At 39.6% G+C, this 265,400-nt stretch overlaps 3 protein-coding genes across 3 annotated transcripts; 1 reads left to right on the top strand and 2 right to left on the bottom strand.

Annotated features, from left to right (window-relative positions):
- Positions 1 to 52,014: 52,014 nt before the first annotated feature.
- Positions 52,015 to 64,265, bottom strand: LOC121295218 (protein canopy homolog 3-like). Its single transcript, XM_041219643.1, has 6 exons — positions 64,067 to 64,265; positions 62,771 to 62,897; positions 60,891 to 60,987; positions 56,513 to 56,635; positions 55,017 to 55,134; positions 52,015 to 54,438 (listed from the first exon to the last, which is right to left on the bottom strand). Exons 1-6 carry the CDS (start codon positions 64,170 to 64,172, stop codon positions 54,203 to 54,205), a joined length of 807 nt encoding a protein of 268 aa, XP_041075577.1. The 5' UTR covers positions 64,173 to 64,265; the 3' UTR covers positions 52,015 to 54,202.
- Positions 64,266 to 78,436: 14,171 nt separating this feature from the next.
- Positions 78,437 to 110,652, top strand: LOC121295776 (putative bifunctional UDP-N-acetylglucosamine transferase and deubiquitinase ALG13). Its single transcript, XM_041220806.1, has 24 exons — positions 78,437 to 78,577; positions 79,004 to 79,087; positions 79,670 to 79,720; positions 79,804 to 79,850; positions 80,706 to 80,778; positions 81,791 to 81,872; positions 82,968 to 83,166; positions 83,471 to 83,550; positions 85,840 to 85,941; positions 86,217 to 86,281; positions 86,588 to 86,688; positions 87,603 to 87,730; positions 89,525 to 89,762; positions 90,357 to 90,470; positions 92,237 to 92,384; positions 93,167 to 93,293; positions 93,726 to 93,761; positions 99,009 to 99,064; positions 99,296 to 99,367; positions 104,334 to 104,481; positions 107,092 to 107,226; positions 107,675 to 107,715; positions 108,609 to 108,792; positions 109,127 to 110,652. Exons 1-24 carry the CDS (start codon positions 78,437 to 78,439, stop codon positions 109,384 to 109,386), a joined length of 2,712 nt encoding a protein of 903 aa, XP_041076740.1. The 3' UTR covers positions 109,387 to 110,652.
- Positions 110,653 to 113,402: 2,750 nt separating this feature from the next.
- On the bottom strand, positions 113,403 to 201,428 carry LOC121295295 (short transient receptor potential channel 5-like). Its single transcript, XM_041219763.1, has 11 exons — positions 200,934 to 201,428; positions 156,999 to 157,398; positions 151,399 to 151,920; positions 139,726 to 140,062; positions 132,933 to 133,072; positions 129,636 to 129,958; positions 127,761 to 127,956; positions 124,213 to 124,419; positions 119,416 to 119,457; positions 116,921 to 117,010; positions 113,403 to 115,715 (listed from the first exon to the last, which is right to left on the bottom strand). The coding sequence occupies exons 2-11, from the start codon at positions 157,374 to 157,376 to the stop codon at positions 115,017 to 115,019; spliced, it is 2,934 nt and encodes a 977-aa protein (XP_041075697.1). The 5' UTR covers positions 157,377 to 157,398; positions 200,934 to 201,428; the 3' UTR covers positions 113,403 to 115,016.
- Between the last annotated feature and the right edge of the window lie 63,972 nt (positions 201,429 to 265,400).

Genomic DNA, 265,400 nt, shown 5'->3' with positions numbered 1-265,400 from the left:
CATTCGGAATGCTTTAAACCCACACCAACTACTGAGTGACAGCACATTCCTACATTTCTATTGGAGACTCTGCTTGTGAGATTTAAAATTAGATTACAATCAGGAATGGAGGCTTGCTAGCGAGATTTAAAGCTATATTACAGTTAAGATACAGAGGATTTAAAACAAAATTGTTGTGAAATGTAAAAAAATTGCCTACACACAAAAACCCCAGAAGAATGTGCCCGTGACCATAGGGATTTCGTTGTGGAAGACAAAGGAAAGTAGGTATAACTTAAGTGTGCAAGTACTGTCGAGTTACTACTATACATATTTTGACCGAGAAAAAAATTCTCAAGCATTTTGGAAAGTAACCGAAAACATTAATTTCATACAGTATATCAAAAACAAAAGCCACGAAAAAAAACTATTTACATAAAACCTGAAAATAGCTAAAATAAGCACCGAAAAATACAATTAATAAAAACCGAAAAACAGAAGCCCTATCTATAATATATAAAAGCTGTAAATAATGTGCAAGACAGACAGCAGTTCTGACAGTGCATGTAGTGGGCTGCGATTAGGAGCTCTGTTGGCAGATGAATCGCTGGTGTATCCCGAGGGACAGTCTTAAGGATGATGACTCTGTACAACAGATTTTGTCGCAGATCTCCACATCCCCCAAAAAATATGGTGGATGCACATTTTTTCAGATTTCTGAAGAAGCACTTCACATCAGATTCTAGGCCAGAAACCCAATGGAGAACAATCTACACCACCATCCAGAAACCCCAATGTAGATCAATCTACACTACCGTCCAGAAACCCAGTGGCGATAAATATACACTGCCATCCAGAAACCCAGTGGCGATAAATATACACTGCCGTCCAGAAACCCAGTGGAGATAAATATACACTGTCGTCCAGAAACCCAGTGGAGATCAATCTACACCACCATCCAGAAATCCAATAGAGATCAGTCTACACCACCATCCAGAAACCCCAATAGAGATCAATCTACACCACTGTCCAGAAACCCCAATAGAGCGCAATCTACACACTGTCCAGAAACCCCAACAGAGATCAATCTGCACCACTGTCCAGAAACCCAATGGAGATCAATCTACACCACCATCCAGAAACCCCAATAGAGATCAATCTACACCACCATCCAGAAACCCCAACAGAGATCAATCTACACCACCGTCCAGAAACCCAATGGAGATCAGTCTACACACTGTCCAGAAACCCCACTAGAGATCAATCTACACCACTGTCCAGAAACCCAATGGAGATCAATCTACACCATAGTCCAGAAACCAAATGGAGATCAATTTACATGCTTTCCAGAAACCCAATGGAAATAAATCTACACCACAGTCCAGAAACCAAATTGAGATTGATCTGTCTCCAAGGTTTTATAAAACATATATGGATTGGATATTTTGGGTTTGTAGAAAACTATTGTCCCCTTGTGTTAATATAATGTTCTCCACGAATCGGGCGACATAATCCCCTGGAAGATATTATTTCCCCCTTGGAGATAACAGCATCCCACATTACATTTTGGATAATAGTTATATATTAGACCACTTTTTTATATATTTCATGTTTAAAGAATACTGGTGGATTACAGAAATGTAGTCTCAATACGAGCCTTATACACCAAACCTTTGATTTCTGTTTTGTTACATTAAAGGGTACCTGTGCTCGTTATGTGCTCCACATATCCAGTAAATGGTTTTTGCGGCACCAATTTGGTCGGGTAAGTTGTGCGTTTAGCAATGTTTTCAATTTTTTGGTCAACTTTTCTGGGTCAAGTAACCCTTGAGGAGCTGACCTATTGGAGCCTTTCAGGAAGGTTTGAAATTCACAAAAACTGGTATCATTGTTTCTACCATAGTTTATTCCGCAGTTCCACAATATATCTAACCTCCAACAGTGTCTACAAACATTGTAAAGAAATAATAAAAGAAAGCAAGGCCAAAAATATGGCCAGACTAAAAACTGATTAAATGAAATGTTCAACTGAATAGAATTAAGCTTCACTCCTTTATAGAGTTGTATCGTTACATCGGTAAAAGTTTTCTGATTTTACTGATTTGATACATTGACATATTTTTTGCAGTGCAGGATTGAATTCCAATGGAAAATTGATGTGATTTGATGTGAGACTTTTGTGAACTGATATAGACATTATCTCTGTTTGCAATGCTTGTTAAAGTAAACATATGTAACAAAAGAGAATTCAAAAGTTACCCAGGATTTTTACAGAAGTAGATGCAGAATTTAACAACAATTAAAACATGTATGTATAGGTAAATCATTCTAAAAACAATCCCAGAGCCTTGCACTATGCGTAGTGATAGTTTCTAGCATAGGGTTCAAAGCATACATCTGCCAGTACTGAGTGCCTAAACAGATATTTCCATTGCCTGGAAGCTGTTTGGATTAACTGTAAACAGTTGAAACATACCAGTTCTTACTTCAGAATAAATCAGCAGCCTGCTACTTAAAATAACAAATAAGGACTGAGTTAAGGCAAAATTGAATTGGGTTTAACAGACTGCAGCCATTGTAAGTTGCATGCTAAATGAGTTTATTGTTCTCTGGTTAGTTTTCAAATCACAAAACCATCACAAAAGAGCCACACAGCAGATGTGAAAGGTCAATAGAATAACAAAAGAATGGAGTAAGCTACTGTTTCCCTGCTGTGTCTAATAGGTCAAGCCATTACGCATTTGTTGTACACTAATATGCTCCTCACTTGCTCTCATGCAAAAGTGGTCTATTTTTAATGGATACCTGCCTGGTCTTGCTCTGGAGCACAAAGTGCTGGTATGAAAGACATGCCCTTTTACAGTTTTTCTCAATGCCTAAGCAAATTTCCAGAAGCTATTAGCACAATTCTCAAAACAGTTAACATAAACATCAAAACTTAATTCTAATTTGCTAATCTATTCACACATTTCATGGGTTTGCATTCACAATGCACAATTCTAAACCACATATTCAATTGCCTAAATGCAACTGTTATACTTTAATACATGTTTCACATGTGAATGTCTTTTTGCAAATTACATCAATCTCATTGCTGTTGCTAGCAATCAATGCTTGTTAATTTAATCAAATGGTAACGCTGTGCATAAAAGGCTGTGATTTCTACACACACAGTGTGTGAAAGCATAGAACAAGCAGAGGATGTGGACATGGTATTGTGGGCAGACAGCCTGAACAAGTGAGACAAAGGATATGCTGCTGTCTCAAATGAAATACAAGCAAGTGTCATTGATCATGTCATAAACAGAGGCTTGACAATGAAAGCAGCTGGGTTGTTAGTTCAACCAAACCTGGGATGCTCTACGGTTGCATCTATCATCCCTACATTTCGTGCTGAGAATTGGTAAGTTAAGTGCAGTATGTGTATATATATATATATATATACTGTAATTACTGTATGAGCATGTTTTGTGTCACATTAGCATTGCCAGAGTTTCATTACTCTGCTTTTAGAGGTCTGGTCGTCTCCTCACAGAACTGCAAGAGTTGACAATAGTTGAGATGGTCTGTGCAAGTAAAACCTAAGGATGACACCATGGAGCCCTAAAAGGAAGTGGTGTCCATATGTGTGGTGCTAGGATTAGACACCAAAGGGGAAGGTGAACTTGGAATCTCTCAAATGAGATACGGGCAACAATAGTTGTCCATGTGATAAATCATAAACTTACGAATTACAATGAGAGAAGCTGGGCAGAGGGCACAGCCGGACTTTAGCAGATCCACAGTGGCATCAATCATTCGAATCTTCAGGAATAAGAATAGGTAAGTGACCATACATCTAATTTCTGTATTCTAGTCCAGTAAATTTGTAAGTGTAGTTTTGCTGTCATTCAATCCCTGCATTAGTATATGTCAACATTCAGTTAATGTATTGATTTGATAGAAAACCTCCTTCAGGTGGCTGAGGACGAATCTTTAGAGCTCAACAGGAGGCTGCTATAGTGGATATCGGGGGCTGCCAACAGTACCATCCTTTTGAGATGTATATGTACTGTTGACATTCCATTCAATTCCTCACACAAGCAATACAGATTATGGCTTGTACTGTGTTTTTTATTAGTGTCAGTTTCTCCTCAAGACAAGCAGATCTTTTCATGTCAGAAGTAATTCCACCATAACTTCAAGAACACTCAGGTACAACTTTCACAGTATATAGGCACAATTTTAACAGTCAGCATTCTTCTTCTTCTTCTTCTTCTTCTTCTTCTTCTTCTTCTTCTTCTTTTTCTTCTTCTTCTTCTTCTTCTTCTTCTTCTTCTTCTTCTTCTTATTATTATTATTATTATTATTATCAAAGGAATACAAAAACATCATGCAGTGTCCATACTGATTTACATTGGCTATGTTTACAACATAGAGGTAGCATGCTATGATAGTAATGTTATTACTCCTGAAAAAATAATAATAATTAAAAAAAAAATAAATAAAAATAAAAAAAAAAAAACAGGTTTCAGATGCTATGAACTCAAGGCCTGCAAGCTAAGGTTTATGTTGATTGAGCTGCACAGAGAATTGCATTTCTCTCTCATTAAGAGGGTGATTCTTCTGTTTTCCCCTTGAATTTGACACCTTTTGACCCATAGAACAATGTTAATAATATCAAAGTGGCACTGACCTACCCACTCCGCTTGAAAAATGCATTTCCAAAATCTAGAAAAGTACAATATAATAAAGGTATGATGACAAAGAAAGTCTTCCAAAAGCTGCCAAAAGGTAAACCTAGCCATTGGTAATATTGCATTTTAAAGCTTGTTCCTCATTTTACACCACCCTGAACTAGGTGTTAAATAATTGAGCTCAATGAACTCTGCAATGAGATGCACAGGAGCAACAGGGCGAGTAGAGCAAGGGATTGCTCTGAGTTAAAATAAAAAAAAGGCTTTTAAAATATATTTCGAGCAAAAGGTTGAAAAGTGCAGCAGTGCAAAATTAGCTTGAGGAAGGGTGGTGGGTAATTCACTGACACAAGAGACAGAACAGTTGTACTTGGAACACCGTACCAAGTTTTATTTTCAGCAATTTTACTGTTTTACCCGCAGAAGGCACTGTTGTCCGTGGGCTGCCTATCAACAGTGATAAACAGCACCACGGAAATACCAAAGCTGGTAAGTTGAATGAACTGCGGGCACACTCGCAGGTGCTCAAAATATAGAGAACAGAAGGCAAAAAGAACAAGGGAAAATAAAACAGTAATAAAACTACAAATAAAAGGTGCTGCACTCGGCAGCGTTATCCCGGTCGCCGCTACCCGCACGACCCGGATCACCGTCCTACTCTGGCAGCTCCCTGCCTACTCTAAACAATAGTTCGGGGTCTGCCCAAGGGTTCCCCGCTGTCACTCTCTGGCTTGTTCGTTTTTCCCAGCTAGTCTCTCCGTCCTTGACCAGCGCTTCCGCACACACAGCGCGTCTACAAAGGCAGACCTGAGGAAACAGCAGAGCGTTATTTTATAGGACAAACAATCTCCCAAGACGCGCCTCTCAGCCATTCAGAGAAGGGGAAAGTCCACACACCCACTTTCCAACCTCCCCGTGTCACTGCCATGACTCACAGGCGGTTGTTGGACGACTGACGCCCTCTTCCTGCAGCCCGTGAACACGCCAGCAGAGTCAACACAGATCTCTCCCTGTTACATAGCTCATGAGCAAAGCAAATGAAAACTGTCCTGTTAGTTAGTTTGTTTGCTGATGTAACTCAGCACGCAACATAGACTCATTGTTTGGAGTTTGGCAGATGCAGTTGCATTATTTCGGGATGCGTCAGGGGCTTCTTGAGATTAGTCACAAGAATGCCGAGTTCCTCTTATAAGCAGTAGTGACATCATCATTGCCCGATTAGCATTAAGAGTTACTGATAATTTGTCCCTGTGACAGGGAGCGTGAGGATCTGAGCTGCAAATCTCCCTCCCGACCCAAGAGGGCACTAAGCAGAGGTACTTGCATGCCTGTTCAGAGATGGGCCGGCTTGGAGAGAGGGGCGGAAAAGGAAGTCGTCCATCTTGGTGCAGGGCGGAATGACCATATTAGGGGACAAAATCACTGTGATCAGCTGTGTTGCATTAGACAACTGGCAGGTGTGCCGAGTCACGCTGATCATGGGGTGGAGTCCCCTGGTATATAAGGGCTGTCATTTTGTAAGTGCAAGGTTTTGTTGAGGTAATACTGGAGCTAGGTTCCTGATCTGTGTGTTTGTTTATGTGGTTATTTTTGTGCTACATGTTTGTGTTTATTGTCAGAGTGATCCCTGATGCCAAGGAGCTGCCGCACCACTGCCAGCATTTTTCACCTTGGTCACCACACATCCCGGACAACAGAACTGGACACTTAAGTACCTGAGCACCTGCACTTTTCACCACCCCAGGAGTGCACCCAAGGAGCTGAGAGGGACTCCTCTGTTGGGACTTATGATTTATATTTTTGTTGCTTTGAACTGTGTTTTTTTTGTTAATAAGGTTCACACTACCATTGTGGTAGGGTATTTGCAAATTTAAAAGTGACTCTGTGATGTCTGCTCCACACCCACACCCACTGCACCGTCACATTTGGTGGCAGTGATGGGATCACTAGAGATGGATCCGACTACATTGGCGACGTTATTGACAACGCTGGACCAACAGAGGGAGGATGCTGAGCGGAGGAGGGAAGCCTGGGAGGTGAAGAGACAGGAGGAGCTCGCTGCCCACTACACTTCACTCACCCAGACAGTGGCCCAGCTGCACCAACCTGGCGCGGGGCCAGCAGCGGTAGGGGAAGATGGACTCCCCATAGGTTCGGTCCCCAAGCCAAAGCTGCAGAGGATGCTACCGGAGGAGGACCCGGAGTCTTACCTGGTCATGTTTGAGCGCATGGCACTAATGGCTAGGTGGCCCCAGGAGTGGTGGGCCCTGCAACTGGCCGGGTGCTTAACAGGCGAAGCCCAGGCAGCCTACCGGGCTCTGGACAACACCGCCGCTCAGGATTACAAACTGATTAAGCAGGCCATCCTCCGGCGGTACAACATCACTGGGGAGACCTACCGCCACCGGTTTCGTGAGTACCGAAGGCCTCCGGCTACCCGCCCCCGCGTGGTAGCTCAACAGCTGAAAGATCAATCTGACCGGTGGCTCTGCCCCACCGAAAAATCGGCCGAGCTGATTAACATCGAACAGTTCACAAGCGTGATGGAGGCAGAGACACAGAATTGGATTGTACAGCACCGGCCCACCACGCTGGAGGCGGCCATCGATCTGGCTGAGGCCTTTGAAGACGCGTTGTCGCCCTCCTCAGCATCAACCCCTCCCCCTCCCAAGAGTCTGATCCAGCTCCCCAGCCCACCTCCACCTTCACCGAGACCATCCTTAACACTCGTTCCAGCACGTGCCCCGATGGGCCACCTCCCTCCCAAACAGTGGAGGCCGAGGAAGGCCCCTAGCTGGGGTATAATAGGGGGTTCATCCCCCCTGCTTGCTCAAGGGCAGTGGGACAGGTCGGCTTCCTTGGTGTCCTCGGCCCCGGTCTGCTGGAGATGCCACGAGCCAGGTCACATTCAACGATTCTGCCCTGCGGCGATGGAGTGTGATGTGGCTTCCCACTACCCGGCTCTCAAAGCAGGTAAGTCCTGGGGAAAGGGTCGGGAGAGGCCTTGTGTCATTGCTGTGAAGATTGGTAATAAGAGTACCCACGTCTTAGTGGACTCAGGATGTGGGCAAACTATGACTCGGTCTGCTCTCGTGGAAGGTACATCTTGGCAGCCACATGCCCAGGTGGCTATTTCCTGTGTTCATGGAAAAACCAAGGTATATCCGACCACAAAATTATATGTGACTGTGGGAAGTCGGACAGACCGCGTAGTCGTGGCTGTCTCGGATAGTCTACCCTATCCTGTCATTTTGGGGAGGGACTGGCCATGTTTCAAACAGCTGTTTTGGGGTGAAACACGGCCAAGCCCCAAGTAAGGTAGTAGTTGTAAAGGAGGATCGTATTGGCCAGATTTTTCCGATGCAAGCTGAAGTATTCTCGTCTCGCTTCCGGCCCCGAAAAACAAAACAAGAGCGATGGGCTGAGAAGTGGGAGGGGATAGCAATGAGACAAGGGTGGGGCTTGATTGGAGAAACTTCTGTGTCTGTTAAAAGCCGAGGAAAGGGTATAGGGGTGAAGTGTGACCTGCGGGGCAGAGTTACTGAGAACCCCAGTTAACGGGCTACCATAACCCCTCTCAACATACCGAAGTTCTGGGACCGGGATGTTGACCTGGCGTGGGAACAAAGTAATGATCCCATCTTAGTTAACATCCGGGCGCAGGTTTGGTCTGTCGAGGGGAAGGCTATTGATGATACACATCCTCTCACAGTTCCTCACTATGTCATATCCGGGCAGTTACTGTATAGGGTAACCCAAGCCCTGGGCACAGGTTCTCCTGTAAAACAATTATTGGTTCCGGGGCCTTTTCGAGCTGAGGTGATGCGGTTGGCACACGATATACCTTTTTCGAGGCACCTCGGTTTTGAAAAGACGCTGGATCGAATATTGGCTCGGTTTTATTGGCTTGGAGTATGTGGCGAAGTGAGGAAATATGTAGCGGAATGCCTCAAGTGTCAAAAGGTGGCGCCGGGTTGAGTTCGCCCTGCCCCGCTGGTCCCACTGCCCTTGGTGGGGGTTCCCTTTGAACGTATCGCAATGGACATAGTGGGCCCATTGATTCCCTCTGACTCAGGATATACGCATATTTTAGTAGTGGTGGACTATGCAACACGACATCCTGAGGCAGTGCCTTTGAGGTCCACTAGTGCAGCTGCGGTTGCAACTGAATTAGTAAAGATTATGTCTAGAGTAGGGATCCCCAAAGAGATTTTGACTGACCATGGGACTAATTTCATGTCTAAATATCTTGTTGAAGTTTATAAATTATTGCAAATCCACTCTATCCGCACATCAGTTTACCATCCGCAGACTGACGGCTTGGTGGAGCGGTTTAATCAGACCTTAAAACAGATGCTGAGGCAGTTTGTAAACCAAGAACAGAAAAATTGGGCAAGGCTTCTCCCATACTTTCTGTTTGCAGTGAGAGAGGTGCCACAGAGCTCAACTGGGTTCTCCCTGTTTGAGCTGCTGTACGGAAGACAACCCCGAGGCATTCTTGACTTAATAAAAGAAGGGTGGGAGGAGCCTCAAAATGAAACCAAAAATGTAGTCCGGCACGTAATGCTGTTGAGAGAGCGGCTAGAAATAATTGGCAAACTGGCGCATGATAACTTAAAACAGGCTCAGCATCGCCAGGAGCGACATTATAACAAAAATGCACAGATTCGGACCTTTCGACCTGGGGATAAGGTGATGTTGCTCCTACCCTCAAGTGAATCAAAGCTGATTGCTAAATGGTAGGGCCCATATGAGGTGGTGCGGGCAATGGGACAGGTCAATTATGAGATTCGGCAGCTTGACCACCGGAATAAAACTGAAATTTACCACATTAATTTGTTGAAACCCTGGAGGGAAAGGGAGGCCCTGTTCATTGCGAGAGATAGTGTCGAGGATGATTTTGGTCCTGACATTTGGGTTATATTATGGATAATGGTCAGGTGAAGCCGATACCCTCTAAAGTCCAGGCTTTGGTGGACCAAAACCCAGGTGAGATCCCTCCTTGGGTTAGTGGGTTATTACCGTAGGTTCCTCCCCGAGTTCTCCACTATTGCTACCCCGTTAATGGATCTCACTAAGAAGCAGGCTCCAAAATTTGGTAAAGTGGTCAGATGAGTGTCAGGTGGCTTTTGATGTGATAAAGAGGTGACTGTGTCAAGCTCCTGCACTAATATCTCCTGATTTCAGCAAAGAATTCATCCTCCAGACTGATGCGTCTGATGTAGGTCTGAGACAGTCTTGTCCCAGGAGATTGACGGAGTAGAACACCCCATGTTATACATCAGTAAGAAGAAGCTCCCTCGGAAGTGTAACTATTCCGTTATTGAGAAGGAGTGCTTGGCTATTAAATGGGCTGTGCACTCTTTCCGGTATTATCTCCTGGGGCATCGTTTCCTCCTTGTCACAGATCACGCTCCGTTGAAGTGGTTAGACATGTTGAAGGATAACAATGCTCGAATAACTCGGTGGTATCTGGTGTTGCAACCCTTCAACTTTCGGGTGAAACATTGTGCGGGTAAGGAGCACTCAAATGCAGACTTTTTCTCTAGGGAGGGGGGCCAATTGGGGAAGGTAGTATTGGCCGAGTGTGCCTTCGGCTGCACTCTGAGGAAAGGGATATGTGACAGGGAGCGTGAGGATCTGAGCTGCAAATCTCCCTCCCGACCCAAGAGGGCACTAAGCAGAGGTACTTGCATGCCTGTTCAGAGATGGGCCGGCTTGGAGAGAGGGGCGGAAAAGGAAGTCGTCCATCTTGGTGCAGGGCGGAATGACCATATTAGGGGACAAAATCACTGTGATCAGCTGTGTTGCATTAGACAACTGGCAGGTGTGCCGAGTCATGCTGATCATGGGGTGGAGTCCCCTGGTATATAAGGGCTGTCATTTTGTAAGTGCAAGGTTTTGTTGAGGTAATACTGGAGCTAGGTTCCTGATCTGTGTGTTTGTTTATGTGGTTATTTTTGTGCTACATGTTTGTGTTTATTGTCAGAGTGATCCCTGATGCCAAGGAGCTGCCGCACCACTGCCAGCACTTTTCACCTTGGTCACCACACATCCCGGACAACAGAACTGGACACTTAAGCACCTGAGCACCTGCACTTTTCACCACCCCAGGAGTGCACCCAAGGAGCTGAGAGGGACTCCTCTGTTGGGACTTATGATTTATATTTTTGTTGCTCTGAACTGTGTTTTTTTTTTGTTAATAAAGTTCACCCTACCATTGTGGTAGGGTATTTGCAAATTTAAAAGTGACTCTGTGACGTCTGCTCCACACCCACACCCACTGCACCGTCACAGTCCCATATCTAGAAGCTGAATAAATAACATATTACAGAGTCATTCCTCACCTGTTTGACTGTATGTCCACTTACAATTATTACTATTGCCCAGTTATTTTACCCCTGTTTACTCCCCAATTTAGAATCTTCAATTATGTTCCCTCACCACAGCAATTCCCAACAACGTCTCAGGAGACCTGAAGGATAGTGAGTATCCTGTGATATGACAGTGGATGTCATCGATCCAGCAACTTGGCACAGACAGGAACCTTCTTTCCCCAGACTCCATGACTTACCCTGCACACTACACAGCCATGCCTTTACCAGGTAGGGGGATCCCATGGTTGAATGCTGATCTACAGTAATTTATCAGACTCTGTGGGTATATACTGTAAAGGGATCTCTGTCCATAGCTCACACTTACATTGTTATTTGCACATGTACTGCATTGTGGATGTTGGTCATGTAGATCTACTTTTTCAATATACTGACTGATATCTATCATTCTGTGAGGGTGCATGTTACTGTTGGGCAAGGTTTTACTGACCAGGAAAAGCCTTTCAAGACTCCAATAATTCCTGCAAGTTAACATTGACCCTGCAGTTGATTACAGTAGCAGGCACGTTATGAGTGTGGCACACTCACACCAGTGGCTGGCAATCAGAGCACCTCCTTGCCCGGGCTGCTCCCTTCACACAACACACAGTCCCTCCCAAGCTTCATTTGCTGTAATCAAAGTCAACTGCAGGCCTTCAGAGACTAATCATTTCCAATTAGGATGTGATCCCCCCTCCTCTGGAGGTGAGATGAAAGAGCTTACAGTGCAGCTCTACTACTCTATCACAGGGCTCCTTTTAAACACGTTTAGTTTCTTAAGCAAGCTGGTTTATACATATTTATAATATTACTACCATGTTACAGTGGGCTTACAAAGTGGGAATGCTGGTTTGACATTGATAACCAAGGCTTTGCATTTATAACATTTTACAAGTAGCACCATACTGAGCCGATATTTTGTACGACATCTTTCTTATTACTGTGTTTTTTATTTTTATTTAGTGTGCCCAATTATTTTATCTCTGTTTTTCTCCCCAGTTTGGAATGTCTAATAATTATTTCCCCTAAGCAATTCCCCACACAGTCCAGGAGAACTGAAGCTTCAGTTGGCATCCTCTGATCCCACGACCAAGCCAGCTTCCACTTCTACACCCAGGAACTCAAGAGCGTATGTCAGCGAGCTACCGGCTTCTGGTGGACAGAGCTCTTCAGGTTTTTACGTGAGCTCTTTGGGTGCCTGGCCAGTAGGGGCAGCTGTAGCGCCGTAAGGAGAAACAGTCCCTCCTGGTTTTGCTTCCCTAATCTGTGGGAGTACCAAAGCTAATGCGACACTACCTACAGAATTGGCAACAAAGACCGTTGACTTCACATAGCCAGGACCTGCACTCCACTGGCTGTGTGACTCACCCTGAACACAATGCAACTGTGCTTTTACCAGGTGAGCCAGTCGGGGACTCCTTTATTATTGTTTTGATTCAGCTCTGACCATGTTGTGTAAAACAGCCCCTCAGAATGGGCTTTCAAGCTGCTCTGAAACAATACAAGTATCCCCTCAGAATGGGCTTCCAGACTGCTCTGAAACACTGCAAATATCCCCTCAGAATGGGCTTCCAGACAGCTCTAAAACACTGCAAATATCCCATCAGAATGGGCTTCCAGACTGCTCTGAAACACTGAAAATATATCCTCAGAATGGGCTTCCAGGCTGCTCTGAAACACTGCACCTCCTTCTCAGTATGTGCTACTGTACCTCAATGAATCAATTAACACAACAGAGCTTCAACATCTGCTAAAAAATAAAATCAATACCTTTGGGGAGTACATGATCACATTTCCATTAACGAGGGCAGTCCCTGAGGGAGACACATTGAAACAGCAGTGCTGTGGTAAAAGATGGATTTAGGTTTTTGTTAGTACCACTATCAAACCCTTATCATGAGCTGATTCTTTAAAAAGAATGAAGCTTGCAGTAACAGTATTTATGTCACTGTGACTGAAGAGGAGAATTTGTACTGTATAGGGAGTGAGTTTCCTCTAGGACCCAGCAGAAATCATGATACTGGTCGGGTGTTAAGCTCTGTACTCACAGTGTCGTGTGTTGGTTGGATTTTGCCTGAGTTCAGCTGCTGTGGCGACTCTGGTCTCTGCAGCACATATTACACATAATTGTAATTCACTCTGACCACTATCTCCAGGCCAGCCCCTCAGCTGTCAGCCCCAGAAGCTTCAGAGGCCTGAAACCCGAAGCAAGACTACAACCTGGGGGAGGCTGGTGCATACAGTAGAACTGAGAGAGAGGCTGCTTCCTTCTCTATCTGCGTGTCTGTGAACAAACTTGTGTATGAGTGTTGTATTTATTGAATGACGTATGAATGTGATTTCTTGTTGGAATGAATACACAACCCTTCTTTCTCACTGAAGTTTTTCCTTTTAACAAAACAGTCCATCATTAACAGTCATTTGATCTCATTACACGTCATGCAATGTAGACCATCACAAGCCATACCATATGCACCATCATAAAAACACAGATTGAGCTCTGTATTTCTAATGAAATGTGATATGCTTGCCTTCATCTAAGCTTCATGAGGGGATTTTGTGCCTAGGAATGGAAGGCGTGACTCAATTACCAGGGAACTCTTTTCAGGGAAGTATAATCCTCTTAATATTTCACTGGCTGAGAGAGACAGGTCTTAATTATCACCCAAGTAAACCGGTCAGGAAGGGTCTTTCCACTGGCAACTGTCTTTCGACTCTTACACACACACACGTCACTGTTCCTCTCTAAGGAGTGCAGCCAATGTGTCTGTATCCATTTTCTTAATTAGCATTAGAAACATCATTCATATGAAATGTGCCATCTTGGTTCTGTGCTTGTGTTTTTGAGACTATGTAGATTTTTTTTAACTGTATTTACAATTCTATTGAGGCTTAACACACACACACACACACACATACACACAGACACACACACACACACACACATATATATATATATATATACACACACTGTATATGTGTAAGAATGTAAGAATGTATCAGTGCCACCAAAATCAGAGACGGCAGTATGTTCAGTAAGGTGGAGATCATGTGTTATAATTAGTTGTAAACGATTTGATGAATTTCTCTACTTTCTCCGGTTTCTCACATTCATATTAATTTGGTATATCGCTCAAAGTTTTGTAATTGTTGCAACATTTTCCTGAATTTGCAGTTTTTCTTCCTCCTCAGAAATGTAAATAATGTGAAATCTGCCCATCATTTTTCTCTTCCGATTTTGCTGGTCGGTTTGTGCAGCTCCTCTCAGACAAAGTCGGTGAAGACATTTGTTTAAATTAACCACAGGCGGTATGTGGAGTCTTATTATCACACAGGGGTCGCAATACAACTGTAAATACAAAGGCTGTCCTGTAGTTCATACCAAAGTAAATGTTAATTAATACTACTACTAATGATGCAATACATTATGTTTTCTTGTTAAAACTTTCTAATGAATCCTATCTTTTGTATTATTGAATCAGTAGTGAGTGAGTGTTTAAAGTTCTGGTGGAACATAGAAGGACTGTAAAGGTCAAGGGCTGATAAGGGTTGGTTTCATTTGTTTCTTTATTTTTTACAATTGGCCTAAAATTGGGTCTGCTTACCACAAAATGATTCCTTCTAAATGTATTCTCAATCTATTTTTTTCTTCACTTAACACATTTCAACAAAATCTGTGTACAGACGTGTTTAATATGCTGCAAGTCACCAGCTTGTAAAGAGAATGCAGACTTCACTGTCCCGGTGATGACAGGCTTTTGGCTTCCCTCACTTCGTCTCTCATTGACAGTTCATGACAGATTACAAACCTGCCCCTGCAGGAGACTTCAGATGGTTTTTATTTGTTGAACGGTAAACAGCTGTTGTCTCTAATGTGGAGGAGGGGCTCTTATTGATGTTGCAGTTGCTACGGGAAACAAGGCGGGTATTCTTATAAACTGCACAGTTTGCAAATCTTGGCCTAGGTCTCAGGGCAGCATGTAGTCACCTGTAGGCCTCCTTTAACTCTTTAGCTTCTAAATCTCAAGATAGAGATTTGTCTTTGTTAAAATTGACCACCAACATTACCTAATACGATATACTATATCAGTAGGCTGCCTCCTCCATCACAGCTGTAATTAAACATCCTATGAGTCTACAAGAGTCTATGAGAGCCTACTTACAGATTGTGACAGTGCACCTATAAACAGGAGCCTTCCTATATCCTGAGATCATGATACTCTCAATAATTTTTGCTGAACAATGATGTCACCAAGCTTTAGCACAATTGGATGAGCAGTTCTCTGCTTGTGCAGCATGTCACCATGTAATAATGTGTATCCCTGGCATATATCAGTAACATATAAAAAAAAACACATTTATGCAGGTACGTCCATAATTACATATTCATCTAAGGCTGAACCGTAAAGAAAAATAGCAGCTGCAAAGCACTCTAAAAAATCGCTAACAGCATTGTGCGTGTTCAATACATTTCACTCTAGACGTTCGCAGCTGGTTTGCGACAGCCGCAACACTTTAGTACATCTAGCCCTTAGTATTTAAATATCTAAGACTGTTTAAATGTATTAATGTTTCACAAGGGTCTTTACTATGGGATGGATGTTCTGGACAGCAGACCTCTCCTGGAGGTATTAAAGGCAGTCTCACTGTGGAATGATTTACTTTACCATGGTTAACTATAGTTACATGCTTTCAGAGTGATTCATCGTGCCTTCATGGGGCTTTTTAATGCTTTCTGCACTATTGTGTACAGTGGTTAATAGAGTAAATGTTGAAATACATTATTTCAGGTTTCATTTGTATAAAGAACTCCCACTACTTTCAGGTCTCTAGGACAGGGTCCCTTTAAAAGCTGCCCTGAGCCCCCACACACATCGCTATGGTTACTGCAGCCAGTTAGCTTTTGTGTATAAGTAGTCAGCAGCAGACATTTCTAATGAAGATGGTCTAGCTGGAGAACAGCACACACAAAGGTATTAAACAGACTACCAAAGAGAATGAATTAGGGAAGCGTTGATTGGAGCAAGCAGCATGTTTTCAACGGATTTGTTTTATGTCTATTATTAATTTATTGCTGAAACAAACAGGAAGGCCTTCATTTACTGAGCGCTGATTTCAGATTTAAAGCAGAAACATTAGCATTAGGTATTAACCCTAACCCTAACACACAGTTTTAAAAAAAGGTTTAAATAATTGAAATGAGAACCACACAGAACGAGATCATGCATCATAAAGAGAAAAATGGGCAGTAAAAAGTTCCAGTTTTATCTGCCTTATGAGAGAAGGTGTACATCATACTCTTATTCACCTTATTCCTGGATGTGTAGTAAGAAATCATTTGTTTTGGGGATTTTTTTTGGTTGTAAACTGGCATTCATTAACAAGGGGTTTTGGGTGATGCCAGAAGTTCATTGTGCACAAAGTAAATAACATGCATCAGGTTAACACTACAATTCATGTTGTTCAGAAAACTTTCTTCGAAGGTTTGCATAATTGAAACCATATGCAAATAAAAATGTTTTCTTGCTTTGATTCCTTGTACGGGGGTGGATACAGTAGCTGTGAGCTCCATTGTTTAGTGTTTAAATAAGGTATTGGTGTCAGACTAGATAGGAAAAGATATACATTGATCAGCAGCTGTACAGTAACAGGCAGCAGCCTGTTTCCTGGTAGCACCTATTCTGCTTGCAGAACTTAACATTAGAGTGATTTGTCCAGTAATAAAACCTTCAAAGCATAACTCTATAAACAGGAATGCAAAACACCTGCCATAACACTATCAGAAGAGTCTGTAGCTCCAGTATGTAGCGTTCTATGATTCTTTTAGAGGCAGGCAATGGCAATTAACACTGCTGTTCTTACCATTTACAGGTGCCAGCATGTGTTTAACCAGGATTCTCTGTGGGCATCAACTGCAGCACCAAATGTGAAACCATGGCTTGTCAGCTTCAATTGACATTTCTCCAGTATTTTATTACTTGTCCTTACTTTTTGTGATATTTGCAATCATACGAGAAGTTATGAGATTATTAATTTTATTTTGTATGGTCCTGGGGCCTTTGAACTGTTTGGAAATCACCTGATCTTTAACATTACCTGAAGCAATTTCTCTTGCATTTCATTTGGGTTAGTGAGTTTCCATGGCTACTAGTTGCATCCCCTCTGGAGAACAAAGGCCAGCCCTGGAGTTGCCCGCTTGAGCTTACTAAGCGCCTAGCCAACAGGGTCTGCTGTAGCGCCATGGGAATAAAAAATGCATGCAGGTTTTGGCTCACTAACTCACGGGGATGTCAGAGCCAATGCAATATATCCCACCAAGTTAATCTAGCTTTTATAGTTTAGTTCAGGACAAACACCCATGAAACAGAATACTTATTTGACGATTAGGGAGCATGGGTAAAGATGAGACACTTGCTCTCAAAGCCATTTGGCTTGAGGGCACATAGCCTGGCCATTTGCACGAGCCAATAGCCCCGTGATGGACCATGGGGTAATTGAAAAAAGATGCCGACTGGGGGAGGTGGAGGGATGTGAATCGACTGAACAAAAGAGGGGTGAGTGACAGGTCAATTTTTATTTTTTCAGACTGACTTGGTTATGTAATGTGTGCGAAACTGGTTATCTATTGGAATATTGAACAGGCAATAATTATTGGACAGGTAATAATTATTATTATTTATTTCTTAGCAGATGCCCTTAACAGGGTGACTTATAGTTGTATACAAAAAAATACATAGCAAGAATTACAGTACAATTAAGAGCAAGATACAAAATACAATGACTTCAATCCTAATAAGAGCAAATACAAAACACAGTACGATTTGATATCAGGGCAGTTCAAGAGCAGATAACAATGTAGATAGTTACATCAGGGTTAGATATGAGTGCAAGTGAAATACAAAATACTACAGATTGGATTAACTGCAGGATTAAATAAGTGCAAGTTAAAATAAAAGTGCTATATTGTCCAGAAGGGAAGAGTCGAGTTTTACAAGTTTTGTCTGAAGAGGTGTGTCTTGAGGAGGAGCAGGAAGGTGATCAGGGACTGGGAAGTCCTGACATCCGTAGGAAGATTGTTCCATCACTGCGGGGCGAGGGTGGAGAAGGTGCGGGCTCTGGAGGCAGGGGAGCGTAGAGGAGGTACAGCCAGTCTTTTAGTGCAGGCAGAGTTGAGAGGTTGGGTGGGGGTATAGGGAGAGATGAGGGTCTGGAGGTAGCTAGGTGCAGTCTGGTCAAGGCATCGGTTGGCAAGTACAAGAGTCTTAAGCTGGATACGAGCAGTGATCGGGAGCCAGTGGAGTAACCAGAGCAGTGGAGTAGTGTGGGAGAAATGAGACAGAGAGAACACCAGGTGAGCAGCAGAGTTCTAGATGAACTGGAGTGGACTGGTGGCAAACACAGGGCGGCTGGCCAGGAGGGAATTGCAGTTGTCTAGGCGAGAGAGTACCACGGCCTGGACGAGGAGTTGCGTGGAGAAGTTGATGAGGAAGGGTCATATTCTTTGTATGTTGCTTAGGAAGAAACAACAGGTGCGTGCTAGAGTGGAGATGTGCTGGGAGTAGGAGAGGCAGGGGTCCAGGGTTACTCCGAGGTTCTTGGCTGAGGAGGAGGGAAAGAGCATACTAGATTCCAGAGCAATGGAGATAGAGAGATCAGAGGAAGGGGAAGATTGGGAGGGAAAGAATAGAAGGTTATGGTTAGAGAGGTTTAGTTTGAGGTGATATGAGTGCATCCAGGAGGGGATAGCAGAAAGACAGGTAGAAATACAGGAGGTGATGGTGGGATCAGGGGGGGGGGGGGTTTGGAGGGTTGAGAGGAAGGTCTGAGCATCAGCATAGAAATGGTATGATAAACCATCGGATGCGATGAGAGGGCCCAGTGAACGAGGGGGGCCCAATAAACTTTTAAAATTTTGATTCTTTAGAATGACCTCATTAACAAAGTACACAGCATCCCTATTTCTGCAGTAACGGTGCAAGGTGCATCTCCTCTGTGACTAGATAAGTCATGACACATGGAAGGGTCTTCTGTCATCAGGAGTGAATGCTAGAACTGATGTCAGCTGGGACACAGATTGCGATACTGTGGTGATTTCCTGAAACGTCCTTGGCTAGCTATAGGAAACCTCACCACAACTTGCATACGGTGTAGAGGGTTTGGTTATGTGTGAGCTTATACCCAGCTCAGGTACAAACAAGCTCATACTTCTTACACCTAGTGTCAAATGTCAGCATCTGGCATTCTGGGTAAGAGACCAACCATTATAACCAGAGCTGCAGGGCACCGCTTCTTATCAATAAACTCTTAAAGCAACAGAGTCCTGTCTACAGGATATTTACAATATATATGCAACATTATGCTTTTGGGTTGGACCTGCCAGATTTAGCACTCTGCTTTGTCTCAAAAATGCCCTCCCTCTCTGATAGAGGCTGATAGAAGGTCCTCGGTTTCCAGGTGTTTTCACACCCAAGACAGAATCTTAATGTTTGTGGAGAACAGGATTGGAGACGGAGGGAATAATAATAAGCCCTATATAGTTACTCGTTTAACAGCTCACAGTGTTTGTCGGGAGGAGGGACAGCGCTACTGTTTAAAGCCACTGTTTTACAGTCAGCTTATTGTGTAAATACTAGAATCAACCTCCCTCCACCTCCTTCTACACCTTTACAGCTAAACTTATGGGGGAGTCTCTGATCACTATAAAAATATCTAGCGGCAATCATCTCACTAATATTGTACATCCTCATAAGCTCATTCTATTGACTGTCTGTATCACATGAATTCAGTGCCTATTGCCTTTGCATTCTGTTCAATATCATTCTATTTCTATATATTTGTGGTTTATGAATTGATCTCCTTAACCTGTTACTGTGTTTGGACAAGATTCTCAAAGCCATTTACTACAAATCGTCTTTTTGACGAGTTTAAATAACCTTTTCACCCTGTACAGCCATAAATGGTGAGTAAAATGTATATTTGTATTTGGGCACAAGGATTGCACAGTAGTTCACGTGCAGGTAAAATGCTCAGCTTCACCAATTAATTCACGTACAGTTGCTACCGAGACTCAAGTGAACTGACTGATTTGAGTCTCTGTCTGTTTCACTCACTCGGGTTTGTGTGGAGAACAGGATTGGAGACGGAGGGAATAATAATAGTTATAGTAATAACAGCTCACCGTGTTTGTCTGTGTAGTCCATTTTTGTTTGTCTCTTTTTTTTGGCTGCCACTGCCGTGTTCTATGTTTTGTTTGTCTTTCAACCTTTTAAAAAAAAAAAAATGCTGATCACAAGCAATAGCTCAGCTTCACCAAGTGTCACTGGGTGTTTGTCCTGTTTCTGGTCCTCTAACTACAGCCACTGCACTGTGTTACAAAGATCTTTTCAAAATGGCTGCTCTAGTGCACTGGGGTTTGAAATCTGTCCTCTAAAATCACTGCAGAAAGAGCAATTAAAAAAAAACACACACACACAGCATCATGCTCTGGCTTTTCTGTTCCGTACGATATCATGGATCATAATTGCTGTGCTACCTGTTTGACAATGTGGGCAATAATCGTTACACTATCAGTGCACTAGAGCGGACATTTTGAAAAGAGCTTTGAAAGACTTTATGTGTAAAAAGTTGTCAGGAAAATAACAATTACAGGTACATTATTTTAAAAGTTGTAGCAACACAAGGGGACGTATAACGGTATATTTTTCATTAAACGTTTCAGGGTAGCTGTACTAAGATGGGCCAGTCGCAACGCAAACATACTGAACAATTTGCAAAGTATACATTTTGTCATATGTACTAAGAGGAAATATGTTAATGAAAAGAGCCGCAATATACTCATTTAAATATTTGTTCTTCTTAGCAAGATCTCTACCATTGCGAGGGTCGTGCGACATTATGCATCTAAATAGCAGGAGTTGTGTTGTGGTTTGCTGCAGCAGAGGGTGCCCGAAGGATAACATCTATACATGCAAGGGTGCAAGAATCAAAATAGCATTGTTTTTGTTAGCCCTTCGCTAAACCGAACATATTTATCTGACATAAGGAGCTGTCGAGTTTAAAAACAATAAAATTGTACGCACATACATTTATAGTGCTAAATTGTTGTAAATCGTGTCCTCAGATAACACTAATGTGTTTTGGGTAGGCTACACATTACATTATGTGAAAATATTAATCTGTAAATTAGGTACTTGGGTGTTCGCCTAAAAAATGCATGCGCACAACCGGCAACGCACGAGAAAATGCTGACTAGGAAATGCCAACAACAATTGCAACTGTTTAAAACATGCTTTCACAAATTGATGCAGTTGTAAGCGACGCAATTGGCGGAAGCTTTAGTACATCTCATTGCAATATTTGAGAATTTGAGAACCCTCATTTGCACGACCTCCACCCCCTTTTTGCGAATTTATGCAGGAACACACACAATTACATATTACTCTAAGGCTGAACAAAGAAAATCTGCAGCTAAAAGCTGGCTAAGAGTATTGTACATGTTTCGTACATTTCAAGATTTCCGACTCGTTTGCAACTGGTTTGCGAATATTGAGACTATTATGGAGATAAAAAAACACAAGCAAGTTACAGAACTGGAAATAATAATGTAAGAATAATTCAGTATTTAGCAATTACATTCCAGAGTTATTTATTTTGAATTGTGCATCTTTACAGGTGTTTTTCTCCTTTAAGAAAGAAGTGATACTCCTGACACACTGGAGTAAATGGCTTTGTTAAAGGCACCTCTGCAGAACAGGCTTTGCTACACATTCCCTCTCTTAATACTTCTTGGACCACAGAGGTGGCGCATTTATCCTTTTATCCTTTCTGGAAGAAAGTGTTCTAATGACAATTTGAAGTAAATAGCTTTGCGAATTTAGCCCCAGTATTATCTTTATTCCCAGAGGCTAATCTTAGAAAAAAATATATTTAAAAATAATTGTATGAATGTTAAAATACTATAATTAATGCTTGTAGAGGCACCTTTTTAATTTCTTCATCCGCCAGAGAATGCTGAGTCAACACTCAGCGAGTATACCTGCATGCACGATGGCACAAATACAGAACAGACACTGTGCATTAAACACACAAACTATCCCAAATACAATGCAGACACTGTGCAATAAATACACAAACCATCCCAAATACAATGTAGACACTGCATTAAGCACACAAACCATCTCAAATACAATGCAGACACTGTGCATTAAACACACAAACCATCTCAAATCCAATGCAGACACTGCATTAAACACACAAACCATCTCAAATACAATGTAGACACTGCATTAAACATACAAACCATCTCAAATACAATGCAGACCCTGTGCAATAAATACACAAAGCATCTCAAAAACAATGCAGACCCTGTGCAATAAATACACAAACCATCTCAAAAACAATGCAGACACTGCATTAAACACACAAAGCATCTCAAATACAATGCAGACACTGCATTAAACACACAAACCATCCCAAATACAATGCAGACAGTAATCATTAAACACACAAACCATCTCAAATACAGTGCAGACAGTAATCATTAAACACACAATAAAAGGTGCGGGGCCCAGAATACAATAGCTTTTCCCCTTGCATGATGTTTTTAAAGATACCACATGTTTATTTTGCTCTTTCCTTCTTTCAGTGTTTGTACATTAAATGTTTTGACTCAGTGTCCTGGGATTAGAAGCCATGCTTCCAGTAATGACTCAGGTGCTTTTAACCCCTAATCTTCTTCCTAGCTTTCTGCTTTATTTTATCCAGACTTTGCTTGAGTGACTCATTTGGATATTGCCACTGCATAATGTTCTAGTGGTCATGATACCAACTAAACATTCAAATGCAAACCAGGAGAAAACATTCAAATAATATGTTCAGATTACATTCCCTAGTGCATCTCAATCTTTACAAGCATGCCAAGGTTCAGGAAATCCAAACTTGTTTACTGATGTGTTTGTTATTTCGTCCCCAAGTCACTTCATAAGAAGCCTGTATTTTGCAGAGATCTACTGTGCTACTGTATGCTGCCTTAGGTAATAGATCTTCATAGACGGACACTACCTTGAACAACAGTACATCATGCACTGCTTTAATGCCAAAGCGGTTGAAACAGAGATTTAAAAAAAGACACAAACCCCTTTAAACTGAACTCCAGTTGTGACCTGTCCCTCCTCATCCAGTATTAATGATACATTCCTCTGGATTGTATGCATGGTAAGACCCTGTTCACTAGAATTAGTGGTCTTGTGGTGGTAACTTTGTGATGACATTATACATTCTTTAACTAAAATTTGAGTATATTGAAGGAATCTTGTCTTTTTTTACCACACTGTAATGGATTGGAAACTCTGATGTGCATTTTAAAACCATACTCACTGACTGGTCTTGCTGGTTAGGTCCTGTTGAATTTCTTAGTGCAGTACTATATCTGATCCCCAGGAGGAGATTAAATGTATCTGTATAGATCAAGACATTCTTACAGCACATGCATTGATAAATTTAACATACCTGTTGGTAGATTAGAAGAAATTGTGGTAAAAAGAAGCAAATCATATTGTAAACGAGCTTGGACTTCCTGAACCTTGGCATGCTTGTAAAGATTGAGATGCACTAGGGAATGCAATCTGAACATATTATTTGAATGTTTTCTCCTGCTTTTCATTTGAATGTTTAGTTGGTATCATGACCACTAGAGCATTATGCAGTGGCGATATCCAAAGGAGTCACTCAAGCCAAGTCTGGATAAAATAAAACTGGGAAGAAGATTAGAGGTCGAAAGCACCTGAGTCACTACTGGAGGATATCTGACCCAAAACATGTAATCTACAAACTTTAAAAGAAGGGAACAGCTGGAGCTCTCCTGGTATCTTTAAATGGGGGGTTGAATAACATAAATGTGTGTGTGTGTCTGTGTGTGTGTGTTAAATTAACACTTTCATTTTTTATTTTGCAAATTTTACAGTTCTCTGAGGTAAAAAAAAAAAAAAAAAAAAAAAAAAACCTTGATGAATGTGACCCAAAGGGGAATAACAAAACACAGACAACGAAAGAGTTTGTTAGATTATAGGAAAATGGTGCCATCTTATGGTCATCTTGTGTGAGGTATTCCATTCTGCATGAACTCAAAGAACCCAATAACCCACTTGGCTCTAAGTTGTCCACTATGACAGACTGATTTATCAGGGGCAGTGAAGTGAACACACCATTGTGACGATGGCTGGAAGTCACTATGACAGACTGACTTCAGGTTTATCAGGGGCAGTGAAGTGAACACACCATTATGACGATGGCTGGAAGTCACTATGACAGACTGATTTCAGGCTTATCATTGTGACGATGGCTGGAAGTCACTATGACAGACTGACTTCAGGTTGACTGCAGCTAAAGCTTTAGGTAATGTACACAAACTGGTAAGCCAACTTTCCGATGAGACAGAATCATATTTTGAGGTACAGTTGAATATAATTGTGTTAATAATGTAAACCAGTAAAAACAAAACAAGCAAAAAAAAACAAAAAAACATAAACAATAAAAATAATAAACAAAAGGCCAGAAGAAACATGGTTGTGAGGCTGTTTTAAATAAAGGACAGTCTATGACAGCATGCTTCTATATACTGATCCCTGTGGTCAACAGTGGACCTATCTTCTTTACACCAGTGAGGTTTCATGAAAACCAAAGCTTATATTTACTATAAACATGCTTTCAATAAAATGAACCCATTGTTATAAACACAGTCCCTATTTTATATAAAATGGAGTTGACACTGTATTTTTCTGCAGTTTTGCCATTTCATTTTACGAATTGTGGTCTATTTCATGAATTGTGGTCTGCTGTCAGGACCAAATGACTGGTGTCAATAATGTACGCTGACTTCAACCCACAGGCACGCTTGTGGCCACAAATGGAAAAGCAAATCTAAAAAAAAAACAAAGCCTTCTGCTGTGTGTGCACTTTTGCATTCTTGACATCCTGATATCCAAATGCTGCTGTTAAAAGACTTTTAAAAAGCCACACTCTGCCTGTCATACACTGTACTGGGTGTAAAGACGTGAGCTTATTAAAGATTCCTGAGTGACAGCTGACTATATCCTTCCAGAGTTTACCCCACTGTACGTGCACTGGACATCATTTTAAGGCAGACCTTGTTGGCTTTCCAGTTTATATTACCTAGGGTAGTTGTAGCTGCAGGGGCACAAGCTTCCTCCCTCCATGAAGCTTTTATCAGTCAGTCTGTGAAACCAGTCAGTCCAATAAAAAAACTGGCCTGCTCTTACCCGTTCTATCTGCAGCAGTGGGTGGTTATAACTGTGACCTGCAAGCTCTGCTGTAGCTCAAGGAAACAAAACAAAGGAAATGTGATTATTGTGTGGGGGACGGGGGGGGACGGGGTTTAATACTGTCTAAAAAGTCAGTTGACCAGGTTCTTTCTGTTATAGCCCAAAAGTACTGTCCAGGAGATTTTATGAGGAGGCATTCTGAAAACTGTTGAAATTAGATACAAGTCCAGATGGGAATCCGACTGAGAGCTGTACCCTGTACAATCACAATATGATACAGTGCTATATACTGATAACAGTGTACACGTATTTACGTATTCAAATACAATTTAGGGGGTTCTAGCTTCTGAATTGATTAAAAAACATATCAATATTATAATCATAATAATTATAGTTTTTACCAAATAATATATATTTCTGTGATTTTCAATTAATTACAGATGAAAACAAGTTGCTTGTAAGAAACATTAAACTCAGATGGCTTGTGCACAGGCATCACTTCAGTCATCCTGCTCCGATCTTAGTATTTCTATTAACTTTTATCTAATTAACTGCACAGTGGTTTATTTAAACCCAAGTGAGGTTTAGCAAACATTTAAAGCAGACACTGCTCTGCAGAGCACAATCTAACCACTAGAAGGCGAGCTACACCACTGTCTTTAAACCTAGTCCACAGTACGTACATCGCAGGGCTTAGAAAAAAAACAAAAAACAAAAAAAACATTAAACAATAAACATTTTTACAGTATAATTACAAGCACACTAGTAGCATACATCCATATTCCATCTGCAAATCAAATAAAAAAAATAATGTGTACATGTAAAAATGTAAGTGTGATGTCCAAATGGCCAGGCTACTTCACATTTCCCTGATTATGACCCTCTCAGTAATGTGTGGTAAAGAAAGTAACCCAGTTTTATTGGGTAAGTGGATCTCTAGATATATGTTAACATGTATGTGTGACAAGGTCAGACAGCCAGCCTCCATACACCCCAACATTATGATACACTCAATAATAAAAGAAGGTCCTTAGGAAGTGTCATCACAATTGGGCCAGTGTTAACTGAATATATGTAAACTCTGGAGTGGTAGAAGGACCGACACCTCCACTATATACACTATGATATAATCGGGATAATAACAATACAAATCGTGAGACTCATTCTTGACATTATGAACCCTTTATTAATATAAATTCATGAACAAAATCCATATTTTTGGGGAGTATACAATAGGTTGACCAAATCAACCCCTGACTCAAGGTAAGGTACATGGCTTAGTTTCATAGATGTTTTTCCTTATATGTCCGATTGAATGTTATGGATGGACCACTTTGATGTAGAATGCAGGTCCCAAGTTGCTACTATATAAACCATGCTTGGACTTTCCTGTTTACTTCAGTTAGAGCTGCCTTATATACAGTGCTGATGCAACTTAATGCATCTTTATACATGGAAATTAGGGAGGCGCAGTGGGAGCTGTTACAATGAGGAGCCCATCATCTGGCAACATTACCTCCAAATGCATTTCTTGTGATTAATACCTGTTCTACACCATTGCTGTTTAGTCCCCCAAGTCACTTTACAAGCACCCTGTATTTTGCAGCGATCTTTTAATGGTGCTATTGTACAATTGTTTCATTAGTGTAACAAAGTAACATGCAAATGCAACAAAACTTATTTACTTTGGGCTCTGAAAGATTCAACAGACTGTAGTACATTACGTTCTTTGTTGATTATAATAATTTCTCATGCCCCGCTGCAAACGACATATTGCACAATGTCATGGGCAGGTTCATTTTCTCTGTGAATCAGTAACCCACCATTTGGTCTATGTAGGAGTCTTTCTTGGCTTTGTGAGGCACACAGAAGGATGGTAAATGACTGCACTAATTGTTTTTGGCAGACCGTGTTGTCTGTAAAAGTGATGAAATATTACCCTGAAATATCCTGTTTAGAATGTCATCCTCTCAGGATTGGTTCCGCACTTTAACAGAATATGTGATCTGTAACCTCCCTCTGCTGCAAGTATAGCAGGCTCTTATTTGACTCTGGAGTAAAATATTGTTTCTGTCTGAGCACTGTTGCTCTAATGTTGAGTTACATTCTTTTATAGACGCATGTGCAAGAATCCTTAGTGAATTCACAGATTTTCCCTTCCCACCACCAAGTCAATTACTGTACCTTTTTACTCCAAGAGCTCAACAGCAGATGTCAGAGAGCCACTGGACCCTGAAGATCAAAGGCCAGCCCTGCAGGTGTCTGCTTGAGCTTTCTTGGCCAGTAAGGGTCGCTGCAGCTCAGTGAGGCGAAACAGTCCGTGATATTTTGCCCCCACTCACAAAGATTTTCCATTCTAACTTCCTCGCTTTTGGACTTCCTTCTTCCAAATAGAGCTGCTGTTCCTCAAACCATCCTATGACATAGAGGCGCTAATAGGAAGCCTGTTTCTCTATATATTAAACAGTGGCTTTGTTTGGAAGTGATTTATTTAATCATTATCGTAACTATGTTTTGACACTATACATTAAACTCACCTTTCCCAAGAACAATATTCAAAGGGGCAGAGTGTAGCTTGGTGAGCTCTCATACAATATACATGCTCTGGCTTAGAGATTAGGAGAGCCTCAGGAAGAATTCATGACAGCAAGTACAAAATGAATGTATTAAACACATTTTAGAAAGCAGCTTTGGGATTTGTACATGTATAGAATTGGACAGCACTTTTTCTGATATCCTGTCCAAAACTTCTGTCTATTCACTGAGAAATCATTTAAAGTGAAAAAGAATTCTATACATTTTTTCTGTAGTGCATTTCCATTTAGTACATAGGGTTCAAATTTGAACAGAACAAAGACACAGGGCAGTGAAAATATACAATGACTCATCATGTATTAAAACAAGTCAGCTTTAATTAAGTGGGGTTGACACCTGTTGCTTTGAGATCAATAAAGCAGACCCCAGTGTTGGCTGAGTGGATCTCTGCGCTTGGTGTGCATTGCTTCATTTCCAATGGGAGCTGTATTGAATTGTGTCTGACAGGTACCTGCCCAAGGTATTGATTTTCATTGCGTTTATTTCCTATTTGATCTGCTCTCTATCTGTTGGTTTGCTTCACAGCTTTATAAAATATGCATTGGCTATGTATACAGAAGCAATATAGCATTGATGTCATATTTGGATCTGGATGTGTCTAATGAGACAGACCAAAAGAGAGAGAATGATTTGGAAACCAGGGGAGAGAAGAGAGCTCGAGTTACAGTTAGGACTTTTTTTTTTCTCTTATCACATGATTGCACCGATTTTACCTCTCTAACCTGCTGGTGTCCCTGAGCAACCACAACGCTCCTTCTGGAATTGCTGTTCCATTCCTAAAGAAACAAAAATGGCCGAGTGAACAAACACAGATGGGATTTGGGCATTGGATAAAGAAGCACCTGACAACCATGTGCCCACTATCATACCTTAATCAAATCCTGCTGCCCTGCCCATTGTACCTGGAAATGCAAGATACAATCGTCCCACAAAAGTGTGTACTATATATGGCTGGTGTAATCACTCTGGGAACAGAAGAACTCTCCTTTATTAAATTAGCTTTCATCTGCACACAGCACTGAGACAGAGTCCATTAGAGACCACGTGTTCTGAATCAGAAGTGGCACAAACCTCTTTTTATTATCAAAACAAGTACCCTGCTAGTTAATTACACATTTAATTATAATACAAGGCCCTCATACTTTGTGAGTGGGAACACAGAGCTAGAGCAGTTGTACATCTTCAGACAGGATGTATGTTTGCATTTTCAAGAGCTGTGCCACAATGTGCAGAATTATTTCAGGCCCCCTTAGAAGAAAGAACACTGATTAAAGAATGCCTCATATTGTTGGCTATATGAATAAGGTGACCATATGGCTCCAATGTTTGCTGAGTTTATATATAAAGCCACCTTTATTATAAAGTCCACCATCTATTCAGTAGTAGGACCACCACAGCTGTCCGGAATATATAAAAACCCTACAAAGTGACCTTTCTAATAAAACCACAGTACAGTAAACACATGTGATGCTAAGACAATCAAAATATGAGTAGAGAAACAACCTTTATTCACAGCAGACCTCACGGAAGAGCATTTAAAAGGCACCCGCTGGACTGTATTCCTTACACATTTTAAAAAAAAAGCTTCAAGAAGCAACAATAACAAATGTCATTTTTATTTGAAAAGGTAGATCATCCATTAAAAATTTCACCCCGGATGTTCACATACGTGTTTGAGAAGACAATGTTTTTTTTTTTCAAAGCATTGATTTCTAAATATTTCTCACACTGTTACTGCTCAGGGTAATACATTTAATAAAGCAGTGTATTGACTTGGGCAGCAGGCACAACCCATTTAGTGAAGTGATGTATTTAACACTGCACTGGGATTTAGTTTGAATTTCCCTTGGAATAAGTCCAGGCACAGATATAATCCAATTTAAATGACAGGCAGAGTGATTTATATGGTCATAAATTCACAAGGTCAGGTCATGAGGAGGCGAAATACATCAAAAAGTCCAAGCAATTGTCCTTCCTGTTTGCGGAGCAGCTGAAAGCAATATGCATGAAACAAGAGGGTTTAGAGTCCCGGCCAACCGCACCCCTACGACTCTCAGGGATTCAATATGGTTTCTCTCGGACCGTGACACCTGCTGGAGTAATAATACATGTTAAATCACATTAGTTCTGTCAGGCAAGTCAGAAAAACATCACCAAATTGTTTCACTAACCCGCGGAGCTCACACCTCTGATCATCAGGAAGTAGTTGTTCCCCCATCGGAATGTTAACTGTATCTGGTGCATTGACAGCGGGACCAAAATCCTCTTCTATACTGTCATTGGCTATAAACAGGGCCTCCCTTTCTTTGTAGGGTTTTAATAAATATGATAAATTTCTGTTTTGTTGTGGCAATCGGGTTGTCTAATTTCGTAGTTTACATCACCAATTGCCCGTACCACTTCACATGGTCCCTGCCACTTAGCATGCAGTTTAGACTCCGAAGTGAGACGCAGCAACAGTACTTTATCTCCTGGCTGAAAAATCAGAATCTGTGCTTGTTTTTTGCACTGCTGCTCCTGCCGATGCTGTTCTCATGTGCCAAATGACCAACCAATCGCAGTCGGGCTCTCAGCATAATTACATATTTCATTATGTTTTTAGAATCTTTATTTTGCTCTTCTCATCCTTCTTTAACAAGATTGAGGACACCCCGTAGTTGTCTCCCATATAGCAGCTCAAAGGGAGAAAACCTGGTCGAGCTCTGAGGAACCTCTCTCACTGCAAACATCAGGTAGGGGAGGAGTTTAGCCCAATGTCTCTGCTCTTGGTTGACAAACCGCATCAGCATCTGCTTTAATGTCTGATTAAAACGTTCCACCAGACCATCCGATTGCGGGTGATAAATGGAAGTCCGAATGGATCGAGTTTGTAACAATTTATACAGTTCCCTTGAACAATGTGACATAAAATTAGTTTTGTGAGCAGTCAGAATTTTTCGTGATCAGTCAGACTCTATACAGCAAATGCTCGAGTACAATGTGATGGGGGTATGTGAACGACCGATTGCCATCTACTTCCATCACCTCGATAGACCGAACCTGCTCCCAGATGTTAGCCAGCTTAGGCTAATTTTTTTTATTTGTATGCTAGATCAGCATCTTGTTCCCAGACTTTCAATATATCAAGGGGGGATATTGTAGCCTCAGCACTAGGAGTCTCAGTAACTAAAACCGGTCACACTGGATCCCATTCCCCTTTCCCTGGCATTTATTAGATATGGAGGAGTCTCCCACCAAACCCCAATCTCGTTTCATTGATGTGCCATCCCATTTTTCCACCCCTCTCTCTTGTTTAGTTTTTCTATGGGCGGAATTGGGAGGGGAACAGATCAGCATGCAGGAGAAAAATGTTCCCAATAGTTTCCCCTGCTGCTCCTATGGTCATACCGGAGACTGGCTCTACCTTTTGTTTTATAACTATAATTATTTTTCAGTCCTTGTCTTGACGTAAAATAACTGGGTATGGCAACCTTTTTGCCACTGCTACGATTACACGGTGGGTATGACTACCAATTGTCATATCTAATTTAGTGAGTGGGTAGTCCTTGTTATCTCCATGGATACATGAGATGACCACTAACCCACGTGCAATTGTACAAACTGTTCAATGGTGACAATCTTGGTCACTTCTTCAGCTGTATGTTCGCCAGGGCAGAGCCACCGGGTCACCTAGTCAACCAACTGCTGGGCCTGGACTCCTTTGGAGCATTGGTACTCCCGCAGCCGGTGGCATTGCATCTCCTCTGTGATGTCCAGTCGCTGTAGTATGGCTTTTTTTTTTTACCAGATCCAATTCCTTGGCTTGTTCATGGGTTAAAGCGTGGTAGGCTGCCCGGGCTTCCCCGATCAAATTGGGTCCCAGGTGGGTAGCCAACCACTCCTGAGGCCATAGGGCTGCTGTCGCCTGTCTTTCCAAAGATGTCAAATAGGCCTTGGGATCATCCTCCACCAACAGTTTTACCACTCTTGGTTTTGGAGGTGTCACTACTGGTGCGGCCACCAGTTCCCTCCTCTGGTTGACTCCGAGAAACATGGCATTCATCCTCTCATTCACCGCTGCCGAGGTCTGTTCACACCTCTGTGCCTGAGCCTCCATCACAGTGTTTAGTGCTACTGGGTCCATCGTGGAATCCCATTTCTGACATCAAGTGTGAACAGGATGGTCAGTGGTGCAATAAATAAGGGAAGGTCCAGACAAAAGTTATCTCCCAAAAATGTCTGTGCTTTATTTTACAAAAACAAAATAATAAACCACCCATCTACCAGCAATAGGGGGACCACGGCAGGTTTTACAGTCTTGAAAATGGTGCTCCTTTCTTCAGCATAGTGGCGAGTGCTGGTGCTGTGCTGTGAGGGACGTGATCTAGGTGTAGTGCTGGCTCTGTGGCTGCAGCTCCTGACTCTATAATATATACTCTATATATAGCTCCTCCTCTATAAAACACAAACAATAACAGAACACACGCTCGGCTGAATTTTGTCATTAGCTTAAGGGGCCTTACTGACGTAGTTGCTTCCCCTTGGTACCTAAAAACTGCTCCCTGCAACCAACCCGTCGCCATGGTTTCTCCACTAGAGGGCCACCCCACAGCTGATTGCAATAGAGTCTTTCCGGGTACGTGTATCAACGCACTCCCACTAATATGGTCACCTTCTGGTTTCCACCTACCATCAAGGCAGTCCATCTAGGTGGAAGCATACCACCAACCTTACACAGCGCCCTGTCTGGTTGAGATTTACAGTTCAAATTCTTCCTCTCTCTGTCACAGTCATATTCATACAACCTGTTTAAAGGTGTTTAAGGTGTTTCTGTACTGTATATCATCACATGTACTACCTGTCCATGTACCCTCACATACCCCTCCATATTCCTAGTATAAGGGTTTTCTTGGACAATGATTCTGTAGATATGCGTAATAATGTGTGACAGTCAGACAGACAATCAGACAGACAGACAGCCTCTATGTATCCTCACATTCTGATACTATCAATATCCAGGAATGTCCTTCGCAGGTTTCATCACAGTTCGTAAACGGTTCTCTAGTTATATCACCCTGTAAAAGTCATTGCAGATGAGGGAAGGACAGGCACATGGGTTTAAGAACATCAGGGGCTGCATGTTTTGTTTTATTTCAATAGCTTTTAAGCAGCAGCAAATGATCACCATGGAAAATGTTGTGAAGGCCTGAGACTCACTGAGGTGAAACATCTCCTTCACATCAGTCTCCAGGGGGCGAGCAGTCTTTGTTATCTGTTTAGTTCTGCTTGACTTAAAAGGTGAAGTCCTGAAGGTTTTAAAATCAATTTCCTTGCCCGTAATGTGCTTTCCCTGTCCCTCTTATAATGGCTTAGAATGTGTATTAAACAAGTGCAAACCAAGCTTTTTAAATCTATTTTCTTACCACAGTGGAAAAGTTACCACCTTCCTTTTCAGCTGAAGACCATCAAGCAAAGTGGTGGTTCTGGCAGGGAACTCGCTCTAACCATAGATTAAACCATAAGTCCAATGATCGGCAAGGATTTATATCTTACTGCCATCCATTACTCCCTGCTGTGCTCCAGTGTTCACCTCCTCTTCCCCAACCTGCTTTTTGGCTTCATCTAACAGGAGAGGACATGGCCCATGGCTTCACTATGGCCAGCCTCTCCATTTATCTGCAAGCTAATTTATGGACAGGGTAGCTGTCTGTGACAGAATGAAAGCTGAGCAGTGACATCAGGCCGGAATGCAGGAAGAACAACAGAAAGGCAAGTACTGCAGTTCAAAGGTGCAGCGCACGCCGTTTAGTTAACAACAAAAAATTTAAATATTTAAACAAACAGAAAACACTGCTCACAGACCAAAATAAAATAGTTAAACAAAAATAAATCACAAACACAAATAGGTCAGGCTGGGCAATCGCCTTCACTGTTCCTATATGTTTTTAAATTAATCTCTCCTCTCTCGCTCTCATTCCACCTCTCGAACACCCCACCCCGAGTGCAGAGCTGTGGGTTTATATACAGATGACCATCTCCTGATTAGCAACAATTACACAATTAATTAATTCAAGAGATGGCCACCTTCTGCACAAGGTTTTTAATCACTCCTGGCAGAGGACGAGTTTACTAACCGTGTCTCAGCCAGAACACGTTTCAAAATAAAAACAAAACAAACCAAACGCACAGCTACACCGTCATAAACACAATAACAAAACATGCTGCATCTTTCGACATTTACATATAAACAATAAACACAAAAACATAAATCATAATACATACACAAAATAAACTAAACAGCGGAGGAGGGGGAGACCCTGTTCTGAAAATAAATAAACACATTTAAATAGCAGGGCTTTCCTACCTCCCTGCTACACTGCCCTTTTGGTTATGTGCTTGTATTTTATACTTCAATTGTGGCAGCTACTTCAAAGATGGTACTATGGATGAAAATGTTGCTGCTGCCTTTTTTTTTTTTACCTGTGTTCAAAGTAACTCCAATGGTCCAGCTGCAATCAGGCAAAGTAACCTACAGCAAAGGCGCCAGTATGCAGTGTGCAGCATCTAGAGCGTTGTATTTGAAATATGTACTTATTATATGCTGAACTCATTGTAAAAAAGTGAAGAACATTACAAGTGGGATCAGTAGTAACATTAAAGCATATGTCAGCAACTAATAAATATGTTTAATGCCAGAAGAAACAAGTCCTTGCCTTTCCCTGCAGTTACTCTCTACCTAAATTACCTCCCATGATATCATTGTGCAGCATAAGTATGGAGGGTACCAGCGGCCTGGGGAGAACCACCTGTACACCTGAGGTCGCATTTGGGTGGGGGGCGAGGTACCCTTACCAGCAACCACTTCCAGCTAGACAACAGGGTCCACACCCTGGCGCTCCCCTCCTTCACCTACAGTAGGGTTCTTCGAAAGAGCATTTGCGTTTTGGTGAAGTTTTCTTGGTCTGTGTATAATGCGATACTGGAAAAAGGCTAGACGTTCCATCCATCGTGCAAGTTTTCCTTCAAGTTGTTGAAAGTTGTGTAGCCATCTCAATGAGTTTTGATCTGTTTGTATAACAAACTCTTTACCTAAAAGGTAATGCCGGAAGTACCGTACAAATGTTACCATTGCTAATAGTTCCTTTTTAGTTGTAGTATTTCGTCGCAGTTGCTTAGTAAGGGCAAGGCTTGCATAGGCAGCAACTCGTTCACACCCCACTCCTTCTTGTGATAGGGCAGCTCCTATTCCAGTATCACTAGCGTCAGTATCTAAAATGAAGACCTTTTTAGGGTCTGGGTATGCTAAAACCGGGGAAGTAATCAGACTGGTTTTTAACAGATCAAAAGCTTCCTGGCAGCCATTGCCCCACTTAAATGACATATTTTTTTCTGTCAAATGGTGTAGAGGGCGGGCGATCACAGCAAAGTCCATGATAAACCTCCTATAATAGGAAGCCAACCCCACAAAACTCCTCGCCTCAGTTTGATTCTTGGGTACAGACCACGCTCTTACTGCGTCCACTTTCTTAGGATCTGCTGCAATCCCTTCAGCTGAGATTATATGGCCCAGGTAGTTCACTTGCGTAGCAAGCAAATGACACTTAGAAGGTTTCATCTTTAAGTTCGCCTCCTTCAGCTTATTCAGGACTTCACCCAGTCTGCCCAAGTGTTCTCCAACAGTTTTGCCAAACACAATGATTTCATCGAGATAGACCAAGTAGACCATTACAGATCAATCTCTGAAAAGTCCATCAATCTCTGAAATGCACTCGTGCATTTGTAACAGGTCTACTTTGTTCACCCTGTTGACTATTGTACTCTGCGTTGTGTTTTTTTTTACGGTGAAGACACAAAGACATGCACTTTCAGTATCACCTTTGTTTTTATTCTGCATTGAAAATGAAAAGAAAAGAAAATTGCATTTCAGTCTGGTTACTGCATCTGCATCCACCTTCCTCTGAGACTTTAAAGACAGGAAAGTAAAGACGATTGCGCATCAGTACTGTTCCTTACATTTGGACTATACCAAAATAACTCAGTCATTGTTCCGTTGTTTGTTTATTTATTTATTTATTTCCAAACAGACTGTTCATACAGCTCTAATAATTAAAAATTCAAGTTAGAAAATGTTTATTTCCTTAGAAAATTACTACACTGTATATTATACTTGTATAATGATACTGTCCATTACGCTGAAGCCTTGAATTGCCTGACTTTTAAAGTGGCAGCAACAGCCTAATGAAAATCTAGTGAAACCACTATACTACTGTTACACATTACACAAGTCGAACGGAAGTAGGTTAAACTCATACAGTCCATAGCGGTCATAAAAGCTGTCTTGCATTTGTCCTTTGGATCAACCACTTGGCAGAAACTAAAGCGTCCAATGTGTCATCCACTCTTAGTAGAGGATATGCAAACTTAATGGTTACCTCGCTCAGTTTTCTATAGTCCACGCAAAAGCACAGCCCTCCGTCCTTTTTTCGAACCAGCACAACTGGAGCAGAGCAGGGACTGGTAGAATGTTGTATTTCTCCACTCTCCTGCATTTGTTTCAAATTCTCAAATTCTGAAATTTTCAAATTCAACATCCTCTTCCTGAAAATGTAAGGGTGCTTTCCGAAATCCAGTTTTTATTGGTCTGGACTGGCCAGTATCAATTTGGTGGTATGTCAGGTGTGTTCTCCCCAAGTCGCTGTCACTGCAACTAAAGACAGAGATGTTATTTTGGAGAAGTTCCCTGACAGAGTTAATTTCAAAATGAGACAGTCCCCTTTCATCTAATCACAGCTCCCCCATTAGTTCAGAAACAGTCCACGAGCTTCGGTTTACATCAGCAACCTCTTCACTCACATACTCATTAGATAACTCTTTCCCAATAGTAATATTAGAGACAAAATTCCCAATAGTAGTTCATAGGCTATTCAGGGCTTTCAGCAGTACTTGTAAGCCTGGTTAATTTGTTTGAGAACAACAATAAATACACTATTGAGGTAGGTAACAGATTCAAATGTCCACAATTATCAGTATGCTATTGCACGTAACCCAGCAAAAAGATAAACACAAGTAAATACAATAAAATAGTAAATAAAAATACGGAAAGTAAACTTCCCTTTAATGACAAGTCCCCAAGAGTCTCACACAGCGCACAGTTCGATTCAGTTAGTTTAGTTATTTTTCAGTTCAGTTCCACAGGCAGCCCTGAACCCCATCAGTGACCCCTCAGCAGCAACAAAACCCCAAAACTCAGCCCCCAGTCCATCCTGTACATTGCTTTTATCCAGTTTGTTTCTAATTATTCAATAACAACAAGTATGTTGTCATTGGTTGCACATCTCAATCCAATTAAGGTTGCGAATGTTTCAGTCAGTGCGTGACTGAGCCAGCCGGGTCGTCACAATATTTACATGTGAAAAACAGTAAGTTATTTAGCAGCTCATGCAGCTGGTTTTACCCTCAACTCTATTTATAATACTAATTACAGGTTAAAGTACAACAGACTGGTAGCTACTCCCGTGCAACTCAGCAGTTCATATGCACTTCTCAGTTTGTTTTCTACAGTGTCACAGACATGCCAGAGTTCAAAACCCTAATTCTTACTTGACTTTTTCAGTGATTCGTCCCTCTTTGTAAGGGCTTGTATCAGATACCAAACACATTGGAAACAAACCAACACGACACAAAATGTCCTCCAATGCACATTTACATTTAAGTATTGAAAATGATATTCTTAACAAAGCAAATAAAAATGTAAAACACAGAAAAAAAAAGCAATTAATTTAACAGTAATAACTGACAATTGTGTATAAATATGGAGGTAACATAATGTTTTAAGGTCTATTGTGATTGTACAGCATGGCCTGCCGAAAAATGAGATCTTATGATTGATATACCTTTAAATGTCGGCAGGGTCACAAGTACAGCATACAGCTCTGGCCAGAAGTTTAGGATCATCCTATAGAATTAACTCATTGTGCTTCATAAAGTCAAATGAATGATGTTACTATCATATTAAATTACATACCGCTTTGTAGTTTTCCATATACTTAATGAAAAACCGACAAAATTGAAAAATGTGACATTTCAAAATATACTGTATTATGAAATACTGTACTACTATGATGGCTACCGGTAGACATTTGCAATATAATTTTGTAGTTTCTTTGATTACATGATGTTAAATAAAATATCTAAATATATATATATATATATATATATATATATATATATATATATATATATATATATATATATATATGTATGGCTTGCGAAAGTATTGACCCCCCCCTTGGCATTTTTCCTATTTTGTTGCCTTACAACCTGGAATTAAAATTGATTTTTATTTGGATTTCATGTAATGAACATACACAAAATAGTCCAAATTGGTGAAGTGAAATGAAAAAAATAACTTGTTTAAAAAAATTCTAAAAAATAAATAACGGAAAAGTGGTGCGTGCATATGTATTCACCCCCTTTGCTATTAAGCCTCTAAATAAGATCTGGTGCAACCAATTACCTTCAGAAGTCACATAATTAGTTAAATAAAGTCCACCTGTGTGCAATCTAAGTGTCACATGATCTCAGTATATATACACCTGTTCTGAAAGGCCCCAGAGTCTGCAACACCACTAAGCAAGCGGCACCACCAAGCAAGCGGCACCAAGAAGACCAAGGAGCTCTCCAAACAGGTCAGGGACAAAGTTGTGGAGAAGTACAGATCAGGGTTGGGTTATAAAAAAATATCTGAAACTTTGAACATCCCACGGAGCACCATTAAAGCCATTATTAAAAAATGGAAAGAATATGGCACCACAACAAACCTGGCAAGAGAGGGCCGCCCACCAAAACTCATGGACCAGGCAAGGAGGGCATTAATCAGAGAGGCAACAAAGAGACCAAAGATAACCCTGAAGGAGCTGCAAAGCTCCATAACGGAGATTGGAGTATCTGTCCATAGGACCACTTTAAGCCGTACACTCCACAGAGCTGGGCTTTACGGAAGAGTGGCCAGAAAAAAGCCATTGCTTAAAGAAAAAAATAAGCAAACACGTTTGGTGTTTGCCAAAAGGCATGTGGGAGACTCCCCAAACATATGGAAGAAGGTACTCTGGTCAGATGAGACTAAAATTGAGCTTTTTGGCCATCAAGGAAAACGTTATGTCTGGCACAAACCCAACACCTCTCATCACCCCGAGAACACCATCCCCACAGTGAAGCATGGTGGTGGCAGCATCATGCTGTGGGGATGTTTTTCATCGGCAGGGACTGGGAAACTGGTCAGAATTGAAGGAATGATGGATGGCGCTAAATACAGGGAAATTCTTGAGGGAAACCTGTTTCAGTCTTCCAGAGATTTGAGACTGGGACGGAGGTTCACCTTCCAGCAGGACAATGACCCTAAGCATACTGCTAAAGCAACACTTGAGTGGTTTAAGGGGAAACATTTAAATGTCTTGGAATGGCCTAGTCAAAGCCCAGACCTCAATCCAATTGAGAATCTGTGGTATGACTTAAAGATTGCTGTACACCAGCGGAACCCATCCAACTTGAAGGAGCTGGAGCAGTTTTGCCTTGAAGAATGGGCAAAAATCCCAGTGGCTAGATGTGCCAAGCTTATAGATACATACCTCAAGAGACTTGCAGCTGTAATTGCTGCAAAAGGTGGCTCTACAAAGTATTGACTTTGGGGGGGTGAATACTTATGCATGCTCAAGTTTTCTGTTTTTTTGTCTTATTTCTTGTTTGTTTCACAATAAAAAATATTTTGCATCTTCAAAGTGGTAGGCATGTTATGTAAATCAAATGATACAAACCCCCAAAAAATCAATTTTAATTCCAGGTTGTAAGGCAACAAAATAGGAAAAATGCCAAGGGGGGGTCAATACTTTCGCAAGCCACTGTATATATATATACACACACACACATACATACATATACATATATGTGTGTGTTTGTACTTTCTTTGCTTAAATGATGTTATGTTATATATATATATATATATAACATAACATCATTTAAGCAAAGAAAGTACAAAATTATATTGCAAACGTCTACATATATTTAGTATGTCTCAATCCTAAACTTTTGGTCATTATTTTATAGTTTTTCAGTAAATATAGAAATGAATAATGTAAACACAATAAATGCATATTCATAAATGAAAAGGGGAAAGTGAAAATAAAATAAATTTTAAAAGTGTGTTTCAGCACAATTTACACATCAGAGGATATGCAGTACTCCATATAGAAACCCTATAGAAGCAGTCCATTCAACGGTCAGTTAATGTATGATATACCAACTTGAAATCCCTTCTGATGTATAAGAGGCTACCAGTTCCACTGGTGTATAATAAATATGCAGCACATTCCCTCCAGCAAGTATCGGGACACCCTACCCTTTTTTGTATGCATCATGAACAGTTCCACACTGGGTTTTTTCCTTTCTTTCTGAGTAATCCAAAGGCTAATTAGCAGCTGCTGTTCTACTGACTCTTAAAACCAGTGCAGTGTAACTTCATGCTGGCTCATTCCTGTCATTGTGCTGCTAGAATGGAAACCATGCAGCCTGTCCATGGAGCTGGCAATGACTGTGAAGCACAGAAATAGAATTCTCTGAATTCATCAAAGAAAAAACTACATTAAGTGGCTCTTGTTCAGTGGTGTTTTTAAATATATATGATTTTTTTTGATGTACACGATTTCAGACAAAAGTCCGTAACCTCTTGAAATAAATTATGTTTTAATCATTTAAATCTTTTGTGTACATCCAAAACATTTTTTTTCATTTGTTTCATTTTTGTACACTGCAGTTATACCTCTTTGCAAACCTAGATAGATAGATAGATAGATAGATAGATAGATAGATAGATAGATAGATAGATAGATAGATAGATAGATAGATATGACCTTTTTTGACTGGCTGCCGTCACCCTTGCAGGTTTTCCTATTGCAATCATAATGAGTAATTCATGCAATTGTCAATAAGTGTCTTTAAATTAGTGAGAACCAGCACCATCTTGTGCACAGCTGTGTATCGCAAGCAATGCAAAAAGAAACTTGATCCACAATAGCTGCTCACTGGTTCACATTCCTGTAATGCAGCTTGGCTGATCTCGTTTATGCTACACATGTCTGTGCAAGGCAAAGAGAACTAAAAATGTGCAATATTGTAGTGTTGGAACCACTCAGACTGATTACAAACATCATAGAAAAGTAAAGAGAGAAGAAACTGTCATTAGAAGCTACTTCTTCACAAGGTGGAGAAAATTAAACAGGATTGGTCATCCTGTGTACCAGTGAAGCTGAGACAGTAGCTCTGTAAAACCAGTCCTGCTAATTAGTTTAGGCCCAGGGAATAATCTGCTCACTATGAGCCACATTTGCAAGCAGTAGTTTCTTTGTACGAATATACAGGTGGTTGATTTTGGATCACAGACAGCCAATTACACCCACACACACATATAGTCAGCCCTTAGACCTAACCCAAGCACTGCACTAGTATAAAACAGTACTGTCAAATGATGATATAGTACTTAAATGTGTGTACTATCAAAAAAATCTAGTGACATGAAAAAATGAAAATAATAGAAATAAATAATGCATGAATAACTAAATAAATAAATGATCATAAAATTAATATTTTAATTGATAAATAAATAAATAAACGATAATGCAGTTATAACCAAGCCATGTAATAAAGTTTAAAATCTGGTCGTGGAAAACCAATGATGAATACAGAAATATTAACAAGCTGCAGTTGATAGTAATTGAAGAATTGATGGCTGTGAAACAGACAGTTCGCTAAATTATCTTAGAAAATCATCCAGAAGAAGAGTAAGAGGGGCTCTTGTTAGATTTGTTTCCAAAGCAACGGGTAAATGGGGGGATGCAGTGTTCTCCTTTTAAGGCTTTTTAGACACAACTCCTCCATTCAATGCTTGCTTCAAAAGCACTCCACTGACCGAGGTTCACTCGCTGTCTAATTGCTGTTAATTGTCAGAATAAAAGCCTTCAAGTCTGCGCTCAGACTGTCCTGGTTACCTGGTTAAGCTCCTGGTTACTGCAGGTATTGTATTGGTTTCCCAGTCTAGTGTCCCCCACTCAATAGCTTGCAGGCTGCTCTTGATGGATGACAAGTCTGGCTTCAGTATGAGCCTGAGACTACATTAGACTATAATAACCTGATTTTACTCAAGCAGTAAACCTGTATTTAATCTACATTGAAAACGCTGTTGCAAATGGTTTGCTTTGAACTACAGTAAAACCTTGATTATTCAAACCCCGATTATCCGAACACCACTGTTATCCGAACTGCACCCCTGGTAACCTATCTTGTTGTGTGTAGAGCTCTTGAGCTCTGTCATCATAGAAATGCACAAACCAGCCCTTCATCTGGTATTTTCATAACAGAGCACTGTTACGTTATATATTTAAATGAGGGCTTGAATGTCTTTTTAGGTTGTTTCTTCTCATTGGGGACATATAAACAATTTCACAGCTGTAATTTAATTATCTGAGCAATTCAATTATCTAAACATCTATTTGTCTTGATTAGTTCAGACAATAGAGGTTTTACTGCATAATGAACATTTCCAAAGTACACTGCTGAATTAGTAGTACCATATTTATATTTATTGCTGTATTTCAAAAAACATGAAAGTACAGTGGCATACAATGTACGAAAATACTATATATTTAATGATAACATACATTTTACATGTATACAACGAAAACACAAAATAACACAAATATTAAGGGACTCTATTTTGATGCCAAATTTTGAAAAGTGAAGCTGACAAAAACTGAAAGTATCCTGTCACCACTCACATGATCCCACAAGGACTGTGAGGCTGTGGTGGGGTCCTAATATTTGCTGCACAGAAATAGTGTGGTGCCAGGGTATAACACAGGGAATCAGATTAATTTATAAGTCAATATGTCCTGTATATGTCATCTTGTGCAGTTCTGGTCATTGAAACTGTGATTTATAATAACAGACGCCCTCATTTACAAAGGGATAATATGTTTGTGACTGCTAACGATGTCGTTAATATTGAATGCAGAGGTGATATTGAAGATGCCTTTATATTACCATCAATAGGAAAAAAACTGGACTGTAAAAAAGTCCTTGTAATACATGCTGCAAGTCAATTACAATTATCAAGAGATCCCTGCTTTAAAATGGGATGATAGTAAGTGCTCGGTTGGCAGGGGCTTCCTATCCATTATTACTGAAATTACTCTGAAGTGTTGGCTCGGGGAGCTATTCCCTCAGTTATTTTTATTCTGAGTGGGGATGCTGAACAATCATTATGCATAATAGATACACTAGCAGCAGGGTTAAGTAAACATCTCATTTTAATAATGCAGTAATTGAGATGAGGCACAGGCTGAATTTTTATCTGCATGTTAAGCACCTGAGAGACCAATGCTACCCTGAGGTCCCATTATGCTAATGTCAGCAAGAGACAGAGATACTGTACAGCCAAATACAGCGTGTATCCTGAAGACATTATTTCCAATAGGGATTCATTCTCAATGCACACTTTGGAATAAGAAACCACATGGCTTTCAAATGGGGAAAAGTACCAATATGTGTTTTTTTAAAACGTCATCTAGACCACTGGCAGCCTGCTTTTTCGAAGAAGCTCACTAAAATGCTGTTGGACCCCTTTGAAAATACACATAGTGACCACTTTTCAATTTGGGATGACTATGAAAACAAAACTTCTGTGAGCAAAACAGAATATTGAAAGTATTTAAAGACAAAGAAAGCAGGTTTACACTTTAGGAATAAGTGAGTGCATCTACTCAAAACAGCATTCAAAGTGATTCAATTAATAATACCAGCTTTTAAAGCCTTGCTGCCTAGTTAATGCTAACGTTTTAGCTGCTGTTAGTTGAGAACATAACCTGTTCTAAACTGTCCTGACTTCTAACGGTTCAGGTATACCCATCTAGAACTGTTCAGAATACTTCAACCATTCTAGAAGACTCGTTTATGAATGTTCATGTAGGTATGGGATAACTGGTTAATAACTACAGCATGCATGTCATCACCCAATTTATCATCTATCTTGGGGGGAGCTGTAAAGGCCACACACAAATAAATGCTCAAAGTTAATAATTAAATATGTCATTGACAAATAACGGTATATTTTCTTTTGTTTAGCTGTAGTTAAGCGCTGCACAATTGAAGAATCGCGTGTGCGTTATTGAACTCTTTCCAGCTGAAAATGGCTCGGTTCAAAGTCTGTGAATTCCTCCACTGGAGAAGCGCTTTCCACATTTGTTGGCAGTGGGGCAATAGTATGTTTCAGTCTGTAGAGCATCACAACTATTAAAACTAACAGAAACAGTAGCAGACAGACAAAGAGACCGATGTATGTGGAGAAATTGGGCATTTTACTGCTCGAGTTATAAACTTGCGTCACCATGGTAGGTGCCAGCGTGTTAAGTTCGGCAGTGGTGAGATTTTCCGGGAACATGGAATAGTTCGGTTTGGTCGTAGCTTTAAACAAGTCCATCCAAATGGTATTCATTTTAAACAATATATTTTAAAAGTACTGAAAATGAGAAACCAATACTACACACAAGGTGCAGCACTAACTGTTTATAAAAACAAGTGCATTATTAATAATAATAATAATAATAAATAAATAATAATAATAATAATAATAATAATATGTGTCTATCATAAAGAAAAAAATTAAATGCTACTTTTTTACAGTATATAAAGTTATTTATAAATTAAACACAAATGTAATTTATTTGTAGCATAGATGCTTTTCCGTTTTCTGCATCAGTTTCTTGTGACGACAGTTGCCTTCATCTTGAATCCAGCATCAATCAATCCAACAACTTTCTGACAGGTTGCGAAGATCAGTTAATATCCAACAATGTGGTCTGCAGGTCGGATATCTTTTCTGGGGTCGAATCTATACGATTATCTTTTCATTGTAACGATTAATGACCGTATCCCAATAGGAAAAGTAGAGAAATCTGGATTAATTTATTTCCAGGGTCTTCATGTAATGTTACATCCAGACTTTTAAGAGTTTAAAAGTATTATAGCTTTTAAAAAAAAAAAAACTGTTATTAAAAATATATATATATACAAGTTCACATGAATCGTCTTGATAACCGATAGCACTGTTATTTAATAAACAGTCGTTTTCTTTTTTGTTCAGAGAAAAAGCAAACGAGACGTCACGTCTTCATATTCCAACAAGAAGAATTCCATCAAATATTGGCCTCGTACATCTCGTTTGTGAAGATCACTGGCAAACAAGCGAACCTCCAGCCAAACACTAACTAAACCTTAGCTTACTCACCATTCACCACAACACAAAAATAGCTCCCGTAGGACAGCTACAACTACGCACGCAGCAGCGCCAACCGACTGGATTCCTGATTCGCTGGGCGAGCGGAAAAGGGTTTTAACACACTATTCTACAGTACAAGTATTTCCAATCTTTCTTGCAAATTAAATAAATATATCTATTTCGACATACATCGCTGTTGTTACAGAAGAAATGTAGGTCAAAATATGCATTTTGACTTTTAAATTAGTCTTTTAATCGTGTCTTTCTTTCCCAGTATGATGTTTTTGTATTATATATATTTAAGGATCACGCTAGCATGTCATCAGAGTTAGCAGGCTATACTACTCCCTTGCTCCTACAGTCGTCGCCGCTTATACTGGAAGTGAAAAACAGAATCAGCTCTCTGGGAAGCTACGGAAAAACAGAACAATTGATTTAGAGGAGGGTTTAGAAGAACTGCACTTTATTCATTCGTTCCCCTAACGTTCTTGGTCTTTTGTCAATGTTTATCTAACAATTAATCTTTGAACATTCACATATAACCATGCACATATATGTAGTGATAGATTACACCCAATTATTGGATTATGGATTTATGCTTTTTTCATTTTGCTCTCTTTTACAGTCAGTTGGATGTACACCGCCTATGAAGTTTATTTCTTTAAAAAAAAAAAAAAAAAAAAAAAAAAAAAACTCCAAAATGCTGTGCTTTAAAACAGTTCAGAGGGTTGTCTACTGACTTGCCCCTCAGCCCTGTCTGGTGAGAAGGTAGGTAGAAAAAAGGAAGACACGTTGTTAACAGTGATTGATTAAAAGAAAGCAAGCAGTGGACAGTACAGCTACATTAAAAGAGTCAAACAAATTACTTAAAGGAACCCTGCTCGTGTCTCGACACAGATTGGTGCCACTAATATAGTACATTATAGTACATTACTGTGCCATTCATCTTAGCTAGTTGTGCTACATTCAGGTCACAGCTACCTTAAAAGATTTTGTATGCCATCTACATTGTTACACTATTTCATTTCTTACCTGTTTAATAATAGGCTATATCATTATGTGTGTTATCTATTGATCTCTGTTGCTGTTTCTGTTTAGGTCATTATTTTCCAGGTTAATTAATTAATAGTATTTATTTTCTTCAGTCATGGGATTCTGAAAAGAGCCTGTGAATTTCTAGGTGATGTTTTATAACTAACAGCTAGGGGGAGTGTAACTTGAAACAGATTCTGCCCTCTCTGCAGCTGTGTGTTATTAAATTGAATATCTCAGTGACAGGGGACACAAATTATAGCTGCGCACTGCAAGTAATCATTTACAAAAAGCTCCTGGGTGTAAAGTAGTTGCGCTGCTGTGGGGAACTGTGGGGTAAAATAACTGGACACTAAGGAGCTGATGTAAGGATTGGCTCAGTGCAAACAACTGCAGCTGCAAAATCCAAATTGCCTAGCAGCCAGGCAATTATCGTACACTGCGGCCTATGAAAGCTTCAGAGCAATGCAAATGACTCAACACGCGTAAGTAATGAACAAGCTTCAGTCATGTGAATCGGGATATTTAGCAGCCACACTTACAGGTCAGCGGTGAGGGGAGTTAGGAGTACAGAGAGCAGTAGGTGGTGTATGAGATTTGTGGCGCATGAAAATCAAAGCAAATAAAAAAATATATCAGCGGAAGGGCAGCAAAGTCCTCTTGACGCGGAGCTGAGAGTCCTTACGGCTGAGGACATTCATCATGAAATCGGAAAAGCCTCAGCCAACATCAGTCATGCTACCAAAGAGGCCATATGGTCCTCTATAGTGGAGAAAGTCAATGCTGTTGGTGTTAACAGGAGTACAGTCAACCAGATGATGAAAAGGTGAAATTCAGTTATTGGGTCTAGAATGACGTGGAGTGAGATGACCCTGGGTTTGAATATGCAAGGTCTTCTCCGTTTTGCCCTTCTCCTCTGAAGGTTTTGCTGCCTGTCCTCAACAAAAGCCTAGCGTCGCTGCATCAGGAAGTGTACCACAGCAGCTACCCTGAGGACAATGACAGGTCTCTGTGGGTGTGTGCTTTTATACAGCTCTTAATTACTCACTTCTACAATGGTTTGCACTTTGTAAGAGGAGGTGCAAAGTTTTTGGAGGGTCAGCAATTGCACGTGCAAGGCAAAATCCTTACGACGCATTAGAATGTTTGCGTACGCTTAGTATTCCAGATCCCCACCCAATTCCATGCTCTTTTTTAATTTGAATACATTTCAATATCATTTAAATGGATTAATGGTGGCGAAGTGCTAGTTTGATAGCAGGTGCAGATTGGCAGATGAAAACCATGCTTTACATACACTACATTTTTAGTGAATGCTAAAGTCCTACTTTACGGACACTAAAAACATAGTTTGCAAGTGCAAAACACAGTTTTTGGCCGCAGTATGAGTGTTTTGCAGCGGCAAATCACTTTGCACATATCTTTACATCGACCCCTAAATGTATTAAAGAAAAATATTGTTTGCTGATATAAAGGGGTCATTTCAGAACAGAAAAAAACATACAACTGAAATCATCAATGTTTACAGTAGAAGATTCAGTCCAGTTAACTGTGCAGTGTCTTTTACAAGAGGTATTGTCATTGTATTGTCCTAATGTGTCTGACATTTATAAATGTATGACATCAGGTCTTATGGGGTCCTGTTTTGATGTTATTGATAGATGTTGCAGAAAATGGCAGAAGAGGGGTTGCAATCTTCAGTGATATGCGTCAGAGAACAAATAGGACCCTTATAAAGGTATAAAACACTTTAGAAGTGGCCTTTCTTACAGTAGGACTTGTCATATAGCCGCAGCATGTACCTAAGCCAAGTAGCTTCATGTATGTAAAACTAGTGTGGCGTATGCCTCCACTCAGCCATTGGGGATAACACTGGAAATATGACAGATGGCTGAACTTCAGAAAAGGCTGAACCAATCTTAATCCTGCATGGTGCTGTTCTAACATTGAATCAGTCCCATTATTTCAGGAGCTTTTCACAAAGCAATCAGATGCCTCCCTGTGTTCTCTCTATACCGAATCTATTGCTGTATCTATTTACTTCCCTTCCCTAAAATGGAAAATACATTGTACTTTGAGGAGAAAAAAATCAATCCCCCCAGTTTTTATGGGAAATGAGCACCAGCTCTCTCTAGTGTTGAAAGAGGGGTATAGATGACGCAGGATGTGTAAACTTCTCATGTACAGTAATCAGTTAAACATTTTTATAAAACTATAAAAACAACATCTCCTGGTTAAAAAAATAAATAAAGTAAGACATTCACTTCTCATTTCTACAAGGACACTTTGACTGAGCTAGCCTTTAATTTTATGTTAAAATAAAATTTATTTATTTTAATATTTTGCCACTGATCAACACAAAAAAGTCCATAATGTCAAAGTGAAAAATAAAATCTACAAATTGTTCTAAATTAATTACAAATACAAAACAGAAAATCTGTCATCCTCTCCCATAAAGGTCAGTTTTGTGAGGCATCCAGGCTATTGTTGCCGTCTCCCAGCTCAGCCATGCAAGACTGTAACTCCTTTAGAGTTGTCATAGCCCATTTGGTGGCTTCCCTGACTAGTGCCCTTCTCGACCGGACAGTTTGAGGACGGACAGTTCTAGACAGATTCACAGTTGTGCCATATTCTCTCCCTTTCTTAATAATGGACTTTACTGTGCTCTGGGGGATATTCAATGCCTTGGAAATGTTCTTATATCCTAACCCTGATTGGTGCTTTTGAAGAACCTTATTTCAGATTTGCTTTCCATGATCCTTCTGCTTCATGATGTAGCTTTTGTTAGGAAATATACTAACCAACTGTGGGACCTCCCAAAGACAGGTGTATTTAACCTGAAATCATGTGAAACACCTTAATTGCACACAGGTGGACTCCATTCAACTAATTATGTGACTTCTAAAGACAATTGGTTGCACCAGAGCTTATTTAGTTGTGTCATAACAAAGGGGCTGAATACTTATGCAATTAATTATTTTCTGTTTTATATTTGTAATTAACTTAAAACAATTTGTAGATTTTTCACTTTGACACTATGGACTTTGTGTTGACTGGTGGCAAAAACTCCTAATTAAATCCATTTTGATTCCATGTTGCAACACAATAAAATTTGGAAAAGTCAAAGGCGGGTGAATACTTTTGAGAGCCACTGTAATCAGTTAAACATTTTTATAAAACTATAAAAACAACATCTCCTGGTTAAAAAAAAAAAAAAAAAAAAAAAAAAACAAAGGTCTACTGAGCAAGTTTTAATATCATAATAATAAAGTCAGATATTCACTTCTCATTTCTACAAGGACACTTTGAGCTGGCATACAGCACATGACAGAACTGCCTCTGCACGGAGTCCTGTTCATGCATCTAGCGGAGTGTAGAATCAGAACTGCCTCTGCACGGAGTCCTGTTCATGCATCTAGCGGAGTGTAGAATCAGAACTGCCTCTGCACTGAGTCCTGTTCATGCATCTAGCGGAGTGTAGAATCAGAACTGCCTCTGCACAGAGTCCTGTTCATGCATCTAGCTGAGTGTAGAATCAGAACTGCCTCTGCACGGAGTCCTGTTCATGCATCTAGCGGAGTGTAGAATCAGAACTGCCTGTGCACGGAGTCCTGTTCATGCATCCAGCTGAGTGTAGAATCAGAACTGCTTCTGCACGGAGTCCTGTTCATGAATCCAGCTGAGTGTAGAATCAGAACTGCCTCTGCACAGAGTCCTGTTCATGCATCTAGCTGAGTGTAGAATCATAACTGCCTCTGCACAGAGTCCTGTTCATGCATCTAGCTGAGTGTAGAATCATAACTGCCTCTGCACGGAGTCCTGTTCATGCATCTAGCGGAGTGTAGAATCAGAACTGCCTCTGCACGGAGTCCTGTTCATGCATCTAGATGCATGTTGGGTTTTACCTGCTTAATTCAGGTACATTGTGTGAAAAATAAAACAACACAAATGACCCATTCTTTACAAAGTGTACTTTAATTGATGAACCTGTTTCTTGAAGGCATCATTGTACCGTCATGGGTTCAAAACGAAAGAAACTAGAACATTTGCAATTATTGCATTACAAGTATACTTAAAACCCTGTGTGTAGCAGTATAAGATGGGAAAGGCATCACAAAATGTAGTAAAGGGCAATGTCAAGACTAAGGTACTGTAGGGCAATGCTGAGACTAAGGTTAACCACGGAAAGAAGCAGCAAATATTTAGTATATGCAAGGAAAACACTTAGGAAACTGAAATATATAGTAAAAAAAAAACTTCTACAATAAAAAAATAAACAAAAAACTGCTTCATTAAACCAAAAAAGGGCAAATTATTTTAACGTAAGTAAAAAATCTTAACTAACTTTAAGAAATTAGCAAATATTACAAAGAATCACTTAAAATCATCATCAGCTTCAATCTCATTTTACTAAAACTACTGTACTTCTGTTTAAAATAACTTAATTACATTACTGCAAATGCATGAATTCTGCAAATTATTATTTTACCATTTAAGTACAGTAGACTGGATAATTTGAACCAGTTTAATAAAAAAAAACACGTAAATGATTGACAATTAACATAGAACTCTGATACTGAAATATATTTCTGCTATCAGTATGCATTCATTTATAATAGCATGGTACAGTATGGACTATGGAACAGTTATGACTAGCAGCATTTTGATTAGCAAGAGTCTACTGTACTACTAATGAAAGGAAACAGATTTAAGTCATTATTTTGCATGTAGACAGTACTGCTTACACATGCATTACCACTAAAGTATCCCATCTTAAAGCAATATGTTACATTTTAAAGTAATGTATGTTACGTTTCAAAGGGTGTGATGTGAATATTTGTCACTGCTTTATAAATAAAATGTATTTGTAAAAATACTGCTTCAAAAAGGCATATACGACCAGTGCAATGCCGATACATTTGTACCACTGCAATCAAAGCTGACAATCGTCAAGACAAGTTTCATGAATATTCAACTTCAATTAATGAAATAAAACAAACTTTAAATACAGGCACTAGTAATATTATATTTGAAGATTTGACACTGTTTAATAGATTATGATAGAAAGCGAGCATTTATGTAATGGGCGTGGCCACAACAAAAACCATCAAGCGAGTTTGTTAACAAAAATACTGTAAGTCATGATTGTTCATGATATACCTTGTTTATGCCACAAATGCTTACAGCACAGAATACGAATCTATTTGCGTATAACAATATATAATGTTTGTTTGAAATCATATGCACTAGCAATTGAATGTATTTGTGGTGCAGGATGTCATAATGCCAAAAAGAAAAATATCCTGTTACTAACTTTTCATGACATAACACAAAAATAATTGATGGTAACTCAGCCACATGAGTGGTATGAACATTTATATCATAGTTTATCTAACAAAAAGGATCAAATCTTCAATACAGTAACACAACTGGGTACAGGCCTGAAATACACTTATCTAAACTAGTATATTCATTTTGCTGTTTAGAATCACACCAGTGCTGGGTGGAATTCCTTAATGATTGCCGATTAATGATTTATCCACTGGGGGCAGTGTTGCAGAGGTTCCAGGTTACTGGTTATGCTCTACTTGACTAGCAGTAATAATAATAATCTTTATTTTTATATAGTGCCTTTCGTGGTGGACCACCATCACAAAGCGCTTTACAAGATACGAGACTAAGATGTGTGAACTATGCATCAACTGCAGAGTCACTTACAAGAACGTCTCACCCGAAAGAAGGAGCACAAGATTAAGCGACTTGCTCGGGGTCACACAATGATTCAATGGCTCAGCTGGGATTTGAACTGGGGACCTCCTGGTTACAAGCCCGTTTCTTTAAACGCTGGACCACACGGCCTCCTATATAGTACTTACACATACACAGGATTTTAAAAAGCATTGGGATGTGATGACTGAAACACTATAATATAAATTAATTTATACAAGAAGGATGTACTCAGATGACTGTGGTGTTTCATGCCTATACCCAGCTGCTATATTTTAACAAACCCAAAATCACACGTAAACACAGAATTAAGTAAAAATCTATCTGTCAAAACCAAATTCACACAGAAGCAAAAAAGCCTAATAAACGATTCCTACAACAGACAATTAAAAAAATAAATAAATAAATACTGAATTTGCAGACAGTAGCACTTTGTCTATTACCAGTCTGATAAAATGGAATATGTAAATGCATTATGTTACAGTACAAAATCTATAATATAAAGTCATTTTAGAATCCTGAAATCGCACAATACTTGCACACAGATTTCAGTAATGGGTAGCAGATCACATATTTTAGTTAACTGGGGAATCAAACCTGCCATACATCAGCTGTTTTTAGAATTCTCATTACACTGAATCCTACTATCCACAAACCCCCATACTAGACAGATGAGACATTCTTAACCTTCATTTGTCAGAAGGAATACAATACTACTCCTTGCCCTGGCCATATACTCAAACCAGCCTGCTTCACTTCTTACCTGAAGAGTACACTTTGTGGTCTCAAGGGCTAACAGTTTTATGTCCAGATTCAACTGATTCTATTTAAAGGTATCACCTAAAAACTGTTGTTGTCAGCCCATTTACATTCATTTTAGAGTTCCTTAAAAATGTGTCAAACTGCATCAAGCTTATTCTAGATATACTGACACCCTAAGCCCACTTTCACTCAAACATGACCTGAACATCTGTGCGCCACATTGTGTGGTAGCTCTGTGAGTCAGACTATCTTAAACCCATCAACCAGATTCGATTTGTGAGTCAAGCTGGATTCGAACCTTCGAGTATCCAGAGGTGAAAGGCTACTGCATTAACCCACAGCACCCCCTAGTGGTAGTGGTCATGCCTATGCAGTTTGACACACACATTACTGGTCGATATCAATTTTCATGCCTTTTATAAAAATATCAATATAATGACTAGTTCCAATTTATTTCTGGACAGGTTCTTTGCATATGCAGATTTGTCAAAGATAACAATAAAGTAAAAGTTGCTGCTTTTTCCTGGTGCACAACAACTTCCTGTGTTGTAGTTCAGTTTCACTCCAATGGCTGAGTTGCAATCAGGTCATGTGATGTACTGCACAGGAAACAATCAGACAGCAAGAAGAAACAGTACAAAAAAAAAATAAAATAAAAAAAAGGGTGGATCTACAGCTTGTACTTGTAAAACCAGTATATTGAAGTACAGGGACACAAAAACAAACTATCCCACAGGCTAACAATTAGAAAAGTGAAACAGGCTAAAGATGAATAAACAACCTTCTTTTGGTTACCTCGGAAAATCGTGGCTCCGTAAACTCAAACACTGAATCATAAACCCAGGGAGAACTCCAAGGAAGTAGACGTTAACGAATGTCTTCTTACACTTCACTCAACTGAGAAGACCATTTTAATTTATAGGATAGGGGCACCGTCATTTAAATATAACCAGAGGGTTAGTTTGACTTAAGAAGTTTTATTATCCAATGCTAAATTTACCCAAAATATATATTAAGAAAAAAAAGATTAAAGAAAGACACTTACGAGTTGTTAATGTCTAGTTTTGATACCTGAACAGCGGTTTATGCCAAAACGTTGTGGGATCAATTAGATATACAGCTTTACATCTGAAATGCACACAGACTGCTCGACAGATAAAAGACTGAATTCCCTCCAATTGCATTGAGTGGTATTCAGACTTGTCTATGGAAATTGATAAAAAAAAAAAAAAAACTGAGAATTTCAACAACTTCAATCCTTCCACTTACTTGGACACAGGAATCTCTAAGTCAGCCAGATTCATTTTTAAAGTATTTTCCTACAGTAAAAATGTGCATTACATTTCCTGAAAGCAATGCCAAACTTTTTGGAACCTGAATCACAGATTAACTGATCTTCATTCCATTGTGAAAAGTGGTGCACATTTTGCCTGGTACTATATGAGGAAGCCAGTCCATAGCAGATCCTTGTGTCTCTCATAGATCACTTTTTTCATGGGTGAGGGGGACCTTTTTCTGGATTTCTTCATCAGATGTAAAATCCTCTGCTCTGTCCCTTTTCTCAGTCTCCAGTTTACTCATCTTCTTTTTCCTTCCCTTGCTTTTCTTGTGGTCCTCCTTGCCATTATTTGTTCCTTCCTTCTTTTTCTTCTTCTTTTCATCAATAGCTGCTGTTTCCCCCTTTTTTGCAGTCCAAACTTCTTTCAAGCACTCTGAAATGTGAAAATAAGTTAATTATCTGAACACAGTTCACCATACATTAAATAATAGCTATTTCAGACTTGTCCAAAGAGTGACTTGTACAATTTTTGGAATCGAAACTTGTCTCAGAGGAACGTATTCAAAAAAGTTGGTGGGCATTTCAAACAATAAAAAAAATGATAGCAAGTTTCTTAAATCTTTAATAATAATTAAATAGTAGAGGTAAAAAGGTGGTTCTTATTAATTTAGTATTCAACAGGTGCAGGACAAAAGGCACTGGATACAGTGTTACGCTTGAAAAATTGTGCATGTGTTCCATAACTGAGAAGCTTAAAACAGGTGGACCCATTTGTTTTTACTATCTTCAGAAAAATCTTAAATAAGGTATCTGTAAGCGAGAGAGCACACTTGAATCCTGACCTGAACCCCACCTGCCTGCTATTCAGTCCTGGGCCTCTCTACACACTGCATGCCAGTTTATTTTAGAAATGACCACCTGAGGTGTGCAACGAATTCCTGTCTCTTCACAAAGTGACCAAATATTGCACAATCCCACTGTTAAGCCAAACTGTGTTTTCAGCCCCCTTACCTTGGTTTTCCCCCTTCAGTACATGCTTTTCACACAGGTAAGTGGTGAGATCTTCATCCTGATACTTCCTATACCAGTCTTCAATGACATCTTCATACTTCTCCACCATCACATCACACTGCAGCAAAATTTAGGCAAACAGTTATTGAAAAAATCCAGCTCATGGTGCAAGCAGGCGGGCAGGCTCTACGAGAGCTTCCCCTCACAGCTCTGCGAGCGAAACAGAGACCACCTTAATCCTGCCATTGTAAAAAAAAATGTTTTTGGATATACACAGGATGTCTAACTACACAATAAACACCTGGCAAATTTTTCCTCCCCCGTTAATATCACAAGCACATTGCTTACTAGAGGAACAGAGAAGTGAAAGAAGTGGTGCATAGGAAGGCCTGCGTCTTAGCAAATCTTATTAGAGACACGACTGCAGTTCTTTTTAAAAGTGAAGGTCTGGAGCTCAAAGAGGAAGTGAAACCGGCTATCATATTGTAACTACATATTATAAATATCATGGCTCATATCAGCCAGACAGGTTCCACTTCCAACTACAGCATTCAGATAGCTACTTCCGCATCCAGCGCTCAAAGAATATCACAGACATTTGCAGAGTTTTTTGTGATGTTATAGTAATAAAATAATGGCTTGGATTGCATTCTTGAGGAGTTGGGTGATAAAACAAGTGATCAGGAGGGGATTTGTCAGTATGCACGTCTATAAAGAGGCATGTGAAAAATACAGCGAACAAGGGGTGGGGCTTGACTGGAGATGCAGTACTGATGTTGTTTTGCCATTCAGTGCCTTTTAAACCTATTTTACTCATATATATATATATATATATATATATATATATATATATATATATATATATATATATATATATATATATATATATTAAACAGCGCGTGTGAAAATAAATTGGACCTGACGCGCCTGACAAGCACTGAATAAATGGACTGCAAAGGGTTAAAAAATAGCAGAGGTATGGTAAAGCATAGGCGAACATTGTAAACCATAGAGAGGTATGGTAAAAAATATTTTAGTTTATAGTAGCATTAAAATTAAATAATTTCAAACACTTATAGCAAAAATTATTATTATTATTTTAGGATACAAATATGATAGACAGAATAGACAGATACAGTGTGTATATATATATATGTTCAGTGTTCATGCCTTACTTTCAGGCAGTCAGTCATACTTCCACTTCCCAGGTCACTGGAGCGTGAAATTCTCTCCACCCCTTCTACATCCAAGTTACAGAATTGTGGTGTCAGCAGAGAAGCATTCAGTTTACAAGGAAGACAGCCTGAGAGCTGCAGTTCAGTGTAGTCGCTGAATCTCAAAAGGGTCATGTAACTAGCATGAGCAGGCAAAATCCCATAGCTCACAGAGAGCCGCATATCAACTCTAAAATGTTTATCTAGAACTCACTAAGGGAAAGAGAGACATGCTTCTTCCTCGCTAGTATAAACACCTGGCCCTAAAGGAATTGCACTCACCTGCTTCTTCAGGTCTGCTACCTCTGCAGACGTCTCATTCCACAGTTCATACGGGATGTCCATCACCACCTTCACTCCCTTGTGCACTAAATTGTGTAACGTCTGGAAGGTCTCCGCCATTCCCTTCAAACAAATGACAGAATCTGGCAGTTAAGCACTATGTATTAAGAACATAAGAACACAAGAAAGTTTACAAACGAGAGGAGGCCATTCGGCCCATCTTGCTCGTTTGGTTGTTAGTAGCTTATTGATCCCAGAATCTCATCAAGCAGCTTATTGAAGGATCCCAGGGTGTCAGCTTCAACAACATTACTGGGGAGTTGATTCCAGACCCTCACAATTCTCTGTGTAAAAAAGTACCTCCTATTTTCTGTTCTGAATGCCCCTTTGTCTAACCTCCATTTGTGACCCCTGGTCCTTGTTTCTTTTTTCAGGCTGAAAAAGTCCCTTGGGTCGACACTGTCAATACCTTTTAGAACTTTGAATGCTTGAATTAGGTCGCCACGTAGTCTTCTTTGTTCAAGACTGAACAGATTCAATTATTTTAGCCTGTCTGCATATGACATGCCTTTTAAGCCCGGAATAATTCTGGTCGCTCTTCTTTGCACTCTTTCTAGAGCAGCAATATCTTTTTTATAGCAAGGTGACCAGAACTGCACACAATATTCAAGATGAGGTCTTACTAGTGCATTGTACAGTTTTAACATTACTTCCCTTCATTTAAATTCAACACTTTTCACAATGTATCCGAGCATCTTGTTAGCCTTTTTTATAGCTTCCCCACATTGTCTAGATGAAGACATTTCTGAGTCAACAAAAACTCCTAGGTCTTTTTCATAGATTCCTTCTCCAATTTCAGTATCTCCCATATGATATTTATAATGTACATTTTTATTTCCTGCGTGCAGTACCTTACACTTTTCTCTATTAAATGTCATTTGCCATGTGTCTGCCCAGTTCTGAATCTTGTCTAGATCATTTTGAATGACCTTTGCTGCTGTAACAGTGTTTGCCACTCCTCCTATTTTTGTGTCGTCTGCAAATTTAACAAGTTTGCTTACTATACCAGAATCTAAATCATCAATGTAGATTAGGAATAGCAGAGGACCTAATACTGATCCCTGTGGTACACCACTGGTTACCACACTCCATTCTGAGGTTTTTCCTCTAATCAGTACTTTCTGTTTTCTACATGTTAACCACTCCCTAATCCATGTACATGTGTTTCCTTGAATCCCAACTGCGTTCAGTTTGAGAATTAATCTTTTGTGCGGGACTTTGTCAAAAGCTTTCTGGAAATCTAAATAAACCATGTCATATGCTTTGCAATTATCCATTATCGATGTTGCATCCTCAAAAAAATCAAGCAAGTTAGTTAGACACGATCTCCCTTTCCTAAAACCATGTTGACTGTCTCCCAGGACCCTGTTACCATATAGGTAATTTTCCATTTTGGATCTTATTATAGTTTCCATAAGTTTGCATATAATAGAAGTCAGGCTTACTGGTCTGTAGTTACCTGGTTCAGTTTTGTTTCCCTTTTTGTGGATCGGTATTACGTTTGCAATTTTCCAGTCTGTCGGTACCACCCCTGTGTCAAGAGACTGCTGCATGATCTTGGTTAGCGGTTTGTAAATTACTTCTTTCATTTCTTTGAGTACTACTGGGAGGATCTCATCCGGCCCAGGGGATTTGTTTATTTTAAGAGCTCCTAGTCACTTTAACACTTCTGCCTCAGTTATGCTAAAGTTATTTAAAACTGGACAGGAACTGAATGACATGTGGGGCATGTTGTCAGTATCTTCCTTTGTAAAAACTTGTGAAAAGTAATCATTTAATATATTTGCTATTTTTTTTCTTCATCTACGATTTTGCCATTTGTATCTCTTAAATATTTAATCTCCTCTTTAAATGTTCGCTTGCTGTTGTAATATTGGAAAAACATTTTAGAATTGGTTTTAGCTCCCTTAGCAATGTTCATTTCAATTTCTCTCTTCGCCTTTCTAACTTCCTTTTTGACTTGCGTTTGCAGTTCTGTGTACTCTTTCTGCGTACTTTCTTTTTGGTCCTTTTTTGATGCTCTGTAAAGTGCCTTTTTTCGCTGAATATTTTTTTTAATTGATCTATTAAACCATTTTGGCAATTTAGTTTTACATTTAGATTTGTCTACTTTAGGGATATAATTGTTTTGCGCCTCTAGTACTACATTTTTGAAGAACAACCATCCTTCTTCTGTGGGTGTTTTCTCTATTTTACTCCAATCTACTTCTGTAAGTCTATTAAACCTGAGCACTTTGACAATACGTCCCAGGTGTCGCTTGAGCTGGATCCCAATGACTGCTGGAGATCCCCAAACTACTTCAAGCACAACTATGAAATCTAAGACCGGTTTCAGAAGCATGCACAGTAATTACCACATATATTCAGCGCGCCAGATAAGTAATGAGATGTACTAAACCTGCGGGCAATTGCATCAATTTAAGAACTTTTGAAAGCATGTTTTAAAACAGTCACAATTGTTGCTGGAATTTCCCCGTCTGTTTTTTCTCGTGTGTTGCCAGTTGTGCACAATGTATTTTTGCGACAAACACCCAAGTATCTAATTTTCACTGAAGTCAGGGTGTACTTACAAGCCTTGAAAACAAAAAAACTGCACACTAACCCCTCCAGCTCATTCTGACCATGACCTACTGTGTATTACTTGTCTAGGCTACTAAGTAAACCAAGTTAAAAATAACAGTAATTAAAATAAAATAAAAAACCTTAAAATCATTTAGTTTCAATTTTAAATAATGTTTTATTAGCTGAAGTACAAAAAAAGTGTACTAGGTATTCATTTGATTTTACTACTGTACTATATACTGTATTGGCCTACTGTACAGATTTATATTTTTATGCAACGTAATGTGTAGCGTACCCAAAACACATTAGTGTTATTTCAGCGCAATAATTTATATTTAAAATACATCGAGAACTGTAAATGTATGCAAGTGCAATTTTATTGTATTGTTTTTAAACCCGACACCTCCTTATGTCGGACAGACATGTCCAGTTTAGCGAGGGACTACTGTATTGTTATAAAATGCTTTGGGGGGTGAAGGCTGGGACCCCACTATAGAATTTGATTAGATTAAATGGTCTTTCATTTCTTGTTTATATATGTGTGTGTGTGTGTGTGTGTGTGTGTGTGTGTGTGTGTGCGTCTCTCTTAACATATTTTTCTTAGTACATACGACAAAATGTGCACTTTGCAAATTGTCGTAATGAAAACGCTAATTGCATGTTTGTGCTGCGACTGGCCAGTTTTCATACATCTACCCCTATATGAGTAAAATGCAACATTAACTTGAAGTCATGAGCGCGTTCAATAAATACTGTAAATAATGCTAAATTATGGGGTATGCATTAACACAGCATTAGATTTGAACTGTAATGTTATTTTTAACTACTGTACAAAAACGTGATCTTACAATAAAAACAAAAACAAAAATTATTCTTATTTGCTTTATTAGCGCCAAACAATATGTCTGTGAACCAAAGAAAGTACAAGAAACTTGATATCATGCGACCTCAAGCTGTGCAGTAGAATTGCTATTCTTATTCATTCTGCACACGTGTTCAAAGTGTAAAACACCCAGAACACAGCTTATGAGGAGCAAGGCAGACATTCCTCACCTTACAAGGGTTGTTTGTTTCTTTTATACTCGTTTAGACTGTGACAATTCTTACTTGCTAAGAATCATTTAAAAGATAAAACACTCCCAGGTTTAGTTTTTCAGCTGATATTTGAAGGTGAGTTCACTGTTTTGACCCAAAGAGTGTTCTATTACAATTGTACATGTTTTACAGTGGTTCATGCTAACCCGGTTGCTAGGCAGCCAAGCCAGGCAAGATCTTAGCAATGGACACAGACAGAAGAAAACACTGCATCTTATTGTGATCACTTGTTTTGTGATTCACGTGTATCATGCTTTTTGTCCTAGCACTCAACTGGTGTCATTAAGAGTGCCTGTTGTCCGATGATGGCATTGCTATTTACAAGCTGACTGACTGATGAAATTGGCAAGGTGTAGAATGGAAAACAACAGGGATGGAAAACAGACTCCCATTGCAGAGTAGTTTGACACCATCCATGTGCTTAACTTCTGCTTGTTACCTACACAGGCCACATGCGCCCCAAGTAAAATCGGTGCCATGCAATGGGAGTCTTCATTTCCATCTCTGAAAAACAATGAAAGAAGTAACCATTTATTTCAAACTGATATTGATTATGCACTACCTAGATTTCAATAGACAACAGAAGTGTTTATAATATGCTGTGGTTGTTTCAGTGATTCCACCAAGGTGTTATAAAATGGGAACATGATCTCATACATACCTTTGCAAATCGGTTGCTTCCTGTTCTTTCTTTGTGTAAATTATATTGCATGAGCCTCTGACAAATTGTCTCCATTACTTCTATGAATCTGATATCACTGAGGAAAAAAATAATTAACAATCAACTTATATAAAGGAGATCCTAATATCTGTTACCTTTCCTAATATGTATTTTATTCCCAGTGTAAAACCCTGTGTGCGTTTTTGCTTACATCATTATTTGCCATAATTACTAACATATTTGTGCTACACTGTCCTCTGAAGCATTGTGCAGTAGGGATGAAATGATAGTATATTTCCACTATACAAATAGTTGCGAGCCCACTCTTTCACCATGCACCGATTATCACGATAGTAGCAGTTATTTTTCAATTACTTTTTTAAAACTGAATAAAAAGAAAAAAATAACAAGTTATTTCTTTTTCTCTGTGGAATATGGTCTGCAACACAAGGAAGCTAGACTTTAAAAAGAGCAAGATTCTAGCAAGAATGAAAAAACTTACAAGTACACAGGTGTTAGAAAAATAATCTTAATGAAATTGTCCTTGTATTACCATCATTAATAGTTTCAAAAAAATGATACCTTTAAGTCTGTCAACATGGGACTGCAAACTTTTTTCCTCCCCCTGCTTTATTTACACATTTTATTTATTTAAATGTACTTAGAAACAGTACATAATTACAAAATATGAAGCATCTGTATTTCTTTCAATACATTTAAAGTACTTGCTTTACACACATACTGCTAAATATTCTCAACTTTTTTTCAAATAGTCTGAAAATAAATACATTATTTTGTACTACACAAACTGTAAGTATGGAATAATCATTTTTTAATTCCTTTTTTTTGTCATTTATAATTTAAGAAAACACATTTCAATACCATGATCAAATTCACCCGAGGTGGCGTGTTTTTCTGGTGGCATAATAGCCTATAACGTGTACATTTTAATGGAAGTACTGAAATTACATACTGACGATTGAGGGTGGAACACAGGACAGAATAGGGAGGACCTCGAACTGGAAAAAAAAAAAAGTATGTTATTAAACTGACCTCGGGTGCTAAGTACGGAAGAGCATGTTCTTGCTTTCGTCGTTGTAGTTTTGCCACATTCTGCAGATTGGATGTACATCCTATGGTACTGTATTTCCCCGCTATATATCTTTTGTAGTGATTCATGTGACTGACCGTCAGTCAATTCGAAATTTTAGGCCGAGACGTATGTTGCAACGGCGGTTTTTTTTTTTTGTTTTTTTTGTTTTTTTTTTTGTTTGTTTTTTGCACAGTGAATACACAGGGGGCGTATTAAAAGAATTTTCAAAACAGACTGGCTGGTAGGATGGGACCAGTAAATTAGATGCTAGTTAACACGAGCAGGAAAAGAAGAGCATACCCACTGCTGTCTGTGGCAGAAACGCTGTAAATAGCAAGGCCAGCGCAGTTTCGCCGACAAACTTAAATAATGAACTATGCGCGTTACAAAAATGTAATTATTGAACCGATTATGCAGTATTTATATCCATGTATATAATGAGGAATGAAATCGATCGGAAAATAGATGTTTTATTTAATCATAGCAGCAGTAGTACACACCGATGATTGTACCCATATTTGGAGAGAAAGGCGTCTGTTCTGCTTCAAGCCACGTTTAATGAGTATGTGACTATCGTTTTCTACGATTATAGAATAATTAAAAAATGTTAACGATATGATTATCACGAATATTCGTAATCACGATATATCGTACTATCGAAAAATCGTTTCATCCCTATGGTGCAGTCAAGCCTGTGCAACACTGATATGATTCCCCATCTCACCTTCTCTGAATCTAACACCCCTAATGTAAAATGTGCTAGATTAACAGGATTTAAAAGACTTACGATTTTACATATTTTATCGGAATCCCTTTTTTTTCCTCCATGTAGTCATACTTTGTGTCAATCACTTCTTTGGTTTTTCCTGTTTCTTCAAATGCAGATTTCATTTCTACCGTGACGTACTTGCACACTGAAAAAGAAACGATGTACATTTTGAATTTGCTGAAACTATTTACTAACCAAGCACTAAACAACTGAATTCCTCAAGTGATGAAAAACAGTGCCATGGCTACGACTATCGTTTAACAAATATTTTATTAATTTAAAATACTGAAGAAATTGTCTCTTACTGTAAAACCAAACACATTTTAGTGATTCGGTGTTTTAGATTATACTTTAAATACAACAAGTTTTACAAAAGCAAACACTACAGTGTAAATTTCACAGGCATACAGTTGGTCACGTTACCATAAAGGAGGCAGCTCTAGGTATGTTTATTGCAGTAGGAACTAGTAGATACTGTGACTTTCAATAAAAACTAAAATATTAATGTTTTATTCTTAAACACTGTTCTAAAACGCATTACAGTTTGTACAAATTAGAAACTAGACTGTCTGCCTGGCATCTTCTGATGACAAGACAATTTGTTTTAATTTATTTATCGGGAAAACAGAAAACTCCGAAGAATACTTTTCATCACTTTATATATGTTTTATTTCCTGGTTCAGTCACAACGGTTCCCCAGTTTCACTTCACCTTCTGTTGAAAGAGGAAACGTTTGAACATCCCAGGTATTGCCGAGTTATGTGACTTCTCAAAATGAACAATCAAGTAAATGTAAATATATTTGTTTCACTTTAACTTAATAACTGAGCATTTTAAATTCAAAGCGGTTACTACCAGTACAAATTCTACTGCTAATACGAAGACCCAAGAGACTGCTGCCTGTAGGTTAACATCAAGGCTGAAGAAAGATAAATACTTCTATTTTATTGACTTTAAACTGTCTTAGTGCCATCCGTCCGGTTTGTAATTATTTAAATTGGTTAAATAATTTATAGATATTCAGCGAAAAAACATACATTCGCAACTATTGGAACATTACCTTTGCCCGGTTATGTTTCTGTCATGGTATAAGACCCCATGAAACTTACATACAGTGCATACAAAGTGTGTTGTACGCTGAATCTACACATCACATAGCGACACAGTACAATAGATGCGTGCTGCAATATTCATATGCGTCTCAGATCTTTCAATACATCTCTATACAAAACCAATCAGACGTGTAAAACAGCCCGTATCATTTCATGATTGCATCAATGAATACTGCTGATCCAATGTGTATGTTTAATGTACCTTCACATTTATTGGGTAGTTTAACCCAATCCTCGTCATCGTCTCTCAATGCTGGTGCTGAAGCAGGTATCAGAAGAAATACAAACATAAAAAGTAGCGTCCGCATAGTGCAGAATAAAACGGAAAATTAGCACCTTCCTCTCGGCTTCTTGGACTACAAAATAAGATCACTAGTGTTTCCTGAAATTTACTCTAGCCAAACAACACAAAACACATTCCACCCTGCCAGCCAACCGGGAGACACGCAGTGTAGGCTCAGACCAATCGCGACGCTCATAGCCAGGGAGCACGCGCAGTTTCCCGTTCAATATTTCCTGAGAGGAAGTTGCTGGAGTATGGGTCGGTCCGCGTCTGGGTGGGGGGTTTCAAAACGCCTTGCGAAACGCTGGGCTAACTAAGGAATGTATAACACCGTGTAACATTTGCTTTTTTGCTTTTTTAACAATGATTACATTATGTAACACAATTTTTGGTTCCTGGGTAGTAAGTGTTATTTCGTAATTGCTTATGCCTCAAAAGTATAGAACATGGCTATTATTCCCCACAAACTTTGCTTTTGTGACCAGGGCAGTGATATTTAGAAGTTTTCCTATTTTCCAGAACATTCCAGATAGATTCAGTGCTGAGTAAACTTGGAGTAACTTCTAGAACTTTCTAGAACTTTCCAGTAATATAACTAGTAGTATAAATACAGGGGCCTTAAGCCCACCAGTTCAGTTTAGTTCCAGCTGCCTAAGTGGATACATGTCTGCATTTTTCTGAGATGGCATCAAGAGGCTGCAATGGTGGCATTCCTGATGGGTCTCCAAGGCGGTTTTACCAAGTTTCCCTGCTATCTTTGCCTTTGGGACAGCAGGGACACCAAGGTGCACTACCACAGGCGGGACTGGCCACAGTGGACCGAGTTCTCTGTGGGGAGGAACAATGTCAAGTGGGAGCCACTGGTGGACCCCCGGAAGGTGCTGATGCCACCACTGCACATCAAATTGGGCCTTATGAAACAATTTGTCAGAGCTCTAGATAAGGAGTTGGCAGCCTTCAAGTACCTTCAAGACTTCTTCCCTAAGCTGTCTGAGGCAAAGGTCAAAGCCGGTGTCTTTGTCGGACCACAGATAAAGAAAATCCTGGAGTGCAATGAATTCACCAAGAAGCTCACTAGTAAGGAGAACGCGGCTTGGAACGGCTTTGTCGCAGTGGTTCGGGGCTTCCTGGGCAATCACAAGGCCGAAAGCTATGTGGAGCTGGTTGAGACTGTGGTGAAGAATTACGGCACAATGGGCTGTAGGATGTCCCTCAAAGTCCATATCCTTGATGCTCATCTTGATAAATTCAAGGAGAACATGGGAGCGTACTCGGAGGAGCAAGGTGAGTGCTTCCACCAGGATATACTGGACTTTGAACGCCGCTACCAAGGACAGTATAACGAGAACATGATGGGAGACTACATTTGGGGGCCGATTCGTGAAAGTGATTTACAGTATAATCGTAAATCTCAAAAAACTGCTCACTTCTAAATCTTTTGTAGTCATTTTTGTATTACTTTAGTATAAATACATGTTAATTTGGATTCATATGTTGTTTTTTTCTGACTTTATGTGAACGAAAAGACACAAATTCGCCCGTTTTCTCATTGGAAATAGGTAAATTTCAAAACATCATTGTCCTGGTCACAAAAGCAAAGTTTGTGGGGAATAATAGCCATTTTCTTTACTTTTGAGGCATAAGCAATATGGAAATAACACATACTACCGAGGAACAAAAATTGTGTTACATAGTGTAATCATTGTTTAAAAAAAAAAAAAAAAAAAGCAAATAAACAAACATTGTTTGCACAAGTATAAATGTACCATAGGCGCCTAAACCACGGGGAAGAAGGGGCACGTGACCCTCAACCCACACACTTTTTGAGTATTGGAGGGTCAAACAATATATTTTGCCCCTTCACTTTTTTTTTCCTTTTCAAGTTCAATTCCCACCAAAATCTTGAATTTTTTTTTTCTTATATTAAGCAGCAGTATATATATATATATATATATATATATATATATATATATATATATATATATATATATAGAGAGAGAGAGAGAGAGAGAGAGAGAGAGAGAGAGAAGAGAGAGAGCTGGCACTTCCAAATCACACAAGCCTGATTTTACTTTTGTGAAAACATTGGGTACAATTTTGTTTTCCATAAAAAAACACATAGTTGTTCTTTGCTGATATGTTCGGCTTTCATATCGAAACGTGTTTACTTACTAATAATTTAAGCTAATATTTGTTTAATAATAACTGTTTAGGTATGATGTGTCCCTGAATAACTAAAACATTTATAAATAAATGGTAATTGATAAAAAGGTAGACTCAATATTTACAAATGTAGCTCATGATTCATGATATACTGAAATCTCTTAGGTTTCAGTATATCATCGACTCCATTGGTCTGGGGCTGGTAAATTTCGCATACTTGGCACAGCCATTTTATTTATTTATTTATTTATTTATTTATTTTTTGGTGCCTAAGGATGCGGGAAGTGCTGTCTCAACTGTACTCTTGTTAATGTATGAGCAGTGTATCGTTGATCTGCACTGCCTGTATTATTGTCATGAATCGGCTGTGTGAGGGCAGGTGTTTAGTGTTTCAACCAATTAGCACTAAGCATTGCATTGTTAGGGCCGGTGCTTATTGTTTCAAACTGTCAGCACCAAACATTGCCCTGCTATAGGGAGCCTTTACTTTCCAAAAGTCTCGTAGCAGCTGGTTTTGCTGTGACAACTGAGCACAGCAATGTCTGATGACAAAACGTGAAAAAACATCCAGCACTACATTTAAAACAAAGCCGAGCAAGGAATTTTTTTTTTTAACTGTTAACATACATACGTCTATCAATAAAAAAAGCCCTATTATACCATTTTGTACATGTTATTGTTTGTGTTTGTTAACACGTCCCTTTAATAAGCTGCATGTTGGAATTATAGGTACTCTACAGCATTGTGCAGATCTGCCACTGGAACTGGTTCTGCCATTTGGTGGTACTTGTGTTTGTGCTTAATAAATGCTCAGTTAGTAAATATTCTTTATTTTATGCTGAAACACCTGTCCAGTATTTTTTGTGGGTTAACTATTTAAAAAACAGTAACTTGAAAAAAATTGAACAGTAAAAATTAAGTTTACCGGAGCTTCTTAGCAAAAAAAAAAATATAAAAAAAAATAGCTTGGCAGTTCTTATTTAACTTTGACCACCCCACTATTAAACAAAGTTAGGTGCCTCTGTGTCAGGCCAATTACTTGACGGTGGATTTTACACTACTCGCTACACCTATTGTATTTGATTTTTGCTGTAAACTGGTGACCCCACGCACCACAAACGAGCGTCTAACCTATGCAAAATAGCCGGGCTCGTCCATGCTGGTTATAGAGATTTTTATGATCTCATCGCCAGGCAGACTTGTAGTCGAGTTCTCAAACCTGGAGTCCGAGTCCAAGTCTGAGTCACTAGCATTTGAGTCTGTCGGAGTCACTATCATTTGAGCCCGAGTTCGAATCACTATCATTTGAGTCCGAGTCTGAGTCACTATCGTCTGAGTCATGAATATTTGACTTCGAGTCTCGAGTCCTTGAAACGATCTCAAATCAATTTTCATTCAACTAGTGGTAGTACTGGGGGAAAAGTTTACCTAATGGACGTTGTCTGATCTCCCTGAGGAAAAATGCACAAGTAATAAAAAATTTAAATACAAAAAAATATTTACCGATTTATTTTTTCCAGCTAGATTATTCTATTAGCATGCCTTTTTCAACTTGTCTGTCACTATCGTCTTTACCTGAAGTTTATAGATAGGCTTCAAGTTCAAATTTGTGGATGTTGTTTTTCACTTTGATATAAGCTGTAATCTGGACTATAGAGTCAATGTAGTGGTGCGCTGTCAGATTTTGGTACATATGCAATCAATTGCGATCTGATGGATGTTTTTTCTGTTGTCTAAAGAGGTACATTTACCATTACATTATTTTTATTCAAACTTAAAACTGGAAACCGACAGTCAATTTCTCTAAAAAAGAAAAAAAGCAATTCATGAGAAGTGCACCGCAAAGTTGCACAAGGAAAAAAAATGTACAAGACCCAATGTATTGCATACGATAAATGTTGGAAAAATGACAAATTACATTAAAAGCAATGTAAAAGACTTAAATATTGTAAAGTCAATTAAAAAAGATGTAAAAGACCGAAAATAGCATAACATACCAGCTTTCTTATTGGAAGTTGTTTAGTAATGCGGGAGTAAGCGTAGTGCGCTGAGTACCAATTTTTAACACATATCTGAAAATAACACTGTACCGGTAATAAGAAATTAAAGTTACTTTCACCTCTGACTATAGCATCTACTTTGACTTCAATTCAGGTCAAATCTGCCAATCTGATTTAGACATTGCCAGAATTGTATGTATAATGTGTTCGTAAATAGTACATTTAGTATTATTTTTATTATTTGTTTTGAAAATAGAAACGTTATATTTCACTTTCATTGCATTTGCACTCGTATTAAGTCTGTAATACAATGGTGCATTTACAAGATTGTGTTTCAGTTCATTTGATTTCAGATCATGTATTTTTAAAAATCTTTTCTTCTTTACACAAAAAACATTATATTTCTGTATTTCCCCTTTATGTAGGATCACAATGGAATAAAAACAAGTTCACAAAGACAAACTTCTAGGTTGACGCTGCACAGCATGTTCTTAATGGGTTTTCCCTGCATCCATAATACATTATTTTAATTTTGGTTAATGAAGTGGTCTTAAGTTATTCTCTCATTCTTGTTTGCTATCAATCAGTCCTTCTGTCATCAGTCTGATATGCCTGTTTGAAGGTAGGCAGTTTTCAATTTGAGACTTAGTGGCTAGTTTTACACTGAATTTGACAGCTGAATTAACTGACGTTGCTTGCTAACAGTGATTGTGTGTGCTGGGAATGAGTGGAGATTAGAAGCAAAGCACAGAATATTGGAATATTTAATCACACAGCGACTTTCTGATATGAATTAAGAAGCTCTAAAAGTATACTATAACTTATGTGATTTTTTTTCATTCATTTTTGTTTTCAGTAAACTGAAAATTATTAAGGTGACCGATGTTCTAGTTTAAGAATGCAGTTTTAGAAGTGTATTCCCACAGTGCTTAAAAAACATGTCCATCAGGAAAGAAAATATATTTTTAATATTTTTTTTTATGAATGGGAAACATGTTAAATATATGAATAATATATTTATAACCTTGCCATATATTTTCAACATATAAAATAAATATATGGCTCTGCAGGGGTGATGTCAGACCAGAAATAGACTCCAAACACTGATGAATGGTGGTGAGTTTTACTGCAAATAATAAAGAAATAAAAAATTTAAACAAAATAGGACAAGGCACTTGAGGCCAAAATAAAAAGGTAAACAAAATGGACAACACTAAACAAGACACTGGACGAACAGACAAACAGGTACCGTGCTGGCACTTCCAGCACGCTGTAGCAATTGTTATTTCAAAACCCCAAAAACTCCTCCCTCTCCCCCGTTCTCCACTCACAAACACACAACCCCGCGTGAGTGAAAACATGCAGCTTTTATGCAGCTGTACCGAGACTCGAATGCTAATCAATCATTCAATTGGAGTCTCAGTACAACTGCACATGAATTAATAAAGGTGCAATTCCCCGTGCCCACATATTATTTTACTTGCACGTGAAGTGCTGTGCAATCCTCGTGCCTAAAATCAAATATACATTTTAAAACATGTGCTCGTAACCCATATTTATATCCCGTGTATTTTATACAGAAACACCAACATTAAACACACTACATACAACATAAAACACATAATCATAAAGGGGTGAGACACTCCGCCAAATATGCCCCCCCTTGTGCGCAGCACACCTGGCCTCAATGGCCACCTCCCCCCTCAGTCCCAAAGTCCTGGTTTATAGTCCCGGCCCAGGAACACGGGCACCAACGGTCCAAAGGTGGCGGCCAACAGCTGTAGTGGCCAGGCTGTCTGTACCCAGGCCAGCTCCTCCAGCCAAGGCAATCCTGTCCATGTGGGGGTGGACTCCTGACCTTCCCCTCCTTCTTTGTAGCTGGCAGCTCCCCCTTGTGGGGCTCCGGGCCCCAAATTCCCTGCAGCGAAAGTGCTGCGGGGGGATGTGGTCTCCTGACCCATTCCCTCTTCTTCATAGCCGGCAGCTCCCCCTTGTTGGGCTCCAGCCACAATATTTCTTGCGGAAATGCAGGGCTGACACTCACCCCCAGGAAAGCAGTTCCGCTTGACGGAAGCAGCAGCGGAGGGGAGCCCATGGCCATAGAGATGGCAGCAGGAGCTCCACTTCTCCCTCGTAGCTTGTAACCGGTAGTTCCCCAGGTGACGCGGAGCAGCGGGCAACCCCAGGCGATGCGGAGCAGCAGGCAGCCCCAGGCAATGCGGAGCAGCGGGCAGCCCCAGGCAATGCCAACGTGGCATCGTTGGGCGGTGTGAGGCAGGCATCCTTGGATGGTGGAAGCAGAACCAGCAGGAATTCACCCTCTGCTGGTGGAGGTGGGAGCTGCAAGCAGTCCTACCACGGTGGTAGATGCGGAACCAGCAGGAATTCATCCTCTGCTGGTGGAGGTGGGAGCTGCAAGCAGTCCTCCCAAGGTGGTGACGGCAGTGGAGCAGGCAGAGGCAGCTCTTGCTGCTCTGCTCCTGGTGGTGGAGGAGGCAGAGGCAGCTCCTGCTGCTCTGCTCCTGGCGGTGGAGGAGGCAGAGGCAGCTCCTGCTGCTCTGCACTGGTGGTGGAGGAGGCAGAGGCAGAGGCAGAGACAGCTCCTGCTGCTTTGATCCTGCTGGTGGAGGTGGGATCGGCATGTAGTCTACTGGTGACAGAGGTGGGAGTGACGTGTAATCTACACTTGTTACAGGGGAATGGTGCGGCTCTCCCTCATATGCTGGAGAGGGCAGTGATGGCTCCTCTGCCTCTGATACTGGAAACAGCAGCGATGGCTCCTGTCCCTCTGGCGCTGGAGACGGCAGCGGCAGGGCTTTTCCCAATAAAGTGGGAGATAGTGGGAGCCCTGCCATATCTGCAGCCAGGTAGCGGATTACCATGTCCACAATGTTTGGGAGGGACACTGAGCGGTATTGCTTTTCCCAGGCTTCCCACAGGCTTGTGGAGGTTGCCCACAGGAGGTTGATCAGGGAGGTCCTCTTCAGCATTCCTCCCAGGCTCCACCAGCCATCCCAAGATTCCCTCAGAAGAGAGGAAATTCGTCAGCCTCTGAGCCAGTGAGACCTCTCCCCCCGATGCTGGATGCTCAGGCTCCTCCATCTTCTGCCATGCGTGGCTCTGGGTGAGTGGGCGGTACCTGACCTCACCACACAGGAAGCACCACCCTTCCTCATCCAGACAGGCAAGGCAAACATCCGGCGTGGTAAAGATGCGACGGGACCTGCGCCCGGCCCCGCGCTGCTGTTGCTGCTTTCTCCTGCCGCTGCTTCCCATTTATTTTTTTTCTCAAACAAAACAAAAACACTCCTGGTCTGACGCTAGGAGGTGCCGTCATCCCGTTTCTAACACCAACTGTGACCAGGATGGCTCTGCAGGGGTGATGTCAGACCAGAAATAGACTCCAAACACTAATGAATGGCGGTGAGTTTTATTGCAAATAATAAAGAAACAAAAGATATAAACAAAGCTCACAAAACAGGACACGGCAGTTGAGGCCAAAATAAAAAGGTAAACAAAACGGACAACACTAAACAAGACAGTGGACGAACAGACAAACAAGTACCGGGCTGGCACTTCCAGCACGCTATAGCAATTGTTATTTCAAAACCCCAAAAACTTCTCTCTCTCACCCGTTCTCCACTCACAAACACACAACCCCGAGTGAGTGAAAACATGCAGCTTTTATGCAGCTATACCAAAACTCGGTTGCTAATCAATCATTCAATTGGAGTCTCGGTACAACGGCACGTGAATTAATAAAGGTGCAATTCCCCATGCTCACATATTAGTTTACTTGCATGTGAAGTGCTGTGCAATCCTCGTGCCTAAATACAAACATACATTTTAAACACTTGTGCTCGTAACCCATATTTATATCCCGTGTATTTTATACAGAAACACCAAAATTAACACACTACATACAACATAAAACACTTATAAACATAAAGGGGCAGGACACTCTACCACAATGGCTCACAGATTAAATTATATTTAAAATATCCTATATTCCAAATGCACCAGATATTTTTAATGTATTTTTTATACAATACTAATTCCTTTTATTTAACTGACTAAAAATTGTACTTTACAATCTATTGTTATCAATATATATTTGCAACAAACTTACCATACATTTAAAATATATTGTTTTTGCCTTACATTTGTCATACATTTTAAAAACATTATTTAAGGATGCTGTTTAAATAATTCAAAATATATATTTAGCAACAAATTGGTGTAAATATTTTGGAACTGAGTAAAAATACATTAAGAATGTATTCATTAGTTTCCCTGATGCTAATGATGCTAATATATGATTGTAACAGAGATTGAATGACGCTTGGTGTTAGATCTCCCTCCCGACCTGTGAGGGCACTAGGTAAAGGGAACAGAGTATCCTGGACTAAAAGGCAGACACTTTATTCCCATGGGTAGGTGGACGTTGGGTGGCTAGAAAAGGGACTGAGCTACAGTACCTGAGCTCAATGACCCAAACGGGAAACAGCGTGGCATCAGAGGATTGGAGACGCGGATGCGCTTGTTAACCAAGGGGTCATGAGGGAGGGTATAAAATAGGGGTGTAGCAAAGTAATCTGTTCCTTTGTAAATGGTTGGATTTAACCTTGAAGGAGTAAAACATATGGCTGAAAACCATGTTTGTGTTGTGTTTGTTAGTGTTGGCTGTAACTGTTAATTGTGTCTATAGACTACCATTAACATGAGCCGGAGCTGTAGCTAAAGCCAGCATCAACCCAGACATCACTTTCACTCCAGCATTTCATGGAGAACTGTAATTACACCACTAGCACCTAATTTCACTCACTGTCTTGTGTTTGAGTTTTGTCTTTAGTGTGGATGTGTATAAAACCTGGATTTTTGGTTGCGGGTCAAACCCAGGGATTACAAATTACAAGTGATACACGCCGCTGTATCACTACAGCATTTATTATTTACAGGTGTTTGCCTTAAGGCTCTGGACATTGTAATTATTTCAATAAACACCCTTGCACCTGAAAGCAATTGTCTGCGTGATTAATCTGCTCTGCACTGCACTCACCTGTATTCACTCACCACTTTGCTACAGTGATATTGGCCAATGACATTAATTAAACATTAACTAATATACTAAAATATACCACAGAGAATATAAAAGCATTAATGATATCTTTAACATATATACATATTTATATATTTTAAATACATAAAACATATATGTACCATATATCACATATTTTTCATATCTAGAAAAGAGGCCAATTTTGGTGTATTAAAAATGTATAAAACATCTTGATAATATATTTTATTATATTCCATTTCATTTAATGATGTTGGAGAAATAGAAGTATAATACATTTCTTATTATATATAAAATAAATATTTTTTCCTGTATGGGCAGTTGAAAGTATTAAAGAGAAAGGCTTGTTAAAAGCCAAATAATTACTTGCTTGTTTACCATGCTATCATTATTTATTCCTTATAAAACTTAATGCAAAAGAGGGGAAAAAAACTTACGATGGTTGCTGTTGGACTTATGGGCAGGGGGGAGGGTTTATGCTACAACCTAACTCTTTTCCAATTTCTTATTTTTACTGTGATTGTAACAGGGCTAACTAGTGATTGGATAATGTTTTGTTGGGTGTGTTTTTATTGTGCAATTTCCCAGTAACAGTAACAGTAACAGTAACAGTAATGGTGTTGTTCAGCTCATTCCTATTTTGCACTGCTTTTTGAACATTTCAATAACATTTAAATAATTCATGTATGTTATGACGCCATGTCAATTCAACACACTTTACACAGCCGGTTCAGATTTTGCTACAAGCTGTAGAAAAATCATAGTACAAAACCGTTATTATTTATTTTATAGAGTATGCAAAATCAAAATCTCCTGTCTAGAGCTGCATACCCCCCTCCCCCATTTTCAGAACCATGGCTAGTGCCTCTAGCAGTATAATTGACAGAATTCATTATTAAATATAGTACAATATGTACTAAGATTAAATAATATGCCCCAGCGTCACAACCATTCTTGTGAAAAGACCATCAAAATGTTGCCGATTTAATGTCCACCTTCAACATGTTTTGATTATTTTATAAACTTTATCCTGATAATTTTAGAGATCCCATGAACAGCCGGTCTTATCAACACTGTTTTATTTGTTCAGCCTGTAAAATGATCTGAAATGACAATGCTTTGAGTGCTGACCTGTACTCAACAAGGGCTTCCTGCTAGGATCGAGTCCATGAAACTCCTGCTGTAGGGAGCTGAATTCCTTGGATTATCCAAAGATCCGGATGTGTATAGATGGATCTTTAAATGAGCTACAGATATTACTGAAGTCTCTAACTGATGGCCCATGTTATTGTACCTTTCTTTTCTTTTTTGGAGCTGCAACATTTGTAGCTACCATACAGTTTAAAGCAGTCTGTTTTGTGTGTTTTTGTTTTTGTATTTCACTATTTCTATCTGTGCAACTAATAATCGTCAATCAGTTGTCCAAATCACAAACAAGCAGGCACAGTGGAGCGAGGGGCTGTGTTTGGGAGTGCAAGAGTTCAACTGAGCAATGTGAATAATGTGCAATTAAAGCAAAGAGATAGGTGTATTATTAAACTGTTGTCTTTATATTTCACTAAAATGGTAGGTATAGTTAAAGGTTCAAAAAAGTGAAAAGAGGCACTTTAATTAGGTACAAGGTTAAGTCAAAGTAAATCGAAGATCAGCTGGACGCCCAGTAAATCCCTAAAATGACCATGCACCATACAGGTGTATCTTGACTAAGGTCAGTGCTAAGAGTGTGGTATGTTGCATGGCTCTGCATTGCACCAGTATACATCTCGGTTACATGTTACATTAACATAGCAGGAGGTTGTCTCTTTTTTGTGATGCATTGTAGTGCTTATAAAATGCCACTGATTACTGGCACCAGAGATTAAAGTCCTCTCCTACTGTAAATTCTGCCACAATGCCCCTTGGACAATCATCTTAGTTCCATAGAGCTGTTCAGTCTCCTTGTCCTCCAATCAATGGCTTCTCTTGTAGAGACTGCTACAATTGTTGGCTAATGACTTTGGGATGTGGGCTCAGCTTGCCACAAAGGTACACATTGTATAAATGTTTCTACCCAGCTTTATTATTCTCAATTAATGTGTACTATAAAGCCTTTATTACAATTATAGTAAATGTAAGTGCACAGCCGGTATTTATAGAATAATCTGGTTCGCTACAACTGCATGAAGGTTTTCGTGCTTATAAAACAGACTGGGCCATTGTGACGGAAAGATGAGTTCTGATGATGAATCTTCCTCCCGATCTATGAGGGCGCTAAACAACGGGAGGAGAAGTATCTGGAAGGGCTGGCCTGACAGTTCGTTTCCGGGTCAGGGAAGTGGGTCAGCCTGGAGGGAAGCGCGACTCTGTTTTAAGACCGTATTGATTTGAGAGGTAAACGAGAGGCAGCTGCAAGTATTAAGGCAGCTGCAACCGTTTATCTCGATATCATGCGGGATTACATATAGGGGCCAGGGTAACGCTGATCTTTTCCTTCGTTTGGGTTAACGTTAGGAGAGAAGGACTGAGAGAGGAGCTCTCAGAGTATTTGTGAAGAGTGTTGTACGTGCTGTGTGTTATTTTCTGTCTGTCTGTAATTGTCTGTCTTTGTCGCACTAATAGACAGTGCGGTGACCGTTTTCGATCACCCAGGACTGGTGACCGTACCGTTGTTTTTGTTCGGGACTGTGCCCTTGTTTTCATTATCCCCGTGCTTTACACATTGTTGTGTATTGCCGGGGATTTATTATTTTTGACGGTCGCCAGACCTGGAAAAGAGCAATAAAGCACTTATTCACTGAATCACTGTTGTCTGTTCATCACTCCTGCACCGCATCACCGCGACATCTGTTCCCCTTACCAACCACTTTGCCACAGCCATGTTTTCAAAGTTCACTCCAATCTTATTAACTTATTACTCCAGTCTTATTTTTTAAAGAAGAAAAACACCTTATTGACTTTACAAAACTAGTGTCAAACATCTAAGCCATCTAATTGGAGGTACTGTATCTCAAACACCACAAGTTGTTTGTTTCTCTTTTGTACATTACTACTGAATTTTCTTCTTTCAAAAAGAGCTTATTGAAGACTTGAGTAAATGCTGTGAAAATGTGGTCCATTTATGCTAGTGTATTAACACACTGTGCCATTGAGCCAATACTGTTGACCGTCTTATTGAACTGTAATGTGTTGTTTACCATGTCCAAATCTTTTCCCCTCGTAATGTAAACACTGAGTTAGGCAGGTGAGCTTTAAAAACATTCAACATATTCAGTAACCTAATCACTGATCTCGCTGGTAGATGCAGCTTTCTTTTAAATATTGCAGAATATTTAATTGGTAGGACACCCAACTTTACACAGAAAAACGTGTGCTTCATATTATTGGTGTTTTCTGTCCAACTCTTGTGATTGTATTGAGATAAATCTATGGAACATATATACACAATAAACTAATTAGAATACACATATTTTATTTACTAGTGTATTTTTTTAGTGTGGGCATGCATGCATCAATTTATCATTTATTTATGTTTTGTAACATGTCATTATCCATTTGCTCAAATGACATATATTTTTTACAGATTTGTGATGACCCAAAATGTACTACATTATTACATGAGTCAACAGCTACAAGATTAATTTGCAGTGCCAATCAAACTACCAACTCTGGAGGCTGCTAGATTAGCAATTTATTTGAATGTATTGTAGTTACTGGAAATGCGGGTCAGTTAAAACATACTGTAACCTTAGATCAAGGCTGTCCAAGATTGGGGCCGATCAGGATCTGAGAGTTTAGTGTACATAAAAACTAGGTTTCATTAAAAAAAAAAAAAAAAAAAAAATGCAGGTAGCAGATTTTTATATTTTAACATGCCCCTGCTAATTTAATCATATAGTGAAGTACCTAGAAAAGAGGAGCCCTAGTACCAATTACTTTGAATTTCTGCTAGCAGCATCATAGCTATGTTGTATTACACACACACTATATAGATTAGACGAAAAACACCCTTATGCTTTTTATAATTGATCAACTAACGTGAAAATGTAGATTTTTTTTTTGTTTGTTTGTCTGATTGAAAAACAAAACATAAATAAATAAACACATAACCACGTGAGGTAATGCCGACTTGTGGTATAACTGTATCACATGGGGATGGGCAAATCAATCAATTAGCGCTACTTAAAGATGTTCTTACGGCATCAGGACGAAACATCATAAGTATTTTCTGTCCAAAAGCACGAAAGAGACTGACCATTAAATAAGTGTTAACGTTTCTCAAACACCCAACAAGACAAAAAAAGCAGTTATCATGGGTAGCAGCACGAGGAAGCGTATTTTAAAAAAAGAAAGAAAAAAAAAAAACACATCATTAGAGTGGACTCCCTGTCTGGGCACAGACACTGACCGCCAAAAAATGGCGGTTTTTTGTCTTCGGCTTTTATAACATCCACGAAAATATTGTAGTATAAGATATATATATATATATATATATATATATATATATATATATATATATATATATATATAGCCACTATATTGTGATTCGGAAATTCGCATTTCTCTTTTATCTGGAATTAAACAGGTAATTCATTCAATCTAAGACAAATTTGAGCAGTTGGTAGTAGCCTAATAATAATACTTAAGACTTGACAGGTCAGATTTAACTGTTGCGTTGTGTGCATTTGAAAGGGCCACAAACAGTTTACTTTGTATTAATGTATCAGCTCCTGAAAGATAAATTCGATGTAGCCAAAAAATTAAAACTTCAAATTAACAGCCCATCGACTGTTCATTTGTCACCTGAAGTCTGTTTTACAATTACACGCTAGTATTACTTTGGCAGATTTGTACCAGCTGTGTGACGCTTTTTCTTCTTCGAAAGGAAACAAAAATAAAACAAAAAAAAAAAAAAACACAAAACAAACAAACAAACAAACAAAAACAAAAAAACAAACAAACAAACACCGATGGGAAATTTGGTTTTCTTCGGTTTCTGTTCATGCACTCGACAACATTGAGATGCGAAGTCTTGATTTGTTACTTGTTTATTTGTAGTATATTTTCTTTAAAATGCAGAAAGGTTGGAAGAAGTATTTTGGACAGAAGCCGTTGAGCGAGGTCAACATGGATGACTACCTGGCCAGTTTGGGTTTATATAGAAAAATTACAGCAAGAGATGCCTCATGTCTATTTAGAGCTGTTTCTGAACAGGTAAGATACAAAAATGTCTATTGAGTTCTGAGAGAAAATGAAAATAAATAAGTGTCAAACTGAAGAAGTTGCTGCTTGTACATTAGCATTCGTAATTGAATGTACTTTTACTGCGCTGTAATGAGGTTTGTTTACATTTTTCTGAGAGAAAATATTTGCTTTATATTATCATCAAAACTGTCTAGTGTACAGTGACGTTTAGTGTAATTGCGTGAGGTGAAATATACAACTGTACCCCGCAAGTAGTCGTTAAATGTGGGTTGGTAGCTATATACCTTATTTTGACATTTACATTGCTTGATTTGACATTGGTTTGTTCAAATGGAAAGTGTAATCTATTTATCTCTCTCTCCTCTCTTCCCCTTCTTTTTTTCAATTTGACCTGTATTTCCTTGGTGATTTCATTGTATAAATGTTTCTACCCAGCTTTATTATTCTCAGAATTACCACCAGCACATCAGGAAGGCATGCGTTTCCTTTATGAGGGCCAACCGATGCAACTTTGAGCCTGTAAGTATTTATTTATTCAGTATTAAACAAAAAAAAAAAAAAAAAAAAATTAAGAATTTAGCAAACATACAGATGTTTTTTTTTTTTTTTTTTTTATGTCATTTTTGTCGTGATTTTTAAATGTGTGTTTTTTTTTTTGTTTGTGTTTTTTGTTTTTGTATTTTTTAAATGTTTTTCATTGTTAACTCATAAAACACATGTGCACTGGTTGATTTTCAATACATAGAATACAACACAGGACATAGAGTACAACACAGGACATGTGTCCAGAGTAGCTCTTGCACCAGTATAAAACGAAATGTTAATTACTGTTGGAAATCACTCTTATTGCATAGCAGTTTCACCCATTCCGGGTTTTGGTAAGCTTACTAAGCTTAATTAGTGTGTATGTAACAAGCTTGGGTGTGTCTTATTAAACTCCTAGGAAACCAGGAATAGATCAAAGTGCCTTGTAATAGGAGTCTTATGTCCATCCCTGTAATTGTACAAATAGGGTCATATTGTTGTGTTGCAGACTTTACTTCTGTATAACGTAACTGAATTTTAACATATTGCCTTGCATTTTAACATATCGTATTCTAGTTTGTTGAAGGGTCCTTTGAAAAGTATTTGGAGCGGTTGGAAGACCCAAAGGTATGACCCCTCTGTTAAATCCTTGTGTTGGTTCAGGGGTTTTTGCTGAAGCTAATAATTTTTTGTTTTTGTTGATTTTGTAGGAAACCGCTGGCCAGGTGGAGATTAAAGCTCTTTCCTTAATGTATAAGTAAGTGAAGTTTGAGGTGCTTTTCTTAAGTGTGATAAATTACACTGGTCTATGTTTTGATAGCTGCTGCTTCGGTGCTTGTGAACAATTAGGGACTTTGGGTAGTCAGGCACCATGAGAGCTTCCCCTCACAGCTCTGCATGGAGTGACACTGTGCACCGCAGCCCTGACCTGAAACTGATTGCAACTGTACACGATTGACATGAATCCACGGAGATATTGTACATTAATTATTGTTACTGTGATTTACTGAAAGGTTTCTGCTGTTTAATAAGCAATTGTAATTCTATTAAGTTACATTATAATTCTGTTAAGTTATATGTTAACATTTGTACCAAGTAATTTCGAGAGAGAGATTGCGTCTGTTGTAGTGTATTGATAAGGGTCTGATATTACACATAGAAAAAAAGTGTACCCAAGTCCTCAAACATCGCAGATATTTTGATACCATCCCAACATGGATAAGCCAGTTTGTCCGAGTATGTCCGACACCATGGTATTTTATGAGCACTTCTCCCTTGTCAAGAAAGATGGACAAATTATTTCAATCTTAATTAGTCCTAATTGGTTGATGTACTATGATCAAGTAAATTGTAGAACTGACCTAATCTGACCCATAATCCAAACCAGGCAATAATAATTAAATGCGTGCGAATAGCTGCTGTATAGACCAGACTAAAATATCAGATGCAAAAAGGGTGTAAAGCATTTACAGTAGCATCAATAGTTTTTTTTTTGTTTAATCCCTAATCTGAGCAGGCTCTGGGCAGAACAGTTTCTTATTAGCAAGACTCTGCTGTCATTTGTTGTACCGGGGGAGTAATTGTATAATCTGGGTTTCTTTGTCTCCTGTAGACGTCGCTTCCTTATATATCGTCATCCAGGAAAACCACCTACTGAAGTTGCTGATGATGATTACACAGAAAAGGTAGTGAAAGCAAATGCTGTTTTCTCAGTTCTAGTAGGATTGTCTTTTTACAAGTGTGTCTCTTGTATTTCTGCTTTTTTTTTTTTTTTTTTTTTTTTTTTTTTTTTTTAACTCTCCTTAACCCCAAATAATTTGTAGGAAAATCAAGCCTAATAAAGATGTTCTTTAGTTTAGAACCAAAATATGTGCACTCTATGCACCTTAGTGTCTCACGCTTTCTCACGCCAGTGTGACCAAGGAACCAACAGCCTCTATTTACCTCCATGTTCTGTGTTGCTGAATATAATTGGCAAATCATAAGAGCTCAGCCGAGCTTTTTAGATTACTGTATAAACAGTTAAGTCATAGATTAGGTCAGTTTAAAATGTTGCATTCTCCACACATTGCTCCCTTCTATTCACAATTGGTTGATTTATGCTTTTTATTTTTAATGTCGCTTTGTGCTTCTTTCTACCTAATCCATCCAGCTGTCTCCTTCATAGATCATTTTCAGCTTATCTGTGTCATTGCTGATAGGCTTTTTGACAAGCCCAGCTGGTGCAGGATACACACTGTATAAAATAACAGTTCAGCAGGGGGAGCCACCTCTCTAGGAAAAAACTCAATGAAGAGGTCATGCAGCAGCTAAGTCACATCTTCCAGTAGAGAGATCCTAACAAAGAGAACACAGTACAAGACTGGGTTAATTTACTCTCCAGCAAAACATCCATATTTGGTATGTCTTTGTAATGTAATATGCAGTCGGTATATTGTCACTAAAATGTAGTTAAGTATAAGCACGTTTGATTGCAATCTAATAAGACACCAGTCCTATGAAGTCCTTTTCCTCATGACTTTTAACAAAGCCTTTAAAAATGCGCCCCGTTAGTAAATTAGATATGGGTAAATTACAATGTGAATGAACACAAGACTACATCCAAAGTATTGGTCATTTTACAGGCAAGATGACATGTGTTTTAATGAGCAAGATCTCCAGTCAGACCTGTAATGGGTTGTTATTTGTGTATTTCAGGTTGTGCTCTGTTGTTCTAACAATGGCCACTATGATAATGTGTATCCAAAACACTACCCTGCTGATGCAGCAGTGTGCCAAGGTTAGTACTTGTTACACCAAATATGCTAGGTTTATTTTTCTCTATTTTGTCCTTATTCTGTTGTTAATGAGTGTGTCCCTAAAATGTTTAGATCTGGGACAGAAGAACCCTGAAATGCTACTTGTCTTTTGTCCGGATTAACGATGGATTAGCTATAGCTTCAGAAAATGAGTCCAGCAGTTGTACAAATATTAAAGTCTTTTCCCAAGACTGTTCTATTCCAGAATTCAGGCTGTGACTTTGAAATCTGTGATGCGTTAGTCAGGGACAGAACAGGGAGTTGGTATACAGGGTTAGAAAGTCTGCGCATGCTTAGTATTCCGTCCTTTAAAAAAATTCGGCCATCAGTAACAGCATTTCCTGAAGCGAATTACATGTTTGGAGGGAGCCAGAAACCAGTCTACAGATACCAATTCAATCTGTAGCCTTGGGGAGCTTTTCGTCCTGCAAGTCATCTACTATGCATATCTTTTGTAACAGCTTCCCTTTAAAACAAATGCTTATCTCCTTATCTGGCCAATTTGCTTAAGGACAATTTTAACAAGGAATGAATTACTGATGGACCCTCAGATTAAGTATAAGCACAAGGCTATCCACACAAGGTTTAACTTTAATCTGGTAAGTATAAGTCGTCCCTTGTAACAGTTTAAAATAAATGTTCTTTTTAATAAAGGGCAGTTTGGAACATGAATTCAATTTTGATAATGTTTAAAAGTTTGACACAGGAAAAAGGAAGTTACTTCCTTAAACATTAGAGCTTTTAATTCCCTTCAGAAAATTGTATTAAACATTACTCCTGATGCATACAGTAAGCTTTGCAAATCTGCCACTTAAATCATCTAGTCTTTGTTTGTTTGTTTATTTATTTATTATCTTTGGACCATCTGTAAACTTTGGGGTAAACAGGAGTTTATAGCACTACTTTCAGTGTTATTGCTGTATTTTTCAATATATAGGCAATTTGTGAAAGGATAATTGAACAATTCAAATATTAGCATTATATTCAGTTTAAAAATAAATGATGAAGATTGAATAAATTGGCCTGTCTGTGACCAGAATAGAGAGACGCCAGTGTGTGTTTGCTTTCCTCTCCAGCTGTGCTGTACGAGGTCCTGTATAAGGATGTGTTTGGGATCAAGGAGGAGGAGATTCGCTGTGCCCTGGATGTGTTCCACGGCAGTGGGGGGCGGCGGTACCGCAACAGCTCCTCAATGTGTAGCGAGGACACCAACTTTGAAACCAGCGACGAGAAGACCCACAAAAGCTCTGCAGAAAACAAGAAGTCAGCCTTTGAGTTAATAGCTAACATTTTAATGTCAAATTAGAATTTAGGTAATTTCATGGTATTGGCTGAGTCTCAGCATTTGTCTACGACTGTGTATGTGGTACCATTTAATGTAACATTGAGCGTCTAAACTTCACCATGAAACTGGTGGAAGAGTTGACAGAGGGGAATGTATATATATAATCTATCAAGATTTGAGTAAACAAATGTCTGAACCAATCAAAGATTTCAATGGCATTTGTATTGTAAGTGTTTTGAGTTTGTGTTGCATGTTTTCTGGTAATTGGTATTCTTCCTTTTGTTAAATGTGCAGTAAGGAGGATTGGGAGGTGACTGAGGGTGGCAATCCTGAAGAGAAATCCAAAGCCGGCCCAGAAGAGCAGAAGGTAAGAGGTGATCCCAGAGCACACTGATATTGGGGTGCATGGTTTGCAGTTTTAATATGAGCTTTAGTGCAGTTTGTGTGTTTTTTGTTTTTTGTTACACATTTCAGAAGAATAAATATGTTTTTAAAAAAAAAAATAATATATATATATAATATATATATATATATATATATATATATATATATATATCTCTCTCTCTCTCTCTCTGGAAAAAATTGAGACCACTGCAAAATTATCAGTTTCTCTGGTTTTACTATTTATAGGTATGTGTTTGGGTAAAATGAACATTTTTGTTTTATTCTATAAACTACTGACAACATTTCTCCCAAATTCCAAATAAAAATATTGTCATTTAGAGCATTTATTTGCAGAAAATGACAACTGGTCAAAATAACAAAAAAAAGATGCAGTGTTGTCAGACCTCGAATAATGCAAAGAAAATAAGTTCAGATTCATTTTTAAACACAACACTAATGTTTTAACTTAGGAAGAGTTCAGAAATCAATATTTGGTGGAATAACCCTGATTTTCAAGCACAACTTTCATGCGTCTTGGCATGCTCTCCACCAGTCTTTCACATTGATGTTGGGTGACTTTATGCCACTCCTGGCGCAAAAATTCAAGCAGCTCGGCATTGTTTGATGTTTTGTGACCATCCATCTTCCTCTTGGTCACGTTCCAGAGGTATTCAATGGGGTTCAGGTCTGGAGATTGGGCTGGCCATGACAGGGTCTTGATCTGGTGGTCCTCCATCCACACCTTGATTGACCTGGCTGTGTGGCATGGAGCATTGTCCTGCTGGAAAAAACAGTCCTCAGAGTTGGGGAACATTGTCAGAGCAGAAGGAAACAAGTTTTCTACCAGGACAACCTTGTACTTGGCTTGATTTTCATGCGTCCTTCACAAAGACAAATCTGCCCGATTCCAGCCTTGCTGAAGCACCCCCAGATCATCACTGATCCTCCACCACATTTCACAGTGGGTGCGAGACACTGTGGCTTGTAGGCCTCTCCAGGTCTCCGTCTAACCATTAGACAACCAGGTGTTGGGCAAAGCTGAAAATTGGACTCATCAGAGAAGATGACCTTACTCCAGTCCTCTACGGTCCAATCCTTATGGTCTTTTGTAAACCTCAGCATGGCTCTTCTTTGCTTCTCATTGATGAAGGGCTTTTTTTTATAGCTTTGCACGACTTCAGCCCTGCCTGTTTCGAACCGTCCTCGCCGTGCACTTCACTCCAGCTGCTGTTTGCCATTCTTTTTGTAGGTCACTTGATGTCATCCTACGGTTGCTGAGTGACATTCGAATGAGTTGGCGGTCATCCCGGCCAGTGGAGAGTCGTTTTCACCCTGTGCCGGTCTGTAGCTTTGTTGTCCCCAATGTGTGCTGCTTGACCTTGTTCTTAGGAACCGCCGTCTTTGAAATTTTAAGGATGGAAGCAACCCGACGCTCACTGTATCCCTCTGCCAGTAAAGCCAGAATTGAACCCTTCTTTTCCTCACTCAAAACTTTCCTTTTCAACTCTTTGGGCATGGCCAATAGTTATTTTTTGATTCCAGTTACTTTTGAGGTACTGCTAGCACTGTTTTGCCATCCAGCTGGTCCTATTGCAAGAGGATAGTGATGACCACAGGAGTGGTTTTTATACTTTTCCTCGTTAAATAAGATTTGTTTCAGGTGATCCCCTAATCAGTACCTCATTCAGTAGAATGAGGTGTGCCTGTGTTGGAATTCAACAGACACTGGAATGGAATGGCTGCCATACATGTAGAGATGCTGATTTAAGAAAAATTTGCAGTGGTCTCTTAATTTTTTCCAGAGGCCACACTTAGATATATATAGGTGTATATATAATATATATATATATATATATATATATATATATATATTATATAATATATATAGTATATTATATATATATATATATAAATATATATATAGAGGAATCTGTTTCCTGAAACATCAACAAACAAATAGTCGGTGGAAAATTTAGAATTCCCATGCATTGAATTCTATTCCTGTGGTGGTCCACCTGAATTTATTATCCTGGCAAAGTAACAAACATTTTTTATTCAGGTGTTACTCCTGCAATCCTATGAAACTGGATTTAAATCCATATGAATTTTATACTACCAAACATCCAAATGCTGCAAGTAGTCCCCGCGGGATATAAACAAACTAGACAATGCCTTTTTTCTTTAGTTTTTTCATAGTTGAGTGTGCGCAGAAACCTTAATGCTTACAAGGGAATTTTTTAAGCAACCCTAATGTGATCCTTTTGAACTTCAGTCTGCAGACGGCTCAGCGAAGACATCTTTTCCTTACAAGGTGCTGAAAGCTTTGGACCCGGATATCTACCGCAATGTTGAGTTTGACGTCTGGCACGACAGCAGGAAAGGTAAAAGCTTTGCACAGAAGGTTGTCTTGAGTTCACCCAACATGTTCTTTTCAGTACACATTATAAGCCTGTGATTTGGTTTAGTTTTGAGTTATTGAACATATGTGCCAATCAGATGTTATTTGGTTTTATCTATTGTTGCGACACTTATACCAATTATGCAAATCAAAAAAATAACATATGTAATATATGCTTTTTTGCAATTTGGGGGATACAATATTTGTATGTTTGGGAGGGTTATTTATACCAATGAAAATGGTGATTTTTATTTACAGAGCTTCAGAAAACCGACTACATGGTGTTTGCTGGGAGGCAGTACTGTTTGGGAGACAAATGTCAGGTAATAGTGTTCGTTTTTTTTTTTGCACATGAGAATACGTAAACCATACATATGTTGAGTTATTGATCATTGATAAATACAATGTTATTTCCTGACAATATTGCTGTTGCTCCTGGATAGGTGACTTTGTTTGTTTGTTGAGACAATCCTGTAAAAGACCCCCCTGTTTCACCACAGTATGCAGAACCACCCCCCTCCTCCTTTCTTCGGAAGACCACTTATTGAATTTGGCCTGTTGTGTTGAGCACAGCAGTGTTTGAATAGCTGGTGTCTCCCTGTCTAACTTGTAAACTGACTGTGTTCCAGGTTCGCTTGGAGCCTGTCGGGAAGTACTACAATGCTTTTATCCAAGAGGTTGGGCATCACAGCAGTGCAGTCACGGTTTTTATAGAGGAGCTGGGTGAAAAGTGAGATGAGAAACTATAATACTTAAAAGCAGTATGTAAAGTGAATTGCTGCATATGGTTTTACCATTCTGTTCATGTCTCAAAACAACAAAAAACAATGGGTCCATCTTCATTGGTTCTTAACAGTTAGTAACAATTAATAGTGTGTGTTAATTTCAGTTATAGTGTAAACTGTGCTGTAGTGGGATTTGAATCAGTTCAAATACTTAGTACAGATCTGGATGAGTTTTTGCTCCTGTATGTGCTTCATTCTTCCTTCCCCCTGCTGGCTGGGGCTCTCCACTGGCAGTTGTTGGAGATTCAGGGCAGCCTGTGTGCAGAGAGGTGTACCTCACCCTGTGGATGACATGCCTGCATACTCAAAGTAAAATTATCAACTACTGAATAAACAGCCATAATGTGTACACACAATTTAAAGAAATGTTATACAGTAGTACTAAAAGTAACTGTCTGCATCTTTTCCGTCTACTTTTATATGTGTATAATTACAAAAAATATAAACAGCCTGGGTTTATTGAACACCCAAATAAATAGTCAAAAGAGATTTGCAGTCGAGCAGGGTTACAAGTTTTAAATCGCCCTCTGAGATGAAATTAAAAAAACATGATTTCAAATGTGTTGGTGTGTGCATATAGATAGAAGTGGTTTGATACACACTGTCTCAATTAAACTTTGCAATGCATCAACAGACAAAAGACTAGATATCAGCATGCAGCTAGAATTTTAACTGTGCACCTGTTCTTGCATTTTCAAAGACACTGGCAAAAACAAATGGATAGTTTCGTTGGCCTGATTAGCATTAGTTTTGAATTACCTTTTCTAGGTAACCTGAAGTAATCCAAGGTTAATGTTCTTCTGGGACTGTGAAACCAGCTGTATAAACCCTCCCTCATTCCTTTGCTGTGTCTTTCCAGGCACCTTGTCCCTTTGACGAACCTGAAACCAGTCACCCAGGTTAACCCAGTGCCTGCCTGGAGCAGTGCCCCAAACCGGAAAGGGGGGAACTACAACAGGATGTCTGATGGATATGCAGCGGAACTCGGTCTGTACCTTCAGATTTTATGTTGGGCTGCATGCTTTCGAAATGCATTCTTTTCATAGAATATTTTTTTCATAGCCTGCATGCTTGCTGTTTTCTGATTTAACTTTTTCAACATTAGTTACTTGTACAGAAGAAGTCTAGGAAAGTTTAGATCCTGTTAATCAGAACTTTAAAAATACTCCATTGTGTATTATAAATTAACTTTTAAGAAACTTGGTATGTAATTTTTAAGGCTAGTACCTTCAAGAAGACATTAGCTGAAATATTAGTTTACGTAGTTTAGGGATTGTGATTGATTAACTTCTATCCCGCTGGAATAAGCCACAGCTTGGGGCTTAGAGCATTTTGCAGCACTGGGGAAATCTTCCTGGTTTGAATCAGCCATGTATCTGTGGTTATCTGTGGTTATTCATGCTATCCAGGGAGATTCCCTGCTGTTGTAAATGCTCTGAAATCCAGATGCTGCCACCACCATGCTTCACAGTAGGGATGGTGTGCTTTGGGTAATGTGCTGTGTTGGGTTTGCGCCAAACATAACGCTTTGCATTCAGGCCAAAAAGTTCCATTTTAGTTTTGACAAACCACAAAACTTTTTTGCGACATGTGAGGTAGATAAATGAAAATGAAAAAAAAAAAAAAAAAAAACTATTTTAATGCTAACTATTTTAATTACGAGACAGAAGGTTTATAAACTGTCATAGTACCCGAGATGAAGTTGTTTTCCTGTAACTCGCAGAGGCCCATCTAGTATATATTTTTTTATTATAATACAGGATACCCTTGTGACGCTAATAATAAAGAACCTTTTACCTTGAATTTCCCGTTCCCCTCCTGTTTCTCTGAGATACGAATGTTCCAGCTTTTACATCATTTTTATTTTTAACGTATTCATTTTGTTAATCATTTAATGAACATTTGTGTGTGGGTGTTGTCGAGTGATTGAAAACGAGACATTTTGTGTGTTGAATTGAAAGTGATGGTCTCAGGAATCGAATGGGTAAAAAGTTCAAGTACATTTTCCTCTAGAGGAATTATCACTTGTTATTTTTTTTTTTTTTTTTTTTTTTTATAAATGGCTCAGGATGAAAATATAGCCTTCATCCATGTGTTTTATTTATATAATGTTTGTGTATATATAATATAAAATATATAATGCGCTAAATATCGCTTCAAAAGGGACTGCGCATACATTGGGAGTTGACATTATCAGGAGTTCATTTAAGTTCTTTTAGTAGTAGAGTTGTGATTGGCACTCAATTGTTTTCCTGTGGTTTTTGTTTTGTTTTCCTGACATTTTCTCGGATGGAGCAGTTATTTCAGCCTTCGTGGCTATGCTTTAAATCTTTTTGTTTCCGAGACTTTATCCTTTTTAATATGCAATGGTCAAAGTAACACTGAACTCGCACTTCTAATCTCCACGAGTCAAGCTATGTCCCAAGGCTGTCGAGCACAGTGTATACAGAATGTGCTGATAATACAGGACAACTGATGCAGCCTTTTGAAGTGATATTAAGTGCGGTGGAAATCAATAGTATGACATTAACCAAACTTATCAGGAGCTTGTTTCCGTTGACTCCTGTTATATACTCTTAACCAGGGTGATGTTAAGCAGCTTGACTATCCTTTTTTCCTGTTATTTTCCATTCAAAGACACTGACAACTGAACTACGTAACCTAGGGTTAAATAGTTGTATAAACTTGCTTTAGTATTTTTTTATTTTTTTTATTTTTTTACTGCAATATTCTTTAATAGTAGTTTTGCCTGACACTTTAAATGACTTTGTATAAACACAGACCACAACGTAAGGGGTCGCAGGCGTTTCTACAAGAAGGCCCGTGGGAAGGAGATGTTCATGGCCATGGCGTACACTAGGGGGCAGTCTGGACTCCCCCCGAGACTGCAGCACAACATCCCTTCTGGCAGGTCCTCCCCCATCCACAACCCCCCGGGCAGCACCAGCATGGCCCCCTGCGAGCAGTACCGGCCACACCCCTCCAGCCAGCGGGCAGGCCGAAGCTACGGACCTCCCAGGTGAGGGACGATCACCTTCAGGCACTTCTGGGATAGATTTGAACGTGTGGACACTCTCTGTAATGTGTTTATTAGTACAGATTTCCATTTCTATTGGTTTGTATAACATAATTTAGAAAATGACTATCAATAAGATAACATGCAAAGGAAAGCCAATGCACAAATTGCTTCTGATATAGATAACGCACTTTATACAGGAGTGTTTCTGTCCTTTCTTTTAATAGGTCATTTCTCCAGAGATTTTTTTTACCATAGTGTGGTTTTTGTTTAATTTAACTTTTTTAAAGAGTTTTTTTATATTTTAAGTTTTGAAAGAATATTAGAATGTGAAAAACCCAGCACTGCATTGAGAGACCGATTGCCCTCTGCTAGGGAAAGTCCAGTGGTAACGAGCCCATTAACTGCATGCAACAATTAAATACATTCACTGGAAATCACATCCAGTCCTTACAATCTCTAAAGTGTCAACGTAATAAAAGTCTGTCTGAAGGTTGGCTATTCAATGTTTCCTAACATAGTAGAACTCTGTTTTGAAGATTGTATGTGTGTTTTGGTATTGCGTTTCCTATGGTTTTTTTTTCCCTTTTTCTATAGAAGTTCAGCACGCTTCGTTAATAGACACCATTTGGTTGGACCTGAGGTAGCATACTACTCTAGCCCAGGAAGGCGGTATTACCAGAGCTCTGATAACTACTCCTACAGGTCACGGTAAGGGAAAGGCTGCTGTCCAGTGTGCCGCAGAATCACATTTGTATGCATTTAGCTGATTTAGCCCTTATTTTAGCCCCTTTTCTGCTCGCTCTGAACATAGCTTTTCACGGCTCTTTTAATATTTAATAAACACGGCTCACAACACAATATATCTTGTTTGGAATCAGTGCAACTAAACATCTCAAGCACTGTTTGCATGTCATTAAAAAGTGCAATGCCCCCTAATTTGAATTGCTGCGTAACAAAATGAAGGGCTGTGCATTGGTGAAGGGAGCTTGTACTATAAAGCACAATGTCCCTTCAAATACTGGTGTTTTTGAATTAAATAATGAGGGAACACTCTGTACTGCAAAATATATTGTTAAGAGATACTTAAGCATGTTGACAGTTTTAATAAAATTAAACTTCTACAGTGAACACACACCAACACAGGGGAAACAACTGAGAAATTGGTGACTGAATAACTGATATTTAAGTCTGTTACCTGGAACTCTGTGCAAATGTTTTGCAGTGTGTCACGAGGGGTACTATGTTGTACAATTGTTTAATAGTACAGCTAAGTTTAGTATCACCTATAATTTTAGGATTGAGACATAATTTAAGATCTTTTTAATTTAACATCATGTAATCAAAGAAACTATAAAATAATATTGCAAAGGTCTACTGGAAGCCAGAAAGGTAGTACAATATTTCATGTTACATTTTTTAAATGCCACATTTTTCAATGTATTACTATTTCGTTAAGTATATAGAAATACCACTTTGTAGTTGTAATTCATATTTTAACATAACATGTATTCATCTGGTTTTATTGGCTTCATGAAGCAAAATTAGTTAATTCTATAGAGTGATGCAAAACTTTTGTCCAAAGCTGTACAGTCAACATGCATTAATGTGAATTAAATGGGGCTGGCAAAAAATGTTGTTTTTCTCAGTAATTCTTATTAGAGTCCAAGACAAATGCATACTGTCAGTTTTTATTGAAGTTAGTTACACTTAAATTTCAATTACAGAACAATGGGAAGTATTTTAAATGTATAAGTATAAATCTGCATGTCTCATCCTGATCAGACATTTTTAGACCACAAAAGCAAGGCGTCCTCAACATCAGGGTAAAGGCAAATGGGAAATGCTGATGGCATCCACAGTTTTGCTGTTCATTGGCCTGGATTGTACCCCGGTTTATCATAGTGGTTGAGACAGTGTACATGGGAATATTGAAATTTGCAGCAGCATCTTCTTGTATGGGGGTGATTTATCCACACCTTCTCTTTTGACTGCAAGGATAATGCACAAAAATACAGTACAGAGGCACTGATCTGGATACATGTCAATATATTTCCCAATGTTATTTACGCTGTTTGAACTGGAGCAATTTGCTTTATTCAAATTTCTTCTCTGGGGAGGGGGCTTCGAAATAATTTGCAGAAACAGGAAATTAGTGTTAAGTGGATGCTTAATTTGGCTGGTTCAAGAAATTGTCTAAATCCGAGTTTGTCTTGATGAGAATTGACTATTTTGTGTTTGTTTTGGCTTTATTTTTGGTTTTAAGAGCACACCGTTTTATATTTTTAGCTTTTGTTTTATTTAACATTGTAAGCTGGACATTTTTACTGAATTTGATTTGAGCAGTTCTAGATGTGAAAGATGAGCTTGAATTTAGTCTTTTGACCATTCATGCTGCACTGGCTACACAGCATTGGGTTGAAAGGTGTGCCTGAGCCACTTCATGTTAAGGGTCCGTATTCCTGGAGTTCCCATAGTCGGAGTCGCCAGCAGATGCCCTGCGTGAATAAAGAGTGCCAATTGACCTTTGTACCCGACAATGGGGAGGAGCCACAGGGCATGGATGGGACCGTCGCCTTCTATGAGCTAGAGGAGGGGGACGAGACTGCCTTCCCACCCCTGCCAGTAAGTTCCCCTGCATGCTTTTAGTTTGAAGTATTGCAAGGAAACTGTATTCTATATATTTTTCTCTGTGGAGGAGCACACACAGCAAGAATAGAACAGGTTTTCTTTATTGAGCCCAATAATATTAGACACAGAAATAAAACATTTGGACCAGATAACTCCTGCTTGCACCAAGTCAAATGAGGTCAGTTTTATTGACACTTTCTCAGGCAATAAAACATTATATCCCTGAAAGTAGCCAGATAACACCATGCTTTGCACAACTATACTGGAATAATGAGTTTGTCCTTGTAATCTTTTCCTGAATTCTTTGCAGTATATAGAGCATCATATAGGATGCTGAACGATACAAGCCAATACCTATTCTTCAGAGGTCAGGGGAAGGCTTCCCCACAAGCAGGCTTACTGTCCGCTTTGATCTTGAGCGGGTGAAAATCAGCTTGCATCACATAGCACCCCATGCTATATTGTTGCATACTGTAAATAATTTAACAGCATGGCTCATTTTAACGTGGCGTCCCTGCCATCCAATGCAAGCCATCCGACTCAAATAAATTGTAGATAGCAGTATTGCATCAGTACAGGGTCTGTTATATGTTATTTTAATAGGTCAACCAAGTGAGTGTGGCCCACCAAAACAAACCTGTGCACTATTAGGTTGTCTTCACTGGGATAGGATTTGAGCTTTGCTCCAACAATGTATTCAAAAGAGCACATACTGCATGTGTGCTGTCTGTTTTTAAAAACGTGTTCATGAGATGGCTATATTTGTAATTTCTCAGGGACAAGGAGTTTCAACTCCACTTGTCCCCCCTCCTGCCACCTTCTGGTTGAGAAGGGAACCAAGCTCCTCTGGAAAACAGGCCATGGCTTCATCCGAGGAGGATGTGGATGAACTGAGCAACAACGGTGAGCAGGATACCTTTTACCGAGTTATTCTGTTAACATTCTGTATAGTCCAGCAAAAAGATGCCTGGGCTTTTACTTGGGGATTAAATGTTTTGTGTGAAAGATGCAGTTCATTTGGTTTCATATTTAAGCCTGTGTCAGAGTCTAAGATGTTTAAGTTTGCATTGCTTTACAACAGCATGGTAAGTTGTAGAAGTCAAATTGTTAAAATACCATATAAACACCTTGTATGGTAGGTGGATTTCTAATAGATTCATCTTTTGATAGTCCTCGATACAGGCCCATTCGCTTATCTTGTTTGGAACAGTACACCCATACAATAGTGCTTTCACCTGTGTTCCACATCCTGAGTGATTTCTGACAACAAATATCAAACCAAAAATGGTGATGGCTTGAGCTGTTGATTTTATTTATTTATTTCTGTCCTTTTAGGGGAATATCCTGAGGATTATATTTACCCTGATCCAGGTCAGTACACAGTGTCTTGTTTGAACAAGGTGGTAGGACGACAGCAATGTTGAAATTGCTCAACAGCTATAGAGAACTGATCGAATGGCAGTTTTCCAGTGTTGCCAGATCACTTATTTTAAATAGGGGGACATAAGCGGTTTTCTTGGATTTTGTTTAAATCAGTGTGTAGAATTTATTTGCCCTGGTTTAAAACATGCTGTCCTTTCTCCCACCATTGATTCTTACTACAACCTGTGTGGTGGTGATGTTTTACTTCGCTTTTCCTTGGATATTAATATATCTTTAGAAACTCCTATCTCCTGAATACACTATGTAACACAGTGTTTGTTCCTGGGTAGTAAGTGTTATTTCCTAATTGCTTATGCCTCAAAAGTAAAGAAAATGGCTATTATTCCCCACAAACTTTGCTTTTGTGACCAAGACAGTGATATTTTGAAATTTACCTATTTCCAGTGAGAAAACGGGCGAATTGTCAGAAAATAGTCAGAAAAAAACAACATATGAATCCAAATTAACATGTATTTATACTAAAGTAATACAAAAATGACTACAAAAGATTTAGAAGTGAGTAGTTTTTCGAGATTTACGATTATACTGTAAATCACTTTCACGAATCAGCCCCCAAATTTAGTCTCCCATCATGTTCTCGTTATACTGTCCTTGGTAGCGGCGTTCAAAGTCCAGTATATCCTGGTGGAAGCACTCGCCTTGCTCCTCAGAGCACGCTCCCATGTTGTTCTTGAATTTATCAAGATGAGCATCAAGGATATGGACTTTGAGGGACATCCTACAGCCCATTGTGCCGTAGTTCTTCACCAGAGTCTCAACCAGCTCCACATAGTTTTTGGCCTTGTGATTGCCCAGGAAGCCCCGAACCACTGCAACAAAGCTGTTCCAAGCCGCTTTCTCCTTAGTAGTTAGCTTCTTGGGGAATTCATTGCACTCCAGGATCTTCTTTATCTGTGGTCCGATGAAGACACCGGCTTTGACCTTTGCCTCAGACAGCTTAGGGAAGAAGTCTTGAAGGTACTTGAAGGCTGTCGACTCCTTATCTAGAGCTCTGACAAATTGTTCATAAGGCCCAATTTGATGTGCAGTGGTGGCATCAGCACCTTCTGGGGGTCCACCAGTGGCTCCCACTTGACGTTGTTCCTCCCCACAGAGAACTCGGTCTGCTGTGGCCAGTCCTGCCTGTGGTAGTGCGCCTTGGTGTCCCTGCTGTCCCAAAGGCAAAGATAGCAGGGAAACTTGGTAAAACCGCCTTGGAGACCCATCAGGAATGCCACCATTTTGAAGTCTCCTATGACCTCCCAGCCGTACTCATCATACTTCAAGGCGTCCAGCAAGGTCTTGATGCTGTTGTAATCCTCTTTGAGGTGCACCGAGTGAGCCAGGGGAAGAGATGGGTACTTGTTACCATTATGGAGCAGCACGGCTTTAAGGCTCCTGGATGAGCTGTCAACGAAGAGGCGCCACTCATTCTGGTTACAGGCGATTCTGATTGCCTCGAACAGACTGGTCACATTGTGGCAGGAGCAGAGCCCATCTTGATGGGTGAAGAAGCTGGAAAAAGGTTGGTGACGCTTCCTCTGATCTGCGACTTGCACACTTTCATCCAACAAGTTCCACTGCTTGAGCCTAGACGTCAAAAGCTCGGCATTGGACTTGGTGAGACCAAGATCTCTAATCAAGTCGTTGAGGTCCTTTTGGTTGGGGTAGTATGGGTTTCTCTCCTCAGCTCCACCTCTGAAATTGTCATCTGGATCTACAACGTCTTCCTCGCTCTCTGACTTGCTGCTCTCGCAGGTGCATTCTTGCCAGTCTGACGTTTCCACCGTGCAGAAGTAGCAGTTGCTTGAGTGGTCAGTGGGTTCCTGCCAAATTCTTGGGATCGCAAACTTCATGGCTCGCTTTTCCCCTCTGTACCATCCTACAAAAATACATTTATTTCACCCATGACTAATGTGTAAGATTCTTGCAACATTTTTCATATATATGATATATTTTTTCAATAACATTGAAAATTGTAAAACATTTTAATTAAAAACTTTTACAATTTAAAAAATTAACAAATTTTATAACATAAAATTCCGAGCAATAATTGTCCATCTTACCTTCCAGAGTTTTTCTGCAGTGCTCGCAGGTGAAATGAGGTGCCCAGGGTTTGTCTTGATCCCCGACAGGCATGCCGAAATATGCCTTGTAGGCCTCGCACATCTTAGCGGATGCTTCCACGGAGTACTTTTTCACTCTTGTCTTGATAAATTGGCCGCAGACATAGCAAAATGCGCCTGCCGGATGCTTGCAGCCTCTTGATGCCATCTCAGAAAAATGCAGATATGTATCCACTTAGGCAGCTGGAACTAAACTGAACTGGTGGGCTTAAGGCCCCTGTATTTATACTACTATTTATATTACTGGAAAGTTCTAGAAGTTACTCCAAGTTTACTCGGCACTGAATCTATCTAGAATGTTCTGGAAAATAGGTACATTTCAAAATGTCACTGTCCTGGTCACAAAAGCAAAGTTTGTGGGGAATAGCCATTTTCTATACTTTTGAGGCATAAGCAATTAGGAAATAACACTTACTGCCCAGTAACCAAAAAAAAAAAAAAAAAAAAATTGTTACATGGTGATATCACAGCTTACTTGAATAATAACATAATATATGCATTCCTGTGCGTGATTCTGGATCAGCAAGTGTGTCATCGACATAGATTAGTGCCAAATGTAACATTTTCCATTCAAGTTGAAATAAACAGCCACCACAAAATTATAGATGGAGAAGGCTTGTTTCATACCTGAGGCAGCAGCAAGGATATACTTCATAAAAACAGACTTTAAATGGGGAAATTCTATGCAGACTTGTTGAACTGCATTTGAAACCTGCATGTCCTATTCTGAACACAGACATTTTTAAACCACAAAAGCAAAGTGTCCTCGACATCATAGTATTGAGCAAATCAGAAAACCTGACGACTTGCATCCACATAATCCTGCATTATTGTATCCTGTTTTTTTAGATGATGGTGTTCATAGGAATATTGAAATCTGCAGCATTCTTTCTTTATGTTGTACCATTTTCTTGTCCCTAAACAACATTAAAATATAGTACAGAGATGCTAATGTGGATTCAAGTTAATGCATTTCCCACTATCCTTTACACTCAGGCGATCAAACTGGGTCGTGTGATTTCATTCACATTTCTTCCCTGGGAGGGCTCCAAAATAATTTGTACTAACAGGAAATTTGTGCTAAGTGAATTTGTACAAGAAGTAATTTACAATAAACCACTGCTAAATTGCCAGGACCTTGTAGAAAAAGGAAATTTGTCTAATCAGAGTTCATATTAACAAGAATTCACTGTGTGTAGCTGGCCTTGATGGGGATCTTGTGACGGATCTTTTTGTCTTCCATATTTTTGCTGCTGTTTATTTAATATGCTCAGAGGTAATGTGGTGTGAAGAATAAATTGGCATCTGCCATTAATCCTGGCAGTTTGTATATTTCAGTGTAATCCTTCAGAATATTAAGATGATGTTGTTATTGCTTTTTTTTTTCAACTTGGTTTTATTTATTTTTCCACCCTTGCACTTTGGTCATGTTTGTTATGCATGCTGTGTTGGTCCCCTTAATCCTGTCCAGTTGTCATACTGTAGCTGTTTGCGATTACAAATCACACCAGAGTATGCTGCCTGCCCCCCTCATTGTCTATCCACTTTAACATCTTCAACCCTGCATCTTTGCTACTTTCTCTCACTGGCAATCTCTTTTCGTCATTCTTTCACCAAACTCTGTACCCACAGTCTAACACCCTCCACGGTCTAACATGAGGAGGCGGCAAGGTGCAGGTCATGGTGCGGGCTGCAGTTTTATGAACACTGCTCTGCAGGATTTTGTTAACCCACATCCTTAAATATAGATCAGCTAAATGTGTTTAAAATACAGATGCCAGAATGTTAAAGGGGACATTGAGAAAAGCATATTGTACAGGTTCATGACACTAGTACTGTGGCTGTGCACGATCTAAACTAGAAATGCTGTCATGAAATAAAAAATAAAAAAAACACTTAACCTAGAAACTCTGTGTCTTAATTAGGAGTTCATGTGGCAACAGATAGCTATTTCTGCGCTTTTCATTTTCATTGCAGTTAAACAGCGATGTTTTAATTTCACTTGATTTCCTGTGAAACTTCATTCGGCCTCGGATTCAGCATTTGATTAAAAAGCAATGCTGTCTTGTTCCATTTCAAATGAATTTGTCAGCGGATAGATTACCACATCCTGCACTGTTTAATGTTGTCGGTACAATTATTTAACAGCAGATTTGTGGATTAGGCCTGAAAATGTTTAGAACGAGCTGCAGTGTGAGGCAGCCACACCCCCCACAGCACGCATGGAGGCATCATTACTCATGCGGTTTTGTAACGATTGTTCCTATATATCAGATTATCTGCCTGATCTTCACTGTGTTTGCAGCACAGGCATGTTATCGTGTTTAAATAGATGAAAGTTGCTGCTGCCACCTCCCAGCTGTTCTGTTAGCTGTCAATTACCCTGCAGATTTGATGTTGGAGCACAAATATCTTTGTGCTGCATGGTGAACAGGCAAGATCTGGCACAGCAATGGGTTTCCACCACACTAACTGGAATCTAATGAGCTAGATTGTAGTTTTCCTAAGTGCTTTCAGCTGCTAAATCGTGCAGGGTCTGCTGTTCACCTGTATGTTAAAACTCCTGTCAGGTGTGCATCTTCTTTTCAAATACAAATGTTGAAGTCATTTTCTGATTTGAGCTTTGTCTATTTAGCTCAAATTGAAATGTCTCGTTCAGAATATCAGTGGACTGTCAATGGGAACAGTATTTCCACCCTGTTTTAGTAGAAGTTCAGTCTGCCTGCACCTCTGTTGACACATGGCTATACAGTGTGCAATATTGCTAACAAAACCATTCTGAGTGAAGTTCTCATTATTTGAGGGAGTCCCACCACAGCAATGTCATTATCACCATTATACTAGAACTGTTAGTTTATTTATCTTTTTCTGAAATCCATTGAAGTCAACTGAAACTTGGTTTTTGTAGAGACGGTCTTGAGCATTCATGAGAGATGGGTGGGCAGTAGAGGACAATCCAGCACCTTACACAAGCGTAAACATGAAATAAATGCCACAAACACATAATCCAAGGAGAAGTGAGGGAACCTGGATCCATGGTTATTAAGGAGAGCATTGTGCTTTATTGCAGAGGCTGGATTCCGGAGTCCGTGTGTGTATGCTGCTGCGGAGTCCACCACTGATCTGGTAAGACTGGTATCGCAGGCTGGCATTTGGCACTTCCCCTTTAAATGGTGTTGAAAATATCCCTTTTATTTTGTTATATATCCCTGTTTTAAAATGAAAATGTAAGAGTGAAAATTAAAACATGAAACTGGTGTAATTACAGAAATTGTGTTTTTTATAGCCTCCCATAGTCCCTGCATTGATGTAGTTTTTCTTGTGTTTGATGTAAATGTTGGACCTGGAATCTTGTAGTCCATTCAGGAAGGGGGGACTCGTGCTGGATCACCGCAAGATGGCATTGCCACTTACAGTTACTCCCAGCAGGTAACGCTCCAATTATTTGAGGTTTGACATAACTGTCTAGCGTTTTGTCCCTTGGACAAGAGATTTCTTTTTATATATAAAAATCTTGTCCAAGGGACAAAATGCTAGAAAAATTATATACAGTGCCTTGCAAAAGTATTCAGACCCCTGACCAATTCTCTCATATTACTGAATTACAAGTGGTACATTGAAATTTCATTCGGTTTGATATTTTATTTTAAAATACTGAAACTCAAAATCAATTATTGTAAGGTGACATTGGTTTTATGTTGGGAAATAATTTAAGAAAAATAAAAAACTGAAATATCTTGCTTGCATAAGTATTCAACCCCCACACATTAATATTTGGTAGAGCCACCTTTCCCTGCAATAATAGCTTTAAGTCTTTTGGGGTAAGTATGTACCAGCTTTGCATACAGTGTAGGAGTGATTTTGGCCCATTCTTCTTGGCAGATTTGCTCCAGGTTGTTCAGGTTGGTTGGACGACGCTTGTGGACTGCAATTTTCAAATAGTGCCACAGATTCTCAATTGGATTGAGATCAGGACTTTGGCTGGGCCACTGTAGGACATTCACCTTTTTGTTCTTGAGCCACTCCAATGTTGCTTTGGCCTTGTGCTTGGGATCATTGTCCTGCTGAAAGGTGAATTTCCTCCCAAGCTTCAGTTTTTTAGCAGACTGAAGCAGATTCTCTTGCAGTATTTTCCTGTATTTTGCTCCATCCATTATTCCTTCAGTTGTAACAAGATGCCCAGTCCCTGCTGATGAGAAGCATTCCCACAGCATGATGCTGCCACCACCATACTTCACTGTAGGGATGGTGTGTCTTGAGGCATGGGCAGTGTTAGGTTTACGCCACACACAGCACTTTGAGTTTTGGCCAAAAAGCTCTATCTTGGTCTCATCTGACCACAAAACCTTTTTCCACATTGCAGCTGGGTCACTCTCATGCTTTCTGGCAAACTCCAGATGTGCTTTCAGATGGTACTTTTTGAGTAACGGCTTCTTTCTTGCCACCCTCCCATACAGTCCAGTGTTATGCAGAGCTCTTGATATGGTTGACTGGTGCACCATTACTCCACTCCCAGCCATTGAACTCTGTAGCTCCTTCAAAGTGATTGTTGGCCTCTATGTGGCTTCTCTCAAGTCTCCTTCTAGTTTGAGTGCTGAGTTTTGAGGGATGGTCTTTTCTTGGCAGTGCCTGGGTGGTGTGATGCAGCTTCCACTTCCTGATTATTGATCCAGCTGTGCTCACTGGGCTATCCAAACACTTGGATATTATTTTGTACCCTTTCCCTAATCTATGCATTTGTATTACTGTATCTCTAACTTCTGTAGAATGCTCTTTGGTCTTCATTTTCCTTCAGATTTACAGCCTTACCAGTGATCCTTCAACAGTGGGGTTTTTATCTAGAAAACGTGATAGTAACTTTAATGGTTCACAGGTGGAGGCCAATGGTAAGGTAATTGTGTCCTCATTAGGGCAATTTCTTTCGTCGATGCAAACTGGGAGCTTCCACAGCACAGGGGTTGAATACTTATGCAAGCAAGATAGTTCAGTTTTTTATTTTTCTTAAATATTTCCCAACATAAAACCAATGTCACCTTACAATAATTGATTCTGAGTTTCAGTGTTTTAAAATAAAATATCAAACAGAACGGTAATATGAGAGAATTGGTCAGGGGTCTGAATACTTTTGCAAGGCACTGTATATCAGTACCAGTCAAAAGTTTAAGTACACTTGCTGGAAACTAGGTTTTTTTCATAATTGACAATGTTTTACGTTGTATACGTTTCGGTAAATACTTGAAAATGAAAACTCATGTCACAATATACAAAACATAAGGAGTATCAAAGAAATGTTGAAGAAAATTTTAAAATTGTCTCCAAATCGGATTCCTTAAAATAGTCACCCTTTGCCTTAATAACAGCCTTACAAACACGAGACATTCTGTTAACAAGTTTCAGCAGGAAATCACCCGACATGTCTTCCCAGCTCTTCTGCACCAATTCCCAGAGATATAGGGCACTTGTGGGTAGCTTTGCTTTGACTCTTCTGTCCAGTTCATCCCATACAAGTTATATGGGATTGAGATATGGATACTGGGCAGGCCAGGTCAGTAGATTGAGTTGTCCTTCACTTTCCTTCTTCACCAGAGAGTTCTTGCACAACTCTGAGGTGTGTTATCTTGCTGAAGAATGAAGGAGTGCCCAACTGGCCATAATCCTGATGGAATGGCATGCCTATGAAGTATGCTATGATAGCCATGCTGGTTGAGCTTGCCATGGACTTGGTAAAGATCACCAGCAAAGCAACACCAGACCATGACACTGCCTCCTCCATGCTTGACAGTGGGAACCACACATGCAGAACTCATGTGCTCACCCTCACTTCATCTTACAAATACTCGGCGGTTGGACCCAAATATTTGAAATTGACTCATCGATCCATAAGACCGACTTCCATTCCTCAAACATCAATTTTCTGGGTTTTTTGACCCAGGCAAGTCTCTTCCTCTTATTCTGCACTCTTAACAATGGTTTCTTTGCAGCAATTCTTCCAGTTAGGCCAGCTACACGCAATCTCTGAACAGTTGATGTTCAAACACCTGTACTAGTAGCATTTAGCTAAGCTTGTATTTCAGGGGGAGTTAATCGCCAGTTTCGCAGACTTGTGAATCGAATGAACTTGTTCTCTGATTCTGAGGTCACCCTTGGCCTGCCTGACCTTGTTCAGTCCTCATGACTGCCAGTTTCTTCAAATCGTTTAGTCTTGGCCACAGCAGTTACAGACACTTGCAAAGTTCTTGTGATTTGGCTTAAACCTTCATTTCTAAAGTAATTACATAAAGTAATTTTTTCTTTGCTCAACTGGGTGTATTTTGTCATTTTCTGCTCCCTTGCATTCAGGAATGACAAACTTGTGCCTATGCTACCTATATTTTATAGTAATCATGGACCCTCACCTGTTAACAATAATTGGTGACAAAAGGTTAATTAGGTAACATTCTAGTTAACTCGGAGAACATCTAACAAAGATGCTTTTATACTTTGGCCAGTGTTCTAACACCGTGTTATACACATTTCAGACTTTTAACTGACTTGGGCTTCAGACTGGAATCCCCTTGCTTTGGGTGACCATTTCATTGAAATTGACAAGATTTACATTGTTTATAGACAAGTTTATACAGTTAAAATTATAGATAATCATGAAAAATCTGGTTTCAAGCAGAAGTACTCAAACTTTTGACTGGTACTGTGTGTGTAATATATTTTCCCCTCCTTCTTGCACATAACATAGTATATAACTTGTATGATTTTGGTTTTGTTTAACAGTGAACACCATCAATCAATTAGTGATTAACAGGGGTGGATCTAGCCTTGTAGCTAAACGGGTTCATTAAATTCTTAAACAAAAATTTTGTGACCACACCAACAAATATATACCCTACTTTAAAGAAATGTTCCTTTCACTGCAGTTTGGAACACGTGTGCTAGTACATTTAAGTAACACAAAGAGTACAACTGTAATGCTGTAAGCAATTCTTTGAGTTATTCAAATATATAAGTAGCTTGTGCCTGTTTTTTTTCCACTCTTTCTCTATAAGCTGAATCCAACTCATGATTTACAGGTGTTTTGTCGCATCACAGATATGAAATCGTTGCCGACTATTCCTGCTGCTTTGGAATTCTGGCTTGATCTTTCAATTTTGTAACTGCTGGAGCCCAGATTTTTAAAGGACAATCCGTCTGTCAAATCTCTCTGCATTTTTTTTTTACAGTTTTTCTACCAAAATGCATGCAATATTTACAGTAAGATTAATCAAATTCTGCAAAGACAATGTTTAAGCTAACTGTAAAACTGGCAGCAGGGCGATCCTGGTTTCATACCCTGGTGGCTTATATGTGTATCTGTGTGTGTGCGCAACATTCTTTCCCTACTGCTCTCACTGACAATAAATACATATATGATTTAATATATAAAACATATTGCCATGAGATGTACATATATATATATATATATATATATATATATATATATATATATATATATATATATATATATATATATATATATATTACTATATATCTTTTAATTTCTATCATTATAAACATATTTGTCAATCTTCATGTTTTAAGTTTCACAAATCAATGGATTGTGCATGTCCAATAAGTAACTAATATTGCAAATGTTCAAATCCTAAAAAAAAAAAAAAAAAAAAAAAAAAATTATATATATATATATATAATCGTTTTAAAAATTGTGAATATGTAAATGGCAAACTGATAATCATACCGCGAACAACAGGCAAACTAGATTTTTAAATATCCCAACAACACACTTGATCAAAGACTCAGAAATAATTTTAATGATAAAGTAGTATATTTTTTCTAATCCACCAGTACCTTGGTAAAAGTGAGGTGTGTTTTTTTATTTTTACTTTGTTACATTTACATGCCAGGTTTATGTATTAAGAAAGCAGTGTAATTACCAAAAACACAAGTAATGCCTTAAGTTTAAAAGATTAGTCTGTGCCTTGCCAGGGATGCTCTTGGCAGCCATTTCTGGGTTTCTTTGAAACTAATAGGTGGTCAGGTGGTTGTTTTTTTTTTTTTTTTTTTTTCCCCTCAGCTGGCCAATCCAGAAGCGATAGGTGTGTGATGTAAACACTTTTAAAAATGTTTGTGTGTAGGTGCTAGACTTCTGCAATTTTAAGTTTTCAGAAACTTGCATGGCTCTAGAAATGTACCAGGTTTGTTTTTCTAGCAACAGAATGAACATAGGAAAAATAAATATATAAAACAAATTTGTCCAGGGGGCAAAGTATAACTGCAAAACTTGTTGCCCCTCACACACCTCTGATATATAAAATAAATATCTTGTGCCATTGCACTCATGTTTTAAAGGCAAATTACTTTTTTCCTTTTGCATGTTGTGTGCAAACCAGATTCCCTTTTTCTTCAGGTTCTGGTGAACTCTTTGTCCTGTGTCAACACTGCTTCGGCCACCGTGTTCACCTCCGACTCCACAGCCAGCTCCCAGTCCCCTGCAGCCCCTCCCCAGTCCGCCGTGCAGCCAGTCATTGTGTCCCCCCACCCCGTCACGCGACCAGGTAATGCCGAGTGTGTTAACCACAGTCTGACCACTCGGAATATCCAGAGCTGTGCATTTCCAGGGTTTAGCCACCTGTTGGAGGTCTGACTACTTTGATTGCCTGAAGCAAATCTTGCAGAAGATATCTGGGTGGGGGCAGCCTTCTGTACCAGATACTGCAAGTTACTGTTAGCATTACTGTGAGTGGTGGTTTGATAGGGTTTGGTGTGCAATATCAAACACCGGAGGAGATGTATACTGCTGTAGGCAATTTAAACAAGTTTAACCATTGTTCATTAATGTAGAAACAGCTTTACCAATGATTAACTTAATCAGTCACAATTACAACTTGGGCATTTTGCTTTAGATTGTCTATCTGAAGTAAATTAAATTACTTGGCACCCAGCACAACTTCAGTAACACCAGTTATTGTCCTCTAGTGAAGCACTCTTTTAAAGGCGGCAGTGCCTCAGGAAATTAAAGCGAATATACTGAGCATTACCACACATCAAAATTGGAGGCAGGGCAGTTCTGCCTTGATCCATGCCATTAAATACACTACTGGGCAGCAGTATATGGCAGTTTCTTCTACTGTATTTTGTCTGAAATTAAGTTTATTCTCTCAAGTGTCTCGGTTGGTGTTGCATCTTTTTTTTTTTAGTAATATGGTTTTTATTCTTCCACTAACCTTACTGTTTTGTATAATGATTTTATATATATATAACTTTTTTTTTTTTTTTTTTTTTTTTTTTTTTTTGAGATGTAGGGGTCTTTTCAGTTGATTTGAGCAGCAGATCTAAATATCACATTCAGATTGTTAAATAAATGAAACAGGGCTTTCAAGGTTCTCTTTAATCCAAAATTAGTTCTGCTGCAGGTTTTATAGATTAGTTAAATACACTCCACAGTCAGAACTACACATTGAGTCCTATTCTAAGTACATTGCCTGCTACAAACACAGGGAGTTCTGGATGGAAGAGGAGGGGGTGATATAATTAAGGGTTTAATTGCATTGTCGTGGCGTGTTGAAGGTAATAATGAGTGTCCCAGACTGGACAGAGCAAGAAGCATATTCTTCAAGATGAGGTCAGTGTTGAAACTGAGGAAAATTCAGCAAAAAGTCCAAGCTCGGGATCTACCAGAACTGCTGTGTGGATCACGCTAATAAATGACAGATTACAACATGAATAAACCTGCCAGCTTCCACACCGACCATCTGAGGAACATCATGTGCATCTTCTGGCCACAGACAGGTTCCGACCACAACTTTCTCAAGGATTTCACATCAGAGCAGGGTTTGAATGTCTAACGTTTCATCGCTAAGCAGCAGTTTTAGAACAATTGTCATCAATTGGTGTCATCTTTTTCATTTAAGGGAACTGCTAGGAATGGGAGAGCAGTGCCCAGTTGTTGTATAATTTGTATTTAAGTGCTCAGTCAGATCCATTTGGTTTTGTGAGGACTATGTACTAGTATATTCCACAATTAAACTACAGATCTGTTTAGTTTGGCGTCCTGACAAATATCATTGTGTAGGTGTCAGTTTGCCATCTGGTTTTATGACTTAATGTAATTTTACCCAGTTTTATATGCAGTTGCACGCTACAATGACACACTTGATTTATACAATGTGTTTTCTGATTTTGATGTGCTCATTAATAAGTATTTATTTGGTAAATGCACAGCAGAATTCTGCTTGGCATATCAAAAAATTAGTGTGGAAAAATAAATCTCTAGACCTGCACAGATAATACATTTTAATGGCGATTTCATCGCTAACTGTAGCTTCATCTGGAATACTGGGCCAATGCATGTTTCTCTGCTGATTTGTATTGAATATGTATGCACATTCACGCTGCTAATTGTATGTTTCTCAGTGTTTACCTCCAGAATGCCTTTAGATACTAGCACATGAGAGCAGTTTGCACAAGTACAAAATTACATGTAAGTTGCAGTGTAGGCTGGGTGTTGTGCAACATGCCAAAATAATGCTTTTATTACTCAAGAAATATAATTCCTATAACACTGTGGTCTGTTGAATTGATGTAAATAGTGTTGGATCTCCAGTAAATATCACTGTTTGAATCTTTATAGTGGGCTTTTCTTGGTCTTCTACAGCACAGTCCAAAACACACTAAAAAGTTGCCTCCGCTGTCTAGATGTTTGATTTTTCATAACTTCTGTACTTAATGTTCCCTACTGGGACAAAGGGTAGGAAATGTCTTGTTCACACAAGCGTGATGAGGGCATGAAGTGGGTTACCCAGCCATGTTGTTGACAAGCTCTTGAGATCAATCATCAGCTGGGAACTAGGCTAGCACAGGTTATTTTTATTCTCAAATGTGGTAGTATTTCAATAGTTTGCTCTTTAGAGCTGCTGAATACATCCCAATATGTCATAGCTTTTTGCAGTTTTTTTTGTGTTTTAACATGCCAAATAACAAAAGATCTTCCACACAATCATACAGACACTAGTGGTAATATTAAGAGGCTAGAAAATGGATATTCTTAGATATTAGTGTATAGTAAGCAATGTCTGCTGTGCCAGGAACTATTTAACAATACAAAATAAACTACTGAATGACTTGTAGACATTTGCTTGTCCTGAGTGTCTCCTGCTTCCCTGCAGTTGTGCTGACCCCCCTGTCCATGTCGTACCCCCCGGGAGCCCCACTGTTTGTGAATGAGTTGGGGGAGCCTGTGAACGCCCCCCCTCCTCCACCTCCCTACTCCTGTGATCCAAATGGGAACGACCTCCCGAAAGGTAAGCACACCGCACACATTACTGTGTGACTGTAGCAAGGCTTTACTAATTCATACTGCGATCGCACTTTCTATAAAGCCTGATCTTTTATTTCATTTTTTTACCATTTACTCTTAAGTGACGTTTACGTTCAGATTATATGGGCTGGGATATTGACTGCTTAAATACGTTTTCAACTTAAGGGAAAGTTTAAAAAAAAAAAAAAAAAGTTTGGTTATGAACTTTTAGAATTTTAAAATGGCGGTTGTGCAGCAGTTCTAGGGCACCATCACAAAACTTTAGGACTGTTTTTTAAGGACAGGTTTATTTTGCCCATTTTGATTTATTAATTTATTTGGTTTGGTGCTCATAAAAGCAACCCCAACTGTACTGTTAAGCAGATAAGTGTTGAGCTTGCTATATGCTTTTGAAGTGTCTCTAAATAGTACATGTCCGGTTCCCTTGGTAGATTACAAGGTTGTCCAGTATTACTTCAACATGGGTGTTCAGGTATGTATTACCTTGTTTGTTCTGCTTTCAGCAAATAGTATGGTGTTATTGATTGTCTTGACTAATGTATCTCTCTCTGCCGTTTTAAGTGGTGAAAAGTTTTCAGTGTTTATGGAAATGGAAATCACCTTTTTGATGTTGACGTGCATTATGCTCTTCAGTGAACGAGTCTGAGTGTTCGCTTTGCATGGTTCTCCAGAGAATGTCACTTGCATCGATCAACAGCAAAGTTAGTTAAGCTCTTGACATGTGACAATGGGTTCCACTGAGCGCCTGTAGGTATGACGTGTGGTAATGGGTTCCACTGAGCGCCTGTAGGTATGACGTGTGGTAATGGGTTCCACTGAGCGCCTGTAGGTATGACGTGTGGTAATGGGTTCCACTGAGCGCCTGTAGGTATGCTGCTGTGTAAACTCTTCAGTTTTGTGAGCATGCACATTGGTTAGAACTAGTCTTTGAAGAGTAACCTTGGATGGACTCCAGACCTGTCATTTCTCACCTGATTAAAATCTAGGTGTGTGTTCAACAGTAAAGTATCGGACTTGCCTTTTGCCTATTCCATCTAGAAGATCTTTTCCATTTTGTACAGTTGTTTCTGTTCATCTTTTTGAATGGGATAATGGAGATGGAAATAAGACTCCCGTTGTATAGCGGTTTCACCCATTCCAGGTTTTTATGAGTTTGATAACAAGCTTGGATGTGTCTTATTAAACACATAGTAAAACTCGGAATAGATCAAACTACTGGCAATGGGAGTCTTGTTTCCATCCCTGAATAATGTTGTTTAATACAGAATGCACTCAGTTATGGGCTATTACTTGTCAATGTTTAATTTACAGTCGGCAGCATGTTTCAGCCATTCTTTTGGTGGTGTTTGTTTGCTTGCCTCTCAGTGGTATCATCAGAGCTACTGGAACCCTATGGTGCAGATGCAGCAGATGTACCAGCAGTCTCCCACAGAGCAGTACCAGGGCTTCAGCACAGCCCAGCCTATGACAGAGCAGTCTCTCCAGCAGCAATACACAGATGCTGGGAGATCCAATGACAATAGGGGCCCTCCAGAGTCCCCTCCTAATGGTAGGTGGGATGTTTCGGAACCTGTCTAGCAGAATCCATAATGTGTCCGTGCACAGTTATGCAGTGTTGATTTGTAATACATGAGGCTATTTGTACTGCTACTACAGAGAAAATAAATCGGAAATTATTTTTCCTAGTCATCCCAGTCCTCCCCCACATGAAGAACAATGAGGTGATCAATGTTTTTTTTTTACTCATTCTTGTGAAGTTACAACTCTATTGTATATTCTACTGTATCCTACTATATAGGGATTCTAGTGTGTGAACTGTCTTCTCCTTTAACATAAAGGAGACTGTAACTCTCTCTGCTATTTTCTCTTCCTCTGTGCTGTAGGTTCTGCCACAAATTTGGAGGCTGCTCCAGTGTCTCGGGGGGCAGTCTACTACCCAGTCATGACTGAGCAGTTCAACCAGCAACCTCTTCCCACCTATGAGCCCTGCATCCCAATGTTGCCTGCATATCACTATGTAACACCCTGGCCACCGGTGAACCAGCCACGCATCCACGGCACGTTGTGTCCTACCATGGTTCGCCAGGTCAACTACGTCAGCTCTCCAACTCCTCCTGCATACTACATCCCCCAGAACGTGTAAATGGCACCACCCTCACTCTCCGGGGCCCCAGGCAGTTACTCCCGGGTTTCATTCACTGGGGGAAAAACCTCAGGTCCCAGAGTGTTTGAGGGCCCAGGGACATCTCCTGGTTTGGAACAGACCAGAGAGACAGCTTCCTATGTCAGTCCTGTATATATGTAAGATTTGTTTATTCTTAGTGTTTAATGTTCTAAATGGTATGTAATTATCACTGGGAGATCATACATATAAAAGTATATTAAAATGTTTTTGGAGTTTTGTGCATTTGACCATTTGCACGGAATTGCTGGCCATTAGACACCATTAAGAGTCTCTTGTCCTGGTGTTTTAAATAGATCTAACAAAAGCACCTTGAGTAGCATTGCACTGGGCATGATTTTTTTTGGTTCTTCCAAACTTGCCTGAAGCAAACCTCAGTGCTATAATTTAAGTGTTAACCAAAGCTTTGAACCCCATTCTCTTACTGCACTAGCAACATTGTCACTGCTCCCTTTCTCTTGTGTCAATCTCTCTGTTCTTTGCTTGTGTAATAACTGTTAGCAGGTTTTTCTTAAATACAATACGATTTGTTGGAGATGCCTTTGCTTCCCGTTGCCTAAGCACCTATTGTAGTGTTAACTTTATGATTCAACTGCCGTCAAACCATGTGAATTGTAAGTCTCTGGAAATACATAGTGCTGTACAATATTGGGAGGAGGCAGGAGCAAAGCTAAAAATCCTAAGTCTTCCATACAACAGAGAGGGCAGTTCTAATGTTGCTAATACTGGTAGGAAATAGATTGCAAAGCCTTGGTTTACACCTGTAATGGTCAAGTGCACAGCTGGTTTCACTATGTTTGTCTGACTGGTTGAGCAGCTCTAAAGCATCCTGTTTGTGTGAGTAGGGAATAAATGTACCAAACTAAATTCAACAAGTGCTCGACTACTAGAAATCTCATTCTTGGCATTCTCTTGTTCATAAAGAATTGTCTAGGGGGCTGACTACTTTCCAAAACTCATCTGGCATGAAGCCATTTTTTAGTGCCGTGACTCTAATCATTCACATCCTGTGCAGCAGGTATTAGAACCCCAGCATGCGGGGGGTGCCAGGTGGGAACCTAATACCTGCTGAACAGCCAGTTAACAAGGATGTGTTGAGAATAATGAGCTTCAGTCAAAGTGAATAAGTCTGGAATTTCCACCCACAGGTTCTCTGCAATTTCTGAGCCAATGGGAAGTTCCTTACTGTTCATGTGTTTTGACTAGTCTGTTTAGGAAGTTTGCTTTCAAAGTTTCACTGTTTTGTCACTGTTCAATTGGTTGGAAAGTTGGTGTTTTAAAACAACCAGTTTAAATATTCAATTAAAACACAAGCATTAACACTAAGCTTTGGCTGATTTTTCATTTGTTTGTTCTTTAATGTATACAGTAGTTACACAGTTCTTAGTTAACTCTGCATTCTAATTGAGCAAACAATTAGGTTGTTGTAGCTGAGTAAAAGGTCTGTTTTGTATTCCTTGTTAAATGTACATGTAGCTTCCTTGGCATTTCAACTACAAGATGTCAAGATTGAGTGTTTGTTTTGTGGCACAGCCAAGTCTTCTCACAGAAAGGCATATGTAAATTTTATATTCCATTATGATTCCCCACTATTTAAAAAGTGTTGCTACTTGGAGTATGATTGGGATTACCACACTGGTTATCACTTAATTATATCTGAGGTACGACAGTTTTGTGTTGGACACAAAACCAACTAGAACTGTGTGGTGTCTAGGATAATAATGGATTATGAATGGTGCTGGCAGAGGATCATACTGCATCCCAGGTTAGTGCAGAGCAATATGAATCCCGCTAGATGCACAGTTAATATTGTACACAAGGACAGGACAGACCCGGTGCAAGCTCTTAATAAACAAGAAATGCAGCTTTTTCACGACACCAAACATGGGAAGCCTGGTTAGTTTCTAGTATGTTCTCATACTTTTTGTATAACAATCCTTGAGCGCACCCTTTTTGTAGATGGTGCATCTTTTTATATCGCTGGCTTTTATTCTTACTTGGCTTTTTCTGTACATGTGTCTGGTATTACTTTCGTGAAGTGCGGTTCTGAAACCATATGATCCAAGCATGGCGAGTAGGACTACAGTGAATGTATGTGTCTTGGAGCTCTGTCCTTGATGAAGGTAGTCTGGTTCTGATGTGACCTTTTTAGTCTGTTTTAATAACCACAATAGATGTGACTTTCTGAATATCGCTTCTTTGTGTTTTAAAGGAATATTTAGAATTCTTGTTTCAGCATAATAAATTAAGTCGATGGGTTAAAATGTGTTAAATGACAATAATGTTTGCATGTTGGCAGATGTTAGCATATTAGTGGTGTTTCAAAGTGCTGTATCTTAACTAGAGGCTTTGCTACTGTTTTGTAGTTTGTGTGTATTGCACCCCCCTGGAATTGTGTACAGATCCTTGCGACATGGGGCCGTGCATTATCATGCTGAAACATGAGGTGATAGCGGCGGATGAATGGCACGACAATGGGCCTCAGGATCTCGTCACAGTATCTCTGTGCATTCAAATTGCCCTAGATTTAAAATGCAATTGTGTTTGTTGTCCGTAGGCTATGCCTGCCCATGCCACAACCCCACCGCACTCTGTTCGCAACGTTGACATCAGTAAACCGCTCACCCACACGACGCCATACACGCTGTCTGCCACCTGCCCGGTACAGTTGAAACCGGGATTCATCCGTAAAGAGCACACTTCTCCAGCATGCCAGTGGCCATCGAATGTGAGCATTTTCCCACTGAAGTCGGTTACAACGCCGTACTGCAGTCAGGTCAAGACCCTGGTGAGGACAACGAGCACGCAGATGAGCTTCCCTTAGACGGTTTCTGACAGTTTGTGCAGAAGTTCTTCAGTTGTGCAAACCCACAATTTCATCAGCTGTCAGAGGGACTGGTCTCGGACGATCCCTCAGGTGAAGAAGCCGGATGTGGAGGTCCTGGGCTGGCGTGGTTACACGTGGTCTGTGGTTGTGAGGCTGGTTGGACGTACTGAAAAATTCTCAAACGACGTTGGAGGCGGCTTATGGTAGAGAAATGAACATTCAATTTTCTGGCAACGGCTCTGGTGGACATTCCTGCAGTCAACATGCCAATCCAATTGCATGCTCCCTCAAAACTTGTGACATCTGTGGCACTGTGTTGTGTGACAAAACTGCACATTTTAGAGTGGCCTTTTATTGTACAAGGTGCACCTGTGTAGTGATCATGCTATTTTTTTAATCTGCTTCTTGATATGCCACACCTGTCAGGTGGATGGATTATCTTGGCAAAGGAGAAATGCTCACTAACAGGGATGTAAACAAATTTGTGCACAACATTTGAGAGAAATGAGCTTTTTGTGCGTATGGAAAATTTCTAGGATCTTTTATTTCATCTCATGAAACATGGGACCAACACTTTACATGTTGTGCTTATGTTTTTGTTCAGTGTACATTGGGGTAAAATGTTAAAATATGAAGTGTTGTCAGTAAGAATACAATAAGATTCTACTGCTGCAGCCCCCTGCCTTTTTTTTCTGCCTCCCAATTTTTTTGGGCCACCACTGCAGTTTGCAGGATTTCAAGTCTATGCTTCTCTGTGTACTGTTGTAATTGGTACAACATTCCTATTAGCTTCAGGTCACCAACGCTTTGTTTCACTACTCCAAGTTTCTCCATAGCAGCAGCACCCCAGAGTCCAAGCCACTTCATAGTCATTCTCTATTTAGAATTATAAACAATAAATGGCACATAGTAATACATTCTCTTTATGGCGAACAAAGCTTATTCTCTTTTAATCCATCCATAGCATTCAGTTAAATCTAATATTTTCATTAAGAAAAAAAATTAGATCTAGACATACCGTCCTAAAAATATAAAAATAACTTCCATTGAACGAAAACCTTTAAATATTTTCAACTGGGCACATTTACAGAACCTTATCAATATTATTAGTATAATTAATTTTATTATTGAAACAAAAGTGACAGTGATTTTTAGTTTAGACTTTTTTTGGTAAACATTTTGTCTGTCAAACATATGAATACATAATAAACCAAAATGTAACATTGTTTTGCTTTTAGTGAGAGATGTTCATTCACTGCTGAGGAAGATTGTAGTTCTGTACATTGGCTGTAGGTATGGCTATAGGTTTTACGTGGAATCAGTAAATTTATTTTACCACCTTTTTATATACTAACACTAATCCATTGCTATGGGTTAACCGTGTACATAACATATTTGAATCTGAATATACTCCAATCTCTGTTAGTGGTAATTAAACTCTTTATCTCAATAAAATCTTCCTCATGTATCAGCGGTGTTGGGGAAGTGACTTTTAAAAAGTAATGTGTTACAGGTATGAGTTACTTGAACAAAATTGTAACTAGTTAAAGTTCCAAATAGTAACTCCTCCGCCACAGTTTACATCTTACTGAGAATCCATTTTTTTGTTTGGTCAGGCTGGATCTGGAAATATTCTTTGAAGATCCAGGTATCGAACCCACTCGTTCCCTCCTGACACCATATTCTTGCAAGAGGATGTGAACAGCGTTTGTGAAATGTAAGGTTTGCCTGTTTTTGAAGTAACCTTCTGATTTTTGTGTTATGCATTAGTCATGGTTCTTCTTTAACTAAAAGTAACTTCTTTCTTCACCTAAAACATACTCCGTTACCATTTTGTTACCTGTTTTGAAAAAGGAACCATTACAGTTAAGTTACTGAAAAAAGTAATGCTCTACACCACAACACTGCTCCTCAGAAATCCAGTACCTCACTGAAAGACATCAGCACAGATTCAGATGAGCCCTTAACAACTGAACTAGCCAAATATGTACTGGACTGTTACCAAATTAATTATGCTGAAGATTGCTTGCTTTTTGTCTTGTTTATTCAGTTCTATTGCAGATTTTCATTATTAAAACCAAATCGGTCAATTCATTGTTTCTTGATCCATATTAACTTCCTGTGTCTGGTAGCTAGCTGCAATACTTTAAATTTGTATCAAGAACAAAAAGCCATGCCATTTTAAATATTGTTTTTACCTCTACCTGATTTATGGTGAAGTATAGAAGAGTTGAAAGGTCAGGAAGCAAAAACAAATTATCTGAACATGGTAAGCAACAAGGCAACCAGTTAGAGAAACATTCTACAAATCTTAATATTGAAACAAACCCTTCAGAGTGATTGCAAACGTAATGGAAAAACAAAAAACACTTGAGTGGCATTTTTGTAATCCATTGATCATTTTGAAATGGAATGGTCCACAAGAAGAGTGCTTGGCAAGTTCATATCAATTCCATTTTGAAACATTTTGCCAGTAATAAAACATGTAATTGGTTTTAAAAAACAAAACACAACCCTAAAAGTAATTGGAACTGCCCTTCCAAGACTTGGAAGGAAGGTCCTGTGTAGATCCAACCCTATAACTACCATACCCACTCCCACCCCCCTGAGCTCAGTTTAAAAAGTTAGTAGCCGGCAAGAGATTAAAGGTTTTACAGGCTAGGTAAAGCTACATCAAGTCTCAAGTCTGTTCCAGTCCGGCTGTATCCAGCTATGAGAAAAGTGGAGGCACTGCCCTGTGTTAAACAAGCTCGCCATCCCCTTTTCATAACTGTGTGGTAATGTTGTCCTCTTGTCCTGCTTTCCAATTGTTAATGAGCACACTGCAACCACCCTCCCAGCCATGAAACACATCCTCCGTGGAGTTGATGAGCTTGGAGCTGGAAGCGGTGATGCTGGAAGCACATTGAAGGGAGTTGCTGCAGATGGGAGGCAGGAGACGGTCCGTGCCGTTGACCTTGGCCGGCTCATCCTTGCCAACCTCATTGAGGTGAACCTCACTCTGAGAGTACTTGAAGTCCTGCCACATGTGCTTGGGCTGAATAAGTCCGTCCGAGATAGTGTACATGGGTTCTGAGGAGCTGGGCTCTGAAACATGCCCGTTCATTTTGGAGAACAGCAGGCCCAGTCTCTTGAAAGAGTCCTTTTTGGAGGTGGAGATTCTCTGCAGCCTGTTGCCGTTCTTGACAAAGGACTTCTTGAAGCCATTGCTCTTTGGTTTCTCCTCAGCAATGTTGATTCCCGACATGGAGCGGAACAGAGCCGACACGCTGACGGCATCTTTCTTTTTGTCGGCCTGGTTGAAGGAGACGTTCTTGGATTTGCTCTTGCTCCCACCATTGTCATTAATCTCGTCCTTCAGGGTGGCATCGCTGCTGGAGGAGTAGGTCCGCCGCGGGGGCTTCCTGTTGCCCAGCAGGTCGAGAACTTCATAGCGGAAACTGGAAATGTCCTGCTTCAGCTCCTGCAGGAAACAAAGAAAGCTGTAAGCATTGCAGAAAGAGCACCAGCATGGTGGTGGAATGCAGAGCTCCCTCATGATTCTTTTGGTAAAGAATGGAAAGAGTAGAGTTTATTTTTTTATAGTATATATATTTCATAAGGGGTTTACTTTGTAGCTCCTGGTTTATAAAGAATCATGGGGAAAGTCCTGTAATCATTTTGTTCACAGAAGACAGCTAGTAAGTTTTAAAAGGCTGCTGCTATGTTTTTACTACATTCACTTTGCAAGAAACAGGTATACTGACTGTTTAGTTCTTGCCAGGTCATGGTGCATTCCCTTGTGAAGAACTGCAACATGATCACTGTGAGGCACACATATGGCTCTAGTGTCATTTCATTACTGTTCTAGAACACTAATAATTACTAACAGGTAACTTATAATAGTACTTGAATGCAATTAGTGAGAAAGCAGTATCTGTGAAGCCTGATTATGGGGGTAGTGTTGAAAGTGACTTGGAAATGGTATTATTTGAGAGAAGCAACACTGAAATATGGCAGAGAAGGGCATTAACTAGCACCTTACAAAGGGCAGCTTTTGGAGCAGTATCGGTTTACTTGTGTAACAGAGGTTAAGCTTTAAGAGCATGTATGGAAACCTCTGAATGATGGTAAACACCTCCTGTTCTCTACAATCAATCTTCATTTTATATAGCGCCTTTCATAGTGGACCACCATCACAAAGCGCTTTACAAGACGCAGTAACAAGAAAATCCATAATTTAAACACAGAGAAATACATGATATACAGTAAAAATAATAATGAATACGTTAAATACAGTGGAAAGTGTGTAATCCATGAAAACAGCATAATACATGAAACAGTAGATTGAATACAGTGGAAAGTGATTAATACTTGATAGTAACATAATATGTGAAAAGTAGCAGCAACACAGCAGCTGTCTGGTATCAGGCTTAAAGAGCATGGAAAGCAAAAGAGAACAGGTGGGTCTTGAGAGTTGATTTAAAGCGAGCGACGGTGGGCGCATCACACACCAAAACTGGGAAAGAGTTCCAAAGAGTCAGAGCCATGAAGCTAAACAATGGCGGTTGTAACACTATGGAGCACATTATGTGACAATTGCACCAACCCCATTCCAGTGTCCCTCACTGTGACTAATACCTTCCCCACCAGTACCACCCTATATAACTGCAAGGAAGGTGAGCTCACCTTGAAATTCTCCTCCGTTAGACCCTCGTCTGTCTTGGCACTCCTTATCATGGAGGCTACATATCTTTTCACTAAATTTCGTATGACTTCCTGAAATGGAGCACAATTTTAATGTAGCACATGGTCAAGAAACAGTTGTGAAAAAAAAAAAACTGATTATTTCTTTCAATTCAATTTCAATATTTTAATTTTCCCATCGCAATGAAAATAATAATCATACTACATGTGTGTGTTTATTAAAGATTAATATCAATTTAAATCAATTTTATACTGATTTGACAATACTATATTAGTCTTCTGAGAAGCAGCTGTCATCTATAGCATACAATGCTGTTGAAATATCTCTCTGTTCTGTCAGTTTTACTTTTGCAACATTTAACTTGTATGATTATACACTGGTAAAGAAATAATACTGACAGAACTGATGTCTGTTATCCGTTTGTATCACATGGAAATCATGTTCAATGATCATCAGTTTATTGATTCTTTATTCTTATTGATTCTTATATATATATATATATATATATATATATCATTTTAAAAAACTTCTATGCTGGTAAACAACACATCCCGTTTTCTACAATCAATCTTCATTTTATATAGTGCCTTTCATAGTGGACCACCATCACAAAGGGCTTTACAAGATGCAGTAACAAGAAAATTCATAATACTTTAAATACAGAGAAATACATAATACATGATATACAGTAAAAAATAAATAAATAATACATTAAATGCAGTGGCTCTCAAAAGTAATCACCCCCTTGGACTTTTCCACATTTTATTGTGTTATAACATGGAATCAAAATTGATTTAATTAGAAGTTTTTGCTACTGATCGACACAAAAAAGTTCATAATATCAAAATGAAAAATAAAATCTACAAATTGTTCTAAATTAATTATAAATACAAAACTGAAAATAATTGATTGCATAAGTGTTCACTCCCTTGAGTGAATATTTGGTAGAGGCACCTTTGGCAGCAATTACAGCCGTGAGTCTGTTTGGATAAGTCTCTACCAGCTTTGCACATCTGGACACTGCAATTTATTCCCATTCTTCTTTGCAAAATTGCTCAAGCTCCGTCAAGTTGGATGGGGACCTTTGGTGAACAGCAATTTTCAACTCTTTCCACATATTCTCAATTGGATTGAGGTCCGGGCTTTGAGTGGGCCACTCCAGGACATTGACCTTTTTTTTTTTTTTTTTTTTAAGCCACTCCAGTGTAGCTTTGGCTGATGTTTGGGGTCATTATCCTGCTGGAAGATGAATCTTCTCCCAAGTCCCAGGTCTCTTGCAGACTTCAGCAGGTTTTTTCTCCAGGATTTCTCTGTACTTTGCTGCATCCATTTTGCCCTCAATCTTCACGAGCTTTCCAGGCCCTGACGCAGAGAAGCATCACCATAGCATGATGCTGTCATCACCATGCTTCACGGTAGGGATGGTGTTCTCAGGATGATGTGTGGTGTTAGGCTTGCGCCTAACATAGTTACCATAGGCCTCTTGGTGGCCTCCCTGACTAGTGCCCTTCTCGCCCGGATACTGAGGACGACCTGTTCTAGACAGATTCACAGTTGTGCCATATCATCTCCATTTCTTAATAATGGACTTTACTGTGCTCCAGGGGATATTCAGTGCCTTGGAAATGTTCTTATATCCTACCCTCGATTGGTGCTTTTGAAGAACCTTATTCCGGATTTGCTTTGAATGTTCCTTTGTCTTCATGATGTAGTTTTTGTTAGGAAATGTAATAACCAACTGTGGGACCTCCCAAAGACAGGTATATTTAACCTGAAATCATGTGAAATACCGTAATTGCACACAGGTGGACTCCATTCAACTAATTATGTGACTTATTTAGGTGTGTCATAGCAAAGGGAGTGAATACTTATGCAATTAATTATTTTCTGTTTTATATTTGTAATTAACTTAGAACAATTTGTAGATTTTATTTTTCACTTTGACATTATGGACTTTTTTTGTGTTGATCAGTGGCAAAAACTCCTAATTAAATCCATTTTGATTCTATGTTGTAACACAATAAAATGTGGAAAAGTCCAAGGGGGGGTGAATACTTTTGTAAGCCACTCTGTATGTGTGTGTGTGTATATATATCTATCTATATCTATATCTATATCTATAGATATATATATATATATATATATATATATATATATATATATATATATAATATATATATATATATATTAATATTCGGTGCTGTGTAAGATAGATGCCGCTTGAGGGTGCATTAGCTTGTACTGTGAACTACTGTACTGCAGACTTGACAATATTTTCTATATAAAAGCAAATGAACTAGAAATAATTTCATTAAATTGAAATCCCAATTGACTAATGCAGGGTCACTTGACCAAAACTAAATTATCTGTCACATTTTTACCCCTGGGCAACAGATTTATATTATAATTCCCAACTTACGTGAATATGAGTGTTGTGTAGGAGTGTTCAGGATATAGAAACAGAGAGCATTCCTACCTGGTAATGTTGGTTCTGGATGAGGATGTCAGCATGGCGTTCCTGAAATGATAGATACAATTAATAAGCACTATCACAGAGGTCCAAAAATTTAAAACTACTGCCATAACACTGTCAATATAGTGCAGGACCATCACCGACTGGCAGGACAAGTCTACAAGGTGTTTAAACTGTTCCAAAGGAATACACAACCATTCTGCAATAATTACTGCTGATTATTCCCTTCAGGGAAGTTGCATTTGAGGAGAAAGCACCTGCCAACCAAGAGCCATGGGCATGGGAATTACTTTAAAGTTAAGAGAAGTGAGATCAATTGCAAACAAAATGCATCAGGCAGCATCTAAAATCAAGTCTGTGTTTTATTTTGGAAAACGACCATAAACTAGAAGGGATGTTAAAAGCAAAATAATAATAAACGTGTATTTGCTCTGCAATGTATGTATTTGTTTTTTTACTGTCCATGGTACATTGTTATTTTAAAGTTGTATTTTAGACTGGGTTTAAATTCACAGGAGAATTGTCCCTGCCACTGTAAATGTATTACATCTGCAATTTCCCCAAAGTAAAGAATCGGCCCTTGGTCACTCTTTTGGTGCTCCTAGATCAGAGAATGACCCATATCCCATTTCCTCATCTCACCCACAGGGGCAGTAGGATCTGTAACAGAAATGAGTATTGATTATATTTCTTCTTGTTATTTGTCCTGTTTCTTTTGACATCAAGAAATCAATCTCTCTTCCCAGTGCCTTCCTCAGCAGATCCCTGTCTGTGGTGTTGGTGTTTAATCTGACCCTAATCAAACCTTTTAAAAACTGATCAGGGTGTAACTACTCAGAGAGCTTTGGGCTCTGCAAGCTAACTCGCAAACATTACTATTGAATTTAAAATGAAGCACACAGCACATTATTATTTCCTGGTCATTTTTGACCGCTTTCTTTTTTGTGGGATTTAATCTGCTGTCGTACTATATTACACACCTGAGAAGGTGCACAGTCTTCCTTGCAAGTATAAAAGGTTTTTTTCTGCATTAAAATGTATGACATTCTAAAAACTCATAGAACACAAAATAGTCTTAGTTTTAAATAGAATGTGTTTTAATGTTTCAAAGACAAAGACTGCATTGAAACACCTGTCTAGTTATTTTAGTACCACTTTATGTTATTATTCAGTGTTTTTAAGTTCTATCTTCACCAAAAATAAGAGACAAGACTGGTGAACGTCACTGCATTTTAAGGTAAGATTACATTAATTCCAATACTATTTTTAATGATGGAAGATAGCAAGGCAGACAAGATCGAAAGAAAGAAAGAAAGAAACCAATTGTGGAAGACACTTTAATCGCACACACACACACACACACACACACACATATACATATATATATATATATATATATATATATATATATATATATATATATATATATATATATATATATGTGTGTGATTGCTATATGAGATACAGTATCACAGTGTTAAAAACACCTGTCCTGTGACTCATTACAATGGCTCAGCATTAAAAAGAGTTATACGTGCTGCTCAGGGCGGGTCACTGGCAAGTCTGTTATACTCTTGTCAACCAGCAGGACAATATCACATACCCGTTTTCCACTTTGGCCAATTTGCCCATGTGACACATTTACTATGGAGGGGCATTTGACTGTGTTTTGCACTCAGGAAAATATAGAGCAAACGTGATGTTCTAAAATTTGTAATTTTAAAGACTGTATTTAAAGTTTGTCTAAAGAAGTCAACAACACTGGAGAAAGGTTTAATAAATATCAAACTTTGTTTAAATAAATAATCCAAACTTTAAAAAACTGACAAAGCTACAGTGTAGGAACACAAATAATGTAGGTTTAATTGAGCAACAATAACAACTCCTCTAGTGAGAGACCAGTCTACTCTTCATCAAATCAACCTGCAGTTTACCCTCTTTAGAGAAACACACTTCAAATAGAAGCTTTCCATTTTATTACAAATGCTATTCCTGTAGTTTTAATCTGATTCAGAAACCCACAATGCATCACTTTGTTTTTTTTTTAGCATCTCCTTTCAATTAAAGTAATGTGCCATGTAACAATATACTAATCCAATATTTTGACCCATGGTATTTGAGATGTTTTTAGAAGCAGAATTCTTACACTGTCAGCTGATACAGCTCCCCTATCTGGGTTACAAGTTTGCAGTCCTGTGCTGGTTCCAGGAATGTTTTGTATGAAAGCTTGTTTTGCAGCTATTAACATGCTTTTCGATCTCCGAACTGCCAGGGAATGAGCATTACAAAGAGGAGAGCTGACTGGGGAGTGACAGATTCTGGTTTTCTCTCTGCGACAGGCAGACCCTGTGTAATCCCAATGCAGATTTAATTAATAACAGCAGCCTCACTCTGTATCCTGTCACACACAGCAGTGGAGATGGAACACAATCGTCTCATCAGAAAAACACTGCAACACATCCGAGAGGACTGCACTGTTACATCTGACAAAGTTGTTTTGTACCAAACTTGTATCATATACTCCTATAGATGTTCAGATCGCCTTTGGGTATAATCCGATAAACTCTTGAATTTGTAGTATTTTTACGCACTGTGTGATTTATTACAGGGCTACGAGGACACTCTGGTAATAAAATGATCATGCAGATAACCTTATGGCAGCTTTTTCAGTGCCTTTGACTGGAGGTCTCATCATTGTACTCGCTCTTAATTTGTGAGGTCATGCATATCTTGTTATCTAAAGCTGATAAAAGAGTACAAGCTACAAGAATAAAAACTGAACACACGGCCTCTGTCTGGCCTGGTGATCTCTCCCTTCCACTTCTTTAGGGAGTTCATCTCAGGAGAGGGAGTAGCCAACTGGGTTTCATGTAGGTGTTAATAGGTTGATGTAAACATGCCCTTTTACAGTGGCACAGCAGGGTCATACACATTCTTTTTATGGATGTTGATACTTTTACTGGGAACTTTGTTGTTTTGTTTTTACACAAATGAATATTGAAACCTTTAGAACGAGTAACCCCAAACTAAAAATGCCACTTCAGTCAGGTAGGATTTTGGTTTACAAATAACATTTCTGAAATCTAGTATAACATTATTTTTATCTTATTACATTCGGTTCCCCTGACTGTTCAACTGTGAAAAACCAAGCTCGACACAATTTGACCTCAGCTCACTTTAACCCCCATGACACTGAACAATTCCCTCAGACTACTGCAATAAAACATCAACAATGAGGGATCACAAAGCCAGTGGCTTGAAACCTGGTTCCCTGGTCTGCAGTGCTCTCTCAGCTTTACAGTACCTACTTTATATATTCTATTTATAGACAAATTTATATATTTGTAATTTAACATTATATATTTGGAACATAAGAAAAAAATACACAGCTGTTAACAGTTAACGGTGTTGGTACAGGAGATGTAGCAAGGCACCATATTATAAACCAAATACGTATTGAACATGATTGAATTTAGTGCCTCCATTCAACTGTTCAATTTCTCAAAATATAATATAAATTTCACAAAATATCATTCTTTTAATCATACTGTTCGCTTAGTTTACATTCGGCACCCAAAAAAATTCGGCATTTGGCACCCAAATTGTTCAATGTTTTTTTTTTTTTATTTATTTTTGTATATACTGTATACAGTTTAAGATGGGCGTTACAGCCAATTTTGTGACTTAGCAGCTGTGCCATGTTTGTGGCGCCTCCATTCTGGGTTGCAGTCTCCCTATTTCAACCGGGTCTCACGGTCCAGATCATATTACACATACAAAACGCATTGCAGACCCGACTGACAGGAATTCTGCCAATCAGAACATTAATAAAAAAATGTAAGCAGTATTTCGACATCATAACCACCTGCCCATCGTGAAAACTGTTCATGATTGGTTAATGCTATGTGTTAGGAAGACATACCACTTTGAATTACTAACATATCGGGAGTGGTTTCAAAGTTATATAGGGGTGGCAATAAATGATGCGCTTGCTGATCTGCAACTCATTTATGCTACTGTGCCTTTGTGACCCCCAAATAATTGTTAGTGAAAATGAAATATAATTTATATTACTGCACCTATATAGAGACACATTAATTTACTTTCACATAAGCATATCATTATCACATTTTGGTATGTTGTAAAAAATATATATTATCCTTTTAAAATGACTCCTACGCATTTTACAGCAGTATGGACTGCAGCTGCTCAGTGGGTGCCTCCCACTTCTGACAGGTGGTTTACAGTGAGAGATGATGTTTTTAGAGGCACTTATTGTCCAACCAAGTTAGCAATTTGACATTTCAACACAAAAATGCAGCACACGTAAAACATTTGAATTGTAATGTTATTTTAATATAATCCTTTTTATTTGTTTAACTATTGAAGTTAGTTCATGCACAGTAAATCCAAGATGGACTTCCAGTTAAATAATGAGCACATTGTTGTCCATTTAAAAGGCTATATATATATAGCTTCAGGTATCTTTTAAGTTAGGCAGAGCATTTCATAATTTAAGAACTTGTGTGTGACTTTTTTTTTGCCTGTCTGTATACTTTTCATAGAAAGCCGATGCTGCACTATGAACTCTTGCACACATGAGCACCAAGCCCCTTCATTCAACAACACTGTCTGCCGTGACTACATACTTAAACACCGGGAAACCAAATGTGTTGTGTAATCTTTTTCCTGTGGTGCGTACTTCATGAATCACCTTGTACATTGTACATGAACTATGCATATGAAAACTCCTCTATATGTTTGATAATGGGAATATCTATGACGACGATGTCTGCTCACAGTGAATGTCTTGAAGTTTTCGCGTTTCTTGTGCTCCTCGTCACGGCTCTTCCCTGGGCAGAGCTGCCGGTGAAGCCACACGCACAGGTACCAGATGGACTTGGGGCTCACAATGATGTTGAAGGGGGGCGGCAGGGTGCCCCCCTCATCAAAATAGCTCATCCACAGCTTCGTCCGGGCAAACTTCCACTCAATATCGGCATGGTCCTGCAAACATTCACCAAAACTGTTAGAGCTGGCAAGAGCTGTTTGAGCTGTCCAGCCCCATGTGTTATCTAACAGGCTAACCTGGTGCAGTGCTGTAAGGGACAGCGGCACAGAATGGAGTCTGCGTACATTACAGCTTCCACACACAGCGAGAGAGGGACAGCATTTCAATCCTGACCTGAACACTCCCTGCGTGCCATACAGTGACAACTGTACTGCATTGTTTTGGTGTTTGTTTTATGATTTGGATGGCACCAATGTCCACTGGGATCTGAGCAGATGAATTCAAACCCAGGTCTCACCTATTGCAGCACCAGCTACCATTTAAAAAACAGTTAAAAAAATGTTTAACATACTTCAGAAAGCTGTGACCTCACAAGACCATGTTGACAATAGCAGCTTTATAGGGGTTTATTGTACAATGGGGTAAAATGTATAAGAAACGAAGTCAAACAGATAAACATTTCAGCTAGTGTCTTTATCATATGCCATTATAAATTTGAGGGGCTAATTATCAAGCCTCTCATTTCCTTCACCTCTAGAGGGCTGGGTTTGACTGACACTACTGAAATCCTCATCCCAAAATTAACACTATTTAGCACAGACTGACTGACAAAGGCCCAGGACTGAATGGCGTCTCCTCCTCTTTTAGAGAAGAATGAAAATGACCATAATGGAAGGACACTGCCACTCTAACTGTACTGTCACTAATAATTAGATGAGCTATTTATCACAACTTAAAGGAATTAAACCACTATATTACACAATTTGATTAGACTTCACAGAAAGAGTGACAATAAAAACCAAAACCGCAAACTAGCTAGTGTGTTACTCAGCCTGTGTGTAGGCGAGTGCCGAGTGTCTCTGTGATCTGAGCAGCAATGATTGAATTACAGCCACAGCTGCTCTTATTACACAACAGATTGCACATTTAATGGGGTCATGGCACCAGGAATGATTCGTACGGTTATTTGAATTTTAAATAAAACAAAAAAAAAGTAAGGAAACCTATTAAAACTGAATTCTAGAACATAAAAGCCCCTCCAAGACACTACAATGAAATGTTACTGAGGAAAACCTGACTGGTGGTTGTACTGTGGGGGCCATTTCAGTTTCATTCCCCTGAGTGGAATGGAACACATTTAGAGAGGTGTATCAGGTCTGAAGGCTCTACCACTATGCAAGCCAGCCAGGCTGCTGTTATAACTTTAAACCTGTTGAGATATTGGATATGGCATCAATTTATTAGGGTTTAATCAATAGAATATTTTGTTTTTCATGTCCACCTTTATAAATACATTATTTTTTCACCAACAGTGCACTATGTAACACAATTTTTGTTCCTGGGTAGCAAGTGTTATTTGACTACAAAAGATTTAGAAGTGAGTAGTTTTTTGAGATTTACGATTATACTGTATTTACAGTATAATCGTAAATCTCGAAAAACTACTCACTTCTAAATCTTTTGTAGTCAGCTGTGTATTACTTTAGTATAAATACATGTTAATTTGGATGGTTAATTTGTTTTTTTCTGACTTTATGTGAACGAAAAGACACACATTTGCCCGTTTTCCCATTGGAAATAGTGATATTTTGAAATATCACTGTCCTGGTCACAAAAGCAAAGTTTGTGGGGAATAATAGCCATTTTCTATACTTTTGAGGCATAAGCAATTAGGAAATAACACTTACTACCCAGGAACACAAAAAATAAATAAATTTGTTACACAGTGTTATCAAACTAAATAAAAACATAAAAACATACAGTACAGTATGTAAAAACAACAACAGACACGTGAAATGTCCTCTTTTTGTACTGAACAGAGCAAGCTTTAGCAGAGATATTTCCGATTTGCTGCAGCTGGTGTCTTTTTTTCATTGAAGACATTTTTTAAAAATTGTGCAGCTCTATCCAGTGTGCTTAATCATTTACCGAAAGCAAACTAACCACCTGCCAGGTTCCTAAATGCAGTGTAACAGGTAGTGTGTCGGTAATGCAAATGTTTGCTGTATGTATTTTTAGGTGATACAGATGTGTACATTTACGTTATTCTTTCAGAAGTGGGAATTTTCACATGGAACTACATATTACATAACAATGGGTACATTTCACAGAAATCGTGAAATCCATAACTGTTAAAAAAATAAATAAATAAATCAGCCTTAATCGTGGTTTATCTGAATAGTCAGACAGCTGGGAGCTTGCAGCATGCTGCTCTTATTAGAGAGGTCTAAATACTGACGCTGATGTCCTAATGCATTTTTAATGAGGCCTTAAAGCTTGGTTTTACTGTATACCATTTTAAAATGTAAAGAAAATATTTTAAAAAGAAAGTTAATTTATTCTTGCTATGTATATTATATAGCAGACTTCTGTGTGAATTTAAAGGGTCTTAATACATTTATTTGATAGCTTTGTGTTTCATAGAGAAGCCCCATCTCTCACTGGCATGGTACGGGAGAGAGCATGCAATGACTTGGGAGGGCAACAGTTTAAACTAATGTAATTAATAGATGTGTATGAGGAGCCTGCTTCGTTTAGTTAAGTGGTTCCTCTCCCCCTCCTCTGCAGCTGATAAAAAGCCTACTGCTGGTGACTCAAGCTCTGTGTGATTGATAGGAAGCTATCTATTTTCACACATGATGACTGATGAGTTGGTGATGAAGGGCATGGGAACTAGAAGAACACACAGCGTTTACACTCCCAGCTCTCTTGTCTCTCTGTCATAACAAATCAGCTTGTCTTTGACACATCCTGTGTCTCTGGATGTCACACACTATCTGTTTCTTTGTCTGTCTGTCCTTCTGTCCATCCGTCACTCACAACCCCTCCTGTCTGTCTCAATCTCTCCCGCTGACTCATGCAATCTGTCTACTGTAAAAAAAAATACAAAAACAGTGACCAAATGCAGGAGATCACTGGTCCAAATCAAAGTGAAAGTGTAGCTTCTATCACTTACAAGGTGTAAACACAATGGGCTACATACTCACAGCTATTTACTCGTCATGAGCATGCTTTGTTTTTCAGATTTTAAAAACATGCGCAGTCATTTTAATGTAGGTGCTTGTGGGTAGTATAAAGTTGTTTCTTATTAATTTTAGATTTGTATTTTGTGTTTTTTCCTTTCAGACAGAAAATTTAGGTTTTTAGTATTTTTAAGCATTTAGCACAATGCTGTACTCACTGCAGTGAGCTGGGAGTGTGAATGCAATGCTGTACTCACTGCAGTGAGCTGGAAGTGTGAATGCAATGCTGTACTCACTGCAGTGAGCTGAGAGTGTAAACGCAATGCTGTACTCACTGCAGTGAGCTGGGAGTGTAAACGCAATGCTGTACTCACTGCAATGAGCTGGTAGGAGTTGTTCATCATGGCTATCAGCATGTTCAGCAGCACCACGAGAGAGATTACGTTGTACGTGCCAAACATGGTGGCACCAACAAATTCCGTGAACTTGTGTCGGGCTTTCACATTGGTGACGTAGAGATTCAGCAAACCAAACACAGACCAGAACAGGGACTGCAGGGTCTCAAATAGCCTGAAAGACAAACAGCCCTCATGAGAAACCTCATATTCATTTTTATTTATTTATTTATTTGCTTTTGAATTTTAGTGCTAATGAAAAGATAAAGTTTACTGGCTACAGTCAGACTCAGTTCATTTTACTGTGGGATTGCAAAGGTTAATACATATTTTTAACTGAACTCCACCTCCAGGGCTGTACAAGATTAAAGCTGTTAGGATCACCATCATACACCAGGTACTGTACAGTCTGACATACAGTACGGAAGGTTTTTTCACATAAACCCACATTGATACCCTCAATAGATAGAAAATGCTAACAAATGTTATCACAAATGAAAAAGCGGATGTATGATATATGCATCCCCAGCACTCAATTAATGGATTTATGGTAAGAGACATTCTCTGAATCATATTTTATATAACTGATGTCAGACATGTTCCACAGGACAGGTACTTGCAGCAGTACAATAAAACATTAGGACAAATTGTTGAGTTTCTTCAGGGGGCATTTTTTAAGCTGTTTTTAAATATTTATAAAGCCAAACCTGAGGGAAAATATGTATATTGAAATGTCACAGACAAATGGCACTAAAAAGAGAAGACATGCTTTTGACTTTTCATTATGATACAGCCTCTGATAGGCGCTGCATGGTTTATATACAGACGGGACAGGACAGGATTTATTGAAGTGCCTCGAGCAATCCGTCAAACCGTGACTGGATCACAAAATTGACTAAATAACTCCAGGATATCGGCATTAGCACATAATCAAAAGCGGCATTGTTCACTTGTGCTGTAAGATATAACCTATACTGCTGTAATGTTTCATGGGCAAATGATTAGATTATGATTGTATCTATACTGTACAAAGTCATAACTCACTGTACCTACATGACAAAATCCTAATCCTAATTATGATGTCAGAGTAGAAGTTATGACTTTCCCTGTCAATCACCTGCTGTAAACAGTGTGAGCTTCTTATGAGATGTGTACAGGGTCACCAGTTTCATAAGTTACTTTTACTGAGTGGAAGTACTTTGATACAAAACCAAGGATATTACACTGTTGAAGGAGGCTGTTTTCACCACAGTATGAACCCTGAAGTTACAGTTATTATATGACAAGAGTTTGGGTATTTATTTCTTGCATTAAGGAATATTTAGAATTTGATATTAAAAGTGTTACAAACAGTATACAGTATAACATGTTGTGTGTAGAGTGTATAATTGTTATATGTGATTTAATCATGTGTAGTTTGGGAAATTCTGCTCAAACTGGGACAAATGATGTCTCTTTTAATAAGAGGCACGCTACACAAGACAGTCACAAAACTGAAGCTTTTACTTGGGAACAACAGTAATATCAAATATAAAGAACATGTTTTTTTTTTACTTTAGTATTGCATCATATGCTATTGTTTGTTTATATATTTTATTGCTTGGTTCTGAATACAAACGAGAGAAGGCCATTCGGCTCATCTAAGCTCGGCCGGTACATAGAATCTGATTGACCTCAACACTTTGTCAAGTTGGATCCCAGTGATTGTGCATCAAGCACATGAGCAGGTAAAAAAGGTCATTATGTGTGCTATTGGTTTCCCACAGTACCTACGTTGAGAAGGCATTGTTCTGTTTCTCACAGTGGATATTACAGTGGATATTATGTGTGTTATTGGTTTCCCGCAGTACCTACGTTGAGAAGGCGTTGTTCTGTTTCTCACAGCGGATGCCCTTGCAGTTATGGGGCTCCTCTGCAGCGCTGGTCTCATAGTAGAAGTACAGCTGGTTGAGGCCGTTGGCGAAGGCAAGCAGCACCAGGCAGTAGATGAAGAGGAACTTGAGGATGTCCAGCAGCATGCGGCCCAGTGAGATCTGCAGGGGCCCCAGGTGTGAGTTGGCAGTGAACAGGGAGATGAGCCGCAGAGAACTGAAGATGTTGGCAATGGCAAACAGGGCCTCTGCAATCAGGGTGGGATGCCACATCTCCCACTCTTCCCGTGGTCGAGAGCCGTTGTACTGGGGGAAGAAGCAGCGAGATGAATTTATAATGGACGTTTAAGAAATCTGAAACAAAAAACCACAACAGCAACAATTCTATAGCGCCTTTCATCTCAAGGAACCCAAAGCGCTTCACGCACACACACACAAAAAGAACAATTAACCATTAAATTAAAAATAGTCTGATATAGAATTTGATAAAAAAAAGATATAAAAGGTGGTTTTAATTGGAAAAAAGCTAGTTTGTAGAAATTGAACAAATATGAGTGTCATGAAATTGAAATTTTAAAAAAGGACAAAAGATAATGAAGTTTTCATTGTAAAATAGGAAGATAGAAAAGATAGAAAAGCAATTTTGTCAAAATAAGTTTTCAATCTTGCTTAAAAACAGTAAGAGTCCCAGCTTCCCTTACAGAAGACGGCAGACCATTCCATTATTTAAGAGTTTTACAAGAATAGCTTTTATGAATGCTATAAATGTGTAAATACAGACACATACAGAGGCTTAAAAGGCATGTCATATTCAGACAGGCTAAAAGAATTGAATCTGTTCAGTCTTGAACAAAGAAGACTACGTGGCGACCTAATTCAAGCATTCAGAATTCTAAAAGGTATTGACAGTGTCGACCCAAGGGACTTTTTCGGCCTGCAAAAAGAAACAAGGACCAGGGGTCACAAATGGAGGTTAGACAAAGGGGCATTCAGAACAGAAAATAGGAGGCACTTTTTTACACAGAGAATTGTGAGGGTCTGGAATCAACTCCCCAGTAATGTTGTTGAAGCTGACACCCTGGGATCCTTCAAGAAGCTGCTTGATGAGATTTTGGGATCAATAAGCTACTAACAACCAAACGAGCAAGATGGGCCGAATGGCCTCCTCTCGTTTGCAAATTTTCTTATGTTCTTATGTTCTTAACCACAGATGTACAGCCTTGAAAGCCCTTCTAGTTTTTCACTGATCAGTTCACATGTATATACAGTATGTGGGGGTAAAACATGCTCAATGCTCTTTTCATTTCTACATGGTGAACAAAAATTGTATTGCTCTGTATATTGTGATTTAGATTTCATATAAACAGAATTGCACTGATGATCATATGGTCTGATTGCAGTTAGAAAGACCATTGAGCAACAGCACAGGATGTGTTTAGGCACCACAAAGCAGTAACTGTAAATCTATTCTGTTGTATTAAATAAACAAAATTGTACTGTAAAACAAAAAAAAAACAAAACAAAAAAACAGCAAGGAACAAGAGATCATCAGCCATGATTATTTCTTCTTTAATTTCCTACTCTTATTAGGATTTCCAATTTTGAACACACAGGAGGTGCCCATCAGGCGGGCTGCCTGCAGGGCTGGGCATAACAATATCCACTTTGATTTATTTCCTAAAGTACCAGTAAACAGAAGCATGAGAAGCAGCTTTGTGTTTACACTCTCAGCTCATTGCAGTGAGACAATTGATTTTTCAGGAATGCATGGCTGCCTTTATCCGTCGCCCTCCTTATTTGATTCAGTGGCTCTCATTGCGCGGATCTGTGGGAGGTCATGTCAAACCAACGGCTCAAACACACTGCAGGGCTCAGCTGACAAACACGGTGAGCAGTGTCTCTCTTTGAGCCAGAGCTCTTGGAGCAGCTCGCAGTATATCTGTGCTTCTGAGCTTTGCTTGAAGTGACACAGAAATGGACATGCATATATACCGATTGAGAGACAAACACGTTTTGGGACAGATGAATTTGCAGCAGATTCCAAAACCATTTGAAATGAATCAGTGTAGTTGTTACGACTGTAAATGGATTAATTTCCGATGTTTTGCTACTGACTGATACTAGTAATAGTTAAATACAGGTGATTGATCAATTGAATAAATATTCATCTGTTGATAAAAATCCCATGAAACGTTCGTGACTGTGAGGTGTGTACAAATAATCTTGACTTCACACAATGTGAAAGCAGCAACTGGTGTGTGCTTAACATCCTGCTCAAGTCGGGTTTTCAGCCAGGGATATGTAGGATGACTCAGAAATGCAAAAATAAAAATGAAAGTTAAAGATAATAATGATCTTGAATTGCTATTAGGGTGGGTGAAGCAGTGCCTGGTGAATCTGCCTATGGAGAGCTGTGCACTGCGTATGAACTTTGCAGTTTTCAAATCATTGTATAATTAAATACAGTAAGAATCAGTGAAGCACAATGTTTCTGCTTTTTTTGCTCTGGTAAACATAAATGATAATCACAATACTCATACTTTGATGGTTTTGGTTTTATTTATAAGGCACGCCAGCATTGCAATAACAGGAATAACGGCTGGTTGAATTTGTTTTTGGCGTTTGGCAGAGTACTGTCTGTACACTCAGATTATCCTGTGAATCGTTTCTCCAGTCAAAAATTGATACATTTCTTACTTGCAAAACAAAAACGAAGGAAGAAAACACAAAAGAGTTTACAGAAAGTACAAAGCCACGGAAAGTTATACCGAGTCCCTTTTGGATCATTTTTATGTTGGCTTTAATAAGAACCTTATTAATGTTAGTTATTGTAGCTTTTCTTGAGATTAATGGTTTTGATGCTGTGCATGCATAATTAAGGTGAGATGGGAAGTAAACAGTAACTTGATAAGCACTCCCAAATTCTTGTGACATAAATTATATATTAAATAAACAGGGAAACATTCATTTGTTTATCAAATTGTTCTGCCTTGTTTTGCAACAATGGCTTCTCCCTGGGAAGACCTTCGGGGACCCCTGCGCTCCCGTGACTGTACAACTCATCCTGCACATCCCACCGTGGCCATGCTTTTCCCAGGGGAGCCACTTGGGTACCCCATGATTTATCTTTTCTGCTACAAAATGTATTATGCACTTCTTAGTATTAAATGTGAAGTACTATATAATACCTGATTAATTTTCCACAAAAGCTGAAGGATTTAATCTGACTTAGATTCATCTTTATTCAGCTGAAACCATTACCATTAATAGCATTTTTTACCTTGACATATGCAACAATCTTTAATGAGATGGTGGCGAGATACAGGGAGTTCATTGCGAAATCCATCAGGTTCCACCAGTCATGGACATACTCGGTGAACCCCCCATCCCACATTTCTTTAATTTCAGCCCAAATGAATCCTGAAACCAGAAAAAGAAAGCTGTGTTATTGAAAGAAGAAGGGGAATCAGCATACTTTTCATATACTTCATACCACCATGTATGCAATATTTCACTTGATGTCACTGTGTACTCAATAGCGTACAGTGCATATAGCAATTTTCTCAGAAGAACTCATTGAGTTACATTATCCAGTCTGCTGCTGCAGCATCTGTGATTTACTTTGTCTCATAGTTTAACTAACTTGTACCAGTGGTATTACAAGTCTAATATGAAAACCAGCTTATTCTAAGAAGCAGTGCTGTATAAACCAATACATGTATTGCAAATAGCAGCTTTCTTAAACAAAATTTAAAGTACCAACAGACAGTCTGCAAAGTGTGAATCATCTTGGTCTGTAAATAAATTTTAAGGTGGCATAAATAAACTGACTCATCAGCTGAAAAAATAAATGCATTAACAAAATGTAATGAATTCCACTTTTCCATTAGCACTGTTTAAAGCTACAGTGCCCTGCAGTCATAGTCAGTGTAATTCCTTGGCTTCTGTTTGCTGCATTCTTCCTTACTACATCCTGATGCGCTCTTGCCACTGTGTCATAAGATTTAAATATTAGCTCAGTCCTTCTAAGTTATTTAAGTTTATTTTCTTTTTGAAAAGCTAGTTTAAGATGTGGTTATACTGGATTCCATTCACAAAACTTGAATTTGGTAGTTATAGTATGTCTGTTTTAAGGCAATAACTAGCTTAATACAGTATTTACAAACTGCAAGATTCTAGAGTATCCCCACACAGCTCTGAGAGAGGAAGAGAGATCTTAAATAGGTCTAGACAGAGATCTTAGATAGGTCTAGACAGAGATGCACTTCCTGTTACACTGCCCCCAGTGCAAACAAACCAGAGACATGTTTTTTCCCCAAACTGGCCAATCAAGCCACAGAATTCCGTTTACTCTCTGACATGGAGAAAATTTCAGTCCTGTCAGGATAAGAGCAGCAGCCGGCAGAGCTTTCTACCTAGTATGTAGCCACCTGCCACAGACAAAAGCCTAGACAAAAAGCCTTTTTGAGAGAGAAAGAGAGAGAACAATCTTTATTCAATAAATTAAATTTGCATTACATTTTTAATGTATATTCCTGTATATAGATATACAGATACCTGTAAAAAAAAATATATATATATATATATATATATATATATATATATATATATATATATAATATTTAATCACAAAAACAACTGCAACTCCCCTTCTTCCCCTAAAGCAAACAGTCCCTCACACACACCAGCGTTGTTCAAACAACAAAAGATCATGAACGAAAGAACAGTATGTAAAATCAATCTTAATCCTGGCCTTTAACAGTAGCCTAAGCATCATATTAGCATCAGTTGAACCACAGTTATGTAATTTATTTTTTTTTGTCTTCCAAATTGCTAGCTTACTTTGTCCAGATATAAAATTAATTAAACTGCATTTAAATCTTTCATTCCTACTGTAAGGGTAATTAAAAATAAACAGTTTCTTTGTAAAAGTCACATTAAAAGAGTCCAGTAATTGTGCACTAAAAGCAAACAAAAAATGCCAGCTACTGTCGGCAAATAAGTTGAATACAGTCTCCTCCATTGCACAGGCTGTGTTAGCTGTGGGGTCGACGTGATGAACATAACGCGCTGTGGGTGCAGGAGGTGCCACTGCAGATCCCCTGAATGCTTGGACAGGGACAGTTTGTACAAAGTCCTCCATATCGAAACAGTATCATTAGCACACAGGGTAGCCACATGGCACACCTTCACACAAAGCTGGTACAGTTGTTTTTTTTTTTTTCTCAATTCTGCAGTGTGTCAGTCCTGCCCCATCTCCCCTCCAACTCCTCAAGTACAGCAGGAGATATCACAAAACCAGACCAGGCTGGCTCCTCTTCAACAGCACCACCATCAGTTAAAGCCTAACCCTAGGAGAGAAAGATTCTCTGAGTTAATTTAAAACTCTCTCCAGTACTCGGAGGGAATGGACCCCCAGCTGCCTGGCCAGGCTCTCCACTTCACTCCACTGCCCGGCAGTCAGCAGCAGAAGGTGTTTTAGTTTGGTGACTCCTCCAGCTATGAATACACAACACAGCGCCCCAGAGTGGAGACTTTCCACAGGGAACAAAGGATTGAAGAGTAGCGGCTTTTCCAGCAGTGAGCTTGTGGTTAAAAATTTCTCTTGTCTCTTCACTTTAACCGCTTGCCATAAAACTCCAGAAGCAAAGAGATGTCTATCCTGGACACATTCACCAGGAACAGATGCCAGTCCCATCCCAGCCCCCTCACACTACGAAGGAAAGAGAAAAGAAACAACCGCTGAGCAAACAGCAGCCATTGAGCCACTTGCAGCCGGAAAGCAGCTACGCGACATCAATTAGTCAATCCCTGGCCCCCCTCTTCTGGGGTTAGGTATAAAACAGCAGGCTGGATACAGTGATGTCCATTCCAGAAGAAGTGTATGAGGTCTCTTGAATCTCAGAATCTCATAGCTCTGGGAGAGGGTCTAGGCACATCAGTCTATGCCATAACATGGAAGCCACCAAATTACTTATTACCAGGACCCTCCCTCTATAGGAAAGCTGAGGAAGCATCCATCTCCAGCGCTGCCGCTTAGCCTTCACATTATTCAACAAGCCATCCCAGTTATGCCTTCTGTACCATTGTCCCACCAGATATACCCCCAGCACTTTAATTCTTGAACCTCTCCCATCTCAATGGCTGCGGGAGCAAAGGGGGACTTGTTCCATTCCAGTCTCCATCTCTGGAAGATGTTCAAGCTGTTTTCCACTGCCGGCACATCAGACTGGGAAGTGATAAAAACATTTATATTGTCCGCATAAGCAGACAGCCGGACTGGAAGGTCACTCGACACCAAGGGGATTTTCAGACCAGCCAGCTTGCTCCAGAGCCTACAAAGCAGGGGTTCTATAGACAGGGCATACAGCATCCCGGACAGTGAACAGCCCTGCCTAATCCCCCTCTGTACAGGGAAGGGATGGCTTAGACTGTTATTAATCTTTAATACACTATGAACATTGTATACAGTAAATTAATAAAAGGGATGACCTTTGGCCCAAAACCAAAAGATTCCAATGTTCTAAAAAGATACATGTGTTCCACTCGAAAGCTTTTTTCTTGATCTAGAGAAAAAAAATCCAGATCAAGATTTAAAAAGTCTGTTGATAAAATGTCTCAGATTAAAAAAATATTGTCAAAAATCATCCTCCCTTGGATACAATGACTGATCTCTATGTATTACAGTTCCAATGCATTCCCTTATTCTGTTAGATAATACAAATTATTCTGTTAGAGAAGTCTCCTTTTTTTGGTAACCACAGCTCTGCGGCAACTCCTCCCCTCTTAAACTTTTATTAAAAACCTGGAACAGATCCCTCCCAATCACTAGCAACATTTTTTTTTATAAAATCTCTCCTTGCAGACCATCAATCCCAGGATCCTTCCCTGTTGACAGCTGGCTCACAGCATCTGTCAGCTCTTGTAGTGTCAGAGGAGCCTCCAAGGGACATCTTTCTCTTGGGGACAGTTTTGGCAGATCTTCGAGTAGGAGGGCAGTCTGCTATTCATCACAAGGCTCTGCCATAAACAATTGACTATATAAAGATACAGCTTCTTTATTGATTCCCTCTTCTTCCCCATTAGGCAGACGTGCACAGTACAGCTGTTTACTGGTGACTGATCTGTGCTCCAAGTTAAAAACAGCTGTTTAATCAGGCCCCAGTGATCTAAAATAGCCACCGCCCTGAAAAACAAATACCTGTACAATGGGAGAGCCAAGTCAAATCACAGCAGAAATTAGACAGAGTGCTCCCAGAGCTTAAACAGGCCATACATCAGGCAGAATATTTGGTCAGCATTAAAGATCGAAAACAAAAACAACTACTGACCAAATACTGATTGAGCGACCACCTTTTCAGCGATTGAAAAGGGTCGACACAGAGCCACCTGGAGACCCAGAGGGAGGAGACTGTGTGAGCACTGTGACTTAGACCACATAGAGACAGAGATCCACTTCATACTGCACTGCCCCAAATACAAGCTGCTCAGGGACACATTCATACCCAAATTCATGAGCCACAGAAGTGACTTCATCCACCTCACACAAACTGAAAAGGAGAGGTGAGGACAACATGTGGACTAGCTGAAGAATATGTGACTGCCACAGTCTAAGAAACAAAATATCTGCACTGAAAATATATCTTTTCATTGTGATTGTCTGTTTGTATGTTTGTTTTTCTTTCTTGTACATTGTAATTGCTTCGGCAAAACGTGTTTATTCCTGTCATGCCAACAGAGCTTATTGAATTGAATTGAGAGAGAGAGAGAGAGAGAGAGAGAGAGAGAGAGAGAGAGAGAGAGAGAGAGAGAGAGAGAGAGAGAGAGAGAGACCTGGACTACAAGCTAATCTAATAAACACAGACATACTGCTTTCTGTAAGTCAGATCAGAAATCAATTATTCAAAATGCAAAATTTATATTTTGTTATACAGTTAATTTTAAGCACTGTATTAATAAAATGACAACTGGATCCCCACATGTTTGAATAGATTAAAAAAATGAACAAGTACTTGTCATCTGTTTCTAGAAATATTTACAAAGACCACACGGTTTCCTTTTATCTCACCAGAATTTAATTTTGTACTTGCCTCACTGGTTTTACATTAGTAGGTATGTTATTGCGCTCCGTGTCGTCAACAGAATCCTTTGCAGGGAGGGTGACCCGTTCATTTCTAGTCGTTCATTGATGGCCATACTAGTTGTTTTGCATGTGGATGTGCTGAAAGGACTGACCTAATGTTATGTACTGCATGTTTGCACAAATCAGTTTAGTAGTGGTAGCATTTTACAATCTAGAAGCAAGCATTTCAAGCTTTAGTCACTGATAGTTTCAATCAATTTCATAATCATCTCAATCCAGATAGAGGTTAAAACAAACAAATACCTTTCACCCATCCTTTCAACTCCAATCTATTCTGTGGTAATAAAGAATACTTCCATAATGAATCTTCTATACCCTCCATCACCCTTTCAGTCCATTCCACTTGAATACTTGCTTCTCCTCAGCAATTACATCATCGTTCATTAAATAGAGTTTCAGCTAATGTAATTACATAACATGCTCATTGTAAACAACCAGTTCAAATTCACTAAGACCTGCTTTATTTACCCTAGATTCCACTTCCTTGCTATACAAACTGAGACCAAGCTGAACAGGTTTTGAAATCTGTCCTGCTCATTTCTATTGGCAGAACATTGAGATACAATTGATCTGGATGATCTCTCTCTCTCTCTCATACTGATAGAGGAAGCTACCTGATGAGCATCCAATGAGAAGGTAGCTGGAGGACGATGTCACAATCTTGACCTGCAGAAACAGTTATGTGTAGGGCTGTCAATCGTTTTTTTTGCAAAGAAAGGTTGGTGAAGGGATTGATAACCAAGATTGTTATAATGTGTGGCTGCAGGTTGGATTTTAGACTTTTTTTGCTGAAACTGGAGCCCCATTGTTATTGGAATGAGGGGAGTTAACATTTTAAAGATTGATTTATTGGTGCTGCTGGAAACATTGCATAATATCCTTCCTTCTGCTCCTTTTCAAACTTGATACCCAGCAAGAGCTTGAACATAAGACTTGAACCTCACAGATTGGGACTGCACTCAATATCTGAATAGTTATATATTAGTGCAGAATCCCTGTTAATCTGTCATACATATCACAGAAACAATATCCCGTCTAAGGCTGAGCCTGAGCCTGACTGCATTGGGATTATATAATATATTATATATATATATATATATATATATATATATATATATATATATATATATATATATATATAGCTATGCCCCTCTCCCCCTGATATAAATGAGTGCCTTTTATCTGTTTCCAGCTAAGTTGTTGTTATAACAGTTTCAATATTCTTAAGAGGAGAGGGTAATGAATTCTATATTTCTGATTGGCTGAGACCTTCAGAAAGGTTTAAAACTGCAGTAGTTCTTAGGTAAAAATACAGGTAAAAAATACAGGCAGAGCAGTCAAGTAGAAAAAACATTGTTGTTCATTCCTTAATAAGCTTATCGATGCTGACAGGCAAGGAGATTCAATAAAAAACAAAAAATAAACCTATTTCACTTTTAATTTAATTACATTTTGCACATAAATGTATTTTGTTATATGTATGCTAAGGACAGAACAGTTCTTTTCAGGCAGTTAATTGAATAGCGCCTATAACAAGGAAATAACTTTGGGTTAGTGTCAAGTGCCTGTGAAATGACCTCTTATAATTATATAATGTATGGCTGGTTCAAGATTAGTGCTAATCAGGGTCTGTAAAACCAGCCACAACCCTTTTAAAAGATTACAAAAGTAAAAGCATAGCAAAGACTAATAAAGCATGGGGAGAGCATGGTAAAGCACAGAGGTATGGTAAAGCATACCCCATGGCAAACCATGGTAAACTATGGTAAATGCCTAGAATAACCATTATACAATTAAACTGGAAAAGCATGGGACAACTGCAACTTTACCATGCAAATGTACCATTGTAAACTTTTATACGTTTTTGAAGTTGTGGATAAACCTTGTTAATCCCTCTAAGTGCCATGCTCAGATCTCAATCCAGGCTTACCCAGCACCCAGGGCAGTATCATCCACTCGACAATGGTGGGTGGAGGGCCCTGCATGTGCAGGTCTGTGCGGACAATGTGTTGGGAGGCGAGGAGCAGCAGGAACAGGAATGTCAGGTAAGAGGCGGTGTGGCAGATGAACTTGATGAACGGCTTCTTGATGAACAGGCCCAGGCTGCTCTTGGGAGCTAGCAGGTAAACCACTGAGAAGACCGGGAAGAGCAGTCCGATGGTGAAGCAGGTCAGCAGCTTGACAGCCCAGTGCCGCCGGCGCCAACCAGGGAATCCGTCGTACCACAGAGTCGCCAGGAGCTGCTGGCAGTTCGGCTGTGCCACAAACTGGAAAGGAAAGCATAGAACACTCATATACTCATTGCTTCAGTATGCCGTACCTCAATTGATCTAACACTCCAGCAGATTCAATATTCTGCATGTAAAACCCTGACAACACATTTCACCCACCTCTGTTCTAATTAGAATCATTATTAGCAGCAATCATCTGCCCACTGCTGGATGAAAGCCAGTCCTTCTATAAACTGGGTGGTGTGCCCATTGTATTCTTACAAATTTCTTAAAAACTTCGGAGGACCATAAGTATTACCAGGTGTGGCATTAATGGATTTGGAAGAAATACTGCATGATGGTCCTAATGCAATGGAATATTGCCTGTTTGGTTCTGATTTGGGTCATCATTGATGTGTTGGCTGTTTATACCATTTGGATACTATTGGTATGTCCCACTATGGACCCATTCCACCAATCACAGCCTTTATAGTTACCCATTTCTAACTACCATTGCCAATTGGCTCAGTACCATTACATGGCCATTGTTGTGTAACTGCACCATATTTAAAATCATTTGGGAAGGAAAAGAACACATCACACTGCCTGCCATTCAGTCTTGGGGCCTCTCTCAAGCAGAGACTGGCAGGTGTGTCAAATTGTGACACCTTCTGTGGTAACACTGTAATGCCCACACGTGCAGACTCTAACCCAGAGGTGAAAGATATGAAGGGCTAGGGGTTTTCTACACCATGTATTCCAACTCTAATGCATCTATGACAGGCATCCATGGAAATAGTATCCTGATCTTCATCCACAGTTAACATTCAAGACTGTTTCGAGTCATTGACATTCAGCCAAAGATCAAATGTTTAACAGCTAATTAATTATTCTGTACCTTGGCTAAGCATATTTGATGGGTTGGATTTTAAAAAAGGTCGCAGGGATGTAAATGTCAAAAAGTAAAAAAGCCAGATTAGTCTTCTGCAAAGTCATTAATAAGGGGAGAGGGAGCAGAAAGTTCTAACCCAGAGGGTGACAAGAGTTCTTTCTGGAGTGAGCACTCCTTCAATTACTTCGTACAGCCACACCTGGTACTCCTTGTGGGACAACCATGCTGATAAAGAGTATTATGGTAAGGCAATGGCAGCCTGATAATTGGGCAGGTGAGTTCTGCTTAGTTATATATCAAAACAGAACATTTAGAGACCTAATCCCTCGAATTGCCATGCTCAGATGCTCTCAATCCAGGCTTACTGAGAACCCAGGGCAGTATGATGGGGTTTTCGTGCATAAATCTAAAGATCCTCTACAGGATATGGGGAGTATGCTGCCACTAGTTATAATTCCACTGTGAGCCAGCCTGATGAATCATGTAGAACCTGGTTGCTATGTTACAGCATGGTAATGAACAAGAGTCCTTCTCTGATACTCCACATCTGACTGACATCTTTCAAAACATGGGAGAGAGGAGAATGAAACGTTGTGCTTTCTGATTTTAGGAGAATCCTGCATGTTGTGTATGTTATATACAATGTTCCCAGTATACTCCGGTTTTAGTATTCTATACAGTGTACTGTGGTATTGTATTGTATACAAGAGGTGCGCATTATACAGGAAATCTAACACAAGGCTGCTCAATACAAAGGTCATTATATTCTAATTATAAGAAAAGTAATTAAAGTTTGTAATAAAATTAAAACATCAGTCTCATTAAAAATGTATATAAAAGTGATCTAAAAAGCTACTAGGCAAATATCCTATTTTAGTACCAGTGAATCAATGAATACAATTAAATAAATCAATGCCCGTCAAATACAAAATTCACTTCTGATGATTTCCCAAAGAAACAGTCTTATTTATCTCCCATATAAATCTATCCTCATCATATTATGAGTCCCCTTTTCCCTCAAATTAAAAAGGACTGAGCTCTTTCAAAGCTATGTGCTCAGACTAATAAAATGTGTCTATTAAGCATATCGTCATCATGCTTATATATTGTACCCCCTTCACTGCACTCGTTTTGAATGCAGAGAGCAAATTGTAAAACAAAAAAGTCTAGTAGAAAAGGAGAGGAGATGCTGTTGGAAAATATACATATGTTCTTTACCTGAACTGCCACAATCTTCTCTATTCCCAAGTAACTCCTGACATGCTCACTGCTAACTAGCCTTGTACACACACTGTACATTTATGCCTGTTTGGGGTGGCTTGAAAGCAGTTTGAAATTAGACTCATCTTATTTCCATCTGCAGCAGATTGAATTGATTTCAACTGAGACTGAAGAGCCCTATATAATGGAAGAGTAAATGAAATCTCCAATGTGAAGCACACAGAGACAGGTGGAAGTGCAGGACAAGAGCAGTTTATGGAATTATTCTGTTAGCATCGGCCAGGTTAAGCACTCCTACGTGTGAATTAAGTTGTGTCTCGTTGCTTCACTATCTGGCCTGCTGTTTGTTTGATTTATTTTTTCAATACTGTACATTTGCTAATAATTAACTTTTTGAAAATGCACCCCTACTGCAGTCTACCAGCTTGTAAAAAGTCATTTCTGGCTTTGCGTCACTGAACAAAATGCCCCTTCAACTGTGCATTATGGTTATTTTCAAAATTCCCCAAGTTGCTTTCATCTCCTATTCTTTAAGAACAATCCATCTTCTCCCATCAATGGCCTCCACTTGCTATCTTGGTTACTGTAGTCCTACTATAATACAGATCGACTCAGAACCCGCATCTCCTTTTCAACTAAATCAATACCAATATTGTTTTAAAAGTCGGTGCGTTTATTATCTGCTCTACCCCTGGTCCATCCTATTTAACTTGAAAAACATCTTTTTTTTTACACTGAAGAATAATCAGGTTTTTTTCGTGGCTGCAAGGTTAACCTTTTCATTGCCTATCACGACAGCTCTATTCCACATAATATTGTCACTTAGGAAATGTGGGAGTGTAGTACTATATCAAAATGTATAAACTTGTACTTTTATGTAAAATCGTACTTAAAATAAATACAATGAAACTGCAAACAAAATAGAATCGGTAATTTTTTTCACATTTATAATTCACTTGATAATTGTTACACAATCTGTCTCTTCTAAATTCCGCTGTTTAATTTAAATTTAAACATGCTTTCTTTTCCATACATCGTACTTGTTATATAAAACGAATCCTGCATGAATGTTTATAGAGCTCTGTTGTAATGAATGCCCATCGTCTACAGTATAATTGCATTTCCTAAGTGCAATATCAGCATGGATCGGAGCCTTCTGCATTGAGGTGTTAATACTCACAGGCACTGTTGCATTGCACTCCTCACCTCCATTCCTGAGTCCCACAGTTTACTCTTGTTTATCTCTGTACACATTTGCTGTGGATCCTTTCTCTGCCAGTCTACACCGTGGAAAATAGGAACACTTGCATAATGAACCCTTTCCACGCTTTCCACTTCTTCAGCATGTACCACAGTTTGCTATTGGAAACCATGTGCATTTCACTTCATGTCATGACAGAACAGCCTTGGGTAAGCATGCGGTTCTCAGTTATTATTCATAAAGGAATTCTGACCAAAGTTCTAAAATCAATTTTCTTATTGCTTAATTAGCAAAGTCATTGCTGATTCGACCCCCACCCCACCCCCCACCATTTCTTGTGTTGAAGATTGTTCTTATTTTCTATCCCCTAATTATAATAACTCTTTTTAAAAAAATGCTTTGAATGCTGCAGGTCAATATCACTCCAATCATGTGCATTGTGATTAGGTACTATATTGTTATAGTATTGTCCTTGAAAAATCTATATATCCAAAACAAGTGAGAAAATAAGCAAGTAAACAGCCATAATATGAAATAGCTCTTGCTAATAAGAAGTAAGAAACAAACAATGTCAGTGGCTTACTTACTGGAATCATCCCCCATGGGGTGGCACCTTTATATGTTCTTTTGGGTTTAATCAGGTAGAACTTGGGGTCTGCTTGATCATACAGCATGTTAGTGATGCTGCTAAGGATGTACACTGAACAATGTTACTTCACTCACAATTCCAGTTAAAAAAAACAACACTTTACTTGAAAGCTGTTTGTGTTGTGATGAGAGTTTAATGCATAAATAATAGCAAAGACAATTCTTTATATCAGCAGTCTAATATTATCAACAGTGACAATAATATAATGCTGTACAGACCCCTGATTTCTGGTATTCCCATTAACTCCTTCAAACAACCTACAGCTATGGCCACAATCAACCAATAGAATTAACAAAACGTTTTCCATATACAATACATTAATATTTAGAGTTTAGTTTCTTTCTCCCTCACATGACATAGTTCAGAATCGGGAAGGCCAGCAAACTAAGCTGGCATGGACTCTCCTCACAGCTTCACAAAGAAGACAGTTGAGATGACAGTTGCGTGGTGGTTTCCTTTGTTGGTAAGAGCATTGAACTATATTGTACTGAAGCCAGATTTGTTGCCTGATTTTCAGAGGTAAAAGCTCTACCTTTTACCTTTAATTTCTAGTAAGTTTTCTTAACACTGAAAGAAAGTATTTCTGCGCTGTATAAATCTTCTGCAATTTTGCAGAACTGAGAATGAGCTGCAAGGAAATTTTAATTCAATACACTGTTTTTTTTTGGGTTTTTTTTGTTAATGTTCTTCCTTTTGTTGATTTTTATTTCATAAATGAAGCCCAGAGAAATGATACAGTTCCCTTTCTGAAGCAAGTTCAAAGTAAAGTGAATATATTTAAAAGATCAATGCTTTCAAATCTTCCCTCTCATTTCATATTACCACTAGCCACATTATCACTGCCCTCCTATTAAAACATTGGGAAACAAGGCTTTAAAATCTATTTAAACAACATTGGCTTGGTTTACATGCATTAGAAAATCTACTCTACAGTCATGCTGTGTGACAATGTCATGCAAATACATCTGAAACTGAAAAAGGGCATCCTTTTGGCAGTGCGACTACGGGCAAGGTCAAGCGCTTTCTCACAATAAAAATAGCTGTAAAAACCCATGTAAACCTGAACAGGAATCATGTTTGTGGCTCACGAGGTTTCAGCAGACAAGATCCTGTTTTTCTGACTTAATATCAAGTAATCTCCAGCAGAAAGGCTGTACAAACAGAGCCCCCCCCAACACACACATACACACGCTGTACATTTATGGACTACTTCAACACAAGAACCGCCGCAGTTATACTCACACCTACAATCACCGGTACATTTTAAACACCATCAATATTAAAATGAAAGCCAAACTATCGGATACAACTCAAGTTTTATTCAAGCACATCATATCAAACATCTGCACAGCCGAAACGTCATATTTAAATGAACAATTAAACATAAAAGGGTTTATTTTCTAACTTACCACATATAAAGCACTACTTAAAATGAAAGTAGTTTTTAATCTAAAATGAAAGTAGCATATGATTTATCTTTCTTCAAAATGTTTCTGCAGAAACGCTGTGGCTAGCTTCAACATGGAATCTCTCCTACCTTTTACGAAACTAAGGAAAATGTTTTTGATGCCAGATACAGTATGATTAATATGTCATCTCGATGCTTATATATATATATATATATATATATATATATATATATATATATATATATATATATATATATAGTAACATGGCAGGGAGGGGGTTAAAGGCAGGGAGGGGGTTCCTCCCTGCCAAAAACATGTGCGAATGCATGTTTTGTTTAATTAATTCATTGCTTAATTATCAATCGCACCTGGGAGTCATTGCAAGTTAGTAACGGCTGCAGGGTATTTAAGGTGAGCAGTCAGTCTGCTCGAGGCTGCTGAGTAGAAGGTAGCAGAAGGTGCGCTCTGTTCCAAAGCAGTCGTATAAATTGTAAGTTTTGTGTTTAACCTGTGTGGTTATTTGTTTATATTGCAGGTAGTGATCTAGTCAGGAACCTGCAACGAATGTTTAGTTAGTGCTCCAAAGAAGCTAGGCGTTTGTTTTGTTTTTTTGTTTATTTTTGTAATTAAAAGTGCACGTCAACGCTATTTCTTCCAAATCCAGTGTGTGGGTCGTGATTAAAGAAGGGAAAAGAACCCGAGCGAGCCGGTGTGGCAAATATAAATTGAATATTGTAGGTTATATTCAAAATAAAAACATGTTTTGTAAAAGGTGGTTCCAGAAGCACACACACACATACAAATATAAATTCTAAGTAGTAAAACTTGTAGAAATTATATTTTGTGTGTGTGTGTGTGTGTGTGTGTGTGTGTGTGTGTGTGTGTGTGTGTGTGTGTGTGTGTGTGTGTGTGTGTTGGAAAGGTAACCTGACAACAGCTAAAGTGTGGCGTAATTCGAAATGTTTTTGTTCTTCATTGCAACGCATGAAGCTTTCCTCACGATATTCAGAGCCATTCTTTTCCTATTCAGTAAGTAGACAGGGACATTTAAATATCCACTCCCCTAAATGACTATGAATTGAGTCATCTGCATTGGTACAACCCATTTTTTTTTCCTAAATCAGAACTGCATAGCACCACATTTCCTGAAAAGTAAGGCAAAAAGGTCATGAGGAAAACTGTCATGGCTTGAGCATGTAAACGCCGCCGTTGTCATTACTGCTTCTTCATGGTAGCTATTGCTTCCTGCACACTACAGTAGAGCACTATTCCCAGACACCCCTGAAACATTCCAAATTCTAGCTGCATGTGACCTACAGCACAGGAAATGGGTCGGTATGAAGATGTATCAGTTAATCTGTAGTTGTACAGTTGTACAGTTTTTGACCAAAATGCATAACTGAATTCAAAAAAGAAAAACAAGCAAAGAATCAAAGTAGCTTTAGCACAATCAATGGGGGGCAGTGCTATTGCTAATATTAATAATCTTCATATTAGAATACATCGCTAACACACATTCCATTGCTGAGTGTATAACACAACCTTTTAAATATTTCAGATAAGCAAGAACATCATTATACCTCATCTCACGGGATATATTTGGATTGGCATAACACTCAAAACCTCTGAAACATAAAATTAATTTTGTTCCTTTGAAATGAAATAGTTTATGCAGAAATGCTGGTTCTGAGCCACCAATATAATTAAAGAGGCAGTTTTAAACAAATTCCCAGTGCACCACAGCAACAGTAAAACAGAAGAAACACGCCTGCCGAGTACTTCACTTGGACAGAACTCAGTTTAGTGATTATAAGAAGTGGCGTCCTTGATAAACACAAATAGTAAAACAAGATTCATGTATGTGTCATTAGCATAGACATGCACCACCCTTGCAAACCACTTACTCAACCAGGAATATTGAAGTATTTCTTATTTATAAGTCAGAGATATTGATTCATATATTTTTCTAGTTTACTCATCAAAATGCTTGATTTATAAGTGCGAGGGAATTTAGCATTTATTTGTAAACCTGACAAAATGTACTCCTGATCTGTAAATCTAAACTTTGTGATCTGTAAATCGTGCCACAGTCAACCTATATCAGGAACAGGTTGTGCTGCTTTACAAATGAGAGAAATGTTGCCTCTGACTTTTAAGCAAGTGAGGAGCAAACCCAACCCTGTCCCGAGCCCTTGTGAAGATTAATATCACAACAACTCCCATTGCAATGTAGTTATTTTACTTTCTGTGGCATTATTGAGCCACTGTATCTAACAGAAGCAGCACTGAAAAGAAAGTTGCACAGATCAATATTTTGTTATCACTAGACAGCTAATCACGAATCCGGAGATGTCGCCTTAGGCCAGCACAAAAACCTGGATCAACACTGAAAATAACCTGTTATCACCCATCACAAGCACTACAGTACTCACCCGGGACTGGTGACTGTGTTTAGTATTACTGTGGGATGGATAAAGTGTTTATTGTTTGTGGGCTGCTACCCGTTGTTATTTTTAGCTTGTGTATTACACATCGGTGTGTACTGCCGGTTCTATTCTTTGGTCACCAGACCCGGATTAAAAAATAAACGTCCTCGTCCTTTCCTAAACTGGATTATAATTGTCTGCCTGTGATTATTCCTGCACTGCATCACCTCTGCACCTGTTTACTACCAGTAGCCACTTAATCACAGGCTTCCATACTGTTAACCATATATCTGTGATTGAATATAAAAGACACAGAAAAGGTTTGAAAGGCTAAAGGAAAGGGGCACACTGTTAAATGACAAGGAAAACGTCACTACTATGAACTATAGTCTGTCTATAACTCATTTATTATTAAAGAAATCAGCACTATCACCCACTATTCATGCGGACTAGGATAAATGTTTATTTTATCTCAATCTTAGTCGATGTTTTCACATAGCATTTTGTAAGGAAAGTAATTGGACCAATGAGAAACCCTGAGTTTTCCAGTGCATTTGATGAGAGGTCTTGTCATTTTACTGCTCCCCAAATGTACCAATGAAAAGAGGTCATATTATAAATATATTGTTAATTCTAATACAAAGCTTGCAAGGTTTTCAGGCAGGAAATCTACAGTATCTATAGTAGTGCCTAGCACATTTAATTGGCTAACCTACAAGCCAATTACTGGTAAGTTCCCATCAACCTATTAGGACTATAAACCTACTTCACAAACTAAGTCCTGCTGTGCTTTCGAATTACCACCTCCTCCCCAACCACCACCACCTCACACCCCAACCACCACCACTTCACCCCCAGTCTTATTTTTTGTTCACCAGGTTGAACACGTCACATAGATTTATTATTTTATTGTTTCATTTTTTAGCAGACGGGATGCTCCAAGGGACGAGGCTGTGCTCCAACTATTTTTACTCTACTTATTTTTCTTCAACCATTATTTGGGTTCAAATCTCTAAGATTTTATACTATAATAAAGGTGGTTATTTAACGTTAGATTGTCCTGACTGAAACTGCTGAAGCTCTTTTAGCCACCCAGAGCACATGTTTAGCATCATAAAAAACCACACTTCATGACATCTGCTGTATCATATCTAGATTTTACTACGCTTTCTTCTCACCATTGGTGCAGCTGACGTCACCAGCTTCAAAAAAGCAAAATTGAGGCAACTCTTGGAATTCCTTTAAACTTCCATTAAAAGCCAATTCAAAACGGTGACATCACAATCGGCCACGTACCGCAGCCACTTAATGGTGTTCTCTTCAGCAACTGTTCCCTTCTTTTCAATGGAAATTGCAATAAAAAAAATGTTTACTGCTATATTAAAAATAAAGCAGTATTTAACAGAGCTACAGGACTGCAAGCATCTATGTGCAAGTCATTTGATATGTGTTATAACCCATACACGATTTTCAGCCTCTGTCTGTTCACTTCTACTCATACCACTGTTCCATCATTCACAGATAACTCAATTCTTAAAACAAAAACGTATTGCCCTATAACTCTATAACATAAAAGGCTGTAACAGTGTGGCCAGTTTCAGTAACACAGCTTATAGTTTAATAACTTTTTAGAAAGCAAAAGCAATCTCTTGTTGTAGGAGTTCAGCCTCTTTATATAACAAATACCCTCCCAGGCTTAAAAAGAACAGTGGAGCAAGTCTGAAGGGGCACCTGCTAGTTCAAAAGAACTCCTTTATTTCCTGAGTAGCTGTTATGTAAATGTGCTATTGATTTTAACAAATGTCTGCAGAAAAGCTTAGGGGAATACAACATCGTGTTTAGCTTTGATTATGTTTATTTGTATTACTTTTTCGCATTTAAATAAACATATTATATAACTACAATTTTAAGATGATAAGGAGATATTTTCCTCACATGCAAATTCTCATCTCGCATATCATGTAAAGAGGAGTGTGAACAGTGTTTTGCAAAACCAATCAACCAATCATAATGTTTTTCTCATGCTGACACTCAAAGCCTTAAGAGTCAAAGTTTCCACCGAGTACTCGCAAGCAATGGAATGAGAGTAAGTGCAGTGCCCATCTGTGTCTCACACTTCTCTGACAGATGCCTGAGTGCCCCAACCCACTATTGGAGAAACAAGCAAAACCAATGAGACACCTTTCAAACCGGACAAGTTGTGTCTCGTAGGTTTCGTACGTGTAGATCAGATCTGTTTCTCTTTTACTGCTCATGCTTCTGAAATATGTCTTGCTTGGAATTCTTCTGTTGTTCCTTCAATAGCGAAACCTTTCAGACATGTATCAGATTTAAATGAGACGAAAACAAGATTATCAAACCTTTCCAAGATAAGAGAAAGAGACAAGCAGTACGTTTACATGAGATCAAATTTTCAGCATAAATCCTTTACGTGACTTGCAATAGATAATCCAAAACCGAATCTGATAAATGCACCAGCATCCTACACACGAACTTCACTTTTCAGAAACCGTAAAGTAATGGAGATGCAGGGGAGCGCTAGGATGATTTGTCTGCAATAAAAATGAGGCCTGACCTGCATATTTTAAAGCTGAAAATTCTCATGTTCAACAAATTGACATCCTTTCGATCTCTCTTGTTCTACTGTAGTTCTCCTGTGTGTTCAAGCAGTCATTTTCTTCTAACAGCACATCATTATCTTCATATGAGATATGCTTCTCTCTGCATTTTGCCTAACTGGAATGTATTTACTGTTCCAAAGGTACAGGCTACTTCTGTGCTTCTAAGTTGTTTGAATAACGGAGGGTTTTTTTTTTTTTTTTTTATCAAACACTATTACCTGCAAAAACAGCTGCAAAAACAATAATATCAAAATCCATGTAATCTGAGACCTGTAAATAACCAGGACTAAACAGAGTTAGTGGTCAACAATTTGGTATGGTTACTTATTCTACAGATTGCAGCAACCCATTTTCTTGCTTTGAAATGAATGTATTCATCTATAAAAGTCAGTAACAGTTTACACTAAGCCTCTCTAATTACTGTGTATGTACATAGCATAGTAAATATATGTGTACTTACAGACTATTACAGTGTTATTATGCATAGTTATGTACTTAACATGTACATGTTTTTGCTTGATATATATAAGTACACAACTGTATCAAAAAAAGGGTTATAGTTAGGCTTAGAGGGGTTAAGTTTAGGGTTATATCATGCAAAAAAATGTACATATTAAGTACATTGTAATTGTGTGTAAGTACACGTGTTTACTAAGCAACTACTATATAAATACACAGTAATTAGAGACACTTGATGTAAAATGTTACCAAGAAGTCTACCAAGAGCTTGTCAATTTTAGGATGGGTGACAACAGAAAGTGGCATTCAACCCAAAAATAATGCTATGCCTATGAGATCTGTGTTATTTCCCATTTTTACAGCTCTGTTCAATCAAACCTCCAGGCCTAAAACTACATCCCAGAACACAGCACTGTATTTCAATCAATTTTAAACTGTTTACCACACCATGCATGTCGCAATAGAACAAGGAACCCCCCCCCCTCCCCTCAGTCCACAGGTGGAACCCATCTCACCTCTTTCTGGTGGTATTTGATGGCCAGTTTGAGCTTGGCCAGGTCGTGGCACTCGCTCGGGTCCAGCTCCTCGCTCTGGTCATCCCGATGGTTCAGGATGATCTCCAGCTCCCGGGAGCTGCGGGCCTGGTCCAGGAGATCCTTGGCAAAGCGCTTGCACTGCTGGGAAAGCTCCTCGTACTCCGCCTTGAACTCGTTCTCCACCTTGCTCAGCTCCTTGAGCTCCCAGCCCAGCCGGAAGCAGGTGAGGATGGGGTCCTCGCTGGACAGGGCGATGAGGGAGGGGCTGGCCAGAGCCTTGTATATGTTGAGGCGGGAGCGGGAGTGACGGAGGCTGTCCACCTCGGAGCTCGACACGCACTCCACGCAGTTGCAGCGGATCTGATGCGGCCGTGGGATGGTGACCTTGCGTTGGACCAAGAGCTTGATGATCTCATAGTTGTTGGTGTGGGCTGCCAACATGATAGGGGTGATGTCGGGAGTGAACTCTGAAAACTGGTTATCCATCATTAAGGAAGAGACCTGGTGGTGGAAAGAGAATTGTATTATTAATTTCAATGCCCAGACTTTGAGGCGCAGCACACACAAGGCATAGGTGTTGTATTTTTTATTGAATCTATATCTACCCCTAGAATTCCATTTTAATACAGACACGGCTATCTTTAGAGCTGGCTTCAAGTAGTAAATAAAACAAAATCCAATTACTAAATAACTGAATGCTTTTTTTGGCAAAACCAATCAGTTATCTTTACCACAGTAGTTGTTTTTATTTGTGTAAGCTGTTTTAAGTGCCTAGACAAATGAAGACAAATGGTGATATCCCAAACATTTGCATGAAAATACTTTCTAATATACACCTTTGCTTTAAACTTTAGTGTATTTCTGTCTGTAGTAAAAAGCCATTTTATCAAAAGTTTAAATTTAAACTTAAACTTAAATTTAAATGCACCACTGTTTAGATCAATTGAACAGACCCCAGTCATGTTTTAATACTGTATAATTGAACAGACCCCAGTTATGTATTAATACAGTACAAATGAATAGACCCCAGTCATGTTTTAATACAGTATAATTGAACAGACCCCAGTTATGTTTTAATACAGTACAATTGAATAGACCCCAGTCATGTTTTAATACAGTATAATTGAATAGGCCCTTGTCATGTTTTAATACAGTATAATCACAGTCTGTGTATTTTGCTGTACTACTGCAAAGTTACAGCCTAGCAAATGCTGCAGTATCTATTTTTGTAAGGAGTCATACAACATTATTTTGTCAGGAACCAATTTTAACTGATATTCTTAGAAATAAACACTTTAAATTTACAGACTGATTAAGAGCAAGGCCTTACAGAGGAAAATAACACTTCAATTATTCCAGGACTGAGAATATAGCAATATTCCAATTCAAGTAGGGAGCTGTAAACATCTTATCTCTAACAAGTCCATGAGCACCTGCTTCAGGAGCGAGTTCAGAGCCTCTCAGCAAAGTCTTGCAGCAGAGAGATAACACTGTGTTCTGCTACTGCAGTAATGTAGAGCAGTGTATTCTCCCCGAGAGTCATATGGATCCCTTTCAAGGACCTATCTGTCCTCACAAATATCTTTTGCCATTGTAAAAGTTCAAGGCCAAGTTCAATTTCAAGTGTTGCAATAAACTTGACTCAATGGTTCTGAAATGCGCTTACAGTAGCAGATGCGCAGGTAATGTGTTCTTAAAGAGTGAGTAGCGGTATACCGAAAAATATAGTGATACACGTCCCCATGTGTTGCTACAATTGTTTAAATAAAATACCTGTCATTTTTCTTTTCATTGTTAACATCCTGACAACTTTGTACCCTTAAAAATAAGCATTTAAGCATTTTCTAATTGCTACATCAGTTAATGGAGTATGAAATATACTCCACCCTGAGGGCAGCTCCTGCCACTCCAAGCAGGCTATGGACTCTGCAAATCATAGACTTAGTTCTCAATTGTATTATAACTAGAGGAGCCTATCCAAGTTTTTGGCGCTATGTTGTGCAAATGGTAACACTCCTCACGCTGTCCCTGTGTTACCAGACAAAGAAGACTGCTGATTAGGCAGCCTGTAAAGCTAGTGTCACATCAAGTCAAGCCTCAGTCTTTGCTATTCAAAGCTCCTTTCAAGCAGAGTGCGCATGGATTCTGGCAGGGCTGCCGAGACACTTCATGAGCCCTGGGAAAGGATTGTTTTTTGACGTGCGTATATTGAAATCAGTTGATGACCAAACGAAATGGCAGCTTCAGTGATAGATAATAGATGGAATCATACAATTAAATCACGCTGTGACCTGATTCAAGCATTCAAAATTCTAAAAGGTATTGACAATGTCAACCCAAGGGACTTTTTCAACCTGAAAAAACAAACAAGGACAAGGGGTCACAAATGGAGATTAGACAAAGGGGCTTTCAGACCAAAAAATAGGAGTCACTTTTTTAAACAGAGAAGTGTGAGGGTCTGGAATCAACTCCCCAGTAATGTTGTTGAAGCTGACACCCTGGGATCCTTCAAGAAGCTGCTTGGTGAGATTCTGGGATCTGTAAGCTACTAACAACCAAACGAGCAAGATGGGCCAAATGACCTCCTCTTGTTTGTAAATTACAACTGGATTACACATATTTTAAGGTTCTGTAGCAGTCATCAGTCGACATTAGTTTTGTTGGTAGTTTGTTTGCTGATTTCTCTTACATTATTATTATATTTTATATACCTTAACATTTTTAAAAGCAAAGAAGACACAATGGTGAAAGACCTATAAGCATTAGATGCATTTAATCTATTCATGAATGTTTTAATAATGCACAAACACATATCCCTTGCCAAGGCTCAATTGAACCCAAATAATGTGCAAATAATATACACCGTTCACCCTGCTTCTTAGGGTCCAAGCTTCGCTAGAGTACAGAACAGAGAAATAACATTTAAACTGACAAAGCAAGTTAGTCAAAATAAAAACTACTGTAAAATGTATTGATAGGGCAAGAGCTGAAGACACACACCTGACAATTCTCCCTATATTTTTCAGATATTGAATTTAAAATAAAAGAATAGTATTTTGACAGTGCTCAATTGCTTTTACTATACAGGGTACAAACGGCCCCAGAGCGCTCAAACACATTGTGTCGGTGTACAGTAGCTACATGCAGTGTAGCGTAATGTTACATTATTTTTTTTAACCTTTTGGTAGGCATGAATGCAATCGGTCCTGTGCAGGACAGGGCTGGGACTGTTACTTGTTTGTTTTTTTTTTATAATTTTGTTTTGCCTTTTCCAGGGTCCCCTTAAGGGGCAGTGGGCCCTGGGAAATATCCCAGCCCCCTCTCAGTGGGGCTGGTCTAAAAGGAAAGCATGACGTGGAGCTCTTCGTAGCATAGAGGTCTCAACAGCTACCAATTACAATGGCTTTTAGCATCCAGAATTGAACATTCTTTTTCTAGTTTCATGATGTCATCATACTGCTATCGTACTATAGTTTTCTAGATTTTGTAAAATGCATGTTCCAAGTGTGGAATGCCTGGAGGGGGTAAGCCAGTGCCAGTTTGGTATTTTTAAATTATTCCATGAGTCACAAATCGTCAAATTTAAGGGACAAATTGAAGAATCATCATTTTTGAAGTAGACTATATTCTTGCTGAGTAACCAAAAAACAAAGCTCATATTATTAACTTAATTTAATTACATGTCATCACAACTTCAGTACAACATGACATGCTGTGAGGGAATCTTTATAGACACATTTAACAAATAATTACATTTAACCATCCTTGCAGATATACAAAAACAGAACTGAGTAGAACGTTCCAGTTACATTTGCAGTAAACCCAGATGGTCATGAATAGGAAAGTAAAATTTGAATATTTCTGTAACATCATTCTAAAATCTTACAAATTGTTGTAAACATCATTTGTAATGAAATGTGCATTTAATTTCTGAAATATTAACATAACCCCTCCTTTATTAATAAAAAATTACAGCCACTGGCACGGCACGTAGAAGTTTGTTGTAAACAGGAAATTTCTTTCAGGAATAACAGTGTGACAATCATTTTCATTGTAAATACAGACAATATTTACTTATTTTAAGGACAGGATGTGTCATCATAAATACATCGTTAAAAATAACAGTGGTAGCAGTGGCTAACTTACAAAAATATATGTTCTCTTTAAAAACCATATACAGCTTTCTTTCTGTTCACCTGGGATCACAGATTGAGCTTACTGGGAAGCAAACCGGATTCAGATATTTTTCCAGCACTCTGTTTCAATATATATATATAAAGCACATGTTTTCTTCAATTTGATTTCATCTCTAATTATTTGTAAATGCCTGGTATTTGACAGCGCTGTTTCTGAAACTGCAGATACAATGAAATCAAAAACCTCTCCAGCTGCTGCAGGTTTCTAATATTCTGTCATAAATCTATATTTTATTGCTGCACTAAAGTATTCTCTCAGAGTGTACCGATGATTTAATGTTATGTGGTGGTGAAATGTGTAAGCTTTCAGTGCCTTTGATGAGAGGTCTCGTCATTTTTCTTTACACTGTCATTTTTGATATATAGTTCATACGACTAGGTTATCAGGATTTGACAGCTCTGACACAATCATTAATGCTCCAGATTTTGTAACCCTCCCCCCATCCAGATGTGTAAAATGTTTGTGTTTTTTTTAATAAAATGGGGCAAAACTGCCATTTCTATTGTGGTAGAGTAGAGGAGATAGCAAAAGCTAATGATAACACTCAAAATAAGTACCATATACAAAGCAAACTATAGAATACAATACAAAACAAGAAGCCACAAATTACAGTAACAGAATATATTTACAATCAAATAAAACCTAGAGAAATATCCAGATTATTTTACACCCTGCTGCCTACTAGCTTCTCTCTGCTGGGTTTGCAGTGTAAAACCATACCCACCCTGCTGCCTACCTGCTTCTCCCCGCTGGGTTTGCAGTGTAAAACCATACCCACCCTGCTGCTACCTGCTTCTCCCTGCTGGGTTTGCAGTGTAAAACCATACCCACCCTGCTGCCTACCTGCTTCTCCCTGCTGGGTTTGCAGTGTAAAACCATACCCACCCTGCTGCCTACTAGCTTCTCCCGTCTGGGTTTGCAGTGTAAAACCATACCCACCCTGTTGCCTACCTGCTTCTCCCCGCTGGGTTTGCAGTGTAAAACCATACCCACCCTGCTGCTACCTGCTTCTCCCCGCTGGGTTTGCAGTGTAAAACCATACCCACCCTGCTGCCTACTAGCTTCTCCCCACTGGGTTTGCAGTGTAAAACCATACCCACCCTGCTGCACACCTGCTTCTCCCCACTGGGTTTGCAGTGTAAAATCATACCCACCCTGCTGCCTACTAGCTTCTCCCCACTGGGTTTGCAGTGTAAAACCATACCCACCCTGCTGCACACCTGCTTCTCCCCGCTGGGTTTGCAGTGTAAAACCATACCCACCCTGCTGCCTACCAGCTCCTCCCCGCTGGGTTTGCAGTGTAAAACCATACCCACCCTGCTGCCTACTAGCTTCTCCCCACTGGGTTTGCAGTGTAAAACCATACCCACCCTGCTGCCTACCTGCTTCTCCCCGCTGGGTTTGCGGTGGCTCAGCAGCAGTTCCACAGCCCCCACCACCTCTTTGCGGATGGCGTAGAGCAGCGCGTCCCCCACGTAGATGTTGTGGCTCAGCTGCAGCTCCATGATCTCCAGGTTCTCGTTCTCAATGGCGATGAGCAGGGCGCTGCGCCCCAGGGGGTCCATGCAGTTGATGTTGATGTTGTAGTAGATCTCTGCCTCCTCCAGGGCCTGCTTCACGCTGGCGTAATCCCCCTTCTCCACCGCGATCAAGTAGGCTTTCTCCTGGGGAGAGAGCTCAGCCTCTGCGCGGACGATCTGCAGGGGGATGCGGTCCCGGTAAGGAGAGTAGTTCACCTTCTTGTAGTAGAGCTGCGCCATGGTTCAGGCCACCTGCAAATGGCTGAGGAGAAGCAGGAATACAATCAACTTCACACACACACCAAGCAAGCACACGTTTCAGCTACTGCATTCATTGCATTGATGAAACATGTGTCTGCTGTCTTAGATGCTTGTATTAATAATTTATGTTATGAATCATAGTTAAGGATTTGTCAAAGGCACAGTCTAATAATAGATATTTCAAGACATTTCAAAATTAAACATTTATGAAAGCAGAAAAAATGGCATTGTCAAAATGTATCATACTCTCTGGAGTTATTATACATGTTCCTAAATATCTAAATGCTCACCTGAAATACAGTAATTGCTAAATTGTATAATTTAGTGTATATTTTGTTCAAGATTTTTAAAGAAATTGGGCAGCTCTATGCAGTGTGTTCAATCATCTAACGGAAGTAAACTAAACTGGCTGCCAGGTTCCTAAATGCAGTGTAACAGGTAGTGCGTCAATAAGGCAAATGTTTGCTGTATTTATTTTTATACAAATATGTATATTTACAACTCTTTCAGAAAAGGGAATTTTCACAGGGAACTACATATTACACAGCAATGGGTATAGTTCATGAAAACCATGAAATCTGTGACAACAGTGTAAAAAAAAAGCCCTACTTATATCTTATCTTGTGTATAGATGTCATACTGTGTTTCGAACTATGACAGTTCTCAAGTTAAAAAAAAAACAACAATTTGAATGTTTATTTGCAGTTCCTGAGTAGTCTTCATTTGTGTGATTTATAATAAGCTAGTGTAAGGTGCCTCTTATGTAATAAGATGGCATCTCTTAACCTTGAGAGACTCCCCACACACAATGTATTTACTTATATATCTAATAATGATCCATAACTGGAATCAGTGAATCAGAAGATATTCAGTAATAATCACATCGTTGTTTCTTCTTGTATTGAGTGAATCTTGTTGCACAATAATTCCAGTACATCTTAGCTAACATGTATTGCGCTCATATTTTCCTTTATAAAAGATGCATACATTATGTAATATGTATTTGCCTTTTTAATGGTCTTATTTTTTAAGCTATTACTAGTGAAGAAAATGTTTTTGGGATATATATCCCTGTGGTCTCCTTCATGACTGCAGTAACAGTAACGTATTACTTTGAAAAAAGTGTAACTAGTTATAGTTACAAGTAGTTACTTCCCCAGCACAGTTTATATTTCACAGAGATATGTTTTCGGTTTCGTCAAACTATTTTTTTAAAGATCCAGCTATTGAACCCACTCATCCTCTCCACTGATGCCAGTTTCTAGAAAGAGGACATGAAAGGTGTTTTCATGTAACATGTAAGGTTTGCCCTGTTGAAGTGTCTTCTGGTTTCCATGTTATGTATTAACCGTAGTCCATTTTTTAAATGTACCTAAAAGTAAGTACGTTATTTTTTCATTATCACATTTTGTTACTTGTCTGAAAAAGGAACCATTACAGTTACAAGTTACTGAAAAAATGTAATCAGATTACAATAATGCGTCGCATGTAACGCATACCATGAAATGTGTTAGTCTCCAACAGTATGTACTTTAAACACCCAATCACAGATACAAGTTCTGATTTTGTGAGGTGTTAGTATCATGGTAAAGTATAATACAATGACTGATTTACAGTATGTGGAATTGCTTTTTGTACTTGCAAGATACATGTAAAAATGTTGGCATACAGACGGATGGATGTACAGACAGACAGATACCCCCAATATATATCCCACAATCTAAAACTCTTGATAATATATGCTAAATAATATTAATACAAATGTCTTGCTAATTTTATATTACTGAAGGTATAGTAAGTTCCAAGCCAACCATTAAAGTACAAACACAAACCCCTGACATTTCTCTGCTGCTGTATGTCAGGAGAGGGGGAAGAGAGGCCTATTATGAAACAATTTGTAAATGGTCTTTTTTTTTCTTTTTTTTCTATAAAGAGAAATTTAAAATAGCAATGTGCATTACCACTGAACATTCAGTAAATTAAAAATAAGCTGATAAATGAGATCATTTGTAGCCAAAGCATTTCTCATTGTTAGTACTGCATACACAAAGGTTGGAGCTCTTTTTAGTTTGTAATGTTTCCAAAGCATCCTGGGATGCTTGTACATGAAGGACACTATTTAAATAAATAAAAAATTCTCCCTGAAGTTGTAAGTGTTGTTTCTGAAATAAATATACTGAAGACAATCCCTTGCACTGTGAGAAGAGTCCTTTTTTAATCATTTCTATGAGGACACTGTTCAGATCAATACACCCAGCTGTCCATTGTAGTAAAAGAGTGGATCGTTTTGAATATTAAATAATTATTCTTGTCCTGATCCAGTACATTGCACAGAATATGTTCTTTGATCATTCCCACTTCCCTGCATTGAAGCTTGAGTGTTACTTCACACAAACACAAAGACTACTTACAGTAACAGCAGATGAAGAGGTTTGCATGCAATAAGAGTGCCATTGTGAGTGATCCACTGATACGACATCAGAGCAAACAAGGGTTCTTTAAATGAGCAACACTATCACTTGTCCCATTTTATTGTGAAAATCGTATTCTTTATTTTACTTTGCTAGTGCTATTAAGAATTAAGAAATGGATTATAAAGCCTTGGTAGACATTGAGTTTGTGGGAACACTAAAGCAAACATATTATAGGTTATTCCTTGGAAGTTATACCGTGGATTCAAATGTGTTACAGTATACTTGGCCTTTGGGTCCTGTTTAATAAAGCTGACCACACATAAATATTCTCTCTGTAAACTGGTTGCTGTAGTTTATTATTCCATATATCCCTGAATTATTCTGGAGAACAGCACATATTTTTATACAGGTTGGGGTATGATTGAAAGGGAAGCTGGGCAGCTCCTGAAGTTTCCTGTTTCCCAAGCATACCTCCTCTCACTAAGTGTTTACTGCTTGTTTGACTTGCGGTCCCTCAGGTTAATTCCCCTGATCAGCATGTTCCAGGTCAAATCAAGATATGGGCAAAGACTGGGGAAGAGCTTTTGTCCAGGCATGTAATTACATCGATAGATACGGCTGGAACCATTAAACTATTGACTACATAAATAAGAATCTATAATTATAAATGTTTTTCTGCATCAATATTAACCATTGGAGTCTGTATGACAAAAAGCCATGAAGGGAGGCATGCAGGCAGTAAGAAAACCAGCTCAGCCAACTCTTGAACACATTTTAATGTCTTTACAAATTGAGATCAGCTCGCGACAGACCCTCGCCAGTGTGTGTAATTATCAGTCAACATGCATGCGTCTTGCATACAAGGTTGCTGAGTAAGACTGGTTTATTCTTCTCTGGGTTTTATTTACAGAAATAAGTGACACTGAGTATAGAGAATGGGATTCATCACAGTGTAGTGATTTGGTTTTGCTAACATTGATAATAAACTGTCTTTGTAATGCTGTATTTGTAGCAGTGATTGGACATTGTGTGCAGCCCTGCTTTAGAAGTATACAATAGTGTCCTGTATATTTATTGAAACTGAAGGTAAAGTCATAACTTTCAGTTCAATTCACAGTCATTGACTACTTAAATGTATTTCATTTCTAAATGTAGTCCGCCACTGTTAGCCAATATTTTTGCCACTTGTTCAAGCGAGGAAATTGATAAACTTAAGTGTTTACTGGAACATGAAAATAATTTAAGACTGCAAGATTCTCGAGCTAATCAATCTGAAAAATAATGAATCCAAAACTTAACGTGCATCTTAATAAATACTGTAAAAATAAAAATGTCAACACAAATTCATGGTTGAAACACGATACCAAGGATCTTTCGATAAAAGTTAGGGGTGTTTCTTTTTACTCCTTCTGATTCAATAAATGAATCTTGTGGTTCTCAAACTGGCATTAGGGGCATGGGGAACTTCTTTTGTAAAAACAACCATAATGTAGGTAATATACTAAAAGCAGTCTATCACTGTTGTGATGGTCTTGTGATACTTGTAGGTATTATACAATAAACTTGTACTTTCACTCAGTACATGGTTTATTTATTGCTTATTGTTTGCTAGATGGAGGTCCCTACTCAAAATCGCTTTTAAAAAGGGAACTCCAAAAAATACATTTACCAATCAGCCCAGTAATCATTTCAATATAGAAGGATCTCAACATGCTGTACCATGTTTTTCCCATGATTAAACCATTAACTGCATACTCTGTCTCATTTTTACGAGTCTGCCTTCTTTACTGGATTGTTACTGCATGAGTTCTATCCCTGCCATAACCATAGAATTGCATAACTATTGCATTTGTATGTGTCTGTGTTAGCAAAGCCAAGCATTGTGTAATACCATTGCAAAAACAAAGCAAATTGTTGCAAACAAAACTGAAGCACAAGAAAAAAAAATGAACTGTAAAATCAAAATAAAAACACCTTACAAATAATAACAAATTCAGTCATTTTACATTCAGTACATTTATAATTGGCTAATACTCACAGTAAGTGGGAGAAATGGCAGGTCTTCAAGGCGTTGAGTTACAGGTGAGCTCAGCAAGAGCACAGAGACGCAAAGATTTGCATCAGTCAGAACAGAACACTGATATTAATATTAATAATGTTCATCTTGGAGAATGAATATCTGCACACACAATGTACTCTGCAGATACTGGAGCAGCATTTCGTGGAAAACCCATTTATTCAAGATCCCTAATTGAGTGTGGCTTTGTTACTGGATGAGCTAGTGCATTGTGTTGTGTTTTGTTACTGAAGAAGCTTCCTTGAGTCAGCATGCTGTTTTGTACCACTGAATGGAGCTTTTCTGGCCCTTCTTTTCAAAAGAGCTCACAGACATTGCAACCATCAGCAACAAATTCAAGCAGACAATTGTGTCAGCCTTCAATGAGCGGCAGCTTCCAATAGTATTCAAGCCAGGTACATTTAACCCTACCTCTCTATTAGCAATCAGTGCTGTGCTTTAGAATTTACAGCCCACATTTTCAGTCTCACCAGAGGGGTTGGCAGTCTAGCAATGACAATCAGGGAAGGCTGAGTGACACAACCAAGCAATTCAAAATGCTGTGACTCTATATTATGGTTCACCTCTGTTTTTAGGTAACCTTTATAAGTGTTCATTGTATGTAATAGTTTCGTAAAGTGTCTGATGTATAGTTAGCATCCTCTCAGGTAAAACAGTAAGGACATCTTAAGGCAGCTACACTGGGTTCCTTCAAGGAGCAATTTGCAGGACAGAATCGATTTTTGAAGACACATTTTAGTGGCTAAAGTTTTCGTTTTTATGTGCTTTGGAACAGAGGAGGCAAGAGGAAGTTTTTGATTTGCTAGTTCATGTCAGAGATGACATTTTCTAGACCAAAGGTGTGAGCACTCTTTTGTGTCTGTATGAATTTCAGAATCTATGATATATATATAGATATATTATATATATATATTATTATATATATATATATATATTATATATATATATATGTATATTATATGCTTATATAATAAAAAAAAATTGTAAAATTTCAAGAGTGATCTCTAACAAGCTGTTTGATACCCATATTTTATTTAGAGCCCAGAAATCAACAATCGGAGGACCCTTGTTGATTTATTCAGTACAGTATCAATGGCATCGGAACACAGGAGTCCTTCTGCGTGTGAAATACATTGCTCTGATTGGCTAATGATGAGTGGGAACATTTTCAAATTTTGACATTTTAATGGAATCACAATGTTATGAACCAATGCACACTGTCTAGCAATCCATTCAGAACCATGGCACCATCACAATGCTATGAACCAATCCACATTGTCTAGAAATCCATTCAGAACCATGGCACTATCACAATGTTATGAACCAATCCACATTGTCTAGCAATCCATTCAGAACCATGGCACCATCATAATGGTATGACCCAATGCACACTGTCTAGTAATCCATTCACATGGAAACATACTACAGTGAAAAGAAGTCCATGCTTGAACACAAGTATTAGGGCAAAAGCATTCAGATCCCCTGCTGTTAATATCATTACAATACCTTGGACCCTCGTGTTACTGTATCAGGACCACAGCGTAGTATCTGTTCCCAGGCCATTGTGTTACTGCTGCTGGTGGCACTGTGGTCTGCTGGTGTTTCTTCAGGCTAGTACAACAGGGTCAGAATACGTTGGCTTGGTTTGTAAGGGCAGCTTGGCAGGTAGTGCAGGTGGCTGCTAATAATGATTATAATGAGAGCAGAAGCGTATAAAATGAGCTGGTAGTGCTTTATATGCAGACTATGTAATCTACTGGAGCCTTCCATCAGATCAATTAAACTAACAAACTAGGAACAAGGCACACAAGCACATCAAGTCACCCTGCGCATTTAACAGTGTATATGCAAAATAAATGCAGCGAGCAGTTAAATCAGAAAAATCTGCATAATGTATACCCTTTTAACTGCTATGGAATCCGAAGTGCGAGCACTGCTTTGTCATTCATGTGAAAGGTATACAGTAGTTCATATTTCTCAATTTAAGGAATACTTTAATTGCCAGAAATGTTCTTTTTGACAGATCTTATTATAAAAGATTGTTGAACTAGAAAAACAATTAGAAATAGTAAGTAAATAAAAACGAGCAGTTTATTGGCAACAGTTTTAACCAAATTAATAACACTTGGTTAGTTCTGGACTCTGTAGAAGAGACTGCACAGGATTCAGATTTTAACTTTCTGAATGTGCCTGCTCCAAGCACCATTTTGGATTTGCTACAAGACTATGATGAATATGTATGTGCTGAGGAACCTGAAAAGGTGAAAGTTGAAAGTCAGAAAGAGAGCGGAAACTGGATGACTGTTAGAAAAGTAGAAAAGCGGAGGCCGAAGCTCAGCGGACAAGATACAGTTGAAATAAATCTATCAAATAAATTCCAAGTATTAACTACAGACAACTGCAAGGTAGACGAAATTAAAGGTGAGATGCTGCTTGTGGGAGACTCAGTATTATATCGGGCTGATAGTAACTTTTGTCATAAAGACCCTTTACATAGGACTGTTACATTCCTCCCCGGAACCAAAGTTATGGACATTGTGTCACAAGTGCCTAATTTATTAAATGGGGGCTTCTCAATCGCAGTCCTGGGTGCCCCTGTGTCTGCTGGTTTTTATTCCAACTGAGCTCTCAATTATTTAACTAGATCCTTAATTGAACTGATCATTTGCTTAATTAGACCTTTTTTTTACTTAACGTTAGAATATCTTACCACTCACAGTATTTATTGCCTTTAACAGACCCTGTGGTGTTTTAGTAATCAAATCCCTATTACCTCTGCCCAACTGCACGCTTCTGATCATACAACTTTACGCCTGGCTTTATTTAATGTTACATCTCTCTAATAAAACGCCTTTAACGCTAGAACCGCCATGTGGGTCAGTTTGACCCCTTTTTGCATTTAAAATGTTAATTACTCTCCTGTTGTAAATAGTATGTGTATGTCCATTTTTGACTTTTCCTAAATATATGACTTAAATATCCTGACAGCGTTTGATAGCCAGAATCGCAAAAACAATAAAGTTATAAACAGTTCTACCTGGAACCGCCACGTGGGTCAATGTGATCCATGCATTACAATACATGTCTTTTTTTAAATATAATGTCATTTTTTTTTTTTTTGTAAATGCAGCAAATAAGACACGCCTCCTCCTCCTAGCACACGTTTATTTTTAATTCAAGCCTTTTTTTGTTTGTAGACTGACTGCGAGACAGAGATTGCTATGATTGTGGTGTCAAGATGCAAACTTGCTTATTTTTCAATGCACCTGGGAGACCAAAATCTTTTGTTTGGTTCCAGAAATCAACTGGAAACTATGAGAAGGAAATATTTAATCTTGAAAGTAATCATTTTCAGTCAATATCCCTAGGTTTCTTTTAGTTCCATTGATACATTAGTAAATCCTTCTAATGCTTCTACCATCACAGTTGGCTCATTTTAGCTACAAAGACTTCTTACAGTTTTTCCCCAAAAAATTACTTGACATTAGAGATCAGACTTTACAGACTCCTTCTATTGTAAACCATTCCTTCTTACCTGAACCTATTAGACCCGACAGAGCGAAGCTGGAGGGTTTTTCTCTCTTACAAGACCTGAAAGCATTAGTTCTGCCTATGAGACCTACTACTTGTGCCCTTGATACAATCCCAATCAAATTATTAAAAGATGTTTTCTGTGTTATTAATACACGCATTTTAACAATTATGAACAAATCACTATCCTCTCGTATAGCTGCATTTAAGGTTCCAGTGGTAAAACCCTCGCTCAAAAAGAAAAAAAACAAAAAAACCTTGACCTAAAGTAGAGGTCTTCACAGGTCTGCCCGGACCCGAGGACCCGAGACCCAGGTTTGCGGGTGCAAAATTGTCGCGCAGCACTCGGGTCGGGTCGGTCCGATTTTGTTTACTCAGTTGTACACAAACTGCGGATTACTATTAAAGAGTCTCTTTTTGGTAGTAAAAATCATTGTTTATACAGTGTCTATAGAAAGTCTACACCCTCTTGAACTGTTTTCACATTTTGTTGTGTCAGTGACTCAGTGTTTCATGCATTTAAATAAGGATTTTTTTTTTCCACTTATCTACACACCATACTCCACATTGTTAATTTTTATTGAGAAAAAAAAAAATTTAATACAAAACTGAAAGATCATAACTGGATAAGTCTCCACCCCCCTGAGTTAATATTTGGTGAAAGCACCTTTGGCAGCAGCTACAGCTGTGAGTCTGTTGGGATAGGTCTTTATCAACTTTGCACTGTGCCTTTCAACAACTTTGTCCTGGAGTTCTTTTAAAAGCTTTGAAATGCACTACCCAGCAGAGGGCACCTACAGGAACTGCTGAATTTATCCTGAAATCATGTGAATCATCATGTGAGGCCACTTAACTTGGTGTGTGATTTTTAGAATATTTTTTTCACCTAGAAGTTGTGGGGTAGGATGTGTAGATAAATGAAAAAAAAAATATTTTAATGGATTTTAATTAGGCTATAAGGCAACAAAAGGTGAAAAATTTGAAAGGGGGTGTAAACTTTCTATAGGCACTGTAATTCCTGTTGCGTGGATTGGCTTCCCCCAGTAGCACATGACATGGCTTGCAGACATGTGACCCATATCAAAGGGGTTTCTTTAGATCATTCTTAAAAGTCAGAGTAATGGATTTGTTTATGAAGGACGTGAAAGAAAAACTTAAGAAAAAACAAATTCCATGAACAGAAGATTACAGATAAATGCCAGTCTGAGGTGTGGGCATCATTTGTTATTATTGTGGACAAAGAAGGAAAACAATTTTAGTTCATTTGATTTTCAGATAATGTTGGATCTTTTACACAAACATATATTCATTTTACAGAACTCTGTGTATGTTCATGATAGAATAAACACTGTCTGTAGTTCAGCCAGATTTCCAGGTTGACTGGCTAAAAACCTTGCTTTAATCCTGTATCTAGTCACTGCATATACTAAGCTGGGGGAAAGGAAAAGCGCTCCACTGTTTTTTAGGGCCGGGTCAGAAATTTTACATCAGGTCAGTTCATGGTCAGGTCAGGTTGATTAATTTGGACCCGTGAAGACTTCTACCCTAAAGCCCTCAGCAACTATAGGCCAATATCCAATCTGCCATTTTTATCAAAGTTTGTAGAGAGAGTTGTTGCTAATCAAGTGCACACGTTTCTAACTTGTAATACTGTATTTGAGAAACTCCAGTCTGGATTTCATGCTGCACATAGCATCGAGACCACCCTTGTCAAGGTAGAAAATGATCTTTAGGATAAGCTCTGACTCTGGCTTTCCTTCAATTTTAATTCTCCTAGATCAGTGGTGCACAACTCAGGTCATGGAGGGCCGGTGTCCATCCTGGTTTTTGGTTCCTAACCATACCCTAAATTAGTTAATTGGACCAATTAAGCTTCTAATAAGGTCCAATAAAAGTACTTTAGGGTGCAGTTGGAATAAAAACTTGCAGGGACACCGGCCCTCCAGGATCGAGTTGTGCACCACTGTCCTAAATCTTAGTGCTGCTTTTGAAACCATGGACCATTCCATTCTATTGAATCATCTTGAAGGTTTAGTGGGTTTTTCAGGAGGTGTTCTATCTTGGTTCAGTCTTGTCTTTCCGATAGGTTCCAGTTTGTCTCTATCAGGGAGATGAAGTCTGATTTGTCAGAAGTTGCCTGTGGTGTTCTGTAGGGCTCTATCTTAGGTCCTTTGTTGTTTTCACTGTATATGCTGCCATTAGGTGATATTTTCTGCAGGCATAGAATTAATTTCCATTGTTACGCAGATAACACTCAGCTATTCTTGTCTTTGGATCCAGGCAATCCTTCTACTGGGTGCTATTAGCTGCTTGCCTTGCTGACATCAAGTGTTGGATCTCACAGAGCTTCTTAATGTTGAATTCTGACAAAACACAGGTTATGCTTGTAAGCCCACAGCATCAACTAAAGAATATCAATTTACACAAGCTAGACCTTAGCAGTCTCTCATTGGAACGAAAACTAGAAATGAGAAATTTTGGGGTCATCTTTGAGTCTGATCTATCATTTGAGAATCACATTAGGAAAATTACTGAAGTATAATTTTATCATCTCAGAAATATAACTAAGCTTAGACCCATTATTGCCGTACCTGATGCTGAGAGGCTAATGCACGCCTTTGTTTAATCAAGGACTATTGTAATGTACTTTTTCTGGTGTCCCAAAACAGGTGGTTTCTCGCTTATAGCTTGTTCAGAATAATGCCACTAGAATTCTGACTAAAACCAGGAAAAGTGAACACAGTACCCCATTTTGGCCTCTTTTCACTAGTTTCCTGTGGATTATATAATTTACACTCTAAAATCACAGGATGCGGGGCTACTTGTTATTCCTAGGGTCAATGGGATCACTATGGGAGGAAGGGCTTTTTCTTGTAAAGCTCTTAAATTGTGGAATGCTCTGCCTCTGTGTCAAGGAAGCTGGGACCATTACAGTCAAGACTGAAAACTTAGTTTTATAAAATGGCTTTCTTACTGGGTTTTAATGTAACTCTTATATTGCATTATTATTATTATTATTATTATTATTATTATTATATTATTATTATTATTATTATATTATTATTATTATTGTTGTTGTTGTTGTTGTTGTTAGTATTATTATTGTTAGTAATATTATTAGTATTATTGATGTGTGTTTGTAAGTATATTTATCTATGTATGAATATGTGTGTATATGTGTATACATCTTTTTATTATATTGCTTGAATATGTTATTTAAATGGTATGATTGTGGTAGATAAGTAATATATTTTACAAATTTATTGTGGTTTAATTTATTTTTTACTATGTACTGTACAGTGCTTTGAGCTACTTCTGTATAAAAAGCAATATAAATATGCAAATAAATTAATAAATATTATATAACCACAATTTTTTATGCTGTTGCATTTGTTCTTATTGAGAAAGTAAAGTTTTAAAGTTGGCTTTTGACCATGTTTTGAGGCACTATTACTGTTTCTCTCCCAAGTTATAGGGCAGGGTAGTGCAGTGGCTTGCAGTACAATTCTCAACTGCTAAAATACATACTGGTACTGTCAAGGCCTCTTCACACACCTACAGTTAAAATCACCTCTGCTTTTGAAAAGGTTAAAGAGTGTTGGAATCGCCTAAAGCATTCTGTTTCTAACCATAACCAGACATGTTTCATAAAATGAGCAGAGACTTGGCAGAAAATATTCAGTTTCAACCCGAGCAAGCAACTCACTGGATTACATCATATTAGTTTGTGAGATCTGAGGTGTTGAATATCCAACAGCAAAATAAAGACAATATAGATAATCAAATTGGCAGAGAAAATTCTAGAATACTGATACCACATGCATCTTAATTTACTGCAAGTGTTGGACCTGAAAAGGAAAAGTAATGTGTAACAGAATGTAGACACAAGCTGTTATGATTCTGAGAAGGTTAAATGATTCATCAGAAAGATACATAGGTATTGTTAACCGAGTATTTGGAAGATATAAACAAAACCAAACAAAAGAAAGGTAGTCATGCTTCTATGTTGAGATGTATTAATGTTTAAACTGTCTGATGATGTGGTTATTACAATGTTCTTAGCATTAAGGCTAGACCTTTTCTAACTCCCAACACTAGAGGGCAGATCACTACGGAGTAGGCAAAAAAGAAGGGAAAGAAAGTGCATGAGGGGCAGAACATAGTTGGAGAGAGAAGGGAGAACATAGTTGGAGAAAGAATCTGATGGAAGCAGAGATGCTGTGAATATCTGAGAAAAATAAATTAAAAGTAATGAACATCAAAATGATAAAGTAAAGGGAGTTTGCCCTCAACGCTGACCTCGACCCACTGCTGTGCTTATCAATCGTGAGTAACCCAAATGTATCTGTTGTCATTTCAAAGTTGCAAATAAAAAAAAAAAGTGCTGTAAAGTTGGGCCCTGCAAATAAACAACAAAAATAAATCTCTGAACTGTACTCACGGTGTGCTGGTTTACTCACCGCAGGTGTAACACAAGCCCAATATCAGAAAGCTTTTGGTCAGCCAGAAACTGAAAAGGTCACATGACGAAAGTATTGCAGTGATCTTCCAGGTCAGTGTCAGATGGAAATCTTTGTTTTGTTTATACAACTCAAATATGAAGTCTGTATCTCAAATGGTTGCTCAGATTGAAGGTGCAGTGCCACAGAATTACTGTGCTCTAAACAGGAGTCATATGGACAATTCCTAATGGGTGAAAATGTTCCACAGAAAACACACACACACAGACATCTACCGAAAATGCACAGGTCACAATCAACCATAGTGCAAAACTGACATTTGAATTGCTCACCAGAACTTCCTCTCTGTTAAATCAATAATGGCACCTACCAAACAGTGACAAAAAGAACAAATTATAGCAGAGCGAGCTTACAGATACTGCAAGAAGAAGCAGAAATGATCAAGAAAATATTAATTTGTAAAATGAATAATCGTGTAACATTTTCATCATAGGATGAAATGGACTGAAATTGCACATAAAATGAGCACTGCTAGCGAAAGAGGGGCCATAAAATGGGAGCAAGCAAAAAAGTGGACAAACTAGAGGAGTCTGACTGGAAAAAACAGCACCAATGGAGACGTGACTGTGACAAAACAGGCAGAGGCCCCCAACCTGGTACACTCTCAGCAGAAGAAGAGGGTAATTGGAATATTGGGGCTGTCTATCACGTACCCGCACTCTTGATGAGAAACCAAGTCAAAGATGCTGCGCACAGCCATTTTCTTACAGTGCAATGAGGGAAATGACTATGATCCACCTGCCCTATTTATAGGGCAGGTAAGCAGGTGTCATTGGAACCCAACAGGTAATACAGTCAAATAGTGTGAGCAACTTTATATAGAAATGCTATTTCTATCATATATTCTGCTCCTGCGGTTGTTCTACAAATTGGTTTAGAAATAAGCCTCTAGGTCTCTCTCAAGCAGAGGCTGATAACCATGCTGAATGGTGACGGATTGTGTTTACTGTGTGGTTTGGATTGCCCTCATGCCCGAGCGGATGTAAAACCACCACATTCATTTCCGCTTGAACTGCATAAATGTGAAGAAGCACGCACAACACGTGCTGTTTACGAAAACAAATATTTAAAGATAGAAATGTGCACAGTCAGTGTAGCCAAATTGAAAAAAACATTTACTGTGAGAGCATTGCTAAGTGCTGTCAAAATTGTCTTGCTAAATATCCTTCAATGTGTAGTTCAGTGCTAGTATATTGATACGCAGACTGATAAGAACACTTTGTAGACTTGAGTAAAAAAAAAACTTTAAAAAAAACTTTAAATGTTAAGACATATTCATCACAATTTTAGGATCAAGACATAATTTAAAAAAAAAATACATTAACACAATTTAGCTGTTTCATTTAACATCATGTAATCAAGAAACTACAAAATAAAATTTGCAAAAGTCTACCGGAAGCCATAATAGCAGTACAGTATTTCATGTCACGTTTATCAAGTTTTTTGGTAACTAGGCCTATATGGAAAACTACAAAGCGGTATGTAATTCAATATGTTAACGTAACATTATTCAGCAGGTTTCATTTGACTTTATGAAGAAAAATTTGTTGATTCTACAGGGCGATGCAAAACCTCAGCCTTTCAGAGTAATCAAGGGACTCAGAGTACATGCCCCACACCAGGCAATGCCAGATGCAATCGGGTAGACGAATCCTAATGAAGTAGCTAGGCAGTGTACGTCCAGCAGGATTTGCACGACATGTATAACCTGCAGCTACTCAATTTTCTTTTACTGAAATACGACTTCCATGAAATGACGGTCTTTCATAACCCGGATCTCACACCAGAATAGTATGATTTAAGGTGCTCTGAAAGTCTTAGGAGGCTGATAAATGCAGGTTATTCAGTCCTCTAGTTCCCTTCTATAAGTTTTCACACTGGCACATTTGATTTTAGTAGCCCTCTCTGAAAGCTTTTTAAATTGTCACTCAGAAAACTAATTGAAGCTTCCTAAGCCTTCAAAGAGTGCTAACCAAGGGTTTAAAATCCACCTTCTTACCACTTCTTAGCACTAGCAACAATATATCTGTCCTTGTGTTAAACAAAACACAATGAACCAGGACCACTGTTCATGTTCATCAATCTAATAAAAGGAAAGAAATGGAATTTAGAACTTCTGTAAAGTAACTGGAGCCAATCAAATAATTCTATAAAACAGAGTTGCTGTGCATTTCCATTTGCTATACACAGTAGGTCTCAAATGTCCAGTCTTGAAAGAAACACGTGTATTTCTAATATTTTAAAACACGACATATGGTGCTGCACGGTTAACGAAAAGATCTCTCTGCAATTCATGCTTTCAGTTAGTGTTGCACTTCCTTCCTCAACCTAGCTTCTTTTTTGTCATTACTCAACCAGCTGCTTCACAGGTAGCCTTCTGCTGAGAAGTTTTAGGAAAATATTCATAAAGGATCACATACATAATTAAAGAAAAAAATTACATTATTAAACAATAACTTTTTACTTGTCAGAGCTGTTTATAGTTTATCTGGACAGTGCCAGATATATGAATTGTGCAATACTACTGAACTGTCCATGTGTCGTGTGATGTTCTTAAAAGATGCTGTCTGAGCTCTAGTCGAGCTGATAGGTTGTGATATACTGATCTGGCGGTTCCAGTTTCAGGACTGTGAAATTACAAAATGATGCATAGACATTTTTTTAAACTTAATATTTTATTCAAAACTTGAATGCTCAAACTGAAGACTTCTAAGGGAAAGATAAGTTACGGTAAATGTCAGCAAAAACTAAAGAAAAAAACTGAAATATGTATAAGTATTCAGACCCGTCAACTCAATATTTGGTGGAAGCATCTTTCGCAACAATTACAGCAGCAAGTCTTTTTGGGTAAGTCTCTACCAACTTTGCACACTGGCTTGGTGCAATTTGTGCCTATTCTTCTTAGCAGATTTGATCAAGCTCTCAAGTTGCTTGGGGATCGCTTATGGAAAACAGTTTTCAAGTCTTTCCACAGATTCTCAATAGGATTCAAGTCAAGTCTTTGACTGGGCCACTCCGGGTTAGCTTTGGCCTTGTGCTTGGATCATTGTCTTACTGAAATGTGAATTTTCGCCCCAGTTTTAAGTCTTTAGCAGACTGAAACAGGTTTTCCTCTAGTATTTGCCTGTACTTTGCTCCATCCATTTTTCCTTCAATCCTAACAAGCGTTCCAGTCCCTGCTGAAGAGAAGCATCCCAATAGCATGATGCTGCCACCATCATGTTTGCCTGTAGGGATGGTCTTGACTGGAAGATGTTCTGTGTTGGGTCTGTGCCAAACGTAATGCTTGACATTTAGACCAAAAAGGTCCAATTTGGTCTCGTCTGACCACAAAACCTTTTGCCACATTTTTGCAGGATCACTCAGTTGTTTTGTTGCAAACTCCATGAGGGCTTTGACATGGCTTATTTTTACTAATAGCTTCCTTCTTGACACCCTGCCATACAGGCTACTTTTGTGAAGTGTTCTGGGTATTGTTGACTGATACACATTTTCTCCCATCTCAGCCATTGAATTATGTAGCTCTTTCAAAGTTGTCGTTGGCCTCAAAGTGGCATCCCTCACCAGTTTCCTCCTTGCCTAGCTGCTCAGTTTGGAGGGACGGCCTGATCTAGGCAGTATCTGGGTGGTACAATGCACCTTCCATTTCTTGATGATTGAATAGACTGTGCTCACAGGGATATTCAGAGACTTCCATATTTTTTTGTACCTGATCTGTGCTTTTTAATGACTTTATTCCTGACTTGCTTTGAAAGCTCCTTGGTCTTCGTGGTTGAATCTTTGCTTGAAATTCATTAACTGACCAAGGAACCTCACAGAGACAGGTATTTTTATTCTGAAATCACGAAAACCACTAATATTGCACACAGACAGAGGCCATTCAACTAATTGTGTGGCTCGTTAAGGTCATTTTGTGCATCTGAATTAATTTAGGTTTGCCACAGCAAAGGGCTTGAATACTTGCAATCATGACTTTTACATTTTGATTTCATATTAATTATCTATTTACTTCTTTCTTTTTGTTTTTGCTTTGAATGTGTGGAGTAGGTTGTGTATATAACACACATTAATTCCTACTTCGAAGTGTCATGACTGCAAGCTTTAAAGCAACAAAATGTGAAAACTGTAAGAGGGTTTGAATACTTTTGCAAGGCAATGTGTATACACCAATTATGCCTCTTGAGTGCAGGCCTGTTTATCCCACATGCCAGCACCCAGGAGGGGTTTGCGTGTAGCGCTGCACACCCTCCATGATGAGGGTGATGATGGCTGTCCAGACCAGTGTTCACTGGTCTGTTCCAATGTCCCCCTGAAATAAAAAATGTCCCACTGAATTTCTCTTAACGCGCCCATGTGTCCCCCTTCACAGACAGACATTATACCAATATGCAGTAAATTCATGCACTCCCATGCCATTATTCTCCAGTCCAGTGGAATGCGCTTCCACCCTCCCTGGTACAGTCAGTTTCACAGTAAAGCCTGGACGACAGCATCAGGCTTGTTAACAACATGGCCTGGCGCAAATATAACCTTGTATCCCTGTTAAACCCGACCATCACTGCTGGAAGAATAAGTAATCCGCTTCGGCAGTGACGGTTGAAATCATATTTGTGCTGAAAAATACTGTGAAATTAATCTGCTGTAAACTTAAACTTGTAAACCTATTTGCTAGACAAAATATCTGTCTGATGTTTGGAGATGGAGTGACCTAGCAAGTGAATGGGACAAATGTGTACTTCTGCATACTACTGTACAGTAAAGTGAAGTGGATTTGTGAAACAAAAAACTGCAAAGCCGCAAAAAGTTGCCAATGGTAATGTTATAAAATATGTGAAATGTGTCTTTTCTATGACAAAAAATACTAAAATTCAAGGTCAAAGTAATTCAGTATGTGTTAAGCACCAGCTGTCTCTTGGCCATTTTGGCCTATAATGGCATGATAAAATACAGTTTATGTGAGTATATACAGCACTGTATATGCCTACAATACATCTTGCATTGAGAAAACACCACTGGAATCAGAATAAAGGAATTTAATGTGTAACACAGTTCACGTGCAGTCACGGTTTTGGTAAGTAGCATTTTCAAAACCAAATTATGTGCAGTATTAAACTATGTTAATATAGTATATCAACAAAACAAACGAGATACATATTATATATTTGACATTTTATTTTTAGTGTTCTGAGTAACACAGGCCAACACGGGGAAAAAAAAAAAATTAAAAATACAGTACCTGAAGCAGATATACGCATTTATCATATCAACAACATCAATGTGTTGTAAAAAATAAAGCGAAGAATGAAAAATTGCAACTGAGTAGTTGCAAAGAGACTGCAAAACCCCCACTCAAGAGCAAACCAACCAAGTGCATGTCAGGTATACACTGTCGAATGTATATAGTGTAAATAGTACTGTGTGTGAACTGTATAATCGAGGGTATGGCACACCAGAGCTTTACACAACTACCATTGTAGGTAAGGGTACTCTGGTGGAGGTAATGGTGTCAGACTGGCGGTACAAAATTTCACACAGACAGTTTAAAGACTACCACGAGTTGGTAGTGAAGATTTGAGTTGTTTTCTGCTACCTTCACCTTCTATCAAAATAAATATGGCCAGCAGCTGATGTTAAGCAATTACAGTTGTGGACATTGTAATCATTTACACCACCTCGTCCATCCTGTCACTATATATATATATATATATATATATATATACTCCTAGTCTTTAACTCATTTTATTTCCTGTTTGCATTCGTGTCTGCAAATCGATATTTATTCTTTTCAATAACCTGATTTAAAGTTTATTGTAATTTAAGTACTATTGGTTCATTTTAAAATACAGTATGCATGACCAATCAGAAACCAAAGTATTGCCATGCGATCTAATTTGACAATCCGTTACGTCTGGTGTAAGAGTAAGAGTTTTTAGCTTTCAATCCAGTGAAAAAATATGGAGTGTTGGCTCAATAGTAGATTACTAGCAAAGGCCGATCATTACTGTACGTTTTAGTCACCAAGAATTAAAAAATGCCAATAATATGTTTTCATAATGAGGTCAGCTGTAGAAATGCTAGACAGTGAACTTTTCTTTGCCTTCTTTTCTGTAATTTTATTGTCAGTAAAAATATGTGACTGCCATTTGCTATCAAGGAATAGTCTTGTCATTTCTGAGTGATTGAGGCTAGCACGGAGGCTTTGTTGATTTTAATTAATTAGTAATTACAATAAAATTATGTCATTTCCAACAACTATAAACATGTTTGAGGGACTATTTTTATCCAAAAGTTAAATATACGTTTTTTGTTTTTTTTTCTGTTATAATACAGTAACTTTTATAATTGTATCCATCACACACTCCAAGGCTTGTGCATTGTTATACAGACTTTTTTTCTGTTTTCATTTTATTATGACTCTATCTCAGATGGGGGTACGGGGTGGACTACATTTTTTGGAAAGGGGTATGGAGCTTAAAAAGATTGAAAATCCCTATTCTAAAGTAATTTACTACAATGAATATCCTTTACTCAGTGATACACCAGCATCACTGTGACACATTTCCCAATATTTTCCCCAAAAGTGAGTACTGTAGAGACACCTTGGTTGGATCTACAGCTTTACAGTTTTATTTTTTTGTTCTTCAGAAACAAAAGGTCAGTAAACTCAGTTGGGATATTTAAAACAAACAAAAATAAGAAATGGTGGTTGTTTCTGAATCAAACATATTGACCCCCTGTCACAGAGACGGCCGAAGTGGGCGGAGTCAGAACCAGGAAAAGGAATGAATGACAGAGAGGTGTGGTTTGGTGGAGCTGAGCAAATGTTTCGCTCAGCATTTAATAAACAGAACAGAAAATAAAAAGGTTGTACAAACAAACACAAACACAGCACACGTCGCCAAAACAAAGAGACAAACAAAACGGACTAATACTAAACTAAAATACGGTGAGCAGATATTTTACTATTCTTATTATAATTACAATTACTACCTCCGTCTCCCGTTCTCCACTCACCGAACACCCAACCGCGAGTATGTGAAAACGTGCATCTATATTTACTGTTGTGCTGGGAATCATTTACTAATTAATTATTCACTTGAATCCCAGCACGTAAATTAATTATGTGCAACCTCGTGCTCACATTTTAAACACTTTAAATGTATGTGAAGTGATGTACAATCCTGTGCCTAAATACAAATATACATTTTAAGCACTCGTGTTACATAGACCCGTTTATATCCCATGTACCAATGACTATACACCAACATTTAACAAACCACATGCAACATAACAGATAATATACACAGGGGCGGGCACTTTGTCACACCCCCTCACTGAAGAAAATGTCAGCCTAAAATTTTGAGAAGGGGCTACATTGACCCTCAGTCTGTAGGTCCTGGAGCAAACACTGCAGACGCCCGTGAAAACCACTGAAGAAGCACTGTTTGTAGCTTCACAGATGCTGGTGTCTATTGATCTGTGCTGTGCACATCTGTAAAGAATTTGCCATTAATCACAGAGGCTCTCCTTCAGTGTGAAGATCAAAGCACTGTTTAAACGTGCAGGACAGCATAATTTTTTAAAACATACAGCGATTTGACTATTTAGCTCACAAGAACAAACCAAAAAAAAATAGTGTGCTGTGTAAGATATAAGCTCTCGTGTGTGCAGAAGGATAGGTGGCAGTGAACTCTTTGATCAGCCCCCTTCTTCTGTATTGGTGTTTGAAGTGACTGAGCGGGACTTCCTTCATCTTCTGTTCAGCTAATATTTATACTCAAGAATGAGAACTCTTTAATATTCATGAATTCAGTGACTGCCAGGTGACTTCCTTGGCAGGGTTACTGTTCAAGAAAAAAGCAGACACCTTGTCTGTGGAGAATAGAATGGAGCCTGGTGAGATGAAAGGACAAGTTTTAGAAACCAGCCTGGTGATGAGAGATGAAAGGACAGGTTCTTAGAATGGAGCCTGGTGGTGGGAGATCAAAGGACAGGCTCTTAGAATGGAGCCTGGTGATCAGAGATGAAAGGACAGGTTCTTAGAATGGAGCCTGATGATGAGAGATCAAAGGACAGGTTCTTAGAATGCAGCCTGGTGGTGGGAGATCAAAGGACAGGTTCTTAGAATGGAGCCTGATGGTGGGAGATCAAAGGACAGGCTCTTAGAATGGAGCCTGGTGATCAGAGATGAAAGAACAGGTTCTTAGAATGGAGCATGGTGGTGGGAGATCAAAGGACAGGTTCTTAGAATGAGCCTGGTGGTGGGAGATCAAAGGACAGGTTCTTAGAATGGAGCCTGGTGATGAGAGATCAAAGGACAGGTTCTCAGGGATTTATCTTCTTATGGTTCCAACTTGACCGCAATTGCACAAAACTGAAATCACTGTGAAAGGTGGAAGACATCATCTTTGTCTAACTTAACAATATATAGGAACCAAGTTTGTAACTAACTTCTAACTTTTCTTCTATACCGGAGAATCAGTTCTACTCCTTTTTTGAGCAAGGTGAAAACAGAGGATAGATTGTTGATGGCTGTCATAACCTCTTTCTGACAGATGGAGCTACAGTACTGCAATAGAAACGGTGAATATTAAGCATAGCTCTAGAGGACAGACAGCCTCAGTGCTACTCCCCTTTCGCAGAGCTAACCCGCTTCCCTCAGGGTATAAGGTCACAGTATTCCAGTCAGCCAACAGTGCTTGTGCTAGCATCAACATCCCTTACCTCCCCCTTATATGCCTTTACAGCTGCCTCTAGGTTTGTTTATGTGGGGTGCTTAACAATTGAAATGTGTATCAGGAGACTGACTCTCTAGTGCCAGCTGGCAAGAGGCTGTATACTGTATCAATATATAGATGTCATTTCAGTGAATTCCATTGTCCATTTTATTTACACATCAGTTTATTTATCATGTTCCACTAAATATTTGGGACATTTATCTTGATCTTTTGAAACCAAGTTTGTAACTCAGGAACTGTACAAAAGTGTATCTGGATTTATTATTCATAGAGCCCTGTGAAATTATTTTTATTTTTTATAATTTTCTGTTTTACTTTTTACAAATGTAGTTTTATTTAGTTTTACCTGCTATTTTTTATTTTGTTTTATTACAGATATTCATTCATAAAATAAATGAAAGAGATGTATATAAATAAAATAAAGTATACGTCATGTTTTACATATATACATATTTTGGTGAAGCAGCAGTCAGAGTCCATGTGCAGTGTGTCTCGATGGAGTTTATAAGAACTCTAAAAAGTCTTGGTTGCCTCCAGAAGATAACATTAATGATGTGCACCTACAAAGTACAACAAATGAACAGATTACTGTATTGCTTGTTTTATACAGGACACAGCCGTGTTCAATTGATACACAGTGGTACATTGCATGGTCTACTTTGTTCATAGCACCATTCACCAATGTGTAGTGATTCTGGGAGCCTTCAAATCAATAGATGGTGTGTGAGGTCAATGTCGACTAAGTATACAAATGACATATCTGAAACGTGTGTTTGCCTTTTGTTCTGGGTATTGGCATTTTCTGTCTGCTGAGTTGCAGGTACCTGTCACGCTGTGCCACTGCATGCTCGTCCTGCACAATAACGGTGTGACAGAAGCCCAGAATGCTCCACACAAAAGTCAAGGCCAAGATTCTTCTTTTGCTCTTACACTGTGACCAAATTGACTTGTTTCATTTAATTTAATTCTCATATATTCAGCCTGAATAAGATTAATAAAAGATTTCACTGCCACTATGTGTGGATCTGGTGCTTTTCACAGGACCATTGCACCCTATGGGGGCAAAACGCTACTGTCACCTCTCACGGCCGCAGGGGCTCTGAAACACAAGTAAAGCTGACTCGTTTGGTCTAGCTGTTTGGGGTACTCATTGCATTCTGCATACATTTAGAATTTATATCTGTAATGTCCCATTAATGAAACAGGTCCTCAAAACCTTGGGTGTCTGATATCACTGTTTTAAATTTCTGCTGCAGTGCTGGTTAAAACTATGGAGGCAAGAGCCATTTGTAAAAAAGAAAATGTATATTTGATAGAAATATATCACAAAGCTATAAAATGTGTCTGAACATTTCTGGTAACACTTTACATTAAGTGTCTCTTATTACTGTATATTTATATAGTAGTTACTTAGTAAATACATGTGTACTTACACATAAATACAATGTTATTATGCATAGTTATAATGTGCTATATGTTATAACCCTAATGCTAACCTTGACTCTAAACCTAACCCTAACCCTAAACCTAGCCCCTTTCTGATACATACAGTGTGCAAAAAGATTTTACACATTCAATACATTGTCTCTCTCTCTCTCCTGGAAGCCGTTCAGTCGAGAACGACTCTCGGCCACTCTGTGGATCAATGTTCTCCATGTCTTCCGATCTCTCACGGATTCTTTCAATTCTGCTATGTTCAGTCCAGTATCTTTCTTGATGGTATCTAGCCAGCGAGTTCTTGGGCGGCCTCTTCCTCTTTTGCCACCGATCATTCCAAGCATGACGTCCTTCTCAAGAGGCTTGCCGCGCATGATATGACCAAAGTAGGAGAGCTTTTGCTTTGTTATTTTGGCCTCCAGTGAGATTTTTGGTTTGATCCGTTCCAGAACTTTCCAATACATTGTAACTATGCATAATAACATTGTAATTATGTGTAAGTATGCATGTATTTAAAATGTAGCTACTATGTAAATACATAGTAAGGAGAGATATTTAATGTAAAGTGTTGTCCATATTCTTTGTGCATATTTTATTTGAGAGATACAGTTGATATATAATTGATATAGCCTCAATATAATACAGTATATATGGGAAAGCAAGACCCAAGTTGTAAAGCATTGAAGGGATATCCACCATGTGCTTGTCTCCTTGAAGCCATGCATTTCAGCAGCATGTTAATACCCATTATTTGAAAGTAGAATTTTATTATGAAAAATATCTCCTCACACAGTATCTAGTATCTAATGATATCTCGCAATTTTTCTTTATGAAACAGTGCTATGATAAAAACAAACAGGTGTTGTGATTGCAGTGTTTATGCAAATAAAGGGACAACAGCTTCCCCTATCAACTCTGCAAGCTAAAGCCACCTCAGTCCTGACCCAAACACCCCCCCCCCCCCCCCCCCAGCATTCAGTCCTCCAAAGGCTGATGGTTTAATTGTATGGTGGTTTTGTGGCATTCACTAATGTCCACCGGGAGCTAGAAGATTAAACCACCCGAACACTGCTTTCTATTTTTATCTTGTTTTGGAGAACAAAAGGCTGGTCACTTTGTGTTGGAGTCAAGGCGGGGTCATCATGAATCCGGCAGTGAAACTATTGGCCAAAAAGGCCCGTAAATAAGGACCAGATCTGACACAGCACCCCGTTTCCAATCACACCGACGACACTCGTGGCACAAACACAATGTTACCGACTGTCTCAGCCTGAGAAAAACCAACATGTAGGGAACTGTATGTCTGCTAGCTCAAATAAGTGAATTATAGAACCTAGAAATAGTTTAACTGAGTTTAGCATTGCTGCTTCCTTATGTTTTAAGTACAGCAGTGACATGGAGGTATAACCACTGTATTGCCCTTTTACAGGGTGTTTCATAAGCCAGGCATCATAGGCATTATCATATATTATGATTAGAATGTTCAGTAACACTTTAATTACTGTGTATTTACATAGTAGTTACTTAGTAAACACATGTCACATAATTACGATGCTATTATGCTGCACTTAATGTATACATCTTTTTCCATGGTATGACCCTAATCCTAAGACTAACCCTCTCCCTATCCCTAACTTTAAACCTAACCCCCTTAACCCTAACCCTTTTATGATAAAATTACTAATAATGTGAAAAAAGATCTACACGTGAGGTATATTGAAACTATTCATAATAACATTGTAATTATATGTAAGTGCACATGTATTCACTAACTACTATGTAATTAGACACGCTTAATGTAAAGTGTTGCCGAATGTCCTCTGTTAAACTGGGCTGCCCATTGAATATCTGCACCACATATAAAAATTATCTAAATTCATCCTGCTTTCCTTTGGGGCATTTCACAACTGCAAGAAATAGACCATTATTAACAGTAATAATAGTAATAATATAACATACACTATAAATACACACTTCCAGGGTTACAAGGTGTCTGATCCATTTCCAAAAAGTGCCCCCTAGTAACAATTGCCTTCTTCTCCTTCTACAGCCAGGAAGGGCAGCACACCACAAGCTTTCTGAAAGCCTGGGAGACAGAGGACAGCATTTCAGAAACATCTTCATACAACTGTCTGATATCACCATGTAACAATTTTTTTTTTTTTTTTTTTTTTTTTTGTTCCTGGGTAGTAAGTGTTATTTCCTAATTGCTTATGCCTCAAAAGTATAGAAAATGGCTATTATTCCCCACAAACTTTGCTTTTGTGACCAGGACAGTGATATTTCAAAATATCACTATTTCCAATGGGAAAACGGGCAAATGTGTGTCTTTTCGTTCACATAAAGTCAGAAAAAAACAACATATGAATCCAAATTAACATGTATTTATACTAAAGTAATACAAAAATGACTACAAAAGATTTAGAAGTGAGTAATTTTTCACGATTTACGATTATACTGTAAATTTACATTTTGTTTGTTACAACCCTATTTTCTGTTCTGTTTATTTATTAAATGCTGAGCGAAAGCATTTGCTCAGCTCCGCCAAACTCCACCTCTCTGTTGCTTATTTCCTGGCTCTGGTCTGACGCCACCAACTCCGGCCGTCTTTGTGACATGTGGTGTCAGAACCGGGACAACAGAGCCTCCAAGCGTCATACCAGAGCAGGAACCACAGTTTTTGAGAAAAAAAAAAAAAAAAAATTGGATTACAGAAAAATAAATAAATAAAATGGGAAAGAAGGGCAGAAGGCAGAAGCCACAACACCAGCCGGAGGAACAGCAGCCCGGGTGTCACTGCTGCGCTGAGCCTGGGCATTCTAGGACCAACTGCCCCTGGTACCCCCTTGGACAGCTACCCCAACTATGCCCCAACTGCGGAGGTGAGCAATAGGTAGCCCGCTACCCTGTCCATCAGGAGAGGGAGGAGCAGGGGTCACCTCAGTCTTCCCCCACCATCAGCTGGGAGGTTTTTTTAAAGAACCTTGCGGCAGAGTTATGCCTTGGCTGTGGGGCTCATGGGCACACGTTAGCCATATGCCCTACACAGTATGGAGAGGAGGAACTGGCCCAGGAGAGGAAGGTGAGGAGGAGGCAGAGAAGGGGAAAGGGGAAGAGGAAGGCAGAGCGTCCACCGCCCAAGTCTCCACCAGCAGAGGAAGAATGCCTGCTGGTTTTGCCTGGAGAGAAGCCATCTCCAGCGCCAGAGGAAGAGGTCCCACCGCTGTCTCCAGAGCAGAAGGGAGAGCCACACCAGTCCCCTGCAAGTGAGGGAGAGCCACACCAGTCCCCTGTAACAAGGGTAGACTACACGCTGCTCCCACCTCCGTCGTCAGGAGACTACATGCCTCCGCCACCTCCACGGGCAGGAGCAGAGCAGCAGGAGCTGCCTCTGCCTCCATCATCATCAGGGGGAGAGAAGCAGGAGCTGCCTCTCCCTTCACCAGAAGGACCAGGAAGATGCTGGTGATCCTCAGCAGCCCTTGCATAGGCTGCTGAGGGAAGCATGGGGAAGAACCGCCCGGCCGCAGTGGCCGAGAAGAGGGCCAACACCAGCAATCCAGCTAGTCCTGACTCCCTGCCTCGCTTCACCCAAGGATGCTTGCCTCGCTTCGCCAAAGGATGCCTGCCTCGCTTTGCCCAAGGATGCCTGGGGGCAAAGCATCACCCAAGGATGCCTGCCTCGCTTTGCCCAAGGATGCCTGCCATGCTTCGCCCAAGGATGCCTGCCACGCTTCACCCAAGGATGCCTGCCACGCTTCGCCCAAGGATGCCTGCCTGGCATCGCCTGGGGTTGTCAGTCGCTCTGCATCGCCTGGGGTTGCCAGTAACTATACATCGCCTGGGGTTGCCAGTCGCTCCACATCCTCTGGTGTCCCAGCCGCTCCACATCACCTGGGGTTGCCTGTCGCGTCGCATCGCCTGGGGTTGCACGCCGCTCCGAATCGCCTGAAGTCACTGGAACTGCTTCGCCTGAGGTTGCCAGCTGCTCCGCATCGCCTGGGGCTGCCTGTTGCTTCGCATCACAGCAGGAAGTACTGTGGCCGGAACCCCACCAAGGGGAGCTACCAGCCACGAAGAAGGGGGAGAAGGTCTGGAGACCACCAACCCCAGCAGCAGTTTCGCTGCCGGAGATCATGGGGGAGGTCAGGAGACCTGCTCCCACTGCAGCACTTTCGCTGCCGGAAGTATTGTGGTCGGAGCCCCGCCAAGGGGAGCTGCCAGCTACGAAGAAGGGGGAAGGTCAGGAGACTACCCCCCAAGCAGCCTTTCCGCTGCCAGGACTACCCCAGCTAGAGGAGACAGACTGGGGACTATTAATGTCTCTTCTGATGGCATTTCCGCTGTCAGCTGGGAAGCTGCCGGCACTGCCACCAGCAGCAGAAGAGTGGTAGGAGTGTGCCACCCCGCTGTCAGCATTGCTGCTGACAGCGTTACGACCTGTGGGGTCCTCCGGCCTCAGGTCCTGGCCCAGGACATTGTGCTGGACTTTTGGGCTTTTAAGGGGGGAGGTGGCCATTGAGGCCATGTGTGCTTCGCATAGGGGGGGCTATATGTGACAAAGTGCCCGCCCCTGTGTGTATTTTCTGTATATGTTGTGTGAGGTGTGTTAAATGTTGGTGTATAGGCATTGGTACACGGGATATAAACGGGTCTGTGATTCACGTGTGTTTAAAAATATATAATTGTATTTAGGCACGAGATTGTACAGCACTTCACATGCAAGTAAAAAGTAATATGTGAGCACGGGGAATTGCACTTTATTAATTCACATGCAGTTGTTCCGCGACTCCTAGTGAATGATTGATTAGCAGTCGAGTCTCGGAACAGCTGCATAAAAGCAGCATGTTTTCACCCACTTGGGGTTGTGTGTTCGGTGAGTGGAGAACGGGATTAAGAATACAGAGGTAATAATAACAATAAGAAGAATAATAATCATTAGTTAAAATATCTGCTCACCCTGTTTTGTCTGTATAGTCCTGTGATGAGTCAAAGGGATTTCAGTCTGTGATTCAGCCTCCCGACAGTAGATGGCATCAAACCAACTCGGGACTTCCCTTACCAAGATCTCGTGACCATGGCAAAAGTCATCTTTTGAGGGGCGGCACCTTGGTGAGGGGCAGAAGTACGAGTATGTAAATTCCAGCCACTGGAGTCAAGTGAAGGATAAGGACACTTGTCAGTTGGGGATTGGTGTTCCACTGACTACAGAGGCGGGACATTACATACTAAAGGGAACGTACTACTGTGTTCGGGGTTGGTCCAAAAGTAAAATAGGAGGAGTAACGGGTGGAGGGAGAGACTAGTTTGGTGCAGCGGGATTTAAAAAAAAAAAACACTAACATTTCTTTTGTCTTTTTTTGTTTATGTATGGTTTACCATGAAGACGATTAAAGACGAGTTATCACGATCTGTTTTGGATTTCACCCCTGCACTCCTTCCCTCACACCATTTTGTTTTCTTTTGTTATTTAATTATTTTGTTGTGTATAGATAATAAAAATAAATTATTTTATTTCTGTACACATAAATTACTGTCTGGACATTCCATTTAATACACTCTCGCCTCACAAGTCCGTTTTGTTTATCTCTTTTGTTTTGGTGAATGTGCCATGTCCTGTATTTTTGTTTGTTACAACCTTTTTATTTTCTGTTTTGTTTATTTATTAAATGCTAAGCAAAGGCATTCGCTCAGCTCCATCAAACTCCACCTCTCTGTTGCTTATTTCCTGGGTCTGGTCTGACGCCACCCACTCCGGTCGTCTTTGTGACAGGGTCTCATATGTGCATTTCTGAAATCATTATGAAATGAATGAAAGCATTAGTTATAGCCAAGTTATAGCCAAGATGCATTTTTTCATTTTAAAGAATTTAAAAGAATGGATATACCAAGCTACAGTAAGTTATAGAAATATTCCATTGGTCGAGTCATGACACCACAACAGCAGCAGACATACAGTAATATAGATGAAATAGCAGCAGTGCATCGCAGCATAGCTCTTGTAGACAGTATTGTACTATAAATATTGCAATAGGAAGCTCAGATTATGTCAGATTATGAAAATTTAAATCGTTTAAACCCTGTATGTCACAAACAAAAGAGTAAATGGGGTTGTCACACAGGTAATCTTTGACTTCCAGGTCAAGGTCAGATATAATTGTATGACTAGACTTCTGCACAATTCATTCATCCCAGGGTCATCCAGTCATCTTTTCTAGGACACAGTCCAGCTACTATGAAAAAGAAACATGTCTGTATATTTTTGTAATATATAGCAACGGTCTCAGAAGACCAAGCATTGAGGACCCGGAGGTATCTGAGACATGGCATTCATAGCGATAAAGCTGCATCCCGTCAAACCCCCATCTTCTGTCCTGGGATATCTCACGTTGCGGATGAGCAGTCCTCCTTGAAAGCACTGCTCAATCCTGAACGACAGCACAGCTCAGCAGGAGGAACGTTGAGAACCTTCCATCTGGTGCTGAGACTACTGAGGGACTATCACCGATGACATGCTGTGACATGCTGTCATTGCAATCCCGGGGCAGCACATGTAAAAAATAAATAAATAAATAAAAAATTTCCCTGCAGTTTATTGGGTTTGTATAATGCACTGGGGAGACTGCACTTAGAATGTTGTGTTGAATTCTGCCTCCCGCAATACAAAAAGGACATTGTGACCCAGCAAAGAGCCACCAGTCTAATCCCAGATCTTAAAGGAATGCATTTCGAAGAGGAAACTGATACATCTATTTAGCCGATAACAAAGGGTTAGAAGGACTATATATATAGAGGAGTTGACAAAGTTAGCCAAAACCAATACTTTAAACTCATCACAGAAGTCAAGATTAGAGGCGCAGCTGAGATAGAAGTGGAGATAGACTTAGAACATGGGGATATTTCTTCAAACAGAGAGTGGTGTGGGTATAGAATCGTTTACCTAGACGTGGTGACGCTGAATCACTGAGATCCTTTAAATATAGACTGAGAACCGGACAAGTATTAATGGACTGCATGGGTTCCTCTCGGAAATGTTCTTTATGTAGTTATGAATGATGGCAAATGGTAATATGCATTTACTGAACCAAATGTGAAAAAAACATGCCAACAAAAGCTACGTAAGAGCTATGACAACATTGAGTCACACTTTAGGAACGTATAACTGGTTGTGTATAATCTATAAATATATTATGGAAATATGCTATTAAAAGTTAGAAATAAAATTTGAAATAAAAACACCAAATGCCATTTGAAATTCTGTTTTGCTACATGTTATTTATTATTGCATGATATATATATATATATATATATATATATATATATATATATATATATATATATATATATATATATATATATATATAGTACTGTGCAAAAGTTTTAGGCAGGTGTGAAAAAATAGACATGTTAATAGATTATATTTATCAATTAACAAAATGCAAAGTGAGTGAACAGAAGAAAAATCTACATCAAATCAATTTGATTTGTGACCACCCTTTGTCTTCAAAACAGCATCAATTCTTCTAGGTACACTTGCACAAAGTCAGGGATTTTGTAGGCATATAGTCAGGTGTATGATTCAAGAATTATACCAAACAGGGGCTAATGATCATCAGTTCAATATGTAGGTTGAAACACAATCATTAACTGAAACAGAAACAGCTGTGTAGGAGGAATACAAGCTAACAAGGTGAGGTTGCTGAAGACAGTTTACTGTCAAAAGTCATACACCATGGCAAGACTGAGTACAGCAACAAGACACAAGGTAGTTATACTGCATCAGCAAGGTCTCTCCCAGGCAGAAATTTCAAGGCAGACAGGGGTTTCCAGATGTGCTGTCCAAGCTCTTTTGAAGAAGCACAAAAAAACAGGCAACGTTGAGGACCGTAGACGCAGTGGTCAGCCAAGGAAACTTACTGCAGCAGATGAAAGACACCCTTTGCTTCCCTTCGCAATCAGAAGATGTCCAGCAATGCCATCAGCTCAGAATTGGCAGAAAACAGTGGGATCCTGGTACACCCATCTACTGTCCAGAGAAGTCTGGTCAGAAGTGGCCTTCATGGAAGACTTGTGGCCAAAAAGCCATACCTCCGACTTGGAAACAAGGCCAAGTGACTCAACTATGCATGAAAACACAGGAACTGGGGTGCAGAAAAATGGCAGCAGGTGCTTTGGACTGATGAGTCAAAATTTGAAATATCTGGCTGTAGCAGAAGGCAGTTTGTTGGCCAAAGGGCTGGAGAGCGGTACACAAATGAATGTCTGCAGGCAACAGTGAAGCATGTTGGAGGTTTCTTGCAAGTTTGGGGCTGCATTTCTGCAAATGGAGTTGGGGATTTGGTCAGAATTAATGGTCTCCTCAATGCTGAGAAGTACAGGCAGATATTTATTCATCATGCAATACCATCAGAGAGGCATCTGATTGGCCCCAAATTTATTCTGCAGCATGACAATGACCCCAAACATACAGAGAAAGTGATTAAGAACTATCTTCAGCGTGAAGAAGAACAAGGAGTCCTGGAAGTGATGGTATGGCCCCCGCAGAGTCCTGATCTCAACATCATCAAGTCTGTCTGGGATTACATGAAGATAGAGAAGCAACTGAGGTTGCCTAAATCCACAGAAGAACTATGGTTAGTTGCTATACAGGCGTGGAAAAGTGCTGAGCAGTTTAGAAGCAGTAAGGAGAAATTGCATCTTTAATTGCTTTAATCAGAAAACACAGGACATTGGGGAAACACAGCAGCTCAAAGTCAAACAGCCGCGTGTGTTTTTCTGATAACAAGCTGAAACTCGGAGCAGCTGATTCAAATTCAGCTGAGACACAGGCGAGGGGACAAGTCAACAGCACAGCAGAACAACGCAGTTAAACGAGGAAGTCTTCCCAGCGACAACGAGTGGGAGAAGTACAGGCATGGAAAAGTGCAGAGCAGTTTAGAAGCAGTTTGAAAGCAGGTTGACAGCTGCAAAAGAAACTAAACTTCAAAAAAAAAAACCTCAACATGGTCTTCAAGCCAGTAATCTGTGACACCTGCTTGATGTGGGAAATCCGAGAAAACCCAGCGGAGCTAAACCAAGTATGCGTAAAGTGCCGCGCAATCCAGGACTTGCATAAACTAGTAAGTATGCTAGAAATGGAGCTGGAAGAAATGCGACAGCAACAGGATCTTGAGGAACTGGCACAACTACAATTCATGGAAGTCTGCATCACCCCTAACAGACGGAAAGTCACCAGGGAGATAGAAGGTCAGAACAGCTGGGTTCAGGTAGGCAGAAGCAGGGAAAAAAAGAAAATTCGTCAAACACAACCACCAGAAATCAAAACAGCCAACAAATTTGAGTCACTTCAGAATTTTGATGAGCAGAACCAACAACAAGAGAACGAAAGGAAAAACATCCAGGACCCTACTGACAGTGGTGACCAGACAGCAAAAAGAAGGGTGGTCATGATTGTTGGGGACTCCATATTGAGAAACACAGCAAGTTCAATTTGCAGTTTGGACCCCCTTACTACAACAGTGTGCTGCCTTCCGGGAGCCTCGGTCAAGCACATCACTGAGAACGTGGACAGGCTCCTAGAACGAACAGGAGATGACCCGGTAGTAGTTGTCCACATCGGTACAAACAACATTGGAAGAGACAGACCAAATCCCTGCAAAACAAATTCAGAGAGCTAGGAAGGAAATTAAAAGAGAAAACCAAAACTGTGGTATTTTCTGGTACACTATCGGCACCTTGCAAAGGACCATATGGACAGCTGGAAATAATTAATCAAAACGCATGGCTGAAGACGTGGTGCACACGGGAAGGCTTCACCTATCTTGATCATTGGACCACATTCTACAACGAGGACTATCTGTATAGACGGGACAGACTGCACTTAAATAGCAAGGGAACCAGTCTACTTGGAGAAAAGATCCTCAAGCAGGTTCAGAAGCATTTAAACTAGAAAGGAAGGGGGGAGAAATCAACAAAAAAACAGAAGGGAGACCGCATCAAAACAAGGACAACAACTCAGGTAAGACAACCATTAAATGTATTTATCTAAATGCTAGAAGTATCAGAAACAAAATTCTAGAACTTGAAGCTGCTGCACTAACAAGTAACTATGATGTGATAGGTGTTACTGAAACTTGGTTGTCTGAGAGTGATGGGGACGAATATAATATTTGTGGGTATACACTGTATAGGAAAGACAGGCAGGACAGAAGAGGAGGAGGGGTAGCGCTATACATAAGAAACAGCCTTGAAGCCCAGGGGTTAAACCTGGACAAAGAAAATAAAGCCGAATCAATAAAATAGATCAATTAAAAAAAATATTCAATGAAAAAAGGCACTTTACAGAGCATTAAAAAAGGACCAAAAAGAAAGTACACAGAAAGAGTACACAGAACAGCAAACGCAAGTCAAAAAGGAAGTTAGAAAGGCCAAGAGAGAAATAGAAATGAACATTGCTAGGGGGCTAAAACCAATTCCAAAATGTTTTTCCAATATTACAACAGCAAGAGAACATTCAAAGAGGAGGTTAAATGTTTAAGAGATACAAATGGCAAAATCGTAGATGAAGAAAAAAAAATAGCAAATATATTAAATGATTACTTTTCACAAGTTTTTACAAAGGAAGATACGGACAACATGTCCCACATGTCATCCAGTTCCTATCCAGTTTTAAATAACTTTAGCATAACCGAGGCAGAAGTGTTAAAGGGACTAGGAGCTCTTAAAATAAACAAATTCCCTGGGCCAGAGGAGAGCCGCCCAATAATACTCAAAGAAATGAAAGAAGTTATTTACAAACCGCTAACCAAGATCATGCAGCAGTCTCTTGACACAGGGGTGGTACCGACAGACTGGAAAATTGCAAACGTAATACCAATCCACAAAAAGGGAAACAAAACTGAACCAGGTAACTACAGACCAGTAAGCCTGACTTCTATTATATGCAAACTTATGGAAACTATAAAAAGATCCACAATGGAAAATTACCTATATGGTAACAGGGTCCTGGGAGACAGTCAACATGGTTTTAGGAAAGGGAGATCGTGTCTAACTAATTTGGTTGATTTTTTGGAGGATGCAACATCGATAATGGATAATTGCAAAGCACATGACATGGTTTATTTAGATTTCCAGAAAGCTTTTGACAAAGTCTCGCACAAAAGATTAATTCTCAAACTGAACGCAGTTGGGATTCAAGGAAACACATGTACATGGATTAGGGAGTGGTTAACATGTAGAAAACAGAAAGTACTGATTAGAGGAAAAACCTCAGAATGGAGTGTGGTAACCAGTGGTGTACCACAGGGATCAGTATTAGGTCCTCTGCTATTCCTAATCTACATTAATGATTTAGATTATAGTATAGTAAGCAAACTTGTTAAATTTGCAGACGACACAAAAGTAGGAGGAGTGGCAAACACTGTTGTAGCAGCAAAGGTCATTCAAAATGATCTAGACAAGATTCAGAACTGGGCAGACACATGGCAAATGACATTTAATATAGAAAAGTGTAAGGTACTGCACGCAGGAAATAAAAATGTACATTATAAATATCATATGGGAGATACTGAAATTGGAGAAGGAATCTATGAAAAAGACCTAGGAGTTTTTGTTGACTCCGAAATGTCTTCATCTAGACAATGTGGGGAAGCTATAAAAAAGGCTAACAAGATGCTCGGATACATTGTGAAAAGTGTTGAATTTAAATCAAGGGAAGTAATGTTAAAACTGTACAATGCACTAGTAAGACCTCACCTTGAATATTGTGTGCAGTTCTGGTCACCTCGCTATAAAAAAGATATTGCTGCTCTAGAAAGAGGGAATTATTCCGGGCTTAAAAGGCATGTCATATGCAGACAGGCTAAAAGAATTGAATCTGTTCAGTCTTGAACAAAGAAGACTACGCGGCGACCTAATTCAAGCATTCAAAATTCTAAAAGGTATTGACAATGTCGACCCAAGGGACTTTTTTGACCTGAAAAAAGAAACAAGGACCAGGGGTCACAAATGGAGATTAGAGAAAGGGGTATTCAGAACAGAAACTAGGAGGCACTTTTTTACACAGAGAATTGTGAGGGTCTGGAATCAACTCCCCAGTAATGTTGTTGAAGCTGACACCCTGGGATCCTTCAAGAAGCTGCTTGATGAGATTCTGGGATCAATAAGCTACTAACAACCAAACGAGCAAGATGGGCTGAATGGCTTCCTCTTGTTTGTAAACTTTCTTATGTTCTTATGTTCTTATGTTTGGGCCAGCCTACCTGCCGAGTTCCTTCAAAAACTGTGTGCAAGTGTACCTAGAAGAATTGATGCTGTTTTGAAGGCAAAGGGCGGTCACACCAAATATTGATTTGATGTAGATTTTTCTTCAGTTTACTCACTTTGCATTTTGTTAATTGATAAATATAAACTATTAACATGTCTATTTTTGAAAGCATTCTTACTTTACAGCATTTTTTTACACTTGCCTAAAACTTTTGCACAGTATTGTGTGTGTGTATATATATATATATATTATAATGGATACCAAAACTGAAGTGTTACCAATGGTTTCATTTCACTACTGCTACATGTCTTGCAGCTATGGAGATCACTCCGATAATATTAAGTACTTACAGTACCTGTATTGCATCTGGCTCATTGTGGCTGTATTACTTTATTGTAAAAAGTGCAGTAGCTACTCTGTTCAATACAATTTCAATACACAGGGTTTCTGGTTTCAGGTCTTATCTGATACACACAGATACAACCCTGTGGAAAATAATAATTTATCCTACAAAAAATGGAAAGAAAGAACACTGGAGAGTACTAGTTATCTATTTCACTTGAACCCATTGAAACACAGTTCACTGTGTTTGTTGCATTTGATTCCCACCTGTGCTGTTATCTGATCTGGGCAGTTCTCAGCATGCCTCAACACATCAAATCAACTAAACTGTACTTTTGTGCAATATCAAAAAGAACTGATCAATTTCTTTTCTAAAAGAAAAAAAACAAAGGAAAAATTAACTGCATCATTTTGTAGTCATACTTTATAAATATTGCATGGGGGGCAGCAGCTGTAGTGAGGGATTGTATTGCAAGCACCTCACTGTTGATAAGGCAGTATATCTGGCTTAACATCCTTGTAATGGGATTTAAGGTTGGGGAGATCCAACATTCAAATCACAGCTCAGTTGATTGGCATTTTATTGGTGCTTGTTCATAAACTGTGCTTCCTCTCTCACTCTGGTCCTAATCCATTGCCAGTGACTAAAGTCCATACGCTCTAGTGTGGACATCAAACTAAGCACATTGACCTCTGGACTGCATTATGATTGCAGCTAGACCATGGGAGGGACCTGCAGTACAGGGAATGCTTGGGTAGCAAGAAGCAGCCACTTGTAATCTACACTGATGTATTGAATATATGAACTTGTCCCTCTTTTAGTTTAATTAAAAATAAAAGGTATTCAATAAAAGACAACTAAAATGTAGTTATGCATAGTTATTGGTTAAATTTATTGTAGTTTATTAGCGTTATTTAAATGCAATGGCTACACATTGATGGATCATGACATTAAAAGTCTTTGACAGTGCTTAAATAAAAATAAAACACATTAAATGCATACATTTCCATGGTTTTGTTTTGAATTCCAAGTTTGGTAACTGGCAAACAATATCTGATGGATTTATATAATTTAAACCTGAATTGCCTCCCTTTGGCACAGAAGGCAGCAATTCAGGATTTATGAATTAGGGTCAATAACTTCAACTCAGTTTAAACTGGCACACTTCAGACTGTAACTGTTTAATATCCTATCTTAAAGCTATGCGCCCAGGTCCGCATGCAGACCAAAATGTAAAAAAACAAGGAGCTGCAAAATGTCTTGGTTTGTCAAGTAATACAAATAATACAGACGATCCAGCAGTGGAAGGACACTCCAAAGAAGCAGATTTAGGTGGCTGAAGGATGCTGGCTGGCTGGCAGTGAAGAGCGAACTGAAAATGTGGGTCTACTTGATACAAAAAGATAACAGAAGTGTTTTGGGGTCTGTGATGAGTCAAAGGGGTTTCGGTCTGCAATTCAGCCTCCCAACAGTAGAAGGCATCAAACCAACTCGGGACTTCCCTTACCAAGGTCTTGTGACCATGACAAAAGTCATCTTTTTGAGGGGCGGCACCTTGGTGAGGGGCGGAAGTACGAGTATGTAAATTCTAGCCACTGGAGTCAAGTGAAATTAAGGATACCTGTCAGTTTGGGATTGGTGATCCACTGACTACCGGGGCGGGGTTTGCATACTAAAGGGAACGTGCTACTGTGTTCGGGGTTGGTCCTAAGGAATAGAGGCGGGGGAAAAAAGGCTGGAGGGAGTACGTGGGAGTTTGGACTGTGTCACAAACGGAGGCCTTACTAACTTGGCTCTTTTCTGTTTTTATTCCTTTTTGTTTTATTTTTGGATTTAAGCAGAGCGCGAAGAGGACTAAGAGGCTTCCGTTACTTTATTTTTGATTACTCCAGCACTCCCTCCCTCACACCCTTCTTTATTATTTTTCTTTTTTTTTCTGTGTAATATTAAATAAAATTTTAATTTTTACACGTAAATCACTGTCTGGAAAATTAATTTTTACTCACACGCCTCACACTTGGTGTCATTGTGGGAGATGGATCCAGCTACAGTTCTGGCGATGTTTAGGGAGCAGGAGGAGAAGCGAGAGGAGAGGGAAGTACGGCGCCAGGAACAGCTCGCCCAGTTCTTTGGTCAGCTGGTAGAGAAAATCTCGACACCAGCGGCGGAAACAGCAGTTGCCCGGATGTTTTCTTCACAACCAAAGCTACAGAAGATGACTCCGGAAGATGATCCTGAGACGTTCTTGGTCACCTTTGAGAGAGTGGCAGAAGCAGCAGGGTGGCCCAAGGAACACTGGGCCATGAAATTGGCACCCTGTTTGACAGGACAAGCGCAAGCAGCATATAGAGCCTTGATGGCCTCGGAGGCCGCGGACTATATAAAAGTAAAAGAAGCCATTCTCTCACGCCTCGGGATCACGGAAGAAACATACCGGCGCCGTTTCCGGGAATACCAGCTGTCCAAGGGGGTGCGGCCCCGGGTTGCGGGACAGTATCTCCTGGATCAGTGCACCCGGTGGCTGCAACCGGAAGAACACACACCCCAAGAACTGGTGCAGAAGATCGCAATAGAGCTCCATAGTTCGCCTCCATACTACCGCCAGGAAATCGGGAGTGGGTTAAAATGAATCAACCTACCACTCTCGAGAAGGCCATCATCCTGGCGGAGGCATATGAGGATGCGAATGAAGGCGCCGCCTCTGACCCCACTCCTGCGCCTAAACTAACCAGGACCAACCCATCAGTGAAGCCCAGAGGAGGTAACCAGACCTTCAGACCATGGAGGTCGAGGTTAGCCCCATCTTGGGCGAGAGAAAAACCCCCTAACCTGTCGGTCACCGACTCACAGGACAAGCAAACCCCGTTGGTGCCTTCTACCCCAGTTTGTTACCGATGCAATGAGCCCGGACATATAGCCAGGGATTGTCCGATGATGGAGGTAGACCTGGCAAGAAGATCCTGGTCGGCAGTAACAGGTAAGAACACTGGGGAATGTTGGGAGGGCCCTTATCAATTAAGAGTACAGGTCGGGGATAAGAGTACTAATGCATTTGCAGACTCTGGGTGTGCACAAACATTGATTCGACAAGCTCTTTTGGAGGGGGTAACCTGGGAGCCACAGGGTAAAGTGGCTATCTCATGTATCCACGGAGAAACTCGGGTTTATCCCACCACTAAAGTTAGACTTACTGTTGATGATGACTCAGCTTACGTTAAAGTGGCTGTAGCGCAATGTTTACCATACCCTGTTCTCCTGGGAAGAGACTGGCCGTTTTTTGATCGTATTTTAGGTCGGGAAATGGTCTTAGTTTCTACCAGGGGACAATCTAAGCAACGGGAGAAAACAATTGGCGAGATTTTCCCGTTACAATCCGACCTGTTTAACCCTAAAATCCGCCTGAGAAAAACAAAGAGAGAGCGCAGGGTGGAAAAATATGAGGGAACTCTGAGACGACAAGGGGAGGGGTCTGACTCAAAGGTAAACCAATCTTGTAAACGGCAGGGTAAAGGAGTAGGTGTTCAGTGTGACCGGGGCTGCGAGGTTACTGATGTGGAAGGTCACATAATAAAAGACACTCCTCTCAGCGTACCTAATCATTGGGACCGAGATATTGACCTGGGCTATGAACAACAAAATGATCCCACATTACAGTATGCTTGGAAACAGGTTAGATATGTTGAGGGGAAGGATATGCAGGAAGGACAACCAGTGGTATTTCCGCATTTTTCTGTATCTGGGCACTTATTATATAGAATAACCCGGGCTCCCGGGACGGGACAGCTCGTAAAACAGTTATTGGTTCCTAGGCCTTTTCAGTCAGAAGTCATGAGATTGGCGCATGACATTCCATTTTCAGGTCATTTAGGAACTGAAAAGACTCAGGAACGAATTCTGGCCCGTTTTTTTTTGGCCAGGGGTTTATGGTCTTGTGCGGAAGTATGTATCTGAGTGTCCGGAATGTCAATTAGCTGCCCCTAAGTTAGTTCGCCCCGCACCTCTGGTCTCACTGCCAATTATTGGAGTACCGTTTGAGAGGATTGGTGTAGATTTAGTAGGCCCTCTGGAGGGAGCAGAGTCAGGATATCGGTATATTTTGGTAGTAGTAGTGGACTACGCAACACGATATCCAGAAGCTGTTCCCTTACGTTCTATGAGTGCAGAAGTAGTAGCAAATGAATTGGTTAAAATATTTTCTAGGGTGGGAATCCCGAAAGAAATTCTCACTGATCAGGGCACTAATTTTATGTCTGGCTGTATTCAGCAATTATACAAATTATTGAAAATCCGTTCAATTCGAACCTCAGTTTTTCATCCTCAAACGGATGGGCTTGTTGAACGATTTAATCAGACTTTAAAAAGTATGTTGCGCCGCTTTGTAGATCAGGAGAAACGTAATTGGGCTAAACTGCTTCCCTACTTGCTCTTTGCAGTTCGTGAGGTACCACAATCCTCAACGGGGTTCTCTCCGTTTGAGCTCTTGTACGGTCGGCAGCCGCGGGGTATCTTGGATCTCATAAGAGAAGGCTGGGAAGAACAGTCAAAAGACTCTAAAAATATAGTGAAATATGTATTACAGCTACGCGATCACTTAGAATTAGTCGGTCGATTGGCACATGACAATCTCAAAGTGGCACAGCAGAAGCAGCAACAAAGCTACAATAAAAATTCAAGAATTAGGAACTTTCGACCTGGAGACAAAGTGTTGTTGTTGCTTCCCTCATCAGAATCTAAGTTGTTTGCTAAATGGCAGGGTCCCTTTGAGGTCATTCGAGCAATTGGAAAAGTTAATTATGAGATCCGACAGCCTGGGCGTCGGAAGGAAAGTCAAATTTATCATGTTAGCTGGGGGAGGTGGAGTGTATGTTGAAACTTGGGGTAATTGAACCTTCCCGAAGTGAGTGGTGTAGCCCAATAGTACCAATAGACAAGCCAGATGGGTCACTACGATTATGTATCGATTTTAGGAGGGTGAATGCTATCTCTAAGTTTGATGCATATCCCATGCCTCGGGTAGATGAACTCTTAGACAGGCTGGGGCGAGCTCGGTTTATTTCAACTCTGGATCTGACGAAAGGATACTGGCAAATTCCATTAGCAAAAGCCTCTCGTGAGAAAACGGCATTCTCAACCCCAGATGGTCTTTTTCAATTTTGTACTATGCCGTTCGGACTTCATGGAGCTCCCGCAACTTTCCAGAGACTGATGGACAGGGTATTACAACCTCATCGAGAGTATGCAGCTGCATATATCGATGATGTAGTCATATACAGTTCTTCCTGGAAAGAACATTTGAGTAGATTAAAAGCCGTCTTACAGTCTCTGAGGAAGGCGGGGCTCACAGCGAACATGGCAAAGTGCGCTATTGGAAAAGAAGAAACAAAATATTTAGGTTTCATAATGGGTAAGGGTAGAGTGAAACCGTTGGTTTCAAAAGTCCAGGCTTTGTTGGATTCACCGGTACCTACCACGAAAACCCAGGTGAGATCATTGTTAGGGTTGGCTGGTTATTACCGCCGCTTTATTCCACACTTTTCCACTATAGCCGCCCCTCTCACTGATCTCACTAAAAAGAACGCTCCAAATAAAATTAAGTGGAGTGCAGAGTGTCAGACAGCCTTTGAATCTATTAAAACTAATTTGAGTCAGGCCCCAGCATTAGTAAGCCCGGATTTCAGACGAGAGTTCATCCTTCAGACCGATGCATCACAGACTGGTCTGGGGGTGGTTCTGTCCCAGGAAAAAAATGGTATAGAACACCCGATATTATATATTAGTCGGAAGTTACTGCCGAGAGAACAAAGGTACTCTGTGGTAGAGAAAGAATGCCTGGCAGTAAAATGGGCGGTGGAGTCCTTAAAATACTATCTTCTGGGACGACCCTTTGTACTCATCACAGATCACGCCCCTTTAAAGTGGTTAGCGCTCCAACCCTTCGCCTTTCAAATAAGGCATCGTGCAGGTAAGTTACATCAAAACGCTGATTTTTTTTCCCGGGGTTAGAAGTTTCTGAGTGTTCCTTCGGCTCCACTCTGAGGGGTGGGATATGTGATGAGTCAAAGGGGTTTCGGTCTGCAATTCAGCCTCCCAACAGTAGAAGGCATCAAACCAACTCGGGACTTCCCTTACCAAGGTCTTGTGACCATGACAAAAGTCATCTTTTTGAGGGGCGGCACCTTGGTGAGGGGCGGAAGTACGAGTATGTAAATTCTAGCCACTGGAGTCAAGTGAAATTAAGGATACCTGTCAGTTTGGGATTGGTGATCCACTGACTACCGGGGCGGGGTTTGCATACTAAAGGAAACGTGCTACTGTGTTCGGGGTTGGTCCTAAGGAATAGAGGCGGGGGAAAAAAGGCTGGAGGGAGTACGTGGGAGTTTGGACTGTGTCACAAACGGAGGCCTTACTAACTTGGCTCTTTTCTGTTTTTATTCCTTTTTGTTTTATTTTTGGATTTAAGCAGAGCGCGAAGAGGACAAAGAGGCTTCCGTTCCTTTATTTTTGATTACTCCAGCACTCCCTCCCTCACATCCTTCTTTATTATTTTTCTTTTTTTTTCTGTGTAATATTAAATAAAATTTTAATTTTTACACGTAAATCACTGTCTGGAAAATCCATTTTTACTCACATGCCTCACAGGGTCTTATGTTTAAAATCTTAATATGCAGGTGTGTACTCCTGCTGTGAATTTCTATTTACAAGAACACTTATACGTGTGAATTTACCTATGAATATATTTTGAGCGTATGGTGCACCAGGTTCTTTAAAAAAAATAATAATAATAATTGAATTTTTCTATTTATTTGATGACTCTCATTCTCATCAAGATCAAGATTTGCTGAAGTCTCACTGAGACGGTTTTCTTCATCAGAGGATCTCTTTTCAGGAGAGACTTTTTGATGGCTTGAAAGTACAAATGGCATTTGATGCAAAACCTGAATGATGATGTATCATTGTTTGTATAGTGATTAAAATAATAATAATAATAATAATAATAATAATAATAATAATAATAATAATAATAATAATAATAATGAGCTTGGTGCTTCCAGAATGTAAACAATACCTGTTTATTTATGTGTACACATTCAGATTGTTTTTAATAATTTATGTTTACTGACTTTCTTGAGCTGTATAGTCTTGTTTATTTTGGTCAAAAGAACGTATCAAGCATGTTAAGAAAAGAAAACGTAATACTTTAAAATCTTTTCAGAATGCTGTAAAAGAATGGATTTAATGTCTCCGTTTTTTTGTTTTATTTTTCGCTAGTTGTTCAATGCGGACCAAAATAATTATGACGGTGTGCATGATATGAGAAGTGTTATTATTATTATTATTATTATTATTATTATTATTATTATTATTATTATTATTATTATTCAAATCCCTGCTTATATCATAAACAGTAGAATTAATTTAACGAACACACAGATGTGTAAAGTGTTTTCACTGTTCATGTTTAATAAGAGAATGCGTCAGACTCATATTGAATACTGGGTGTGAAATCACTTTGGGTTCCTTCACTGCAATATGGCTTGAGCCTCTCTCGGTTCTGTGTTCTGTACCAAACCAAGCTCTACTACTAGCGCTTCTCCCTGCGCTGAGGTTTCCGAGCGGTGAATCCCTTCCTTCCACAAACTGCCTTGGCGTTTCAAATACTCTTTCCATCATGTTACATTTTTAATTTGCTGATTTCATCTATTGCAGTTCTGATACTGAAACTTCACGAGGTAATACTGCTCCTTTTAGTAACTCAGCACTATGATTCCTCATGCTAGTACTGCAGCACGTCCTGTAACTACACTACACGAGCATCTTACATTTTTACTTAGGATTGTCAACCCCCATAATAAAACTGTAACCCCACTGTAAATTTTCCTAAATTTAACACCCCAGTGATTAAAGTATGATTAAAAGTAATTTATCATTGTTTAATCAGTTAAAAAAAGATTAAACTTTTTTTCCCTCTACCATGGAGAAAATTGCATTTTATTCCTTACACACTCCAAGAATTAGACTTGGCTTCAATACTACCAAATGAAATTCATTTTCAGCACAAAACGTAAAATGTTGACAACAACTGCAAGCATAACTGTTAATTTTGTTTTAACTAAACGTGCGATAAATGAATAATAAAACACACACACACACACACACACACACACACACACACACACACACACACACACACACACACACACACACACATACCTGGTTGTTTACATGCTTGTCTCTGTCCTTATTTGAAATGCAGCTTGTATGCAAACTGAATTCGTCCAGTTCACAATCTCAAAGCATTATTGCATTGGGAAAAAGAAAAACTGCTCCAGATCCAAATGCACTTGGTTAGAATCCAGCCCCTCCACATCTTTTCTGAAACCCTGACAGAAAATCATCCAGTCTTCAGCGTACACCAGAAAAAGATGACTAGAAACAGAAAGTCCATCTTTTCCAACAGAGAATGACCTGATGATTCAAGGAAGAACACTTTCCCCCGAAAAAAACAGCAAATAAAGACACAGGTTCAAATGAAAATTATTTTGTTTCTTTTGTTTTCCCCCAGCTAGGATTCTCCCTCTCTTTTTGTTGTAATGATATCTAGAAAACAATCGCTCCCTCGTCTCCCTCCCTCTTATTTGGTTGGTTTCTGAAGTCTTGCTGTAGGTCCAGCAGGCAAGCTGCAGTTGTCATGGTTTTTGATGGAGCAGCTCGTTAGCCCTGTAGCAGGCTGGGATATGTCAGATTCATACCGTCCTCAATGAGTCGCGTCTCCAGCCACATGCGTCTCTCTTCTGTTGAGGGGGGGGGGGGGGGGGGGGGGACCGGGGGTTCAGTCTCATTTCCCTTCTCAAATCACTGTACCATGCATGCAATTGTTCAACACCCCTGTTTCTTCTCTGTCTGGCTGTCATTTTTTATTCATTTTTCTTCTTTTTTTGTTTGTCACCCCTTTTTTGTTGTTGTTGTTGTTGTTGTTGTTGTTGTTGTTGTTATTATTATTATTATTATTATTATTATTATTATTATTAGTAGTAGTAGTAGTAGTAGTAGTAGTAGTAGTAGTAGTAGTACTACTATAATAATAATAATAATAATAATAATAATAATAATAATAATAATAATAACAACAACAACAAGCAACAATGTGATTCAATCAAGCTCTGTTGCTTTTGCATGTGGAAGGCTTCACTCTGCATGAATACAAACTGAGACAGAAAAAACACAGAAGGAATGTTCTAGCAGAAATACCAAAAATAAATAAAGCAAAAAATAGCCCAGTGCACAAATAAGGGGTGATTGTTTTGCAGTGGGGTGCTTGTTCTATGCCTGATGTAAACTAAAGGCACTGCCTGCACCCATTTACATAATGCAGTATTCTGAATTCCCAATCGTTCTGCTTCACTAAATAATATGTATAACTTACACTTCTCAGGTCTCAATTTACATATGAAATGGTTATGGAGGCAGTGACAGAAATGCAGCTAAAGCCATACGTTTCCATAACATGATGGCTGGGAGTAAGAGGTACTGTTCAGTATTATAATTACTGTCAGTGATCATTTGTGCAGTTCTAAACTAATATATTTCATATTGTTAACACTGGAATGTAGGCTTTCAGAATCTGCACTGTAAATAATAATAATAATAATAATAATAATAATAATACAGCTCTATTACAAACGTCGAGCTATTTATAATAGGGCTGTAATCCCATCAAGTGACATAATACACAATGAGCGGTTTATCAATGTCCCCAGAGCCCCAAAATGGAATTACAGCCTTCCCTATACTAGCTGCAGTTTTAGTGTATTGTTTTGGTTATGACACAAGGGATTATATTTGTACTGTCTTTACTCCAATCTCTAATTAACTATTTGGGTGCTAAAGAAACCTGGAACTGTATAGTCTAGTTGTATGGTTCTAGGTCTGTAACATTAAGGTGTTTTGTAAACTTCAGTGTGGTGGTGCTATTAAGTTCTGCCACTAATTTGATTGTTAAAATGGACAATATCAAATTGCATTAGGCTAACATACTTTCAAACTGTTTTATATTCCCTCAGAGGGACTCACCCAAACTGGTATCAATAAGCAGCGTTGATTTAATTAAGAGCTTGTCAATAACCTGGCAAAACATGCATGAAAAAGATAGGAGCGTTGCCGATACAAATGCACCTGTTTTGCTGAGGAATGTGAACTGCAGTACTGGGTTGACTACAACAGGTGCAACATGTTGTAATACACAGAAAAAAAAGAAACCTGTAATTGAACAAATACACATATTGTGCTACTTCATATATCAAAATATTTAATCTGACTGACATGTAAACTATGTAATCATTTCATTTTATTTCCCAAAGCAATATTAAGTGATGTTTAAATGTATGACTGACAAATGTAATTGTTACTGAGTTTAGTTATAATTCCCCCTGTAGGAAATATTGAAAATTGCATAAAATTATTTTTTTTTTTCCTTTTTTTTTAATTCCTCTATTAAAATATGCTCATCTAAAGCTACGTCCATATTAAAACATTTTTTAAGGAAGAATGGTTATGGTATTCTATGAATATCAATGATTTTTTAATAGAAGGTGTTTGCATTTTCACAATGGAAAAAGATCTAATCACTAACATTCCAATACAAAACATAGAAATAACAAATATAGACATCTGAGTGGGATACAGTAAAGTTCTATTGAAGTTCACTGGGTCTCATTGCTAGATTGCTTTTCATACAAGCACAGCTTTACTAGGAAGGGCGTCTGATAGAGCAGTGATGAGACAGCAAGGAGGCGGAGATTCGCTGTTAACTATTCCAGTGGGGAAGGTCATGTGACCTGCCTGCACTGCGGCGCATGTTGCATGAGGAATTCCAGTAACAGTATCGTTCTCTGCACGGATAAACTGCATACAGTTAGTCTTCATTCCATATTGTATTGAACACATACACACAGACTTAAATAGTTGGGGTCAAAACAAGAACTTGTGTGTCTGTTTCTGTCTGCATGTGTGTGCTTCTGTCTGCATGTGTGTGTTTCTGTCTGCATGTGTGTGCTTCTGTGTTTTTGGCGGTCTGTGTGAGGATGTGTTTCTGTGTACGTCTCTGTGCTTGTCTGTTAGTATGGGTCCTACAACAGAGTTAAAGGCTCTATAAATAAGCAGCACAGTGTGTCCTCAAGGCCTTTACCATGTCCTCTAAAGACAGGACTACTGTTCCCATAGACGCCTCACTGTTCTCTACCTCTTTGTGTCTTTCTCCTTCCTCTTCCTTAGTTTGTTTCTCTCTTTTTTCTTTTCCTCTCTGTAGGTCATTCTCTTTCTTTCTCCTTTCTTCTTTCTCTGTCTCTCCTCCTTCTCTGTCTGTCTGTCTTTTAAATTAAAATCAGGCTTTCTTGAGATAATGAGATGATTTCAGTTTTGACAAAGCAGTGGCAGTAAAACCTGTTTCTTTTTCTTCTCTCCCACTCTCTCTCTGTCACTCTTCCGTTCAGTAACTCTTTGTCTCGAGATGAAAGGCAAACCCAAAGAAGCACTTCATTGCATTCAGCACTTTAAACACTCAATCCTGAGACAATCCAGATCACAAAAGAAACCAAGACGAAACAAACATTTGGAACAGTGTCTTTCTCCAACGGTCAATCAGACCATGTGACCTACAGCCCAGGACATGGTTAGGAACAAGTCAATCAGACCATGTGACCTACAGCCCAGGTCATGGTTAGGGACAAGGAGGCAGCGGTTTCAACTTCTAATCTACATATCCCGAAAAAAGCAAGAGATTGTCTTTACTACACTACTGCTGTAGGAACCAGGGCATTCAGAACCATTCATTCTGCATCTTGATCGTACCTGTAAGATGAAACCATTTAAAAACTACAGACTTATTTTTGATAAATGTAAGTTTTTAACTTCGGTTCAGGTATAAACAGAAGGATGTTTATAATGGGGCTGTATTTTTATTATTATTATTATTATTAAGGGTATAGATTCTGAAAGCCAACATACCAGTATTAATAATATGAATTAGTTTAACAACTGCAAAAAATGATCACTGACAGTAATTATAAAACTCTCCAGTACTTCTTACTCCCAGCTATCCTATTACATAAAATAATAACTTTAGCTGCGTTTTTACATATGTTGAATTTGTAATACTGCAGACCCACCCTTGAACTGTCACTGCCTCTATAACTCTTTCTGTGTACTGTGAGACCCGAGAAGTGTACGTTGTACATATTATTTAGTGAAGCAGAACGATTGGGAATTCAGAATACTGCATTATGTAAATAGTGCAGGCAGTGCCTTTAGGAGTTCACATCAAAGATAGAACAATCACCAGGATACAAAAAACATGATCCCTTATCCTTGTACTGGGATATTTTTAACTTTTGGTTTTCCTGCTTTGTTTCCAGAGCATTTTCAGGTGCTTTACATTTTATTATTAAAGCACATAGAGCTAACAATGCTGTAAATATTATCAAAAATGTATTGCCATCACTTCACACAACATACATTTTCCATTATAAAAAAAGATGTGAATATTATTGAGAGGGCAGCTCTGACTCACCTGCTCAAACTAAGATGACAGTAGAATACAATACCCTCCACACAACATCCTAACACAAACACATTCTAACCTCTAAAAATACCCCTTCTGAAAAACAACTTGAGCCAACAGTCTGGATGGGGTCTGACTGGGTACATACTATACACAATAAATACCTGAACCCAGCTGTTCTGCATTCCTAGAACACTAAGACAACTTGAGCAACAGTCTGGATGGGGTTTGACTGGGTACAGTGCTATACACAATAAATACCCAACCCCAGCTGTTCTGCATTCCTAAAAATGTAGGGATACAACTGCACTTGTTTTGCAGTTTTAAAAAAAACTAGAAAAAAAAACAATTTATTAAAGAATAAATATATTGTTTGTAAAACCTGCTTTGACCTGATTTGTCTCAGATGCATACAACAACTGAATGTTGTACAATATGAATCATTGAAGTGAACAAAAAATTCAAGTTGTGTGTGGATCACATATCAAACCTCAGAGGGGTATTGTGAACCGCATACAGAACAGACACAGGCTGCTGTTCTCTCCTTCATACAACACAGTTCAGTGCCTGAGGCATGAAAAATACTAACCCGCTTCCCTTGCTGCACATTGTAGCATCAAAGGGTCAGGTCTTTGGCAAAAAGAAATGCATTTTCTTATCAGTATTATATTATATTTCTCTTTTGTAAACCAAAATGGCGAGCAACTTTCCTGCTGTTAAACCAAATGGCTTCATTTCACTTAAATGTGACCACCATCTATAACTTCAAAACGCCCAAACAGAACTCTAGGGTAAAACTATACTCTGGGTCAAGAAGATAAACATTTTATCGAGTGCCTCACTCAGTGCACTCCTAATAACCATTAAGAAAATCCCACCTGATGTGCACTTCCATTCCATTATGTAGGCTTCAAATGATTTTTGAAAGAAACACAAAAGTATAGTAAAGTAATATAACTATTTAGTTTAACACGTTCTAGATGGTTCTACACATGGTTAAAGAAGTGATGGTGCCTTTATTACTCGCTGAGAGCACAGAAACAAGCTCTTATCTTTCTGACAGATTACAAAAGGTCTGTGTTGCAGTAAGTGAAATGGGAAAACCTTTGAGACAATTGCAGCTTTAATTACCCGGGGTACTGAGATCAAGTGTATTTCAGTGCTGGGGGAAAAAGCCTGTAACTTAATTGAGTGCTCTAATAAACTACTGCTGAACGACACCTGGGGATTGACAAATGCGTGTTGGGGAGTAACTGTGCTGCAGGGTCAGGCCAGCTGTGTTCCTTAGTGGTAGTGCTGTCATGATATAGGGTTAGAGGTGATAATATTACTGAAACGACTCTTTATAAATTGAAAACAAAATAAGCTTATGTGCCTTTAAATATGAGGACACCAGAGGTCTAGTGCTCTGTTCATCAGCCTGCTCTGAATCATGCTGCCCTTTACTGACTTGCACTGCTGTTTTGAATTTCACAGACTTACCAGCAGTTCCCTCTCTGTTGAAAATGGTGCTGTTTCTGTACTCTTCAATTTAATTCTAGTAATCTCTCATAAACTCTGACCTGACAAACCTAGAGAGGATATACAATGGTTCGAAGTGGGCATTGATTATTTTAGTTACACACATAACTCATAATGATAAATTTAATGTCCGGATTTATTTCTGTTTCATGTATTAAACATTGCCATTGCTGTGGGGAGCTCGGAATTCAAAACTTAATTGTGATGTCACACAGCTACAAGCAAATGAAAAATAAATACACTTTAGAACACTCAATAAGGTCATACTGTACTTTTCAGTGCTGATAACTGAAAATAATACCAGTTTTTTTTTTTTTTAAATAACAACTATGGATCCTGAGTAATACTATTATAATTATAATTCCAGAATGACATCCTGTCATGTTTAATATTAATGATACAGTTTAAATCTGTGATCTGGAATCATCATATTGTCTGGTTTCTTCTATCATCATAAACTGCATCTACAACTTCAAAACTCTCATCGATTCACTCATTTCAAAACAGAAAACTGCCAATAAACCACCTCCTTTTTATATCAGCCCCTCTAGCACATTAAAATGACTCCAAGCCTAGTGACTTATTAGAAACATAATTAAAAAAGAAAGAAAACAGGTAGACCATACTTTAACTTTCATCAAGCAACCTTTTGATTTATTTTTGAAATCCTCGCTTCTTTGAGTTTTCCCATTGTGATTCTTGTCTGATTCCCTTTGCCTGACTGTATTCTTCCAGAAGTGCATGTAGTGACCTTTTACATGGCCCCCAAAGAGCTGTGTGTATTCGAGGTGACCTTGCAAACATGTCCCAGTTTTCCTGAGGGATGGGAGCTCTGGGACCTGCCTGTCCATCAATAGCTTCTGTTCATACTTCCCATGTGAGCCCTCTTCAAGGAGTCATTTTAACAAGCTACCATTTGGTCACTGAGAAACCTGGCTAAATAAGGTATAAAACATCTGTAAATAAAACCAAAACAAGCCATTTTATTGTATTTCTGTTATGCAACTGAATTATAAAAATTATACTGTGGTCCAGACTTACTAGCTTTTGCTCAGTTTGAGATAATAATACAAAACTAGGTGAAGCGGTTGCTAGAGGAGACGTCCCATTTCATATATGCAAGGGTCTATTTGGCCTCAATTTTCATTGTTTTCTCTCTGTTCTCCGATGTTGCTGTTGCTTGGGTTCACACAGGCTAACATCACATTTTCTATGTGAATTATAAGCAGAACAGGAGAGCTTTGATGCTTGAGTGTGCTTTTCTTCTATTTTTATATATGTTTTTTGATTAATGGACTGGGAAGCAGGGCTACAATGTACTGACTAGATGCTTTCCATAAATGTGTGGGAGCAATCATCTTTCAAAGTGGTTGATTGCTACCTGTGTATGCTAGAAGGCTCCAAAGGCAAGGAGTCGTTGGTGAGGGATGCTGAACAGGGAGCTGCACTGGTCGCTGTTCAAACAACAAGGGACATGAACTGGAGACAATTGCATGCAAGAGTTTTTGTTTTATACTCTATGTAGTATTTTATTTATTTGCTTATTAGATATTTTTACCTCCATTTTTCTACTCGATTTGAACGCTGCCTCACCACACCAACCCCCACTCACGATCAGGAGGACTGAAGAGCAACGGCCAACCACCCTTCCGCTGTCATGCCAGCTGAGCAATGGATAGTATCATGCTGCTAGACCTTGGATGCAGGGAACAAGCCTGGACTTGCTGAATCACGATAAGACAAACTGTATTGTATTTGTAATAGTGGGTCAAATTGAAATATTGAGGTGTTTGTATTCATGTCGTTAAGATCTCTATTTGAACAAAGAAGGTGCTGCAGAGAATCTTGTTCAGTGTTTCTAGTTCTGTTCTTTTTACTTTATCTGTTTGGTCAAGTGCTCTAAGAACATCCACACTTCCTGGAGTATCTACGTGAACATTCAATCAAAATTCACCCCAAACCTCTAACTTAGTTCTCACCTTCTCTATTGAAGACTGTAAGTTACGTAGTGGGAAATGTTATCTGAATCAAGAACCTATGTGTTTTTAATTTCATTTCATTACTATTGGTGCCAGCATAGTTTAAAAGGCCACTGTGTCAAGAGATTTCTTTGAGAATCGGTACTCAGAAACAATAGGATACTACTGGATTCTACAGACATAGATTCTTAAACAGAGAAAAGGGATTCCAAGTCAGTATTGGAGCAATTCCACACAAAAAGATTATAAGCATCTGTGATGAGTCAAAGGGTTTTCGGTCTGTGATTCAGCCTCCCGACAGTAGATGGCATCAAACCAACTCGGGACTTCCCTTACCAAGATCTCGTGACCATGGCAAAAGTCATCTTTTGAGGGGCGGCACCTTGGTGAGGGGCGGAAGTACGAGTATGTAAATTCCAGCCACTGGAGTCAAGTGAAGGATAAGGACACTTGTCAGTTGGGGATTGGTGTTCCGCTGACTACAGAGGCGGGACATTGCATACTAAAGGGAACGTACTACTGTGTTCGGGGTTGGTCCGAAAGTAAAATAGGAGGAGTAACGGGTGGAGGGAGAGACTGGTTTGGTGCAGCGGGATTTTTAAAACAAAAAAACACTAACATTTCTTTTGTCTTTTTTGTTTATGTATGGGTCGCCACGAAGACAATTAAAGACGAGTCATCACGGTTTGTTTTGGATTTCACCCCTGCACTCCTTCCCTCATACCATTTTGTTTTCTTTTGTTATTTAATTATTTTGTTGTGAGAGAGAATAAAAATAAATTATTTTATTTCTGTACACATAAATTACTGTCTGGACATTCCATTTAATACACTCTCGCCTCACACGTGGTGTCAGAAGTGAAAATGGATCCAGCTACAGTTTTGACAATGTTTAGGGAGCAGGAGGAGAAGCGAGAGGAGAGAGAGACACGGCACCAGGAACAGCTCGCCCAGTTCTTTGGACAGCTGGTGGAAAAACTATCAATATCAACATCAGAGAGAGCGGTTGCCCGGATGTTTGCAGCTCAGCCTAATCTTCAGAAGATGACCTCGGAAGATGATCCCGAGGCTTTCTTGATTACTTTTGAGAGAGTGGCAGAGGCTGCAGAGTGGCCTAGGGAACACTGGGCCATGAAATTGCCACCCTGCCTGACAGGGGAAGCTCAGGCAGCGTATCGAGCCCTGACGGCCACGAATGCAGGGGACTATGTTAAAGTTAAAGAAGCCATTCTCTCACGCCTCGGGATCACGGAGGAAACATACCGGCGCCGTTTTCGGGAATACCAGCTGTCCAAGGGGATGCGGCCCCGGGTTGCGGGACAATATCTTTTAGATCAGTGCACCCGGTGGCTGCGGCCAGAAGAACATACACCCCAAGAACTGGTGCAGAAAATAGTTATAGAACAGTTCGCGTCTATACTACCGCCAGGGAATCGAGAGTGGATTAAGAGGAATCGACCTACCACTCTCGAGGATGCCATCCTCCTGGCGGAGGCCTACGAAGACGCAAACGAAGGTGCCGGGTCAGACCCCACTCCTGCCCCTAAACTAACTCGGACCAACCAACCAATGAAGCCCAGAGGGGGTAACCAGACCTTCAGACCATGGAGGTCGAGGTTAGCCCCATCCTGGGCGAGAGAGAATCCCCCTAACCTGCCGGTCGCGGACTCGCAGGACAGATTAACTCCGTTGATGCCTCCTAACCAAGTGTGCTACCAATGTAATGAGCCTGGACACATTGCCAGGAATTGTCCAGTAATAAAGGTGGACCTGGCGACAAGATCCTGGTCAGCAGTAACAGGTAGGAACACTGGGGAATGTCGGGAGGGCCCTTATCAGTTAAGAGTACAGGTCGGGGGAAAGAGTACTTACGCATTTGCGGACTCTGGGTGTGCACAAACATTGATTCGGCAAGCTCTCTTGGATGGGGTAGCCTGGGAGCCACAGGGTAAAGTGGCTATCTCCTGTATTCATGGAGAAACTCGGGTTTATCCCACCACTAAAGTTAGACTTATTGTAGGTGATTATTCAGCTTACGTTAAAGTGGCTGTAGCGCAATGTTTACCATACCCTGTTCTCCTGGGAAGAGACTGGCCGTTTTTTGATCGTATTTTAGGTCGGGAAATGGTCTTAGTTTCTACCAGGGGACAATTAAAGCAACAGGAGAAAACAATTGGCGAGATTTTTCCGTTGCAATCCGACCTGTTTAACCCTAAAATCCGCCCAAGAAAAACAAAAAGAGAGCGTCGGGTGGAAAAATATGAGGGAACTCTGAGACGACAAGGGGAGGGGTCTGACACAAAAGTAAACCAATCGCTTAAACGGCAAGGAAAGGGAGTAGGTATTCAGTGTAACCGGGGCTGCGAGGTTACTGAGGTGGAAGGTCATGTAATAAAAGACACTCCTCTCTGTGTACCTAACCATTGGGACCGAGATATTGACTTGGGATATGAACAACAAAATGATCCCACGTTACAGTATGCTTGGAAACAGGTTAGATATATCGAGGGGAAGGATATGCAGGAAGGACAACCGGTGGTATTTCCGCATTTTTCTGTATCTGGGCACTTATTATATAGAATAACCCGGGCTCCCGGGACGGGACAGCTCGTAAAACAGTTATTGGTTCCTAGGCCTTTTCAGTCAGAAGTCATGAGATTGGCGCATGACATTCCATTTTCAGGTCATTTGGGAACTGAAAAGACTCAGGAACGAATTCTGGCCCGGTTTTTTTGGCCTGGGGTTTATGGTCTTGTGCGGAAGTATGTATCGGAGTGTCCTGAATGTCAATTAGCTGCCCCTAAGTCAGTTCGCCCCGCACCTCTGGTTCCACTTCCAATTATTGGGGTACCGTTTGAAAGGATTGGTGTAGATTTAGTAGGCCCTCTGGAGGGAACAGAGTCAGGATATCGGTATATTTTAGTAGTAGTGGACTACGCAACGAGATATCCAGAAGCTGTTCCCTTACGCTCTATGAATGCAGTAGCTGTAGCGAATGAATTGGTAAAAATATTCTCTAGGGTGGGAATCCCGAAAGAAATTCTCACTGATCAGGGCACTAATTTTATGTCAGACTGTATTCAGCAACTATATAAATTATTGAAAATCCGTTCAATTAGAACCTCAGTTTTTCATCCTCAAACGGATGGGCTTGTTGAACGATTTAATCAGACTTTGAAAAATATGTTGCGCCGCTTTGTAGATCAAGAAAAACGCAATTGGGCTAAACTGCTTCCCTACTTGCTCTTTGCAGTTCGCGAGGTACCACAATCCTCAACGGGGTTTTCCCCGTTTGAGCTCTTGTACGGTCGGCAGCCGCGGGGTATCTTGGATCTCATAAGAGAAGGCTGGGAAGAACAGTCAAAGGAGTCTAAAAATGTAGTAAAATACGTGTTGCAGTTACGCGATCGCTTAGAATTAGTCGGTCGATTGGCACATGACAATCTCAAAGCGGCACAGCAGAAGCAGCAACAAAGCTACAATAAAAATGCAAGAATTCGGAACTTTCGACCTGGAGATAAAGTGTTGTTATTGTTGCCCTCATCGGAATCTAAGTTGTTTGCTAAATGGCAGGGTCCCTTTCAGGTTATTCGAGCAATTGGTAAAGTCAATTATGAGATCCGACAGCCTGGGCGTCGGAAAGAAAGTCAAATTTATCATGTTAATCTCCTGAAACCGTGGAAAGAACGGGAAGTCCATTTTATATCTCCTGTACAGGAGGGAGAGGATTTTGGACCCTCAATTGAGTCAGAGTCAGCAATTGAGGTCCCGATGGGGGAACAATTAACTCCTGATCAGCGTGAAGAGGTAAGCAATCTAATTAATATGTTCAGTGATGTGTTTTCTAACGTGCCTGGAAGAACGCATTTGATCGAACATGCTATTATCACTCCGCCAGGTCTAAGAGTTAGACAGAGACCGTATCGCATTCCAGAGAGTCGGAGAGATTCTGTTCGAAGGGAGGTGGAGTGTATGTTGAAACTTGGGGTAATTGAACCTTCCCGAAGTGAGTGGTGTAGCCCAATAGTACCAATAGACAAGCCAGATGGGTCACTACGATTATGTATCGATTTTAGGAGGGTGAATGCTATCTCCAAGTTTGATGCATATCCCATGCCTCGAGTAGATGAACTCTTAGACAAACTGGGGCAAGCTCGGTTTATTTCAACTCTGGATCTGACGAAAGGATATTGGCAAATTCCATTAACGAAAGCCTCTCGTGAGAAAACGGCATTTTCAACCCCAGAGGGTCTTTTTCAATTTTGTACTATGCCGTTCGGACTTCATGGAGCGCCTGCTACTTTTCAGAGACTAATGGACAGGGTTTTACAACCTCATCGAGAGTATGCAGCTGCGTATATCGATGATGTAGTCATTTATAGTTCTTCCTGGAGAGAACATTTGACTAGATTAGAAGCCGTCTTACAGTCTCTGAGGAGGGCGGGGCTCACAGCGAACATGGCAAAGTGCGCTATTGGAAAAGAAGAAACTAAATATTTAGGTTTCATAATGGGTAAGGGTAGAGTGAAACCGTTGGTTTCAAAAGTCCAGGCTTTGTTGGATTCACCGGTACCTACCACGAAAACCCAGGTGAGATCACTGTTAGGGTTGGCTGGTTATTACCGCCGCTTTATTCCACACTTTTCCACTATAGCCGCCCCTCTCACTGATCTCACTAAAAAGAACGCTCCAAATAAAATTAAGTGGAGTGCAGAGTGTCAGACAGCCTTTGAATCTATTAAAACTAATTTGAGTCAGGCCCCAGCATTAATAAGCCCGGATTTCAGCCGAGAGTTCGTCCTGCAGACAGATGCATCGCAGACTGGTCTGGGGGCGGTTCTGTCCCAGGAGAGAGATGGTATAGAACACCCGATACTATACATCAGTCGGAAGTTACTGCCCAGAGAACAGAGGTATTCGGTAGTGGAGAAAGAATGCCTGGCAGTGAAATGGGCAGTGGAATCTTTAAAATACTATCTTCTGGGACGACCTTTTGTACTCATCACAGATCACGCTTCTTTAAAGTGGTTAGACACGATGAAGGATTCAAACGCTAGGATTACGCGGTGGTACCTGGCGCTCCAACCCTTCGCCTTTCAAATAAGGTATCGTGCGGGTAAGTTACATCAAAATGCTGATTTTTTTTCCCGGGAGGGAGGGAAAAGGGAAGGGTTAGAGGTTTCCGAGTGTTCCTTCGGCTCCACTCTGAGGGGTGGGATATGTGATGAGTCAAAGGGTTTTTGGTCTGTGATTCAGCCTCCCGACAGTAGATGGCATCAAACCAACTCGGGACTTCCCTTACCAAGATCTCGTGACCATGGCAAAAGTCATCTTTTGAGGGGCGGCACCTTGGTGAGGGGCGGAAGTACGAGTATGTAAATTCCAGCCACTGGAGTCAAGTGAAGGATAAGGACACTTGTCAGTTGGGGATTGGTGTTCCGCTGACTACAGAGGCGGGACATTACATACTAAAGTGAACGTACTACTGTGTTCGGGGTTGGTTCGAGACTGGTTTGGTGCAGCGGGATTTTTAAAACAAAAAAACACTAACATTTCTTTTGTCTTTTTTTGTTTATGTATGGGTCGCCACGAAGACAATTAAAGACGAGTCATCACGGTTTGTTTTGGATTTCCCCTGCACTCCTTCCCTCACACCATTTTGTTTTCTTTTGTTATTTAATTATTTTGTTGTGTATAGAGAATAAAAATAAATTATTTTATTTCTGTACACATAAATTACTGTCTGGACATTCCATTTAATACACTCTTGCCTCACAGCATCATAAAAGGGAAAAGGAGAATAAATAAATAAACTTACATCAGCAGCTACTTCTAGCTAGCAGATTCCAGGGACTCTGATTTGCACATTTTATAAATGGGTTTCATTTATTTGTCTGACTCTCACAAATTAATATTCAAAACTAGTGGGGTAACATTCCTGCGAAAGCTACTGGTCACGTAAATATAATCCTAAATAATGTATGTTTCCAATAGTAACAGGGATTCTTAAAACACACAGCTCACGGAAATTCAAAATTCCCTGTCTGTGGGGCGCAAAATCGTACCCCATAATGCCATATCACATGCCTGCACATAACTGCATGAAATGAATTGTGTAGCTGTTACAATGAGAAGTAAATAGTGCCTTTCATGACATTTTCTGCAGTGTCTTACTGAGGCTGGCTGACAAGGGGCAGTGTCATTAATAGCAGCACACACTGCACAGCAGTACTCTATAGAGCAGCATGCTGGACCCTCCTTGCCTGCAGGCATTGTTGCTGAAGCACTTCCTGTTTTTAACTGATTATCCTTGGCTTATTCAACTGGAAGAATGAGATTGTGGCTAGGAAATAATAGTGTCTCTTCAGATGATCTATTAACGGGGCTGGATCTAAATACTAAAATTAAAGTAATTAAAATAGGTGTTCCATACTGAAAATTGATTTTCTATAGTCTACCTCATCACTGGCTTAGAGCTTGTGTTGAAAATGTTTCCATTATTGGGGTTGTAACATGTCAAATCTAAGAATTCCATCTATGTAAGAAATACCACTATTAAAAAAACTAACAAACAAACAAAAAAAAAACTGATTTCCATAAAGGCTGTAATTTGGTATATTTAATGATCAAAACTGGATTTTCATAACTCTGGTCTTTAAATAAATCTTGGTAAGTTACATTAAGTCTCTCTAAAATACTTACTTAGAATTACAATGTTAATTATACATAATTATGATGTACTTAATGTGTAAATATTTTTGCACGATATATGTAAGCACACTTTTGTATCAGAAGGGTTAGGGTTAGGTTTAGGGTTATATCATGCAAACAAAACTACACATTAACCCTTTACACTCAGCCCTATTTCTGCCTGTTTTTCACTGTTTTCATTTATGTATCTTTAACTACTGCATGCATGTAACTTATATCAAATGAAAGGCCACAAATATTATGTAAGTTGCAACAGGATCAGGCATACTATATGTGGTAAAGATGAGAATATGTGTAAAAAAAAAAAAAAAAAAAAAAAAACGCTTATATATATTATGATGGGGTGAAGCAAACTGGATGAAAAACAACTGGGTTTTTTTTTTAGCACTTTTATCAACCAAACAATAATCACAACTTTGTTTTTAACAAAACAGAATATTGAACACTAAAGAGAACTATTTACAATTTAACATGCTCAGTCCATGTCCCTTTACTTTCTGTGCCACTCTGTAAAGCAGTTCCTGTCTGGTCCAAACATAATAGATACAAGTCTCTCTCTCTCTCTCGCTTTCACGTCTGACTCCAAGTCTGCCGCTTTTCTAGCGCCCTATCTCTCACTGAACTGCTGTATAATAGTATTTTAATAACCTGGAGAGCTCCTTAAGTCACCCCAGGGAGGCAGCAAACAGTAACTCAAAACCATTTAACAACGAATACATAAATACAATAAAAACAAACAACAACTACAGCCTCCCCGGGTGCTTTATCATAAGTAGAAGGGAAGATCCAAATGTTTTCAATAAAGTTGTGTAACTTGCTTCTATTAGACCTCCTACCAGCTTGCAAGTTGTTTTGTGAAAAGTTATTGCTGTTTCACTGACTCCGAATCTTAACTGGCTTCTTATTGATTTTAATGTTTGTTTATTCCTTCCATAAACTTTTGTTTTGCTAATGACAGCTTGGAGTAAGCTTTGAGAACCTCAGCCATACTGTTAAACACTCAGGCCGAGATTTATAAAAGAATTGCGCGTGTTTTATAAACGTAAAATGGGCGCTGAGGGTTCTGAATTCTTGGATGGGATTTATGAAACACACACAATGGCATAAACATGCAATTAAGATGTGATTTGTGGGGGCAATGTGTGCTTTAGCCCTTGATGATTATGTAATTCTGGGGTGTTTCTGAACAAAACCGCTAAAATTGGGAAGGGATTTTGCAAATGAGGTATATTTATCTACAAATATTCAGTCTAATTTATTAAAGCTGCTGGTAATTGCGGGCCTCGTATTTGCATGATTATTTTAAGAACGGAAAAGGGAGGGACAGATGACACAGTTAGTTTGTAGCTAGAGCAAGTATAGTTTTTCAACCATATATACCATACAGATATGCTTTAAAATCATACATAGAGTAAGAAATACAGACAAACATAAGAAAGAGGAGGGTTGTAACTATATAAGACTTTAAGAAGATATAAGTCGTAGTTAAACTGAAGACTGTTTGTATACAGCTGTATTGTTTGTAAACATATTGCTGTACAACAATGGAAGGATTATCCCCCCATTTGATTACCATGAATGCAAGTAAATAAAACATATTGTTTCTGACGTTTGAAAAGTCTATATGCCTGGAATTATTCTATACAAAATAAGAAGCTGAACTAATATAGGAAGCACAGTAACTAGATGATGCATCGTAATGTATAAGCAATCTACAATACAAACTCTGAAGTGGTACATTTGTTTATTAAGAAATTAACTCACATTCCATATTTTATTCCTTTGTCCTGGTGATTTATTTCGAGATTGTAACACATATTCATGTGTTACAAGTATTGCTTGTACAAAAATCTCCAATTCCATATTGGTAAATTTCAGTTTTTGCTTCTGAGCATCCTCATCACCATGGCTAGTACCAGGCTGAGGTCTTTGTGTGCCATTCATTTTCTTTTGGAATGTGTAGCCTACACACGTAGGGTTGATCCAAACCTGCTATTTATTGTGAGAGGTGTGTAATTCTCCACCGCTAATTGCGGTGAGGGGTATTTAAATTGGTTAATTGTTGAATCACCTGCTTATGTATTTAGTCTTATAAAATAGATCATTATTTTGACGTTGAGTGCTGCCGCACTGAGCACGCACATTCCGTGGGTTTTTGTGGTCAGTTTTTCCCCTTTATAAATTTGGGCCTCTGTCTTAACACATTATTAGGATTTCAAACAGCGCTGAAGCACTATTTCATGCTGTAAATAAAACATTAAAATGGGAAGCTGGCCAATTTCTTTTTGTTTCATATGACATGTGCATTTATTCCCCCAATGCGCACACTGAGAACCCTCCTGGGTGCTGGATCACTTCATCTCTGCATGATAAAGCTATTGACATCTTTATGATGTTTGGGTATTAACAGATAACAGTGGGGCAGGAAGACCCTGTGAAGTGACTAATCTTCTTATTGTGGAGCTCTGGGACTTTCATCTCTGTAAGCCTAGACTTCTCTGCTTACAGATACAAATTCAGATTTATATTGGGGTTTATAAAAATACACAACTGTAATATGTTTACTCAACAACACACGGGTGCAGAAAAGTGTAGCTGCAGACAATTCATTATACATCTCTGGAGCAAGAGGGATTTTAAAGCCAAACAGAGAAAGCTTCTTGCAACAAGACTACTACAGAATATTTTTACATATCAGCTAAATGAAAGCCTTTTACTCCAAATGAACCTCCTGTCAAGAGAGAAAGTTTGTGTTTGATTTCAGAGACAAATCCTGACTGCGGAACCCCTATGCACTTAACAGATTAGAAGAAAAACGATTTCCAATATTTTACTCGCTGTGTGCGCTATTTTAAGTTGGTTGCTGTAAAATAACCCAAAGATGTGAGCATCTATAATTTAAACCAGCCTCCTTTGCACCCACCTGGCTGCAAGATTTCAACTATAGTTAGATTTAAAAAGGCCACCTCCTACTGATAAAACTATAAACGTGTAAATGTGAATATTACAATATTGGAGCCCATGCCACCCACCACCTTGACCTCTGCTCTCTGAAATTGCTCAGTCAGAAGATTTGTATCTCTGTAGAGATGATGCTCCCCCCCAAAAGTTATCATTAAGTACGAATCAATTAGTTGCCAACTAAGCTGTAGACACTATACTCTGAGGGCCTTACCTCACTAACCTGTACAAACTGGTTAGCCTTAAGCTACAATCACATGATGTTGTTGTATGAAAGTACGTATCACTATGATCTGTTTTTTGGCCCATGGCTGGCTTGAATGTAGCACTGTACTTGCTTTAACATTTGGGTCTATAGAAAAAAAAACAGCATTATTTTGGATAACATAATTAACAGTCATGTCATGTCGTGTTCCAATCATGTCTATTATTAATGGAGGACATTTTCCAATCCTGCCTCAAAGTTTAGCCAAATTTTTCATATAAACCCAATGCTAATGCTAAAATGCAAGTCTAAGGCAATAGAAGAGATAGATGTGAGAAAAGCATCATGGATTATTTTGCATGAAGGTCACATTGTCAAGTATTATTTGATATTAAACACATCTCCAGAAGTTACATTTTTCAAGACAGCCATGGGCCATACAGCTTGACAGCCTCTCAGATTGTATTCTGTGATTCAACGGTTGCTGTAAACAGCATGCCAGCTAGCAAACCGTTACCAGTGCATAGCCATTCATTTACATGCAAAACTCTTAAGCTCATTTTTTCAGGGCTAAAAAGATTTTAGATTTGGGTTACAATTCCTTCAAAGCTTTTAAGGTCTGTGGATGAAAAGAAAAAAAAAGATTTTTGTATCTGTAAAGAAACATTGAGCAGCCCTGTACTGTCTAGAAAAAGTTGTTCATTTACAGAGCCGCCAGACCTGCAGTGACACCAACCATAAGAGTGGAGGTTTCACTGATAATAAAGGCTTCTGATTTCAGTGTTGTTCAGTGTTTATTTTTTTGTTGGTGATAAATGTTTATTGGGACTTTACTATTCTGGGATTTTGATGTTCCCTAGAACTGCTCAAATCAAATATCAGCATAGATAAGATGTGAACGCTGCACCTATATTGCTAGAAAATACAGAATACTGCACTATGTACCAGGGAGCAGAGGGAACACAAAATATAAAATACTGCAACATGAACCAGGGAGCAGAGGGAACACAAGGGTGTGTGTGTGTGTGTGTGTGTGTGTGTGTGTGTGTGTGTGTGTGTGTGTGTGTGTAAGTAAAAAACACACAGCATTGAGAATAAAATGAAGGCAATGAGATGTGGCGGTTGTTTATTACAGAATAAAATGTTTTAACAAAACAACTAGACAAACACTGAACAAACAAAACAAAACAAACACTCAACCAAACAAGTATCCTGCTGGTGTTTCCAGCACAAATAGCAATTGTTATTTTTAATAATTTTTCTCCTCTCTCTCCCATTCTCCACTCATGAACACCCAATCCTGAGAGTGACTTGTGCCTTTATATACACAGGTGTGCCAGGATTGAATTACTAATTAATCATTCACTTGAATTGCAGCACGTGAACTAATTTGTGCACTCCCTGTGCTCACATACTAATACACATTTTATCTGCAAATGAAGTGATTATGCAATCCCTGTGCCTAAATCCATGCTACATAATCCAATTTATATGTGCTCTGTGAGATTGTACTCACATAGCACTGTCACCCAGATCCATGGAGTCTGCTCTGCAAGGTGACAATACCAACAAGGAAGGGAATTGAGGCTAAGTCTCAACAATCAACATTTCTCAAGTAAGCAGAAAAAAAAGAATGTAAGCTATTGTACAACATTACTGTATATGTATTAAAGGAAAAAGGAAAAAGGCATTTTTCTTCTTTTTTTACATTAGATAAGGACTAAATGTTAAAATTAAAAGGTAAGCAGTGAAGTTTCATTTTATGTTTCCTCTGCTGTGTACTATGTCTGTTGATCACTCTTTTTCAGTCCCTGTAAGCTGCCTCCATCTTTTACAATAAGCTACTGACCAAAAGATACGCCTGACTGCTGGGTTTTTTTATATGAAGGTGGTCGCGTGTAGTTTCGGACATTATTGTGCCCATTAAATGAAATTTAGTGCATGCTATAGCATGTAACTGATGCAAATAGTGTGCACATAAATGAATGCATGCTCTGTTAGTAAATGGGGCATTACATGAAATTAAACAGTGAGACACAAGAGGTTGGCTGAAGCATGAGCAGACTGCATCCAGGAGCTGACCAGGGTGCTGAAACAGCTGACTACCCTTTGTAGGGGTATACAATATGACTTGGACCTTTACTGTAGTCCTTTTGCTGAAAAATTGTAAGATCTAGCAATGTTACACTATTAAATGTATGCAGTTACATACAAGATTAGCATACATCACCAAAACCGCATGCCAATACATGCATTTAAGTATTACCAATATTATTTATTAAGTTTGCCAATGCAGTACCTCTAATTCTGTGTTTGCTATGTTAGTTATTTATGCTGTGTTGATAATGATAGGTCTTAGAAGCTGTAATAAAGCTAAACAGCCACACAAAATACTAAGAATGAGTAAGTGTAATTTCAATTAAATTCAAATGTAATTTCAATGTTTGTATCTTCCTTACTATTTTATTGGTTTGCAATTATTCTGTCCTTACCTAGTTTTGAACTTGCTTTGAGCTTGTCTGAAGAATCCTAAGAGCCAGGACCAAACAACTTCCCTGTGACCCTTTAACTCTGCCAGCTGCACCCACCCCTTGTGTAAGTGGGGCCGGCAGTTGAAAGGTCACGTTGTCATGCATTTGTATGGAATGAGGAAGGTTGTTCAGTCCCATTTAGACAGGGAAATGCAGATTTAGAGAAAATGTTATCATTATAACCAAGAATCACCATAAAATAGAAAGGGGCTGTGAAAAAAAGAAATGCATGACAAACAAAGCTAGTCAGTGTTTACCCCTCTGATATACATTGCTTACACTGGTTGGACCTTACTAGCCCTTTGAATTACACTACCAACATATTCTTGCATTTCTCTCTCAGACAGGACAGTAAGCAAAGCTTGTGTTCTTTTATGTCTGAATAGAGGGAGGTTTCAGCACATACCAAATTACAACTGAAACAAAAGAACATCTTTATAGAAAACATCAGAGATCATCTGCTTGTAAAAAACAGGAGTCCTTTATTGCACTGGAAGTACTTGTATTTCATTCATTTTTTTCCCTTTTAATTAGTTTCACTTTCAAGATACTACAAATCATGAACAATGAAAAAAATCTATAAAGATCAAGCCATTAAAAAAAACATTTTATGTTTCTTATTTTCATTCCTAATTTAAGCGCTTAAATATTTTAGCTTTTATAACGCCAATAAAATAATCATTTGTTTAGGAACAATGGGCAAAAAAAACTTGCCAAGATTTTTTAATTACATAATAGTTTTCCCAGGAAAGAAGCCAAAGTAAGAAGTTTACATGTCACCCGGCGTAGTTCAGGGGGCTTCCAATTTCCTGTCAATTAGTACCTATTCTCTATTTAAGCCCTGATCACTTGCACCTTCAATGTCTAGCGTTTCGTTTTCCTCCTCATCCCCTACTCCACCTTCTCATACATGTCTTCGCATCGGTCATCTCTGGGGGGCAAGTGAGTCTCAATTCCCCGACCTCAGGGCTAGGCATCAGCCTCCCTTTACCTTCAGGGGGGTTCTCACCATATGAGTCAGAGCGTACCCCCGGCCACACTCTGTTCTTTCGCAGCTCCTGAGCTTATCTTGCCTCACTCAAGGCTCTGTTCCATACTCTGCCTCAATTCGGGACGTGGCTACTCTGTTCTCAAATCCCATACTAACCTCTATGTCTTGTTCTTATTTCAGACCTTGGTTTGCCGCCACCCCAACCCCCAGAGGATCTATATGGCATTATGTCTTCCACTGGCATTCATTTATTTTTGATTGGTAGTTTATCATGTCCGTTGTTTATAATCGACAACACAGAATTATATTCTATTATTTCTATAAGATAATATCATTGGTATCATGATGAGTCAAAGGGAAATGTTGGATATGTTTGCAACAGCAGGTGGAAAACAGAAGGAATTAAACACAGCGAGACAACAAGATGTGAATCACTTGTGGAAGAAAGTAATGATATTGCTTATGCCGAGGTAAAATTACTTTTTATGCTCTAAAGAAAAGGCACTATAGATTTGAAAACGAGATTTAGGCTCATGTGTAGAGCTGTACTGTGAGTTGTCTGTTTTCAATTTGACCCCATTTCGATTTCAGATTCTTCTAATTTCTTTAAATTCTAGTTTTCTTTAAAAAAATATCATTCACAACCCATCTTTTGCTTGATCGGGGTAAATACAGCATTATTGAAATTATCAATAATATTATATGGTATTGCAGTTCTCGCAGAATAGCATTTAAAACATAAAAAAGCGTGCCGTCACATTGTATAGTTTTAGAATGGTACCAGAATGCATAGCTGCTCTATCAACTCAACAGTTGGTTTTTTTCACAGTGGATTGGCAAAAAATTATATTTAAAGGTAGTACACTACAATATTAGATATATTCTGGCTGACATTTACTGTTAGAAATTGTTGTTTTAAAAAGTTTCATTGCTTATATATGCAATTATATGGAAAGAAATGATTAGGCAATGTCATACATGAAAATCAATCGATTAATTTTTCTAACACATTTTTGACATATGCAAATGCTGGTATTAGTTATGCAAATGAAAGGGTAAAAACATACCTGCACACAGCTACTGTGGAGAGATTGAGTGATCTTTAACATAACTGTGCACAGCTACTGTGGATGAGAGATTGAGTGATCTTTAACATACCTGCGCACAGCTACTGTGGATGAAAGATTGAGCGATCTTTAACATACCTGCGCACAGCTACTGTGGATGAGAGATTGAGTGATCTTTAACATACCTGCGCACAGCTACTGTGGATGAGAGATTGAGCGATCTTTAACATACCTGCGCACAGCTACTGTGGATGAGAGATTGAGTGATCTTTAACATACCTGCGCACAGCTACTGTGGATGAGAGATTGAGCGATCTTTAACATACCTGCGCACAGCTACTGTGGATGAGAGATTGAGTGATCTTATGGTTATTGCGAGCCAACCCAACAAAGCATAAACATTAGATTTACAGCTGGTGTTGACAAATTTGTCAAGATGAAAGATAGATGCTACTGCCTTTACTTTAGTTTGTGATTATCTGCATCTGTAAACATTATTTTAAAAAATTGCTACATATTTCTCCTTTTGACATTGACGGAAATGTGGTGCTTATATAGCAGTGTATGTTCATTGGTTTATATTTCGTACAAAGTGTCATTCTTTGTGGAATGCAGGGAAATGTATCAAACTTAACTCGAGCTTGTTTGTATCAAATCTGGTGAGATGTTTTCGGATGGACCCTCTAAAATAAAGAGTTGAACTGCATCCTTACCCCTGGCTTTTTTTGTAAAGCCCATGCAATACATTACTTTTTTTTTCAATGACCTGAAATAAGAGTAGTCTAATGTACCTAGCTGCTACTGTAAAATGGTTTTAAAAATGAAGTTGTACAGCTATTTACTTACATTTTTACTCAACTGGGATATCATAAGCTGGCAGCAGAACAATTAGGTTAGTGTTAAAGCATTTACCTACTTTTAAAACACAAAAGTTTCAGTAAAAATGACAACTATAACATTACACACTCTATTATTATAAAATGAGACTTAAGCCCTTTTCACACTGACATGATCTACCCGGGTCAGAACCTATCTAGGCAGGATCCGGTGATATGCGGGTCAGGTACGTGATTTCACATTGCTTTTGATAAAGCAGGGTTGACCTGGGTGACAGACGCAAGTAAACAATATGTGTATCAATGCCCTGGAATCAGTTTGTTACTGACGCTTCCGTCCAAGCTTCTCTGGATTGAACCATCAGCCAAAATGTTGATTAGAGCAAATGTTTCTTCACCTCTGTTGCAATGGTGTATCTCAAGTAACAGAAATATGGCTAAACATTATAAACAGAAATGTTTCTTGTGGAAGTGAAACCTTCACACAGGCTTGGCTGTTTGTTTTTTTGTCGGCTCATGAAAGTCCATCAAGCATTTTTGTCTTGCTCAGCCTAGATCAAAGCATGTAGACCCACATCCTGAGGTAGGTCACTGGGACATGTGTTAACCGGGGTATGACCCAGGTACATGGTTTCATAGAATGCGGGATTGTGACCAGGGTAGCATGGACCCGGTAAAGAGGCTGTAATGAAAAGACATTTTCAAGTTTGTTATAAACCAGTGCCATGCTTTAAAAATACTAGCATTGCAATAAGAACAATGTTGACAAAGCTCAGCATGCTATCTCATTGTAAACTGGCCCAGTGACTGCCTTAATGATGCTATTTGGGACAGAGAATGTTTAATGTTGACACAACTTTGTTTTTTGAAATTATGGCGCTGTGTAATGGAACTGAAATTAGTAGAAACGTTTTTGCTTGGCTGCAGGTTGTTGGCTGAACATCAAGCACTACCCAAGAAATGAGAGAATGGGTCCATGACTCTAACAAAGATCACCAAAAACACACAGAGATAAAAGTTTATGGCATAGTTGCTATCTAAACCCATCGGGACCATTGATCTTGGAAGCATTTGGAAGACAGAGCTGCAGTCATGGTATGTTAGGGTTCATAATAAACCTCACAGATAATCATCAATTGACCAGAAAATTAACACTCTGCACAGATTCTTAAAACTCTCTACAAAGTCAGCAAATGTGATGTAGAGCTTGTATGTTTATTTCCCCCAGCTGGCCTGTGCTTTACCATTATTTCACTATTCTTTTACCATGCTAAACTACACTTGGACATTGTTTTACTATAACATACAAAAGCATATTTTTAGAAGGAAAGGGACTTCCCCTTGGTCCACTTGATCTGGAATTACCCATAACTGTTAACATAAAGATCTGAAAACTATGTATGGCACAAATACATGCAGTGTATAAACTGGAGTATAAAGGAGTGGTCTCAATGCTTGAATATTTTTTGGAGTTAGCAGAGTCAATACAGGTAATAATAATAATAATAATAATAACTAGAACTGTCAGGTAGTTTTATGGCTCACAACCCCAGTATTAGTATCCGTCTGAGTGTGTTTAGATCTCAATATGCCAAGTTTAAAATCAACAACTTCAACAGTTCCACACAAGAAGATTTTGAAAGATTTTTTTCCAAAAATGCATCAGGTGGCCATCTTGTTTAACACACAAATGCCATTTTTGAAAATGTAAGTTTTACCAACACAGGCACGATGGTTTTCAAGTTTGGAGTTAATCAAGTGAACCATTTTTAAACTGAAACCATTTTACATATAAGAAGAAAATGTAGGAGTGGCAACCATATTGTTTCACGAAACATAACCATTTTAACATATTTGTATTCCGCTGTCCACGGATCGATGCCTACCAAGTTTGGAGTCTGTTGGTCAGATGGTTTTCAAATAAAAGCAGTCTGCTGTTAAGGGCGCGTTTCGGTGAAATTTGCAGCAGGCATTTTACTATTGAATTGTATCACAGCAACTTCTTGTTTTATAAAACATAACCATTTTGACATATTTGTATTCCATTGTTACTGGGACAATAACTACCAGGTTTGGAGTTTTTTGGTCAAACAGTGTTCAAATAGTAGCAGTTTGCTGTTAAGGGTGCGTTTGGTTAAAGTTTGTGGCAGCCATTTTGACACTAAAATTTATTGCAGAAACTTCTGCTTTGCAAACTTGATGCAGGTTTAGATGCTGATGATATATACCCAGTGTCAGGTCAAGCACTTCACCGGTTCACAAGAAGAAGATTTTGAAAGGTTTCTAAAAAAATGCGTCAAACGGCCATTTTCATTTACGGTCAACACAATTTTTTAAAAGTCAGTTGTATTGATACAGTATCAGAGAAGATGCTTGTGGGGTTTGGAGTTAGTCAAGTAAATCGTTTGTCAACTGATGCAGGTTTAAATTTCAAATGTAAATGTATTACTGGCGGACATCTTGTTTTATAAAACATCACCATTTTCACATATTTGTATCCCATTGTTACTGGGACGATAACTACCAACTTTGGAGTTTGTTGGACAAATGGTTTTCAAACAGCAGCGGTTTTTGTTGTTAGGTGCGCGTTTCGATAAGATTTGTTTTGACATTAAAATTTATCACAGCAACTTCTGCTTTGCAAACTTGATGCGGGTTTGGATGCTGATGATATATGTCAAGTTTCAGATCAATCGCTTCACCGGTTCCCAAGAAGAAGATTTCGAAAGGTTTTATCGAAAAATGCATCTTGTTACCTGCCAAGTCAGAACTTGATCAGTCACACAGCTTCAAAGCAGCAGCAGTTTAAAGTTTTGGGAAGAAAAAAAAAAAAATCTTAACTATAACAATAGGCTTCACAGCTAGGAAGCCTAATAATAAAAAACTATTTTATATATCGTCTGTAAAAGCAACATCTCAAAGTGCTTTACAAACAAACAAAACAGAAAATAAAAACAGTCATAAAAATGCCTTTTTTTAAAAGTAGGTCTTTAAACTAGATTCAAAAGCATTAAGAGTGGCATAATCCCTGATCTCTTTAGGAATGGTGTTCCAAAGTTTTGCAGCATAACAAAAAACCTCATCACCCATAGAACGTAGGTGAACAGAGGGAACACATAACAATCCAAGATCAGTTGAGCGGAGATTGCATGATGGGGTGTAGACTGATAAGAGATCAGATTAATACTGTGGAGACAAACAATGTAAAGCTTTAAAAGTAAGAAGTAAAATTTTAAAATCAACATGAAACCGGACAGGCAACCCAGTGCAGGGACTCTAGATCAGGAGTGATATGATCTCTTGCAGGTGAGCTTGTCAGGATATGAGCTGCTGAGTTCTGAACATGTTGTAATTTGGATGGTGTGCTTTTGGAGACGCCTGCAAGCAGAGTGTTGCAATAATCAATCCTCGAAAAAACAAATGCATGAACCAGCTTTTCGGCTACAGAAGCAGAAACATAGGTCACACCCTAACGATATTTCTAAGGTGGAAAAATGATGCCTTAACATTCCAGGATCAAAAATAACTCCCAAATTTCTCATTTTGGATCTAAACTCAAGCATAGTACCATCAACTGACAAGTTTACAGCATTGGTTTTACGTAACTGGTGGGCAGTGCCTAGCAACATAACCTCCGTCTTGTCACAGTTAAGATGCAAAAAGTTTTGTGACATCCAATTCTTAATATCAAAAATGCAATCAGCAAGCACAGAGGCAGCAACATCAACATCAGATTTAGTATGCACATAAATTTGGGTGTCATCTGCATAAAAATGATAATTCAGGTCATGTAATCTTAGTATGTGACGAAGGGGAAACATATAAATACTAAATAGTAGAGGTCCCAAAATTGACCCTTGTGGGATACCAGATGTTACCAGCCCAACCTCAGAACTAAAACCGCCAAGAGAGACAAAGTGTTGATGCCCACTAAGATAAGACTGAAACCATCTTAGTGCAATGCCAACAGGAGTTTGCCATTTCTGGGCATTGTTTGAAAGCCTTCTTGCAATGAACATGGCTCAGCTAGGGCCAAAGGTTCATCATGTCTTTAGGGATTCCCAGCAATTGATGCTTTCTGTTTCCAGGCAATGATTAAAATGATTAAAAACACTTCAGTAAAAAGTCATGTCAATACATTCTGAAAAACTCCTCAGTTATAAAAAGCCTGGGACTCATTTTCAAAAAGAAAACACCTAGAGTAGTGTACATCCATTACAGTAATCTGGCACATTTTGCAAAATAATCCCTATTCACTCTGATTAACAGGGATTCTGTGATGATTTCCCTGACTGTAACATCCTATTCACATAGACATGACATTTCATATCATCTGCTTTGCATGTTTACCTCATAGTGACAGGGTGATGTATGGTACATCGAAGAGACCATTTTTGTTTTCTTTGAAGGATTGAACACAAAAGCAGAAATGATTGCCTGTTTAGCTTGAATCAAACAGCGGTGACTAGTCAGGTGTCTCAGCATTATGTACATGTCTCTTAGGAGGTAAGTATAGATAGGGCTTGGTAAACAAGGGTGTAGGAGAATCGAAGTAGAAAGACATCAGAGACTTAGAGGTTGAGTTTAAGCTGTTCCCCTAGTGACAGGGCAGCTGAAGAGTGCATCTGGAAAATAAGAGAAAACAAGCAGATAAAACAAATACACAAATAATAACTGGTCTTAGGGTCCTTACTTGCAGTCTTGAGTGGCTTTAGGTAGCGGAGTCTCCAACCTTGACTGCCTTTAAAAATCTACTTGTCAATTAAAAATGCCCCCATATGGAGGGATTTGGCAGACACAGATGTGGCTGAATGCTTGACCACCAAAAGATGATGCAAGCCACTGACATGATGCAGAGATGGGTGAACGTCATGTCGAGACTGGACAAGGTGAAAGTTACAGCCATTACTGAGAAAAAGCTGCCTATGATGCCTCTGACATGTGATGAGAAGAGCAGAAAGTCTTGAAGATGACAGGCTGCAGGCCAAGGGGAAGAAGAAAGAAGAAATAGAGGGGTTTGGAGTTAACATGGAGCTGGCCCAAAACAGAGAAGAGCGGAGAAAGAGGATCTGGAAAGCAGACCCGCTTTAATGGGAAAATGCTCAGAAGAAGAAGAGACAGGGCATTAACTGTATTTGGCAAATCCTGTCCCTGGTCAACTTGTTACAATTTCAGGTGGCTTCACAAACCCAGATTAGCACTAATCTTGGTCTACCTTACCTTTAAGTGTGTGTCTTTAAGTAACACAAATATTTTTGTACCTTCCAATGTACTCTGGAGTCGATATGCCAATATTTGTAATTCTCAATCCTATAGACTGAGCCCCAAATCAGGTGATGAATCTCAATCTCTAGCAGAGATCATTATTACTGCTTTTGGGACAGAATGGGTCCTTTACATCCTCCTAGGGTGGGTATGTCATTGGCATGGTATTGAGGAATTCTACATCATGGGTTGACATTTTCACAGAAGTTAGAGAAAACAGACGCATGTTTGTCAAAAAAGAACATTTATGACTCCTTGCCAAAGCCGTAAATTGACGGTAATTTGACCAGCCGTAAATATACGGTAAATCTATTTGATCAAGAACTGACACAATCTGCAGAATATTATGAACCTTCTTAAACACTTGCAGCTCAGGTAGAACACATTTGTGAGCCATTTCAACTCAACAGGTCCAAAAATAACTTAAAACATAGCTATGTGACCTTTGACCTCTGATGTCACATGATCTTACTACCACACCCTGTGACATATTAAATAAAAACACAGGTCTTGTTCAATGCACTGATACCACTATTATGTTAATATAATGTGTGGCACTCTAGTTACTGTCATTAATCTTACAGTACACACCAGACCTGACTTTTTATTATTAATTTCAGGTTAATTACATGTAAAGCAGACTGCATTTTTTTATTTTACCAAAAAAGGATGTATTAGAAATGAGTCTGTCCCAAAATCACTGTCAGAAGGATCTCTAACAAGGATTCAGCTTTTTCAAAATTGAAAGCTCTTTTTTAATACAGATGATAGACTACTTCTTCTAAAGGCAAACTGTAGTTGCCAAACTCTCAATAACTTGGCATCACACAGCTACAGTGGTAAAATATATTTTAATATGTTCTATATAACTTGTGTTAGAGATGCATTTATTAAACAATATCATAAATTATGCATTGCTAAAGGAGACTTGAATACCTACGGACCACTATGGTCTACACTGTCCCAATACTTGTTGGAGGATAGTATATTAGTATAATATACATTTGTCATATCTTTTAAATACAAACAGATGCACAAAGCTGACTTTAAGCACAGCCTTTCAGATTAAAATGCATTTAATTAGAAAGTGTGTAGTTTTGCTTGCCAATATATTTAATTATTCCTGTGATTTAGAGCAAAATAAACTATTTTAAGTCAATGAGGGCTGCCCTGAATCAATGTGAATCTCATTTGAGTCATACTATCCTGGTAATTCCTTCCTTTAACTGAGCCTTTGGGACAATCTTCACTTTATTTCCAATGTATTATTAATGGACCTATTATGGCCACTTCTTTATCCAGGCTGCAGCCTAAATACAAGCACACAGACTTGATTCAGGCTCTAAATCCAAACACACAGACTTGATTCAGGCTCTAAACCCAAGCACACAGACTTGATTCATGCTCTAAATAAAAGCGCACGACTTGATTCAGGCTCTAAACCCAAACACACAGGCTTGATTCATGCTCTAAATAAAAGCGCACGACTTGATTCAGGCTCTAAATCCAAACACACAGGTTTGATTCAGGCTCTAAATACAGGCACCCAGGCTTGATTCAGTCTCTAAATTCAAACACAGACTTGATTCAGGCTCTAAACCAAAACACACTGACTTGAGTCAGGCTCTAAATACAAGCACAGACTTGATTCAGGCTTTAAATCCAAGCACACAGACTTGATTCAGGCTCTAAACCCAAACACACAGACTTGAGTCAGGCTCTAAATCCAAACACACAGGTTTGATTCAGGCTCTAAACCAAAACACACAGACTTGATTCAGGCTCTAAATCCAAACACACAGACTTGATTCAGGCTCTAAATCCAAGCACACAGACTTGATTCAGGCTCTAAACCAAAACACACAGACTTGATTCAGGCTCTAAATCCAAGCACACAGACTTGATTCAGGCTCTAAATACAAGCACAGGCTTGATTCAGGTTCTAAATACAAGCACACAGGCTTGATTCAGGCTCTAAATCCAAACACACAGGTTTGATTCAGGCTCTAAACCAAAACACACAGACTTGATTCAGGCTCTAAATCCAAACACACAGACTTGATTCAGGCTCTAAATACAAGCACACATTGATTCAGGCTCTAAACCAAAACACACAGACTTGATTCAGGCTCTAAACTCAAGCACACAGACTTGATTCTGGCTCTAAGTTCAAGCACATCGACTTGATTCAGGCTCTAAATTCAAGCATACAGATGTGGTTCAGGCTCTAAATTCAAGCATACAGATGTGGTTCAGGCTCTAAATTCAAGCACACAGACTTGATTCAGGCTCTAAACCCAAGCACACAGACTTGATTCAGACTCTAAGTCCAAACACACAGGCTTGATTCAGGCTCTAAGTACAAGCACACAGACTCGATTCAGGCTCTAAGTACAAGCACACAGACTCGATTCAGGCTCTAAATCCAAACACACAGACTTGATTCAGGCTCTAAACCCAAACACACAGAATTGATTCAGGCTCTAAATGCAAGCACAGGCTTCATTCAGGCTCTAAACCAAAACAAACAGACTTGATTAAGGCTCTAAACCCAAACACAAAGACTTGATTCAGGCTCTAAATCCAAGCACACAGACTTGATTTAGGCTCTAAATCCAAACACACAGGTTTGATTCAGGCTCTAAACCAAAACACACAGACTTGATTCAGGCTCTAAATTCAAGCACACGGACTTGATTCAGGCTCTAAATACAAGCACAGGCTTGATTCAGGATCTAAAGTCAAACACACAGATGTAGTTCAGGCTCTAAATTCAAGCACACAGATGTAGTTCAGGCTCTAAATACAAGCACAGACTTGATTCAGGCTCTAAATACAAGCACACATGCTTGATTCAGGCTCTAAATCCAAGCACACAGGATTGATTCAGTCTCTAAATTCAAACACACAGACTTGACTCAGGCTCTAAATTCAAGCACACAGGTGTGGTTCAGGCTCTAAACTCAAGCACACAGACATGATTCAAGCTCTAAATTCAAGCACATCGACTTGATTCAGACTCTAAATTCAAGCACACAGATGTGGTTCAGGCTCTAAATTCAAGCACACAAATGTGGTTCAGGCTCTAAACTCAAGCACATAGACTTGATTCAGGCTCTAAATTCAAACACACAGATGTGGTTCAGGATGCAGAAGCCAGTATGCTCAGGCCACCAGGTTTTCAAATAGAATTTTCCTCTCTCTGCTTTCTTTTAAATTAGGAGAGACATGCTGGCCTAAGCACAAAAAAATCCTGTGAAGCAGTCAAGTGCATTGCAGACAGTGTTCGCATGCAAAACCCAAGTGAACATGCTGTCAGTATCCAGATTCTAGAATCCTAATTGCAATTCTAAATCACTGAGGAAGTTTCAACCATCAAAGTGCATGTTTCACCTGTTGTATTCCACAACACCTCACAGAGAAACCAAATTCATGACATAAACCGAAATGCACTGAGTTTTTACTGTGCTCAGTCTCACTATTGTTATGGTTGAAGTCACATACCTTGGTTTTTACATTTTTATAGCACTTTCTATTGTTTTGGTCCCACCCACTTTAAGATGTGACCATGTCCCTTCCACTGGCTCACCCTTTAGAGATTTGAGTGCGGAGAATTTAAACTCAAAATTGAAATCCAACAACTGAAAGATCAAAACTCAAATGACATAATCCCTCTGAATGATAAAGTGTCAGTGGTCTGAAAGGAGAAAACAAGTATTTAAATACTCAGATATATTACCCCAGCATACATTACCCAGGCAGCTTGGCAAATCAAAGTGACATCAAACTGTATTCCTGCCCAGGGTCATTAGAATAGAGAACACATATAGCATGCTGTGTTTCATTCATTCTTAATGCAAGCCTGGCCTATCTCTTTCCAACACTGTCCATTCGCCACCACTAAATAGAATTTGACATTCTCCTCTCCTGTTCTGGCAGCCTTGGTTTGCACTTTGTAAGAAGAGGTGTAAAGTTTTTGGAGGGTCAGCAATTGCCTAAATCTAAGTGCAAGGCAAAATCCTTACATCACATTATAATGTCTACGCCTGCTTAGTATCTAGATACCGCCCAATGCCATGCTCTTTCCTTCATTTGAATGAATTTCAGTATAATTGTAATGGATTAATGATTTGAGTGGCTGTCTCTTAAATCACAGTGCATGGAAGCTCATTGGTCTCAAGTCATTTAAACTGCAGAACTGTTAGAAACTCCACATACAAGCAGATCAGATATGACGGATTTTAATAGATTAGGTTCTGACAAGCTATTAGATAAAGCTATGTTAATTCACATGTTGTCTTATTGTCATTGATTGATATTTAATAAGGTGTAAATTGCAAATGATGGAAAGAGCATCATTTCCTCTTTCACATTTAACACGTTTTTAACAGATTCCCTTCTGTTATAATTAATCCCTGACGACTTAAGGCATGTTAAAGGAAATTGCTTGGAAAATACAAGTATCTGCACACCTCTAATTATTCCATCAGCTACAAAGGTATAGCACCATCTGTGAGCGCTGTATGTAAACAGCACCATCCCTCAGGATCTGGTACTGGAGTCTGATCAGACCTTCTATCATTTGAAATATTGTGTCATCTGTTCATTTCATTATTTTTGGGGGGTTACAATGTGCTGCAATCAGTGTTCAATGGAGGCCCTGATATAATCTGGGGTATAATCTGCATTTGTTTTATTCATTTGTGTATTTGCACTACTGGATTCTGACAAAGGAATGGAAGAATATCTAGCATTATTGGTAACTAATAGATATTGTATGTTCTGCTCTAACAATTGCCAGATTAATGAGGGAACTTAATTATATTCCTACTTCAGCCAATTAAAAGTGAAGTGTTGCTGTAATTATTTTCAGAATAATGTGTTTTCATTATTCTGAATATCATTAGCCAAATAGAAGCAGGTTAATATGTAAAAAAAAAAAAAAAACCCTACCCCCGTGTGGCAGGGAAGAAAACCAGCACATAATCACATAAACCTGCACATAAACCTGCATGTAAATTAAATATCTTGCATTAATTCTATTAAGATTTAGAATGTATTATGATTTCAAAAGTACTGTGGTGTATGGGTTTTTGGGGGGGGTTTTGTTGTTTTTTTTAACGGAAATGTATTGTTTGGGAATGGGTGATGTTGTTATTGTATGGTTTAAACGTATTTTGAGTTTATTTACAATGATGTTTTGGTTTGTTATTCGTTTGGTTTAAATGTGGTCTGGCTGAGGTGGTGTTAGCAGCTCGTCCCTGCCAGACAGCATGCAAACAAAAATTTATGCGTAATTTGACCATCTTCGTATTCAATAATTTATAGTGTTAACTAGGAGATGGTCACAGGTATAAAAGTCTGCAGCTTTTGTTGTTCTGGGTGGGTGTTCGGAGGAGGAACGTGTGTGTATGAGAGAGGGGAGAGGGGAGAGGGGAGAGGGGAGAGGCGAGAGGGGAGAGGGGAGACAATGTGTGTTAAAATGAAAGTAAATGTAAAACACAATGAAAGCAATTGCTACTTGTGCTGGGCCGACCAGCACGGTATTGTTTGATGTTTTGTGTTCTGTGTTCGAGATCATTTTTTGTTCAGCCCTTTTGTTTTGCTCTGTGAGCAGTGTTTTTGTTTAAATATTTATTTTATTATTGTTTAACAAAAACTGCACGCCAGAGCATTTTTTATCCACAGTGCTGTGCGTTTCTCTGTCAGCTTTCTGGTCTGGGAACATCACTGCTCGACTATCCTGTCACACCCCATTTCTGGAAATGAATGCTTATAGTGCATTGTTTCATTAAGAATATCACAGTCAACCTGATGTTTCCCAGTGCAACTGTAGAATTAAAGATGTCATGAATATTAAATACAGCAAAGACACTACATCCCAATTGCCTGATTTATTCCTGCTTAGTATTCAAAGGAGCGAATCACACTCCTCCAATGAAACAGACCTGAACTAATATATAGCTCAAGTAATATGGTGCCACACTGTCAGGGGTTCAGCAGAAGCTGGCAATCTGGAATCAAGGACATGTATTGAACTAGGATGGATACCTAAAACATGGTTTGAACTAGGCTGGTTACCTAAAACATGTTGTGTGTTGTTTTTTTTTGAAAATATGAGATACCACAAAACTAAAATAAAAACTTCAAATGAGGTTGTTGTTGTTTTTAACAAACATCTGAAAGAGTTTACAGTAAATACATGCAACGATTGTGGCAGGCTCTAAAGGAAGCAGAAATGGCCAGTAGGATTTGTACCTCTGCTTTGAAAGTGTGGAAATGGTGACCAGGATGATCTGGATTGAAGCTCACCTCACTGCAGATCCAGTGTTTAGTAGATTGCTTAAGTTCAGCGTGTGAAAAGAAGCAGTGCTCTTGGAACAGCTCTTCTGCCTTCTGATCAGTTAGTGCATTGCAGCATTTAAGCGACTTTCAAATTTGATAAAAAATGGGGTAGATAAAACGCAGCCTACTATAGAGCAGCAGAAAGACAAACATACTGGTATCTCCTGACAGAGCTGTGTCAAATGAGATGTTTTAAAATTATTTTACCCTGGTTTTCTCCCAATTTAGAATATCCAATATTTGTTTCCCCTCACCACAGCAATTCCACACACAGCTCAGAGGAACTGAAACTTCAGGTGTTCTCCAATCCCACAACCAAGTTAGTTTCCCCTTTTACACACAGGAATTCAAGAGCAGATGTCAGCGAGCTACCAGCCTCTGGCGGACAAAGGCCAGCCCTGTAACTGTCATCTGTGCTCACTATGCGTCTGACCAGTAGGGACTGCTGATGAGGAGAAACCTACCTAACTCACTGGAGCACCAGAGACAATGCGACGCAGCCTCCGGAATCTCCAGCAAAGACTGTTACTTCACACAGCCAGAGCACAACCCTGCGCTCCCCTGACTGTATGTCTCACCCTGCACACTACGCAGCTGTGCCTTTACCAGGTGAGCCACTAGGGGACCCCCTTAAATGACAGTACAGTTGAGTTATCCCATATTAATTGGTCATTTTAGGCTTGTCATTTATTCAGTCACCCTCATTTGTGGAGTTATTACAGTACTCAATAAACATTCACAGAGTACTCTGTATATCTTTTCCTGGCAGGCAACCATGAAATGCTGTAGTGCAACAAGGAGCGAGACTTTAATTGTCATTTTACCCCACTGAAACACAATTTCGTATCTTGGTATGCCTTAAAAATTGTTCATCTCGTAATCACCTTCTATGAAGATAAATGATCAAGTCAACTCACAAATATCCTTAAATAGATGAAAAAAAGATTTAAATAAGCAATTTGTCTCACAAGTGCAGTTAAAACCCAAGACTGGCATCATATTGAATGTACATTAATATCTATTGCAGGAAGCGAACAGGTTTTTAGAATATTGAAACATGCTTTAAAACAGAAACATACAAGCAGGCTGGGTGATCCAGTTTAAATATAATCAAAAAAGAACATTCAGAAATGCCTTCAAACAGTTCAGTTTATAATAGCATTAATACCCTCCTCAGCAGACATTACCTGTAGATAACTAATCCTGCTTTTGGCTCAGGACACCTTAGTGTCACTGTGGTCAATAATCTAGCAATTGATATTCATGCTTAAATCAATGAGTCTTACAAAACAATTCCAGTAACTATCACCTACTATCAATTACTATCATTGTCTAAGTTTTAACCAGGATTAAATCAGGAGATTGAATTAAAGAATGCATTGCCATTGAAAGAACACATTGCCACTGAAAGAACACATTGCCACTGAAAGAACACATTGAAAGAACACATTGCCACTGAAAGAACGCATTGAAAAACACGTTGAAAGAACACACTGAAATAACACATTGCCATTGCAAAAACACATCGAAAGAACACATTGAAAGAACACATTGTCATTGAAACAACACATTGTCATTGAAAGAACACATAGAAAGAACACATTGCAATTGAAACACATTGAAAGAACACATTGAAAGAACACACTGCCATTGAAAGAATACATTGAAAGAACACATTGCCATTGAAACACATTGAAAGAACACAATGCCATTGAAAGAACACATTAAAAGCATACGTTGCCATTGAAAGAACACATTACCATTGAGCTGGATCACTGAGGAGCAAATGGCCTTCCCAGAGTTAGGCTTCTTCTTGTAATCGTCGCTTTTTCACTGTAAATTACAACTATGTTTTTGTGGCACCTGGCTGCTCCTTGTATATTGTACAATTGGGAGCTGTAGACATTATCTGAATTCATAGCTGGAGCAGGTATATCACTGGAATTGTAAACCCAAGTAAGCAGAACAATGCAATCTACAAAAAAAACTGCATATTTACTAGAGGCCATCTATCTATCAATACAACTTCTAACCAGGGTCAATGAAGACTCACTGCATCAAGTACATATGTGTGTTATATATATTATATATTATATATATATATATATATATATATATATATATATATATATATATATATATATGATGACACACATAATTCAACTTCACACTGCATGAAAGCTGCAAATGCAATCCAGCAAGAATCAGTATACGTACTATTTACCAATTCCCCCCAGTTTTGTACATTAGCTTATGACAAGCTAAATGACTCCTGCAGTAATTGTAGCAAGATTCTAGGCAGGAGTTTTATGTAAACATCAAAGGCTGTTGATGTGCTTGTATGAAATTACCCAGAGTTGTTTTTAGTATCAGCCTAACAAGAAAACAGCACTGCCCCTCAATCAGGCGCAGTTATACACTGACATGGAAGGAATAATTAATATGCTGCCACCAAGCCAACAGCCGGGTCTGTTAAATGGAAGGGGTCGCTGCTACTGGTTCTGTGTGAAATTGTACAATTTAAAAGGACTTAGCATAAACAGTATAAAAAAGAGTAGGAATATCTTTATCAAGCAGTCAACTTCTAGTATATATTTATAAAAGGGACTTATACTATTAAATACAGAAAGCTACATTTGTAAAGCTATTTAGCACATTATGTAATGAAAAAAAAATTAAAACCTAAATTAAATGTCTGTGTAGTTTACTTCTGATTTGTTAACTTGGTAACACTTTAAAATAATGGCCGCAAATTCATAATGACTTCCGGGTGTATACCACAGGAATAACACTTCAATATCGTATGCACATCCTCTGATTTCTGAAGCAACTCATTTTGAATTCATGGAACATGGAATGAATATGGGTAATTAAATCCACATGAATGAACAGACTGAATTCAAACTGAAGTACTGCAGAACTCAGAGCTGACAGCTATAAGGAAAGTTAATTTGCTGAGGCTAAGTTACTTTGCATGATCGGTTTCTATTGTTACTTGTCAAAATCAATCTGGATCTCAATTAGATGATTTGCAATGTCATCTCACTCTGAAGTCATGGCTGGGTGAAATTCAAATGGTTTCGCTGACTTTCCCTCTCTCCTTGTTGCACTTTTTATTTCTCTCTTTTTTATGAATTTAGTATGCAAGGTGATGAGCAGCCGGCACCACGAGAGCTGCCCTCACAGACCTGCACAGTGATGGGCAGCATCACTAGTTACAGTCCGGCACCGTGAGAGCTTCCCTCACGGACCTGCACAGTGATGGGCAGCGTCACTAGCTACAGTCTGGTGCCACGAGAGCTTCCCTCACGGCCCTGCACAGAGAGAGCTGTAATGGACTGCTATGGGAGAGATAGTCTACTGGGGAGGCTTGCTTACACCTAATGGTCAGCGCTAGACAAGCCCAGGTGACTTGTCTGACTGAACTTATTCCTCTGTAGCTTGGAGATATAGACAGAATAGAAGATCTGTCCTTCCTGTCCTCCTAGCCAGGCTCATGTGTTTACAGTGGTGAGGTAACATTCACATTGGGCATTTGAAACTAAGAGTAATACCTAATTGGCTTTAACGTCTAATCTTTTATTTTCTAAATTGCCTGTTTTGGCAGAGTTGGATTACACTGTGGGTAGTTGAGGCTTCCACACTCATCTGTAACCAGAGCTGTTTTGAATCTGAGGGAACGTCTCTCCCCACCCTCAGAAGGAGGGTTACGCAGAACAACTTCAAACACACTTTGGAAATGGATTCTCAGCACCATGCGATAACTTTGGCACATGGGAAAACAGCTGGAGCAGGTCCCAGAGCAATTGAATATGCAAATGAAGGCAATTACAATAAGGATGTCTTGATGATACTCGTTCAAGCTACCTGTGAGAAGAAGCCCATGAAGCTGACTGATCAATAAGGCAGCAAAGTTACAAACTATACCAAACAAAAACTTGGTCACGCTTTATTTTATTTTTTACCTTTTACTTTATTAACTGTTAATAACTAGATCTCTCTGTTTTTTGGATCCCAAATCTTGTTATTGATATGGCACAGTTCGGATAAGCAAACATTGTAAAGAGCCAGCTGTCAGAATATCAACTTACAGGACTTGGTTAAAGTCTACCTCACAGGGAAAGTGGTACTCAACTGACTTTAAAAATAAGAAACTTTAAATTAAGGGAATACCATTGGGTCATGCACACAACAAAGTCACATTTCTTTCTCATGCCAATCAAGGAATAATACTTTAATAGTCAACCAATAATACTTTAAGAAATAATACTTGAATTTTAAACCATGGTAAACTGCAGCAATAACCTTTATACTCAAAATACAGTTGACCGAAATGTCTGGCATTTACAGTTTAAGAGTGCTGCCTAACAGTCTCCAAGTGGTAAGGAAATGAACATCATCCTGTCCTGAGACTCCTCTGCACACCTGGCACATCAGCCTCAGGTCATCTTTGTCTTGTGATTATTCAACAAGTCTTTATATCACTGATCCTCCAGAGAATCAGTGCAAACTGGCACCTCCAGCTGCTCCTTCAGCAGCTGTAACTAGAGGATGCATCAAGTATACCTGGAGACAACAGCCTCCATCACTTTTATATTTTATCCATTGGGAAGACCATTTATAAACTGAAACAAAGGACAGCTATGTCCTACAAGTGATTATGCAGTTGTTTTGGACATTTACAGATATGTAACATGGGCTTTAAAAATAGACCCAAATGTTTTCCTTCAGGGGCTCCAATCCTGCTTATCACAGCATGCGTTGTGATCTTTTTTTTGTTCTCATTTTCTCCAATGATGGTTCAAAGGATGCTGTGATCCTCTATGAATGACAAGCAGGTTAGCACAGTCAGATTCAATCAGCTGTACACTTTTGATTGACTGTGCTGTGCTTCAGTTCTGCAAGGATAAGCATGCCTTGCATTAATCCTCTTGGGTTGTACTAACTTGAGTCCATATATTACACGAAAAAGAGAGCAGACATGGGGTTACAAAGTGAAAATTACAAAGAAGGTCCACAGTTTGTTGGACAGAGGGAGGTTAACATTCTGAAGAGAGCTGAGAGAGGGCATTAACTGAAGCTGTGTCTCAACAAAGTTTACCCTTAGAAATGTTTACTATGGTAGATTTGCAATTGTCCCATGGTTATATTATGCATTTACAGTAGTTTGTCATATTTTATATACTTTACCATACCTCTCTGTACTTTCCAGTTATGACCAATGCTTTATTTCACTTGCTATGCTTTTACGGTGGTAAAGTTTTATAAGGGTACTGCCCTTGTTTCTGCAGTGGCCACTCAATAGACGAGGTATCTCCTGGAACATTGGTTCAGTGAAAGCGTTGGTGTCTTGTCCAGTGTAGAAGGTTTCTGTGATTTGGGCAACTGTAGCATGACTGTTGCTTGTCTCAATACGTTGCACAAGTCTGCAGAGTTATGTTGTGGTATACCGGTATTGTGACAAACTTAAACCAAACTAGTATTAATAAATATTATTTGGCTCGTCAATGATATTGTTTCATTGAATATGCTCACTTGCATGTAGACCCGAGTCACACATCATCTTTCTGTAGCGATTCATTTCCTTGTAGTTAAAGTTCAGGAAAGACTGCATCCAATTAAAGCCATCAGTTTCTGCAATACAGTTAAGTATCCCATTACACTTCAAAGGGTAAATAATTTAAAGTGTGGAAAAGGATGCCATTTCACGTAATCATTACTGTCTGATAATTCATCCAGAACACTCAATTATAAATTCTGAATTGACCTAAAGAAAGTGGATTTGAACAGGACACAGTGCAGGATTCTTATATACTCATGTTAGTAGCGGTTCTCAAAGTGATTAAGAACGACTACACATGCAGTTATACAGTATTATGTAGCCTTTATGAAGGTTTTAGCGACCTGATGTATTCAATTAAGCATTAACAACATAACTTAAAACTTTTTTAAATGTACAAAAATTAATTATATAAAAAGATACACTATATAATAGAACCTGATGTTGATGTATCACAGCCCTATGGAAATTACATTAGAATATGATTAGAAATAATATTATTGTTTATTTGTGTCTTTAAAAAAAAGCTATTTAGCTTTATAAAAATCTCAAAGTCTGAGAGGCCGTTAAGCTCTCGTTTGCAACCCTGGCCTGTCATGCAGTGGATATCAGCTTGTATCTTACTGCACAGTATTCTATATGTAATGCAAGGACTATGATAAGATCAGCCACATAAAGATGTGACATTAGCTGCAAAACATGCACTGAAGTCTGGATGCTAATGAGAGGTACTGAAGGAAAGGAGTTGTTCTTTCTGTGCATATTACTGTGTGACTATTTGAGGCCCCAGTCCCAGAAGTTCAAACTTTTTCCCACATTCCCACAAAGGATTGAGCCAGTCTGACAGCTCTCAGCTCCGTTTAATACACCTGTCTGAGAAAACAGAAATGATCAAGCTAAGGGCAGAGAACTCGGAGCAGACCCACTAACCAGCCAAGTGAGACTTTCAAACCACAACGAGGATGTAGACTGTCTTCAACTGCAGCTCTCCCCACCGAGACTGTGACAGACCTAGTCTGCTCTTCAATCACAACACTATATATAGCATTACTAAAAGCATGTTCTAAAGCACAGTTAAAAAAAGGACTCACCTGGTAAAGGCACAGTGGTATGGTGTGCAGGGTGAGTCATACAGTGAGCAGGGGAGAGCAGGTATTTAGTTTCAGTCCACTGCATGGCACATCTGGAGAGACGAGGCTTGGTACAGAAAAGCTGCCTCAGACTAGATCTCTCAGTCTCATGGAACCAGGTTTCAAGTCACTGTTCCTGAACAAGTGGTTTATGTTCCCTCAGCTTTAATTGATTAAATCAACTTCAAGAAAGATCTCCTTGAGCAACTAATTAAATAAATAATTTCAGTGAAAAAATTATAAAATGTACATACACATACATATTAGCATTAGCTTCCAGGTCTGCTGCTTTCAGTGGTACTCTTCATTACACTGCATGAGTGCTCTGGACTTCTCTTTCACAGGCCTGAGTTCAAGTCTGCAGTGTTGAAGGTTACAGGGTGCATTAGAAAAATGACAAGAGAAAGCTGTAAAGTCCTGGAAGAAAAAAATTACTGCATTTTATATATTGTATATTAGTCTATTCAAAACCACCAAGCTGTCAACTTGTGTTAAACCTGTCAACAATTTCTTCCAGTGTTATTTTTGAGCTCCTGGAGGCTACGGTTATCATCTCAGGTCCGGAGAGGCCCTTTTTTTTCTCAGGCTCCAGATTAATATTATTTTTTCCATCTATATATATCATCTAATAGAATATATAAAACGGAGATGCCTAATTGTAAGTCCCTCCTGCCAATTATAGTGATACAATGGACGTGTTTTGTACCATTATTAAATTACGTTATTATCATGGACCTGGGAATCATTGCAATCAGTAACGCTTCAGGTATTTAATTGGTTCCCACTAATTCCACAGTCAGTTTGCTTTTGTGCTTCAGAAACTTTAGATTTAATTGGTTTAATTTAATAATTAAGGACCTGGTTGAACCAAAGACCTGGGGGTCTATGTAAATCATCTAAACAGCAACAGATCAAACACCACTATCAAGTGCAATTAAAAGCCTCTGTTTATTGTGGCTAATAAGTGCTGTACGAACCAATTATTTGAATATTCAGATTGAGCTCTCCACTGAAATCATTGGTGTTGCTAATTTACCATTCAGAATGAAACAAGTGAAGAAGCAGCTGCTTGGGTTTGTGATGCCTGCTGTTTTTCTTAGACTGTGGAAAACAACGAGCCACACAAATCCAAGCAGCTGTTCCTTCATCTGTTTCACTTGGAATGGTGAATTAGCCCGATCAACACCATTGACTCTCATCTGTGCAGAGCTTGATCCGAATAATCGATTTGTGCAGCTCCAGCAGCTAACTAAATAATTCCATGAATCCTCTCTGTTGTTCATCATCATTAGTTACATGGGTCTCAAACATGCAGTTTTGAAACAAACATGTTGTAGTATGTATTTTCATTTTAAAACATGATATTGTGCACGACACTAGGCTAAAGAAATCTCTGCTTGGAAAACCAGGGCCTATACTTACCATGCGTGTGTGTGCAAGCATTCCCTTCTAACCCGTGCATACGCACATTCCAACAGGAAGCATGTGATTTGAATACACAGAAGTTTGCGTGAGAATGTCGGTAGACTCACGCACACTCTGGACCATGCGTACGATTGTTTATTGTGTTTGAAAGATGGTACTGCAAGATGAGAACAACTCCTACTAAACCAGCTAAAGATCTGAATTAGGTTTGTGTCTTTGATGTTGAGGTATTGCTGAAATTGCTCTGTTTATCACATATCAGTATTGAATAAATTATTGCTGTTATATACCAAATATACTATTATTAATAGTGTTATTAATATTTAGGCAGGTCGTGTTTTTGTGACTCCCTTGTTTCAGTTGTGCACTGAGAATTACAGAAGACATTCATATGATATTTGTAGCAGGTGTATAGGCTTGTAACAGGGCAAGCAGCCCTGTACACTTAGATGTTTATTTTTAGAACAGAGTTTCCCCCTCCGCCCATGTTATTTTGTATTTGCTTATTTATTCATTGTGTGTTTCTTATTGTTTTGGAAATGTTTTTTTTTTTTAAATGACTGCGTAGCTATGTTAGTTTTGTTATTGTTTTTGTATTGTTTTGCAGCATGGATGGGAAGCCCCATCCACATTAAAAACTTGTGCAGAAGGTCACTTGTATAAATGCCTGCAGCTCTCAGCTCTCTGCACTCTGGGTAGGTGTTCGTGGGAGGAACTGGAGAGAGAGAGAGAGAGAGAGAGAGAGAGAGAGAGAGAGAGAGAGAGATTTAAAAACGAAAATTAAACAGAAACTAAAAGAATCTGTGAAGGCTACTGCCCAGCCGGATCTTTAGGTTATATTATTTGGTGTTCGTGATTTGTTTTTGTCTGAATATTTATTTTCTGTGCTCTGTGAGCAGTGTTATTTTTGTTTAAACATTATATTTATTTTTGTTCTTTAATAAATGACGGTGCATGCGCCCTTGCACCGTACCTGTCTGTGTTCAGTTCCTTCTTCTGGTCTGACGTCACCATGATGCCATTTCCTGCCACACGGGGTGTCATTATGAGATCAACCACAGCCTCCGAGAAGGGTACTGCAGTTTTTTCTTTTTTTTTTTTGTTGTTATAATAATTTTTTTGGAGTGAGGAAGAGCAAGGAAGAATGGGAAAGAAGAGGAGGAGCTGCAAAAAAAGGCAGCAGCTGCAGCAGCCGCAGCAATGGAAGAGGTGGTGGACCCAGGCTCGAACTCGGTTTGGACCCCTGGACTGGGCAGCCAAGCAGGAAGAATGGAGGGCTGAAGGAGCCCCCATGTGCAGAGCCTGTGGTGAGTTTGGGCACGTTCGGGAGGACTGCCCCTATGGCGACCCCCAATATGAGGAGGCCTGGAACCAGGGCCTGGTTGTAGATGCAGCAGAGTGGTTCTGGGCGAGAGACCAGACCCAGCCAATGACCAAGAGGGAGGAACCCTAACAGCTACAGCCCAAGCCTGCCCCAGCGGAGGAGGAGTGCCTGCTGATCCCACCACAGCCACTAGAGGAGAGCAGCTGGGAAGCCCTCCTCCACACCATAGGGGTGACACAGGAGTGCTACCTCTGTGGGGAGTGGGGGCACTTTCCACTCAACTGCCCCCTCCCACTAGAAGAATACCTGCTGGTTCTGCCACCTCCACCAAGAGGGGAGGAGCCCAAGTGTCCTGCACCTGAGTGGGAGGAGCCTGAGTGTCCTGCGTCTGAATGGGAGGAGCCCTAGTGTCCTGTGCCTGAGTGGGAGGAGCCCAAGTGTCCAGAGCCCAAGAGGGGGGAGACAGTACATCTACAGTCCAAAAGAGGAGGGATGGTGCGTCCACAGCACAGGTACTCAACAGTAGAGGGAGAATACCTGCTGGTTCCACCTCCACCTCCATGGGAGGACTGCTTGTCACTCCCACCTCCACCAGCAGAGGGAGAATACCTGCTGGTTCCACCTCCACCTCAATGGGAAGACTGCTTGTCACTCCCACCTCCACAGCAGAGGGAGAATACCTGCTGGTTCCACCTCCACCTCAATGGGAAGACTGCTTGTCACTCCCACCACCACCAGCAGAGGGAGAATGCTTGATTGTTCCACCTCTGTGGAGGAGCTGGTGGTGGAGGAGCTGTCTTTGTCTCCATCACCAGGAGCAGAGCAGCAGGAGCTGCCTCTATCTCCAACCCCGCTAGAGGGAGAGAAGCAGGAGCTCTCTCTCCCTTCAGCATTGGAGGGACCAGGGCAGGATGCTGCTGGACCTCAGCAGCCCCTTCACAGGTTGCTGAGGGGAGCACGGGGGAAAACTGCCCAGCCATAGTTGTTGCAAAGAGGACCAACCCCCGCACCACAGCTAGGCCTGGCTCTCCTCCACCCGAGGGTCCACTGCTGCCCTGCCTCGCACCGCCCAAGTATGCTACGTCCGCGTCGCCTGGGGCTGCCTGTGGCTCCGCGCTGCCTAGGGCTACTTGTGTCTCTCTTTTATTCCCTAGGGTTGCCGAGGGTCCCGCTTCGTCTGGGTTTGCCTGTCTCTCATCTGCTTCGCTTGGGGTCATTGTGGGCTCTGCGTCGCCTGGGGCCACTGCCAGCTCTGCTTCGCCTGGGGCCACTGCCGGCTCTTCTTCGCCTTGGGCCGCTGCCTGGCTTACACCGCCTGGGGCCGCTACTAGTTCTGCAGGACCACAGGAAGCACCGGGGCCGGCGCCTCAGAAAAGGGGACTGTCGGCTACAAAGTGGGTGGGGGATGGGGGGTCAGCAGACCTGCTCCCCCAGCCACACTTTCGCGGCAGGAGGAACAGTGGCTGAATCCCCAGAAGAGGGAGCTGCCAGCCACGAAGGAGTGGGGGGAGAAGGACCTCCCACCATGGTCACCCCCAGTGATTACTCCAGACCCCTCTACTGGGACATTGAGACTGAGGGGGGAGGTGGCCGTTGGGGCCATGTGTGCTTTGCAAAAGGGGGGGATATGTAACAGGGCGAGCAGCCCTGTATATTTAGTACAGCTTCTAATAGGCTGAACAGACTATCCACTGTACAGTGTTGGTAGAAGTTAATTTTGTTGGCCAATAGACCAGTAATTTGTTGCTACATGAGGTGTGTATTACAGCCCAAAAACAATGTGAGACTTGTATTATTGTATCCTAGTATGTTAAGATCTATATATATTTACATTAAAGCAAGAGAGAGAGAGAGAGAGAGAGAGAGAGAGACTTTGACTTTTAAGATCCTTTATTTAAATATTCCAAATAAAATCCATTAAAATTCAAATAAAGGTAAAACACAACAAAAGTTAAGATTCCTACTGCCTGAGCAAAATTTAAAAAATCCTAAAATATATCGTGTTCTCCTTAAAAACAGATTTTAAACAAAATAAAAGGATCATTAAAAAATCAATATTAACCAGTGTTTTTTTGTTGAAAACAGATAAAAGCCAAAATAAAACACTGTAAAACAAAAATTAAATAAAATTAGAACAAAAACTGGAGCTCCCCCTCCTCACTCACAGCACACAAGGCGTCTCCCACACACCACCTCTCCTGAAAGTCCTCCAGGTTACTGACCAGTTTAAAATACTCAAACTCTACTCTGATCTGGCTGACCACGAGCACCCTGAACTGAACCACTAAACTGGTCAGTCCAGAACCAGAGAGTTGATTTTTCCTTGTCTTTAAAATAGCCAATTTTGCCTGTCCAAATAAAAAATTAATAAGAACACACCTGTTTTTCATTTTAAAACTGTATAGAACCCCAAAAATAAAAAGCTCCTTACTAAAAACGACCCCTAAATTATTCAGGATTCCCTGCAGTAAACTAAAAAGTGGCCGCAGCCTCTCACACTCACTGTAGGCATGAAAGAGAGTTTCCTCTGCTGAGCAAAAAGCGCACTGCTCACTGATGCTGGGGTCCACTCTATGGAGAAACCTGCCTGTGGACACAATGCAGTGTAGAATCTTCCACTGCAGGTCCCCCACTCTCTTGGCGAGAGGCGGCTTGTACAGCACCCTCCACACCGGCCTGTGCCCCTCCTCTACAGCCAAGTAAGCTCGCCACTTAGAGTCTACCAGACCCCTTAGCCTACTATACTCTGTGGCTTTAACACACAATTTGTATATATGTTTTCCATTCATTGTGTGAAAGATCATTTCCTCCACATTCTGCAATTTAAGCAAAGTCCCTCCATTCTCTCCACCGCCCTCACCTTCCTCACCTACTGCTGGTGACACGATCATCCCTGGAAATAAGGAAAGCTGTCTCTGCTCTGTGCCTCTGGACAACTCCTCCCTCAGGACTGCCTTGAGCCGCGGGGAGAGGCTGCCCCTCAACTCACCCATCAGTCTTTCTGCAAGCCTCTCTGAGTGCCAGCCTAGCTGTGCAGTTAGCTGGGAGGCAGTTAGCCAGCAGGAGAGCTCAAGGTTTAACAGGTGGACCATCCTGGTTACACCTGCTTTTAAAAAACTGGCACAGAGCGTCATCGACTGGAGGAACTTAACTGGAAAGAGTGGATTAAAAAATAGGGGCTCCTCAAACAGGTCCTGCCCTGTCAAGGACTCCACATCCCTTTCCACCCTCACCAGCTGCCAGGCTTTTAAAATACTTTGATAAAAAGGAGGAAGTCCTGCTTTACTAAAACTGGTGTTCTCAATTAAAAACAGGTGTTTTCCTAACCCCAGCCCCCCAAATCTATTGAGAAGGAAACAGGCCAGCCTCTTCCAATGAGCCTCCTCCTCAGTGTACAGGAGTCTCTGAACCGCCTGCAGTCTGAAGGCTGCCACCCTGCTGGCAATGCTGACTAGCCCCTGCCCCCCCTCATCACTAGGGAGGTAGAGGACTGCCGGCCTCAAACTGTGTCTCCCGCTCCAAAAGAACTCCAGCAACACGCTCTGGATCTCCTTCACCAGGCCCTGGGGTGGGTCCAAGCATACCAGCTTGTGCCACAAGCTAGAGGCCACCAGATTATTAATAACAAGCACCCGGCCCTTGAAGGACAGTTGAGCCAGCAGTCCCTTCCACCTCTGCAGCCGCCCCCTCACCCTATCCAACAAACCCTCCCAGTTCTTTTTCATGTAGTTTTCTGTTCCGAGGTACACCCCCAACACTTTAATACCTGTTCTGTTCCATTTCAGCCCCTCAGGCAGGAAAGGAGGGGTGCCCTCATCCCAGCCGCCTGACAGGAAGGTGTCACATTTTGCCCAGTTTACTCTGGCAGAAGATGCTCTCTGGAACTCATTTAGAGTCTGCTGCAGCGCTTGGACATCTGCATCCCCCCTCACAAACACAGTCACATCGTCTGCGTAGGCAGACACCTTCACTGTGGCAGAGGAGGGTGTGGAGGGCGAGGAGGGCACTGTCCATCCAGCTAGCCTGACCCTCAGCAGGTGCAGCAGGGGCTCTATAACCAGTGAATACAGCATACCAGACAGGGCACAGCCCTGCCTTATACCCCTGCACACTGGGAAGGGCTGACTCAGCCCATTGTTGATCTTTAAAATACTAAAAATGTTGGAATATAAAAGCCGAATATAAGAAATAAAACCAGGACCGAACCCGAAGGCTTCCAGTGTATGAAAGAGGTAGGTGTGGTCGACTCTGTCGAAAGCCTTCTCTTGATCCAGGGAGACCATTCCTACATTAAAATCACAAATATCACTTACAGTTAAAAAATCTCGAATAAAAAACAAGTTATCAAAAATAGAGCGACCCGGTATACAATATGTTTGATCCATATGTATTACAGTTCCAATAACACTTTTTAATCTATTAGCGATTGTTTTGGATAAAATCTTTAAATCAGAACATAAAATTGACACAGGTCTCCAATTTTTAAGCTGGCATAGGTCTCCCTTCTTGGGCAGCAGTGTAACCACTGCCCTACGGCAGCTAAGAGGCAGTTCCCTGTGGCTGAGGCTCTCTCTCAGAACCTGGAGCAAATCCTCCCCCATTATATCCCAGAAATTATTATAAAATTCTGCTGGCAGTCCATCGATCCCGGGAACCTTTCCGCTGGAGAGCTGCTTGACAGCGGCGGTCATCTCCTGGTGGGTCAGCGGTGCGTCCAGCTGAATCTGCTCCTTCTCACTGAGGCTGGGTAACCCCTGGAGCAGCCGCTCAGTGTCCTCTATGTTGCACAGTTCTTTATTATAAAGTTCCTTGTAAAAACGCACCGCCTCTCTGCTGATTTCCTCCCGGGTGTGCAGTTCTTTCCCACCAGGAGTCCTGATACAACACAGCTGTCTACTGTCCGCTCTCTTCCTCTCCAGGTTGAAGAAGAAACTAGTGGGGGCATCCATGTCTCTCAACTCCATGAATCTGGAACGCACAATCGCCCCCTTCACTCTTTCCTTCAGCAAGCTCCCCAGCGCGATTTTCTGCTCCTTTAGGTTCTCCAGGGTCTGTTCTTTAAATTCTGAATTTAAACTTTCCTCTAGGAGGAGGATTTTGGACTCCAGTTCTCTCACGGCTGTGTTCAGTGACCTGGTTGCATTTATAGTATATTGTTGACAAAAACATTTAATTTGTATTTTGCCAATGTCCCACCACTGTCTTAAATCTTTATATTGTGCTTTTTCTTTTTTCCAAATTATCCAAAAAAGTTTGAATTGTTGCTTAAATTTTACATCTTGTAATAATTTTACATTGAAATGCCAGTAAGATGCTCTGTGGGGTTCTGATTGAATTAATACTGTAATTAATAGACAGTGGTGGTCAGAGAGACTACTGGGGATGATTCTTGCTTTGATAAATTTATTTAAATCGTTTTTTGAAGTATAAAACCGGTCTAGTCTTGCTCTATATACACAGTCTGTGTGATACTGAGACCAGGTGTATTGTCTTGAACTGGGGTGCAGGCATCTCCATATGTCAACCAGGTCACTGGACTCTAACAATGCAGCCAACTCTCTGGAGGACTGAGGGTGTGGTTCATCATTATTTCTATCAATATTAAAATTAACAGTACAATTAAAATCTCCTCCTACTACCACCACATCATTATTATTAATATTAAAAAGAGCTTGCTTTAATTTCTTAAAAAATAAAATTCGTTCGCCCCCTCTATTGGGGGCATAAATATTAATAAAAACATACACTGTACTGCCCAGCCTAGCTCTTACTTTTAAAATCCTCCCTTTCTCGATTTCATCTATATCTAGTAAAACTGCCCCCAGGCTGGGTTTAAAAAGCACGGCTACTCCTGCACTGGTACTAGCGCCGTGACTCATCACGCACAGCCCCTTCCACTCCGCTCGCCACGCCTCCTCATTCTCCTGATCCGAGTGCGTTTCCTGCAGAAACACCACCCCCGCCTGCTTCTGCTCTAAAAACTCGACTAGCTGCGCCCTCTTAAAAGACTGTCTGCAGCCGTTTAGATTAAAAGAAATAAAAACGCACCTTTCCATCATAGCTAAAAAAACTAACACACTAAAACAAGTAATAAAAGAAGTTTCATAAAACACAGCCATTTTTAAACAAGAGATTTTGAACCACTTTTAAGATCCTTTTTAATTTTCTGAACAATTTTTTTTAATCTATAACGTTTTGGCTGATCAAATTCTTCTATTGTGGCTTTCCTTGTTATAACGTGAGCGGAGTGGAGAAATAACCTTAGATCAGGGAAAAAACTCTCTATTTCTACTCCCCTTTTCCCTTTTGTTTCTATCATAAAATCATTTACCTGCTCAAGTGTGTATAACTTTTTCTTACTGACGGGTTGGCTATCAGGGATGTCTGAGATAAGCGAGGAGTCAGAGAGCTCCCCCTCCATCTCATCCGCGCTGTCCTCTCGCTCGCCCCCGAGAATCCGTTCCTCCGCAGCTCCCTCCGACTCCCCGACACCGGTCTCTGCTACAGCCGGCACTATTTCAGGCGGCTGAGATTCAGCTAGCGGAGAGTCTTGCACCGCGCCCGGCTCACCCTGCGCTGTGCTCTCTTCCTCCGCGTTGGGAGGGACTGACGCCCCGCCTGGAGCCCGCAGTCTCCCTGTCTGCACGGGTTCGGAGTTCTGCACTGGCTGCGCTCTGCCATCCGGCAGCTCTGCAGCCTTCCGCTGAATTCGTGTCTTTTTCGCTACTACCTTGAATGATTCTTCACCATTCTCAGTAGTAGCGGTATTATCCTCCGAACCCGTCAGTGACAGGCTGCGGCTGGGTCTCTTTGTGCGAGGCCGTGGTGTTGGTGGTTCTGCTCCGGTTTCCTTCTGGATCGCCCCCTCCTCGGTCAGCACGGGCTCGCTCTGCGGCTGCGCTGGGGGAGCCGACTCTTCCTCCCGCTCACCCCCAACACCCCCGACTTCCTCCCCGCCAGCATCGCCCTGATCCTGCCCTGTCTCCGCTCTAGCCTCTTTTCTCGGGCAGGCTTTTCTCTGGTGTCCCTGTTCTCCACAGTAAAAACATCTCATCGTTTCGGAACTGACAAAAACTACACAATTCATCCCTTCCACGTTAAAATTCCAGGCAACATTAATGACTTGATTAGGATCATTTAGTAAGACAAACGCCTGCCTTCTAAACGACATGACGTGCCTAACACTGTTATTTTTGCACCCCAGCGGGATTCCCTTAATCGGGGACACCAGTTTACCAAAACGAGCTAAATTCTTTTCTAATTGCTCATTTTTTAAAAACGGAGGCACGTTAGAAATAATAACTTTCGTAACCGGGGTTACTAGAGGGGAAACCTGAACAAATTCACCTTTCACTGTAAATCCTTCCTCTACCAGCTTGTGTACCAGAGACACCTCCACTAAAAATATTACTAGCGCTTTATTCATTCTTGACGCCGACATAATATTTTCAAACCCCACCACCTCTCCTACTGCCAGCAGGCACTCCTCCACCGAAACCCCGGGGTCAGGCAGGCAACGGACCCCGTGTCGGCGGGTGAGAGCCCCCAGCCCTCCTGAACGAGACCCCATAACGGGATCTCCAAACACCCTCCAAACAAACAAACAAACACACACACACCACTAACCTACGAACAAACAAACACACAAAAAAAAACAACTAAGTAACTATCAAACAAACAAACAAAATAAATAAATAAATAGATAAATAAATAAAGTTTTAAATTTCCCGGTCCTACCGCACCGGCGTTCCACCTCTCTGCAAGCCCTTCCCACAATCCTCCACGAGAGAGAGAGAGAGAGAGAGAGAGAGAGAGAGAGAGAGAGAGAGAGAGAGAGAGAGAGAGAGAGACCTATTATAGGAAAATGGTTTTGTCTTTACTTTAAGCTCAGTTATGTGTTGCTTCCACTCAAACTTCAATCAGCCTACCTGCTGTGCTACATTGTCATTGGGAGCTTTTTGAAAGTCCCTTATATAACTAATCCTAAATATATGAGATTCCACTTGTCATATAATAACCTACAGTATATATTCCAATGTAATGCATTTTTGATGAGGTTGAGCATTTGATTATAAAAGATTTACGGAGGAGAAAGTCTTCTGAAATGCCTTCAAGGAGAATACCAACTTAAAAACCTTACAAATAGCATTGCACTTTTAATTACTTATTGAACCTTAAACCCCAGATAGCTTTCGTCTTCTCCTAACCACAGCAGCCCTTGTCTTTTGTAAAGGTTGTTTATTGATGAGATAATACAATATTGTTCTTGGCTTGCTGTGATTAAAGAAGCACCAAGGTCGATTTCACTGCTTCGTGGATCAGCTCGCCTGAGCTAGAGCCTGAGTGGTTTTCCTTGAGTGAACTGCAGTTAAAACCCAACCCCTGCAGTCCAGGCTCCGAAGCACCTCTGCATTGAGCACCAACACTGCCCAGAGCCTCTTTGTATTCACAATGAGAGGCTGAGAGACAAATTACTGACATGCAGTGCGCTCCAGCCAGCCCTGCACTTCAAAGTAAATAGCTGTGTTTGTAAGTTGAATAAGAACAGGAAAACTAAACTGACAGCCTGCCTGATACACTTCTAGAATTTTGCTAAACTATGGTAAATTAACTATGGGGAAAACCATGGGAAAAGCCTCACCTTCACAACACAAAATGGACTCCTTGGTTTAGCAGCAATAGCAATGCCATATTTAACTGTAATTGCATTTCTTCCAGGTTGAGATGAACTCCACACATGAACCTCCAGTCTCACTACTAGCACAAGAGAAAGAACCGGAAGAGGAAGCTCTTGTGCAGTATTGCATCCTGTTGAAACCAACCCCCCCCCCACCAGGTGGTATAGGTGAGAGAAGGAAGAGGATACCCATTCATTTAGTGTGTGTGTGTGTGTGTGTGTGTGTGTATATATATATATATATATATATATATATATATATATATATATATATATATATATATATAAGATAGCCTTGAAGGAGAGAGGTAAATATAGAGGTGTAGAATTCATCTCGACCCAAAAGAAATTCTTCGGCATGCGCTTTTAGAAAGTTTCTTTCTAAAAGTCTGCCTTCAAGGAGATAACAAGTTTTAATGCACTCGGTCAGACAGTTTGTGATGGCTTGTTCTGATACCAGCCTCCCCAGTGTGTGATCCCCAAAGGACACGCTGTTAGGTTTCATTTCGGTTTTATTGTTTTTAAAATTATGCTGCTTAGTTCGTCTCTGAACGAAAGCAGGAAAGAAAATGGACTGACATTCTCTTCTCTCTTTCTCACCTATATTACTTGGAAGGGGGGAGTGCCTGGATACAATGCTGCACAAGAGCTACTGCTTCCGGGAAGCTCAGGTTCTTTCCCCTGGGTGAGCAATGACATCGGAGGTTCAGGTGTGGAGTACATAAAAACCATTAAGAATTTTAATTACAGGACATTGTAGAACAGAACCGCTTGCCTGGTTCTCTACCGTCTCCTAGTGCTCAACCAGAGCTAATAAGTTTCACACCTCAGTGATGTTCGTTTACTTGGTTCAAAATCTCATTCTAACCCCGCCTGGCTCTAGTTTAAATCAGCACATCCCTGTTGACTGCTGTTACAAGTCCAGCAACTTGTAAATCCACTTGTGAGTGACACCCAAAGCAACCCACTAAAGAAAGCAAACCATAGTGATTAAATTTAGCAATTTACCAATTATAGTCCAATAAATATTAATAATAATAATACTAATAATAATAATAATAATAATAATAATATAGCGCTTTTATAGGATACAAGACTAGGGTGTGTGAATTATGCATCAGCTGCAGAGTCACTTACAACAACATCTCACCCAAAAGATCGAGCACAAGTGACTTGCTTAGAGTCACACAGTGAGTCAGTGAGTGAGCCAGGATGTGAACCGGAGACATCCTGATATGAACTGTTTCTTTAACAACTGGGCCACATAGCCTCCTAAACACCCCCAGCACTGAAAAACTAGAACCCAAGTTACAGAGACCAGTGTAGAAAATGAGTCCAATAATTGCCCATGTAGTTCTATAAGGGCTAACCCCCCCCCATGACCCAAACAAAGGGTGCTTGTATGAATGATGCTAGCATCTACATGAAGCCTGGTACTTCCTAGAATTCTGGATTTCCAGAAACTCATAATAAATTCCAAAAAGATTGTATATGGATGCATTTCAAGATTATACTTTTTGTTAATATTACTTGGATTTTGGGTTTCCTTTGACCTTTGTCAAACATACAGACACTGCTAGTCAAGGCATTGTGGAATGACAGCAAGGCATAGATCCATTGGACTAATCCAGCCTTAGTCTAAATAAAATGGTTGTCACCAATTGCAATCCGGTATTAAGTGAAAATATTTGTGTAATCTACAGTGTTGAGTAAACCTTTAAAAAATAAGCATACAAATGTAACACTGTTGGTGCGATTACAAATTAAAGAAGATGCAGTTACTACATTTGTCCACAGGTGGCACGGTGTGCAAGGCAAAAATCTAATTTGAGGCTAGAGTTAATAAAAAAAAACACAGCTAAAGGGAATCCATATGAATTGTGAAGTCCAAATGCCGCATATACTTCACCCATAATTCTATCTGAAAAAGCAAAACCTGCCTAATAATCTCAACAGGAAGCAGACTTTACCTTCTTAGAAACCAGTTATGCTACTCTAATTAAGTTCACCCTCTACAGTTGCCCATGAATCTAATTATTGAGCTGTCTGCACAATGATTTATTGACACTCCTCGGTCTAAATCCCTGCCGTCTTCCTCCATAAAACTGAGAGCGCCAGAGCCCACTCTTTCGGCAACTTTCACTTCCTCTAAATCCTGACATTCCCAGGAGCTAAATCTAGAGTGTATCAACTTTACAGATAAACCTGGGCCCACATTAAACTGTATCACTGGTACCTCTTGTGTGCTGTACTGCCTACCAATTCCATATTCCTATTATTCTGTGAGTTGGAGACCTAACTGACTAATTCCTGTGCAACTATAAAGTGGCATGGCTACACTACCAGAGCAGCTGTTTGCAAAGAATTATGGAGAGAAAGAAAACAAGACTGATGTCTACTAATTGGATATAAACAGCCCAGGCTGGGGAATACAGTCGGGTTCACACAGCAGAATGGGAAAGCTTTTCAGGCTCCGGCCAAAGATAAATGAACAGCCGCTGGGGTATGCTGGAGCCATATGGTCAGAAATATCTGTGTTCATTTAGTTCAATTTTATGTTTTGCTATATATAGACACAACACCTGGACATCACAATTTCTACCACAGATTAAAAAGACATTACACATTAAAGAGACAGTATAACAGCTATATAAGTAAAGCAATACGTGTGAGATGTATTAGATCTTGCTGTTGTCCTCCTATTATCCAGGTTCACCTTTCAGAATTCTAAACAGCTTGATGTAACTGATGCTCTCTTGCAAAGCCTGGATGTCCCAGGAAGACTTCTTTTGAATGCAAGCAAAAAAAAGGTAAGAATGTAGGTAATACATTTTTTAATCAAAATTGAGAGTTTATCAGTATGTTTCAATATTATAGACAAGGTGGTGTATAAAGCCTGGAGCCCCAATAGTGTGCTGGACTCCTATAATGGTCTACAGAGGCTGCCATGTCTTATCAGACTATGATCCTGCAAAATCGTCCTAAAAGATTATTAATTAGCACCAGCCCTCATCTCAGTCTCAGCCCGCCTTCCTGTGCATGATGAAGTGCTCTGGTTTTGGAGTGTGGCAATTGCAGTGTTGTGCGTTGAATGTTAATGGTGATCTTAAAAGGTCACGAAACTCCAGGTGACAGAAATTCAGCAATCCCATTTCCAAGCTTTAGAGCAGAGCTTTTATTTTTCATATTGTGTTGGTGTGCTTCCAAAAGTTCAGGCAAAAGGCATATAGTGCAATTTGCTCAACATGAAATCCTTTACATAACCACACAGGACTAATTGTGAACAGGTTCCCCATCACAGTGAGTAAAGAGGACTGCACCGAAGGACAGCACCGTGTACCCATTGATGAGTCTTAGAGAGAGAGAGAGAGAGAAAGCCCTACTGGGCCCTCAAGCCACCTCCAGCAGCTCCTGATTAACCTTGCCCCCATCCAAGTACTGACCAGTGAGTTTGAGTTCACTCGTGTGTTTTCAATGGCCCTGTCAGCTCCATGGGATCTCTTGAAGTGGATGGGACTCCTTGGAAGTGCAGCAGTGCAGAAATCTTCAAGGAGTGATCGGTTCATTCTGTTCTTTAAAACTTAGAAAAATGAAATGTAGGTTTACCATAACATGCGTGTGTTTTTATAATGTAAAATGAGAGATCCATGAAGTCATGGCAATACCTATTACTGGGTACGATTTACTGGAATTAGTTTATTTGCTGTCGTTGGAGCTGAAGCCAGGCCCCAGGCCTCCATTTACTTGGCTACAGGTCTGGATTAGTGGTTTGGCAATGAAAAATACATCTTTTATTTTCACCAAGCCTCTTAGTATTTGCATTTCATTTTCAAGTCTCGGTACAGCAGTCTATCCACTCATGCACTGTAGAGCTTCTGAACTCCAGTCCTGTGTGTGCGTCCCCCCCCCCCCCCCCCCCCCCCCCCCTTTGCCCACTCAGATTGTGTGTTTACAGTCCCGCAAGCCTAAACTCCTAACACTGGGAGCCAAATTCACAATGTTTTATGAATGCTATCCAAACGGCAGCCTTTTATAGCAATTGTAAAAAATACAAATAAAACATGTCAATCATATTGAAGTCCAAACATTTTTGTTTGACTGCACTATATTTCTTCCAGCTATGTTGTAAGCTTTCTACATTTATTTAGAGAGATTAAGTCTATGAAAAAGAGTAAATAATGCCTGACTATAAAATTGTGCACAATGCACAGTGGCATGGCAGGAGTCAGGATGGGATCACTGATTAACTAGGTGGACTATTATTTATTTCCATAGTAAATATATGTGCCATTCATTTTAATATCATGAAATGATGGTCCCCACAGTATTTTACACAGTTTATGTTGCAATAGGCAGTTTCTCTCTGTAAAACATTTTCATTTTTTAATATAGATCATATTTTTTTCTGTTATAATGGGATTATATTTTCATACATTAATGTCAAAAGGGGCAGTGAGGGAATGAATATATACGTCTAAAGGCAGGTTCCCTAGAGACTAAGGGTGAATAATGCAAGGGGTTTGAATCCTGCTGTAGAGCTGATGGAAACCTACTAGGAGCATTGCATTAGCCTTTGTGCTCCAGTAGGGTTAGAGTTAGAGAGGAAAACGGGTTGGGTATAATTCATATAAATTGGTTGTGTATATTCATAAGTACAGCCTCCAGCAATAGAGTTGTCTGTTGAATATTTTCAAACCCCCTTCTGTCCATGGATCTACAAGTACGTTTGTGTTGATATAAGTGTGCTGGCGTTTATTTATTTTTTTGGTTAAACAACACAAACAGTAAAACACATCTGAATCCTAGTAAACCAAACCAAAGGGCATCAATCGCATAGATAGCAACTCATCAGACAATAAGGATTTGGATATTTACTCAAAAATGACAGTTTTGATGGAAGTGCCAATAATAATAAAAAGTGAATGTATGGCTGTGACAGGGCGCAAGCCCTGCACATGGGTAATATGTAGTTTATTGTATATCTTTGGGTTAATTGTTAATAGATTGATGAAATTAATTGTTTAGCTGCTGTGGAGCTCCGTCGGGGATGATTACTTGTTTGCGTGGAGCAGCAGCTGAAAGCAATCATCTGTCCCAGCAGGCGGGTGGGCGTGTCTCAGCGGAGCGTCAGTATAAAAGCATGGCCATCACTGTGATCGGGGCTGCTGCAAGGCCTGCCGTTTTCACGGCACCTTTGATTTATAGTTTGTCATACTGTATTTTATTTTTAGTGTTTGTACAGTCTTGTATCGTCCTTTGTGTGCTACCATTGCTGGTAGCGTAACATGACATTATTGTTTACTTTTTGTTTGTGTTCATTAATTAAATCCTGTGCGCCTGTGTCAGTGTAACAGTGTCACTCTCTTGTGTGTTCTCCTCGGCCGCCTGAGGCAAGTATACCAGGACACTACCACAATGGCTTAACAATATAGTCATACTTTACGTAAAGTGTTTCTAATTACTGTGTACTTACATAGTAGTTACTTAGTAAATACATGTGTACTTACACATAGTTACAATGTTAGTAAGCATAGGCACACTGTATGAATGTACATAGTGTAGCCATGGATAGTAACAGTGGCTACTTAGTAAACACGTGTACTTACACATACATGTAATTACAATATGTAAATACAGTAATTAGAAACAATGTAAAGAGGTACTGAAAATATTTGTATAAAACCCACAGTTAATCAGATTATACCCAAATTCAATTGGAGTCTAGGAGGCTGTGATACAAGTTTGGAGAAGAAGGAAGTTATCATCTTCGTCATGTAGAGAGGGGTTGCACTTCTTCAAAGATCTAAATAAGAAACATGATGAGGCCATTCATCTCATCAATACTCATCCAGTCAATGACAGAGATGCAAAAGGCTTCTAAACAACATGAAGAATACATTCATCAGCACACCACTGATATTTTCTACCTATACCAAGCTTCTCTTGAAGTGAGATGTAACTGATTTCGAGTGTCTGCATTGCCACAGCAACCAAAGTGAGCCTTGCATTACACAGCATTCATCAAAGCCCAAAGTGTAAGCTGGCCAACTGGGTTGTATTGCTTTCATTACTGTACCATTCAGCTGTCTGGGCTGCACCGGACTATAAGCAATTGCCACTATGGATCACATAATGAGATTTCAGATTTTCAGTTAGCCGATGACTTCAGAATGACCTGGACATAAAGAACAGATGTTTTTAATGAGACAATTTTGATGCTTTGCCCATTATGTGTAATAGACAGCGGGCTGTATATTATTGATTAGTTCCTTGCCTTGTTTGATAAATGTCATTTTCAAAGTAATAGGTGACCAGGTTGTGCCTGGTAATTAACAGTGGAGGGCTGGCTGTCACTCAGTTCAGCTGAAGCAACTTGAGTGGCATAAAACCAGCTCATTGCCAGCAGAAATGTTACAGTTGTTTATTAGAAAAAAACCCAGCAGACAAGTACTCTATTGAAAGATAAAACGGAAAGTTGCATTTTCCGTGGTGGAAGTACAGAGATGGGTGGTAATATTTAGGCATGGATGTCTGTGGCAGCCCCGATTACCTGCTAGATAATTGACCACAGTGACAGATAGGTGCGCCAAACCGAAAGCTAGAGCACTTAAGACAGGATCGCTTATCTACAGGGAATGACCGCTGCTGGTGATATTAATGCTATCATGAACCGAGCAAATGTTTTAGCGTATTAAGACATTTTTTAACCCTCCTATTAAGTATTTGACCCGACTCTTGTTCCAATTAGCTTAAATATTATTTTTCTTTTCATTTTCTGTATAATATGTTATGACTTTTCCTTAGTTGGGGTGTGAGGAGAAAGTGTATTAAATGGAATGTCCAGACAGTAATTTATGTGTACAGAAATAAAATAATTTATTTTTATTATCTATACACAACAAAATAATTAAATAACAAAAGAAAACAAAATGGTGTGAGGGAAGGAGTGCAGGGGTGAAATCCAAAACAGAGCGTGAGAACTCGTCTTTAATCGTCTTCGTGGCGAATCATACATAAACAAAAAAAGACAAAAGAAATGTTAGTGTTTTTTTTTTTTAAATCCCACTGCACCAAACTAGTTTCTCCCTCCACCCGTTACTCCTCCTATTTTACTTTCGGACCAACCCCGAACACAGTAGTACGTTCCCTTTAGTATGTAATGTCCCACCTCTGTAGTCAGTGGAACACCAATCCCCAACTGACAAGTGTCCTTATCCTTCACTTGACTCCAGTGGCTGGAATTTACATATTCGTACTTCCGCCCCTCACCAAGGTGCCGCCCCTCAAAAAGATGACTTTTGCCATGGTCACGAGATCTTGGTAAGGAAAGTCCCAAGTTGGTTTGATGCCATCTACTGTCGGGAAGCTGAATCACAGAACAAAATCCCTTTGACTGATCACATATCCCACCCCTCAGAGTGGAGCCGAAGGAACACTCAGAAACCTCTAACCCTTCCCTTTTCCCTCCCTCCCAGGAAAAAAAATCAGCATTTTGATGTAACTTACCCGCACGATACCTTATTTGAAAGGCGAAGGGTTGGAGCGCCAGGTACCACCGCGTAATCCTAGCGTTTGAATCCTTCATCGTGTCTAACCACTTTAAAGAAGCGTGATCTGTGATGAGTACAAAAGGTCGTCCCAGAAGATAGTATTTTAAAGATTCCACTGCCCATTTCACTGCCAGACATTCTTTCTCCACTACCAAATACTTCTGTTCTCTGGGCAGTAACTTCCGACTGATGTATAGTATCAGGTGTTCTATACCATCTCTCTCCTGGGACAGAACCGCCCCCAGACCAGTCTGCGATGCATCTGTCTGCAGGACGAACTCTCGGCTGAAATCCGGGCTTATGCTGAGGACTGACTCAAATTAGTTTTAATAGATTCAAAGGCTGTCTGACACTCTGCACTCCACTTAATTTTAGATGGAGCGTTCTTTTTAGTGAGATCAGTGAGAGGGGCGGCTATAGTGGAAAAGTGTGGAATAAAGCGGCGGTAATAACCAGCCAATCCCAACAATGATCTCACCTGGGTTTTTGTGGTAGGTACCGGTGAATCCAACAAAGCTTGGACTTTTGAAACCAACGGTTTCACTCTACCCTTACCCATTATGAAACCTAAATATTTAGTTTCTTCTTTTCCAATAGCACACTTTGCCATGTTCGTTGTGAGTCCCGCCCTCCTCAGAGACTGTAAGACGTCTTCTAATCTAGTCAAATGTTCTCTCCAGGAAGAACTATAAATGACTACATCATCGATATACGCAGCTGCATACTCTCGATGAGGTTGTAAAACCTTGTCCATTAGTCTCTGAAACGTAGTAGGCGCTCCATGAAGTCCGAACGGCATAGTACAAAATTGAAAAAGACCCTCTGGGGTTGAAAATTTTCTCAAGAGGCTTTCGTTAATGGAATTTGCCAATATCCTTTCGTCAGATCCAGAGTTGAAATAAACCGAGCTCGCCCCAGCTTGTCTAAGAGTTCATCCACTTGAGGCATGGGATATGCATCAAACTTGGAGATAGCATTCACCCTCCTAAAATCGATACATAATCTTAGTGACCCATCTGGCTTGTCTATTGGTATTATTGGGCTACACCACTCGCTTCGGGAAGGTTCAATTACCCCAAGTTTCAACATACACTCCACCTCCCTTCGAAAGGAATCTCTCCGACTCTCTGGAATGCAATACGGTCTCTGTCTAACTCTCAGACCTGGCGGAGTGATAATAGCATGTTCGATCAAATGAGTTCTTCCAGGTACATTAGAAAACACATCACTGAACATATTAATTAGATTGCTTACCTCTTCACGCTGATCAGGAGTTAATTGTTCCCCCATCGGGACCTCAATTGCTGACTCTGGCTCAATTGAGGGTCCAAAATCCTCTCCCTCCTGTACAGGAGATATAAAATGGACTTCCCGTTCTTTCCACGGCTTCAGGAGATTAAAATGATAAATTTGACTTTCTTTCCGACGCCCAGGCTGTCGGATCTCATAATTGACTTTAGCAATTGCTCGAATAATCTGAAAGGGACCCTGCCATTTAGCAAACAACTTAGATTCCGATGAGTGCAACAATAACAACACTTTATCTCCAGGTCGAAAGTTCAGAATTCTTGCATTTTTATTGTAGCTTTGTTGCTGCTTCTGCTGTGCCGCTTTGAGATTGTCATGTGCCAATCGACCGACTAATTCTAAGCGATCACGTAACTGCAACACATATTTTACTACATTTTTAGACTCCTTTGACTGTTCTTCCCAGCCTTCTCTTATGAGATCCAAGATACCCCGCGGCTGCCGACCGTACAAGAGCTCAAACGGGGAAAACCCCGTTGAGGATTGTGGTACCTCGCGAAATGCAAAGAGCAAGTAGGGAAGCAGTTTAGCCCAATTACATTTCTCCTGATCTACAAAGTGGCACAACATATTTTTCAAAGTCTGATTAAATCATTCAACAAGCCCATCTGTTTGAGGATGAAAAACTGAGGTTCTAATTGAACGGATTTTCAATAATTTATATAGTTGCTGAATACAGTCTGACATAAAATTAGTGCCCTGATCAGTGAGAATTTCTTTCAGGATTCCCACCCTAGAGAATATTTTTACCAATTCATTCGCTACAGCTACTGCATTCATAGAGAGTAAGGGAACAGCTTCTGGATATCTTGTTGCGTAGTCCACTACTACAAAAGTATACCGATATCCTGACTCTGTTCCCTCCAGAGGGCCTACTAAATCTACACCAATCCTTTCAAACGGTACCCCAATAATTGGAAGTGGAACCAGAGGTGCGGGGCGAACTGACTTAGGGGCAGCTAATTGACATTCAGGATACTCCGATACATACTTCCGCACAAGACCATAAACCCCAGGCCAAAAAAAGGGCCAGAATTCGTTCCTGAGTCTTTTCAGTTCCCAAATGACCTGAAAATGGAATGTCATGCACCAATCTCATGACTTCTGACTGAAAAGGCTATATCGAGTGCAGCGGGATTTTTTAAAAAAAATACTAACTTTTCTTTTGTCTTTTTTTGTTTATGTATGGTTCACCATGAAGACGAGTTATCACGGTCTGTTTTGGATTTCACCCCTGCACTCCTTCCCTCACACCATTTTGTTTTCTTTTGTTATTTAATTATTTTGTTGTGTATAGAGAATAAAAATAAATTATTTTATTTCTGTACACATAAATTACTGTCTGGACATTCCATTTAATACACTCTCGCCTCACACGTGGTGTCAGAAGTGAAAATGGATCCAGCTACAGTTTTGGCAATGTTTAGGGAGCAGGAGGAGAAGCGAGAGGATAGAGAGACACGGCACCAGGAACAGCTCGTCCAGTTCTTTGGACAGCTGGTGGAAAAACTATCAATATCAACATCAGAGAGAGCAGTTGCCCGGATGTTTGCAGCTCAGCCAAAGCTTCAGAAGATGACCTCGGAAGATGATCCCGAGGCTTTCTTGATTACTTTTGAGAGAGTGGCAGAGGCTGCAGAGTGGCCTAGGGAACACTGGGCCATGAAATTGGCACCCTGCCTGACAGGGGAAGCTCAGGCAGCGTATCGAGCCCTGACGGCCACGAATGCAGGGGACTATGTTAAAGTAAAAGAAGCCATTCTCTCACGCCTCGGGATCATGGAGGAAACATACCGGCGCCGTTTTCGGGAATACCACCTGTCCAAGGGGATGCGGCCCCGGGTTGCGGGACAATATCTTTTAGATCAGTGCACCCGGTGGCTGCGGCCAGAAGAACATACACCCCAAGAACTGGTGCAGAAAATAGTTATAGAACAGTTCGCGTCTATACTACCGCCAGGGAGTCGAGAGTGGATCAAGAGGAATCGACCTACCACTCTCGAGGATGCCATCCTCCTGGCAGAGGCCTATGAAGACGCAAACGAAGGCGCCGGGTCAGACCCCACTCCTGCCCCTAAACTAACTCGGACCAACCAACCAATGAAGCCCAGAGGGGGTAACCAGACCTTCAGACCATGGAGGTCGAGGGTAGCCCCATCCTGGGCGAGAGAGAATCCCCCTAACCTGCCGGTCGCGGACTCGCAGGACAGATTAACTCCGTTGATGCCTCCTAACCAAGTGTGCTACCGATGTAATGAGCCTGGACACATTGCCAGGAATTGTCCAGTAATGAAGGTGGACCTGGCGACAAGATCCTGGTCAGCAGTAACAGGTAGGAACATTGGGGAATGTCGGGAGGGCCCTTATTAGTTAAGAGTACAGGTCAGGGGAAAGAGTACTTACGCATTTGCGGACTCTGGGTGTGCACAAACATTGATTCGGCAAGCTCTCTTGGATGGGGTAGCCTGGGAGCCACAGGGTAAAGTGGCTATCTCCTGTATTCATGGAGAAACTCGGGTTTATCCCACCACTAAAGTTAGACTTATTGTAGGTGATTATTCAGCTTACGTTAAAGTGGCTGTAGCACAATGTTTACCATACCCTGTTCTCCTGGGAAGAGACTGGCCATTTTTTGATCGTATTTTAGGTCGGAAAATGGTCTTAGTTTCTACCAGGGGACAATTAAAGCAACGGGAGAAAACAATTGGCGAGATTTTTCCATTGCAATCCAATCTG

The sequence above is a fragment of the Polyodon spathula genome, chromosome 20 (assembly GCF_017654505.1).
Source record: "Polyodon spathula isolate WHYD16114869_AA chromosome 20, ASM1765450v1, whole genome shotgun sequence".
NCBI lineage: Eukaryota > Metazoa > Chordata > Actinopteri > Acipenseriformes > Polyodontidae > Polyodon > Polyodon spathula.
This window is presented reverse-complemented; position numbering and strand designations above follow the sequence as displayed.

Coding starts and splice junctions, on each gene's coding strand:
- LOC121295218 (XM_041219643.1), bottom strand. CDS start 64,172: ATGCGGACGCTACTTTTTATGTTTGTATTTCTTCTGATACCTGCTTCA. Junction 60,988..62,770: donor CCGATAAAATATGTAAAATC/GTAAGTCTTTTA, acceptor TTTTTTCCTCAG/TGATATCAGATTCATAGAAG. Junction 56,636..60,890: donor GAAGCAACCGATTTGCAAAG/GTATGTATGAGA, acceptor ATTTGTTTGAAG/GGAATGGCGGAGACCTTCCA.
- LOC121295776 (XM_041220806.1), top strand. CDS start 78,437: ATGCAGAAAGGTTGGAAGAAGTATTTTGGACAGAAGCCGTTGAGCGAG. Junction 93,294..93,725: donor GGATGAACTGAGCAACAACG/GTGAGCAGGATA, acceptor CTGTCCTTTTAG/GGGAATATCCTGAGGATTAT. Junction 107,227..107,674: donor TGGGAACGACCTCCCGAAAG/GTAAGCACACCG, acceptor TTCCCTTGGTAG/ATTACAAGGTTGTCCAGTAT.
- LOC121295295 (XM_041219763.1), bottom strand. CDS start 157,376: ATGGCGCAGCTCTACTACAAGAAGGTGAACTACTCTCCTTACCGGGAC. Junction 151,921..156,998: donor AACCCAGCGGGGAGAAGCAG/GTAGGCAGCAGG, acceptor TTCCACCACCAG/GTCTCTTCCTTAATGATGGA. Junction 115,716..116,920: donor TAACGGAGGAGAATTTCAAG/GTGAGCTCACCT, acceptor TGTTTCCTGCAG/GAGCTGAAGCAGGACATTTC.